Genomic DNA, 288,358 nt, shown 5'->3' with positions numbered 1-288,358 from the left:
TTATGCTTTGGACCAAATACCCAAACCATTACTACTGCTCCATAATTAGCCTCCTATTGGCCCTCTTATTTCAAAGCAAGTACTAATAGATCTCATTCCCCAAACATTGTAACCCCAAATAGAGTTGTATTAACATCCCAAACAAAGTATTTTCACACTCACAAGAAATTCCACCAAGTTTTTCTTGCCCAATCATCAAACCCTCCTTCCTATAAGCCTAGGGTTTTGCCAAACTCACCCCTCCAAACGTTTCCAGATCCTTCCAATAGATCCAACACTTTCACATGGTCCTAGCATGACCTTCCATGCAATAAAATATAGCCCTCATGTTGGTAGAATCTCAAGACCTTAATTGGTCCAATCACCATATGACCCTAAGATAGCACTTTGTCTCAATCAGAGACCTTCTTCTCCAACCTCTTGCCTATTCTTGCATGCAACCTCACTTTATAAGTACATTTTTCATAATTGACACCCTCTCCCACAAGTTGCATATCCATTATAGTAGTGGGAGGGGTCAAAATCCTTAAATCTATCCCAGACAGTTAGCTTATGTCATGTGACAGTGACAGTCAATACCTTACTCTTATAAAACCTGTATCAAATAACCTATTCTCAAAAGGAAAGAGTCTTTAAAACCTTCTAAAACATTTATAGATTCAAGATGAAAGCTTAGGAACCAAATAGAACTTGCACAAACAAAAATACTTAAGAAAGATTCATTCATTGTTTTTGCAACAGTCTGGAAATAATAGTAAATTAGAGATTGTTTTTATTCATTCATTCAATCTTTACATTAAGTTCTTCAACCAACATGTCTTAGACACAAACTACATTATTCTTATAAACTCCTTTTCCATCTTCAAACTGCCTAACCTCCCAAAGAACCAACAAAAATCCTTAACTATCTTGGTGATAGTTTTGAATAACTTTTAATAAATTTCTAATAACAACCCGTTACTTATTACTTCAGACTTTTAAGACTCAAACTTTTATGAAACTTATGAAACTAACACTAATTGACTTTTCTATGCTTAAAAGACCTAAAAACCTCCACTTAACCCCTAGACTCCACTAGAATGCTTACTATCAACAATTTGACAATGTTACATATTTTGTAAGTACATCATATTTATTGCATTTTATATGCAAATTAGGACTCTTTGACCTCATTTATTCATTTTAGTACATTCTAGGACTCCCATCCCCATGAAAATTCATTGCATTACATAAATGACCCTTAGGTACCCCTTGTCCTTTCATCATGCCATTGAAGGCTTACAAATTTGACAAAATGATTACAAAACAAGGTCTTATTACATCCAATGACCCAATATGGTCATGTTTTCTATCTTGTTGTCTTAGTGTCTTCTCACGTCTTCATCCTTTGCCTTGGTGCTCCTGCACCAATTAGCCTTAGGATATAATTTAATTTAGTTAATGTACAAACACTTCAAATTAAATCAAATATTAATCAAATAGGTTTAATGTGACTAATTTGAGTCAATACTTAGGAATTAAATAGATTGCCTAATTAATGCAGATTTAGGGTTTTCTACATTTGACAATTAAGTCAAGTAGCAAAAATCAGAATAAGAATTGTCTAGTGACATGAGACTTTAGAATTTGATCAAAATAGACCAGAATCAGTGATCATGGCAATGAGCCAATTTTGGGGTATTACATTTTGCTCCTCTTTGAATAAATGTGTGAAGATCAAGAAATGAGATTGGTTCCCAAATTGATGATATAGAGCCCAATTGATAAGCTTTTAAAGATTATCTCCAAAATAGAGTTTAATCTTAAGAAATCCAAGTAGAACACCTAGATACTTGAATTGATAAGCATTTAAAAGGTTTTCTCTAAAATGAAGCCTAACCTTTAAGGATCTAGATAGAACACCTAGATACCTAAGATTGATAAGCTTTTAAGGATTATCTCTAGAATGGAGCTTAATCCTAAGGGATCCAAATAGAACACCTAGATACCTAAGTTGAATAAGCATTTAAAAGGTTTTCTCTAGAACGAAGCTTAACCTTTAAGGATCTAGATAGAACACCTAGATACCTAAGATTGAAAGATAACATGATCCAATCATGAGTTGTAGAACCATCCCTAGAATGAGGCTTGATACTCAGGAGTCAGGGTTTAGAATGTCTCAATCCTTGTCCATTGAACTTTGATAAAGACTATTATGAAATATAATCAGTCGATGAAAAGATGAGATTGATGAAAAAGATGCTAGATAGAGGGGAACAAGATGCCCTTAGTGATGAAATGCCCCTAGAAATGAGGACATACGATGGGAACAAGATGCCCCAAGAAATGAAGATTCAGATTAAGTCAAAATTTAGATTCAATGATGTAATCATCCTACCCTGTTGAGAGTGAAATCGAAAGATGACACACCAGAAATATGATGTAAAGTAGCATAGAGAGATAAAGAGGAATGTGAAGAGTCAATAGAATATAGAAGAGTGCAAAACAATTAGAAGAATTTTTGGAGTCAATTTAGCATGATTTTGAGGTTGAGAAGACAAAGTTTGACCACAAGTTGACCATATTTGACCAGAGTTGACTTTTTCTAGAATAAATTTTGAAAATTTGAAGAAGTTTGATTTGAGAAGATTCGAAGATTCAAAAAGTATCAACAAAATTTGGGCTACACAAGAACATTCGATCATGTTGGTCCCAAAATTTTAAAATGCTTTTTTGAGCTGCTTAGGTGTGTCAGATTTTGAATTCAATCCCAAAAATGGATTCAAAATGGTCAAATTAACCAGGGGGTGATTTTTGTGCAAATTGGAGCACTTTTAAAAATTAGGTCAAAACTTATATAAGGGCCCAAAGGGTCATTTTCAAACTATTTGTGCATTTTTTCTTTAGTGGAGAAGAAAGCTCTAAGAGAGAGATGGTGGTTCCTATGTGCACACACCATTTCGAGTGCTCCTAATGACACAACTGGTCGGCAGACTATAGACCTTTGGTGAGTAGTCAACAAACTTACTTTGCATTTAATTTTTCATGCATCTCAAAGTGTTTTTAGGATGTTTTAGGATGTTTTTCAAAGTAGGTCAATTGGCTCTCATGCTGGGGTTTCGATCCTCATGCGAGATAGTTCTCTCTTTGCACAAAAATCCACCAGCTCGATATTTGTTCACACGCATTGGTGGAGAATCGCATGCAAGAGATACCCACCTTTTGCACAAGATGCATGAGATTGTTGGGTGCACATCACTTGCAGTCTTGTCACTTCTCGCGTGAGGTCTTTTTTTCTCACAGGAGGACTTGTTTTCTCGTGTGAAGAAGCAAGATTTCATGTGAGAACATGAATGTCCACACAAAATTCTGGTGTAGAAATGAATTGAAAAAGGTATTAACTATTTGCATGTTGTTATTACTCATGTGTGCAGGTTATCTTTGGTGACATCACATTTAGGTCACATTATCTGCCTTACGGAGTTTTTTTGTAAAGTCTCAATGATGCAAACATGGCCCACATTAACAAATTGGGTTTATCATATCTATGCCAGATCCCAGTTGTTCTAGTGAATCACAACCTATTGACAACATTGGTGGATCATTTCCATTTGGAGATGAACACATTCCACTTACCATAAGGAGAGATAACTATCACCCCTGAGGATATTTATAGGATATTATGGATACCTTTCCATGTACCACAAGTTGTGTATGACATACTTCCCCAAGCTGGCACTGAAGCGTTGAGGGCCATATTCTAGTGGGAGTTAGTGATAGGGTGAGCCATCACCTAGGATGAGCTCATCCATACATATGGGACCACTCACAGGTTGGCATTGGTGATAGCCATTTTCATTAGTTGCTTGCTGGTACCTGACAAGGGATAGCATGGACTAAAGTGTGGATGGGGTATCATGTTGTAGAGGATGCTTGACTGTCCTGAGTTATTCAGATGGAGCTAGTGTATGCTCGCCCACATGTTTTATAAGATGCACAAGATAGTATACCATGAGTGGAAGAGCATGGCCACTAGGGTGTATGTATTATAGATCTAGGCATGGGAGCACTTGCTAGTTACTTGACCCATTTTTGAGGATGCCCAAGAGCCAATGGAGCCCTACATATGAAGATACATGGGGCAGCTTATCGAGGTAGGCCTGGGTAAGATGGAGCATTGGACGACCCATCTCAATAACCTTGTCTCTGTCGTATGGTAGCCTTGGAGAGAGATAGAGGATTGGGATGATGCTCCTTGAGAGCTTAGTTGGATGTTCTCCTCATGGCCACTATTAAGTCAAGCCATAAATATTATAGAGAGGTTTCCTATCATTTTGGTTTAGCGATAGTACAGGTGGTCCCAGGACATCTCATAGGAGTATTGCTCCTATGCTAGGTTAGCTTGGGATTTGGGACGAGGATGGTCAGCTAGGTTAGATCCTAGGAGATCTATGATTGATGTATGAAACTTACTTGCAACACAGTGGGACTACCTCCTAGACATAGCAGATGCAGGGATGACACCTGCGTACTAGGCATATTTTGTTAGCTATCCATTCCCACGGTTCATAGATCCATTGGGTATGGCAACTCTGATGCCCTAGGGACTGCAGCAGGTGCCTATATAGGCTCCAATTTAGTAGCCAGAATAGAAACAGCCACCACAAGGTCCACCACATTAGGTGTGACATAGAGTATGGTAGGTGTAGATTCCCCCACACTAGATGGGGTTTGATCCAAGTGTTGGTGGTAGCGATGTGGAGTAGGGTCGACAGTAGAGTCCGTGTATAGAGGAGCCTACTATTGGGTCCCAAGATGCCTTGAGGGGGGTGATAGAGTAGATTAGATAGGCCTCCTAATAGTTAAGAGAGTTGTGGATATAGGTGGCAATGAGGGACACATGGATTGCTAAGTGAGATCATGAGATCCAAAGGCTATAGGAGCAAGTGCAAGCAACTGAGTAGAGGGCAGAGATGCTACAAGATGAGGTTAGACTTCAAGAAGCCTAAGCAGCCTACTATTTAATAGTATACTCCATAGTGGTGCCTGATGAGGCTCAGCAGGTGCCACATTTTTCTTAGTATGCTTGAGAGTTTGGGGGTGCTCGTCCACTAGCAAGACCAAATATGCCACCGCCTCCTTGCCTCCGAGCTTTGTGATTCAAGCTATGTATTGATTGGTGTGCCAGCACCATTGTGTACCATTTTGATTGATAGCACTTGAGTAGAGCTTTTTTTTTTACTAACACATTCTTTTGACATCAATACTATATATATATATATATATATATATATATGAGATTTTGAGCTAAGTATCATTGTGTTCATTTCATTGTCAGTGTTTGACTTTTAATTTGATTTACATGAGATGTTTTTATGCTATGATTATGAGATGCAAAATATGATGTTGATGTATGAATGCATGTTTCATTTGATTTGTTCATGTAGATAAAATGACTTTATGGATTTATGAATAAAATACACAAGTAAATGGACTGTCATCTCATGTAGTGTTCCATGTTTTTGTTTGCTAGTGACAAGTAGCTCGTTGAGGAGTGCAAGAGGATGAACTAAAGAATCAAATACTTGTGCAACTGTGAAAAATCATGATACCTTAAGGAGCTCAGAAATCCTTCATCATAGGAGAAAAAATTAGATTTGAAATAAAATTATATGCTTATGCAATGCAACCCTATGCTAGATGCAACCCTAGGTCTGGTTACCAAGCTTTGACAATTATCATCACTGAGCATATAGCCAAAACCCTAGATGTCATACAACTCTCACTAATATTGCAATCATGAGAATATGAATAGGACATCTATTCTAGTTATGTCAAGATGAAATGTAAGCATTCGAGGCACAAGAAGCCAAAATGATCAGAACATTTGCCCCTTTTAATGTAGCAAGTTAACATAAGCATCAAAGCATAAATGCTAGGATGACCAGAATGTTTCTTGCATGGCAGACACACCAAACACACAATAGATCCATCTTATGGTAAGTAATCAGTAAGTATTATGTTCGCCACGACCCTTGCGTTCGTAACCTAAGACACAATTGTGCTAGATATACTTGCTGTGACCCATTCATTTAGTAGGATGAGTATTAGTATTTACTATAGCATGAAGAGTTCACTTCAACAAGCAAGGAGAAGAACCAACATTATTGATGTATCAATATAAAAGGAGTTGAGGTACACCCAGCTATCCAATACGATATGGAGGCACTTATAGTGGATACCCCATTTAAATGAATGTTTCAACTTATTGGAACTAAACCACAAATAGAAAACAAAAAAAAGATCATGCCCCCAATCATTACTTATCTAGTCAAAAATGACATCATCAAGTTGCTCGAGGAGACATGATAAAGTGAAAGAGAAACAAACAAAGAAAATGCTCAACATATCCAAACAAGTATGTCATTTTGAGTTCAATATTTTTGGGATTGATGTTAAGTGTCAAAGTCTAGAAATATATGAAAGAAATATCTTTAGTAGGGTGACAACAGTAGGTAGACATAGTCAGAATGACTGGTGACTAAGGTCAAAGAGGAATCTTCAAGATGAAGAACCTAAAGAGGACTGAGCGATAGTAGACAAACATAGATAGAATGACTGGTGACTAATGCAAGAGAGCTCTTCCATAAAGGAATTGCAAAATGTGACATGAGCAATAGTAGGCAAAGGCAGTTGAGAAAAACTTGTGACTATCATGAAAGAGATTCTATAAGGAGAATCTCAAAAAGAGTGACACTAGTGGTAGTAGGAAGACACAACTAGAATGATTGGTGATTGTTGCAAAAGAGATTCTATCAGGAGAATCTCAAAAAGAGTAACACTAGTGGCAGTAGGCAGATACAACCAAAATGACTAGTGACTGTCGTGAAAGAGATTCTATGAGGAGAATCTCAAAAAGAGTGACACTAGAGGTAGTAGGTAGACATAGCTAGAATGACTAGTGACTATTGCGAAAGAGATTATATGAGGAGAATCTCAAAAAGAGCGACACTAGCAGTAGTGGGTAGACACAACTAGAATTACTAGTGACTATCATGAAAGAGATTCTATGAGACTAAAGGGTAGTGCCCTTGAGTTGTGACAAGACTCAATCCATGGATACATGAGAAAAAAAGTAGGAAAAGTAGGAAAGCAACTATACAGGGGGCCAGAAGAGGTGCTACAAGATGAAGAATTGGGAACAAGAGGTGGCTATTTGCCAAGTTTTCACCTTCTTGGTAGGGCTTTCATTTTTTTTTTCCTACCTTGATGCATGTTTCTAGGTTTTCACCAATGGCACTTTTCTTCTTTTTCAATTTTTTTGTATTTTTCTCTTTTTTGATTTTTTTGTATTTTTCAATTTTTATTTTGGTATTACCAAGGTGCCTTTTGCTAGGTTTTCATTAGCGTAATGATTTTTTTAGGACTTTTAGATATGTACAAAGAGCTTGTGAGATCATATCAGCTATAAAATTGCTTTAGGTGGAAAGTGTTGACAGGTTCCTTGAGCACTTCTCCCTTTTCTATAGAAAGTTGGTAAGCACCAGATTCATACATTGCAGTGATTATGTAAGGACCAAGCTAGTTTGGTTCAAACTTCCCTTTTTGGACTCATTGTTGTTGATTCTTAGGATTCTCTCTCAAGAAAAGATCACCCAATTAGAAGTCATGTGGCTTAACTTTCCTATTGTAGCTTCTTGACATTTGTTGCTGATAAGCTCGCAAATGATCACATGCCACTTGTCGATGTTCATCCAGTAGCACTAGCCCTTGAAGTTGAGTTATCCTATATTCTTCATCAGTAATAAGACCTTTCATAGAGATTCCCAAGGTAGGAATCTCAACCTCTATTGTAAGCACAACATCTGCTCCATAAACCAAAGCAAAGGGCATTGTACCTATTGGAGTTCTGATGCTTGTTCGATATGCCCACAAAGTTGGATTAATATAGAGGTGTCAGTCCCTCCTAGATTTGTTGACTGTACAATGGAGGATCTTGAGGATTGCCTTATTGGATTCCTTTTCCTAACCATTACCTTGGGGGTAATAGATAGAAGACCAATGTTGTGTGATTTTGAATCTTTTGTATAGTTCCTTGAGGTCTTTGTTTTTGAACTATCCTCCATTGTCAGTAATGATGGAGGCTGGTACACTATACAAGAAGATGATGTAGTTTGTGATAAAAAAAAGAGCTACAATTTTCTCATTTTCTATTGTGAGAGGTACTGCCTCTACCCACTTCATGAAGTAGTCTATAGCTGTAATAATGAACTTATGTCCATTAGAAGAAGTTGGGTGAATCTGACCCACCAAGTTGAAGGCCCATTTTTGAAATGGCCACATTGTGGTAGATGGAATTAGCTCCCTAGCTGGAGTGTGAATTAGATTCCTATGGATCTGGCACTAATTGCAATACTTGGTGTACTTGATTGCCTCTTGCTCCATTTTATGCCAATAATAACTAGCTCTAATGAGTTTGTGAGCTAGTGTCAAGCCATTTGAGTGGGATCTACAAATGCCCTTGTAAATGTCAATTAATGCACATTTGGACTCTTTGGGTTCTAAACACCTAAGGAGTGCTCTGTTGAGACCTCTCCTAAACAATTCATCAGCAATAATGACATACCATGAAGCATTACGAATAAGGTAACATTTTTCATTTTGAGTTAGACTGTCTAGAATGGATTGGTTATGAAGATAGGAGTAGATTTGATGGTAGTGAGAGGGGTCTTGTCTTACAATAGAATAGATCATCTTGGAATCATGAGTATTGTAGGTTGGGTTGTGTTATGCTTCCACTATAAACTCATATCGAAGATCAGTTTTGGGCATCTATAACAAGTAGGCCAAAGTAGCCATGGCATCAGCTGCTTTGTTATCTACTCAAGGAATTTGTTGGAAAGTGATGTGTGCAAAATACTTGTTTAGGTCATCAACCATGCATTTGTAAGGGATCAATTTATCATCCTTTGTTTGGTACACATCATTAACCTAGTGTATTATGAGTTGAGAGTCCCCAAAGATATCTAACTGATCCACTCTCCATTCAGCTGCCATCTTCATGCCATTAATCAAAGTATTGTATTTAGTAATGTTATTTGTACAAGGAAACAAAATCTTGTATGCTTTGGATATTGAATATCTCTATGGTGTTATGAAGAGTAATCCAACACCAGATCCCTATTGTGTAAAGGATCCATCAAAGAACATGACCTAGGTTTGGTGTGTGAGTGTCAGAATTGACTCATCAGGGAAATCAATGTTCATTGGTAGGAGACTCTACATAGGTGCATCTGCTAGCTGATCTGCAATCACTTGTCCCTTGGTAGCTTTTTGTTCAACATACTGAATGTTGAACTCACTAAGTATCATGACCCACTTAGCCAATCATCCTATGAGAGCTGCCTTACTAAGAAAGTACTTCAGTGGATCTATTTTAGCCACCAACCATGTAGTGTGGGAAATCATGTAGTGTCTCAACTTTGGGAAGCAAAGACAACTGCTACGCAAGCTTTCTCAATGATGTTGTAATTCCTCTCATAAGAGATCAATGTGCAACTCAAGTAGTAAACAGGTCTCTCCTTGTTATTGTTGTCCTCTTGAGCTAATAAGATTCCCAAAGATGTTTTAGTTGTTGAAATGTACAAAATCAAATTCTTCCCATAGACAGGAGGCATCAAGATTGGTGGATTAGTGAGATATTATTTTATATATGTTACACTTTGCTCACAATCCTAACTCCAGTTGAATTTGACACCCTTATGTAAAGTCTTTGTAAATGGTTGTGATCTATCTACCAACTATGAGATGAACCTATGAATAGATTGGAGTCTATCTTGTAGACTTCTCATTTGGCTTATGTTACGGGGTGGAGACATATCCATAATTGCTTGAACTTTCTCTAGATCTACCTCGATTCCTTTTGCAGACAAAATGTATCCCAATAGTTTCTCTGATGTGACACCAAATGTATATTTCTTACAATTGAGCCTAAGACTAAACTTTTCCATGTGATCTAGGATGGGTCCCAAATCTTACAAATGAGTATTATGTTTTGTGCTTTTGACCAAGGTATCATCCATGTAGTCCTCCATGGTCTTATGCATCATATCATGGAAAATTGTAGTGACTGCCCTCTAATATGTTGCACTAGCATTTTTCAAGCCAAATAACATTATATTCTAGCAGAAGGTTCCCCGTGCACATGTAAAAGTAGTTTTTTCCTGATCTTCTAGTGTAATTTTTATCTGGTTATAACCAAAAAACCCATCCATGAGTGAGTACATCTCATATCTTGCTGTCATGTCCACTATCATATCAATGTTGGGAAGTGGAAAATCATCCTTAGGACATGCTAAGTTGAGATCATGAAAGTTAGTACAAAATCTAATAGACTTATCATGCTTGGAGACTGGAACAATGTTGGATATCCATTCAGCATAATCGATGGCACGGATGAATCCAGCTTTCAAAAGTTTTTCCAATTTGGCTTTGATAAGCAATGCAACATGAGGATGCATTTTCCAAAGTTTATGTTTAACTAGTTTAATGCCTAGTGCAATGGACAGATGATGCATAATGAGATCAAGATCTAGTCTTGGCATGTTAGAATATGTCCAAGTGAAATATATCTTCTTCTCTCAAAAGAAGGCAATGAATTCTTCCTTTTCTTCAAGAGATAGTGACTTTGCCAAATGTATCATATGAGGATGTTCTTCTGTACCCAGATTGATTTGATGTGTTAGCTCTATCAACACTTATGATCTCTCCTAAAAGTGACTTGGAAGTGCATCAAATATCTCATCCATAGGTGCCTTAGAGAGGTTTTCACCCTTGGATACGTCTTTTCTTTTTACTTTTTTGTGTTCTAACACTGCCACAATGTGGTTTTCACCATTGGATCTTTTATGTTTTTTCTTTTTAATTGTATGACTGAGATACTTGATGTTAGCTTTAGTCATGTTGATGCTCTATTCATTGGCAGAAGATGTTATAGGTTTGACAGTGTTTAGGTAGAAGGCAAGAGCATAGTCATTCTAGAATGTGGGGACTTCACTGGATGCATTAAGATTCCAGTCTATGAGCTTGAGATATATGAGTGAAAGAGTAGTGATGGGTTTCATTGCATTCATAATATAGTCATTAAAATTCTTGGACCAACAATTTAAGACCTACAATGACTTCATCCATAAGTGTGTTCAAATGCCTTTGAGTACTAACGTCAACAACTAATGACTCGAGGACACTAGTTGGATCAGACTCATCCAACCTAACCCTAGACATTTCACCCACTTTGAGTTGGTTTTCATAGACATGAAATTGGTCAATGTCCTTATCAATAGTCACTTCTGAAAGGGATTTAAACTCATATACCTTAGAATTAGTGCTACATGGCGAGAGGCTATAGAATCCCCCAATAGTGATAGGAATGTACTCACCTTCATCATCTAGATTTTTACACAAATATTCAACACATAATGCCTAACTAGATTCTCCCCTTTCTGAATGAGCACTAAGTGGATCAGTATTGTCCTCAGAAGAATCACTAGTATCATCCATAGTGCTAATATGTGGCACAAAGTCATCCAGCTCAATAAATAATTTAGCCAAATTGTGAGGAATAAGATAAGGATAAGGATCCTCATCATCTGATTTATCATCTTGAGTATCTGACTCAGCTTGTGAATCATTTTTGGATAGATCCTCAAGCTTTGGTATAAATTTGTTAGCCCCCAAATGGAAGGGAACCTTCTTAAAGCCTAGACTAGATGTTTCTATGTTTCTTTGAGCTATTGCTTTGACAAGATCAACTAAACCATTGTTATTGTACCCAATAGGACTAGTTCCCTTATAGCCAAAATGCTTCATGAGTCTAAGACTGGGCCCATATTTCTCAAGAGTGATCTCTCGAGCATGTTCTGTTAGGTCTACTAGAGTCTCTTATTTGTAAAGCCATGCAACAATGGCTCTATTTTTACTTTCATCTTCTATGGGAACTATAGCCTTGATAAAAGTGTCATTATACTTAGTTTGAGGCATCAACATAAATGGTTTCTTTGCCTCAAATGGTCTCCCATAATGATGAGGAGACTCAGGCAGAGATGTTAATGATAGCATTGGTTTGATATGGTATTCACCCATGCTAGTTTCTTTTAGCTTGAGTAACTTCTCAATTTGTTTCAGCTTGTTGTCATTGTAATCAAGAGATTCTCTATTAGCAGAGATGAAATTCTTAGTAGCTCTGAGTATATTGCAAGTGTAGCTAGTACTGGCAGGAATAGTGACTTTGAAGCCATGAAACGGGAATTTGACACATTGATGATATGTGGAGGGCACAACATGCATCTCATGTATCAATGGCCATCCTAATAGAATGTTATAAGCCAAGGGAATGTCAAGGACCTAACAAGTGACATCCCTTTCTATAGGATTGACACGAAGGGGCAAGACCACAAGACCTACAGACTTTCGTTTGACTTTGTCATATGCTTTGATAGTGATCTTGTGGCGAGGATCAATAGAGTCCTTAGATTAATTTAATTGTTTAAGAAGAGAGGTAGAGACAATTTTCAAACCAGTGCCATTATCATTGAGGACCCAACAAACACCTGTCTAATGTATCATGATCTCAATGTATAGAGGTTGATTGTGTGGGTGACTCAATGAGTTGTTATCCTCCTTAGAGAAAAACATAAAGTAAGGCAAGGTTAGGTGACCTACCAAAGATCAAAATTTCTCAAGATCAAGATCTTGAGGACATTTGCCTCAGTGAGGGCTTTGTCCAGAATCTACCTATGAGCAAGCAAGATTTTAAGCAACTCAAAGATTGTGATTTGAGAATTAGTTCATTTCAATTGATCAAGAACACTATAGCTAGTTGTTGTTGAATTCATTGTGAGTTTTGTACCTTTTCTAGATGGGCTAGCAAGGGTTTAATCTTAATGTTGTTCAAGATTAGGAGTAGAAGGTGTAGGGCCTTTGAGCACCAACTTGGCATGAGAGCATGTGATAGTGTTGGCATAGTGTTGCGAAAATGTGTTCTCTGTTGTGTTGGAAGTAGGGTCTCTCAAGAAAAATAGTGTCTTGGGTTTACTATTATCTTGCTTGCCCTCAATGGTAATGATTTCATAGTACTCAAAATTCAAAGGTTCAACCATGTTGATCACATTGTTTTCATTAAGATATGCATAGTTGACCTTGTTGTTAAGTTTTAGTTTTGAGCTCTCTCCTTTTTCATAAGCTGGGAAGGGCTCTTTGAAGGCCTTGTGATCCGAGTTCTTATTATATCCATCTACCACAATGTCACCAGCATCAATCATGTCCTAGACTTTGTGATGCAAGTTTATGTAGTTGCTAGTTTTGTGTCCCTTATTTTGGTGGTACTTATAAAATGCAGTTTTGTTCCACCATGGTGGATGTGGTTGCAGATCATACAAGCAAGAGTTGTCTAATGGTGAAATGAGTTTGTTTTATAACAAGTTTTTGTAAACCACATCCAAAGGTTCACCTAGAGGTGTATACTCTCATTTAGGAAATGTAGCCCATGAGTTTCTCAGTTAGTTCCCATAGGTCTTGTTGTCAAGAGGAGGTTTCTCAATATTTTTGGCTGCATCGAGACCATATGTGAGATTAAAGGCTTCCTTAGCAAGTTTAGAAGTGATATTGTCAACAACCCCATCATGTACAATTTCTCAATTCTTGTTGATGTACTTGGTTTTGTCCTTGTTAGAGGTGGAGCCTTGTTTTGTGTCCTTCTAAAGAGTAAGTTCACCCTTCTTGACCATGAATTACTCTATGTAGATAGCCTGTGTGATCATGTCTTCAAAGGTACATGGACCTTGAAGTTGGACTCTATACCCAAAATCAGGCAGGAGATTATCAGTGAAGATGTCAAGATTTTCCATTTTTTGGAATCTTGCGTGAATACTTAGTGTAAAGTTGTCTCCACCTTTGAAGAAATGTGAGGAAAGGTTCTCCAACCTTTTGATTAAGGTTACATAAATCTTGAATATTGATAGGGTGTTGAATGTTATGATAATATTGTTGGACAAACAAGTTGGCTATTTCATCAAACATTTTGATACCATGAGGTAAGTGTGAAAACCACTCCAGGGCCTAACAACCTAGACTTTTGGGGAATAAATGCATGAGATAAGTCTATTTATGCATAAATTCCATAGACAAGGCACCAAATTCCCACAAGTGATCTTGGGGATTAGTGGTCCAAAAGTATTTGTCATACTTTGGTAGTTCTACTCCTCTTGGGAAAGGAGGCATATCTATGCTCTTGTCAGATGGAAATGGACAAAGAGCATCTAAGGTGTATGTTTTTGCAAGTTTGTCTTTCTCACACATCATCTGAGCCAGTTGGTCTTGCATAATTTTCAATTTTTTTTGGAGTTTGAAAGTATTAGTTTCCTCTTCAGGTGTGACAATAGTTTCTACATTGAAATGAGAGGGTAGCTTAGCTCCCTCTTGAGCAAGTTTGAGAAATTACTTTTCTTTCTCTTCATTGAGTAGGGTTTCCATGACCTTCTAATTTTTTTTGTCTTTATGAAACTTTTCTTTGTGTTAAGAAAGTATTTCCACCTCTTCTTGTTCTTCATCAATGTCATGGTCTTTCTCTCTAACATTCCTAGGTTGGTCTTGGTGTCTGTTGTGACTACCATATTCAGGTTCATAGTTAGCTATTATAGGAATGTGTTTAGTTTCAATATTTTGTGATTGGAAAGGTCTTTTGAAAAAAAATGTAAACATTTTGTTCAGAGATACAGAACCTTTTCTAGTCTTAGGATCCTCTTGATACAAAGGGTTCCTAGTTTTTTGTAAGTTTATAGAGAATTTTTCCTAGACTTGAGGTGATCTGATAGGCGAGGGAGATCATGATGGTCCCTCACTGGACAAACTAGGTGCAAACTATGTATAAAATGGAAGGTGACCTCTGCCACAATTATGACCCCTAGCACAACCTCACCTAAGTCTAAGAGGATAAAACACATTTCCACTTCTTGTTGTGACAATCAAAGACAAGGAAAAGAAGCAAAAACCAAGACAAGGATCACACTAAAATGTAGTCTCAGAAAGCAAAAGGAAGAGTGTTGTATACTAAGGTACGAGTAGTCCAAGTGAAGGCTAGAATAGCCTAGGATTAAGAGTATCATGACATAGAGTATAATGAACACTAGAAGATAGGGCCTATTTATAGACAAAGAAGAGGTAACTCAATGCAAAAAATAGACTAGACATAGGACATAGATTACTCCAACAAGTTGATTTGATAGTTTTGACTCAAGGTCTAATGTGAAGATTCTCTAGGAGGCACAAGAAAGTACACAAGCGAGTGCAAAAACTTAGAACAAGAATTTAAACTCACATGAGGATGTGTTCCAAGTCACACAAAGAAGTGATAGGTTTTGGCAGACTATCAGCAAGATCTCGCACAAAGACATGAAAGTTCTTGCACAAAGATCTAGACATACCCACGCGAAGAAGTGATAGGTCAAATGGGGCTCAGATGAAATCTTACAAATTGTGTGTGAAATTTGAAACCAAACAGATAGCAAAATTGGATTTTAAAGAGATTTTGACAATTTTGGACTATTTTGGATAGATGGTTGGTTCGTTTGGCAGATAACAAATAGATTGCAGGGTTGATTTCCAAATTGTGAAATAGCATTAGGTTTCAAATAAGACAAAGTGTTTTCAAAAAGACACGGGAAGCAAGTAGTAGTCGAATATAATCCAACTGAGGGCAAAGCAACTCAGAGGGACAGGGAAGTCTTGGCTTTCAATTTTTTTAGCTAGGTTTGGGCATGTTTAAGACTCAATAACAAACACACTTTATCCCTAAAAATAGAAAATGGTAGAGAAGGCAAAACCTTTGTCCCACAACTTATGCCCATGTGTGCACCTCATATAGCTATGTCACCCCCTAGAGGGTGCTCAAGTTTTTGGTGTATTCAAAGGGATCAATAACATATACACTAAGTGAACACCCTTGTGGCAAGGGTCAAGCATGTATACCACCTTCCAACACCTAGTAGTATTCCTATGGTGAGCTCTATAGGCAAGATTCTTGCCCCTCCTTGCACAAAGATTATGCCTCCTTGCGGAGGTGAACTGAGTAGCCTTTAACTAAAAGGTTTTTACTTGGCTTTCATTTGTATTAATCCTTGGTGGCTTCGCAAGCAGAGTTGAGACTAGCAGCCCACACTAGCATCTAAGAGTGCACACACTTTCTTAGCAAGATTGGGGTTGGCGCTAGCCAGTGCAATAGATAGAGCTTCCCCTTGATATGCAATATCAAGAATCAAGGGAAAGAAATTAATATAGCTTTGGATTCTTTCACTCTACAAAGCTTCTTTATTATAGTGAGTTGGAATCTCTGGCTAAAGAAGTGTACTCACTTGGGTTGTTCTCGGAGGTTGGATTACTCTGGTAGGCCTTCTAAAGGGTTGACTTGGACTAGTGGTTCAAACATAAGGGTCAAAGTTTCTAATTTCCCTCAAGGGGAAAGAGCATACTCCTCTACCTTAGTTTCTCACCCAAACATGCAGAACACTTTAATCACTGACTTAGCTTAATCAATCTAGACTCATCCTTTCTAAAGATTTTGATCCCCTTAAAAGGAAACCATCAACTCATCATAGAAAATAATTAGCACTAGAGAACTACTAAGTTTCTTGCCTCCCTCAAATGTCATCTTTCTAAAGCTTCTAGGTTTTTGATTCACCCTTGGTCATGACCTCCAAGTGGTGAAGATCATAATCCCCTATTCTTCTCTCTTGCACCCTACGAAGTTCACAAGCCCTAATTAGACTATGTTTAGAAAGTAAGAAAAAGACACATTGTTTTAGTGGGTTTTAAGATTGGTCTTCGATAGTTGTATCTTTCATAGCATCATGTAACACACAGTCAGTTCATGTTTAGGGAAGTTTGTAGGAAGGAGTCTTCATCAAATGTCTTGTAGACAACTATTAGGCTGCAAAAAAGTAGAAAAAATAAAATAATAATGACTCAGAGAAAAGACATCTGTAAAAGATGATAAACAACATTTTGAAAAATTGAATCTTAACTATGTTGTTTCATGATTTTGCACAAAATCTTGTCCAGGTCTGCGTAAGTATTCCACTATCACGCATGAGAAAATGATGTGTCACATGAGAACCTGCATAATAGGGAACTTTTTTGCATGAGAAAGTGTACAGCAATGTGTGAAACCCTCAAATCTTTGTGCAAAAATCTGGAAGATTGTACGGACCAGTACGACAGAGTAATGCAAAATGATAGAAATTAAGACAAATGAGGCCAGAAAAACTATTTTTCTAAGCCCCATGGTGGGTGTTAGAAATTTTATATGTGAAAATGAGGCCTTGGATCTTTCACCTACACTTCAACATGGCTATTGTATGTGAATTCATTCTGGAATAAACATTGAGTCATTTATCCAAGAGGTCCAACAATGTGACTTGTTGCCTTCTAACTAGAAGGGATTTTCCTATGTGCTCTCAGAACAAGATGCAAGCAACCAAACCTTTCTAGAATGAAGGATTTATGCAAAGTATGAATGTGCAAGTAACCTATATGATATGCAATTTATTCTATTAAACAATAAGAGAAACTAAGCTAGATGTATGCATTATTAAACTAGATGCCATTAAAATACTAAGCAAAAGCACATATGAGAGCTATAAAAATGAGTATTGAGTTCAACAACAATTCAATATCATCAAAATATAACCTCTATAATGAGGGATTGAGAGCCCCTTAAATAGAATCCAGAAATTGATCAATGGTCAAGATTAATTTGGACGAACAGTTGAGATTAGAAAGAAGATTAAATTAAAATAGAAACTTCCTTGTGCAGGTGAAGCTAACTATTTTGTATCTGAGTGTGATGAGTAGTTAACTAAACTTTTTATAAGTGTGAGAATGAGTTAACCAAATTGATACTAATTCAAGAGGTAGTTAACTCAGAGTTTCTATTTTAAAATTGAAGAGAAGATTTTGAAGATATTATTTAATTTAATAAAGTGAGATATGACCTCATAAATACCTTTTTCATTTAACTGAATAATCTCATTCAATTAATTAAAGTAAGAATAATTATTAAATTAAATATTTTTAATTCCTTAGTACATTAGCCTTAGGATATAATTTAATGTAATTAAAGTACAAACACTTCAAATTAAACCAAATATTAATCAAATAGGTTTAATGTGACTAATTCGAGTCAATACTTAGGAATTAAATAGATAGCCTAATTAATGCAGATTTAGGGTTTTCTACATTTGACAATTAAGTCAAGTAGCAAAAATCAAAATAAGAATTGCCTAGTGACATAGGACTTTAGAATTTATCAGAATAGACTAGAATTGGTGATCATGGCAATGAGCCAACTTTGGGGTATTACAGGTGCATGGACCAATCCTAGTGGATTACAAAAATCATCCTAATATTTTATACTAACCATTTGTGTCCCCTTGTTTGTGCCAATGGTGCTTCCATAGAAAACCTATTACTCATTTTTGCCCCCCGCCAAAAATTCAAAGTTTAAATGCTTCCCCCGCCAAATGATCACCTTCCATCTTTTGTATTATTTTAATGCCTAGAAAATACCAAATAAAATGATTAAAACCTTATGATTTTTTTCCACTGGCTGCAACTATCCCCACTATCAAATCTTGTGAGATCAACGGATGTTGCTACCTTGCTATGAAAAGTTGTGAGGTTGTTTCCATTAGTGACATAGCGAGTACTGGCAATTATGGAAAGTGGGACTAGAATGTGAAGGGTTGGCAATCGAGATTCATTTTCTAGTTGACCTTTTTAGCCACGTGCACTCGGTAACTACCATCAGAGTAGGAGAGGGACCTAGTGAAAGCATTCAGAAGTCAACACCGGAATAAAGGTCTTTTTGATGCCTCGTTATCTTGCTATCAAAAAATCTAGTCATCTCACCGTTAGCGACATAGCGAGGCACTGTGAAGTGAACATGATGGGGCCACAGGCAATGTGGAAGGATGATTGTGATTGAAATAGGGATTTGTTCTACCAATTGTGTAGATTTTTTGATGTCGTCAGTACCCTAGACCCACACCCTTTCGTAAACACATGAGGATTTCTGATCATCAGATTAGTCTTGATGTATGATCATCACTATCTCACTATGGGGAGTTGCTCAAAGGTTATGCAAAGTGAGATAGCGACTCAGTGACACATGTTTTTATGGGGCCACACTTCTTCCATAAGCCATTGAGTGATGCCAAGGTGGGCCATGTTCCTATTGGTCAGTGCACTGACAGATTGGGTGTACCTTTAGGGCCATCAAATGGTGGCAGATTGACATTTTTCATTATGTCCCTATGAGGAAATGATCAACCTTTAACTATAGCAACATAGAAAATATGGGACCCACCACTTCTTTGGGGTACTCTGTGCAGTTTCTCATCTTTGATTTGGTCTTAGATCGATGGTCATCACTATCTTGCCATGAAGAGTTGCTTAGAGGATATGTATAGCAAGATAGCGACTCAGTGCCACGTGTCCTCAGAATTCTATGGGGTCTAGTTCAAAATGCCAACAATGAAGGAAGGGATCAAAGAAAAATCAACAACCATCACTATCTCGCTATGGAAAGGAGCTTGAAAGTTATGTATAGCAAGATAGCAACTCAGCGACATGTGTCCCAGCAGGCCTGACCAAGCTATTAATAGAAAGGTTGGTAGTTAAGGTCATGATTTCTTAAGGCAGTCACGATTAGGTTGGGAGGTGGCACAGTTGGTAAAGAAGATATAGTGAAATGCATGAAGACTCCACGAGGTGGAAAAATAGAACAAAATCATTGGTCCACGTGGCTCATCCCAGTGCCAAAATCCAGTTAACTATTTGACCTTGCTAATTCATGAGCCAGAAGCAGAGGATATTAGGTTTACTCGTACGATCCAATCTTCATGATTGATTTCAAACACTTCTGAGTGAATGTTGTGCTTGGTAAATGAAGGAGAATACTCCACCACCTCTGATCCTATCCATCTACCTAGTCAAAACTATTTAATGGCGTCATTTCTATCTTTTTGAGACCCTGTTCCATCAAAGATCAGATTTCTTAGGTCTGCACCAAGGTTGGATTTTCCCTAGATATGCATAATTATTCTCTGTAAGATTTAATGGTAGTGGTTGTAGAGTAACTTTAGTTAGAGGACATCTCAATTATGCCTGAGCTATAAAGGAAATATTTTTAGATTTTGTTCAAGTCGACTCTTCTCTGACTTCTTTGTTATTGCTCTGCAATTTCACTATAAATTTCCTTTACCTCTGAACTGTATGACATTCTACCTTATCTCTTTCAGCCATTGATGTGAAAGTGCAAGAACTATTTGCCTCTCATTAGTTTTTTGTAGAGATCTATGATCTGCATGACTGTATCTCTTTTGGCCTGTGAATGATATATTTAAGTGAATCTTCTCTTCCTTGTGTCATTCATATGGGTTTTCTAATCTACATGTGGTTGCAAGGTTAAAACAAGTCTAAATGTGTATATCCTTTGGTGTCATGATGGTTCAATAGTGCATATATGCATAGGGATTGGTTGAACACTCTATTTTGGTACATCACCCCCTCAGGTTAGAATAGCTAGATTTTATTTTCATGCATGTCTTCTCCCTTTTCCTCTCCAAGAGTAGTTAGGTCCACCCTGATAGTAAAGGAAGTCGGCCTTCTTTGGAGACTCAACCTCACAATTCAAATCCCAAAGCTTGGAGGTTGTGTCCATGTTTCACAAGGTTGTCCTTGGGTAAAAACTTTGGACAAGGGTGTAAACCTCTATGACAATAGTTTTGGGCACGCTCGGTGGGACTCTATTCAAAAAATTTCAAGTCTACTGGTGTCAAAAGAAAGATCTCAAGATTAATCTCAAGGAGATAGTACTGGCTTCGATGTTCAAGCCTTCAAGAGGCTCATTCTTCAAGTACTTGGTGACTCTGAGCTTCAAATGCATCTAGTTCTAGACCAAAGTTGTCGTAATTCATGCCCAAAGCTGAAACAAGGGCATCTTCTAGAGGTAAATTTCAGTACCAAGAGCTTTCATTTTCAAATCCTAGAAAAAGGAAGATTAGAGTATCTTTATCACCAGTTAGGAGTGCAACAATAACAAATACACCTGCAAGATCTATTTCTACTCCTCCTACTATTAGATCTCAGCCTAGATTGCCATTAGCACATATAAATAGATCACTTGTCTATATGGCACAATCTAGAGCTTATACTTTTGCAACCTTTAGCGGTGGAAGTCCTCTTTTATTGGCTCAAAGACATGACATACCAATAGTTGCACTCAAGAGTATACCAAAATTTACTAGTGAAACTTCTATCTCTCCCTCAGAACACATTCAAGAGATTGCAAATGTCTATAATATCCATGGTATTATAGAGGATGATGTTGCAGTTAGGCTTCTAGCCTCATCCTTGAAAGGAAAAGCACTACAATTGTATAGAGGTTTCGCTCATGGTTCGATAATAGATTGGGATGGATTAGGAGCAGGACTATGTAAACACTTTGAGGACAAAAGTGACCATTTGTCACTTTTAGAACAATTGACTACTATAAAAAGAGCCCCCCATGAATGTATGATTGATTTTAACTATAGATTTCAAAAGACATGGCATAGAATACCTACTTCAGTAAAACCTACCCTTGGTAATGCTTTCTTGCATTACCTCAAAGCTCTTAACAGTGACATTGCCACTACAATCCAAACTATGGGAGGAGATACCTTGCCTAATGCTTGTTATATAGTGATAAATTCAGAAAAAAATCTAATATAGGGAGGCAAGCTAGCCCCAAGGCCTCTCATGCCTTTCTTTCCTAATGTTCCAAACCACCAACCGGCAATGGCTCCTCTTCCCATAACTTCCACATCTTCAAATGGAATAGATGAAATCAAGGAGATGATGCAATCTATGATGTTGAACATAGATAAAAGATTGCAAGGTCAAGAGAAGAAGTTGCAGGATAGCTTCTTTGTGATGCATAAAATGAGCAATAAGGTGGTGACTTTGGAGAGACAGAAAGCTCAAGGTAGTAAAGCTCATCAATTGCAGCATCAAACTATGAATAGTGTTAGGCCTCCAAATCAAAATTATGGAAACAATTCTTTTGATCAGAATAGGTAGACTAGCCATGCTTCAACCTCAAATGTGAACCAAATTAGGGCCATAGTCCCTCAAAACAACATGGCCCAAGATCAAGATTTTTTCCCCTCTTGTAACTACTTCTATGCTCGTTGCATGTGTCAGAAGGCTAAATCTTATTTGGCTTTGACCATCCAAGAGCCTACAGTAGGACAATCATACAAAGAGGACCAATTTAAGGAGGCCTCATATACGCAAGGATAGGGTGATTTCTCCTTCATGAATCATTTGGTAGAGGAACATTGTAATGTAAACCAGGATTCCATTGCTCACAACACTAGGAGCAAAAGAAGAGCTATTGAAGATGCTACCCCTCCTCCTCCCAATCAGGCCTCAACTTCAAATGCAATACCTCATGATCAATCATAAAATGATCAATCAAACACTTTTCAGTAGCAGAGGCAAGATAATAGCAAAAGGAATATAAATGATCCTCAGCTTGTTCCATCTCAACCTCCTACAAATGCAGCTCCTAAGGCTTCTAGCAAAGCATGTCCTATGCCATTAAGTGTGGTAGAATAAATGAAGAAGATAAATGTGAATATTTCCATGCGAGATGTTGTTGCTACTATACCCATGCAAAAGAGGTTGTTGCAGCAAGAATTGGAAAGTATTGAACCAAAGGATCAACCACGCAGCATGGAAAGTGCCACCAACCTAGTATAGCCATCAAGGGAGGAAGAAAAAAATAAAAAGGTTAAATCCCCTCCATTTTATATTTCTCTAATTATAGGGGATAAACTAGTCCACAATTGCATGATTGATTCAGGGACTAGTAGTTCAGTGATGCCTAGATGTGTTGATGATACTTTGGAAATGAAATATGAGCCCATTGTTAGGGATGTGTTACAATTGGATGGTAGTACTCTCAAGACTATAGGGATCCTTAGGAATGTAGAAATGGCCCTACATGCATGCCCTGGTTGTAATATAACTCAAGATATATCCGTTGCTGAAGTCAAGCCACATTTTGCAATTTTCCTGTCAAGAGACTTCACTGCCCAAATAGGTGGTTACATATCTTCTAATTGGTCATATATGTTTTTTAGAACAAGATATGGAACCAAATCTTCAATCAAAGTAGACCCTCTAGCCCTCCATCATATTGAGCCCTACACCCCTAATCTCATCAACATGAACTGCACTATCCTAGAAATGGATGAGAATGACATAATGAATGATCCTACCACTTCCCTAGTAGAGATACCTGATTTTCTCTTAGATGAATGGGCTAATGCATATCAATTTGATCTTATGCCAGAAACACTTGAAATGGGTCTCAATACATATTTTATATTAGAGAAAGGTGCTCTAGTTCCCAATCTTGTGGAGACTAAAGAAGATATAAGTGGGGTCTGGAGCATGTACTTTGATGGTTCAAGGAATAAGAATGGATCAAGGGCTAGCGTGATGTTGATTTCTCTTGCACAAGTAAGATACTACTTCTCCTTTAGGCTCCAATTCAGTTGCACTAATAATGTGGCCAAGTATGAATCTTTGATTTAAGGTCTCCTACTTGCTTAGAAAAGAGGAATTCAAGCCTTAAGTGTGTATGGAGATAGTGAGTTGGTGGTTAATCAAGTGAGAAATCAGAATATCATCAAGAATGGTCTGCTCAAGTTTTATAAACATAGGGTATGGGATCTACTTGAAGGTTTCAATGCATTTAATATTCAAAGCATCCCAAGAAGAGAAAATAGACATGTTGATAGACTTGCAGCAATAGGTGCATCTTATGATGTGCTAGAGGATCTTGAGGAAAAGAAGAAGCAACAAAACAGGATGGTAGTAAGGCCTACTATCCCTAACAACAATGTCCATTAGCAAGTTTTTGAATTTGATGAACAAATTGTAAGCTTCTTGTATAATGAAGCAGAATTTTCAGATACAAACTAGTCAAGACTGCAGGATCAGTATGGTAATCAAATCATTAACCTAAGTTCCAACAGATTGCCTAAGGTCCTCATTACCTTAGAGAGTGTTTTTAATCCTGATGACCAAGTGTGAGGTAGATTCATGAACTTAGCTATTGACCAAGATGATCACACTCTAGCCATGATTGTTGATGGAAAATCCTTAAACATGGGGAAGGTATGTTCTGAGACTGAGCAAAAAAGTTTTATTCATCTATGTCAAGAATTTAATGATATATTTGCTTGGACATGTGATGATTTAAAGGATTTTGACCCAAAGTTGTTTCAGCATACCATAGATTTAATTGACAATGTCAAACCACTAAGACAAAAATAGAGGCCAGTGAATCCCAAGATTGAGCCCTTAATGAGAAAAGAGTTATCCAAATTGATTAAGGCCAATATAATTTTCCCCATCAAGCACTCATCATGGGTAGAAAACCTTGTCCCTGTTAGGAAGAAGAGTGGAGAAATTAGACTGTGTGTGGACTTTAGGGACCTTAACCAAGCTTCCCTTAAAGATCACCATCCTCTCCCTTCCATGGAGCATATTTTGTCCAAAGTTAGTGGTTCAAAGAGGTTTTCATTTCTTGATGGATTTTCTGGCTACAATCAAGTACTAGTCAAAGAGTCCGATAGGTACAAGATTGCATTTACCACCAAATGGGGTACCTATGCTTATTGTAAAATGCCATTTGGGCTAACCAATGTAGGTGCTACATTTCAGAAGGCAATGGAGATGGCCTTCAAGTTTGTATTAGTTTTCCTTGATGATATCACAATATATTCAAAGAATGTGGAAGATCATTTTGATCATTTAAGATAGGTATTCTTAAGGTGTAGAGAGTTTGGGGTATCCCTTAACCCAAGAAAGTGTGTCTTTGCCACCAATCAAGGAAAATTATTAGGACACATTGTATCTAAGGATGGTTTAACCATTGATCTAGAAAGAACAAAAGCAATACTTGCCCTTCCCCTTCCTAAACATAAGAAAGGGCTGCAAAGTTTCCTTGGAAGGATAAATTTTGTGAGAATATTTATCCCTAATATTGCTACCATGGTAAAACCCCTTACAGCTATGCTCAAGAAAAGTATGGTCTTTACATGCACCAAGGAAGGGAAAGAAAGTTTTGAAGAGATCAAGGTAGCCATAGCCTCAGCCCCTACTCTCATGAATCCAAAATTTGAAAAGGATTTCATCCTTTATACCCTAGGTGGTGAGTCAAGTATTTCTACTGTCTTGACTCAAACAAATGACAAAGATGAAGAGCAGCCCATAGCCTTCTTTAGTGAAGGGCTTAAAGAGTATGAGGACAAATATAGCTATGTAGAGAAGCTAACTCTTGCAATCATCAAAACTTTAAAGAAATTTAGAAACCTCTTGTCTCATAATAAAGTTCATTTTTTGGTACCCCACGCTAGTGTGAAGAATTTCCTTTTAAGCAAAGATTTTAGTGAGAAAAGAGTTGGTTGGATTACTAAAGTAATGGAATATGATGTTGACATCCATATCACCAAGCTGGTAAGAGGAAAAGGGTTGTGAAAAAAATGATATCATCTCAGGAATCTGATAAGGAAGTTTCCATGATACTAACAAAGTGACAAGAAGAGAGAGATGATGACCTAAGGAGCTGGATGGATGATATGATGAGTTTCTTATTAGGCAATAGATATCCTCAAGGATTAGATAGAACTAAAAGGAGATAGTATAGATTACAGTCAATTCCTTATGTCATAGTTGATGGTATCCTTTTCAGGAAAGATTTTAATGGAGCCATATTAAGGTGCATTGGCAAGGACCTGGCTGAAAGAAAGATCAAAGAACTTCATGATGGCCCTGATGGTGGTCACTTCTTAGCAAGGACAACTGCAATGAAGATCATGAGAGATGGTTACTACTGGTCATCCCTATTCCATGATTGTCATGAGTATGTGAGGAAGTGTGAAAAATGTGCCTTCTTCTCCAGCAAGCAAAGGTTTGCAGCTCTTCCTCTTCATCCCATTTAGGTGGACAAGCCTTTTGCTCAATGGGGATTGGATTTCATAGGCCTTATCAATCCTCCTTCTAGTTCTAGTCACAAATGGATTTTAGCTACTATAGATTACTTCACTAGATGGACAAAGGCAGTTGCATTGAAGGATCCCATAGAATCTTTAGTTGTTGAGCTCCTTGATGGAATTGTGACTAGGTTTGGTGCCCCTTCAACTATTATTTCAAATAATGTAAAATCTTTTGTTGGAGCTTAGATTTGTGCATGGGCAGTTGATCATAATATCTACTTAAGCACATCCACAAACTACTATCCTCAATCTAATGGTTTTTTTGAGTCATCCAACAAAAACCTAATTAGGATCATGAAAAGAACTATAGAGGATAACTAGAGGTGTTGGCATTAAAAGTTAAGGACTGCAGTGTGGGCTAATAGAATAACACCTAAGAGGTCAATAAGAAATTCACCATTTATGTTGGTATATGGTAGAGAACCAAGGCTTTCAATTTCATTAGAATTACCATCCCTAGAACTAGCTCATCAGCTAGAGCTAATTGAAGATGATACCATGATAGTAAGAATGGCAGAGCTGATGGAGTTGGAAGAGAAAAGAAGTTAGGCCATGCAAACCCTAGAAACACATCAGCAACAAGTAAAAAGGAGCTTTGACAAGAAGGCTAGGGTTAGAACCTTCAAAGAGGGTGATTTAGTTTTGAAATGGGATGCAAATAGGAAAAAACCAGGGAGATACTCAAAATTTGATGCACTGTGGAGTGGTCCCTATGTGATTGTTAGTTGCAAGAAGGCCAATGCTTTTCAGCTAAGCAAGCCTGATGGTGAAATTTTGCCTATCCCAGTCAATGGGATCTATCTCAAACCATGTTTCTGACAGAGCTTGAGGTTTCATGTACATATGTAGCATAGTTTTATTTCTATTGTTTTCTAGCTTTCCAAGAAGTGCATGAGCACAAGTTTCTCCTTGTGAGATAGCTAATTTTTTGAGTTTTGAAGGTTGCAAAGGTTTTGGTCTCTGGTTTAGGTTGCAGAGACATGGTTTTCCAAATGTTTTTCTGCCACAAAGCTAGGCCTAGGGTTTCACAATGCATAGATCCAAATTTTTTGCGACTCCATAGCCCAATGGATGTAGAAGGCCACTGGTCACATGCATTGCTAGCTTGCATCCCCTTTGAGTTGCTAGAAATGTTACTCATTTTTGCCCCCACCAAAAATTCAAAGTTTAAATGCTTTCCCCACCCAACAGTCACCTTCCATCTTTTTTATTATTTTAATGCCTAGGAAATACCAAATAAAATGATTAAAACCTTATGATTTGTTTCTGCTGGCCGCAACTCTCCCCGCCGTCAGATCTTGTAAGATCAATGGATGTCGCTACCTCGCTATGAAAAGTTGCAAGGTTGTTTTTGTTAGTGACATAGCAAGTACTAGGAATTATGGAAAGTGAGACCAAAATGTGAAGGGGCAGTGATCGAGATTCATTTTTTGGCTAACCTTTTTAGCCACATGCACCCGGTAAGTACTATCAGTGCAGGAGAGGGACCCGATGAAAGTAGCCAGAAGTCAGTACCTAAATAAAGGTCTTTCTAATGCCTCACTATCTTGCTATCAAAAAATTTATTCATCTCACCATTAGCAACATAGCGAGGCACTATGAAGTGAACATGATGGGGCCACAGGCGATGTGGAAGGATGACTGTGATTGAAATAGGGATTTGTTCCACCAATTGTGCAGATTTTTTGATGTCATCAATACCCTAGACCCACACCCCTTTCATAAACACATGAGGATTTTTTATCGTCAAATCAGTCTTGATCTACGATCATCGCTATCTCGCTATGGGGAGTTACTCAAAGGTTATGCATAGCGAGATAGCGACCCAGCAACACATGTTCTTATGGGGCTAGGCTTGTTCCATAAGCCACCGAGTGATGCTAAGGTGGGCCATGTTCCTATTGGTCGATGCACTAATAGATTGGGTGTACCTTTAAGGCCATCGGACGGTGGAAAATCAACATTTCTCATTATGTCGCTATGAGGAAATGATCGACCTTTAACTATAGCTACATAGTGAATATGGGACCCACCACTTCTTCGGGGTACTCTGTGCAGTTTCTCATCTTTGATTTGGTCTCTAATCAACAGTCATCACTATCTCGCCATGAAGAGTTGGTTAGAGGATATGTATAGCGAGATAGCGACTCAGTGCCAGGTGTCCTCAGAATTATGTGGGGTCCAATTCAAAATGCCAATAGTGAAGGAAAGGATTAAAGCAAAATCAATGACCATTGTTATCTCACTATGGAAAGGAGCTTGAAATTTATGTATAGCGAGATAGCAACTCAGTGACATGTGTCCCGGTGGGCTTGACCAAGGTATTGATAGAAAGGTTGGCAGTTAAGGTCATGGTTTCCTGAGGCAATCATGGTTAGGTTGGGAGGTGGCATAGTTGGTAAAGAAGATATAGTCAAATTCATGAAGACTCCACGGGGTGGCAAAATAGAATGAAATCATTAGTCCACGTGGCTCATCCTAGTGCCAGAATCTAGTTGACTATTTGACCTTACTGATTCATGAGCTAGAAGCAAAGGATATCAGGTTTACTCGCATGATCCAATATTCATGATTGATTTCAAACACTTCTGAGTGAATGTTGTGCTTGGTAAATGAAGGAGAACACTCCACCACCTCTGATCCTATCCATCTACCTGGTCAGAACTATTTAATGGCATCATTTTTGTCTTTTCAAGACCCTTTTCCATCAAAGATCAGATTTCTTAGGTTTGTACCAAGGTTGGATTTGCCCCAGATCTACATGATTATTCTCTGTAAGACTTAATGGCAATGGTTGTAGAGTAACTTCAATTAGAGGACATCTCAGTTATGCCTGAGCTATAAAGGCAATTTTTTTAGATTTTGTTCAGGTCGACTCTTCTCTAACTTTTCTGTTATTACTCTGCAATTTCACTATAAATTCCCTTTTCCTCTGAGTTGTATGACATTCTACCTTATCTCTTTCAGCCATTAATGTGAAAGTGCAATAACTACTTGCCTCTCATTGGTGTTTTGTAGAGATCTGTGATCTACATGACTATATCTCTTTTGGCCTGTGAATGATATATAAGTGAATCTTCTCTTCCTTGTGTCATTCATATGGGTTTTCTGATCTACATGTGGTTGCTAGGTTAAAACAAGTATGAATGTGTATATCCTTTGGTGTCATGATGGTTCAATAGTGCATATATGCATAGGGATTGGTTGAAAACTCTATTTTAGTGCATCACCCCCTTAGGTTAGAATAGGTAGATTTGCTTTTCATGCATTTCTTCTCACTTTTCCTCTCCAAAAGTAGTTAGGTGCACCCTGATAGTAAAGAATGCCAGCCTTCTCCAGAGACTCAACCTCACAGTTCAAGTCCCATAGCTTGGAGGTTTTTTCCATGTTTCACAAGGTTGTCCTTAGGTAAAAACTTTGGACAAGGGTGCAAACCTCTGTGACAACAAAACCCAATATCTCTCATGAGTAACTTCTTGGTGTGAGGTGAAGGGGCATCAAGCATGGGCCAAGTTGTTGAGTAATGAACCATGACTCTTAGGTAGATCTTTCTTGGCATATTTCTTTGAATGTGAATAGACCCATGTTAACATTCTTGCAAATCAAACATCTCATTAGCATTTATAGCAGTTCTTCTTTGATATCACAATTGCATGTTGACAAGGTTGCCTTGTTCCTTGAACAACTATTTGAGATATGTTAATTACCCCTACTATTCTCTATTGTAAATTGAATTCCTATACTATCTACATCACATTTTGGTCTAAAAACATTCAAAAAATCTACCCAAAACATAGGATTTTTGAGCTTCAAACTACCTTTTTTATAGTTAACTATACTTTTATTGCACAACCTTTCAAGATAATTTTGTACAACATTTCATGCTTGAGAAAGTATCATCTACTTTTTGTAAACTCTATCACCTAACAGTAGTGGAGTTTATCACATTGCTCAAGGGAAACTATCATATGGAATAATAGTATTACCCAGTTGTTGTGAATCCAATTGTACAATACATTCTGCTATCCTAATATCACCTTCGTTACTGAGAAATATTTCCTAGTTCCTATTGCTTCTAAAACATGGTCAAAATTGCCTCTTAGCTTGTTTAAGGGTTTCATCACTTCATCTTACCTGAGTCTGTTAAAAAATGTTCATGTTAGGCACTATTCTAAGTTGAAAAGATGGGTCTAGTTTGTCAAATGTAATCTCAAAACATCACTAATGGTCACTTGTCAAAATTTGGTTATCTCTATATGCTAGATACTTTCTATTGAGATTTTTTCTCACTCTCTTGGCTTGAGTTGTTAGTGCTTTAAATTATTGAGCACTACTAACAATCCACTTTCTTATTCTATCTTTGAAAAGTGATCATTATTCACCTTATGAGCTTCAAATCTAAAATTCTTTACCTCATCTTTTTAGACAAATATATACCCTTACATGTTGGTTATGACTAGGTTCCAATTTTGTAAAGGTAGTCATCCTTCTTTCACCTTTGAACAATGGGAAACTCCAACTAGGCATCCTTGTGGAAAACCTTGTGTGGAGGAACCCATCTTTGAAAAGCTGCAAGTGGCTAATACTTGGAATAAACTACTCTATAGCTTTGAGAATCCATTTGATACACCTAGGGCTGAAGACAACATGTCACTCACCATGCATCCCAAGGAGAGGAAATGTCTCTTAGAAGAACAAGCATGAGAAAATGAAAGACTCAAAGAGGCCATACACATGGCCACTAGGGAAAGAGCCTACCATCAAGCTGAGTTTGATGCTCATGCATGTAATGATGAAAATAGGCATAGCTACCATAGTAATCCCTTTGATAACATCCCTCTTGGTGGAAATGATCAAAACAATACACCTCCTAGAACTCGTATAGTAAATATAAGAGTGTGTCCTTCACCACCTAGACACTCACACTCACACTCACATCATGAAAGTGAGACTAACTTGACAAAATTAGTAGTGAGGACCTTATGATATTTCAACAAGATGATGTCACCCAAAGGCCAATGCTCAAAGCCTTGGAACAAAATGGGGACCAATATTTTCAATACATGATAGCTAAGGGATGGAAACTTCCTCAGGATTTTGATGTACAAAGAATCATCCAAAAATGAGAACCTATTGAAGCTGAGATCTTGAGAAAGGAAATTCAAGACCTCAAAAATCAACTCTCTCAATTTCAAGTTTCCAAGGAACAACCCAAGATCTCTTTTCTTGAGTCGATACATGCTCTTCCTTTTGATAAGAATCTTTACAATATCCCATTTCCTAGGGACATAAAGGTCCACAAATATGATAAATATGATAGAAATAGTGATCCTTACAATCATGTAAGACACTTTTACACTCTTAGTATGGACTTATGCATGAAGACACTTACCTTCTAAGGTTATTTCCTAGGAGCTTGAGAGTCCAAGCTATGGAATGGCTCACAAAACTATCCCCTCCTCTCAAGTCATTTGAAGAACTCACACAATACTTCATACAATAGTATTTTTATAACATTCAACTTCCTATTACTATGCTATACTTGTGCAACATTAAACAAAAATAAGGTGAACCCTTTGTAATGCACCTCCAATGATGGAGATCATTACATTCTAGGTACCCTTGACAGATTCTTGAGACTGAGAAGATTGAAATTTTTGTTAATACACTTGTACTTGACTCTATTATGACCTTAGTAAACAACTATTCACATCCTTCAATAACATGGTTGAGAGTGCATACTACATTGAGGATGTTGCTATTAGAAAAGGTGACATTGTGTGGAACAAATACAAAAATGACAATGGGAATGACAAAGACAAAAACAAGCCTTGGAATAAGAAAAAATATATTGTTAGTCATGGAGTAGTGCACACTCCTAAGACCAAGGAGTCAGCCTTTAACCTTTGTAAAGCCATTTTATGCTACAAAATTGCAAGAGACCTCAAAGTCTCAAAAATTTGATAAAAATAAAATAAAATCTAAGAAAAAATGTGTTTACACATCTATGTTAGAATCTTATTAACTGGTCTTGAAAACCTTTCTTGCAAATCAAATTTTCATGCTTCCAGACAACTCCCAACCCTATAACCCACCTATCAATCCTAATCGGTTACAAGATGATAATTTCTACAATTATCATGGAATAAAAGGGCATAACACCAAAAATTTCTTTGAACTCAAAGATGTTATCCAGGACCTCATTAATGGAGGATAATTCGTAATAGATGGCTTAGTAAAAAAATTTGATCATAAAGCATTCAAACAACCATTACCTAAATATGAAATGGAGAATCATCCAAGGCTAACAAGAAAAATCATGATGAAAAGATCAACTACACCTACAATGACACTGACAATTTCATAAACATGCTAGAACATGTTCAACATGTATGATGAAAGACCTAAGGTAGTCCTAAGAGCATGTGATGTGCAACATAATCATAGGGACACTAGACCTAAGGTATATCTTAGGGTGGACAAACCTTCCTCCTCACATGGTGAGACACTAAACATTGTCACTAGTGTTGGAAACTTACAATTGGAACAAAAAAAAAATTGGCATTGATGTCAAATCTATAGCTATGACATATTTCTACCTAATCTAAATGTCATGTCTATTCAATTTATGAAGAGGATTTGAGAAGTTACTCATAACTATAGCACCTAAAATAAAGGTTGGAGTTATGAAAAGAAATTTAGATAGACTTTGATAAAGAAAAGTAATTTCTTATGTTAAGAAAGCTAAGCTAAGATGAGAAAAATAGTAAAATACTAAGGAGTATTGAGTAATACTAGTGTCAACTGAGCTATAGTTAGTGTCAAGAAAATTTATTGTTGATCAAGCATTAGAATTGACTAAGAAATTTAGTTGATTTTGATTCATAAACCTTTACATCAACCAAGTATTGCAGTGTTGACCAAGTATCAAAATTTAGAGATTTCCAAGTGATAGTAAGAGAACAAATTCAAAGAAATCTTAAGATCAAGTTGACACGATTGATTTTTTGGAAGATGTAAAACATGTTGAAGATAAGATTCATGAGTTGGATCATTAAATTCAAGGAGGTAATTAGGTGAAGACCTAACAAATGGATTATAGAGGTATCAGACCATTGTGGTTCTTAGAGAAGAAGTTTAGAAGCTTCAACAAAGATTTATCTATCATAGCAAGGTGATCATTACAAATTAAGAAGGTTACAAGAAGTATAAGGGACAAAAAATATTTATCTATAACAGAAAGGTGATCTTTACAATTCAAAGGAATCTCAACTAGCAAATCAAAGTTTTAGATCAAAGATCAGCCACTGGTTCATCCTAACAGGTGCATCAATCAAATCCTTTAACAAGGTAGATTGAACAATATTTAAAAAATCTCTTTACCAAGTGCATACTTCATTATATGTTTTTTAAATCCTTTTACAAGGTTGACCTACCAATCCTTATTGCTCCTAATAGGGCACATCATTAGAAGTGATCAACTGTAAGCCTTAATCAGCCAAATTTATATTGTAGTACTAAATATTATGGGTATCATCCCCACCCCAGTTTTACTTTCTATTGGAAGGTTTCTAAGTCACCATATCTCATGTCAAAGTGTTATGAATTTTTTACTACTTTCATTCTTTCATGCATGCAATTAGATGAGTATATTTTATGAAGGATTAATTGGTGAAATAAGTTAAAGTGTTATTGGTTCTTGATTCACCCCCCACCCCCCTCTTCTTAGTAACCTTTCCTAACTCATATTTCCAACAATTGATATCAGAGCATTGTGGTTCTTAGAGAAGAGGTTTAAGAGCTTAAGAAAAGATCAGAGGCAATAGAGGTATACAGGCTAGATAAGGCTATTGACAATGAAAGTTAGATTTGGAATTAGCCATTGGTCAACTAAAGAAAGAAAAAGAGAAAATCTCTCAATAATTAAAGAGAATGAAAGATCTTGTAGTGCAAATTAATGAAAACCTCTACACTGAAGAAAGAATTGGATATATCTATCCATAAAGAAATTTAGGTAAAGTTGATGAAGCAATCAAAGACGTAATAGAAAATAATTGCAATCTTCAAGAAGAAGTTAGAAAGCTAAAAAAAGAACAAGAAATTGATTCAATAAGATTATGTGAAGTCAAGGAAGGAAAAAAAAAAGCCAAAGAAGAGATAGAAGTAAAGAACAATGAAATTTAGAATCTATCCCTTCAGTAGGCAAACTTCATTGATCAGCTTACTAAAGCAAATGAAGAAATCATGAATTTAAGATCAAAGAATAAAAGATTCTAGAATGATCTAAACATTGAAAAGTAAACCAATGGAAGAATGTTGAAATCTCAGGTAAACATGAATTAGTTGAATGAAAAAAGTTAGTACAAACACAAAGGAAAAGTTGGAGTAGGATACATAGAATAAGGTAAATCATCCAAGCTAGGAGCTCAAAAGAATCAAAGGCCTACTTGTAATAATTGTGGTAAGTTAGGTCATGCATCAAACAAACTTTAGAGTAATGGTAAAAAAAAAATTAATGGAAAGTGTTACAATTGCAATAAGCATGGTCATAGAGCAAGTGAATGCAAGGAGAAACCTAAGTTTGAAGGTAAATGTCACAAGTGAAAGAAACAAGGACACAAATATTTTGAATGCAAAACCAATATATTGAATCCAACAGAAAAAATTGTAAAAGCTATATTTGGGTGGGACTGCAACACATGGTGTAGATGCCACTACCATGGAGAATTTGGGCACATTAGAGAAAATTGTGTGAAATGTCACATAAGTAGAAGATGTTTTATTTGTATAGAACTTAGAAACCTTGCTAAGAACTATATGAACACTGGAAGAATTGAAGATGAAAAGAAAGTTAGAGCTAACAATATTAAAAAGTAGATGAGGCAGCAATGGATTCCAAAATCTTTTGAGAATGCAAGTCCAAGTCATGAAGCAGATGTCACTCAAGATTTGTGTGACTCAAGCTTATCAACTTGAATTCCCTATGGGAATAATTGGAACTGAGACTCTAAAGAAGACATCTCACATCAGTTCCAGCGAGTAAGAAGAAGAGATCCATATTAGCATTCAAGATGCAAAAGGATCACCAAGTGATTAGAGAAATTCAAGAGCTTACCACGCTAGTTTGGGTCATAAGACCTTGGAGGAAGGTTGAGATACACTAAAATATTGTGTGGACATCAATCTATGAATGACTCTACCAAGCATTAAGGTTGAACAAAGTGGAAGACAATCTATCACTAAATGATCAAACATACCAAGCATTTATCTAATTTGAAAAATAAAAATTTGTTACAAAGAACTATGAATTTTTTTAGAGCTATTTGCAAAGAGCAATTTCTATACTTCCAAGCAATTTCTGTGTTTATTGTTTAAATTTTTTGTGTTTTCATAAACCCTACTAAGAATGGCACCTTCTAGCAATAAATTCATCTAAGATGTTGGTCCAAGGAATCAATTGGAAGGCACCAGACTTCAAGTTGAGTTTGGCAATTGTAGAAAAGCTTGACCCAACTAGAGCTCAATCACAAATTCCACCCAAGGTATTACTCATTCACAATATCCATTCATATTTTCTCTATTTTATACAAGAACTTGGAACCCTAGACATGGATGAGACTCTTAAAAAGTTATGTGTGATTGGTGTGTTGAAACCTGAGCATCAACATTTGGAGACCAAGGGTTTAACACACGTTCCACATAGGCACTGAGACTTTCAAATAAAATGGATAAGTTTTATCCTTAGTTGTGTACACAATGGGAAATTATGGTTGGATCAGCCTATTTAAATCACTAAGAAAATAATTCATAGAATCACAGTGCTCCCAATGTTCAACAAAGCCAAGACTACCAAAACCTTAAGTCAAGTAGAATTGGAAAACAAGACTCTTTCTAAGTGGGATGGAGGAGGAATGAAGATCAGCAATGTAGTTGGCATGGAGCTAAAATTTGGAATTCATGTGATTGCTCATAAGATCTATAGCTCTATTCATCTCAACAATATGTCATGTGAGGCAATTGATTTGGCTCTGAAGGTAGTGAAGAACAACATGTCCTTCAACTGTGTCGAATCAATGCTAAATCAATTCAACAAGAACATGGAGAGCATCAAGAATCAAGAATCAAGGTCGTGTAAACCAGACTACTTGTATAAACCCTTTAACAAGGTGGACATGCAGAAGGTTTTCTAAATCCTATAGCGACGTATTTCCTAATAGATCTAATTATACTCTTAACAATGTACATGATCACTCCAAATAGGGTGAACCCTTAGAAAGGGTATTTGTAGCTCCTAATAGGGAAAACCAATTTATTGTAATGAAGGGTTTTTGGGTGTCATCCTTACTATTTTTTCTCCCTCATGCTGAGGGCTTCTACCTAAAAAAATCATTTTTTTATGTGTGATGATTTTGTGTATGTTTAATGTTCTTTACTTTACTACATTACATCAATTTTTTTTTAATGTTTTGGAAGTTACTATTAAGGTTAACTAGGATAATTAGTAGGCTACATGTTTGAATTGATTCCACCCCTCACACCCCCCCCCCCTCCCAAAAGTACTACTAAATACTAATATCCCTATTTCAATGTATACATTGACATAGGTTGGCATCTTCCCACTATGAATTGCTTTCTAGGTTTTATTTTTGACGGCTTCCTAGTTCTAGATCTGGTCTATGTTTTGTCATTGCTATTTCCAAAATATTATTTCCTTGATTTCAAAGTGGCTTCTTGTTAGCATGAATTTTGATGGTATTTATATGGGGGAGTATATTATCATTTTTGGTGGCAAGATTCAGAGCTTATGTATTGTATTCTTGACATAGTTTTTCATTAATGTCAACATATTGGTTATTCTATGAAGATTGGCAAAAGAACAAAGACAGATTGGCTTTGTGTGGCTTGAGGATTGAAGATCATATTATACGCGCTCTAGATTATGTTTGAGAGTATGTCTAGATGCTAAAATTAAGAGCACATACATAAATATGAAGACTGGACAGAGTTATGAATATTTTTGTAAAAATGGTTTTCAGATAGTATTTTTGGTAATGGGTAATGTTGTTTGAATTTTATCTCCTAAAAGAGACAGAACGTGGTTGAGTGAGCACATGATTAATATGGCTTGGTTAAATTTGAAAGATTGGATGTTCATTGTATGAATAGTTATGAAGACTAAGAGTTGACAGATTACTTGTAATTGTGAAAAGATGTAATATTGTAATGAAATATGTATTGTAATATCATAAGTTGGTACTATATTATTATTATAAATTGGGAAATCCTTAAGGCCAACTCAATAACTTGTTTTAGGACTTTATATAAAGGAAATATTTTTTTCTAGGTTGTAATCATCAGAAATATCATTTTGATGTGGTATTTGATCATATCTTTGCAATATTTTTTGTATGATCTTGGTATGTGAAGTGGTGAAGATCATAGTAGATTTTGGTGTAGTTGAGGGATGGTGAGCTTACAAGGAACTATATTTAGTAAGATAAGTTGTTGGTTGGATAGTTGTCATTCTACATTGTGTTAGAAATAGATAATACTAAGAGGAGGTTAATCAAAATTCTACAAACTTTTGTCCACAACTGAATATTGTTAATTACTTTATAACTTGCTTATGAAAGTAAGCCAACAATGTTGAATGTAAATATAAAAATACACATACAAAAATCATAACACCATTATTTGTTAACTAGGGAAACCCTAGCCAAGGGAAAACCCCGATGTGGATGATACCCACTAGATGATCCAATAAACAAAAGAACCATGTTAGGGACATTGACCCTATTAGGAGTCTATGAAATACATATAGTGTTTCAATTCATTGTTAGAGGACTAGGCCTTGTTAGAGGTCTCAACCCTGCTGGGAGTTTCTTCAACCCTATTAGGAGTTAGTAGATCAAATACAATGTATGCAAGAGAGCCCACTGCCCTAACATGCATTTATACAATGAAGTTCTTCACAAGAATATATAGACATACAATATTTTTTTATTGTTTTAATTGACATCTTCTTTGATCATACATGAGATAAAGTTTTTATATCATCTCATAGACTTCACATCTATCTCAAATATCACATGGATCACACCATTTATCTGTGCAAGATAAGATCTCTACTTATACTTCACAAATTAGAAAATCTATGCTCAGTCAACCTTCATTTCTTTACATGCTTGACATAATATAAAATAAATTATGGATTAACATCCACAAATTTGACTCATCATGACTTAGTAATTATTTTTTCACCAAAATATTTTTTAATTCATACAACTCAATTCGCTGCTATGCTCTATCAAATACCCATATTGGTATTTGAATCATAACTTGCATTGTACAATCTATACACATCTGCACACTGGCACAAATCATCATGACATTTTCATTGAGCTTTCTTCAACTACACATAAGCTAACTCTTAATGAGTTGTCTATACACATCTCATCTATCTCTTTGTTGCTACAAACTATCTAACACTTAGACAATTTTCTAACTTTGAATGCATAAATGAAATGTTGAATATATGTTGTCATAAATGACAACTCTCAATTTATCTATTTGACCATATTTCTAACAATTTCCCCCTTTGGAATTGATGGCAACATTTGATAAAATTGGCTAAGTCCCAAAATGATGTCATACATAACAAAAACAAATAAAGTAACTATACAAAATTGCCTTCAAAACATAACAATTTTATTCATGTTTTGATGGATCATTGCATTCCTTATCACTCCTTTGCATCGATACATAAGTGCACTCCCCCTTATATATATAATACATAATTTCTTACATATATTTTTTATCCTCCTTAGATTATACATACATACAATTTTCCTTTTCATATTACTCCCCCTTTGGCATCAATGACAAAGGTGTCAAAAACTATATCCAAAACTAGGTGGCATGTTGCTGATCAACTTGTTATCCTAGAAAAGCAATCTGCATAAACAAGTTTTTGCCTATCCACTTCCTTTGTCTAGTTCTCCTTTATTGTATCAAAGATATTGAATAGTGTGCATAGTGCATAGGATGCCACTTGAACTACACTCAAGTCGGTATAAAAAAAACTTGTCATAGAAAGTCTTTGTTGAAAGACATTCCTCTAGTTGCCTCTACAAAATGTTGATCTTTGGAGATAAGACTTCTCTAAGACTAGAGAACCTTTTTGCTACGTTCTCCTTATCTAATTCCAAGCTATTGATGATACTATGGATCTTCTCCAATTTTTTTCTACATCATTCAATACTGGTCTCAGGGAGCTATACTTTTGTAATGAGTGTTTTGAGTTCACTCATCTTACCCTTTATCTAACTCTCAAAGTCTATCAGGTACTTGTATGAAAATGCACACTATCCATACACCTTTTTACCTTCATCAATGTGTTTCCTAATTTCCATAATGCTTACATCTAGTGTCATCAAGTAATTTCTCACATTTTTACACACTTTGTCAAATAATGTTGCAGCATGCTTGGCCTGAGCTTGTGTTGATGCTACCTTAGCTAAAGTTGTGAATTCCTCATCAAAGGTCTTCACTAATTCCTTGACCTTAGACTGCAAGTCTGGAATGGTGATAGATGTGGTAACTATCTTTTACATTTGATCCAAGACTTCAGTCAGTGTCTTCTCCAAAGACTTTACTTATTTATTCTTCTCAAATAATTTTCTCAATAAGATTATCAATCCTTTCTTATCATCATCATCACCAGATACCACTACTATTATTGGTATTATTGCTAATGCCATAGGAGTTACAACTGGAGTAGATGTAACTGTAATCTCTTTTTCTTCCTTGGCCTTCTTCTTTTCTTCTTTAAATTTCTTAGTTGCTTCTTTGGTTGTCTTCCTTTTCTCTTCATCTTCTTTCTTATTCCTTTCATCTTCTCTTTCTTCTTCTTTTCCTCCTCTTTCTTTCTCTCCTCTTCTTCTTCCTTCTTCCTTACCTCTTCCTCTTTTTTACTTTTCTTTTCTTCTTCTTGTAGCTTTTTCTTCTCCTCCTTCATCTTTTCTTTGTTTTCTACTTCTTCTCTCATCTTCTCAGCCTCTTCCTTCTTTTCCACCTCTTCATCATCATCAAAGCTTCTATATGTTTGTATATTCCCAACAATGGTTTGGCCAATGTTGCAAAAGCATTCTCCTTTGCATCCATAGTTATGTGAGTATTATGCACTTGCATGGATTTAGTACCCATAATAATGTGCAAGGATGAGAGTATCGGATGTGTCTCCTCTACTTCTTCCTCATCACTAGAAGGTGTACTAGCTTGTACATACACTGAGCTCTCAACTTTGGGCTGCGCACTCACCTCTACTACTGAGGTCATGAATTTTATAATTGCCTCCTATATTTCCTTCCTAACATCCTCATACTTGCTTCCCATTAGAATAATTTCTCTTCTTTTGTTCCTCAGCAATGGATCAATACCCTTCAAAATTCTATTTGAGTCCTTCTTTGAGTTATTTTCACACAACTTTTTTATCATTGTTATTCTTAAGTTGTTGTCTTCTTCTAACACTCTTTTCTTTTTATTTAATAGTTTATTAAGTAGATCTTTTGGAATCTTACTTTGTATACTATCAAACTTATTATTCCATAATGTCATGTTTCTTATAATGGCATTCATTAACTGCCTTCTATCCATATTATTGTACAAACTATAATATTTTTTCAACTATACAAAATTTTCATTATTAATAATTTGCATGTTTAGGTTTTCTACCTTTGGTATCCATGTTTTCTTGCCTGTTGAAGTTATGCCTTCCTGTGCTTCTTGCTCCACTAGCCTATCTTTAGCTTTATCCTTAGATTCTTCAGAATCACTAGCTTGCAGTGTCTTTCTTCTCTTTCCTAGTTTGTAGTGGTCTGCTTAACCCTTTTCTTGGTGGATGGTGTAGGTTATTTCTTAACCTTGACCAATCTCTCTAATTTCCTCTGTGTAATAGGTGATTCCACCTCTAACTACCTTCTAGGTTGATCACTCCTTGTCCTTGTTGGTTGCACTTGTGCAACTATTGTATATGGTGCAATGGGGTCATGCCCACATGGTTGTGCAATTGTTACACCTCTTGAAGGTCCTACAATAGAAATAGGAATTTCTACTGTCACTTCAGACAACTCACTTGTCTTCATCTCTAGTGTAATTCCCTTCACCTCATTGAACTCATCCTGGGTCATATATGATTCCTTAAGGATGGAATCAATTACTTTTTCCACTTTCTTCTTGCTTTCCTTGTTGTGTAGTTTAGAATGAACTATCCTCATCTTCTCATCATAGGTTCCCCATATAGGGCACTCAGTATCCTTCTCATATTGAAGTATGATCTGTGCATACCCTTCTATAAGCTATGCACTCATCTCATATCTCATGGGCTCTATGAACTTAACTCTTGGTTTCACAACTTCCATGCATGTGTTATATGTCTCTACTATGAAGCATAAATTATCCTTGTACTTCTCTACCATGGAGGGAGGTATTATATACCTCTATTTCATTTCAGTTGGGAAACTCTTCATCATTTTATCAATGTCATCATCTCTAACATTCTCCAACTTCGATCTGTAGCATTGAGTCACCAACTTCATTGCGCATTCATTTATATCCCAATTTATCACTCCTGGAAACTTCCTTGTTGCATAAAAGAATAAATGAGTCAATAATGACTCAAATCTAAAGATTGCACTTTTTTCTTCAACTTTGCAATGTTATCTAACAACTATAATATGATAATCTAACACAAATTTACTTTTCTTCCCTAAATTTCCATTACATAAGTTGCATGTACAAATCCAGCTAGTATAGATTTAACCCTCAAACCATAGTTAAACTTGTACCCTAATATCTTACTCAATAATTTTACTCCTTTGTCTTGAATTGAATCTGCCTTCATGTTCCTTTCATCAAATCTTGTATTTTGGTTTTTTTTAACCATCTTCCTTACTTTCTTCTTATTTACAAGATTGCATCTCTCTTTACTCAATCTTGTTACCTTGTGAATTAGGTCATTATCAATTTCAACTTGCATATCACCTACTAGAACATATCATCATATACCCTACTTAGAATGATCTGGGTCCAATCATTATTGTCAAACTCTATATAAAACATATACTTTACCAAGTTCAACTCACTCATCTACACATACTCATACTTCAAGGATAGGTGATTGTTACACATAGTCCCTAATAGTGTATATAGATTCCGATGTCTTTAACATGAAGCACATTCTTTGGAACTTGTGAAAATACCCCTAATGAACCATCCATAAGTGAAATAAATGGATGTTTCTTGAATACATATTGTGGCCTTTCATTCACATTATAAACTATCTAACTATTCATTGCAATTCAACTGTATACACTGAAAAACTTAGTTTTAGCTTTGTAAAATACCTTTAAAATGTGTTTTAGGGATTTTTCATCTTTGAGCTTCAAACACTTTTCTTCACACTTTTCTTTGTTGTCAAATCACTCTTCAATTTTCTCAAAATATTTCACATGAAAAAATGGTGCACATAATTGTGTTCACCATCTTTAAATCATTTCAAATCAGACTGGGCATTGAATGTGTATCTACCACAAATTCAAATACTGTCTTTGTTCACCAGTAAACTTATTTTCTAAATTCCCACTTACTATCGTCATATCTAGACTTGTGCACTTGACCATAGCTTCCTCTCTATGTCCTCTACCTCCTATCCATTCTAACCAATTGATGCTCTGCCATTCCTAAAACTACTTAATTCAAGTAGGATGAGTCACAAACAATCTATGACTTCAATGTCTCATCAGATGCATCAAAATATTGTTCGTCCAAAACTATATAATATCTTCCTAGATCCTTATCTATCACAAATTCCTCTTTGAATTCACCAACATGTTCCTTCACTACTTCCTTCTGACTATTATCACTATCATTTCCATTCCTTCTATTATTCTTGTTGTTGTTCCTTTTGTAGTTAGGATTCCTATTGAAGTTTCTTTAGTCCATTTTGCAATATCTCAATGTGTGTCCAAATTTATTACATAACTAACATACAGGTGCATTTCTTCTCTGATTGGTTCCATTTTGACTTTCGAGTGCTCTACAATTTCTTGCAATGTGTCTAGGTTTGTTACACTTATAACACACAAATTGGTTATTTTCTTTGTTAGGTCTCTTTCCATCATTGGATCTGCTTTGTGATCTCCCTCTTTCATTACCCGTAGGGTTAGTATTCCTAAACATTCTACTATTTTCATTATTACCATCAAACTTAGGTTTCTTGCAATCTACTGCTTCGTGTCCATAACCATGAAAATTATATCAATAGAAATTAGTAATAGGTGTAAAATATCTACATGTGCAATCTCTTTTCATATGAACAACTTCATTGCATATGAAATATCTACCTCTATATTCATGGCTTACTTCCTTGGGTGGTTCATCTTGCTTAGGTTTATCAACTTGCTCTATTTTCTTAGGTTCATCATGTTTCATTGACAAATCAACTAATTCAATCTCTTTTGATACTTCAATAGTTGTGCTTGATTCTACCTTACTCATATTAGATTATTTAGGGGACTCAATAACTGGATCTGATTCTCTTCTGATTTCACTTTCTTGGCTGATTTATCTCCAATAAGATATGCAAGTCATGTCTTATCATAAGAAGGTATCTGGTGAAATATGTGTTCAACAATCTTCTCACTACTAGAATAAAGTTTCTCTAACTGTTGCTTAGTTTGTGTCAATTCTCCTTTCACAATGATATTGTACGTTTCTAATTTTACATGCTCAATCTTGATAGTATCTAATTCATATGTTACATGACTCAACTAGGATCTAAGGTCTACATTCTCAGTTTTTAGTTTAGGTTCACTCTTACTACCATCTTTCTTAAGACTCGACTTAAGTTCAAAAATTTACAATTCATGTTTCAAGATCTCACTTTCTTTTATGAGATTTCCTACATCATCATCATCACTAGTCTGCTCAATTGATTCCTTGCCAAATTTTAGATCATCAATCTTGTCTTTCTATTTGCCAATATAAAATTTTGCATCTTCATACCTATATTTTAGGTTATCTCTTTCTTTTGTAAGAAGGTCAATCTATTCAAGAGCTTCTTCAAGATTTTTTTTAACTATTCCATATTCATAGGGATCTTACTCAAGTTGTTAAACTTCTTTAGAGTAGCTAGGCTCTGCTACCAATCGTTAGAAATAGATAATACTAAGAGGGAGGGTGATTCAGTATTCTACAAACTTTTGTCCACAACTGAATATTGTTAATTAATTTATTTCTTGCATATGAAAGTAAATTAACAATGTTGAATAGTAAATATAACGATACGCATAGAGAACTCATAACACCATTATCTGTTAACTAGGGAAACCTTGGCCAAGGGAAAACCTTAGTGGGGATGATACCCACTAGATGATCCACTAAACAAAAGAATCTTGTTAAGGATATTAACCCTGTTAGGAGTCTATGAAATACATATAGTGTCTTGAGTCATTTTTAGAGGATTAGGCCTTGTTAGAAGCCTCTAACCTATTAGGAGTTGCTTCAACCATGTTAGGATTTGGTAGATCAAATACAATGTATGCATTAAAGAGCCCATTGCCCTAACATGGATTTATACAATTAAGTTCTTCCCAAGAATAGATATACATACAATACTTTATGATTGTTGTAATTCACATTTTCTCTAATCATACATTAGATAAAGCTTTCATATCATCTCATCAACTTCGCATCTATCTCAAATATTGCATGGATCACACCACTTATCTATGCAATATAAGATCTCTACTTATACTTCACAAATTAGTAAATCTCTACTTAGTTGACCTTCATGTCTTCACACGTTTGACATAATATAAAATAAATTTTGGATTAACATCTAGAAAGTTAGCTCATCATGACTTAATAATTATTTTGTCACCAAAATAATTTCTTAAATCGTAAAACTCAATTGTCTACTATGCTTTATTCTATTCTATCACATACTCATACTGGTATTTCAATCATAACTCACATCATATAATCTATACACACTGCACACTAGTACACATCATCATGATGTTATCATTGATATTTCCTCAACTATGTAGAAGCTAACTCTCAATGATTCATTCCTACACATCTCATATGTCTCTATACAACTACAAATTGTCTAACATTTAGACAATTTTATAAATCTAAATGCATAAATGAAATGTTGAATATATGCTATAATAAATGACAACTCTCAAGGTATCTATCTGACCATATTTCCAAAACATTATTTTATTTAGAAGGAATAGTACAAAAGTTGTTTGGACAATGGGTTTAGCTTACTTCCTTTCAACTGCTAATAGCTTTGGAATCTCCTAACAGGGATCCAAGTCTCCTAATAGGGACTCATATGTACTAATTATATTTCATTGACTCTTAACAAGGTCCATCCTCTTACAATGGAATTTTTATATAAGTACATCATTGTTAAAAACAATAGTCCACCAAGATAACTTAGAGTAAGGGGGGTGGGGGGTGAATTGGTTATCCAATAACTAAAACATTTAATCCACCTTAAGTAATCTTAACCATTCAACCAAATTAAATAGTAACCATAGCAAGATGCACATATGCAATTACACTAGATATGTTAACTAGGGAAACCCTTGATCAGAGGGAAAACCCCAGTGGGAATGATGCCCACAAGATGATGTACTAATATAAATATTCTTTTTTAGAGGATGGACCCTTTTAGGAGTCTATTACAACATTTAGTACATATGAGTCCATGTTAGGAGACTTTGAATCCTTGTTAGAAGATTCCAACCTTGTTAGGAGTTTTAGAATACATAAGGACCCACTATCCAAATAGCTTGTAGGGAAAGACCACTGAACTCACTATCCAACTGATCTCTTAACTTTTCCTTGTAGAATAATTTTTATATTGTTCTTTAACTTCTTTCCTCTATCCTTTCAACCAGACCAATCATTGTTAGACCTTATAGACCAAGTCATGAAGCTCGAATCCAAGTATCAAACTTTGGATCACATAATAAAACCTTGGCAACAAAGTTTCCCTCACCTTCACTCTACTCTTCTTATCTTCGCATTCCACTCTTTGTGTTGCTTACAATCATTCACTTGCATCTATTCACGATAAAGGAAAATTTCCTTCCTTTATACTGAATCCATAAAAGAATTCCCTAAGTCAGCTATTACACCTTCTCAATTAATTATTATAGGACCTCATTAAGAACATGTTACACTTAGTGATAACATTAATCTTTCACCTTGTAACTTAAATAACTTTTCATACATGTAACATTATGATGAGTGAGCTTAGCCATGTTATCTCTAGAATATCTTCTTCACATCTTTAACTTTGCCTTCTCAGAAGAACAATGTTGCTAAGAGATATGACAAGTTTACCAAAACATGTCTCTGTAAACTCTATCGCATAATAGTCTTCACCAAAACTTACATAACTTCTTTTAGACTTAATATCGTATGCTTCTAAGGTTAGCTACATATACTAGACACTTAGTAATATCTCCCTTTAACCTTTCTTAATGAAAGTACTCAATGATCTATTTGTACCAAATTGATCTTTCTGTTGTTCTTTTGTTAGATACCACATAAAATTGCTATGTTGACATCAATGACAAAAATAGTCATGAATGTAACATATCATCATGATAATGATCTAATCATGTTTCTAAAATACTCTCCCATAGGAATATCATCAGCATTCATGCTTCCAACAATCTCCCCCTTTGGCATTGATGACAAAATAGATGAAAAACATCTAGTTCCAAAAATACCAACTGTAAAAGACTATTAACCTTTTCTTTCAAATCCTCTTCATCAATCATTCTTCCCCATTGATATACCTCAAATCCTCTTCATCAATCATTCTTCCCCATTGATATACCTCAATGTGCTTTATATCAAACAATTTTTCCTATGTTGTACTTCTCCCAAACTATTTTTCATGATGTACTTCTCCCAAACTATTTTTAATGTTGTACTTCTCCCCCATTGACATCAATGTCAAAGGTTTCAGCAACCATCAGTCTCTATAAAAATTGTCTCTGACTTGCTCAAGTGTCCAAAGACAATATTCAAAAACAACATCCAACAAGAGTCTTAGATGACTCTTCTCATCACAGATACTCCCCCATACAAGAAGCATCAACATTCAGTCTAGACAAACAATAGTGCTCTATTACACTAGACTGATGCATTATTTCATCATCTACTCTGATGTAGGAAGGAGCATAACCCTAGCATACCTCGTAAATACTCAAAAGTTTCTTTGGGAAGAGGCTTAGTGAAAATATCTGTAATTTGATCTTTAGTACTTACGTACTCCAATCTAATTTCCTTTTCTGCAACTTTCTCTCTCAACATGTGATACTTGATAGAAATGTGCTTAGTCTTAAAACACAAAACAAGATTCTTAGACATATTTACTATGCTTGTGTTATCACAATGTATGAAAATAGGTTCACTGAATTCTTTCATTATATCATTTAGCAGTTGCTTCATCCAAACAACTTGATTGTAATTGTTTGTTGCTGCAACATATTCTACTTATATTTTACTTTGTGATGTATAATCCTACTTTTTGCTTAGCCAAGAAACCAATCTTCCTCCAAGAAAGAAGGCTTCACCACTACTCATCTTTCTCTCATCCATACTGCCTACCCAATCAGCATCAGTATAAGCATATAAAGTGAAATTATTAGATCTATCATACCATAATCTAAAATCTAGTGTTTAATTTAGGTATCAAAATATCATTTTTATTGTTGCATAATGTGCTTCTCTGGGGTCAGCTTGAAATCTTGCAACAATTCCAATTGCATTTGCTATATCTGACCTTATGTGAGTCAGATATTGCAATCCTCTAATCATAGATCTATACTTCTTCTCAACAATTGGTGTCTCATCCTTTGTAGATAACTTGTGTCCAGTCACCATAGGTGTTCCAATGAGTTTACATGTTTCCAAACCAAACCTTTTAAGTAGATCTTTCAAATACTTAGTCTAAGAAATAAAGATTCCTTCTTTGTCCTGCACAATTTGTAATCCTTTAAAATATTTCATTTCTTGTATCATTCACATTTCAAATTCCTTCTTCATTTCTTCTACAAACTTGTCACTTTCACCATCATTTCCTCCAAATATGATATCATCAACAAATATTACCAAAATCATCAATCCATCATCAATTTCTTTCCAATATAGATTACTATCTGCCATACTTTTACTATATCCAAGTTTTGTCAAATGCTTGTCCAACTTTTCATACCAAGTTTTGGATGCTTGCTATGTATACCTTGTCATCTATTAAAGGAAAACCTTCAGGTTGTTCTATGTATACCTCTTCTTCAAGTTCTCCATTCAGAAATGCTAACTTGACATCCATCTAATACACTTTGAATTTCTTATGTGTTCCATATGCTAAGAATAACCTTACTACTTCTATTCTTGCCACAAGAGCGTAGGTTTCACCATGGTCTATTCCTTCTTGTTGTGAGTAACCTTTACATACTAATCTTTCTTTGCTTTTTACCACTTCATCTTTTTCATTCATCCTTTTCCTAAATACCCATTTTGTTCCTATCACATTCTTGTCTTCTAGTTTGGGGACCAATTCCCATGTCTCATTCTTCACTATTTGATCCAATTCTTCTTTCATAGCTTGCTTCCAATAGTCATCTTTACATGCTTCATCTACATTCTTTGGTTCAACTTGAGATATCAATTATAGTTCTTCATTGATTCTGCTTCTTGTCATCACACCTTTATCTCTACTTTTGATGATCTACTCAGGTGGATGATTCTTTGCCATATTATTACTAGAAGTAAGAGTTGTTATCTCAACTCTTAGCTTTGTTAAGATTTCTGAGCTTTATTCCTACCTTAGCTCTCCTTCATTTTGCAAATCATTGTTAGTCTCAAAGAATACTTCATCATTCCTTGGTTTACTAACAACATTCTCATCATCTAAAATGTAATCAACTATTCTTTCTTGTATCCTGAATTTCTCATCAACTCTTACATTTGCACTTTCAACAATAGTTACCAAAGTTGTCTTTTCTATTACTTCCTCTTCATTAAACAATCTAGGCTCATTATCACATTCATTCAAGAATATTTCCATTCTTGCTTTAAATTCTTCAACATCGTCATAAAGTAAATTATTTCTAGTTTTTCTTATTCTCTTAGGAAATCTAGTCAAAAATGGACCAAATTCTTTACATGTCCAACAAACAAAAATGTTCATACCTTTTGGCTCTCTTTCTATAAGTAGATCAATACCTTCCTTTATCTTTATGTCTTCTTTAGATCTAGACTTAACTTTTTTTGTGCTTCTATTCTTTTCTATACAATAGAAGGATTATGGATCTAAAAACTCAACGCTTTGTTCTTTACACAAATCTAATAACTCACTAAGAATTTCCACCATCTGGGTGTCAAAATTTCCTCTGCCAGACTTGGGACTATCTTTCCTAAAAATGTTCACCATGGATCTCCCAAAGTTGTTAAACTTTATCTTCAAGGACCTAATGCTCTAATACCAATTGTTAAAAACAATAGTCCACCAAGATAACTAGGGGCGTGTGAATTAGTTATCCAATAATTAAAAAAATTATCCACCTTAAATAATCTTAACCATTTGACTAGAGTAAATAGAAACCACAACAAGATGCACATACACAATTACACAAGATATGTTAACTAGGGAAACCTTTGATTAGAGGGAAAACCTTGGTGGGAATGATGCCCACAAGATGATGTACTAATATAAATATTCCTTGTTAGAGGATGGATCTTGTTAGGAGTCTATTACAACATTTAGTACATATGATTCCTATTAGGAGACTTTGAATCCTTGTTAGAAGATTCCAACCTTGTTAGGAGTTGTAGAAGACAGAAGGACCCACTGTCCAAACAACTTCTAGGGAAAGACCATTGAACTCGCTGTCTAATTGATCTCTCAACTATTCCTTACAGAATAATTATTTGTACTATTATTTAACTTCTTTCCTTTGTCTTGTCAATCGAACTAATCACTATTAGACCTTGTACACTAGGTCACGAACCTTGGATCCACGTATCAAACTTCAGATCACACAATAAAACCTCAACAATAAAGTTTCCCTCACCTTCGCTCTACTCTTCTTATATTTTCATTCTACTCTTTGTGCTACTTACAATCATTCACTTGCACCCATTCATGATAAAGCAAAATGCCCTTCCTTTATACTAAATCAATAAAAAAATTCCCTGAGTCGGCTATTATACATTCTCAATTAATCATTATAGGACATCATTAACAACATGTTACACTTAGTGATAACATTATGTTAGAGTAATTATTTGTTTACACTTATTAATTAAATCAATTTGATTTAATTAAATAAGTTGCCTATTACTCTAGTTTTCTTAAGTTATCTCTTAGGTGCATATAATTAATATTTTATATTAATTATAATGTGCAACCTAACTATTTTAGGCTTTAGGTTACCCTTTTTGGGTTTCGATCTCCTTTTATAAGGATTGATCTCTTTGTAATTAATTGATCTGTTGAAAAATCTATTCTTCTTCTAAATATACAATTTTTGTGTTTTCAAATCAAACCCTTACCTCTTCTTGTCTTTTTCTTCTCCATGAAAAGTTTTCTACATGCAATTATCCTTGGGATTTGTGGATTTGATTTTCATATTTTCTCAAATCCTACATGGTATCAAAGCCAAATCTACAGTAGCTTGTTCGATATTTGGAGAAAAAGGGAGAACAAGGGTTTGGCGAATTAGATCGGGTGTTTTTCAAGTATTTCCTGAGAAAATAGGGTGGTCACCAATTTTTGGAGTATTTTGAGGCCAAACGAACATCACAAATGGATTCAAAAGGCATCAAAACCCCCATTTCCATATAAAGTTTGTCTAATTTGGACAACGTTGATCTGGGAGGCAAAAAAAATTGCCCTGCAGGGTTGTACGTCCTTTGCACACACTCTGAGGCAAAAAAATTCTAAAAATTGCAAAAAAAAAGATTTGTAGTGTTTTAATGTTGCAACGGCCTATTAACTGCTAGTGGTGCCACTGCGATCACTACTAGCAGTCCACCCAGTGGCTCGCAATGGCTCCGCCAACGTCTACCACCACAACTCTACCCTCTTACCACGTGCCCACAACTCTGCTCACCAGCCCCGTTCCACCTCCCACGAGTGGCCCTCCACCCACCCCTCTGCCCAGCCACCGCTCCATTGATGGTGCAAGGGTGGTGGTTTTTTTTTTTTTTTTTAATTTATTTTTTAAAATATTTTTTTGTGTTTTTCCAAGGACCCTGTTGGTTTTTTCTCCATAACTTGAGCATACAGATGTATTTTTTCAATCCAAAAAATGCATCAAAAATCTAGTTCCAAGAAGGAGACATTAGTGCAAGTGGTTTTTGGTTTTGATGCAGTTTGGTTGCCTATTCTGGCAGTCAAAGATGAATGTCAGTTTTTCACTTCGAGGGGCATATCTTGAGCATCCCATCTTCATTTTTTGAAAATGTTATATTTTTGGAAAGTTGGTTCTGTCTACTTCTTATAAATACTATAATTTCTTCCAGATTCTACTCTATGCTCTTTTAATCATGTTTTTGGCTTTTTTGCTCTATGGTCGATATCTTGGTTGTTTCAAGTCTGGGGATCATTTTCATGGCATGGGATCTCTTCTTTTGGGTTGTACTATCTATTTTATCAGCTCTTTACCCTTTCTAATATTTTTTGATATCATTTGTAAGCATTCTTATGCAAATGCACTGGGATAAAGTGTCACTCCATGCGTTTTAAGATCTTTTTCATCATTGTGATTTATTATACTCACACTATATTATAAAGTGTCATGGGGGGATAGTTGATTTCCATTTAGTACCCTCTTCTTTTTTCAAGTGAGTGTCCTTTCCACGACATTAGCCCCATGATGTGTCAGTGACATGTGCCTTTATAGGTGTATGTACCTCAGTCTCAATGTGTATGGTTCTTCTTATGTTGCAGGAGTGTTTGTGGCCCACTTTCTCAATTGACTATCACCTCACCCTGTCTACATTAAGGGGGGGTTCTTCTATTATTTCTAATGCTTCCTTGGTTCAATGGTTTGTTGGAGTAAGCTATGTATTCTATTTTTGATCCTATATACTAGGTGATTGTAGTGGATGGCTACCTATGCATTTCGGTGAGATGGATCATCTACCATATAGACACTCTTGGTTTGTAGCCTTCTATTTCCATGGAGGTTCTTTAGATCAACAGTTTCTTTTTTATAGAGTTTTTTGCTTCTTCATGCTTCAGTGGTTCTCTTATGATCACTCTTTGTTCCTATCTTCTGGAACATTCTTTGTTATCTCTTTTTGGAGTAGGGTTTTTCCCATGTGATTTTCTCTATTTCTCTGTTTCATAGAGATTTTGTTGTGATTGGGTAGTTCATCAGGCCTTTTTGCCGAGACCCATTTTTCTACTTTCATAGTTGTGCTAGGTTAGCTTATCTCCTGAGCTTCTCTTAGGGGGGGCTGTTAGAGTAATTATTTGTTTACACTTATTAATTAAATCACTTTGATTTAATCAAATAAGTTGCCTATCACTCTAGTTTTCTTAAGCTATCTCTTAGGTGCATATAATTAATATTTTATATTAATTATAATGTGTAACCTAGCTTTTTAAGGCTTTAGGTTACCCTTTTTGGGTTTCAATCTCTTTTTATAAGGATTGATCTCTTTGTAATTAATTGATCTATTGAATAGTCCATTCTTCTTCTAAATATACAATTTTCATGGTTTCATATCAAACCCTTGCCTCTTCTTGTCTTTTTCTTCTCCGTTATAGGTTTTTTGTATGCAATTATCCTTGGGCTTCATGGATTTGATTTGCATATTTAATGCTCAAACCCTACACATTAATCTTTCACCTTATAACTTAAATAACTTTCTATACGTATAACATTATGACGAGTGAGTTTAGCCATGTCATCTCTCGAATGTCTTCTTCACATCTTTAACTTTGGCTTCTCAAAATAACAAATCTACTAAGAGATATGACAAGTTTACTAGAACATGCCTTTGTAAACTCTATCTCATAACAATCTTTACTGAAACTTACATAACTTCTTCCAAACTTAATATCTTATGCTTCTGAAGTTAGCTACATATACACACTTAGTAATATCTCCCTTTAACCCTTCTTAATGAAAGTACTCAATGATCTGTCTATACCAACTTGATCTTTCTATTGTTCTTCTATCAGATACCACAAAAAACTGTTATGTTGACATCAATGACAAATGCAGTCATGAATGTAACATATCATCATGATAATGATCTAGTCATGTTTCTACAATACTCCCTCATAGTAATATCATCAGTATTCATGCTTCCAACAATTATTTTGTGGGTACCATCCCCACCGAGGTTTTTCCCTCTAATCAAGGGTTTCCCTAGTTAACAAATCTGAGTTAAGGTGCATGGTTATCTTTCTATGGTTGTTGCATCTACTATTTGCATGTTTCAAAATTAATAAATATATTGAGAGTTATTTAAATTGCATAATTGATCCCCCTCCCTCCCCCCAGTTATCTTGGTGTATTTTAATTTCTAACAATTGGTATCAGAGCATCAGGTGCTTGAAGGAAAAGCTTAATTATTTAAGGAGATCCATACATGAAAGATAGTCCAAAGTTTGATGGAGTAAACTATGATAGCTAGAAATAAAATATGAAGACACATTTTCTACACATGGGTTCATAATTTTGGTTGATTACTACAAAGAATAAAGTTGTGATTGAAGAGCACAATCTTGAGGGTTGTGAGGAAGTAGAGAAAAATATATTCATGCATAATGTGTTTGCTAGAGAAGCATGTTATCATCTCTTCCTGAAACCAAATATGGAGACGTAAAATCTTTAAGACTTGCTAATGAGATTCGAAAAGCTTTAAAAATTACATTTGAAGGTGATAAACATGCTAAGAAGGCTAGAATACAGAGTTGGATATGTTTATTTCAAGATGCTAAGATGTTGGAAGATGAAAATGTAAGAGATACTTTTCTATGATATCAGAGGTTTTAATAGGAATAAATAATTGTGGAGGAGAGAAGTTTGAAGATGAATTTGTCTAGAAAATATTGAAGATCTTGACATATTCTTATAAGCAGGTAGCGCATATGATTGAACATGTTATTCCTTGCACACCCAACTTTACAAGAGAGACTATTCTTGCAAGATTGTAGACATATGAATTGTTGATGCAATAAAGTGGAGAATTGTGTAGCATGTAAATTGGTTTCAACATACTGAGAGATAGACCTATGTTGACAAGAAGTGTTAGTACAAGTGGGGATTATGCTAGTAGGATTTGAAGAAGAGATGAAGAAGACAAGGAGATTGCAGAAGGACTTGTCCTACTTATGTAGAGATAACCTAAAGGAAACAAAAAGTTTAAGTGTTGGACATATAATAAACTTGATGTCCTAAGAGAGTAAAGAAGTTTAAGCCTAGAAAACCTTATAAATCAAGAGTACCTAAGGATTTTTTTATGTCAATGAAGATGGTGAATTTGATTTAAAAATGGTAGACTTTTTGAAAGATAGTGATGATGAGTAAGATGATGAAATTGGATTTGTTGTTATTAAAGAAGAGAGCCCAGAAAAAGATGAAATAAAAGAAGAAATCAGAGTGGAAAGAGCATTAGTGTCACAAGTTGAAAAGAAGAAATTTGACTAGATTATAGATAGTGGTTTTTCCTATCATATGGTAGGAGATATGGACAAATTTTTTGAATTAAATAGTTATGACTGTGGAGTAGTTAGAGTTGGAAATAATGTAGCATGTAACACAAAAGGAAAAGGATATACTACACTTAATGGAAAGAATAACACTAATGATGTTTACTTTGTGGATGGTTTGAGACATAATCTTGAGTGTTGGATAGCTTGTCGATAAGGGATTTTAGTTACAGTTTATAGAGAAGACTTGCATTATCAAGGATAAGAATGGCACATTGATTGGTACTGGTACAAGAACAAGTGGTAATTTATTTTACTTGAATCATAATGAAATAAAATTTTAGTTGATAAGTTGGATGACAAATGGCTATGGCATAAGAGATTTTTTCATATCAACTTTGATAAAATTGTGAAGGTTAGTACTACATTTGTAGTTAGAGATATTCCTAAGATTGTGAAGCCTAATAACATGATGTGTAAGGAATATGTGATGGAAAAATAAAAGTTCTTTTCTAAGCAAAAAGATTACTACTTCTAAAATTGGAAATTGTGCACACAAATTTAAGTGTTCCTACAAAGACTGGAGCATTCTATGGTGAAAGGTAATTTTTTATTCTTGTTGATTTCACTAGAATGATGTGGGTTTCATTTCTTAGAGAAAAATATGAAGCCTTTGAAAAATTCAAGATATTTAACATTAGCATTAAGAATGAATCTAGTTTGAAGATTAGATGTTGAGATTTGATAGAGGAGGAGATTTCATTTCAATGAGTTTAATGATTTTTGTGAAGATAATGGTATAGAGGGACAGCTTTTAGCCCCTAAGACACCTGAGTAGAATTGGATAACATAAAGAAGAAATAGATCTGTAACTAAGGTAGCAAGAGAATTGATGTTGGAAAATAATGTATCACATATCTTTTGGAGAGAAGTAGTGAATACAAGAGTATACACTATGAATAGAGTGCAGATCAAACAAGGCACTGGTAAGACCCCTTATGAACTTTGGTTTGGACATGCACCTACTATGAATTACTTTAGAATCTTTGGAAGAAAATTCTATATGAAGAGAGATGATGACATTGGAAAGTTTGATTCTAGAAGTGATGCAGGTATGTTTCTTGGTTATTCATTGAAAAGAAAAGTATATAAATATTTTAGTCAAATATCAAAGATTATTTTTTAGAGTGCTAATGTGAGAGTTGATAAAAGTTTAGAATTTAGGAAAGTATACTTGATTATAATTTTGATGAAGAGATTGATCCTAGAACTAATAGGCAGAATGTTGATTAGGAATTGCTACATGAAACTGACATTAATTTTTAGAATGATATGAAAAGAGAAGAACCTAGAGTAGAAATCAAAGTTGAGATAGTGATGCCTAATAGAAATGTGGCAAAGAAACACCTTCTTGAATAGATTATTAGAAGCAAAAACAAAGGAGTTATGACAAGAGAATAGGTGCATGAAGAATTGTACTTATTTTCTCAAGTTGAACCTAAGAATGTTGATGAAGCTTGTAAAAATGACTATTGGATAAAAGATATGAAAGAAGAATTGGATCAAATTGAAAAGAACTAGACTTGGGAATTAATTCCTAGACCTAAAGATAAGAATGTTATTGGAGCTAAATGGGTATTCAGAAATAAGATGAATGAACAAGGTGAAGTTGTAAGAAATAATGAAATATTGGTATGTAAAGGTTATTCATAGCAAGAAGGAATTGATTTTGAGGAGACTTCCGCACCTATTTCCAGACTAGAGGTGGTAAGGATGTTTTTGCATATGTAGTAAACAAGAACTTCAAAGTTTATCATATGGATGTCAAAACATCTTTTTTGAATGGAGAACTAGAAGAAGAGGTATATATTGAACAACCCGATGGTTTTCCATTGATAGATGAGGATGATATGGTTTTCAAATTGTAAAAGGGATTGTATGGATTGAAACAAGCACCTAGAACCTGATATGCAAGATTGGATAAGTATTTGGAAAGTTTGGGATTTGTTAAACGTAATGTAAATAGTAATTTGTATTTGAGAAAGAATGATAATGGCTTATTGATTGTTGAAGTATTTGTGGATAACATAAATTTTGGAGGAAATGATGAAGCAAGTAAAGCCTTTTCAGGGAATGAAGAAGGAATTTGAGATAAGTATGATTGGAAAACTGACGCAGGCAAAGGGGGGTGAATAACTAGGGCCAAAGGCTCACCCAGCTATCCAAACCACCCTGCAAGAGTTAACACAATGGAAGCAAACACAAGTGTACAGCAACCAAAGGAGGAGAAGAGGGAAATACTTCTATTGATTTATCAAAATATCTTCATACATGTCGACCAATTACCATACATTCACATTTAATGATCCAACAACAAATTCACACTTTCAGTTATGCTCCCTCAAAACTTTTCTTCTTCTAAAACTTCTTCTCTACTAAAACTTGCCTAGCTCTAAGCCTGAACTCTCTATTTATACTTTCCAAAATGGCTTACAGAACATTCTAGAACATTACATAAGAGGAGGGCCAACCCAACAACGGTCTGGACTCATCCCAAGAAAAGATCTTAAATTAAATGTCGCAAATGAAATAATTCCCGCAAGTCAACTCACAAAAATCACGTCCAAATATTGGTACTCGACATACACTAGGTAACTCGGCACCTGAAGGAATGCTACAGTAACTCGGCACCTGAAGAGTGCTACAGTAACTCAGCACCTGAAGACTAACTCGGCACCTAAAGAGTGTGACAGGAACTTGGCACCTGAAGAGGGCTACAGTAACTTGGCACTTGAAGAGAGTGACAGGAGCTCGGCACCTAAAGAGTAACTCGGCACCTAAAGAGTGCGATAGGAACTCGGCACCTGAAGAGGGCTTCAATAACTCGGCACCTGAAGAGTGCGACAGGAGCTCGAAACCTGAAGAGTAACTCGGCACCTAAAGAGTGCGACAGGAACTCAGCACTTGAAGAGGGCTTTAGTAACTCGGCACCTGAAGAGTACGACAGGAGCTCGGCACTTGAAGAGTGCGACAAGAGCTCGGCACCTGAAGAGTGCTATAGTAACTCGGCACCAACTACAAAATGAGCAAAAATGAGCAGGATAACAAGGCAACCCAGGATGCTCCTGCATCAAAAACTGAGATATTTCTTGCGATTGCAAATTCTACAAAATAATAACGGCATTTTCATATAAAAAATGAATTACATTAAAGATTTTCTAAAACTATTTGGGTTGGAAAGTTGTAAACTTTGGGGAACACCTATGGTAACTAAAAGTAAGTTATCTAGCAAAGATGAATCTCCTACTATTGAATAGAAAAAGTATAAATATATGATTGGTAGATTGCAGTATTTGACACACACAAGACCTGATATAGCTAATGTAGTTGGAAATGTGGCAATATTTCATGCAGATCCCAAAGAGGCACATTATGTAACAATAAAAAGAATTCTCACATATTTGAAAGGCACACCTAATTATGGATTATGGTATGAAAAATCACGTCATTTCACGTAATGTGCATACACTAATGTTAATTGGGTAGAAAGTATAGATGACAAAAAGAGCATTAGTGGTGGAACATTCTTCTTGAGGGGAAGATTGGTTTCTTGGATAAGAAAGAAACAGGATTGTATTTCACAAAGTATGGCAAAAGCTAAAAATGAATTAGCAGCAAACAATTGTAATTAGATTATTTGGATGAAGCAAATGTTAAGACATTGGGATAGAGTTCACTAAACTTGTTATCATTCATTTTGATAACACAAGTACTGTAAGTATGTCAAAGAATTCACTATTAAATTCAAAGACAAAGCATATATCTATTAAGTGTCACTTTGTAAGAGAGTAATTTGTAGCAAGAGAGATTAGATTGGAGCATGCCAACTCAAAGGAGAAGATAGTATATATATTTACAAAACCTTTGGTGAAGGACACATCTGATTATTTGATAGGTATGCTTGGGGTTATGCCCCAACCTACTTCAAAGTAGATGATGTAGAGATTGTATCAGTCCATATGGTAGCACAGCCCTATTTCTTTACCTGGATTGGATGCTTGATGCTTCCTCTATGGAGGAGTATCTGTGTTTGAGCTAATTCATGAAGGAATCTTGGTACCTACATTTAACAATATCTTTGGACACTTGAGCTTATTGTAGATCATACTTAGAGAATTGACAAAATGATACCTTTGTCATTGATGTCAATGGGGGAGAGAATAAAACATGAAAAACATCCTTTGATATGAATGTTTGGGGAGGAATAGTATGGTTATCCTTTGGGGAGAGATGAGTACACTATACCTGATACATTCTTTAAGGGAAATGTATGTTCGTGAGGGAGAGATTCATATTGATTGATGAAGAAGATTCGATTAATGAAGAGGATTTAAAAGATGTTGATGTATGGGGGAGATTAACACCATCCTTATGCATGATGGTTACTTGTTGACAGGTGACACTCATGAGAAGCATGAATGGGGAACAAATGTAGAAGAGATATATTTGGTATTCTTGGGATATTTTTCATCTATGTTTCCATCAATGCCAAAAGGGGAGATTGTTAGCATGAATATTGATGGTATTCCTATGGGGGAGCATATTAGCATTGTTGAAGACATAATTCAGAGTTTATGTGTTGCAATCATGACATATTTTGTCATTGATGTCAACATATTGGTTATTCTATGAAGACTGGCAGAAGAATAGAGAGAGATTACCTTTATGTCGTTCAAGGATTGAAGAATCATCTTATGTGCACTCAGGATTTTGTTCAAGAGTATGTTTAGATGCTATTAAGAGTGCGTACTAAAATATGAAGACTAGATAGAGTTATAAAGATTTTGGTAAAGGTAGCTTTCAAACAGCATTTCCAAAAAGTGAGTATTGTTGTTTGGATTATATATCCTAATAGAGATAGAATCTGGCTAAGTGAGTTGAGACAAGGGTTGAAGACATGATGTAGATGGCTTGGTTAAACGTTCATGATCAGATGTTCATCATATGAATAGTTATAAAGACTAAGAGCCAATAAATTACTTGTAATTATGAAAAGATGTAATATTGTAGTGAAAAGTGTATTGTAATATCATAAGTTGGTTCTATATTATTATTTTTAATTGGGAAAGCCTTAGGGTCAACTTCATAACTTGTTTTAGGACTTGGTATAAAGGAAATATGTTTTCCTTGGTCATTTTGGTCTAGTATACGGACATATCTTTGCAATATCTATTGTGCAAGCTTGGTATGTGAAGTTGTGAAGATCATAGTAGAGTTTGGTGCAATTAAGACATGGTAAGCTTACAAGTAACTATATTTGAAAAGACAAGATGTTGGTTGGATAGCTGTTCTAAATTGTACTATTTAGAAGGAATAGTACATAAGTTGTTTGGATAATGGGTTAAGCTTACTTCCTTTCAACTCCTAATAGGGTTGGAATCTTGTAATAGGGATTCAAAGTCTCTTAACAGGGACTCATATTTATTGATTGTATTTCATTGTCTCCTAACAAGGTCCATCCTCTAATAAGGAAATTTTATATTAGTACATCATTTTGTGGGTGCCATCCCCACTGGGATTTTCCCTCTAATCAAGGGTTTCCCTAGTTAACAAATATGGTGTTAATGTGCATGGTTATCTTTCTATGGTTGTTGCATCTATTGTTTGCATGTTTTAGACTTAATAGAGATATTGAGTGTTGTTTTAATTGCATAATGGATTCACTCCCCACCCCCTCTCAGTTATCTTGGTGGAATTTACTTTCTAACTCTTCCTTCTTACATTCTCAACATAAGTTTCATTCTGTCTTATCCATTTATGTTTCAAATCTAATTTCTTCCATAATTATGAATGTACTTGTGCTTCTTTCATTTAAATCCATTGACCCTAAGAAAGTTAATCAATCTAACATTCAATTAAAATTAATCAATTTACTTTAAAATAACAAATATAAGGTTAATTTGCATTTCATAAAAGAGGCTTGCTTTCGTACTTCCTTAGTCTAATTTGAGTTTGCATTGGCATCCCTTCATCTTTGGGTCTTGTTAATCAAACTTGAGTTATATTGAGAGTTGTGCTCTGAAGCCCCCTCTTTAGCTTACATTTGAGTGTTAGGGTGAAGATCTCATTTGATATAAACATCTTATTACTACTTACATTCCCCTCCTAAATACTTAAATTTATCTTGTTGACATGGAATGTGTATTTCATATGCCAAAATAAATAAATAAATTTTTATTTCATTTAGAAGTTAATTCCTATACAAGGGATTGACCAAGGAAAACCCCTTCCCACAATAGTTTCCTCCTCTTTTTTGTATGTAGGAATAGGTGGCACAATTTTAGCTATAATTTTTAAAAACTATATAACTACTGATAGATCTTCTATAGATTACATCAATATTTGTGCCTCCATGACTAGGTTGACTTTATTGGACAAGGCCAACTTCGGTTGACATTGTCCTAATAATATTAAATTTCTATAGTTGGGAGTCACAAGTGTCAGAGTTTCAAATCTAGAACCATTTCTATTTTTGATATCTCCACAATAGTCAAAACTAGATCTAAGTTCACATGTCCCTCTTAGCTTCAAGGTGAATTATTTTCCCTTTTCCTTTAGAACTTACTTTTATGCATAATATTTGATATTGCATCTTGTTAGTTATCATTTTCTTTATCATGTTATAAGTATCTTTCATAATTTTACATATCACAATCGCACTCTTCTCATTAAGAAATGCAAAAATCCCCCTTTATATAGATCTTGTATTAGCATTCGTACATCCTTTTGGGGTTGTGTTAATCAAATTTTGTTGTAAAGTGGGGTTTGTATTGCAATGCGCAATAAGAAAAAAAAAAAAAAAAGACCATTGTGAGTGATCTATCTAATTTAGCATTGCTCACCATTTCTTATCATACATTATGAGTAGATGAAGGAAGTATATTTTTCAAAATCTTGGTTAACCCAACTTTTCATCAATTCTGATAGTAGACAAGTTGTAAATGTTTGCAAGACCAAATTATAATCAAATGATACAAATATCAAGGTACATTGATAAGTTTTGGGATTATTTGCAGGTTATTTCTTAAAAACCAAGCAACAACAAGATTTATGTCCCCTAATATTTTCTTCCAAAACCATATGTTAGATTTATCATGGGTAAGAATGTGAGATGCTTTGATTTGAAATATCTAAAATGTTTGGGTAGATAAATGTATCAAGAGATACCTAATGTAATTTGATTTGTACAAGTCCCATTTCTTTGTCATCCTCATGTTACTCTCCTACCTTCGATTCATAACCTAATTATTGTTGTAGGTGTAGCATCATAAAGCATATTGTGCATACATCTTTGATTGGCCATTTGATCACATAGACATCAATTTTATTAGCCATAGTACAATAATGCACCTATTGGATTGGTTGATATTAGAAACACTCTTACATTATTTTGCCTTGTCATTGTTCTATGTGAAACATATTTTTAAGGTCCTCTTCCACAACCTACTAAGCCTCAGATGGTCATATTAGATATATGTCACACATATGTGATGAGGCAAGAGAGATAAGAGCACATCTTGGAGAGTCACAAAATGCTGGAGATGAGGAGTATGTTGGATCCTACCAATATCAACTAGTGGTATGACATTAAGTAATTTCATTATGCAATTTATATTAAATTAGTATTTATGAGATACTTCATACTAATGTATATATACATATGTGAGATTTGAACAATTTACATAGTTCTAACATGGTACCCTTTTAGCCACCTCAATTTGTCCTAGATAATTAAAAGGATTGTTTTTTTGCATGGACATCATTATAATTGTTTTATATGTGGATCAATTAAGTCTCCATTAATTAAAATATATAGTTATTTATGTGTTGATCTTGTATATTACTCTAGAACAATACTCTAAGTTTAAACAAGGTAAAATTCCAACCTCTTATGGAACAACACCTAATTGAGGAGAGCTAATTAAACATAATTTTAATTGAATTAATAGTGTAAAAAACTTATACTACTTATTGTAACACAATTTAGATATTAACTTTTCAAATGTATTATGATTATTAATGTCACTTGATTTAAGATTCTTACATTATTTTCTTTTCTATATAGTTTTACACTTTTACATTCATGATGAGTGCTCCTAGAACAATTAAAGAAGCATCAAAAAAGGTGTTTGTTTATTAATATAATCCTTATATTATAATCAGGAACCTAAAATAGTGGATTCATCTCTCTAAAAATAGTGTTTCTACTATAGAGAATCTATTATAATATTATATCCCAAAGCTTGTAACATTCACACTGACACCATAGATGATAAAGATGTGCTTAATAGCCTTGTTTTCCAATTTTTGTATTTTAAACTCTAAACATGAGCATAAGCCTTGCAACCAAATATTATGAAATGTATCATTGTAGGCTTCTTTCTTCATCACACCTCCATAGGCATTTTATCTACCAATGTTGATGTAAGAAATATGTTTAGTAGATAACAAGTAGGGCCTACAATTTGCACCTCAAACATTTTTCTGAGCCAAGAACCACTAAGCATTATCAAGAAATATGTTTAGTAGATAACAAATAGTGCCTATAATTTGCACTTCAAACATTTATTTGGGGCAAGAACCACTGAGCATTATCTTATCTCTCTATATCAATGTCTTGTTCATCATCTCTAAAACTCCACTCTTTTGAGTTGTTAATTAAGTCATCTTATGTATCTCAAACTCTTCATCCTTAAAGAACCTATTAAGTTTTTTCAAATAAAATTTATTGTAATTATTTTTAATATTAATCAAAAGCCAAACAAGGGGGTTGGCCCTTACAAATGCACAACCCAAGGGTTGCCAAGAGTTCAACAACACATTGCAAAAGGTGATGATTGTTACATGTTAAGGACACAAAAGGAATACTGGTGATAGATTTACCAACCTTCTTTAGAGATAAAAAAAACCTCTTATAGAAAACAAAGGGCCACAACTAACTACTTAAAGTATAAGAGTCAAAAGAGGCCATTAATTGTGGACAACAAGCACCCCGACAAGTGGGTTAAAATAATAGAGGACTTATATTATTTCCTCTTTCTTTGCTTCTTGGTTTGCTCGTTTCCATTCTGTTTTTTTGTACTCTAACACCATTTGGTGGTCTATCTGCCCTCTAGCTCCTATTTGTATTCTCAATCCCTTAGACCTGTTTGTGGTCTCTTGTTGGACATTAATAAAATTATGTAAAAGGCTCCCTAATCTTTTACAATGAGTAACAAAATGGTATCGAAAACCACCATGTGGAGAAGAACATAACTCCTTCAGCCAAAGAACCACCCCTCATATGAAAAACTTCTTTCTATTGCAATAGACAATGAGCTTGCCTCAATAGGAGTAGAGAATAAGGAGATTGTCAGGTTGGAGAGACAACCACAAACACATCTCATGTGCCCAAGTAGCCATTGAAAGGAGAAGACTTCCAAAAGTTATTAACCTCCTCCTACACCAAGCAAGTCCCCACCTCCATAGAAACTATGAAAGAAGAAGAAACAAAATAAGTGCACCAAATCCTTACTATGGTTGGTATAAAATATCCCACCTTAGCAAGGACACGAATAGCCCCAAATTCAACTACAAACTTCAACCAAAAACAACAAGAGACCATAAAGAGCCCTTGAAAACTTTTAGTAATTGACTAGCAACTAGAAGAAAGAAGGCCATTGTGCAAAAAAATTCAAATTCAACATATTTCTACTAGTCCAGCACTCATGCTTGGTACATGATAGGTTAGGGTTATGAAAGACCCCAAACCATAACATACATAGAAAGAGACACTACGACCACTAAAAACATTTACACATCATCCCCATTGGAATTTGGGCACTCTCCTTTCAATAGAGTTTGAATATTTGTTGAAAGAGAGTGGAAATTTTGCCAACACCTTAACCCCTCTAGACTATAACCATTAGCGGCAAGAGTCCCGTACCACATTTCCCTCCCTGTAAACATGGTTAATGTCAAAGCAGTCAAAGCCCTGGAATATTGGGCAAATATATGCTTTCACATATTTGAGAGATGTGATGCTATCATTGATGTCAACATATTTCTTTGTTCAGACAGTATTGCAAAGAAGGATTGGATGGTTGACATTACTTTGTTGACAATTACAAGGTGCAAAGGAATAAAGATATTAAGGGATGTTTGCATCTAACTTATGTCAAGTTACAAAGGTTCATAGAAAGACTAAAGTGAGTTATGGGTGATTTATCAAACACTAATATTCTAGTGTTCAGGAAGAATCCAGGAAGAGATAAAGTGATAGTAAATGCTTTAATGTGGATCAATGTGAGAGAATTCCTCTAAACCACAAAATTCCTCTTCCTTGATTACAACACAAAAGTGGACAAAGCATGGAGATCAAGATGAGAGCAAAAACCTTATATATAAGTCCTTTAAGCCACAAAATTCCTATTCCTTAATTACAACACTAAAAAATGAACAAAACATAAAGCTTACAATGAGAGCAAACCCCTATATATACTTTAGAACTCTTTTATACCTTCATGATGTCCTTCGTCTGGGTCGAATATGAGAATCAAGCAATAGAAATAAAAAATTTATAACCAATGTTTTACAAATTCACTTTAAAATCTATAAATCTCCCAAAATTACTTCCCACGAAGGGAAGCTTCCTAAAAAAAATTAAATGGGTGTTGAGAATTTTATTATTAATTCAATGGGTGTTGAGAATAGGTGGTCCTATAAGTATTTTAGCATAGTTTAGCGTCAAAGTTGAAGTGCCAAAAATTATGAGAGCTAATAGTCTAACGAATTTTGTTATTAAGCATATTCAATTCACCTAAAAAATTAATGTAAATAACAATTTTTGGAAATTTGAATATGAACAATGTCTAGCCCCATACCTATTCCAGGGCTTAAATTTGCAAATCTAAATCTCACCAAACTTTCTCCTATCCAAAACCATATTTCAATACAAAAAAGAAAGCAAAGTGGTCTAAAACTGTCATCTCAAAACAATGTTCATGCACTAATAGTCGCTTAATAAAAAAAGTCAGTACTTGTGGCTAAATTTTCTAGTATTCTTTATGAAATGTCCCAATAGTGCATAAATAGGCTAATCACCAATCCAAAAAGATAAAAAATAATCAGCTATTAGTACGTGTGATGGGCTATTAGAACATGTGTAAAATGTCTCAATAGTAGTGCACAAAAAGGCCAATCCCCAATCAAAAAAGCTGAAAAACATCAGCTGTTACTACATGTGTGATGGGCTATTAGTACACGTGTAATAGATTATTAACACATTTTTATTTTTTAAACTTTTTTAATTGTAGTAATTCTGTCTTTTTTCTACTCCTAATCCATTTTTTATTATCACCACAGAAACTACATTAAAAGATAACTAAATAGGTGAACAAGACTAAATGTGACTATTAAAAAATATTAACATTTCCAAATATGGTGAGGCGAGTCTAATAAGAAAATTAGTATTTTGGTTGAAAGAGAAAGTAGATTTGGACAATCTATAAGATCTATTACAAATTGCTTGTGAATTCCTTGTGAAAATATTTATATGTAGAGGAACAAGAAAATTGATATTTTTATTTCTTTTTCACAAATAGATTGTTTATAGAGTCAATTTCGAGATGCATATTTTTAAGGGCATTCTACTTGAACAGAAACATTTCTTTACAAGTTGATAGGAAAGAGAATTTTTTTTACAGTGAGAGAAGAAGTGAAAAGGGAGGTCAAGAACTTTAAGTTCAAATACAGGGATTAAGATAACAGCTTCTACTGCAAAGGATCAAAATGTAAAATCTACAACTAGGTCATTCAGCGCGTATTGGAATCGAAGTTTGCTTAGATCCAGGTCATCCAGCGCGTAGTGAAACGAGAAGTGCAGGCTGAGGATGATGGCCAGGTGGAAATGGCGAAAGAAACTATGGCAATGAGAAGAAAGATTCAATTGTTATTATGAATAACATACCCTAAAGTATGGCGAAAGAAACTATGGCAATGAGTAGAAACAGTAGCATTTGTTCATATATTTTATGAAGCCAATACCCTAAAGATATGGCGGATTCTGCAAGTCTAAAAACAGTAGCGTTTGTTCATGTATTTTAAAGGCGAATAGCTTAAAAATATGGCGTACTCTGCATCTGTACATTTCTGAAATCAATATCTATTTTCACGCTCTCCCAACCGGCTCCCCGTAAATACTTTTTTATCAATCATTTCTTCAAAACTATAAATCGACCATGTTTTATGCTTTTGATATTGCCGATATATATAATTTACGATTGTATACAGTTCCTGCTTCCTTACTCTCGTTTTTCCATTTACAATTTGATTAAGAATCATTTCAAACTTTTTTAATTTATAAGTTGCATTTCGGCAATGCTATCAATGAGGTTGTTTAATATTTAGAACATGTACAATATTAAACATAATCTAGATTTTAATATTTTTGGAATCTCTACTTGTTCACCATACTCTGGTCAACGATGTTTATTGACAAGCAGACGGGTTCAGAGTGATAAAGACACAATTTCACCGGTTGCCGAGCTGACATCTCATTTATTTTCTCCGTCCTTGGGCATTAAAACTCGGTTTCTTGGCTCCAAAAACCAGATTTCGTTTTCAAAATCTCAAATAAAGAGCGTTAAAGTCGGGGTAAAGTTATTTAACTGCAATTTTCGAACAGACGAGGGCCAATAAATAAGTTATTATCAGTGAAAATACATCCATAAAACTTGGAAAATACGTTGAAAGAGAGCTATAAAGGATTGGGTTGAGCAAAATTTTAATGGAGTTACAAAACGATCAATTATACACAGAAAAAGAGAAGGGACCGCCAAACGATTGGGTTGAGTTGGAGGAACTTCCATGGATTTATGAAACAATCTCCAAGTTACAGAAGAATAGGGACTTGATGTTAAATATCAGAACAGTTGAAGACTGGTTAAATCGGAGATTCCACATCATCTCATCAGAACTGTAAATGTAGTGACAAATCTGAAGAATTTTCAGGTTTCATTCTCATAACATTACGAGGAAATCTCATTCCAACCATTTAAACGAGAAAAAGTGGGGCACAAACGGTCTGTACATCATTTATTCATGCCAAAAATGCTAACGTCATAAAACTACAACACCACCAAGGTGCTTCACATTCTTTTTGTGGCTTCACTTGAGTTTAAAAGATGGAAGGTAGTAGTATCGTTAGTTTATGTTCTCTTTTCATTTCTGTCAACTGCGGACACTCAACTTTTTTTTCCAGTTCAGTCCTTAAAGAATCTTTACTGCACCTTATCAGATTGTTCCTAAATTCTTCAACCTTCAAGTTGATATAAGGTTGCCCAAGTTTTCATAAAAACAGCGACAAAATTTAGCTTTGACAATCTTTTTACTAGTCTCTAAACTGCTAATATATTTCCATAACTCTGCTTTGTGCTTTATTAAAGACCCTTTTAAAATGTTTAATTCCATTTCTTCTTAAATAGACAACTTTGCCTAGGCTTGGCATTCTTGCTGGAGTTAACCTCATGATGCTTCAGTAAAAACTAGAACAAAGTATACCGTATAATCGCTGTACAAAATCCAATCATATTTTTTAATATTCCTAGTGGTGCAATTTCTTTCTTGGTTGTTTTAAAGTTATTTTATTTAAATATTATATTCTGTTTCAAGACTGGGCTAGTGTCAAATTTTTGCCAGCTTCTCTCAATCCGAATCTTAGTACTTGCCATCAGTCCTTCCTCAATCCAATCTTTTACTTGTTAAAAGCAACCAGTCAGTCAAATTTATCATTTTTTGCCATTCACTCTTTTAAGCTGCCACGCATTAAAAGCATATCGTCCATGCAACACTGTGGATATACATTTGACTGTTCTGATTTTAAATTTAATTAACCAATAAGTATTGTCAAACGTCCATTCAAAATGCTGGATAAACGTTACCGTCAAAACTAATGCAGAAAAATAGCAGTTTGAACACACATTGTTCTATTTTGAGCGTTAAGGATTGTCTCATTCATAAGAATTCTTTGAAACAATAAAACAACCTTCTTTATCCTCGAGTGGGAAGATGTAGTTAGAAAGTATGGCAAGGAAAATACCAATAACAGTTAGAAATTTGAAATTTGATCATTGAAATAGAAGGAACTTTGAATCCAATCTACTATTAGTTGCTATCCAGAGGGTCTAGTTTTTGCCTCTTATTTACCATTTATTGACCACGCCATGTATCAGTTAATACAGCATACTTATTGACTTTATCACGTTCCAATCTTATCTTTCAGTCTGTACCATGTAGAACAAACCATTTTCAAAAATAACTGGTGGAAATGATTTTTCTGGGAGCATAGAAAAGAGGAATAGAAATATGACTCCTGGCTTTCATGAATAACGGAAATTTTCAACCTTGTCCTAACAGCACACAAATAATAATGTACAACAGTCCAAATTTGCACGAAGGTAAATTAACAGCAGAAAATTTCATCTTCCAAATAAGACTTGCTATTATACGCCACAAACCCATTTAAAAAAAGGCAGACCACTTTTTTTAACACAAAACAAAACATGTTTGCCATAAGAATAACACTGGGCTGAATTCTATTTCTTGTCTCCACTAGAATATTAAAACATACTTGACTACCTAACTCGAGGGCAGACTGCAATAAGGTTGTTTTCAATGCCTACAATAAAAATGTGCGTTGAAATTTATCATCATGCGACAGAACATAATTAACATAGGAGAAAATTAATAAGCACTAGTTAACAATCTGTAAAACCAAGTCGAATGATAATATCGAAGTTTCTAAAGTAGTGCATTACTTCAGGAAAATTTCTACGAAAACACAAATACCAAATAATTCAATCCAATCAAAGCAAATCCTACCTCAGCTGTATGCTACCTATTTCAATAGTTAGTCAATAGTCACAAACAAGAATAAAACACCCCTAATTCTGAATAGACAAGTTCCATTAATGCCAACGCATTATCCTTTTGCCTAATTGCATGAGATGAACATCTAAATCTCAAAATCAAATGTTAGTTTCTTTACATGAGAACGTGTATGGTCAAAAACTCCAATACAGCCTAGTCTTTTGAAGATTTATTGATCAATGACTTGTGAATGTGTGGGATAACACCACCACCAGCTATTGTCCCTTTAATCAAAGTATCAAGCTCTTCATCTCCACGAATAGCAAGCTGCAAATGTCTTGGAGTTATACGTTTCACCTTGAGATCTTTACTTGCATTCCCTGCCAATTCCAAAACCTCTGCTGTCAAATATTCCAAAATAGCTGCAGAATACACAGCAGCAGTTGCTCCAACTCTGCCATTTGCAGATATTCGAGATTTCAAAAGGCGGTGAATACGTCCCACTGGAAACTGCATCAAGGGTAAGGCAGCCAAGGAAAAAGAAATACATTAAGATGCAAGTCTCGTCAAATCTTTTTTCTACCTACTGTGAAAGGCAAATTAAAAGACAAACCAATTAGATACATAGAGCCAGTAGAACATCAAAGCCTTCATTAGTGCAGCTTATCAAGAAGAAGAATTACTTTCGAAAAAGAACCATATAATTTTGAAAGATTACTTTACAAACAGAGAGACTAACTATTATCATTATTTACTACTAGAAACAAGAGAAAAATGACCTATACTACTGAAGTCAATAAAATTGCACCTGGGTAGCTCCTTTAGATCATTTATACTTTCAGTATCAGAACCATCGAAGTAAACAGATTAGATAGCCATCATCCAAGCAAATAGAAAGATACGAGTCTTACTGGACCAAAGGAATCAGTTCACCAACTATCTTACAATTACAAGCGCAAGCGCAATGAAACATGTCTGGGATTGGCTTAATATCTTCTAATTCTTCACTTTTGAGAAAGCTTTCTGAAATAACAGAACTCACTCTGATCATTTCATATCTAAGGTATCAGAACTCGTTCTGTTCATTTCAAATCTTGTTACATAAACTATGTGTTAAGCACGATGAGCTTCAAATGTGTTAAAGAATAATTGGCTTGAACAATATGAGAAGGAATTGGAACATTCCATAAAATTGGAACATTGTATAAACTCCTTTTAACGTGTTACACATTCACACACACAAACAATTGCTTTGCACATGCAGCAGACTTAGGACCCAAATTATGATTTACCATATCATTGCACAGACGCACAGTTAGAATCAAAAGCAGCAAACATAAACAACTGAGAGGGTATATGGAAAATACTTTTAGCAATTAAGCTTAAGCATAGTTACAAGGTACGAACACCAGACCTTAAAACTGGTCCATAGTGTACACATCTAAAAAGAACCCACAGGCCACAAATTATTCTCTTTCTTCTTTTTCAAATGCATTTATAACACTTTTGCGTACAAACCTATATTTAGTGTAATACAAATTTATCCTGCACACCCACATAATGTGGCACTGCACCCTCAAATAGAGACATTGGATACAGGAACAGGTACGCCATTTTTTCATTAGATAAAACAGTATATAAATAAGTGTGGCTATTGTAGATTAGAATAAGGTTATCATGAGATGTTAGTACATGTATAAATTCCTTGTCCCTAAACCTAACGTTCCTGCTGACCATCAAAAGCTTCTAAACGAGCTCCACTATATGAATACTCCTTATAAGAATCAAGAAGATAAAAACTCCCCCTTGTGAACCTAATCGTAATTTGATGTTAAATCAAAAAACCAATGCTCATTTATTCCGATATATAATTAGTAAACACATAGGTAACAAATTTCCTTCAATAAACCAAGATTTAAAGTTAGATAGGCTGGGTAACTTACCTGACGAAAGCAAAAATCCGGGTATTGATACCCTTATTTTCCTTTATCTAAACATGGTCAAAATGTTCTCAGTTTCTCCTACTTCAACCGGTACAAGTTAACGAACAATAAGAAATTTTGAAGTTGGAAAAAATAACAGGACATCAGAAAATTATTCATTGATTTTGGAAATACAACCATCTAGAACAAGGAAACAATTTATAAGATAACTCAACATGCTCACAAGCAACAAGTCGCACAAAAGTTTACACAGCCAAAGGATAGAGCTTTTTTGACAGAGCGAAAACTAAGTTTGAGCACCTTAACCTTCAACAAAGGATACATTTAAACCATTCTATAGTCTTTTATATTATAAATTCCCGATATAGAAATCACACCACAATAAACCACCGCCAAACTATCTTCCAAATGTCCCCGATATAGGAATCACACCATCATTAACCAGGTATAAGCAGCCTGCTATCCGTATTGATGTTTCACCACATTGTAATGTCGAGTGCTTTAGAAATTCCCACCATCCAGACACAAATCGACACAATTTCCATTATTTTTTGCACGAGGTCTGATGAGGTCGCATCATCTGAGGATGAGATTTTCCAGAATGTGTCCAAAACTGGGTCCTAAAACCAATTTTTTCAACTGAATCTAGTACTAGAACCTCAAACTTCACTCGAATGAACATGACCAATAAGTATTCTCAAGCCTTATTAACGAGATACATAATCCATAGGAGCTATATTTATAAATCCATACAAATTTGGGAGCCTCCTGACTGGAAATACAAGATTACAAGACATTTCAAACAACCAGCCTAGACAAAAAGAGTAAATCTCAACAGTAGATCTCCAGAACACAAATGGGTACCTTGTTGACATGCATGAACATTGGCCACCCGCGAGCTAGCCAGAACACAACTAACCAATCACTAGCTAGATAGGATAAATCCCGTCTTAAGACCCAATTGTCCTCTTTTATATCTAACCACATGAGGATGAACACTTCTTCAAAAAAGAAGTCATTATCTGAACAATTTCACATGTTATCTCCAATAAATCGCCATGATCACAAACACAACGCATGAGGCTCACTTACATTACCTAAAGGCTAGACTTGTGCGGCATAAACAGAGAAATGGATCTGCATTAGAGATGACAAATGAAACAACCTCAAGCCTTCTGACACTAAATCCAAGGCCCAACGATGTCATCTTCTCAGTCGAAATGCCAAATGCAACGCCTCTTGTGACTCCACTAAACGGGAATGCAAATTTACGAAGTAAACCTTACAAAAATCGGCAAAAAATCTTAAAAAGATGATATTTACCACATATGGGCATCTCTCTAACACAAGTGGGTGTCCCTATCACACAAGTTGGTCTATGTTTAGCACAACTCTGCAACACCAGGTTTGCATATGTTTAGCTTAACTGGGTGCCTCTGTAATGCAAATGGGTGTCTGATTTTAGTGGCCTACAAACCAGGCTTCAAGCAAATTACCATAAGACTCCAAAAGACCATAAAATACAAAGGAGATCAAGAACATAATAAAAAAGAAGATGAAGGCATTGGAAGGACCCAACACAACGGAAAAAGAACCAACCTGTAGGCCGGCGCGAGAGGAGCGGGAAACTGGTTTCTTCTTGTCCTTGTCCTTATTAGTATTGTTGGTGGTTGCAGCAGCGGAAGACTTGCCCATAAGCAGACCTTTTGCACCTTTGCCTGACATGTTGCCACCAATAACCATACTCCGTCTTCAACTTCTCAGTAGATCGCCGCCACCACAAGCTCTGTCCAAAAGAAACACAAATATACCCATCATGATTCTTGTACATAAATTTGAAAAAAAAGAGGCACCCACATGAGGAAAGGCGGAAAAGGAGAAGAGAGGAGGACGGAAACAACGGTCACCTTGAAGATCTGAGCAGGGCGAGCGCACAGGCACAAGACTCAGGCAGAAGAGGGTACTATTTGGCTTCGCAATGAGGGAAATCGAAAACCCAACTCGGCCGTTATATATTTATTTTCCAAGTGGAGATTGGGGGAAAAAAATGTATGGTAAACACCGATAATTACTGCCTATTTTGCTTGTACCATAAAACAACCGAGCTTTTCGAGGAGGGGGATCATGGACCTTGAATTAAATTAATGAGGTGGTTCTCAAATTCAAAATAAAACAAGGCGGTCACAAGGTTCGAGTCTTTTTAACTCAAATTTTGTTAATGCAGATAAGTTTATGTAACATGTATGATGTCATGGAGTCATGGTTAAAAGGCAAACGAGGGATTATACCTAACCAACAGCAGGAACCAATAGTCGTATGGGGGAGATACTTGATCTTTAAATTAGTTGGACCCCCATTTAAGGGTTTTAAATGTCCCATTTAATTTGATATTTTAAGTTTTTTAAACCGAGAGCTTTTGGTGTTGTTTGTTGTTTAGAGGGGGAAATTGTGCCATATTACGGGTAAGATTTCTATGCATGGACGTCCTTGATGCGTAGTAAAGATCGAGAAGGAAAAATAGTTTTAGCATTAAGCATGGAAGGAGTAATTATTTTTAACTTAAATCATACTTCTTAATGGAAAAACATATGGTTATTACAGTTAGTGTGGCTAATCTATATGATTTTAGTGAGATCAAGTATATATACATTATAAAAAATTTATTAAATTGATTGAAGAGAAATGTTAAATCTCTGTATGAATGTGGAAGTGTTTAAAATTAGAAATTAACTTGAGCCTAATCTATATAATATTGACTGGACATCAGTTGTATATATATTATGAATTTTTTCATAAATGGATTGAAAGGAAATGTTAAATCTCTCTACTAAATGTAGAAATGTTCAAAATTCAAAACTGTGTACATTGGTTGCATTTAGATTATGGATTTTTTTATTTTATAACTTGATTGAAGGGAAATGTTAAATCTCTCTACTAAACATGGAAGTGTTCAAAATTCGAAATCGACTTTTATCATTATATTGAATTTCATTAACTTATATAGCAATTAGTAAGCCTAACCTATATGATATTGATTTTAAATTGGTTGTACATATATTATGGATTTTTTTATAACTTGATTGAAGGGAAATGTTAAATCTTTGTACTAAACGTCCAAGTGTTCAAAATTCGAAATCAACTTTTATCATCATATCAAATTTCATCAACTTATATAGCAAGTACTTGGCCTAACCTATATGATATTAATTGTACATAGGTTGCATATATACTATGGATTTTTTCAGTAATTGATTGAAGGGAAGTGTTAAATCTTTGTACTAAACATGGAAGTGTTCAGAATTCGAAATCAACTTTTATCATTGTTTCCCGGTTATAAAATTTGTTTCAATTTTGTAAGCCATGATTAATTTTTGAAACTCGCCTGATTTTAAGCTTTAAAATGGCCATTTTATTTTTGAATTCTTGTGAGTTTCTAAATCTTTGTCACTGGCTCGTTCCCAGCTCCGCACAGCACTTGAAATTTTTAAAATCTGACTTCTGAGCCTCAAGTTATTGCAGGTTAATGACAGCCTCGAAAAACACATTTTCATTAACCTCTCAAAAGGTTAATGATAATGTCCAAAAACATGTTTTCATTAACCTCTCAAAAGTTTAATGATAACCTCCAAAAACACATTTTTCTTAACCTCTCAAATAGGTGAATGATAGTGCATTTTAGAGTAGGTTAATTAACCTCTCCAAAAATGTGTGTTTCTTAACCTTTTCGAGATGGTTATTAACTTGTTTGAAATTTTTTCTAACCTGTTTCAAATTCTTCTATGAGAAGTCAAATATGTGAATGATCTACTTGCTAGAGTAATCAGTTCCATACCAGAGCAAGTTGGGGGAAGAGTAAAGCATTTGGTCAAGGCATTTGGAAGTTTGCTCTCACTTCCAAACTATGAAACTCTAGAGAGTCCTCAAACTAGGCCATTGGATAAGTCTATCTACAAAATATTTGATACGGATCAAGGAAAGTGCAAACCCAACGTAGGTAGGAGTTTGAAGTGGGCACTTCGTGGCATGCAGCTAAAGGGCTCTGAGGAGAGGTCAAAGGGCATGCAACATCCCAGTTCATGAATACCATGATGGCTAGAACACGAGAAATAGGGGTACTACATTTTCAGAGACAAGCTTTGTTGATTTGAAGAGTTCATACAGTCAACCTGAAAGTGTTTTCTTAAAAAGGTCGTATTGTTGTAGCCAATCTAATGAAAGCTCCGATGAATTCTAATTCTTCCCTATTTGTGAAGAAATAGCCTCCATCTACAAATATATTGAAGATAATCCACACAGTGAACAATGGGCCAATTCAGATTTATAAAGTGCCATCCTACAGTTACAGTCAGTTGTGATTGAACCAAAATCTTTCGCCTTGGCATCAAATGCACAACAGAGAAAAGACCACATGATCTGCCTCTGGAGACGTCTAATTTTCCATCAGAGTCATCTCTTCGCATCTCGACACATTGGATATTGTCAAAGCATTTAGTGCAGGAGATTTCGAATCTCGAGGAGTGTAAGGAATCATCTAAACCTCATTCCAGTTTGTGGTATTACATGGCCTAGACAACTGGTAATCCACATTTGTGATGAGTTTGGAATATTTGAAGGTTGTTCTAAAGCGCTCACAAAGTAGGAATGAATGACGATGAATGTGAACTGTTTGGTGGAATACTCCAACTCTCACCCGCGGCATGGTAGTCTTCAATGAATGCTAATTTCAATGTTAAAAAAAAATGGCACCATGATCTGAATCTCACTATCCAGCTCGCGATGACATTACATGGTGATTAAGAAGTTGGTAACTCATATTTGTGAGCAACTCAACAAAGCAATGTGAAAGTTGAAGGAACTCGCGATGTATTTGACAAAATGCTTGCAGGCTAGCCCACCATGGCTTATACCAAAGCAAATGGATGTTTGGCCTTATTTCTTATTGTCTTCATACTCGTAGGCTAAATCAGAAACTTCAATATATGTTTGGCGTCCTTTCGAACATCATGAAGTTGTATTCTTGATAAGATAGTTGTGATCAATGTAAAATTTGCATGAGAAGCTTGAGGGTGTACTCATGAACTCCCTTTGGGGATCGATGTGGAATGAAGACAGGGAGCATCAAAGTTGAGACAACAAACTGATTGACAAAATTCCCCAAGGGCCATTGCTTCATCGATCTTCCAAGGTACCCAAACCTCATCACAGAGATAATGTCATGAGGAACTCAGTGTAATGTGACTCTGCAAGAACATTTGTAAGACTCATCATTTTGGTTGGCCCACAGGAATGCAATGATCACATGTGAGTTGTGAACCACATGTGTAAACAACTGGTCATAAGATGTGCTCCTCTAGATACTCACAGTCCTCTAAGAACTGTGAAGATGAGACACATCAATGTTTTCATAACATGCAACTATTTGATAGAATGACCAAAATGATAAAGCCTAATTTCTTTATTTGCTCAAATTTCTAAGACATCTCAGAAGAGATGAATGAGGTCATAGATGAAATTTAGCAAACTGTAGAGGAAGATGAGAAAAATAAAGAGGTCATGGACGGTCTTGTATTGGCATTAAATGAAATGACTAAAGAATCCAGTGATGCAAGACATGGATGAAGCTGTATAGGAAGAATTTTGCAAGAATCAAATGTTTAAATTGTTGCTATCACATAGGAAGAAGAGTTGGGCTACTATAACTAGATGCAAGACACTCTTCATAATTGTGCTACTTATGCTCGGTCAAAATCGGATAGTTTATCTATTTCTCCTAGTTCAGTGCCCCATATTCTAATCAAGGATAGGTGTAAGGGCCAAGGCTAATTTTTAAAATCCTAAAGTCAAGTTATATTTTGGTTAATTTTCGTAAGTTAATTAACCTCTTTCAAAATGCATAAATGGGGGTAGTTATTAACTACAGAAGGTTAGTTATTAACCTCTGTGTCTATATAAGAGCTTCTTTTGGCTTTGTAAAGGGACTTTTTTGGGCTTGAGAATAAGGGAACACTATGCTGAAATTTTTATTAAAAGATGATATTTGGAAAGTATGTACAGAATTTGTCTTTATAATCAGAAATTCCTCTTAAGTTCTTGGTGCAAGAAAATAATGGAATGTGCAGTTTGAGTTCCCTCTTTTCAAATCTAAATTGTTACAAATGTTGATTCTCTTTGTAGTGAGCATTCTCACAGTATGGTGTAGATGTTTATGAATCTGTGGATCAGCGTTGTGCTAGTAATAGTTTTCAAGCGTAGATCTTGATCATTGTTATTAGCAGTTTTAAGTTAGTAGTTCGGGAAAGCTTTGAAGTCATGTGGTGCATTCGTCATCATGAGCTTTCTCATCTTTAAAAGTTCGATTCCATCTTTTATTTGAAAAACTTCAAAATTATATCATACGAGGGAGTTGCCCCTCTAAACACAGAGGAAGGCTGCATACCAAGGGCCTCTCCAACTGTTGTGAACGGTTTGCCAGACACTCCGTTGGGCATATTCTACTGTGACAAATCTGTTTACCAACAATCATTATATTGAATTTCATCAACTTATATAGCAATTATTTGGCCTAACCTATTTGATATTAACTGTACATAGGTTGTATACATATTATGGAAATTTTCATAAATTGATTGAAGGGAAATGTTAAATATCCATACTAAACATGGAAATGTTAAAATTTGAAATCAACTGTTATCATTATATTGAATTTCATCAATTTATATAGCAATTAGTGAGCCTGACCTATATGATATTACATAAGTTGTATATATATTTTTCCATAACTTGAATAAAGGGAAATCTTAAATTTTTGTACTACAAATGAAAGTGTTCAAAATTGAAAACCAACTTTTATCATTATATTGAATTTCATCATTTTAAATTTATTGTTTCAAGAATTAATTTTAATCATAATAAATATAATTATCTTAAAAATAATAGTGAAGTCTTGTAAAGATGATAATATGAAATATCAAAATATTCATATTAAGATCTTGAAACGAGAGGAAGGCCTACTTATAACCTTTGGTTTTTAATATAGATATATTTTGTCCAAAACATCTACTAAAAGCATTAATCTAAGAAATGTCATCCTTAATCTAAATAGTTTTCTTCGCAATAAAGAAAAAATTGAGACCCTATTGTCTAATCTATTAGCAAATGACATTATTTTAAAAATCTTGTGTTTTTTATGTTAATAATTATCTTTTTTATTTTTTCTATATTGTAAATAAATAGTTTGATAATTTTATGTCATATTAATTTAATTAATATTTTCTCTTTACATTATACTTAATTCTAATTGGCTATACTATTAGATTTTTAAATTTAAATAAATTTATTACCTCTTTCATATTAAAATTTTATTTACCCATTCAATATATTAAACTTATTTTAATATAGTTCCTTCATCTTCTTTATTACCTCTTTTATATTAAAATTTTATTTAAATACTACCCATTCAATATATTAGACTTATTTTAATATATAGTTCCTCCATCTTCTTTGTTTAAATAAGTGTTATTTATTTAATTCTCCTTACTTGACTAATATTATTCTACACCTTAATTATTGTACTTGTTTAATCTTGTCTTATCTTTTTTAACTAGGTAATGGGTCAAAACCTAGATTATTTATTTATTATTATTTGATATTTATTATCATTATGTGTTAAACTCAAGTAGACTCAAACCCAAGACCTCCCAAATGAGAATCTCACAAATTACCATTGTGTTGTAGGCTCTTGCCTTAATCTTGTCTTATCCTTAACTATGTGCACAACCACATTTTCCAAGTGGCCACCTCTCCATCTTTATTTCTCCTCCAATAATTTTGAAAATTCTTCTATTTTATCCATAGAGGTGGAATCTTTTACTTTTGTTTATTTTTTCATCTTAATCCTAACCACTCATTCTGTTTGCTTCTTAATCGTAGTCTCTTTCTCGTTGCCTCTTAACCATAGCCACTCATTATTTTTGCCTCTTAATCTTAGTTTATTCTAGTTTTTAGCCCTAACTAATAATGTTGTTAATGTATGTGAAAGAGTCATATCAATTGTTATATTGTCATTGATGTCAAGACTTAATTGGTTAGACATTATGCTAATTCAATAGACTGCCATATTATTTGATTGATGAAGAGGATTTGAAGAAAGTATGATGATGTAAGTGTTGATAAGTGTATGGCATTTAATGGGCACTTAAATGAGTTAGACTTTGACAGTGTAATGTTGGTTTGATTGTTTTATATGATCATCAACATATGATCAAAGTTATGAAATCATGTATAAGCAAGACAGTTTGGTCGGTGAATGAAGAATTGCAGTATTAACTAAGCTACTACAGTTGTCACCAAGCACAATATTAACCGAGCAATCACAGTGTGAACCGAATCTACTATTGACTAAGCAAGTTGTAATGTTTATCAAGCATGAACAATAAGAACAAGTTTAGAAAATATTTAATTTGAAGCTGACATTTGATGAAAATTGGTAATGTTTGAGAAGTTTCAAGGATAAAGATGAAGCTAGTTATGAGATCAATGACTAGAGAAATTCAAAGAAGATTTAATAGAGAATATTTATCAATTTTAAATGGATCAAAAAGTTTGAGGAAGTCTAGTTCTCAAGCATCTAGATTCAACAAATCTGAACTTGATGAAGATCTAATGATTGTGATTAAGCGACAAATCTTAGAAGATTCTAGAGGAATGAAAAAAGTTTTCTATTTAAGGGATAAAATGTGATGTTTATTGTTGTTGATGTTGTTGATTGAAGTTGATCAATTTGATGAAAGAACAAGGTGAACTGAGCATAATTATATTGGGAAGATCAAGTAGAGGAAATGTTAAGTTGAAGTGTGAAGTGTGTGAATCAACCAGAAAGGGATCAAAAGAAAGATATTGAGTGAAGCATAGATCTGAACAAGAAAGGTGTAGTGTTAAAACCTAATAGATCATTTCAATATTACTTTCCTACCATTGTAGTAGATAAATCTCTTAACCAAGTGAACTTAACAGTCTTTTGAAATCCTATATGGTAGCATTCTTTTGAATGTTTTGTAAGTCCTTTATAGTAGGCCATTCTTTAGAAATATCAAGAAGTGATAAGTGTTAGGCCTAACTGATAATGTTATTAATGTGGAAGAGTCATATAAGTTGTTATGTTGTCATTGATGTCAAGTATTAATTGGTTAGACATTATGCTAGTTCAGTAGAGTGTCATATCATGTGTTTGATGAAGAGGATTTGAAGAAAGTATGATGAGTTAAAGTATTGATAAGTGTGTGGTATTCAATGGACATAATGAGTTAGACTCTAGCAATATAATATTGGTTTGATTATTTTATATGATCTTAAGCAGGATGCATATCTAAGATAGTTGGTCATTGAATGAAGGAATACAATATCAATCAAGTTACTACAGTTGTCACCAAGCACCTGAGAAAGAAGTGAAGGAGCATAGTGTTAACCAGTGTTAACCGAGTCAAGTATTGATCAAACAAGTTGTAATATTCACTAAGCATGAATGGGAAGAACAAGTTTACAAAAGATTTAATTTGACGTTGACATTTGATGAAAATTAAGAATGTTTGAGAAGTCAAAAGGATAAGGACAAAGTTAGTTATGAGATCAATGGTTAGAGAAATTCAAAGAAGATCTAATGAAGACGAATTAACAATTTGAAATGGAGCACAAAGTTCAAGGAAGAGTTGTATTTCCCAAGCGTCTAGATTCATTGAATCTGAAATTGATGAAGATCTGATGATCATGATTGAGTGACAAAATCTAGAAGATTCTAGAATGACAAAAGTTTTATGTTTAAAGGGACGAGCAAGATATTTCTTGTTGTTGATTGTTGTTGAAGAAGGATGACATGAGGTGAACCGAATAGAATAGTATTGTGAAGATCAACGAGATGAACTGCTAAGTTGAAGTGTGAGTGTGTGAATTGGGAAGAAAAGGATCAAAAGGAAGAAATAGAGAAAAGATGAGATCTAAAAAAGAAAGGTAGTGCTAAAACCTAATAGATCATTTCATTGTTACTTTCTTACCATCGTAAAAGATAAAATATCTTAACTGAGTGGACCTAACAAGTCTTTGAAATCCTATATAGTAACATTCAATAGTAATGTTTGTAAGTCCTTTAGAGAAGACCACTCTTTAGAAATGTCAATGAGTGATAAGGTCTAGATGATCTTTGGTGAAAACCCTCGAACAAGGTCACACTAAAAATGTGTATGTAACCTTTAACAAGGTTAGCTCCTAATAGAGCTCCCTTCAAAAGAGTGAAAATATTTGGGTTCTCATATCCCATGTGGTTTTTCTCTTTATAGGGTTTTTATATTAAATACTTGTGTCAAAATGTGTGAATGCTTTTTGGGTTGCAAGTTTCTTTCATGTTAACTATTTAATGTTGCAACTCGGTATAAGCTAGATGATTACTCTAATACTTGGGTATGTGCAGGATCATGGTCAACCAAACTATGACCTTAAGTGGCAGTGAAAAACTAGCAAATCAAGGTTATGTCAACTTGACACATAATTTTATATCAAAAAGTTGTAAGAAAATAATTTGTAGGAATTTGAATGTAGTTTCTAAACTACTAGGCCTTATCTAGAGAAAAAAATATTTGATTGGTCAAAAGTTTGGATTTTAATGCAGTACTACAAAAATTTCAAGGCGAAAATAAAAAGTAGGTGTATGTCTGACCACCTTAATCAAAATCAAATGATAATATTTTTTAATATAATTATAGATATAAAAAGTAGACTCATTTCCGGATGTGACGCATATTTTTGGGTATTTTTATTCCAAATAAATAATTAAATATGAATTTTCTACTAAAATTTTTTAGGAATTAAAAAACTCTCGTGTCTGACCACCTTATCTAATTGAAAATTTTACCAAATTTTTTTTTCTTACACTAGGCGAAGCATAGAATGTGACACAACTTTTGGATTTAAAAGATGTTACACAATTTGAAATTTATAGCTTTTTTTCAATCAATATGTCAATCAACACTTTACAATCATCTTCATTGAAAATTAACTAATAAATACTTATCGAACTCAAAATTTGACAGATATTATATCGATGGAATCTTGAGAGTGTTATAAAAAGACCCTTTTTGTTTCATTCAATTTCAATAAAAATAATATTGTCAAATGGCTACTCGAAGTCTGAGTATTAGTGAAACCCTTCTCAAACATGTTTTTTGGGTTGACCAAATAGGTTTGGTAAATACCAAGCCTAATCAGATACCCGATATGAAATCAGGTATCTGATTACTCTGAATTTTCCAATTGGGAGGAAAACCACCCACATTGAAAATTTTGGAGGGAAATTTTAAAGGATTATTATTATTATTATTATTATTATTATATATAGTAATATGTATGATTATTATGATTATTATTATTAAATATAATATAGTTATAAATGTAATTATTATTATAACTAAATATAATATAGTAATATATATGATAAATATTATTATTATTAAATATATATAGTAATATTATATGATTATTATTATATATAATAATATATATGGTTATTATCATTAAATATATAATCTAGTAATATATATGATTATTATTGTTATATAATCTAATAATATATTATTATTATAATAAAATATACAATATTATATTATTATTATATTAAAATATACAATATTATATTATTATTATAAAATATAATAGTAATGAAATGTGTTGAGAGGGGTCATAGGTTAACCTATGACCCCTCTCAACACATTCGAACCAACCAAATAAGTCCCTAGGGCTCGTAGGGACATACGTTGTCATAAAATGCATCGAGCTTATGACCCCTCTCGACACATTAGAACCAACCAAATGCGTCCCTAGGGGTCGTAGGGCCCCTAGGGACATATTTTTTCATGAAATGTGTGGAGAGGGGTCATAGGGGTCATAGGTTAACCTTTGACCCCTCTCAACACATTATAACCAACCAAATGCATCCCTAGGGGTCTTAGGGCCCCTAGGGACATATGTTGTCATGAAATGCATCAAGAGGGGTCATAGGTTAACCGATGACCCCTCTCAATGCATTAGAACCAACCAAATATGTCCCTAGGGGTCCTAGGGCCCCTAGGGACATATGTTGTCATGAAATGTGTTGAGACGGGTCATAGGTTAACTTATGACTCCTCTCAATGCATTGGAACCAACCAAATGTGTCCCTAGGGGCCTTAAACTCTTAAGGGACATACATTATCATGAAATGCATCGAGAGGGGTCATAGGTTGATGCATTTGAACCAAAAAAATGGGTCCCTAGGGGCCGGGACATACATTGTCATGAAATGCGTCAAGAGGATGCATTCAAACCAACCAAATGCATCCCTAGGGGCCTTAGGGCCCCTAGGGACATTTTTTGTCATGAAATGCATTGAGAGAGGTCATAGCTTAACCTATGACCCCTCTCGACACATTAGAACCAACCAAATGCATCCTAGGGACATATGTTGTCATGAAATGCATCGAGAGGGGTCATAGATTAACCTATGACCTTTATCGGTGCATTAGAACCAACCAAATGTGTCCCTAGGTCCTAAGGCCCCTAGGGACATATGCTATCATGAAATGCATTGATAGGGGTCATAAGTTAACCTATGACCCCTTTCGACCCATTAGAACCCACCAAATGCGTCCCTAGGGGCCCTAGGGCCCTTAGGGACATATGTTGTCCTGAAAAGCATCGAGAGGGGTTATAGGTTAACCTATGATCCATCTCGACACATTATAACCAACCAAATGCATCCCTAGGGGTCCTAGGGCCCCTAGGGACATACGTTGTCATGAAATGCATCGATAGGGGTCATAGGTTAGGGCCCTTAGCGACATACGTTGTCATGAAATGTGTCCCCTCTCCATGCATTCGAACTAATCAAATGCGTACCTTGAGGTCCTAGGGCCACTAAGGACATATGTTGTCATGAAATGCATTGAGAGGGATCATAGGTCCTCTTGACACATTAGAACCAACAAAATGCATCCCTGGAGGTCTTAGGGCCCCTAGGGACATATGTTGTCATGAAATGCATCAAGAGGGCTAATAGGTTAACCTATGACCCATCTTGATGCATTCGAACCAACCAATTGCATCCTTGGGGGTCCTAGGGCCCTTATGGACATATGTTGTCATGAAATGCATTGAGAGGGGTCATTGGTTAACCTATGACCCCTCTCGATGCATTGGAACCAACCAAATGCGATACATTTCATGAAATGTGTCAAGAGGGGTCGTAGGTTAACCTATGATCCCTCTTGACACATTAGAACCAATCAAATGCATCCGTAGGGCTCTTAGGGCTCCTAGGGACATATGTTGTCACGAAATGTGTTGAGAGGGATCATAGGTTCTCTCGACACATTAGAACCAACCAAATGCATCCTTAGGGGTCCTAGGGCCCCTAGGGATATACATTTTCATGAAATGCATCAATAGGGGTCATAGGTTAACCTATGACCTCTCTCAACATATTTGAACCAACCAATTGTGTCCTTAGGGATCCTAGGGCCATTAGGGACATACTTTGTCATGAAATGCATTGAAAGGGGTCATAAGTTAACCTATGACCCCTCTCGATGCAGTAGAACCAACCAAATGCGTCCCTAGGGGTCCTAAGGCCCCCTAGGGACATATGTTGTCATGAAATGCATCAATAGGCTCTCTCGACACATTAGAACCAACCAATTGCATCCCTAGGGGTCTTAGGGCCCCTAGGGACATATGTTGTCATGAAATGCGTTGAGAGGGGTCATAGGTTAACCTATGACCTCTCTCGATGCATTGGAGCCAACCAAATGCATCCCTAGGGGTTCTAGAGCCCCTAGGGACATATGTTGCCATGAAATGCATAGATAGGGGTCACAGGTTAACCTATGACTCCTCTCAATGCATTGGAATAGACCAAAGGCACCCCTAGGGACATACATTGTCATGAAATGCGTTGAAAGGGGTCATATGTTAACCTATGACCCCTCTTGATGTACTAAAACCAACCAAATGCGTCCCTAGGGGCCCTAGGGCCCCTAAGGACATACAATGTCATGAAATTCATCGAGAGGGGTCATAGGTTAACCTATAACCCCTCTCGATGCATTGGAACCAACCAAATGCATTCGTAGGGCCCCTAGGGACATACGTTGTCATGAAATGTGTCGAGAGGGGTCATAGGTTAACTTATGACCCCTCTCAATGCATTAGGACCAACCAAATGCATCTGTAGGGGTCCTAGGGCCCCTAGGGGCATATGTTGTCATGAAATGCATTGATAGGGGTCATAGGTTAACCTATGACCCTTCTTAATGCATTGGAACCAACCAAATGCATCCCTGGGGGCCATAGAGCCCCTAGGGACATACGTTGTCATGAAATGCATCAAGAAACCTATGACCCCTCTAGATGCATTAGAATCAACCAAATGCATCCCTAGAGGTCTTAGGGCTCCTAGGGACATATATTATCATGAAATGTGTTGATAGGGGTCATAGGTTAGCCTACGGCCCCTCCCCTCTTAACGCATTATAACCAACCAAATGTGTTGAGAGGGGTCATAGGTTAACCTATGACCCAATCTATAACCCTTCTTGTTGCATTCAAACCAACCAAATGGGTCCCTAGGGGTATTTGGTTGGTTTGAATGCATCGAGAGGGGTCATAAGTTAACCTATGACCCCTCTCGATGCATTTGAACCAACCAAATGTGTCCCTAGGGACATTTGTTGTCATGAAATGCATCGAGAGGGGCCATAGGTTAACCTATGACCCCTCTCAACGCATTAGAACCAACCAAATGTGTCCCTAGCGGCCCTAGGACCCCTAGGGACATACGTTGTCATGAAATGCATCGAGAGGGGTCATAGGTTAACCTATGGCCCCTCTTGATGCATTTGAATCAACCAGATGGGTCCCTAGGGACATACGTTGTCATGAAATGCATTCGAACCAACCAAATGCTCCCCTCTGGGTCCTAGGGCCCCTAGAGACATATGTTGTCATGAAATGCATCGAGAGGGGTCATACATTAACTTATGACCCCTCTCGATGCATTAGAACCAACCAATTGCATCCCTGGGTGTCTTAGGGCCCCTAGGGACATAATAATATAATATAATAATCATATATATAAATATATATTAATATATTAATATATAATATTTATAGGTCATAATAATAATAATAACAATAATAACATATATTACATTACTATATTTAATAATAATAGTAAAAATCATAATAATCTAATATAATAATCACACACACACACACACACACACACACATATATATATATATATATATACACACATTTTTTTTTTACTTATAGACCTTATAATAATAATAACATATATTATTATATTTAATAATAATATAATATAATAATCATAAAAATAACAAATATATATATATATATAAGCTAATGAAATTTGTTACATTGCCCATGGTTTCCTCCAAATAAATATTGGATATCCGATTTAGTATTGGATACCCGATTAAACTGGCATGATTTTGCCAACATATTCTTTATCACTGCAGACACAACAATATCGCTTTTTGTGTGTCATTTTCATGGGTTTTGGGAAAACTGACTTTTTGGGGTTCAAATGATCGAAAAAGGTTCAATAATATATCATTAGGTGTCTAATATTGTCATCTGAATGAGGAGTAGTAGTCGTCGAAAGGCTAAACACAAAAGGAAGGTATCAAATGAAGACATTGCGGCATATAGGGAAAAGGACAGGGTAAATCACTGAAGGAAAAGACAAGGTATGTTAATTGTGAGTCAAGTTGATGATGTATTGGTTGAAGGTGAAATCATAGAGTCACATAATGAATATGTGTAGTTGGGGAATGAAAATGTACCAATTGAGAACCATAATGCTGGGATTGAAAATTTGGACAATGAAATGCTACCAGGTCATAATGTAAATTGCATGATTGACCATGCCGAACATGACAATGCATAGGAACCTTACATATCTCCTAATTATAATCAACATGAACATTCTAGAACACCAAAATAGATAATTGAAATTGATGAAACAATTATTACCAATTTGGAAGGGAAAAAATTAGAAAGAACCATTCGATTATGGTCTTCAAGACGATATAAGATGTTTTTCAGCAACAAGATAGTGGTGAAGCAATGTCAGCTTTGTATGCACTTATTAAAGATGCAAAAGATGAGACCTATGCTTTCCAAATTGAAGATTTGTGTCGATAAAAAATTAGAAAGAAATGCCATTATTGTGAAGAATCTTTTCAGTGCTCTTGATAGCATTGAGAAAAATAGCAGGGAGAAGAATAAGAGAGCTACTTGAAGGGTTATTACAACCTCTTTGGTAAGTCATCATTTGAGAAAGGGTAGATATATGAGACAAACTTGTATTGACTTGAACCTAAATCATACTACTTTGAGAAGAACACTTAGTAAATGAGAGAGAATTGATGATCCTCTTCAAAATGAAACATGGGCTTTTGGTGGGAGACTTCCATGTTTTGATAAGAAGCTATCTAATGATTTGAAGAAAGAAATTACACAATTTTGGCACTCTAGCTCAAGCGTATCACCCAATGCTAAAGATGTGTTAAAGTTGAGAATTGGCATTAGAAATTGCACACCACATCCTAAACATTATTTGAAGGTAAGTCAAACTATGTTGTTCAAACAATTTAGAGAGAGCCATCCAAGTCTTCATATATCACAAAGGGCTTTTGAATCTTTGAAGTCATTTTATTGTGTGCCACTTAAAATTTGAAATCCATGTTGTTGCAAATATCATGTCAAGTTTTCTATGCACCATGAACTATTATGCTCCATTCGTTCTACTTTGCATGGTAAATAAATGTTGGAGAATTGTGGTGCTAGTGGTCTTCCAAAATCATCAAGAGACTTACTAGATCAATTTTTATGTCGTAGAGTTGGTGGTTGTTTCTTTTATAGAAATGCTTGCTTAAATGAGAAATGTTTAGAATGTGGTGGCTTATCTAAGTTCAACACTTGTTTCCATGGGGGGTGTGAACAAGATCTTGGGAAGACAATAGTAAAAAAAAATATATATGAAATGGTGAAATACACATTGAACAGTGGGGGTGAGGGCTCTAGATGTGAATTGGTTGCAAAAGAAAAGTGTGGCTAGTTTTATTTTAGATTTCAAGACAAATCTTTTCTACAAGTATGCAAGACATAGTCACAGGTCTCAGTGGTTGGATCAACAATTTAGAATGTGTAAAGATACTTTTCTCATTGGCACTATTATATCAGTTGTTGACTTTGCTAAGAACTACACATTGAAACCTCAAAATGAGACACAATCTCAGTATTACAACTCCATTTAGATTGCTATTTTTGTCCACATAATATATAGACATGCCCCTGATAGTGCAGAAGATAATTGAAATATTATTAGAGAGTATCATTTTTATATGAGTGATGATAGATCTCACTCTCATGAGTTTGTGCAACATTGTTTCGAGAATTATTTTGATTTCTTACAAGAGCATGCAATTGCTATAGATAGACATATCATTTGGTCAAATAACTATACAGGTCAATTCAAGAATGCTTGCATGTTTTATTGGTTGTGTAGGATGCATGTAGAGAGGGGGGTGCCTCATATTTGGAGTATTTTTGAGTTCGACCATGGGAAAGGGGAACATGATGGAGTATGGGCATCTGTGAAGAGAGCTCTAGTTAAGGAGCAATTGAAGATTTCAGGAGCATAGCTTCTTGATGCTCACAGTATTGTTGATTGGTGTAGTTCAACATTATCACAAGGGGGGACTCTTGATTCAGTAGTACACAAGTTCTTTTGGTTGGTTGAGGAAGGGTCCATAGGTGATAGATCAGATTGTGCTATAGTGAGAGACTCATCAAAAATGCATTCATTCCAAAGCTCCGATTCTAGTACATGGACCATTTGGACACAACAGCTAGCTTGCTTTTGTCCTAGTTGTTTTCAGTGTGATTGAGATCACTGTGAGTTGAGTGAGTGGGTGGACACATGAGCTCCACATTATCTTAATCCATTGTCTATCATACCCTCTATAAGAAATTATGACATGGAAAGTTCACTTGAGCATAACCATCTATCAAATCTTCTTCAGCCAGGACATGTCTTTGCATTGGTTGCACCATAGGGGAATGATGAGAAATTAGATTATTGGTTAGCACGTTGTGTAAGAGGTAAAAAAAAGCTTACACAACTGATCATAGATGATGATGGATTCACATATCCTTTTGGTTCAGTGGTTGTCATTGGAACATGGCTGTAAACATACATGCTTAGAACCTAAATGGAATTCCTACATTCAAAGACTATCAAAAGCACAAAACAATTCTCATATATTCGCATCTTATTATAGCAATAAATGTAAAGTTTTTGAAGCATCAAGGAAGACCAAAAGTAAAATAACTTTTTACTATTACTAATGTTGATCATGAAGCCCTGTTGGAGACCCTAAAATAGAGAGAGGACCCTACTGGTACACTTGACTAGGTATATTTACTTATTATGTTATTTTGTTCATAATGATTCAGTGAACCGATGATTATCTTGTTTAATACAATAAGTTACTAATATTTTTTATGATATTGGAATGTAGGCGCATCATAAAGAGTAACAATGCATGAAGATAAAAACCTAAATAAGGAGCAGAATGAAAAAAGATCTATTCTATTTTTGACACTATGATTTTTGGTAGTTGTGTATTGATGTAATAATGATGAAACACTTGATATATTATAAATATAAACCTTTTGATTTAATGTAAGAAACAAAGATGATTTTACTTAGTGCAATTTATTTGGAGGGACCTAAAAAATGATGATTTTAATACATACTAACACCAAACTTGTACTGTGCCCAATGTCAAAAACTTGAGAGAGGTAAAAAATAATGTTTTTGCTTTTAATACTAACCCTAGTGACACCCTTGTTCCTGCCATAGAAAGCCTCCATCATCCGTAGCCACCCCATACGGAGGAGTCTCCAAGGTGCCCTAAGTGCATGTCAAGGTTGATCTTCCAAGGGTCGTAACTCAGAGCTCATGGGGGCTATCAATAAAATGTTGAATTTTACAAGACGATCATGCCGAGGCCTAAAATAACCTATCTCATTTTCAAGATATCACATTCCATTTGGATTCGGCACAACGAACTCACTCGATGCCAAAACTTGCAGTGTGCCTTAGTTCATAGGTGCACTACAGTGTAACTTTGAAACTACTGATCTTGGCATCAAATCATCAGTGTCATTAGCTTCGGATGGGTAGGTGAACCCTAGTGACACCCTTATTCTAGCTGTGGAGAGCCTCCATTGTCCACAGCCACCTTGTATCAAGGAGTCTCCAACGTGCTCTAAGTGTGTGTCGAGGTCAATCTTCTAAGGGTCGTAACTCGAAGCTTGTGGGGGCTATCGATGAAGTGTCAAAGGTTACAAAAGAGTCATGCTGAGGCCTAAAATAACCTATCTCATTTTCAAGAGATCACATTCTATTTGGATTTGGCACAGCGATCTTGCTCGATGCCAAAACTTGCAGTGTGCCTCAATTCATAGGTGCACCACAACATAACTTTGAGCCTGTTGATCTTGGCATCGAATTGTTAGTGCCATTAGCTCTAGATGGGTGGGTGAACCCTAGTGACACCTTTTTTCTGAATGTGGAGAGCCTCCATCATCCACGGCCACCCCGTATCGAAGAGTCTCCAAGGTGCACTAAGTGTATCGAGGTCGATCTTTCGAGGGTTGTAACTTGGAGCTTGTGAGGGCTATCAATGAAATGTTGAATGCTACAGGACGGTCATGTCAAGACCTAAAATAATCTATCTCATTTTTGATAGATCACATTCCATTTGGATTTGGCACATCGATCTCGCTTGATGCCAAAACTTGTAGTGTGTCTCAGTTCATAGGTGCACCACAATGTAACTTTGAAACCACTGATCTTGGCATCAAACCATTAGTTCCATTAACTTCAGATGGGTGAGTAAACCCTAGTGACACCCTTGTTCTAGTCACAGAGAGCCTCCATCGTCGATGGCCATCCCATACTAAGGAGTCTCCAAGGTGCTCTGGGTACATGTCAAGGTCGATCTTCTAAGGGTCGTAACCCAAAGCTCGTGGGGGCTATTGATGAAATGCCAAATGCTACAAGATGGTCATGTCAAGGCCTAAAATAACCTATCTCATTTTTGAGAGATCACATTCTATTTGGATTCGGCACAACAATCTCGCTCGATGCCAAAACTTGTAGTGTGCCTTAGTTCATAGGTGCACCACAACGTAACTTTGAAACCACTGATTTTGGCATCAAATTGTTAGTTTTATTAGCTCTAGATGGGTGGGTGAACCCTAGTGACACCCTTTTTCTAGCCACAGAGAGCCTCCATTGTTCATAGCCACCCCGTACCGAAGAGTCTCCAAGGTGCTCTAAGTGCGTATTGAGGTCGATCTTCTAAGGGTTGTAACTTGAAGCTCGTGAGGGCTATCAATGAAATGTCAAATGATAAAAGATGGTCATGCTAAGGCTTAAAATAACCTATCTCATTTTTTAGAGATCACATTTGTTTTGGATTTGGCACAGCGATCTCGCTTAATGCCAAAACTCGCAGTGTGCCTCAGTTCATAGGTACACCACAGTGTAACTTTGAAACCATTGATCATGGCATTGAATCATCAGTGCCATTAGCTCCATATGGCTAGGTCAACCCTAGTGGCACCCTTGTTCTAGCCACAAAGAGCCTCCATCATTTGCGGCCACCTGGTACCAAGGAGTCTCCAAGGTGCTTTAAGTGCGTGTCAAGGTCAATCTTTTGAGGATCGTAACTCAGAGCTCATAAGGGCTATTGATGAAATGTTGAATGCTATAGGACAGTCATGTCAAGGCCTAAAATAACCTATCTCATTTTTGAGAGATCACATTTCGTTTGGATTCGACAAAGTGATCTCGCTCGATGTCAAAACTTGTAGTGTGTCTTAGTTCATAGGTGCACCACAACGTAACTTTGAAACTGTTGATCTAGGCATCGAATCATCAACGCCATTAGCTTCATATGGGTGGGTGAACCCTAGTGACATCCTTGTTCCACCTGCGGAGAGCCTCCATCATCTGTGGCCACCCCGTACTGAAGAGTGTCCAAGGTGCTCTAAGTGTGTATCAAGGTCAATCTTCTGAGGGTTGTAACTCAAAGCTCGTGAGGGCTATCGATAACCCCTTACCAAGTTTGGTGAACTCATCTAATTGAGAATTTAAATTTATAGCAAAAATTGTTGAAAATTGCAAAAGTTGTAAAATTACAATTTTGCAACTTTTTCTTAGAAAGTGAAAATGAGTGCAAAGAATTAGTTAGGGGATTGACCACGACCATACAAGGTTGGAAACACCTATATAAGGTGTGAAATGATAGAATGCATTAATGAAGCTAGTTTACATAAAAGTTGCATTATATGCAAAATATGGCCCAAAAGGCTAATCATGAGAATGTAAGGGATTATAGGGTTTGTAGTACTATATAGGGTGGAAAATGTCTTATTAAGGCCTTTAGATTTTGATTAGATCAATAATGGGAAAAAAATGTAATGAAAATTTAAATTACAATTAAAAGTTGACAATAAGTTGTCATCAATCGATTCAAAGGGAGTAGAAGTCAATTAGTCGAGAAAGTTGGTCAGTTTATAACTCTTAGAGAGTATATTTAAGGTATATTGTTCAAATACAAACAAGATGTACGACGTATGTGTTGGATACAATTGTCCAATTGTGTGTTATCTTTGATGTTACAGAAATGTCATATTAGTTGGTAGACAGTATCTACTGAGCTCAGTCGGTCAGCAAAGCAAATTTTAGAGTCTATTGAGCATTCTTGGAAATTACTCTGTAGAAACAGTGTCTACCAAGCTCACTCGAGTGTCAAAGGTAAAGTGGCAGAAGTAGTATTAACCGAGCTCCCATGGTTAATGAAGGAAAGTCTGTGTTTACCGAGTTCACTCAATCTCTAAAGGATTTTGCAAGGTTCACAGTGTTAATCGAGCTTTAGTTGGTTAACATAGGAAATCATTTCTGGAATAGTGTTTACCGAGTAGGGTCAGTCAGTGAAGGATTTTGTTATTTTGAGAAATAGAGTTTAATTATTTGAAGTAATGTTTGTAGCCGACTGAGGTAATGATTATTGGTAATTGTAAATTGTAATTGGGTCGACTTAACAATTTGTAAGGTATAAATAAAAGGTCAAATTGAAAATTTTGAAATGTAATGAGCGAGCATGCAAGTGTGTTGATTGTTTGAAGAGGAAAGTGTGAGAAAACTTTGAAGGATGATTAGATATCCTTGAGGAGCAACAAAGTTTTATTTGATCAGGAAGGATCTAGTGGAGCAAAACAGAGATCTGTATCAACAATTCAGTTGCATCTCATTCAAGTCATTTCATTGTTACTGTCTCACCATTGTAGTAGTGATTCCTAAATCTCTTAACAGAGTTGGTTTAAAAACCATTTGTAAATCCTCTAATAAGGTGACAGTTCCATTGAATTATTTTAAAGAGCTTTTGCAAGGTCACTCCTAATAGAGCGATTAAATCCTCTAACAAGGTCACAACTAACAATGTGTTTTGTAACCTTTAACTAGGTTGGCTCCTAACAGGGCTCACTTCGGAAGAGTGAAAATCAGTAGCTAGTTACTTGGTGGTTTTTCCCATTTTGGGTTTCCACGTTAAATCTGGTGTCTCATGTGTTCATGTTATTTATTTTATGATTGCATGTTAATCACTATGAATGTTTAAGATTTGTTAAAGTTAACATACACTGCATCTACCGAGTTACAACATTTTTCTATATGTTTACTGAGTGATACTAATAACTAGTTTATCAGACATCTAAGGGATCTATGGATTTATTTTTGTTGTAACTGATTCACCCCCCCAGTTACTCCATCTATATTTCCAATAGTATGATTAATAAGAAGTAATAAAACAAAGTTTCTTTCTGCAATTTGTATCATTTTCCATTGTTACACTTTGTTGGTAACATGTTTTTAATGAGATTGTCAAAGGAAGATTGTTTTGTCACATAATTTTTAGTGCTTTTGTGGGAGCCATATCTCAAATTTCCACCGTTGGATTGGGCTAATTTTTGGATATGTTATGGAGGGTCAAGTGATCTAATTACTCGATGTTTGGATTGAGGAAATGAAGTATGGTTCAAAAGTTATGAATGATTGTGTTTGGGTCTATACAAAGGACAACAAGAAGGTATGTTTTGGATGATTTGGTTCCTAAGTTTTGTTAAGTGTGTTGAGATTAGATTTGAAGCCAAGAGTTAGTTTCAAGGTTGAAGGTGGAGTTTAAAATCAGATTTGGGGTTATGTGAACCTTGTGTAGGAGGTTAAAAAGTGTGTTGATGTTATTGTCTAAAATGCCATGGATCGTTGTTGAAGTCTTTGAGTTCATCCCAATTCCTTGATAGACTACTATCCTTTTGTGAATCCTCTTACTTAAATTACTATTTATTAAAGGTGTACCAAAGGGCTTTGTATCATTTGGCCAAGATAAGGAATAAATCCAATCTAAAACTAAAACCACAAGGAAAACAATGGTTTTCAATATGTCACTCATTTCTATGGTTTCTCTCTATAAATAAGGTTTCCCTATTTTGCTTACTCTGAATCACATGATAGAAAGTGAACTCTCATATATTAACTATAGAACTTTTGATAGAAAAAAGATATAACTCATGATAGCATTTCAAATTAAACATTGCATCCAAATTTTATAATAAAGGTTGTTAAAATGTTATTCAAAAATTATTGCATTTGAATCAAATATAACAAACATGATCAAAATTAATGATATTCCATAAACATGAACAATACATATGATCCATGATAAATTGAACAATACTAGATACTAAATTAAAATGTATATCATTGTGCACATAAATGACAAAAATATATATCAAAATACATGTATCCATAGATAAATTACACAAATATATATCAAAGTTCATGTATCCATAGACAAATTACACAAATATGTATCAAAATACGTAGATCCATATACAAATGTGGCTGATCATGCCATCAGAATGTGTATAATATCAATGTTTATGTAACAATGTGGCATATGCCATCTCAAAATTTCTCATGACTCATCCTATGACAACTATACTATCCTAGGCTACTAGTGGATGACCAAAATGCAGCCTCTTCGCTGCACTAGCTGGATCAGATGCCTCCTACATAAACAAAAAAGGAAAACCCAAAGTTAGACTACTAAATTTATATGATTCTTTGTATCTACATTGAATTACTTGAATGCATAATGATCTTTTTTTAATGAAGATTTATATTATTAAACTTTCATCATAAATACCTCTCTCGTCGACCTCCTGCGCCGGTTAGGAGTCCTCTCGTATGCCCTCGGTAATGCTTGTACCTCACTAATTGTGGCCTATTTATGTTCAAATATGTTTTTCAGATGAATCTACAACTTAAACTATAACATTATAATTCATAGCATGCTAAATTTATAACATATAATCAAAAATTCAAAATACAACTTACTATTGTAGGCTCCTCCTCAAGATATAATGGCTGCATCATCAATGATACAAAACTCTTTCGTTCATCCTCATGTGCACTAGGAGTTTCCTATGAGATACAAAATACTAGTTGTTACTATCATGGAAATTAGTTTTGAATTTATTTATGAAAATAAGGAAAATAAAAAATAAATGATACTTATACATACAATGGGGCTCTCAATGTGAATGGAAATGCCTGAGCATCTATGACGTAGAATCTACATGGGCTCATCACCAGTAGCCACGCCCTATACAATAAAAAATGTAATTAAATTTCATTACCACAAATATTTTACAAGAATGCATCGATATTTAATCAAATAGAAAGTACCTAATTACCTTTCCTTTGTCAATGGGTCTTAGCTCATCCCCCGCACTTTGTCCCCCAAGGACAGGTGGTACCTGCAAGATAAAAGAAAGATTAGAAACCATATATGCTACAATATCAAATAGAAAAAATAATGAGAACACAACATAATGTACCATAGATGTCTTAAGGCCAAATGAAATAGTCGAGAGCATGGCATCGTCAACTTGTCTCAGCTCCTCGTCAATCATCAACTAAACATGAATGAAGATCACATACATGTATAAATTAGTATGGCTTAAAAATGTATACACATACCAACACAAAAGGAGTCCATGCCTCTACATGCCCCTCCTCTCTTGCATTAGGGTCCGTAGCCTCTACATGTGCATCTGGTATATCCTCGTCAAATACAAACTAATACTCAGAATGATCACCTATGGGACCTAGACAAATATTCTTGCATGTTATGCAAGTATGGGGCACACAAACATGTGATGAGCTTGCTGATGACGAACTCGTGCCAGAATCATCAACACAAGGAGGTAGCACTAACCTAGCCTGGGATATCAATAGGCTACTCAATCTATGGATGACTCTAATGGTCTGAGAGCTAGCCTTTGCAATGATATCAGGATGTTGCACTCAAAGAGGGGAAGAGAAATTAGTAGGGGGACAAAAGTGTCAGCTTTCTTTCACTGGGAAGAGGGTCTATCTTGAGGAGCTCCTCCTCCTACACCCATGTTGGGTTTCATGCTTCAATAGTTCACCTTGAGGCCCGACACAAATTCTACATACAATTTTCTAAGGAAATAAAATGGCACCTCTAAATTGCTATGTGGAGGGATGTCAAAAACCATCCACCAACTATCCCAAAAGTTTGCACATATGGCATCATTTGTGCACCATTTAATTGATAATTTGGGCTTTTTGTGGTCGACTAGTAAACTGGTTTTTGGGTTTGCAAAAAGGGCAACCAAATCATCTTTACTTATATTGAGGGTCGCAACCTCATCATAGTCCAACCCATCATCAAACATCTCATGCATTTTGTCACACCAATGAAGAGTGGCATTTTGTTCCTCGGTAAGTGTTTCAATGTTATCCACTATGATATTTAACGTGGATAACATAGGAGCCAATGCGGGTACAATATTATATGTTGTTTGCAAAGCCCTCAATTTGATCATATTTTCAAATATTGAATCCTTGATTCGAGGAGGGTTTTGAGGAGGCAGGGGATCATTTGGTGGACAATTTTGAGGGGGCATTGGAGCATTTGGTGGGGGGTTATGAGGAATAGTATTTCTTGCCTCAGTATCATCATTTCGGTCAGCCATACCTATTAATTTGCAAAACATGATTCCTATTAAAAAAACCTAAATTTCTATAATTTCTATAAAAAAACCTAAATTTTAAAAAATTCAATTAAAACTAACAAATTTATAATAAAATTGATTGAAAACATTAAAAAAACATAAAATCACTAACCTATATCGTGTATCCACTTGCGGATCGAATATCCAAGCTGAAAACCAAAAATATAATGTGAACAAATAGCCCTCAGGTTTGCTATTTAAAAAAAAAATCATAGTACAAGTATCAGGTATTCAATTTCATATCGAATATCCGATAATATATTAGATATCTAATATGAAATCAGATATTCGATATGAAATCGGATACCCGATAAGGCTTGGGCCTACTTTTTAGCTTTGGTATGAGGATGGGTGGAGAAATGTTAGAGCGGATTTTGAAATGCTTTTAGACATTTTCAAACTCCTTTTTTTTTTTCACATCACCACTTTTTTGGCACACCATGATCCTACACATACCCACTTGGTATATTCAGAAATAGTAAGATAATAGTTTGATGTGAAGATCATATAAGTTTGAATTATGATGTTTAATGTGGTTACCAAGTGATTGATTTAAAAATTTAAGAACTTTAAGTTGGTACTAAAGTGTTTTTAAGGCATGTAGGATAACTAGTTATAATTGATTCAAGCCCCCCTATAATGCCCCGCCCAGAGATCCTTGGAAACAAGGATTCAAATCAAGCCAAGATATTTTTTTTTTACAAGTATGAATGCATAAGACAACATCATACAAGGATCACAACGATCACAACGGAAGACTTCAACACAATCTCGGCAACCAACGAATCTCCGAACGCCACTACCCAACTGACACACCCAAACAAAATCCAACAACCACCACAACAAGATGAGGGCACAAGAAATGACCACTCATCAACAAAACACAAAGCTGGGGTAAAATGCAGAATCCTGAAATTTGGCTAAGCCTGAAATCTTGAAGCCTTGAAAAATTGGCTAAGTCTGGATTTCTGAAGCCCTGAAATTTCCTAGAATCCATAACTTATCTCTGAGAGGTCTGAAACTTATCTCAAACGATTTGTCGCATATATTAAAATATATCTTAAGTGTAAGGAATTAAATTAAATATACGTCAACTTATACTTAAATATACGTCAACTTATACTTAAACGATATATTTTAAACCCCGAAGGACTACAGCAGAAACCCAAAAATTGAATTCAAAAGAAACCTCCTGAATTCAAAATGCAACAACATACGCTTGAAGAACGCCCAAAAGGGTATCCAGATCAACTCTCAAAAAGATCAGATCATGAAGAAAAGTGCCTGCTGATGGGATGCGCAGGTTTTTCACAAAAATCGTGCGACACTTTTTACTAAGGGAGGGCGACACTTCTCAAGAAGGCGTGCGATACTGGAAAAGTATCGCGCGACATTTCTCATAAAGCCATGCGACACTCTTCCAGTGTCGTATGACATTTCTTCAGTAATGTGTGCGACACTTTATAGTATCGTACGACATTCTTTCTATGGGCGTGCGATACTTTATCAGTGTCGCACAATGCTGAACAAATGTCACCCATAGAAAGTAAAAATACTTCCAGAACTCAAAAATGGAGAAAAATTGACAAAAGAACCTCCACACCGGGGAGTACCGGATCCACGAAGGATCGAGGAATGAACACTCGAGCGCAAGAACAACACAGAAAGGAGAACATCTATCCATCTAAACTATAGCAGCAAAGAACACACTGAAATAAACATCGCAGAAAACAAAAGCAACATCGCAATGTACATAAATACATCTCAGGAACAAAACAACCAAACTAAGTACGCGGTTCCTCCCAACTGTCAATAGCGTCATAAGACCATCATGGGTCCTAGCCATCCCCCGCACGTAACATCCCAAGCCACCAACTAGATCGTCGATACTATCGTAATAGGGACGTCACTACTAAAAACATTCACAATATCAACGTAAGGAAATCTAACATGCTAGTGATAACGCATAAGATAATCCTACAGTAGATAACATCACCTATCACATGCTAAACAACAGTAAGCAATAGATATACTACTAAATCAAATAACATCATCTAATCATATGCTAAACATCATGATAAGGGAATGCGCCAAATAAAATAACATCGTCTAAACATGAAATACAAGCATCCCAATGAAAGCATAAATCACAAGAAAGCATACTCCGGAACCCGAAGTACCAAGTGAAGACATCCAGCAACGGTCGCACTAGGACAAAAGATCATCTCTGTACACCAATCCCTAGCAGTGGTGAAGGTAGCTACGCCTCCCAACCACGTGGCACCCATAGGTCCACACCCGCCGTGCTGATGGAGATAATGATCCAACCACAAACACACATAAAACACAACAACCAAGGCTAACACTCACGCCAGACAGTATGATGGCTGCAACCAAGAACCTAAGACAATGCAAGGAGTAAAGGTCCTGGTCAGACACTCAAAAGGCTACTAAGTAGGGGCTGACATCATGGAGAGTCGCTTGGCATCAACAAGCCCAAGCTCGGATCGTGCATTTCAACTCCTCAACGGAGGGCCCCGCACACACATTTTATTATCTTAAGTTTTATTACCAGTCACACATTTTCTTTAATTATCACTTATTTAAAACTTCCTCTGCCAACCCTATGGGACTAAGGTCACCAGGCTACGAGATGGAAGCCCCCTCCATATGCTACCCTACCCTACCCATGCTCATCCTACGACAAGTGCCCGTGGGCATGCATACTCCCATCCCAACCCCAATGATCATAACTTTCGGCAAACCCACGGAAGATCGGGCCTCGCAAGTCACCCAACAAATGTACGTGTATGTACTCGTGTGTGGCGCACCACCATCACGAAGATCATAACACACAGACAAGAATGAGAACACAATGCAAAGAAAACACCCAACTGAAAGCAACATGGGAAGGATGGATTCTACACGAATCCCAAAGCCAACAAAACCATACATCATAAAATCACTCAATCAGCCTCAATCTGAGAGTATGGATTTTACATGAATCCCAATGATGTAACAAGACCAAACATCATGAACTCACTCAACTGGCCTCAATCCGAGAGTATGGATTCTACGCGAATCCTAGCGTTCACGAAATAAAAGCAAAGGTCCAACAAAACCATAACAAGTGTAAAATCACTCAACCAAACACAACGTCAGGAGTACGGATGCAACACACATCCCAATGCAACATAAAAGTGCAAAAGTGGTTTGACTGATATCCAAATGGATCATCAAGGTCCATGACCCACATTGTGCCAAGAAAACTCAAGAAAATAGGGTGGCACGCAAAACGAGGTAAAAACTCCAAAAGTTTAGAAAACTTCAAAATTAAAACCCATTTGGCCTTTGGGTTCAAAAACCCCAAAAATCCAAAAATAAATGGAATCGGACACCGTATGCAAAAACGGCTAGCATAACGGCGTAAAATCCCAAACCTTCATCCCAAAAAATAGGAAAATGTTCATACCCGCCCAACCGGGTAGAACTAGCATACAGAAACGGAGGGGAACACTAGTTCTCAGCCTCCAAACAAACGGCTACCAAAAACAGAAGCATAAATGGAGTAGAAACAATAAAACAGGAAAGCCCCCCCTCATAGCCAAAAGGGCAAAAACGGGAATTTGAACCATAAAATAAATATTTCACAGAAGTAGCTGGAAATCGTAGCAATCCAAGGTTTCCCCGAGCTGGATCCAACGAGCCCAACCTTGCGACGATCCCACACCCGTAGCTCCCACAACGAATAAAACAGTAAATCCTCATGAAGAGGATTTTTGGGTTTTACTCTCCAACTTTCCAATTTGAAAGTGAGAAGTGAGGAATTAAATTCCTCTTTGGATATTTATTCACTTTTTGGGTGAATAATCGATTAGGGCATTTAACCAGCCAATCCAGTTAAACCCCAAATCGACCCAAACGAAAATAGGCTATTCCTATAAATAGGAATTCATCTATGGCAAAGCTGCCAGAAATTAAAATAAAATAATTAAAAAGCCCGAAAACCCAAAAACACATAAATCTCCTTAACAACTTTCGCGACAATGCGAACCTCTAAATGCACATACATGCTTACTAGTCTAATCACATGATGCAAATGAGTTCGGATTTAATAATCACCGAAAGGTTTAAATTAAACATTTTAATAAAGGATACGTTGACCATACAAGGACGACATTGGTAAAATATGAAAGGCTGAATCACTAACTCTATGTGCCACTGCCAGGGATATAAATTCTGCACACTAAACAACATGATCAAGTGCAATTGCATATAATAACATAGCTGAAGCAATAATGCGTTAAATCACCTAATTTAACCATTTATTTAATTATATTAAAATAATCTATTTACATCACTCACGTTCACATAAAGCATAACAACGCAAGAATGAAGTAAATAACCATAGCATTAAATCCATCACATAACATAATTAAATATATGTCCAAATACCAGATAACTAGATATCATCATAAAAAACACTGTCATCTCAAAATGGCATCATCATGCAATATGATTAACTGAACATCATAGTAGTCTAAAATCCATGATACTTTAATCAAAGTGTAACATCTGACCCTCAGGTCATCTCAAATGTAAAACATAACATGAGTAACAAATATCTCTCTAATCAGAAATATAACAAGGTAAATGTCTGCAACACATAACCAAATAATCCATTCTAATCATTAATGCATTTAATAAGGCACTTAAAACACATAAGCGAACACAGTCATAAACATGACTAACCACTGCTACAGGAACCTAGTCCAGTGTAGCATGGTAAAAGAACACAGTGCAATCTCTGCACACATCTTAGGGTAATCATAGAACAAGCTCATGATACCACATCAATCTTGGTAACCACTGGCACAAACCTCAGTGAACCAAAAATCACATCATAATCTCAAAGATCAGTCAAAAGCATAAATAAAGCAACTGATACAAAAACATAAATCTAAACACCTCGACGGTGTAGACCACTTAGGGTCAGAATCATGATCCATCACAACAAAAGATCAGCAAGGTTGCATCCATCAGGATGACTTACAAAAGTCAAATGGGAGAGGCACTACACCCCTCACCCCCACCCCCCTCTTAGTTATCTAACAATTGGTATCAAAGTTGAATGCTTAAAGGAAGAAGTTTGAAGGGATTTGAGCTAAAGATATGGAAATATATAAGAGAGAGGTACCCAAGCTAAACAAGGAGAATTCCTCTTCATGGAAAAGCAAGATGAGGCTATATCTATCTGGGTTTGGAGATAATTCCCTATACTACTTGGACCATCAGTACAATGCTTCAAACCCTCCTATGACACTAGAGGAGATGAACCATAAGAAAGAACACAACATTCTAACAATTGAGATTGCATATGCATTGAATGATACCGATTTTGATGATGTCAAAAATTGTGCTACTAGTAAAGAAATGTGTGACAAGTTGATACTTGTGCATGGTGGAGATCAAAATCTATTGAGGGATAAAGTAGAAAATCTAAGAGGTAAATATGGTGATATGAGGATGAAAGAAATCGAGAACATAGTCCAGTATGTGAACCAAATCAAAGAAGTTGTGAGTGTTATCAAATTTGGGAGAGGAGTCATCAATAATGAAGAAGTTGTAAGTAAATTTATCATAACAAACTTGCCTATTTATGCTATAAGAGTATCTGCAATTTAAGAATTCAAAGCTATGTCTGGTAGTGATCTTGCTCTTGATGGTTTGGTTGGTTGTTTGACTGCATTTGAACTAAGTAACTTTGATAATAATGTACCTATAATTGGGAATGCTTTCAAGTCATTACTAACCATTAGAAGTTCAAAGAAAGAAAAGAGTAGTAAGGATGAAAGTGATTTAGATTCAGAGGATGATATGGATGAGATTGAAGAATTTTTTGCAAGGAGATTACTAAGAGGAAAAGGTAAATTCAAAGGTAAATTACTTTTGATATATTTTAAATGCAATGAGATAGGTCATATTGCTGCTAGATGTCCTAACAAGAACAAGAGTGAAGAAAATGATAAGGAGCACAAAAAGAACAAAGACTACAAAGGGAAGAATCATGCTACATTGTTGAGGAGGAGCACACTGAGTTAGACATTGATGATGAGAAAGAAGGAGTAGAAGTGGTATATGTTTTTGTTAAAGAAGACCCTAATGAGGAAAGGTACAAGGAAGGAAAAGCTCTAATGTCTCATGTTATTAAGAATGACACATGGATTATTGATAGTAGATGCTCACATCACATGACTGGTGATATAAGTAAGTTTGATAAGCTTGAGGAATATAATGGTGGAACTATTAAACTAGGGAATGATGTTCCATGTCTTGTGAAAGGTGGAGGTTCACTGATGTTAAATGACAAAATTAGATGTGATGATGCATATTGGCTTCAAGGACTAAAGTATAATATTTAAGTGTTGTTTAGTTGAATAATACAAGTCATAAGCTAGAATTTCATATAAAGAAAGAAAATAGCTATAATGACAATGATGTAAATCTAATTGGTACTAGAGAGAAAACAAGAGGTAATCTATTTTACCTAGATCCTACTATTGATACATATTTGTTTTAAAAAGTTGAAGATGTGTGGTTGTGGCATAAGAGATTGTGTCATGTTAGCTTTGGGAATATGGTTGAAGTCAATAGAAAGAAGAGACTGAGAGGCTTACCAACTCTTCATAAACTTAAGAATGCTATGTGTAGACAATGTCAACTTGGTAAGATGACTGAGTCTAGTTTTTCAAGAAAGACACATACTTCTAATGATATTATGAAATTAGTCCATTCTAATTTATGCGGAGCAGTGATAGTTGAAAGCTATTATGGATGGTAATTGTTTGTTTATGAAGTTTAAGTCACATGCATTTGATATGTTCAAGTGGTATAAAGCTAGAGTTGAGAAAGAAAATGGTAAACACTTAAAATGTTTGAGATGTGATAGAGGTGGTGAATTTATATCTATTGAATTCACTAATTTTTGTGTTGAGCATGGGATTAAGAGACAACTATCTACACTGAAGACACCACATCAAAATGAGATTTCTAAGAGAAGGAATAGATCAATTGTTGATTGTACTAGAACCCTACTAATTGAAAGGAAGTTGCACAAATATTCTAGAGAGAAGCCATAAGCATTTTAGTGTATATTCTCAACCGAGTTCAATTGAAGAAAGGAACAAACAAAACACCATATGAACTTTGGTATGGTCATACACCTATTGTAAGTTATTTCAAGATATTTGGATGTAGGTTTTACATTCATAAAGATGTAAGAAATAATAAGTTTGATTCTAAAGGTGATGAAGGTATATTCCTAGGTTACTCTACTAAGAGTGAGGAATACAAATGTTTGAACAAAGAAACTGAAAATATGATTGAAAGTGCAAATGTGAGAATTGATGAGTTTATAGATAAGAATGATGAGGAGAGAAAAAATGAACATGATGATTATAAAAAGTTTGTTTATGTATATGAAGATGCACCTGGTGTAGTACCTAAGAAATAACATAAAGATGTCGAGCATCTTCCTACATTACCTGAGCCACAAACAAAACAACCCAAGTAGGATGTTGAGCTCCAACTGAGTGAAGATAATACTAGGGATCACATAATTGAACCTATCCTAGCAAAGTCTATGAGAATGAACCATTCACAGGTCTAAACAAATCATTGGAGATAAAAGTGTTGCAATCATGACAAGAAGTAAGTTGAACGATAGTACATGTTTTATTTTTTAATTTGAGCCAAGAAATATGAAATCTACACTTGATAATGAAGATTGGATTAATTTTATGAATAAAGAGATAAACCATATTGAGAAAAATAATACATGGACACTGGTGTCAAGACCTATCGATAAGAATATAATTAGAACAAAGTGAATTTCTAGAAAATAAAACTGGATGAGAATGGAGAAGATCTGAGGAACAAGGTTAGATTTGTTTGTAAAGGTTATGCCCAAGAAGAAGGAATTGATTATGGTGAGACCTTTGCACTTGCAGCTAGATTGGAAGGAGTCATAAGTCTATTGGCTTATGCAACTTACAAGAAATTCAAGGTATATCAAATAGATGTTAAGTCTTCATTTTTGAATGGAATACTTGAAGAAGAGGTATATATAGAACAACCAAAAGGATTTATGGAGCCAAATCAAACGCACCTAGTTTGCAACTTAAACAAAGCACAATATTGACTAAAGCAAGCACTTAGAGCATGGTATAGAAGGCTGCATTCATACTTGATCAAGATTGGATTTGTTAGAACAAGTAAAAATAGTAATTTGTACTTGAAGAGTGAAGATGAAAAATTATTGAAATATTTGTAGATGATATCATATTTGGTGGTAATGATTTGTTATGAAAACCATTTGCTAATCAAATGAGTAAGGAATTTAAGATGTTTATGTTTGGTGAGATCAATTTTTTCATTGGTTTATAAGTTCATCAAACAAAAAATAGTATATCTATATAACTCAATCTAAATACATTAAGGAGATTGTGAAGACATTTGGTATGGATGATTAAAGGCCACTTGGTACACCTACGGTGACTTAATTCAAGTTATCTAAGGAAGACACTATTGCTAAAGTGAATGAGATACAATATAGATCACTAATTGGGAAGCTACAATATGTTTTGCATAGTAGACGTCATATTGCACATGTGATTGGTATTTGTATCATCTTAAAATAGAAGCACTTCCATGTTAAGAGTGTTTAGCCCTCTAAGTAAGTGGTTTGAAGTCATGTCAAGTGCCTTGAATGGGTCTTTGCATGGATCTGGTTTTTTTTGCTTGTTTTGCTTCTCTCTCTCTCTCTATTTCCAGCCTATTTTTGACAAACTGCGCTGTGAAACTAAGGACTTTGGCCTCTGGGTCAAGGATGACCTTTTGGATCAAGGTTGACCTCAACCCTGACGTAGGTCAAGAACAACCTTAGCCTTGACCTAGGGCAAGGTCAACCTTTTCCCTGACCCTAGGTCCCATTTTCAATTTCTGGGAGTTTTAGGATCTTGGGCTTCAAAAAGTTTATTTTCCCACTTCTAGGTTGACTATTTCAGGTTTCAAAATAGTAGACTCTTAAATTACATTTAATCTAGGTATATTCCCAGGGATTAAGGTTAAATGAGATTTAATGCTCCTATGTCGGCCTTCTCTAAGACTTAGTGCCCTAGATCTCTTTACAAGGAAGCCTCTTCCTCTCATTTTTCTTGAAGAAGTAAGAAGATGCATTGTGATATCAGGTGAACTATTACCTTTCTACATCCATTATTCCATGAAGTGAAGTTCTATCAAGAATTCAAGTGTTTAAGCATCCAATTTAGTAAGGAGATCCATTGTTAGCCATTGAAGGATTCAATCTCTATAGAGCCCTCCTATTGAAGATTTCTCTATCCACATTCATCCAAGCCTTCTTCTACACAAAGGTACATTCAAGATTAGTGTGGAAGATCTAATGAAATTGATTTGAGACATCCTACATACAATTATACATACATTTGGAGCATCTATACTTGTGGATTCAAGGATTCAAATCCTCCACAAGGATTTTCACATAAGCAAGGTGAATAGTTCCATTTACTTTGTTTATGCATATATATTATTTCAATTATATTTCAAGGTTAGTTCCAAACTGGGGTTTGACAGAGGTAAACCTCCCATCCAACAAAAAAACCATTTTTCTTGTAGATACAAGTGTGGAACAATGAATCAGAGAGTACATTTGGATACCCTTTTTGTTGAACTTGCCAGATCTGTAAATAAAAATTTTGTCAAAGCAATGCAGGTCAAGGTCAAATTTTTGGGGTATAATTGTGTCCTAAGGTAAGATTGTGCCTCGCCAATAGGGTCAAGGTTGACCTCCCTTCAAAAAAACAACATTTCTAGGTTTTCTCCATTTCAACATTTATAGTCCAAAATAGGTTGTAGATTTTCTAGAAACTACATATAGACATTAGAAATCACCATTTTCCAGATTCAAGGTTAATATTTGTCTTTTATCTATTTTAGGATTCAAGGACATACTCCCCCATAATAGAAAGATCATATAACCCCCCTTTTCTCCCTATTTTCCATCACTTGATCCATTTCTGCATTGAACACTTTCTTGTGCTTAATCAATTTGGATCATTCCTTTTGAAAATTAGGGTTGTAAAGAGGGTTTTCATTTTATTTCTATTCATTTTGGTAAACCTAACACACTTACCCTATTTTCTTTTGTAGAATTAGATGCCCTATTGTGTTTTATGGTGTTAAATTTCCTTTCATATTATCTTGTGTGTTTACCTTCACTATTCATTTTGGTGAACTTGACACGCTTGCCCTCTTTTATTTTGTGGAATTAGATGCCCTATTGTGTTTTATGGTGTTAGATTTCCTTTCATATTATCTTATGTGTTCACCTTCACTATTCATTTTGGTGAACTCAACATGCTTACCCTCTTTTCTTTTGTGGAATTAGATGCCCTATTGTACTTTGTAGTGTTATATTTTTTTTCATTCATTAGGTCTTTTCTTGCATTAAGATTAGATTTAGTTTATGCTCTTGCATTATAAATTCAAAATTACAATAAAATTGCAAAATATATTTCAAAATACACAAATATTGTTGTTTTATAGTTTAGTTTATTTGCCTTGCATTGGTTTATGAGCTTTATTACTTCTAGTCCTACTTCTAGTCTTAGGTTTAGACGCAGTCATAGACTTATGGGTACCTTTGAGCCTTAGTCTTCTTCTCTTTTCCTTAGGATTCTAGATGAGACTTTGATTCTTCCTCATTTTACTCCTCTTTTGGATCAAAACTCTTCTCACTCATCTCATGATAAGGATGGTGCTTTAGAGTTCCTCCTGAAGAAGTCCAAAAACTTTCAAACAAACTTGATAAAATGGGTAATTGGCTTCTTCAAGAAAACCATAATCAAGATTCTATTCAAGCTATAGAGGCTCTTAATAAATTTCTTCATGATACTGACCAAATGTTTAATCTCTAGTGTGGTATTACTCACCTTCTGCATTCCAATGTTAAAGCTTTAGCTCAAGAAGCTCACGATTTAAGGTTGTTTCCTTCTGTCACTCATGTAGAACCTTCTTTTGTTCCTCTTCCTAGTGTTCCTACTTGCACTCCTTTTGTGACTATGATGGTTCCCTCTATTCCTATGAGTGTTCCTCCTATGTCCCTTCCCACTTCATAACCTTCTTATCACAATGTTCCTTTTACTTATTCTTCTGCTCTATCAACTATCATTCCTAGTGTCCTCCAGTTATGTCTTCTATTCCTACAACTTCTTACAATTTACCTAGTGTATCTAATGCTTCTATTCCTCCTATTTATCTCATGATTCAACAATTATCAGTTTGGCTCAAACTATGTCATCTTTACAACAACAACTTGCATCCTTGACTCAAAACAAGTTTAGTATCCCTACTTGTGACATGGGAAGTGATGCAAGAGCATCAAGCTTGGATTTTGGTAGAATTATGATTTTCATGGTTAGGGATGTGTTGGAGACACATTTGGGAACCTTTCATCATGATTGCATAGAGATTGGATGGATTGAGTTGAAGTTTGAGCAATTCTTACCTTGTTGCTGGAACAATATTTTTCTAGTTTTTGGGTGCCTATTTCAGGATGTGTAACTAATTTTCCTTAATGACTTAGAGGCTGTGAATTTTAGGTATTGAAGAGGGCCTAGATTAATATCTATTTTCTAGAGCACAAGTTCTAACTCCTCATGTGTTGGGAGATATGGCAATTCTCCTACAGTATCAATTTCTGGTAGATTGCGCAATAGTTTTCTATGCTTGACTTTTAGAGTGGATGCACATTTTTTCTTAAGGAATCAACATTTGTGAATTTAAGGGGTTGTAGAGGACCTAAATTTCTACCTAAGTTCAAAGTGTGAGTTCTAATTCAATCAGAGCTATGAGATATCATGATTTTAGTCGGATATCAATTTTTGGACATTTAATTGTTGTTACACGTTGACTTGTGGCATTTAATTTATGTGTTTGTATTTAATTTGTGTTATGGGCTGACTTGTGGCTTAGATTTGTATAAGCAGGGGTTGTGGTGGAGTCTTTACTCATTCATTCATGGAATGATTCATGTGGGAGCAGCTGATGGGCAAGTTTTCCTTAGTCTGTGGCCAGAGTTCCGAATGTGAGGCAGTTTACAACAGGATTATTATGGATTTGAGATGGAATGAAGGATAGATGTGAATTTGAAGAGTAGAGCTAGGCCTGTAGCTGGAAAACAAGGACATTTCTTGGTAGGCTTGCAAGCACAAGTTTAGATTTCCTTGGTGGTTTTCTTCCAGATTGTTGTTATGTTACGAATATGGGCTAGCTGAGATTGGGTTGTAAGTTGCCCTAACCCAAAAGGCCTTACAACCAGGCACATTGCATGCAATCAGTTATATTTTATGAATATATTATTGTAATTGGGTACCATATCTTGCATTATTGCTTCTTCTTGTTGTGTTTCTATTGCGTGGTTATATTGTTGGGGGCTAGAACATCTCCTTTGGGGATACTCCTACCTTGCACTACATTAGGAAGTCCTTTGTTCTGGGATATTATTCATACTCCCATTCCTTAGAAAGTTGATATGCCTTGTCTTGAGAATTATAATAGTAAGGGAGACCATGTTCATCATGTTAAAACATTTCAAATCCTTTGTAGTGATTATGCTCATGATCATAGGATTTTAGCTAAGTTGTTTGCTCAAACTTTTCATGACAAGGCCTTACAATAGTTTTGTTCTTTGACTCCTTATTCTATTCATTCATTTCCTCAACTTTATAATGCTTTTATTCAACAATTTCAAAACAACACTGGCCTGCAAGTGTCTTTGATTGATTTAATGCATTGTAAAAAAACTCTAAAGAAAAATTGACTGAATTTATTGGTAGATTTAAGTATTTGCATGCTCAAATTTCCTATCATGTTCCTAATATTGATATTCAATGTATGCTTATTTTAAATTTACAAAAAGATATTAGAGATAAGATTTTTCTTATTGAATTTACTTCTTTTCAACAATTTTGTGTAGCACTTCATCATTATCAATTACAAGTGATTCAATTTGAGAGAACCACTCCAATAGCTCCTATTCCTATTGAAAAAAGGTGATGCTACTCCCAATCCAAATAAAGTTCAAAAATTTAACAACTATGTCAAGATAAATAAACAAGCAAATGTAGTTATTGATCAAGTTGTTGTTGCATCTTGCAATGCCACTTCTGCATCCACTGATTTTTGATTAGATCATGCATTTACTGTAGTGCCTACCCTAGTTTACAATTTTTTATCATTGCCAAACTCTTTTAGGCCAGTTTATGCTTGATGATTAGTAGCATTATGTTTCAGATTATCAGATATTATTTTATATTCAATTGATTTTATGATGAGACTACTTGATACTATTTACTTCATGTATGGATGATTATACCTTGATGATAATGATTATTATAGTGATTTCAGTTATTTGATGATGATTAGTTAGATGGATTATTATACGTGTTTTCTTATGGATACTTACCCCATACTACATGTGTATGGTGTGCGTGTATATTTTCTTTATGTATGACATTTTTGATGTGGTTAAGGAAGGGAGTCATAGTCACTTTCTCGTCAGGATCTACACGATGCACCACTTCCTACCATTGCCTATTTGGTTTAGTATAATGTGTTTTTACATGCGTAGATTTTATGCATATTACAAGTACTGAGTATCGACTTCCCTGAATTGCTAGGATGAGCATACCCTATCGCATTATCTTAGTGGTAAGAGAGGGGAGATAAATTCTTGAGTCCAAATTCTAACCTTTAAAACCATTTGTCCTAGAAAATTAGGAAAAGTTCCAAATGCGTTGTATGACGTAAATTCATGAATATAACCCTTTAGTTTGATCTTGTATGTGGTATTTTATGATGGGTTTTCGTATTTCGTCTTATAGGTCTTTGGTAATTTTTTCTATTAATTAAGTCAAATTAAATGATTAAATTAATGATTTAATTTAATGGAAAATTATTATGATATTTTCAATATTTAATTATATTTAATTAATTGGGAAATTAATTAAATAAAAAGAATTAAATTTAAAGAGAAAATTATAGCTTAATTTTAGAGCGTAATAATATTTATTTAATTTAATAATAATATATTTAGGAGATCATTTGTAAATAAATGCTAAATATTATTATTACTTGAGTTGATAAATATTTTATCAATTAACACTTTGAAAATAAATTAAAGAGTGAGAAAGATATTAATTTATTAAAGAGTTTAAAAATTGCTTAATGTATGCATGAGATTAAAATATAATAAATTAATTAAAAAGAGAAGGCAAGTAAATTTAAATAAAGATATTTTATATTGCAATAAATGTGCATGAAAAAATAAATGAAAAGATAATAGAGAGTTAAAAAGTTGTGAGCAAGGAGTCCTCTCTGGTGACCGTGCAATTAGTGCCCCAAATTTAGGAGAGAACTCCTTATCAGTAATTGAGGGTTCATTTTTGAAAAACTAGGAATTTTGGAGAAGGAATTTTAAAAAAGAAGGTTTATAGAGAAAAAAACTTTCTCTTGCAATCTTTTGGGTGTTTGTGAATTTAGCATAAGAACTAGGTAGATTCTTGTGTTTTGATTCAGCCAATTAATTACGTTATTTAAATATTCCTGTCTTCTTCATGATTGTGAATTGTTTATCCAAATTTCTTTGTGATGAATCTTTCTATATTGTAATTTGGAATTACTAGTATGCATGTGGGTTTCTTCTGTATATGTGAAAGATTAAAATATCATTAGAATCCTCTTTCAATAGATTTAAAATTGAAAATTAGACTAAGAAGGGTTTTTGAAAGAATGGAAATTTTTGAATTGAAAAATTGATCAATTCGTTGTATTTCTCCTATTAGATTATGGATAGAAATTCTGTTATATATATATATATATATATATATATATATATATATTGGTGGGGAGGCGGGGCCACCAAACCCCCACCTCCCACCAATTCTCCCCATGTGGTAGTAAAGGGGCTGTCGACGGCTATTAAAGACCGCATGGTAGATCTGCTACCGTGAACAGTAGGTACGCCTGCTATCACGGTAGCAGGGCTGCCGTGTCTGCAACAGCTGCATGGCTCATAATAGTCAAGGGGCTTTTAAAATTATATGCAACCTATTATAAATTTTTATTTTATAAAATTAAATTATTAATTTTATTATTAATTAATAATTTTTAGTAATATGTTTTTTATTAATTATTAATTAAAATATTAATATTTTTTAAATATATTTAAATATAGTTAATTTTAATTAATGAATTTATGAATAGTTTTAATAACTAATAATTAATAAGATATTAATATAGTTGTTATTTTATAATTATTAATTAATTTAATTATAACTAGTATAATTAAGTTTGATTAATGATGAATATTTTTTAATCAAGTTTTTAAATTTATTTTATTATTAATAATATTAATTTCAATAAAACAATAATTATTTTATTTGAAAATCAATAATTATTATTTTAGTAATTTAATAAATAATTACTCTTAATTATTTTGGAATAATGATCAAATAAGGGTAATTTTACATTTTATTCGAATATAAGAAACATGTTAAATTGTAAGGATTAAGATGTAGTCTTTTATACTCAAAAACATACATTGAAATGAAAAACTTGACCTTACTGTTAACTCAACTACATGTCTTTAAAATCAAACCAAACTATGAAACCTACATTGTTATCTGTATGTTGTCTATGCTTTGGGTTTGGGTTGACTAGAGTGTTGACTAGTTTTAGGACATCTACCATAGGCTTGGGAGTTCTGTGTTTGTGCTATTATGATGATTTGATTTCAATCTTTTAAACTCAACCATGGTAATGTGTTTGGTATGCTCTATGATGAGTTTGGTTATATTTTGTTATTTTTTTCAGTGTCCTTGTATGATTATGAGATAAATGGTATGACATATTTGTTTTGACCTTTGAGTCTTCGATCAATTATTTTTGGGATGCTTTACAGTTGCTCATAGAGAACTGATGGGTTATTGTGAATTATCTTTTGATGCTTTCCAGTCACTTGTATAGGACTGAGGGAAATACTATGATTCTTTGATCTGTGATTTATGAGCTTAAGGTAGGTTATTTATATGTAATATTAGGAAGTGGCTTACAATGGAGGTCGGGGCCCAAAGTGGCTACTAGGGTAACCCGTTATAAGTTGTTTAATAACTAAAAATACTACCCTAAATGAGAGTAAAATGAACCTAATAAGAGTCTTTGTATGTTCTCATCCATGCCTCAAGTGCTAGTACATACTAGGATGGGAGTAGAGAAAACACTTGGTTGCAACCATGCATCATCAGTATGCCTTGTTAGTACGAAAGGATACTAGTGCTGCATAGAGTCACTAGGGGGTCAAGGTCAATTTAGATTGCTGAGGTAACTCTAGCATTGATTCGTGCAACAGAACTTTTCTTCTTACATAGTAGATTCCTTATGTGTCTTTGTGTGCCTCTAGGTCTAGATGTTGATTTATCTTGGAACCTTTAAGTTAGATTAACTTTAGGGTTTCCTTGACATAGATATTACTTTTGATTTTGGGATTGATATCATGTTTGGGACTTGAGACTATCTCCTTAACGTAGTGGGAATGGACCTTTTTGGGTTACCATGCGGTTAGGTGGTAGTGCTTTTTACTCTTACCTTTGAGACCCATCCATTGATGTCGTGGCTGGAGTTTCTTGTTTGCATTTCCTTTCATTATATCTTTGTGTATTATGATGGATGGTTATATCTTTATGATGGATGATTTCACTTATTCTATTGTACTTTGTTTCATGGATCTAAGAGGGATGATGTAATCTATTTTTATAAATGTATATTCTATAAGCCTTTCATACCCTGTGACATGTACAGTGGATGATTGTGCATTCCAAATTTTATTGCCAAGTGGCATTCAGAAAAAATATATATTATTTAGATGGACTTTGACTTGTAGTTATTCTTTCATATGGATGTGTTATTCATTAGACTTAGTATTAATTAAACGTAAATGTGATTCAATGTCTTGGGATCCTTAGGAAATGTAATCTGTTATGTTGCTTATGGATGATTGTATGTTATTGCTTTCACTTCTTTATGATTTATGTGTATGCTATTCTTTCTTAATTTTTTCTTTTGACAAACTTAGTAAAACTTTAAGTTAATTCTTTTGGATCCCTTGGCGAGGTGTTACATTTACTCCTCTCTCTAAATCTTTACATTCTATTATGAATAGGTTGTTAATTGCTAATATGATTACTTTACCTACTATTCGACCTCTTTTACCTATTACAATGGTAGTTAAATCTTTTGGTTTGAAATGTTTTTGTCAATATCATCACCATAATGGTCATGATACTGATAAATGTTTTTCTTTAAACATAAGGTTTAGGATTTAATTGATTCTAATGCTTTATCTGTTGATATTTTTCATGGTAGCGGGAATAAATTTGTTTCTCCATATCAAAATTTTCAAATCCACAGGAATCCTTTTCTACACATGATACTAATACTATTGCTCAACCATCTTCTATGGATATTGTGTATAATTTGAAGATGTATGATCTTAATCACATGGTTAATCAAGTGGAGCATGTGGTTCCATCTGTATCTCCACCTCAATCTCAACCTTCGCTTCAATCTCAAGTTTTAGCTCTACCTCAATTGAAACCTAAGCCTAAATTGAAGCCTCAACCTAAACCTCGACAACAATTTAAAAAAAAATGACCTCAAGAACTTTTGATTACCTTTGATGATTCTAGGACTATTAAAGCTCCTAATGGTCTCCTTTATATTTGTGCTAAGATTGCTGAGATACCTACTCGTGGTTGTCTTGTTGATCCTACTTCTTTAGTCAATGTTATTAAAAAAGAAAATATTTTTATGAAAATTTTACCATGTGATTTTTATGATAAATTGGATGCACGGATTCAAACTTGTAATAGTTTTCTTTATCCATAATTTGGTTCTAGTGATTTTTCAGTTGAACTTCATGGAAAGATTGTGAAAACCACCTTTGTTGTTGTTCCTACTTCTGATCAATTTCAAGTTAAACTTGGTTTACCATGGTTAAATGTCATGCATGTTGTTGCTTCACCTATTCATAAATGTCTTAAGTTTTTTTATGATGATGAAGTGAAGACGGTTAATCATAGTTTATACCATACTTCTAGGCCCATGAATGCTACTACCATTGACTTATTTTGGCCTTTATTACCTAATTCATGTCCTGCTCAACCTAATCATCTTTTCTATTCATAGCAGGTCTATAAATAGTGGAAGATTATGGAGTTAAGCTTACCTCCTAAGGATCTTAATCATGGTCTTTTTCCTACACCTTCTATACCTTCTTTATCTATGGCTTCTACATATGTTAATCAAGCTCCTCTTATTGCTTGCCAGTCTACTAGTAATCCTATTAATCCTCCTATAGAACCTATGTAGGATGTAATTGTTCCTCCTAGTTCTTGACAAATTTCAAGTAAAGTGAAATGTAACTGATTTGCTAATGAATGTCATAAAAAGTTTCGTGTTCAAGCTAAAGCTCATAATTCTATTCTTCAAAAATCTTTATCTTCTTTGGATGCAACTATGCATGATGTGTTAGAAGAAGTTGTTACTAATAATGATGTTAAGTTACATGATTCTGATGATTCTATTCATATCTTAGATCCTATTTTGATTAATTTAGATGATGAAGATACTCTTGATGATACTAATGATGTTAATGATGAATATAAAACTAATGACATTGATGTTGATATACTTAATATGCTTTTCTCACAATTAACACTTACACCTTGTATTGAACATTGTGATTCTCAAGAGGATCCTTGTTTGGAATTGGCAATCATTCCTACTATGTTGGATATAGTCCCTCTTGTGAGATACCTACCTTCCCTAAATGATAAAAAATGAGATGGGGAGAGTAAGCAACACACTTGATTGGCTAGTCCTTCACGGTATTTTTTTTGTGTGTTTCTCTATTGTATTGTACTTCTTTCATAATATGTTTGCTAAATGTTGTTAGATCCTTTTATGCAATCTTTTTTGCTTCGTTGGTGCAAGGTCATAAATGAATTGAACCTATTGTATTATTCCTCTATATGTATCTCTATTATTCCATATGTTGTTTCATGTCATGTTGTACTTGTCTTATTGTTCACACATGTTTCCTTGTGTAATCTTCTTGGAATCATGACTTGGTAGCACTAATTCTTTTTGGTCTCTAGGTCAAAGTTCGAAAAGATCCTTCTTTGTATTTTCTTATGTGATCTTTCCTCCTTTGTGATTGTAGTTCTACTTTCTTTGGGGAATGATGTCAATACATTTGCAATTATATCATATATATATATATATATATATATATATATATATATATATATATATATATATATATATATATATATATATATATATATATATATATATATATATATATATATATATATATATATATATATATATATATATATATATATATATATATATATATAATCTTATGATCATACTAACCCCTCAGTAGGTAGATCCCTTCTATGTTCTCTATATGTTTATGTGGTAATTCTCTTGATTTGTCTTCGTTTGAGGGCATCTCATAGTGGAAACTTAATAAGTGGAGTTGTTTATGTTTTTCATCAAAGTTATTGCTCCTATTAAAGTGCTAGCAAGTGCTTTAACATCGGGACATACTCTCTACTCATTTATTGTGCACACACACTTTTCAATACAAATATATTATTTTTCAAGATAAATTTTTCCCTTTTCAAATTAGTGACTAATCCTTAAAGCATGGATTTATATTTTAGGATCTCTTGATCCCTCTAGTTTCAAATATTGTTGATCCCTTAAGGTCAAATTTGTCCTTAAGATTAGATCTCTTTTGGTTTTACTCTTATGGAATAGAATATTCTTGAGAGTGATTGCTTGATGGGTTAATTGGGGAGTAGCCACATTCACTAGGTGGTTCAATTCCATCTTTCCAGCTGCACAGTTTCTTTATGTGAATCACAATGAGACATAAGTTATCATTGGGCAAGATAATCACATTCTTTTTTCTTTTTCTCTTTTATCTAGAGATGTCTCTCTTATTCTGATCTTGGAGTTGACAAAGACTTGAGTCTCTGGTGGCTTGAGGATTTATTTGTCCTTTTGATTTTAATAAGATTATCTTTTCATTATGACCTACTTTACCAAGAATTTGCATCAAGTTCGTACTCTTTCTAAAGTGGGGGCTTAATGTATCATCTTAAAATTGAAGCACTTCCATGTTAAGATCATTTATCCCTCTAAGTAAGTGGTTTGGGGTCATGTTAAGTGTCTTCAATGGGTCTTTGCATGGATCTAGTTGTTTTCCCCTTGTCCTGCTTCTCTCTCTCTCTCTCTCTCTCTCTCTCTCTCTCTCTCTCTCTCTCTCTCTCTCTCTCTCTCTCTCTCTCTCTCTCTCTCTCTCTCTAGCCTATTTTTGACAAACTACTATGTGAAACTGAGGACTTTGGCCTCTGGGTTAGGAAGACCTTCTGGGTCAAGGTTGACATTGACCTTGACCTAGGTCATGGATGACCTTGACCTTGACCTAGGGTAGGGTCAACCTTGTCCCTGACCCTAGGTGCCATTTTCAATTTCTAGAAGTTTCAGGATCTTGGGCTTTGGAAAGTTTCTTTTCCCACTTCTAGGTCAACTATTTTGGGTTTTAGAATTGTGGAATCTTAAATTACATTTAATCTAGGTCTATTCCTAGGGGTTAAGGTTAAATAGAATTTAATGCTCCTATGTCGACCTTCTCTAGGAGTTGGTGCCCTAGATCTCTACATAAGGAAGTCTCTTCCTCTCATTTTTATCTAAGAAATAAGAATATGCATTATGATATTAGGAAAACTATTACCTTTATACATCCATTATTCCATGAAGTGAAGTTCTATCAAGCATTCAAGTGTTTAAGCATCCAATTCATCAAGGAGATCCATTGTTAGCCATTGACTGATTCAATCTCTATGGAGCCCTCTTGTTGAAGATTTCTCTATCCACATTCATCCAAGCCTTCTTCTATGCAAAGATATATTCAATATTGGTATAGAAGATCTAATGACATTGATTTGAGACATCCTACATACAATTCCACATACATTTGGAGCTTTTATACTTGTGGATTCATAGATTCAAATCCTCTAGAAGGATTTCCACATAAGCAAGGTGAATAGTTCCATTTACTTTGTTTATGCATATATATTTTTTCAATTATATTCAAGGTTAATTCAAAACTGGGGTTTGACTGAGGCAAACCCACCATCCAATAAACAAACCATTTTTCTTGTAGATACAAGTGTGGAATAGCAAATTGAAGAGTAGATTCAAATACCCTTTTCATCGAACTTGCTAGATTTGTAAATAGAAATTTTGTTAGAGTAGTGCAAGTCAAGGTTGACTTTTTGGGGAACAATTGTGCCTTGGAGTAAGATTGTGCCCTATCAATACGGTCAAGGTTGACCTCCCTTCAAAAAGACAAAAAATTTCTAGGGTTTCTCTGTTTCGAAATTTTTAGTCCAAAATAGGTTGTAGATTTTTTAGAAACTACATACAGACATCAGTAATCATCATTTTCTAGATTCAAGGTTAGTACTTGTTTTTTATCTATTTCAGGATTTAAGCACATACTCCCCCATAATAGACAGATCATATAACCCCCCTTTTCTCCTTATTTTCCATCACTTGATCTATTTCTGCATTGAACACTTTCTTGTGCTTAATCAATATGGATCATTCCTTTTGAAAATTAGGGTTGTAAAGAAGGTTTCCATTTTTTTTGTATTCAATATTGCAAGGTTTTCCTCTAATCCTAAGGAAACACACATGATTTCTATTAAAAGGATATTGAGATACTTGAAAGGAATATAAGACTATGGATTGTGGTACAAATTGGAAATTGGAAAGTGATTTTGAACTTAGTGTCTATATTGATGTTGATTGGGATGGAAATGTTGATGATAGGAAAATTGCAAGTGGTGGAGTTTTCTTTTTAGGAAAAAGACTGATTACATGGTTGAGCAAGAAACAAAGTTCTATATCACAGTCTACAATTAAAGTTGATTATGTTGCTGTTGCAATAAACTATTCAAATATTATTTGGATTAAGTAATTGTTGGAAGGAATGCAAGAAGAAGTTACTAAGTCTATCACTATCTATTGTGATAACAAAAGTGTAATAAATATAACCAAGAATCCTATTATGCATGCAAAAACCAAGCATATATCTATCAAGTATCATTACTTGAGGGAGAAAGTACAAGATAAACAAGTGAGGCTAGAGTATGTGAAATCTAAGGTGCAAATTACTAACATATTCACAAATCCACTGCCTATGGATGCTTTTGAGATCTAAGAGGTAAGTTAGGGGTCCTTACCCTATCAAATATTCACTAAGAAAGGATGCATGTTAAATCAATTCATAGATGATTAAATATATCTTTCTCAAGTTGATGCAAGAGTGCACTTTTTAGGGATTATTTCTCGAAGTTTTGAAATAAGTTGTAATAAAACTATTGCAAATTGTACATGCAAGGTATGATGTATTACTACAAGGTTTTATAAGTTTCACATTGGAACTTGTAGTTACTTTTGGTATTGTCATCAAAAGGGGAGATGAACTAATAAAGTAGATGGTGTCCCAAAGGAGAAGTGATTAATGGATTAAAGAATCTATAGATGGAAGTTCTACAAGCTAATATAAAGCGATGTTGCTAAACCTAAACAAGAAAGTGAAGTATACCCAAAGGGGAAGAAATTGTTGAAATGGACACCAAGATGGAAAATGTTGAACTTCTTATAAAGAACCTGAATGAAGTCAAAGAGCTGAAATTTTTTGACCTAATGGCCAAATCATTTGTCTATTAGTGACTTAAAACTTATTTAGTTGGTTACATTACTACCAAGCTCTATAGTTGCTACCAATCTTATCATACTGTTAGAAGTGCAAACCAAGTGTTTTAGTTGCTACCAAGCCAATTAGTCTGATTGTAGTTCATGTTGAGTTTTATAATGTTTACCAAGCATATGAGATATGATATAGTGTTAACTAAGATTTTTAGTGCCTACTGAGATGGCAATGTCAATGAAGTGAATGAAGGTAGTATTGACTGAGCCTTTCAATGTCGATCGAGTCTACCAAGCTCTTTAGTGTTCGCTAAGTCATCCAACACTAACCAAGTTCCTATTACCCCAAGTGATTAGTATGGACCAAGCATCAATGTCAACTGAGTGCCATAGTTTTTTGAGTGTTGATAAGTGTTGCCAAGTATCAGAACATCACTCGATGGTCTTTAGAACTTGAGTTACAACACTAAACCAACTTTGTAAAGATTGTTTGAATTTGGTATTATAGCTGACTATAGAAGGTAATTAATTGGATTGGTATAAATATGTAATATATATTTCCATATCAATGAGATATAACATGGAATCAAATCAAGCAAGTAGTATATGTGTGAATTAAGAAGGCTACAAGAAGTAGAAGGAAAAGAAGAGTCTTATCTATTATAATCAAGTGATCATTGTCTTTCAAAGGAATCTCATTCAACAAACCAAGTTGTAGATTAGAGGCCAGCCACTAATTCATCCTAATAGGTGTATCAGCCAAATCTTCTAACCCAGTGGACTTAACAATATTTTCCAAATCTCCTAATTGAGTGCATACTTCATTGTACATTGTAAATCATTTTAAAAATTAGGCCTAATAGTCCTTATTGCTCTAACATGGCATATCATTAGAAGTGATCAATTGTAAGCTTTAATAGGCTAACTTTATACTGCAGTAATAAAGCTTGTCGATATCGTCCCCACCTAAGTTTTACTTTCTATTTGGAAGGTTTTTGGGTTACCAAATATTGTGTCAAGTGTTATGAATGTTTTATTACTTTTAGTATTTCATGCATGCAATTAGATTAGATTATATGATGAATTCTTAATTGGTGAATTAAAGTATAAGTTTTATTGGTTCTTGATTCACCCCCCCTCCTCTCAATCACCTAGTCTATACTACATTTCCAACAATTAGTATTAAAGCAATTGGTTCTCACATCATAAGTTTAACAACTTGAGAAAATATCAGAGACAGTGGAAGTATATAGATTAGGGAAAGCTATTGAAAATGAAAATTTGGATTTGCAATTGGCCATGGATCAATTCAAGAAAATGAAGGAGTGGTTCTCTAAATCCCTAAAAAGAAGAAAAGATCTTACAACACAGATGAATGATGATCTCGATATTAAAGGAAGAATTGAAGACATTTGTCAAGAAATAAGTTTAGATGAAGTTGATGTAGTAATCACAAATTTACTTGAAAAGAATCTTACTTATCATGAAGAAGTCAGAAAGTTGAAAAGAGAACCAGAAATTCAATCAGTTAGAATGTGTGAAGTCATGGAACAAAAGGACAAAGCCAAAGAAGAAATAGAAGAAGAGGACAATGAAATTAATCAACTATATCTTTAGCAAATAGATTTGAATGACCAAATCAATGATGCAAACCAAGAGCTTATCAACTTAAGGATAAAGAATGAAAGATTGCAAAATGATCTCAACATAGAGAAGCAAACCATTGAGAGGATGATGAAATCTCATGAAAGCTTGAATCAATTAAATGAGAAAAATCAATTTAGACACAAAGGAAAAGATGGATTACGATACATAGAAGAAGGTGAATCATCTCAACAAGGAGCTCAAAAGAATAAAGGCCTACATGTAATCATTGTAGAAAGACAAAACATACATCAAACAAGTGTTGGAGAAATGGTGTTGGAATATTCAAATGGGAAGAGTACTTCTAAGAGGGGGGGGGGGGGGGGGGGGGGTGTGAAACAGAAGTACCAATTGTTATCCTTTCAAACCCTTAATAACATATAACTGAAATTAACATGCATGCAAGTAAACAAACATAAAATGAGAGCATGCATCAACACATAACACAAGAGATTTTGGTGACCCGAAAACTCTCCAGGAATAAGAAGGTAAAACTGGGGTGAGGATGACACCCACAAAAATTACTATAGCAATGAATTCAACCACTTCTGATGGTTTGCCCTATTAAAGGCTTTACACTATGTCAATAGTGACCTGTTGAAAGGATTTACAAATACTTTACATGAAGTGTCACCATGTTAAAGGATTTTCATAAAGGCTGTTAAACTCGCCTAATACATAGGATTTTCTTAACCTTCTCCAAAGGATCTCCTACCTAGCTATTTAGCTAACCTATCACCATAAGATTTCAACCTCTAATACAATTGTGAGAGAGTATTAGAACATTAGACCTGATTGAATGCAATCTCAAATTGCTCGGTTCAAACACTTGTTCTACTCTTCCTCTTTTGATCCTTGCTTGATCTGATCTCTGAATATGTCCTCTATTCTATTCTGATTAACTGGATGTATAAATATTGTTCTTTCCACTAAGTCTTTTCCTCTTCACACAAAAATTTCGCTATAATCTTCCATTATGTTATTTTTCTTCCATTACATACAATGGTGCATTCATCCTCCTTATAAAGAATGTGAAGACTTAGGGTTAGGTATGGAATTACAATCCAAATTGAATCTCAAATTCATACTCATACTTTGCATTTTTCTTATTGGTTGCATGCCTTCACCATTTTTATGATTGGTTACATGTAGATTGCACAAGGAATGTAAATGATTCATCCTTTTCCTTTTTTCTCCTTCAAAATTTGTCTAAGTCAGCTCCAAAAATGGTTTACATCTTAGTTTGTGTAAATACAAACTCTTATGTTGATCTTGCATTGCTCGGCACATGAAGTATTACTGATGCTCAACACATACTATTTTTGGATTGCTTGACATCAACTATGTTTCTTGGTTTGCTCGGCATCAACTATGTTTCCTAGTTTGCTCAGCACTTGTTGTATCCTATATTGCTTGGCATATGTTGTTATGAATTGCTTGACATTTGAATGATTCTATTACTCGTCACATGAACAATTCCTGGATCACTCAACTCATACTATATTATAATTTGCTCGGCACTAACTGTGACTCAATACCTATTAAAATTCTAGCTTGACATCTATTGTGTACTAGGCATACATAGTGAAAATGGTTAAGTGTGTTGACACTCATTTGTCAATACTATTTATTTGACCAACAATCTCCCCCTTTGACATGAGTGTCAAAAACACTTAACTAAGCATTGATGATCCTAACCTTATTGAGTACATTCTTTACTCACTCAACTTACATGCAAAATTTCAAAAATTTGTGAGCAATATACCTTATGACTCCCCCTGTGTTGATTATGCCTTTAAAATTGAAATTCTATGCCAATATGCCTAATCCTTTCTATCCTTTGACCTATTTCTGCATTCAGAGCTTGAATGATGTATCTGATCTATGTGATGTCCATGTATTCCATGTGATTATCAAAATTTTTACATCTCTCCTTCACTTCTTTATTCCTTGTCTCCCCCTTTTTGGCTATATACAATCATTCCACTTTATTTTCAAAATGAATGAATGATCAAAATTTGTCAAAATTTGGTAATTACCCATTATTTCTCCCACACACACATACACACACACACACACACACACACACACACACACACACACACACACACACACACACACACACACACACACACATCTCCCCCTTTTTTGACACTGATATCAAAGGGTTAAATGGAGTAATTCCATGTTTAGCCAAAAATGAGCTGTTAACCTCCAGAAGTATCTTCAAAGCTACATCCCAGTTGTTTAATGCGGTATCCAATGACTTGTATTAGATTGCAAGCTCTACTGCTAGGTCTATAAGTCTTTCATGTGTAGAAAGATTGGGATCTTTCTTCAAGACTATCTCTGCATACATTTGCTCCTTGTGAAGTACCTCCAAGTGAGGGGTGATGGAGGATTGAATTTGCATTAACTTAGCTTTTATATTAGCCTCCTCTGCTGATAATACAAGTAGTTCCCTTTGAGTGTGAAGCGTCTAAGAAAAATGCTTCTCACTTTGTGCTGGATTGGTTGGGAGTTGCGTACTAGAAATCTTTAGATTTCTCTCTAAGCTCATTATTTTTTGGCTATTCTCTTGTGTGAAATTGGAAAAATCACACAATTTATTGTAAAGGGAGAATATGTTTCGAAGTACAATTTTATCTCTATCTATTTTCTTAGCCAAGTCAACTTGTCCCAAAATGATAGTATTTGATATCTTCTCATTGACCTTAGCTTGGAATTTCTTCTCTGACCATTCCATTAGTTTGGCATTGGTGTCATGGTCCTCATTTGTTACCTGATCAAATATATCTGATAGTTTTTCTATAATTGTTCTTGATTCATCTGGAGACTGTAGGCTGAAAGCATCCATGAATATGTCCTTGATTTCATTTAATGCTTGCCTATATTTGTAGTCCTTTCTAAGTGCCTCTTGTCTCCTTCTTCTATCCAATGCATTCTAAATTTCATTCATCTTCTCTTTAGTGAGAGCATTGGATTCATAATAGGGTATCTTTATTTCTTCATCAAGCTCAAGAATTCCATAATGAATTGTCTTGGCTATCCTAGTGGAGCTCAAGCCTGGTGTTCTAATTTGCAATTCTAGTGTTCCAGTGCTCAGCTACTGAAGAGTTTTTGTAGGAGTACCTGTTTTGGGTAGTTCAACCAAAGTTTGTATTGTAGATTCCTCCTTATCTTTTGTCTCTTCTTTCTCTTCAATTTGTTTCTCTTTTGCTATCATTCTGGTTGGGGGTGGACCTGATGATTGTATTGATTTATCTTTATCATTCCTTGCTGCTACACTCAGCTCCTGAAGTGGAACTATGACCTCTTTTGGTGGAGATGGTGGTGGAAAAAGTAGAAGTCTAGTAGATTGTGTGGTCATAGGTGGTTCTTGTGTTTGCACCTTGACTTCCTTTAATTTCCCTACTACCTTCTGGAGTTCATCAATACTGACCAATATTGAGCTTGAACATAGCCTAGCTGCTTGTGTTGATTGGTCAAGGATCTTTTCCAGATCCTCTGTAGTTAATCTATTGATGTTTTGTCTAGAAGTGTCAATGACATCCTTTATCTTGATTTTCTTTGTAGGTGTGATGGTAGAACGAGGAGGGCTAGAAGGTGGTAGTTGTGTGTCCTGTACACTATGTTCTTGTTGCTCACCTATCCCCTTTTCCTCTTCTTTACTTATTTCCTCCTCATTTTATTCTTCATCTTTTTCTTCTTCATCCTTCTTTTCTTCCTCCACTTTCTTCTCCTCTACCTTCTTGCTTCTTGCTTCTGCCTTGTATTCTTCATCAAATACATCATCAATTTTCTTATAAATAATTTTCTATACTTTTGTGGTTTTTCTCACAACCTCTTCAATTTTATTTTGTAGAATAATAAATGTCCTATATTTGGGGGTAAATCTATTGTTGTGCCTTTTGACTACATTTGTTATTTGACTTTTATTCAAATCAAGCAACATCCTTGCTAAGGTAGACTCCCTTATTTCTTTCTCAGTTTGCAGACAAAAATGCCATTTTCCCTCTACAATATTATATAATTCCTTTGGCAATGAACTATCCAGTTCAAGAGGTGCATGTTTATATTCTTCCATCATATTATAGATAGATTTCTCTATTTTATTTTGCTCATCTTTTGTGAGCTTATTAAAATTTACATTCTTCAAATCATTTAAGTCTCCATTCCTAATCTTAGCACATAATTTATCAATAGAAGACTTTGGTGGATGAATTACCATTTTAAACTGACTGTGGTCTTCTGATTCCATCCTCTCTTCATTTGAATTAGGGTTAGCCAAAAATCCCTTTCTTTTCTTTTTCTCTTCTTTAGTCTTCTTAGTGGATTCCTTCCTCTTAGCCGCCTCTTCCTTTGCCTTTTGTGTAGTAGCCCTTGTAGTAGCCCTAGTAGTAGGCTTCTTAGGTGTAGGCTTTGCCACTTTCTTTGTCTTGGACTGAGAGCAGGTGGTTCTTTTGCCTTTCTCTTAGTGACCTTGGTTTGCGTGGATGATTCCTTGGCTTGACCTTCCTTGTCACTTTCATCCTCATCTTCACCTAGGCCTTGTGTTAACTAAAGTGGCCCTTGCTTTGGCTCATCCTCATTGTCATCTTCTTCTTTATCATCACTTATTTCTTCTGCTTCTTCTGTAGTACCTATCTCTCCAATATCTGCCCCAAATTTCTTTTTGATCTTCTTGACCAATTTATCCTTCTTCTTTACTATTGAGGCTGCTTTGAGGTCTGTTACCACCCTTGATTTAACAATGTCATAGGTTTCAAAATATTTTTTAGTTTTATCAATTTCCTTTGAAGCAATGCTGTAATAGCTGCCAAAGCCTAATCCACATCAAGTTCATAGCCTAGTGGTCTAAGCCATTTGACTCTAGGGATGACTGCTTGTATGTAGGTATAGTCAATATCCACTAGAAAACAAATGTCCTTTTCATGTTGGTCCACTAATGAGACTGGAATTCTGATTCTCTGTCTCATGGATTGTTTGAAACCCTCAAAATAACTAGTCATTTGGGCATCAAAGTTTTCACCCATTTGATCAATGAATCCATTTATTTGTTCAACAATAGTCTTATCTAGATCCCATCACAGCTTGCCTATTGAGGGGAATTCTTTCATAATATAAAAGAACATGCAAATCAATACTACACCAAATTTGCATTGAGCCCCTTTGGATTTCCTTATGGGTCCCAAGTTCTCATTGATTTGCTACATCATCAATTCTGCAAGATCATACATGTGATCCTTTTTCACTAGCTCGTAGGCAACATCTATAGCTATATAGGGTACACTATTTAACCTGCTAGATTCATAAAATTTGTGAGATATAATCCTTACAACGAAATCTAGTAGGGGGTCTTTGATGGTATCAATTGTCATACCCTTATTGTTCCACTCGACACCAGTGTTTTTCTCAATTGCCTCCCTCTTATCACTCCTTAGGGTTTTGGGCTGATCTAGGGTTGGGATACCAATAACCCTATGTAAAATTTTCTTTATGAACTTTACTAGCCCAATTTCTAGCCAAAAAGCTCCATCATGGATTTTGCTCGACACAATGCGTATCCATTTTATTTTAAAGACAATGCGAAAAATTAGGGTTTTTGTTAAACTCTTCTTCTCAACTATGGAGAATTCATCCTTAAGTTTCCCATTTTCATAGAGCTTATCAAATGCATTAAAAATCTCCAAATCTCCTATGACTCCTATCTTGCAGTTGTAGCATTTGCATACATCCTGAACTGTAACTACTTTATTAGGAATCATGGATAGGGCACCAACGGGATTATTTTTGTAAGCAACTTCAAGGATGGGGCTGAACTTTGGTTGTCTAACTTCATTGCTATCTACTTGAATTTCCAACCCTTCCTTTTCTTTTGCAGATTTAGAACCAGATGCCATCTTTAACCTAACTAGGGTTTACTGTTTACAATTTTTTCAAACTGTGTAATTCAACATTTGAATGAAATACCTAATAAATCGATGAAACCGAGTTGGGTTGCTATTGAATTGTTGTAAATCACCTTTGGATTGCTGGGAAATCACTTAATCACTCTGCTCATCTTTGCTCTTTGTTCAAATGAATGAAAAATGAATGATTTTCACTTTTATTAGGCTTGAAACCTAGCATTTATTGCATTTGTACTTTATAGTTGTACACTCAGCTTCCAAAGGATTTTTCCAACTCGACATCAACTGTATTTCACTCACTCGGCAACTACTATCATCTCTTTACTCGGCATCCACTAGACTGTTCAACTTGGCCTGTACTGGAGTTTTACTTGGCTAGCAAAGGTAGCTCGACATCATCTTCCAACTTTTATCCTGGCATCTTAACTTATGCAGATTTCTTCTTTGTAGTGTTCCTATATTCTTTTAGGCTGATGTATGATACATCTTTATATGTATCAACCCCATGTGCCTTTCTAGTGCTTAATTTGATGAGGTGTGATCACTTGACCTCTTGGGTGAAGTGATCCCTCCATTTGATGTGCTACATTCACCTTTCTTCTACCATGTTTGCTTCATATCTTCCTTGATGTGTTCCACATTAACTTTTTCTTTTCCCTTATTAACTTCAGTCTTGGGTGCTTTGACCTTTGTTAGACAGTTCCTGCTAATATGACCAGTCTTCAAGCAACTAAAACAAGTAGTTTGATTTAACCATCTACTGTAGTTTCCCTTAAAGTGTGTCCTTATGCTATTTTTAGGAATGTGTCCATACTCTTGGCAATACTGACAACTATACCTAGTGTTGTAATCCCAATTGTAGTGATGTGCATGATTGATTCCTCTTGAAGGTTGATTAGGTGTCCACATAGACTTTGATCTACATTCAAATGCTCTATGTCCATTTTTTTGCAGTTGTAGTAGTGGTCCTCAAATCTTGGTGTCCTCATGGTCTTGGTTCTGTAGTCTTGTGCTAAATGTCCTCGCTTTTTGCATTTGTAATAGAAGTTTGCATTTTTAGGCTTATCATGCTAATGACTATTCTTGATTCTACATACATTAGAGATATGTCCCTTTTTACCACAAAAATGACAAGTAGCTTTAGTGTTCTTACCTTTGTTGCTTCTTTGTTCTCTAGTCTTGGATGATTCTCCTTGTTCAGTGCTGATATATCCAAGTCTTGTAGTGTCATTACTTTCCCTTTGTGATTTCAGCAATTGCTCAAAGTACTTGATGGCCTCATTGGGTTTATTGTAGCTTTCTGCTATTTCCTTTTCTCTCTTTATCTCATTCTGTAATTGTTTGTTCTGCATCTTCAAGGTGGATATCTCAATGTCCTTCATGTTCAGGTCATGATGAGCATTCATCATCTGGCTCAAGGTGTCTAACTGCATGTTTGAAATCTTTTCAAATTCAATTGTCTTCTCTTCCAATCTATTGATGATATTCCTTTTGTCATCTTTTACCATGGCCTTGTCTTCAATAGCTCTTTTCTTTTGTTTAGTTACTTCACAAAGCAACATGGCTTGTGATTCTTGTTCAAGCTTGAGTAATCTGATTTCTTCAGCTTGTGCTCTGTTTTTCTCCATTAATTCTGCTATTGCTACATCAAATTCCTCAGAGTCTTCATTGGAAAATATGTGTGTGGTGTCAATCTCCTTGTAGTGTATATCATTTTCAGCAATGGCTATCTCCTTTCTTCTTTTCAAAGATTTTCTCAGTTCCTCCCTAGCTTCCTCTACTTTGTGTAGAGCTAGTTGCACATCAATCACTTGATTGTCAATGATATTTCCAAGTTTGAAAACTTCCATCTTCTGACCTTTTTCTCCAAGTTTTTAGGCTTCTCCTTATGAGAACCAGTGCTCTAATACCAATTGTTGGAATATTCAAATGGGAAGAGTACTTCTGAGAGGGGGGGGGGGGTGTGAATCAGAAGTACCAATTGTTATCCTTTCAAACCCTTAATAACATATAACTAAAATTAACATGCATGCAAGTAGATAAACATAAAATGAGAACATGCATCAACACATAACACAAGAGATTTTGGTGACCCAGAAACCCTCCAGGAATAAGAAGGTAAAATTGGGGTGGTGATGACACCCACAAAAATTACTGCAGTAATGAATTCAACCACATTTGATGGTTTTCCCTGTTAAAGGCTTTACACAGTGTCAATAGTGACCTATTGAAAGGATTTACAAACACTTTACATGAAGTGTCACCATGTTAAAGGATTTTCATAAAGGTTGTTAAACCCACCTAATACATAGGATTTTCTTAACCTTCTCTAAAGGCTCTCCTACCTAGCTATTAAGCTAACCTATCACCATAGGATTTCAACCTCTAATACAATTGTGAGAGAGTATTAGAACATTAGACCTGATTGAATGCAATCGCAAATTGCTGGGTTCAGGCACTTGTTCTGCTCTTCCTCTTGTGATCCTTGCTTGATCTGATCTTTGAATATGTCCTCTATTTTGTTCTGATTAATTGGATGTATAAATGTTTTTCTTTCCACTAAGTCTTTTCCTCTTCACACTAAATTTTTTCTATAATCTTCCCTTATGCTATTTTTCTTCCATTACATACAATGGTGCATTCATCCTCCTTATAAAGAATGTGAAGACTTAGGGTTAGATATGGATCTACGATCCAAATTGAATCTCAAATTCCTGTTCATGCTTTGCATTTTTCTTATTGGTTGCATGTCTTCACCATTTTTCTGATTGGTTGCATGTAGATTGCATAGGGAATGTAAATGATTCATCCTTATCCTTTTTTCTCCTTCAAAATTTGTCTAAGTCAGCTCCAAAAATGGTTTAAATCTTAGTTTGTGCAAATACAAACTCTTATGCTAATCCTAGATTGCTTGGCACATGAAGTATTACTGATGCTTGGCACATACAGTTTCTGGATTGCTTGACATCACCTATGTTTCCTGGTTTGCTTGACATCAACTATTTTTCTTGGTTTGCTCAGCAATTGTTGTATCCTGTATTGCTCGGCATATGTTTTTTTGAGTTGCTCGGCATCTGAATGATTCTATTACTCGACACATGAACAATTCTTGGATCACTTGGCACATACTATACTATAATTTGCTTGGCACTAACTGTAAGCCAAAACCTATTAAAATTTTGGCTCGACATCTATTATGTACTTGGCATACATAGTGAAAATGGTTAAGTGTGTTGACACTCATTTGTCAATACTATTTATTTGACCAACAAATGGTAAATCAAAGTTCAGTGGAAAGTGTTAGAGTTGCAACAAACCAAGACATAGAGTAAGTGAATGCATAGAGAAACCTAAGTTTGAAGGAAAGTGTTTCAATTTTAACAAATATTTAGAATGCAATACCAAGAAATGGAGCCCAATAGAACAAATTATCAAAGCTATATTTGGTTGGGATTACAATACATGGTGCAAATGTCACTATTGTGGTGAGTTTGCACTCATTGGAGCAAATTACATAAAACATCACACAAGGAAGAGAGACAATAGAAAGAGATATTTTTGTGTACAAAACTTGGACATCTTGCTAAGAACTATACGAATCGAGGAAGAGTTGAAGATGAAAAGAAAGTAAAGGCTGACAATATGAGAAGTTAGATGAGGCAACAATAGGTAAGGAAATCTCTTAAGGATGCAAATTAGAGTAATGAAATTGTTGACACCCAAGTCAATGAGTTGGGTGAGTCAACCATTTCAAACTAGTTATTTATTGAGACTACTAGAACTATGATTCAAAAGGAGATATCTTACATTAGTTCCAACTAGCAAGCATAAGATCTATACCAACATTCTAGATGCACAAGGATCACCAAATTAATGGACCTTATCAAGCATGGTTGGGTTGCAAGACCTAATTGAGCTTAGATGTGTATGGCAAAATCAAAGTTCACGCTGAGTCAAAGACTTTGCCAAGTTGAAGACTCTATTGAGTCAAAGAATTTGCCAAGTTGATGACTCTACCAAATTGAAGGTATCTTTCGAGTGTTGAAGACTTAGCCAAGTGGAGGATAACCTATCACCAAGTGAATTGTTGTACGATGGATTTATTATTACTTGAAGACAAAATTTTGTTAAAAAGGGGAAATTGAAGGTTATTGTTTCACCATGATTTTTAGAGCAAATAGAGAGAAGAGTAATCTAGATCCCTCGAGTGATTAAGAGCAGTTTCATCAAAGTTATTTTCAGCATTTGAAGTTTCACTAAGAAGATTGACATCTTCTAGAAACAAAGTTAAGAAAGGTTTAGAGATGTTAGTTCGTGGAGTCAATTGTAAAGCTCTGACATTTAAACCGAGTTTGGTGATTACTGAAGAACTTGACCCAATTGGAGAAAAATCATGAATTCCTCCTAAGCTATTCCTTATTCATGATATTTCATCATATTACTACTATTCAATTTAGGAGCTAGGAACCCTAGAAATGAACCAGACATACAATAAACTGTGTGTGGATGGGAGCTTGAAACCCAAGCAAAGCATTTGGAGATGAAAGGATTAACACATACCCTACATATGCTAAGGTATTTCAAATGGAAATGGATTAGGTTAATCCTCAGCTAAGCTGCCACACCCTTGTAGATATCACGACCAAGTGTGGAAGCATCAAGGAGCTCAGATGAAATATCTTATGGAGATGCAAGCCTAGATGAGGTGATTGAACTACCAAAGTTTGATCTTAAAATAATGACCATTGAGAAGATGAGAATTGTATAGGAATCTCTATAGTGGAAGAAACAAGAGTTGCTAAGAAGGGAGCTTAAGTAGAAGAAATTGCTTCATGACATCAAAGATTTTTTTTTTGATGCTTTCAACCTTCTAGCTACTAATGAAGACAAATCAATTATTAAGCAACTGATACATATTATTGATAAGATTAGTGATGAAGACTTGGATTCTATTACTAAACTCTTAGAATGGTCTAAAAGAAAATTTCACACTAAGGTCTGATATCTAGTGCTATTGCACTACGACACGTTAATTTAGAAACCAAGATGGAGAGTGTAAAGAAGGTGTTGGAAAACATTTTCTCTCTTTACAGCAAGTTATGTGATGTGAATATTTTCACACAAGAGATTCAAAGGAATGTTCACCAACTAGAGGGATATCTAAAGACTATAGGTAATACCTTAAAACTATCTTCTCATCAAAGTTAGTCACATTTTCAAAGATTGCTATCCACACAAGTTAGGCTTGCCAAGATAAAACACAAGATGCCAAAATTTGATCTATCGTGATCAACATCTAATCTATTTTGACTCCACAAATGGAAGTGTTGAACAAGAAACTAGCCTATGTTGAGAAATTGGTGAAGAAAGATTAGCATCTTTCCACTCATGATGGCTTAGTTAACCTTGTTGTCGAGATAGATATTCAATATCATTCTCTAGAGGTAGCATGCAACAACTGGGATGCAACGTTGACAATCATAATGGAGATCCATAAATCATTTTTGGATAAACACACTATCAGTGTACCACCTATGACATAAGTGTCAAAAAAGGAGGATTATAAAGTTTTTTTTGATGAAGGGATTATGAAGTTTTGAGTAAGGGGGAGTAATTATACAGAAACAAGGTAGAACAAATATACTTAGCAGAAGTATTAGATTCAGATAGAGTAAGGAAATATTTACTCAGGGGGAGTAATGGAGAAATAAGGTATGACTATTAGTCATCCATTTTGCAAAATTTTGAAGTTTTGAAATTTTTTATACGAGCTGAGTCACAGATATATATATTGTCTAAGTTATGCTCATAATAAAGATTGTATTGCATGATAACATGTTTTTACCACTTATGTCAAAGGGGGAGATTGTTAATCTTAGATTGGTTTTAACAAGGTAGTGACAAAATACTTAGTCATTATCTATCAGTATTATAATACAAGCCTAGTGATTAGAGCAAGTTGAGAAATCAGTGCGAGCCAAGTGATCAAAGCATGTTGAGCACCAATTACCAGAAAATACATGCCAAGCAATATACCTAGTATGCATTGAGTCACTCATGAGCCGAGTAGTCTATACATGCCAAGTGATTCAAGTGTCAAGTAAATAGTGGATGTTGAGTCATTTAGAAGCCGAGTTACAACATTGAAGATATAGTGGATGTTGAGCATCAGAGAATTCAAGTGTCAAGTGAATAGTTTTGGCCATAGTTGTTTGTAATGGCACAAACTACTATGTAAAGCATTTTTGGGATGACTTAACAATTATTTTATGATTCTAGAAGATAAGGATGGATGTATGTTATGAATCTCTATGAAGTACATGCAAATAATCAAATTGGGGGATGTTCTAAGTGGCAATATGGATCAACCTCATCCGTTGATTCCTACCTAACCCTAGCCCACTTGTGTTTACTTAAGAAGACAAAACCTAAACATCTTGTATTTGTAAAGGAAGAGAAGGAGACATAAGAGAGATGAATGCTAAGTGTAGAGAAGGCATTCATGGTGGCTATGGAGGTTGTGATAATGTTATGAATTGTAGAATCAATTAGAGAGAAAAGAGGAAAGAAAAGAGAGGGTAGTGGAGAGATATCTAATTAGAAGGATCAAGTACACATCAGGAAAGAGAAGATCTAACATTTAGCAATAGAGTACTAATCGAAGGATCATGGAATTAAATCATTATAATAGGAGATGTAGAGAAAATCTCCTAATAGAGTAGTCCTAATAGGCTTGCATAAATCTCTTAACTAAGTGTTTGCTTTATTGTAAGTTAAAATCCTCTAACAAGGCACATTTTTAGCAAGGTGTTGAAATCCTTTAATGGGTGAGACCTCATAGTCTTTGTAAGCCTTTAACAGGGTAGATCATAGTTTATGGTCAAACTTCTTGTAACCTTAATTGGCTATAATTTACAACTATAATAGTGAAGATTTGTGGGTGTCATCCCCACCCCAATTTTACCTTCTCATAGGAGGGTTTTTGGGTAGCAAATTTATTGTGTTATGTGTTATTTATTTCATGCTATGGATGAACATGTGTAGTTAGCTATTTTAGTTCACATGCTAAATTGTGAGATGGATGTGTGGTGACTATTTTATGGTTTAAGTTTTGAAGTTTTGATTTAGCCTCCCCCCTCTAGAGTTTACTTTCCCATTGTTATTTCCAAAAACCTTACCAATAATTCCATCAAATATCACTTTCTCAAATGTTCTTAACTTATTAGTTGTAGACACTCTAATGGCATAATTAGGTAACACATTTAATAACATTTTAATTATCATCAATTCTTCTTCCATGATACTAACTAAACCTGTAATTATAAAAACCACATATTTGATTCTTGCACCATATTGAGTAATGTTCTCCCCTTATACCATTTTTATGTCATCATATTTAGCTCTGAGACTTTCTTCTCTTGCTTTTTGCAAATGCTTATCACCACCATAAACTTGTTTGAGTTCTTCTAGATGTCAAGATAGTTCTAAGTCTTTTTAAATTGATGTATTTATCATAAAAAATGGTACTTATAATAGCTTCTTGTGCTTGTGTATTCTCTAGGTTCTCCTTCAACTGGTCTACAAATAGGGTTTCTTAAGATATTCTATGTTGTGTTTCAACATATTTTTGTATCAATCATCCATACCTCTAATGTAAATCTCTATCCTATCAGCTCATACTAAGTACTTATTATTTATGAACTTAGGAGCCTCCTTTATCAACACCTTGACTCTTAGGTATTTTCCTAAAGAGGTTAAGCTTATCACCAAGAGGACCTACACTTTGATACCAGTTGTTGGAATAATCATGCTATAATATTACTAGAGGGGATCAATAATTTACCACAAATCAAAACTTGGATCTAACAAAATGTTTCATTTAAACCTTTACTAAATGTATGCATTAAAGAATGCTTACTTGTAATGAAACGTGAAATAAAAAACAACCATTCACACAAGTTCAAAATGTGAAATAAGGATTTTTCAAATGGAAACCCAACTTAGAGAAAACCATGATGAGATTGATATCCATGAATATGAATACACTCTTTTAAAGTGTGTTTTTAAAGAGCTTAACCCTATTAGGAGCTTACAATAAGTCTTATTAAGAAATGGTCATGTTAGGAACCACCTGATTAAGGGATTTTCCTCTAGTCTAGTTAATATATTTACACTATTAGGAGTATCCTTGTGAAATGACTTCAAACACTAGCTAAAGTGTCACCTATCCAAGGGATTTACAATGAAGATATGTTAGAATCTACCTAATCAAGGGATTTAGCTTGCTACATTTGTTAGGAAATAATACGTAGAATGATTTGAAAATACCACCAAATATTTTCTTATACAAATCCAATTAAGCTCACACTTCTCCCTCACATGTAGATCAACTCTTCTCTTGAATCACAATTATTCATTAATTATCACATTTTACTCCTTAGAAGTCCTCCAAGAAAGTCAAAATCATTTTCCAACTTGCATCAATAATGAGATCCAATCACATAATGATTTGAAAATAAAAATCAAAGCATATTACACTTTCCTAGGTTTATACACATCTTCATGAATCATAAAGTAGATCATCCAATTTAAATTATAGATAATATTCCACATCATCCTAAATATTTCATCACATATCCTTCAATCTTTAGTCAACTTTACTAACTGATCTATCTTGACGATCAAGAATCTAATGGATTATTCTTCACTACTACATTGTTAGAACTTCATAATCATATAACTTTTCTCAAAGAACATCATCAATGTGTGGTCACAAAAATAACCTAATAAAATCATATATATCTAGTATCTCTAATCACAAGACCTAATTATTCTCTTGTTAAACATACCAATCAAATGATCTTGTTGTTTTCTTTCTTTTACCTGCATTGTGAACCAATTTCATGTATTCCAAATTGAATGTAACTTACACTAAGCTTATTGTGAATATGTGTGATCATAGAGAGTATAATAAATACCTTTAGAAACTATATGCATGAACACACATTGTAATTCATGACATAACTCTCACTTCACCTATTCTATCATGACTTAGTATATCAATAACATAATCAACCAAGAATGCACAATTTGACATCAATGACAGTAAATATAACTGATAGAACACATAATCAAAATGTCACTAAACTTTCTCATCTCATCAACATTAGTTGCACCAACATTTATGACCTTAACCATAGATTCTAAAGTTATATCCAATTAGATAATATTTAATCATATAATTTATATTTATACTTTGATTGATTGCATTGACTATGGATCCATTAAGTCATGATCCTTTGTTACTTAGTATCCTCACATTAAATATAGACCCCTTTAGATGTGCATCAAAAAAATCATGACCCCTTAAGATAGCATAATATTGTTTCCACAATCAAATGCAAGTAGCATAGAATCTTCTTATGTATTTCATGATATGCTAATACAATAAAACCATTAATACTTATAAGCTATTTTTGTATTCATGTGCCAACAACCATCATGAAACCTATTGGATAATAATAATCCTTATCATCATCCCAAGGTTTGATCAACTAAGTTTAATCTCAACTTATTGAGCCAACTAATACTTTGTTTCATCTCCATTATACTTAAGTGAAACAACGAATTGTTAAAGTTTGCAACACAAGTACGAAGGATTAAATAGAAAACAAAAACTTCTTCTACAAGAAAGGGTAGCAAGAAAATAGTTACTATATTTCTCAAAAGAAAAAGAATTACAATTTGCAAGATCGCATTATTATAAGATTAATTACAATAAAGATAACCATTGCTATTATAGAAAGTAATGGTGCTAAAAAAAAAAATCCACCACAATCTAAAAAATGGAAAACTAGATCTAGATATACAAACCAAAGGTGCACAATATGCACAATATGAAAGCTTGATATTTACTAAATTAGATTAAGCTATTTTTAGACTCACTAAGTAAAATTTAGGTAGAGAATGAATGTGCAAACAAGTACTTTAATTATGCATGAAAATATTCTCTAGAATGTGCATAATCAATTAAAGCAACATATTCAAGTGTGCCTAAAGAAACTAATATGCATGCTCTAACATCCCATCTTAAATGAAACCTCAGAAGATTTAAAACAAAAAACTCTATACATGAGTAAGTCCTAGTGAAAAATATTTGATTAGGTACCCTGTGTATAATTAAAATCTCTCAAAGTGGAGGAAAGGTAAAAATCACATGGTAAAAAAATCCCTCTCCAAAAGTGAGAGATGTAATTGCTTGAATTATAGAAGAACCTCCTTTAGGATGTAGAAAAAGTGTGGACATCTAGAAAATAATAAATTGATAGTGTTGAATGAAGATCCTCCTTTTAGACCAAGATCAATTTATATAAGTACCCCAATAACACTAATCAAACATGGGTAGATGGAAAACAAAGGAAAAATATATGTTGGATGAATATACAAAAGAAAACAATCTACATGAGTGTTGTTAAGGATTTAGCTTCATATAGATTGAAGCATCCGTATACTTAATATGGGTTTTTATGACGTACATGATGTGCTAATATTGTGTGTGTGTGTGTGTGAAATATTTAGAATAATTGAGAGGGGGGATAAATTAGTTACTCAAGGTCAATATGTATTAGTTGAACAATAAAACAATAAATACTTTACTATTTTTCTTATCCTTTTGTTGCTTAGTCTATACTATAAAAATATCATAAACATAAATTGCATTTCATTTTTGATCGACCTTTCTATGTATGCCTCTCTTCACATACAAGCTTCACATTCACACATGCACATGCTCATTCACTCACTCACTCACTCACTCTCTCTCTCTCTCTCTCTCTCTCTCTCTCTCTCCATTTTTTTGGCTTTGTATCTCTATAAATAAACAACTTATGCTTTATCATTTTCTCCATTCACCATAGATCTTAGGGTTCATAATCATATTCAACTCGATTCACTGTATTTATCCATCTTCTTGATCTTCTTCTAGAAACTTCTCTAGAATTCATCTATTAGGTCTTTATCTAATCCTTACCTTAAATTTAATGATTCAACTCATCAATATTATCTTCAACATGGTTTACATCTCCAAAGAAATCAACTGAGTAGGCTTGATCTCACGCTTTCCTTGAATTCATTCTTATACTGTCACTTGGCAATCTCTAAAATTTTGGTACTTGGTCCTCACTGAAATAGTTGATCATTATAAATCTTTCTGACTTGACATCAACTATCTTGCTCGGTTGATGCTAATGCTTGATCAACCCTAGATTTTCTTTGCACTAACTATAGCTAGGTTGACACTACCATTACTTAGCACTAACTGTATTTTATACTTCTAGTTAGATTTTCTTAGCTTTCTTGACATAAACAATCACTTTTCGTTATCAAAGTCTATCTAATCAAATGTGCATTGTAACTTCCTTTTCATAACTCAACCTTTCCTCTAGTTGATATTGTTATGAGAAAATTTTCAAATCCTCTTCATCTTTCAAATAGATATGGCACTTATATTAGGTGGCAATATGTCTCATCAGTAGATTTGACATCAATGAAAAAATAACAATTGCTCCAATTGTAAATTTCCAACAATATCTCTCTTTGGCATTGATGAAAACATCTCAAACATCATAGTACTAATTATAGCTTAGCTACCATACAATCCAAAATATTTGTTGTTGATAGTCTGATTCTTCTTTTCTAAATTGCTCTCTCTAAAATTTCTTAGAGGAATAATTACTCCCTCTTTATGTAATCTCTCCTTCTATAAATTTCTCTCACTAAAGTAATCTCTCCCTTTTATCTTGTTCTAGTAATTTTTCCTTCTTAAGTAATCCCTCCCTCTTTGACAACAATGTCAAAGACATGTAGTTGTCTCAGCTTCAAAGTCTTCATACATTTGAATTATGTAAGTTTTTCATGTTTGGTTGATATTTTTCATCTGGCTAAGACTTATTTGTTATGTTGTACTGAATTATCTACCTTAGGAACTTCCCAAAGTAGAGTTTTATTGCATCACTGTGTAGGATATTTTGATTAGTGTATGTGATGCAATGCTCCTTGCCTATTTAATTAGCTTTGATTAGGAGAATTAACCCTAGTTTTCCTCTAAGATATTCATGAGCATCTTTAGGTAAGGGTTTTGTGAATATGTCAATAATTTGTTCCTTGGTATTCACCTATTCTGGCTTCACTTCTTTGTCTTGAACTAATTCCCTCAAGTAGGGATACTTGATAGCAATGTACTTTGTTTTAGTGTGCATCACTAGATTCTTTGAAATGTTGATAGTACTTGTGTTATCAAGATAGCCACTAGATCTATGATTTCTTCTTTCATACCTTTCAATAATTGTTTGATCCACATAATATTTGAATAGTTCACTACAACTACCACATACTTAACTTCAGCTATAGATTGGGAAATACAATTCTGCTTCTTACTTGTTTATGACACCAATCTCTTTCCTAGAAAGAATGCACCTCCCCTAGTGCTTTTTCTATCATCAATATTTCTTGCCCAATCTAACTCAGTAAACACCCTTAGTTTAAACTTATCATTTATTTTGTAATACAATCCATAGTCTTATGTAGAGTTTAGATATCTCATTATCCTTTTCACTACCATCATGTGATTCTCTTTAGGTTTTACTAAAAATCTAGCAACTATCCCAACTACCAAAGCAATATCTCATCTGTTGTGAACAACACATTTCTATTTGTCAATCATGGATTTGTATAGGGTTTGGTTCACATCACTGCACACATTAGTCTTAGATAGCTTATGTCTAATAGACATAGGTGTACTTACTTATTGACATTACAATCAAGTTATTTTATTAGTGACACACATACTTATTCAGATATTTAGTAGCTACTGAGCTTATTGTATAGTTAATAGTGTTAACCAAGTAATTCAGGCTCTACCGAGTTCTATAGTTGCTACTAAGTTTCAAGAACATCATTTAGTTTGTGTGAAGCAGTTTCTACTAGGTTGGTGATTATCAGTGTAAACCGAGCTTCATAGTGTTTACTGAGTTTTTCAGTGTAAACCAAGTTCTCTGTTCTCAACTTTAGCAATGTGAATATAGTGTTGACCGAGCTATAGAGTGTCAAAAAAGTGATTCAATTTATATGCCAAGTTTCATAGTGTTCACTAAGTCACCAGTAAAGACTGAGTTCAGACTACTTGGAAGTGATTAGTATGAGCTGAGCTTCTATGTCTACCGAGTGCATGATGATGCCGAGCATTGAAAATGGTTTTTGAGCATTAGAACCTCATTGAGTTTGTCTTTAGAACATGAGTACTAGTAGTTCGGCTAACTTTGTGTATTTTGGTGAAACTTGTATTCTAGCCAACTTTGATGAATTATAGATTGGATTGGTATATATGTAATGTATTGTATCACATCCAAACATGAAGGTGTAATGGAATATTAAAGAGACACTAAGAGCATAAGGTGCAAAGTAAAAAGGCTACAATAGTATAAGGAGCAACAAAGATTTATCTATCACAACAAAGTGATCATTACACTGAAAGGAATCTCATTTAGCAAATCAAGTTGCAGATTAGAGATCAACCACTAGTTCATCCTAATAGGTGGAATAGTTAAATCCTTTCACAAGGTAGACTTAACAGTCTTTTTTAAATCCTTTTGCAATGTGGACCTAGTAGTCCTTATTGCTCCTAACATGGAAGATCATTAGAAGTGATCATTGTAAGCCTTAACAAGCCAACTTTATATTGTACTACTAAAGCTTGTGGGTATCATCCCCACCCCAGTTTTACTTTCTATTTGGAAGGTTTCTGGGTCAACATATTATATGTCAAAGTGTTATGAATGTTTTAATGCTTTTAGTTTTTCATGCATGCAATTAGATCAAAATACACATGAAGGATTAATAGATGAATTAAGATTAAGTTTTTTTGGTTACTGATTCATCCCTCCCCTCTCAGTAATTTATCCTATCTTATATTTCCAACAATTGGTATAAGAGCTTTGTGATTCTCAAAAAAGAAGTTTAAAATCTTGAGCAAAGATCAAAGGCAATGGAGGTATTCAGATTTGATAAGGTTATTGACAATGAAAAGATAGATTTGGAATTGGCTATAGGGCACTTTAAGAAAGCAAAGGAGAAAATCTCTCAATCCTTGAAAAGAAGAAAAGATCTTGCAATACAGATGAATGAAAAACTCTACATTGAAGAAAGAATTGAAGATATCTATTTAGAAAGTAATTCAGATAAAGCTAATGAAGCAATCAAAGAACTATTAGAAAAGAATGGTAACCTTCAAGAATAAGTTAGGGAACTAAAAAGAGAACAAGAAATTTAGTTAGTAAGATTGTGTGAAGTCATGGAAGGGAAAAACAATATAAAAGAAGAGATAGAAGGAAAGAACAATAAAACTCAACATCTATCCCTTCAACAGGTAGACTTCATTGATCAATTTACCAATGGAAATGAAGAAATCATGAATCTAATATTAGAGAATGAAAGATTGAATAATGATTTAAACACTAAAAAGAAAACCAATGAAAGGATGATAAATCTCAAGCAAACATGAATCAATTGAATGATCGAAGCCAATATAAATATAAAGGAAAAGCAATAATTAGATATACAGAATAAGGTGAATCATCCAAGCAAGGAGCTCAAAAGAATCAAAGACCTACTTGCAATCACTATGGTAAGATAGGTCATACATCAAAAAAATGTTGGAGTAATGGTAAAATTAAATTCAATAGAAAATGCTACAATTGCAATAAGCATGGTCATAGGAATAACGAATGCAAAGATAAACCTAAATTTGAAGGCAAATGTCACGAATGCAAGAAGCATGGCACAAATATTCTAAATGCAAGACCAAAATATTGAATCTAGTAGAACAGATTGTTAAAGCTATATTTGGTTGGGACTACAACACTTGGTCTAGATGTCACTACTGTGGAGAATTTGGACACATTGGAATAAATTGTGTAAAACATCACACGAGGACAAGAGACCACTAGAAGATGTTTTATTTGTACAAAACTTGGACATCTTGCCAAGAACTGTATGAGCATTGGAAGAATTGAAGATGAAAACAAAGCCAAGGCTAATAACATTAGAAAACAAATGAGATAGCAGTGGAATCCAAAATCTTTTGAGAATGCAAGTCTGAGCAATGAAGCACATGTCACTCAAGAATTGGGTGACTCAAGCATTTCTACTTGATCTCCCACAAGGACAACTGAAACTAAGGTTTTGAAGAAGACATCCTACATTAGTTACATTAGAGCTAGCAAGAAAGATCCATATCAGCATTCAAGATGTAAAAGGATCACTGAGCATCTAAGGAATTTTGGACCTTACCGAGCGAGGTCAGGTTGCAAGACCCTATTGAACAAGGTCAGGTGTAAATAAGTTGTTGTGTGGACACTAAGTCATGAATGAATCTACCAAGCAATTAATTTAAGTTGAGTGGAAGGTAGTCTTTCATAAGTTGAATTTGTTAAAAAGGGTGAAATTGAATTTATTTGTCATCATGAAATTTCAAGAGCTATATGCGAAGAATGATTTATGTGCATCCAAGCAATCTATGAAATTTTTTATTGAAGTCTTCCATGTTTTCATAAACCCTACTAAGCAATGGCATCCTCCAACAATAAGACAAAGAAAGGGTCTGAGATGTTACTTCATGGAGTTGAATGGAAAGCACTAGATTTCAAGTTGAGTTTGGCTATTGCAAAAACTCTTAATCTTACCGGAGCTCAGTCTAAAATTTCATCTAAGGTACTTCTGGTAAATGAAATTCATTCACATTTTCATTGTTTGATTCAAGATACCACCAAGATTCAGCCCTCTGTCACCTCGATTCATAAAAACCTTTTTGACTCTGAAGCGGGTGGGGTTTGTATAATGGATGAAACTTTGGAAAAATTGTGTGTGAATGGTGTGTTAAAATCGGAGCATCAACACCTAGAAGTGAAGGGTTTAACCCACATTCCTCACATGCCTCAAGATTTTTAGATAAAATGGGTAAGGTTTATCCTTTGCCATGTACACAATGGGTACTTATGGTTGGAGCATCCTATTACCATAATAAAGAAATTGATTCATCAAATCATAGGACTTCCAATGCTGGCTAAGGAAAAAACCACCAAAACCCTAAGTCGAGTAGAACTGGAGAAGAAAACCCATTTCAAATGGGATGGAAGGGGTATGAAGATCAATTGTGTTACTAATATGGAGCTGAAGTTTGGAATTCATGTAATTACACACAAGATATATAGCTCCAATCAACTCAATAGTGTATCATGTGAAGTAGTGGATCTCACTTACAAGGTGGTGAAGAACATGTCCTTCGACCTTGTCGAGTTGATGTTGAACCAATTCAATAAGAACATGGAAAGCATCAAGACATCAAAGATTAATCTGTGTAAGTTTGAATCACTTTTAACCTATTTATATTTCTTTGTACAAAAGTTTTTCCCTTCAAAAGGTATAGTTGTATGGAAAAAAGATGTGCCTATTCTTTATTAAATCAATGAGTACATAGCAGAAATGGGTGAAAATTATGTCAGTATCATTGACAATTATTTTGATTCCTTCAAGAAGAAGATGAATAACAGATTTAGAATACCTAAGAAACTTGTAGAAGACTAAAAAGATGATATTTTTTTTATGGTTGATTGCAATAAAGTGTATATACAAGTAGTTAGACTTAGAGTAGTATTGGTCAAGACACTAGGTTATGAGGTCAATATTGATGACACTAGAGATATTATTGAGGCATTTTAAAATGAACCTATGGATCTAAAGGCCACATATTTTGGAACATATGATGAAGCTAATGATAGAATAGAACTAGAGATAAAACTCCCTCAGGCAGTCAACAAAGGGAAGAAAAGAATAGCAAAACTAAGACAAAATATTTCTACTCTCCTATTAACAAAAGGTAATGGAGATGATATAAAAGAAGATGATGCAGAAGATAAGGAAAAATTAGAAGAAGAAGAGCTTGTCAAGAAGAAAGGTAAGGTTATTATAACCAAACCTACCAAGCCATCTACTACAATGTTTACAAGAAGAACATATAGAAAGAAACTAAAATTGGGTGAAGAAGAAGAGGATGTGATTTTCAAAAGGAATCCACCCACCTTTCAAGATAAACTAAAAGAAATTGATTCTGGAGTCGGCATGAAATTTTTTAGATCATTAAAGTATGGAACCAAAAATGCAAACGAGAAGCAACAAGTTGAAGACATGGTTATGTCTAAGCTTGGTAAATGGAAATACTCACTAGACCAACTTGCACAATAGATTCCCAATGAATTGATGGAGAAAATCAAGCCAAGATGGAACATGTCAAGAAAACTATAAAAGATATATATGTAAGGAAACTTGAAATAAAGAATCTAACCATTTTCGAATTAAAATCCATATGTAAGAGAATAGACAACATACCCACAAAAATATGATACAAGATATACCTTGAGAAACCCTCATTGAGGGAAAAAACCTAGCCTCCAAAAGCATCCATCACCATGTATTATTCAGCAAAAAACACTATTCCAATACAACCATGGAAGCCTTCAAAGCCATAGCCACCACCGAAAAATCGATGTGAACAAGCATGAATCTACACATCCCATGCCATGCTTCCAACCTTCACAAATTCTCCCTTGGCTAACTTGTCAAGTCTTGTCCCACTTGACTCTTGCCTTTTCCCCTTCTATCTTCTCACCTCTCTCTCACCCAACAAATACCCTTGTGGTTGCTTATATAACTTAGCAAGTCCTACAAAACCACCATGTGGTATTACATAAACCATGTGCTACCTAACCCATTGACCCCACATTTAATATTGAAAATTTAGTTCTTTTCCCCAATATTAAATAATTACATGAAATATTATCACAATATTACAATACATATCATCAAGTATATCCCATGGGACTCTTTACATGTTGCACATCCATCTAAGTGAAACATTACATAATAAAATAAAATAATACAATATAACAATATTATGCAATGTGTGCAACAACCATTATCTCAACAATCTCCCACTTGTTGTATACATTGCATAGGGTCAATCTATAGCTACATAAATGAACAAGGAAACAATCCCTCCTGGCACGTCCACCATCATGGATCAAAGTACACCATGTGCTCCATCTTGGTACTCGCAACAAAATCAAAGTATCTAGCATCTCAAACATGAATGAAGCCACCTTCTATTATGCCATTGCCACTGGACATACATAGAAGCCATCCAAAGAGAAAGCCACCCAACCTGTCGCATTAGAAGAACATAAAATCCTGTACCAACTAGAATGTTAAGCACAAAAAACCTGATCCAAAGGTAATCACATGTATCCATAGTTGTCAAAATATTCATAGCTAAAATAGCACTCACAACAAGTGTCAATCCCATCCAACTATCCATACCTCCAAAGGTATACCAAGTGAATCTCACATCGCCAACATATCCAATTTGTAACCTACAATCACAAGCCTTAAGAGCAATACCTACTACATATATACCAAGAAGCTCCCATTGCAAAAGATAATGTCAAATCTATAACCAATCCACTCACAACATCTCAAAGAAGTGAATCCATCTAGTATCAAGGACATCCACAATACATAAACCAATAACCTGAAAGAAAAACTCATAAAAAGTATCTAACAGTCTCCCAAACCCTCCACAACCAACAAAGAAAAGAGATAAAAGAATGACCATGTCATCTTCCACATGAAATACATGAGCACAAACTAGTGATCACAATCTCTAACCAATCTCAAATCTAATGTAAGTAAAACTAAACATTCAAGAAGATAACCAAGACCAAAGAGAAACCATAAAAATTACAACTTGTATCATGTCCTTCTACACACATCTCTAGATGTAAATTTTCCAAGTATGATCTCCTCCATAAAGCCCCAACAAGAAGCCACAACAACACCCACACCATACCATATAACTAATCATGGATGTAAGCCTCACATGAAGATCAAACTCATGAACTATTCCTAAACAAAGGAATAAGCCCAATATAAAATCATCTCCCAAATAGAACCAACATAAAAACATATGCACACGGAGATAACCAATACTAAACCATCTCTCAAATTAACCCTCCAAAACTAACTCATATATCATAGCTCAAGATCCATATCCATGAAAGAAAAACATAAATATAATATGCCTGAGAGAAATAATGGGCTATACCTCTCAAGTAGAAAACCACCAAAAGAAAAAGAGTGGGGAATGAGAATGCTCATCAAGATATCCAAGTCTCTAACCAAGACTCATCTAAGAACAATCTCCTCTCATTTCCATATCAGGTGAATTCCCCTTGGACTTCCTATTGAAACCACCAACTGTTCCAACAAATACTTCTCTAATCCAAGAGAGATCAACATTACCATTGTCTCTAAGTATCCATGAGCACCTATAACTAATCAATCCATGCCAAGTCCAAATGCAATATAACAATATCGTGAAGTATCCAACTTATGATCAATGTACTCAATACCAAGAAACTAAACCAAGATCAATGTCAAAGTTCGAACCATGGCCTTAGGAACATAAACATGACAACATGATCTAACCATCTCAACCAAAGAGATAACATACTCTATATGAACATACTATAACATGTCAAAAATGTAAATGTGTATCAAGAGTATATCATGACATAATAATGAAACCATCCTCACACCAAGGATAACATGTCAAATGAAAGTATAAACCACACCTTTACCAAGAACCTCATTAGTCCTCAAGATGTAACCATCTCCACACACCATGAAGAAAACCATCTCCACATACCATGAAGAACCATCTCTACACACCATGAAGATAACCAAGAAATCCATGAGTCCTTAAGATATAACCATCTTCACACACCATAAGGATAACCAAGTGCACCATGCAAATGTCAAAGACACTTTTGCAACAATAGGATCTAAGACAAACCTCCAACATCTACAAACACTCAATAAATATATCAATGCCAACAACTCCCACTCAACTGTGGTACCAAGTCACCTATGGCATCATAAAATACATCTCCTAAATGAAGATCCTCTAGGTCTACACACACATAACCAAAGTGTTAGCACGAAGTGAAACCATCATCTCCAAACCAAGAAGATATAAACCAAACTAGGAAATAATCCTACACTATCACCCCATCATTGCCACAAGCTCCCACTAAACCATGTATCCAACATATCCGTGACACATGATAAAAAAACCATCCTCTAACCATGAGAATCAATGAGTCATCCAACCATCAAAGAACTCAAAGTGTACACCATGAGCTCCTCAAAAGAAACCAAATAATCGTGATCATCAACCAAGAAGATATACCACCATAACCAAATCAGGAATCCAATCCAATGAACATCAGGGATGTACCTATATATCCAATCATGTCATTTCAAAATTCATGACACCATGATCACATCCATGAACTGAGCATTAGGCTCTCAATATTTCCAACATGTGAGCATAAAATAGTCAACCATAATCCTCTACCATGACTATACCTGGTAACAACATCTCATCCCTTCTACGTGAAGAAAAAATCAACAAATCATGTGAATTAGGGAATAGAAAACCCAAATTGAAGTCACCAATCTGAATCTACATCAATAATGAAAGATCAATGGGAAAATACAACCCATAACCAAGCTATAAATGCCACTTGTAAGTATAGACCACTTACAACACTACACAACTTGTAGACCCAATAAGTTATCATACATATCCAAACCAAATATTGATGATTGTATCATCATGAGACTAATCTGAAATATGAACTGAGTATACAATGACATCAAATCTTAAATCTCTAAAATATACAATGCCATAAACTCACATTGTTACCACAGTCAATATATACCATAAACTATTTAGATTAATATATCACCAAATAAACCATGTCAAACTTGCACCAAATTTGAACCAATCTATAGAGCTCTTCAATAGCTTTCTATTGACTACTCAAAGTCCAAAATCTGACTTCATATGGCCAAGTTATGTGCTAATCTGTGCTCAAAATAAACAACATCTAACTTTTGGGCTCTTAAAACCTAAAAAAATTTCAAAATCATAGAACCAAATCCTCACCAAGTTGTAGTGCTTTGAATTATCTTTCCAACACCTATAAAAAGTTTGAAATCCAATATCCTGAGAGAAAGTTATGGTCATTTTACTAAGACAGTCTTTTTACCATTTTCACTATGATTTTTTTTTGTGTGACAAAAATTCTGACGGGGTTAAATTTGATAGCTATCATGGGTTAAAACTAAAAAACTCTATCATTTCATCTAAACATGGCTAAACTAGGGCATATTATATATCAAAATTCATGTAAACATTGACCCAGATCAAATGTGAGGTTTTTTTTTACCTAGGACGTCATTTCTACAAGCTCTCCCTAAAACCCCCATTTAAATGAAACATCCAAAAAAATCCTTTTGTCCAATAATTTCACATGCCCAAAATCTATCATTATCCCATCATAACTACAAACTCAAAGCCCTCAGATATGCAATAAACAACTCATATATCTCGCCCTTTGTTTTATCCTCTCATGCATTCTCATGGATTCAATCTAGGGTTACAATAAGAAAACCATAGCTTTGATACCACTTGTAAGGAAACTTGCAACAAAAAATCTAACCATTTCCACATAACCCATAATAGATCTAAAATAAATATGGAATTAAAATCCACATGCAAGAGAATAGACAACACACCCACAAAAATATGACACAAGATATACCCTGGGAAACCCTCATTGAGGGAAAAAACCTAGCCTCCAAAAGCATCCATCACCATGCATTATTCAACAAAAAACACCATTGCAATACAACCATGGAAGCCTTCAAAGCCATAGCCACCACCAAGCAATCTGTGTGAACAAGCATGAATCCACACATCCCATGCCTTGCTTTCAACCTTCACAAATGCTCCCTTGGCTAACCTGTCAAGCCTTGTCTTGCTCGACTCTTGCCTTTTCCCTTCTATCTTCTCACCTCTCTCTCACCCAACAACTAGCCTTGTGGCTGCTTATATAGTAGCAAGCCCCACAAAACCACCGAGTGGTATTACATAAACAATGTGCTACCTAACCCATTGACCACACATTTAATACTGGAAATTTAATTCTTTTTCCCAATATTAAATAATTACATAAAATATTAATCACAATGTTACAATACAACTCATTAAGTATATCCCATGGGAATCTTTACATGTTGCACGTCCATCTAGGTGCAACACTACATAATAAAATAAAATAATATAATATAACAATATTATGCAATGTGTGCAACACCCATTATCTCAACAATATATGAGCAAAATCTAAGGCAACTCATGCCGAGTCTAAGTGATAAAGAAGTAAAAGAGTCCATCAAGAAAAATGAAATCAAACTTACTTTGAAATTTAACACTTGCTTGATACTGGTCAATGCCATTGAACATGTGGTAAGGAATGCAACCAATACATGGAAAAATATCTATAATCTTCATAAGCAGAGTGATTTTGTTGTTAATGTCAGTAATAAATATGATGATGGTGAAAATGACAAGGAAGAGGACAATGACGATGAAGAAGTAACAAATTATGATAATATAGATGATGATTAATAAGAATAGGAAGCCACTGAGGGGAATCTCCCTAAGATTTAGAACATTGAAGTAATAGATCCCGAAAAGATTGCAGTAGTAGTTGTAGCCTCACTTACTCACTCTCTGAGGAAAGATTTAAAGCCATCAAGCTTAAAGAAAAATACTGCCAAGTTTTTTGTGACAAACATTGCTAATCCAAGCACTCAACAAATCTCTACACCTATTTAGCTTAGTAATTCATTGACTGAAGGGACCAACATTTCATCTACTGAGTAGTCAATGCTTCCTCCTTCATTAGTTGTGGTTACTCAGCAACAAGGTATTCCTTCAATTAGTGCTATATCTACTTTTACTGTCAGTCCTTCCATTTCCACTATTATTACTATTTTGAGCATGCTAATAATAAGTACAAAAATAGTTGAGAGCAAGCCTCAACCAAGTACAAAAGTTTGTAGCAAAGGAAGAGATAAGGAAGAAGACATTGATCTTAATGAGGAGATAGTTATCTTGAATTGGGATATCTCTAATCTAAATCTTGATCAAATGCATATAGTAGGTGAGCTACTATAACAGAAAGCTAAGCAACATAGGCTTAGAGAAGAGAGAAATAGAGAATTTCAAGTGCTTGAAGATATATAGAACATTCTTGTAGAGGGACTCAATACTAAAGTTCACACTTCTCAACCTATTTTGGCTCAATTAGCAGGAGTGCTTAAGAAATTTAACGAATATTTGAATGGACAAGATAAATTGTTGCAAAGAGCAGAAAAGAAATTTGAAAATAAAGTACTGGAGCTAGTTTCACAGAAGATTGGAATATATCAAGTAGATTTGTCTACTATTTTAAGCTCATTGGAAACCTCTACCAACAATGTCACTTCTCTATTTGGTAAATTATGTGATACATCTATATTTACACAGGAAATCAAAGGTAAACTCTCCAAGATAGATGAAGATCTAAAGGCAAGTGCACAATAGTTGTCACTTGACTCGAGCTATAGTTCTGCTCATTACACAAAGATAAATTTTTTGACTAATATGCAAAAAAAATTACTAAGGGAAGAAGCCAGGATAAGGGCTACACTTGTGAATATACAAGGCATGATTCTTCCAAACATGGATGCATCACAAAAACATATTGCACATGCTAAAATTCTCTTTCATGATAACAACTTCTCCATAGCTGATCATATGATGTAATTATTAATAGAAGGTCAGATTGCATTGCATACAAGAAAGGTGTTGCAAGAAAACTAGGACAAGATAATGTCGCTAATTCTAAAGGTACATTCTGACTTCTTGTCACATTTTGGCATTACCATGTAGCATACACCTTTGGCATTTATGTCAAAAAGGGGGAGAAGATATATATAACATGGAAAGTATATTGTAAAGGGGAGAAGATGTGATATAAAAGGGGAAAATATGAAAAGATGCAATAAAGAGGAGAAAATGAGAAGATGTATATAACATGTATAGTATAGTGACTATATATGTATGGGGGAGCACCATAACATGTACAGATATTCAGATAAACATCTCTTACAAAAGCAATTTTGAAAAAATTTCAAAAACAGAGTACATTAAAAAGTTGAAGACATAGAATGGAGACTAAAGATTTTTTGGAACTTTTTGAGAATATAGTTTTGATTGATAAGTGTTTTTGTCACTAATGCCAAAGGGAGAGATTGTTGACATTATAGTCAAGTTTGTTTATTAGTCACACACACACACACACACACACACACACACACACACACACACTTATTTAGACAATTAGTAGCTATTGATCTTATTGTATAGTTAACAATGTTAACCAAGTAATTTAGGCTCTACCAAGTTCTGCAGTTGCTATTAAGTTCCAGGAACATCATTTAGTTTGTGCTGAGCAGTTTCTACTAGGTTGGTGATTATTAGTGTAAACCAAGATTCATAGTGTTTACTAAGTTTCTCAGTGCAAATTGAGCTATAGGAGTATAAGGAGCAAAAAATATTTATCTATCATAGCAAGGTGATCATTACACTCAAATGAATCTCATTCAAAAAATCAAGTTGTAGATCAGAGATCAACCACTAGTTCATCTTAACAAGTGGAATAGTTAAATCCTTTCACAAGGTAGACTTATCAATTTTTTGTAAATCTTTGTACTGAGTGCATACTTCATTGTATGTTTGTAAATCCTTTTGCGAGGTGGACCTAGCAGTCCTTATTGCTCCTAATAGGGTACATCATTAGAAGTGATCATTGTAAGCCTTAACAAGCCAACTTTATACTACAATACTAAAGCTTATGGGTATCATCCCCACCCCGATTTTAATTTTTATTTGGAAGGTCTCTAGGTCACCATATTATGTGTCAAAGTGTTATGATTTTTTTAGTGCTTTTAGTTTTTCATGCATGCAATCAAATCAGAATACACATGAAGGATTAATTGATGAATTAAGATTAAGTTTTATTGGTTATTGATTCACCCCTCTCTTCTCAGTAACTTAGCCTATCTTATATTTACAACACTCACAAGCCTGTAATATTCCATACCAAAAGTCTATAGTATCTCCTTGATATATTTGGATTGTGTAGTGAAAATACCAAACTTCATTTGATACACATGTAGTCCAACAAAGAATTTGATTTCGAAAAAAGTGGGGTAAAAATTTATTAAGACAGAAAGAAATAAAACAAGGAGAGCTCAACAAGGAGCTCTATCTTGAGCAACAAGATCATCAAATTCTTGCACCATCTCAAAGGAAATTTGCCCCCTATTCATAATATTCCAACAAAGAATTTGATTTCACCAAACATAGACATTTCAAATTTCTTCTTCATTTCATTAGCAAATGATTTGCATAAAGCTTCTCTTCCTTCAAATATAATATCATCAACAAATATTTTAGATAACAATATTGCATTTTTCTTACCATTCTTCAAATATAGATTATTGTTATCATTTGTCCTTTCAAAACCAATCTTCACCAAATAGTTGTATAATCTTTCATACCATGTTCTAGGGGCTTGCTTCAATCCATAAAGATATTTGTTTAGTTTACATACCATGTCCTTCTTATTTGGATCTACAAATCCTTTAGGTTGTTCAATTTATACTTCTTCCTCTTGTATACCATTTAAAAATTTAGATTTTAAATCTATTTGATATACCTTGATTTTTTTGTAGGCTAAGAATATAAATAGAATTTTGACTGCTTTAAGTCTTTCCACTGGAGAAAATGTTTCTCCATAATCAACTCCTTCTTGATAATAACCCTTGCATACCATTCTTTCCTTGTTTCTTGTTACTTCTTCATTCTCATTGAGCTTGTTCTTGAAAACCCACTTTGTCCCAATGACATTTTTGTCTTTAGGTCTTTGCAGAAAGGTCCAAGTATTGTTCTTCTCAATCTGGTAATTTTCTTCGTTCATTGCTTGGATCCAATCTTCATTGTCTAAAGAATCCTTTATTGACTTGGGCTCAAACTCACAAAGTAAGCATGTATTGTCTTTGAGTCTTCTTCTTTCCATAACACTTGATTCGACCTCACTAATGATTTGTTCAGGTTTATGATGTATTCTCACATATTTTCCTAGCATAAGTAGTTTCCTTCTCTGATCTTCTACATGTTCATCTTGAAAGTTAATCTCAAGTTAATTTGTTCTTCCTTTATTTGGTTCTAGTTCAAGTTTTGCATGCTTATCTGATGATCATCATTACCTACCTAAGACTCAACATATTTAGTCTATTGCTCGACACCCACTCTCTACTGCTTAGCAATTTGTATTTGCATTCCATCATTTCTTGTCTGATGGGAACTTGCAACTTGACTTGTATGTTCACTTTGAGTGTTGGGAGCATCATCATCCACATAGATGAATGTACTATAGTCTTTAGGTTCTTCATTACATGAAGTGTCACCTTTTTCTACAAACTCATCAACTCTTACATTTGCACTTTCCACAAATTTGTTAGTGTTAGAATTTAAACATTATAAGCTTTTCTTTTAGTGGAATAATCTAGGAATATTCTTTCATCACTTTTTGTATCAATTTGTCCATTCCTATAATCTTTTAACATATAACATCTACTACCAATTATTTTGAAATACTTAACATTAGGAACATAACCATATCATAGTTCAAAAGGTGTAGCATTTGTATCTTCTTGAATTGTACTCTATTCAAGGTATAAACAACAATACTAACTGCTTCTCTTTAATATTTTTGTGATACATTCTTCTCCATCATTAATGTTCTTACATAGTCCATTGTTGATATGTTCCTCCTTTTAGCTATTCCATTCCGAGAAGGGGTCCTTGGTGTTATTATCTATCTTTTAATTCCTCTATCATTGAAAAATGTATTGAACTCATGTGAAATGAATTCAGCGCCTTCGCCAAATCTCAAACACTTTAGAATCTTCCCTATTTCTTTTTCAACTTTGGCTAAATACCACTTAAATAACTGAAACACATCAGATTTAGCTTTAAGAAACATCATAGTCATCATTCTAGAGTACTCATCCACAAATAGAATGAAAAATTGATCTCCACATTAACTTTGAACACCTATGGGTCCACATAGGTCAATATGAGCCAATTCCAAAATATCATTAGTAGCATATGTTTTACTCTTAAAACTAGAATTAGTCATCTTTTCCAGTTGACATTGTTTACACATAACATTGTTAGGCTTCTTTAGTTTAGTCAATCCTCTTAATTTCTTCATCTTACTAATGTTCACCAAATTGTCAGACTTCACATGACATAATCTTTTGTGCCATAACCAAACATCTCCTTGTTGTGCAAACAAACATGTTGCATTTGATAGGTCTAGATAGAATAAGTTACCTATTATTTTCTCACCAGTTCCAATTAGCTGACCATCACCATCATGTATCTTGGACTTTCTATTATGAAATTAGACTCTGTAACGTAATTTTTTCAGTTGTGAAACACTCAAAAGAGTGTAGTTAAGTCCTTCAACCTAATAAGTATTGTCACATGTTATCTTGTCAGTCAGTTGAATAGTACCTTTACCATTTATAAGACATGGGATATCATTTCCAAATCTAACACATCCACCATTGTATGGATCAATATCTTCAAATTTATCTTTATCACCAATCATGATTGGAACATCCACTATCAATTATCCATCTATCACTTTTGTTCACATAAGAAATTATTACAATTTTATCATCTTCATCAAAATATTCTTTCATAGCAACATAGAAAACTTCATCATCATTACTCTTAGACTAATTATTAGTCTTTTCTTTAGAAATATAACAAGATTTATTACCTTTTTCATCCTTGCTTCTATTATAGTCTTTGTCATCTCTTCTTCCTTTGTACTTTCATTCCTTCCTTTCATCCTTATCATCTGTTTTCAAACATCTAGCAGCAATATGACCAACTTTTTTGCATGAAAAGTACTTTACCATTGTATTTACCTCTTCTTCTTCCAAACGGTTTTTCAATCAGGGCTTCAAGTTCATCAATCTTATCGTCAGAACTATCACTTTCACTCTTCACATTTTTTTCCTTTCTTCTTGCTAAGAATTAGTTATGACTAAAAAGTAGATTCAATAGTAGCAGATGTATAGTTATCAAAGTTAGACATCTCAAAAGTAGTAAGTCTACCAAGTACACCTTCTAAAGTCAAATTGTTTGTATTGCCTGCCCCTAGTTTGCATTTTTTCTTTTATTGCCGAACTCTTTTAGGCTAGTTTTATGCTTGACTATCAGTAGCGTTGTTTAGAGATTATCAGATATTATTTTAGATTTAGTTGATATATGATGAGATTACTTGATACTCTATACTTCATGTATGCATGATGATTATTCAGTGTTTTTAGTTATTGATGATGATTAGTTAGATGTATTATTATGTGTTTTCTTATGGATGCGTACCCCATACTGCATGTGTAGGGTGTGCATGTATGTTTTCTTTATGTATGACATTTCTGATGTGGTTAAGGAAGGGAATCATAGTCACCTGTTAGTCGGGATCTCTACGATGCACCACTTTCTACCATTGCCTGTTTAGCTTAGAATATTGTGTTTGTACATGCATGGATTTTATGTAGGTTGCAAGTATTGGGTATCGACTTCCCTAAATTGCTAGGATGAGTGTACCCTATCGCATTATCTCAATGGTAAGAGAGGGGAGATAAATTCTTAAGTCCAAATCCTAAACCCTTAAGCCATTTGTCATAGAAAATTAGGACAAGTATGTAAGTTGATTACCTTTCGAATGCATTGTATGATGTTAATTCATGATTATAACCCTTTAGTTTGATCTTGTATGTGTTTTTCTATGATGGGTTTTCTCATTTCGTCCTATAGGTCTTTAGGTGATTTTCAATTAATTAAGTCAAATTAAATTATTAAATTAATGATTTAATTTAATAGAGAATTATTATGATATTTTAATATTTAATTATATTTAATTAATTGAAAAATTAATTTTAAAAAAAGAATTAAATTTAAAGGTAAAAGTTATAAGTTCAATTTTAGAACATGATAATATTTATTTAATTTAATAATATTATATTTAGAGTTCATTTTTAATTAAATGTTAAATACTATTATTATTTAAGATTAATAAATATTTTATCAATAAAATGTTTGAAAATAAATTAAAAAGCGAAAATAAATTAATTTATTAAAAGTTTTAAGATTGCATGATGCATGCATGGGATTAAAATTTAATAAATTAATTGAAAATAGAAGTCAAGTGAGATTAAATAAAGTTATTTTATAATTTAATTAATGTGCATGGAAACGATTAAGAAAAGATAATAAAGAGTTAAAGTTTGGTGAGTAGAGAGTTCTCTTGGGTGAACGCACAATTAGTGCCTCGATTTTAGGAGAGAACTCCTTATCACCAATTGAGGGTTCATTTTTGAAGGATCACAGATTTTGGAAGAGGAAGGGAATTTTTGGAAAGAAGAAGGTTCTGGGAGGAGGAATTCTCTACAATTTTCTTTGGTGTAGCAATTAGCATCAATGTCCAGGTAGACACTTGTGATTATTTGCTCAATATATTATGCTCTTCCTCTCCTATCTTCATCGTGTTTGTTGAATGGTTTTCTAAAGAATTCTTGTGATGAATGTTCTAGTATTGAGTAGTTCTAATATGCATGTTAAATATGTTATTTATGGGAAAATCAAAAGATTAATATTATCCTTCATCAATAGATTTAAAAGTGAAAAATGAACAGGGAAGGGTTCTATAGAAAAATTGAAGATTTCAACTAAAAATTCGACTGGTTAGTTGCAATTCTGCTATCTGATTAAGCCGAAACTTTTTATAAAAAAAAATATATGTTAAAATTTGTTGAGGGGGTTTTGTTTTTTAAAATTTAATAATAAAATAATAAAATATTTTAAGGGAGGGGGCAAGGCTATTAAACCCCACTCTCCAACCCCTGGCCATGACCATAATGGCTATGTGTGATAGGTAATATTGTTGCGCAGTAGTAGTACTATGTACTGCTGCTTGCGGTAGCAGTAATACCTACAATCGCAGGGTGATAGGCTGATGTGCCTTTAAAAACAGATTTTGTATTTTTTCTTTAAACTTAATTTTATTATTTTATTAAAAATTTAATTATTAAATTTATTATTATTAATAATGTTTTTAATAAAATATATTATTAGTTATTAATTTTAGTATTATTAATAATTTTATTAATAATGTTATTAATAAAATATTTTTAATTATTAATTTAATTAATTAATGAATTGTAAATTATTGTTATATTTTTAAATTAATTATTAATAATTTTATTAACAGTTTTGTTAATTATTAATAATTAATAATTAATAATGTATTGATGTAGTTTCCTTCATAATTTTTTGGTTGAATTTAATTAAATGATGTATTGTCTCATAAGATAAGGGTATCTATACATTTTAGTCCAAATATAATAATTGGGTTATATAGTTAAGGGTTAAAATGCAAATTTTGTTGCTCAAAAACTTATATAGTGAAACGAAAATTGAAACCTTATTGTAAACTGAAACTATGTGTTTTCAAGACTAAACCAAACTATGACCAACACGGTTGTTTGTTTGATGTTGTGCTTTGGGTTTGGGTTGACCTAGCTTTGACCAATCTTAGGATGTTACTAGAGACTTGGGAGTTCTGTGTTTGTGACATTATGATGATATGATTTTGATATTTTAAACCCAACCATGATAATGTGTTTGGTGTGCTCTATGATGTGTGTTGATTTATTGATTGTTATTGCTTTCTAGTGTTCTTGTGTAACATTGAGGTGAATGTATGACCTACTTGACTTAACCATTTTGGAGTCTTCGATTAGTTATTTTTGAGATGCTTCCAATTGCTCGTAGAGAACTGATGTGTTATTATGAATTATCTTTCAATGCTTTCCAGTCACTTGTATAGGACTGAGGTAATTTTTTATGATTATTTGATTTGTGATTTTATGAGGATAGTGTAGGTTATCTATATGTAGTGTTGGGAAGTGGCTTGCAATGGGGGCTAGGGCCCTAAGTGGCTGCCACGGTAACCCATTGTAAGTTGTTTAATAAGTGAAAACACTACACTAAATGGGAATAAAATGAATATAATAAGAGTCTTTGTATGTTCTCATCCATGGCTTGAGTGCTAGTATAGACTAGGATACAATTAGAGAGAACACTTGGTTGCGACCTTGCATCCGTAGTTTTCCTTCTCAGTACAAGAGGATAGTAGTGGCTGCACAGGGATCACTAAGGGGTCGGGATCCTAAGAGACTGCCAGGGTAACTCTAGCATGATTCGTGCGATGACACTTGCCCACTTACATAGTAGGTTTCCTGCGTGGAGTTGTATGTCAATTTATATTGGAACCCTTGAGATATAATACTTTTAGGATTTCCTGGACTTAGAGAGTATCTTTTGATATTTGGTTTGATATCTTGTTTGGGACTTGAGACTATCTCCTCAGCATAGTGGGAGTGGGCCATCTAGGTTCCATGTGGTTAGGTGGTAGGGCTTTTTACTCTTACCATTGAGATCCATCTGTTGCTACAGTGACTAGAGTTTCCTTGTCTGCATTTCCTTTCATTCTATGTTGTATCATTACGATGGATGGTTATATCATATGATGGATGGTTTCATTAATGGGATTGTACTTTGTATCATGGATCCAAGGAGGATGATGTAATCTATTTTTATTAATGTATATTCTTTTAACCTTTCATACCTTGTGACATGTATAGTGGATGATTGAGCATTTCGAATTTTATTGCCAAGTGGCATTTGGAACAAATGTATATTATTTAAATGGACATTGGAATTTTTAATTATTCTTTCATGTGGAGGTGGTATTTGTTAGACTTGGTATTAATTAAAATTAAATGTGACTCAACATCTTGGGATCCTTAAGGAATGTAATCTGTCATGTTTGCTTATGTACGATTGTATGTTATTGCTTCTGCTACTTTATGTTTGATGTGTATGTTATTTTTCTTGTTAAAAAAAAAGTGTGGCAAACTTAGTAAAACTTTAGGTTATTTCTTTTGGATCCCTTGGTAGGGTGTTACATTTTTACCTAATGCAATCTCAATTCTTGGGTTGCAGAGAATCTAATGGAATAGATAGGGAGTAGAGTCCTCAATACCTTGTGTATCATTGTTTCATCTTTGAGTTCTCCATTTTTACCTTGAATAACATTAATAACCTCTTTAACTCTTGTATGGTATTGTAATATGTTCTCACTTTCTATTATTCTCATGTCATCATATTTACCTCTTAGGCTTTCTAATTTTTCTATTAGAACATTGTCATCACCTCCGTATGTGGTCTTCAATCTGTCCCACATCTTCTTTGCACTATCAGAGTATTTTAGGTCATAAAGCTTAGCATAGCTTAGGGATGATGAAATATCCAACATTTCTTGGTTGTCTTCTAGCTCCTATTTCATTTTTTTAGCAATTAAAGGAGTATTTATTATCTTTACATATTCATTGTCCAAAAAATTGACAACAACATTCCTAATACGGGAAATGTGCAACTACATCAAGGTCTGCCATGCAAGAAAGTTCTCCTTGTTCAGTTTGGGTACATCTCTCTTATTAGTCATGATCTTTATCTTTAAGTATCTTCAAACCTTTTTTTTGTAAGCATTGTGCCCTAATACCAATAGTTAGAAATGTTTAGAATAAATAAGAGGGGGGATGAATCAGTTACTCAAGGTCAATATGTACCACTTGAACAATAAAACAATAAACACTTCAATGTTCTTCTTATCTCGTTGTTTCTTGATCTATACTATAAGACTATCATAAACATAACATGCATTGCATAATGAAAACATTATCAAATGTAAACACATAAAGAATTCATCACAGTTTTGACACTATAATTTTACATGAAAACCCAATTTGGGAAAAACCACCAACAATATGTCACTCTTTTTCACTTTTTCAAAGTGAGCTCTATTAGGAGCCAACCCTATTAAGGGTTACAAAACACATTGTTAAATGTGACCCTATTAGAAGATTTAATCACCCCATTAGGAGTGGCCTTATAAGAGGACTTTGATCATTCCATTTAGAATGTCACCTAGTTAAAGGATTTACATAGACTATTAAGTCTTCAAATGGATCTTAAATCAACATCTGTTAAAAGGATTTCAATACAAACTATTTACAATGACTAGAAATAAAATAGTAGGTTTTGATCTATGTGATTACAACTCACTTTTGTAGGTTCAGATCTTTGTTCGGTTCTTATGTTGGTTTACTGATAAGCCTTCCACAGACATCTTTGATCTTGATTTTCTTGGACACCCTTCAAGCAATTAGTCCACTCTTCTCACCGACACGTAATCCTTCTGCTCTAATGTACTTATCAATAACAAAATCATCTTTGCAATCTTTCTTTGTTAGCTTCGCATTCCCTCACACTTGTGCATTTCTGATCAACCTTTCTCTATATGTCACTCTTTACATACAAGCTTCACATTCACACATGCACACACTCACACTCTCTCTCCATTTTTAAAGCTTTGTATCTCTTTAAATATATAACTTGTTCTTTACCATTTTTTACATCCACCATAGATCTTAGGGTTTACAATTAGATTCAAATTGATTTGTTGTATCTATCCATCTTCTTGATCTTCTTCTAGAAAATTCTCTAGAATTTGTCTATTAGGTTTTTACCTAATCCTTGCCTTGAATTCAATAATACAACTCATCAAATTTATCTTCAACATAGTTTACATCTCCCAAGAAATCAATTGAGTTGGCTTGACTTCACAATTTCCTTGAATTCATTCTTATATTGCTGCTCGACAATCTCTAAATTTTGGTACTCTATCCTCATTGAAATAGTCAGTCACTGTAAAGATTTTTGGCTCAACATCAATTATCTAGCTCAATCAATATTAATTCTTGGTCAACACTAGATTTTCTTAGCACTAACTATAGCTTGGTTGATACTACCATTACTCGACACTAATTATATTTTATACTTCTACTTAGCTTTTCTTAGCTTTCTTGACATAAACAATCACTTTACTTTATCAAAGTCTATCTAATCAAATGTCGATTGTAACTTCCTTTTCATAACTCAACCTTTCCTCTAGGTGATATTGTTATGAGAAAATTTTCAAATCCTCTTCATCAATCAAATAGATATGACATTTAGATTATGTAACAATATGTCTCATCAATATATTTGACATCAATGACAAAACAACAATTGTTCCAATTGTAAACTAACAATATATAAATACATACATACATACATTATATATATATATATATATATATATATATATATATATATATATATATATATATATATATATATATATATATATATATATATATATATATATATATATATATATATATATATATATATATATATATATATATTATCAGTTTCTAATTATTCCATTTGAATTGGAAAATTAGTCTTAGTGACTATTATATCTCAAAGTAAGATTCTCTAAAGAGAGTCACGACTATGAAATGCTATGACATCTTTTAGCTTATCCCAGAGGGAAATTCATGAATTTTTATGGTCATGATCCTCACACATAGTATAAAAAGGAGACTGACGACCGTTGAAAAGATAATCGATCAATCACCAAGGCATCTAGTTGATTTAGCGGTCATCTAAATTCACCATTATTATATTTAGAGAAGTTATTCATTTCATATTAATACATTTAGAGTTTTGATAAATACTAAAAGCATACTCAATAGTTAGTTTTTAGGTCTGATAAATTACAAGGTTAGATAATTCTCTAGAAAATATCCTTGATTAACATGGTATCAAAGCTTAACAAGAGAAAAATCAATATTCATATTTGTTCTTTGTCTTATAGAAATCAATACTCAGATTTGTTCCATGCCTTATAGAAATCAAACTCAACCTAAATCAAAATGGTGAATAGAATAAAACTAGAAGATAGATTGGAAAGAGCTACAAACTTCTCTTCATGGAAAATTTAAATTATATCCTTTCTTGAAGAACTTGAATGAGAGTATTTTATAGAAGAAGATATTAAGATGCCTGAAGAAGAATTATAAAAAACAACTTGGAAAAGATGTAACAATAAAGCTAAGAAGATTATAACTGATGTTGTAAGGGATCACATACTTCCTTCCATAGCAAGATTTAAAACAACATATGAAGTATTTAAAACTATATAAGATGAATTTTAAATAATTAATGCAAGTAGAATATTGACATTAGACAATCAAATCCTAAATAAAAATAAACAAAGGAGAGTAAATGACAAATTACTTCTTAAGAATATCTGAAATAAGTTACCAACTTTCCACTATTGGAAATAATGTAGATGAAGAGGAACTTACACTAATTTTTCTAAGAGGCTTACCTATATCATGGGAACCTTTAATTCAATGTGTAATTCATCCCTCACTTACAAAAATTGATCAACTCAAGAATGAGTGCATTCAAGAGGAATCCCAATTAATCCCTCTACACAAATCAAGAATGAGAAATTCAAGCCCTACATACCATCAATAAAGGAAAGAAGAGGAAGTTCAAATCAAAGAGAGGAAATAATTCTCAAATACCACAAAGAAAAGGATCTATCCAAAGTTAAGTACTACTGATATGATAAATTTTGTCATATCCAAAAAATTTGTCCTGAAAGGAAGAAAAGTCAAGCTATCATATCTAAATCTCAGGAAGTGGAAATCCTATTTTCTATTTAGCCTTGTCAAGTAAGTTAAATAAAAGTAATAATATTTGGATAATAGATAGTGGAGCTTCAAGAAATATAACTAGATTCAGAAATTAGTTTGAAATATTCAAAGAGTATTCAATAGAGGAAGTCACAATTGGAGATAATTCTACTTACCTAGTAAAAGGAATTGGGACTTGCTCCTTACAAATAAAAATAGGAGAGCCTCTTCAACTAAAATATGTTTTATTTGTACCAGGGATAAAAAAAAACCTAATTTTAATTTTAGGCCTAGCCAACCAAGGATATTGTGTCACCTTCAATGAGTATAAATTGTTACTATGGACTAAAAATTCCAACATTAAAAATTCCATTAGTGTAGGATCAAGATATGGAAGCTTGTACAAATTAAATATTAAAGAAAAGTAACAAGAACTAAATCATAAATTCCATAATACAAATGAACTTTGGCATAGAATATTAGGACAAATTGGCTTTAGTCCTCTTCCTACCATAGGGAGAATTATTTCAGGCATACCTAATCTCAAATCTGACCGCATTAGTATTAGTAAAGGATGTGCCCTAGGAAAAAATGAGAAATGATACTTTCCTTTAAGTAAAAACATGTCAAAAATTGTACTAAACTTATCCACATTGATTTGTGTGGGCCCATGTCAACACCTTCACTGGGGAGGTTGTTATACTATGTAACATTCATTGATGATTACTCTGGGAAAACTTGGATAAACTTTCTAAAACTTAAAGAATCTAATGAAGTTCTACAAAAATTCAAAGAACTTAAAGCCTTCATGAAAAATCACACTAGAAAGAAAATTAAACCATTAAGATCAGATAATGAGAGATGAATACACATCTAACATCTTTAAAGAATTCTATATTTCTATTGAGATTAAGAGGGAGACTATAGTGCCTTATAATCCTCAATGAAATGGGGTTGCAGAAAGAAAAAAATAGAACCATTATAGAAGTAGAAAAAGCCATGATTCATGATCAAAATCTCCCTATGTCTTTTTGGATTGAAGTAGCACGTATAACAGTATACATTCAAAACAAAAGTCCACATGTAACATTAGAAACTATAACTCCCAAAGAAGCCCTCATAGGGAACAAACTAGATCTTAATCATCTAAGAATTTTTAGTTGCCTTGTCTACATGCACATTCCCAAAGAGAAAAGGTCTAAATTAGAACCTTTCAAAAAGAAAGGCATATTCGTTGGCTATGATGAAACAACTAAGGGATATGGAGTATATATTTTAGGACAAAAGTTTGTTCATATCAGTAGGGATATTAATTTTGATTAAGATATCACTTTCAAAACATCTTTAAACAAAGAAGAAGAGGAAGTTGAGAATTAGAGGGAGTTCATCATAGAAGATGATTACAATATTGAAAATCAGAGGGAAAATACTATAGAAGAAAATTCAACTAAAAATCTAAGGGAGAGCCTTTTCGAAGACAAAGACACACTTGCATCTAATGCTAAGAATGATGAAGTTTTAAATCACAAGAAAATACTAATATAGGAAAGGAAATGATTGAAGAGAACAATGTGGAACTAGATGAGGTTTCTAGAGAAAATAAGAAAACAAGAAATAAATTTTTTTATGTTTCCTTATTGATAGAACTCACAAAAATAGAACCAACTATTGTTGAGGAGGACTTAAAATGTCAAGCATGAAAATATGCAATGGTAGAGGAATATCAATGATGAGTCAAGTTTATAGGATGTTTTGTTTATGATTTTCTAAGTATAGACTTGACAATCTTATAGTTTTCATAAACATGATACGATCTTTTATGTTTATAAGTTTTAACTATATGTATATTTGATACTTATGAAACTTAAAGACAATATTGAATATATATCTAGATTAATGAATGCCATGGTAAATCTGGTATATTTCTTCTCTAGCTTTAATGGGTAGACCTCCTATAGTTGTGTGACAAGGCTACATTAAAATAGGGAAAAATTACTATGATCTATGCCTTGGATTTGTGTTTTGGATTTTGTTGTGTTGACCTTTTGCAGGAAGAATAAGACAAGAAAGGAGTGCAGACTAAAGGATGAGTGGGTCTTTCAAGGAAGGTGACTATTTTAGAGTTCATTACAGCTCCACTCCTTCCATCACTTTTTGGTTGTTGATTTAGTCCAGGACAATATAGTTTCCGAGCATTCCTATATTTCTAAAATATTGAATGTGGCTTATCTTCTTGTATAAATGATTTTTTCGCTTCTGAAACTAATACTTGTTATGCTATGTAATGGAAGACCTAGTTTGTAGGCATTCTATTTTTCCTAGTTTCTATTAAATAAGTTGGAACTTATGTATTTGGGCTAGTTAGATGTTCAAAGGAATTCATGTTGTAATCAAGTAATAAAGTAAAGCATTTTGATATTCTATATTGTGTCCACATTTTATTGAATGATTATATGATAGTTCTTCACTTCAATCTCTGAGTTATAATTCATTCACAGTTCCGTGGGGGGTCTGCACAAGAGGTGAATTCCTTGTTCATGCTTAAGTAGAATTTAGTTAAGTTTCCTTTGAGTTGTTTTAGATTATGGTAAAAGTAGGTTTTGAAGGGACCCCGAAACCCTTTAACAAAAAAATAGAAAGATAAAGCAATACAACCCAACCAAGAAAAAACTTGCAACAAACTGAAAAACAATATCAAAATCAAGTTTTACAGGGACCTGAAACCACTAGAAAAGTCCAAGAACAATCTTACCTAGGTTTTACAGGGACCTGGAACCACAAATAATCTAAACTATAAAAAAACCAGAAACTAGGACCAGAGACTCCAACCAGCGACCAAAACTAGACAGGCACCAAACTAGAGAACCCACCCCAGTGCCACTATTGCAGCTCCAGGATCATTTTAGCTGCTTCCTTACCAATAGCAGAAGTCTCTTGAGTGGAAACAGTATCCATTGTAGTGGCAGATTTCATAGCACTCTTCCTCAAGCTCTGCCTTTGAGTTGTTAAGTACTATTGTTCTTGTAGCCATTGGTAGGAGAACCATTGACTATATCTTGTAGCATAGGTTTATTTATAGAGCATTATTCATTTATTGTTATATTTTTCGTTCAAGATGAGAATTAATATATAAGTTTAGTTTCTAGTATAAGTTTCTTGTAGCAACTACTTTTATCTTAGAAGTAATGACTATTGAGAAGAACCAAAGCATAAACTTTGTAGTCACTATCTCAAGTTCACATTCCCAGATTGATACATTAAATGAGTCTAGCATGATGTTCTAAGTAGAAACATGATGAATTTTAGCAATGAATCATTGTTTAAGGATGTCCAATCCTTGTGTTACTAGGATATTATTCTAACTAGTCATTAAGTTAGTTTGCATTTTTCTTAATTTTGCATGCATAGGCGTAGGGACCATTTTGGGTGATTCCTACCTAATCTTAACCAAGAAGAATCATTTGAGGTTCTCAATCTAGCACTTGAGGAAACCCAATTAGAAATTCCACAAGAAGAAGAACCATTTGAGAACATGTTTGGTGATACCAGTGACCAATTGCCTTCACCACTGTCATCTAAATAATATATGTGTTAACTATTCTAGAGCTACTATCAAGAAAGGAAGGGGTTTGAAAGCCCTATCTCACAAGTCTAATGGCAGAGGTGTATCCAAAAGGGATTTATTCAATCTGTTGTTAGATTTCAAGCAAGACATTATTAACAATGTTGCTACTCAGTTGGATACAATGCAAGCAAGGAGAAAGAAGGATTAATCTAATGTAATGTTGGCAAAATATTGTCCACATTGTAGGGGGAAGAAAAAGGATTGCCAGTATAAGTTTGTTGCAATCCTAGAGTCTCAACCTATGCCTACTGAGTTCAAATACATTGATGAGAATGGAGAGGTCCTCTACATTGCCTAATGAAGGCCATGTGCTTTGAGACTAGGTATTCCCCAAGATCCTCTTCAAAATTTTAATAGTAATAATGCATGAAAGAACCAACAACATAGTGGATTTTGTGGAAATAATAGTTAGCATCAGTCCCAAGGTTGGCAATAATCTCAACAATCATGGCAACAACCACACAATTGGTCTAACCAATCAAGACAAAAAGATTTGATGCCTCCTCCTACAACCAATACTACTTCTCCTAAATAGACTCAATTTCCTGCTCAGCCTACTCCTAATAATGCTAAGTCAACAAGACAGCAACAGAGCTGCGCAATTCCCCTAAATAACATTCATTTAAGATTTGGAACAACTCTTCCTCCTCCACAATAGCCTATTATTGCCAAAGTTGAGGATACTTCAGCAGAGTCAACTGAGAAAGCAATCCAACTTGTTGTTCCTGCAACACAAGAACCTCCATTTCCTCATAGGTTGGAGGAATGGGTTAAGCAAGTGGAAAATTAGGTAGTATTGGATTTTCTTACCCAACTGAAGCAATTGATAGTAAAGACTCCTTTATTAGATACCATAAAGGAAAAACTTGCATATACCAAAGCTAGTAAGGAAGCTTGCATAAAGTAGCCTGGAAGAAAGAGGAAAGATCCTAAAACCATTCATGTCCTAGGTTAGTTATCTAATCTCATGTTGGTGAAATTGACAATTCCAAAGTATTATAATCCTAGTAGTCTTGTGGTAACAATCATTATTCAAGGAGTTCAAGTCCATAATGCCCTAGTTTACTTAGGTGCTTCCATAAATGTCATAACCAAGGAAGTAATGTATCAGTTACATATCACCAGTCTTAAGGAGACACCCACCATCTTTCAATTTGTTGACAGTTCTACCATTCCACCTAATGGGATAGTAGAAGATGTTATAGTCACCTTGAATTCTTGGGAATATCCAATTGAATTTGTTGTCTTTTCCCCAAAGACTAACATGGGAGGATACCTAATCATCCTAGGCAGACCTTGGCTAGCTATTGTTGATGCCTATATAGCTTATTGCTCTAGAAAAATGATTATATCTAATGGAGTCAACACTAAACATCTAACTCTATATTCCTTTGCTCAACCTCTATTACAAGATGATCAAATCATCTGGCTAGATTTGGATGATACTAAACTAGAGGTTAATTCCATTTATCAGTTAATGATGATATTCAGGGAACCTTCTATAGTTTTTACTGGAGAAGATGAGATCATTTCCTCCATTATTCTGAATGAATCTAGAGTGGAAACCCAAGTGTGTACTTTGACTTCATCTCAACAGTTAGAAGTCTTGCAACTTCTTAAAGAACATCAATCAGCCTTTGCTTGGGATTATACTGACATGAAAGGACTAGACCCTAAGCTCTGCACTCAAAATTTATATCAGCTCTAAAAGTACATTACCTACTCTAGCCACACAAAAAGGATTTGCATAGTTTCCTTAAATATGCCAGATATTATAGAAGGTTTATAAAAATATTTAGTCATCATGTAGCACCGCTGTATAACTTGCTCCTTTATGACTCCAAGTATTAGCATAATCTTGGAAATTTCCAAACCAAATGGTTAGGGCCGTATGAAATTATTGCAGTCTTTCCAGATGGAGTGGTCTTGCTCTCTATTGTGGATTGGGTTCAATTCAAATTGTTGGTCAATGGTCACAAGTTAAAATTGTATCACAAACCAGAGAGTAAGGAGGAGTTCCTACAAAAATTCTCTTCTATTACTAGTGTTGTAGTTCCTATAGCATCTCCTAATGAGATTTTTGCTCATTTGCCTTCCCCAATTTAGTTGTTCTTGTAACTATCATAATAAACACTTTCATTGTGAAAGTTGATTCTCCATAATAGATTTTTGTTTCATTTCTAGTCTACCACCCATCCATCTCATCATTTCTTTCATTCGTGGATAGTATATGTCACCTCACCAGCACTTTTGGTTAACACACATTCCAAGGTATGCGATATTAATTTGCTTTTACAATTTTTTTTTTGTATGCCTTGTCACCACTACTAGTGTGGGACCACTTGCAATATTTTAGCTAGGGGAAGTTATATTAGTTTTGTCATTATGTTTATGCAATCTTTTTATTTATTCATTTCCCTTGTCGTACTTACATTTTCTGCCAAGGATTCAACATTTTTGAAATCCTTTTGCTGTGGGTTATTTTTCACATGTATTAAACTAAGGTGGAAAGATATGTTATGTAATATTTCTAAGGAATATATGTATGAGTAATTATGAAATGATATCATAATAATTTGCATTTATTTTACTCATAAGCTCCTATTTCTCAAGCTTAATTACTCTAGAAATTTCTAGAATTGAACTCATCCTATAACCTATTATTTCAAGTTGTCTTGTCCAAATTTATGATTGTCAATTATTCTCTCTTGCAACTTTGTTTTGGGTACCCTAGAAATTAGACGATGGGAGGAGACCTAATTTGAAGATAGCCTACTATGCATAATGTGTTGCTTGAAGGTTAGAATTGTAGGCCATATTTTCAAGCAAGGTGATGGATAGATTATATTTAGAAGCTAATTAGCTAGGATGATGAGATTGCATTTTAATTTCTCAACTCCTTAAAAAATGGAGTGGTAATAGTTAAAGGATTGAAGGTGCCATTTTCTCAGATAGTTTTGGTAGAAGTTATGGGATTACCATTGGAAGGTGAGGAATTTATAGAGAGTCTTGACCCAACTTCCACCAGAGCTCAATTCACTCTACACGAAGATCCAAAGCTTGATATTGATAAGAAACAAGGTACTGTTAGACTATCTCTTCTTGAGCCATTTCCATAATGTGTGGTTCTTATCATTAGGTATTTCACTTGTGAAGGGTGACACTCATTTTCGCATGTTGTTCATTTAAAATTCTTGAGTTTTTTAAGGTATGATAACAAATCTATTAATGTCCCTAGTTTTGTATTTGGCATTTTGTCAAAACAAGCCATAGTAGTACAAGAGGGTAGAAAAAACTCTGTCTCCCACCATTGCTTAATTAAGCTGCTAGAGGAAAAAGCTTTAAAGGAGTAGTTAGATATTTCCTAGGAGGAATTTCTGTTGTAAAGATTTAAAGAGCCTATCCCAAAACTAGTTGGGTGCAGAGTAGGTCAGAGAGTTAACATTGCTAAAGGAGTTAGAAAAATCTTTATCAAAATTGGACAATGTTCTTCATCCAAAAAGAAAAAGGAAGCTAAGGTTAGCAACCCTAATTCCTCTAACTTCCCTAATCCTATTGATTCCTCTACTTCAAGAATAGTTCATGAAGAGGAATTGGAGACTCCTACAAAGAAGGCTAAAGTTGTCCCTATAGTAGAAACAGTTTCCCCAAAGCATAAGAAATGAAAAATTAACCCTAGTACTAGCCAGAAGGCTAAGGCATCTCCTCCAACCAAGAGCACTTCTAGAAAAAGAAAAGCCCTAGGAAAGGAGGAAACTCCATTAAGGAGAAGTGATAGGCAAAGAATAAAACAAACTAAGGAAATTCTAGATAATGAAGCTCAGGTATCCCAAGATTCTAAGCTAAAGGAATAAGAAAATGTAAATATCCAACAAGAGGTTGATTTATGACATGAAATTTCTCAGCAAGATGAGCAATGGACTGAAGCTATGGAGCAGGGCACATTTGAGAAATTTCATGATGACAAAATGGAGAAGATTCCTGATAAACTTGAGAATTCAAAAGTCATTACAATCAGAGATGACTCCAGCTTGGAGGAGCAGGCTCATGTATTTCAAAAGAGAGAACCAACCTTTGGGAAATTTCAAGGAGATGATTTAGGAAGTGAAGATTTTGATAGTTATATCAAAGACGTAGATGAACTAGCATTTTCTCCTACAGCAAAAGCTCCTATGGTAGAGAAGGATCCCTATGAAGAAAATTTAGCTGTTGATATGGACCTTGTCAAAAAGGTAGTTGAGAAAATTATGAATGAAGGGTTAGAAACATTAGCTTTGGTGGTGCAATAATGCTCTAATACTAAGAGAGCTATGATTATTTGGATGGATCCTTTAAAAAGGACAAGTGTTAATAATGGTAAGTCATCTGTTCCTCAAGCAATTGATAATTCTCACCATAGTTCAATATCAACTCAATCTAGTCCAACATCTTTGTTAGATGTAATTTTCTTATTGATTAAACACTTAAATTCTATGAGGGGAAATTGGAAACAAAAAAGGAAAGAACTAAATAAAATCATAGATAGTCACTATCAAGAAATAGTTGTTTAAGAGGAAAAGGTAGAACAATTAAATATGAAGCTTGAAAAAATTACATCCTTAATTCTTGACTTAATGAGTTGTAGATCCCTATCACCTATCTATGCTCTATTTCTTAAAGAACAATTGTTGAACTATCAGATGAATTGCATTATGCAAGATAGGACTCCCTCATTACAAGAGCCTATCCAATTTTCCCAAGCTTTCCATAACACTTCTGTAGCTATCCAAAATTTGTTATGTAAACTTTATCTTCACAATCTTGTAGTTCTAGATGATCGAGTTTGGAATCCCTTACTATATGTTGGGGATATTCAACTTAGAGCCTTCATGTCCTAGATATATAATGAAATTAGTTGGAACATTCAAACTGGAGTGTATAGAAATTTGGAGTCAGACATTCCCCTGTTTCTAAGACCTGAACCCAAGGATCCTCAAATATGCTATTATAACTGGTTAAGAATAGAGCCCTCTAAATTAGGTAGCGATATCATCTACCCAATGAGGAAGGAATCATTTGACACATATGAATAGATGGTGAATACTAAACTACCTAAGACTAGAAATGCAATACATTAGCATTGGAACAATTTATTTGGGGAGCTAAGAAAGAGAGAACCACATTCACCTCTCAATTTTGCAATGGCAACCCAACGTGTTCCTCGGTACATTTCTTTGGGAAGAGAGAGAGAAAGTTTTAGGATTCCATTAACCTTTTAGCCTCCATTGTTACTATCTCCATTACTTGCAAATTTAGAAAAATTGGACAATTTTAACATGCAGGCAAAAATGGATAGGTGGAGGAAACATAAGCAAACAAAGGGGTTCTATTGGAGTTCTACACACTAATACATTAGGGGTTAATTTGTGACGTTAATTTGTGATGGCAAGAAAAGGTAATGTGGTTTTGGCTTTTTTTTTTTCAATTTTAGCCTGATGCCGTCGCAATTGCAACGACAGGCATCACAATTGCGACGCTAGCGGGATATAAGAGAAAAAAAAAGCCAAAAACCCTCATTTGAATGAAATCACGCAACACAGGGTTCTTCTGAAAGGAAAGGCGCGCGTGCGAGAGATCACTTCAGCAGCATTAAGAGGGGCATTGAGGCAAAATCGAGGCATTTAGAGGGTCAAGCAGAGATGTGCATCGGCAAGGTGTAAGACAAATAAACCCATTACTCCTTTGTTCTCCATGTTTTTCAGGATCAAAAGCATGCCCATTCATTTCAGTGTCCAAATGTTTGAGCTCCTTCAAGTCTTTCCAGTCGATGGTTGGTCTGACTGCTTTCTTTAACTATGGTTTGCTTGCTGGCAACAACCCAATTGTTGAGAAAATTTGGGGGTAACCTAGTCACTTGCAACGGGTTTTATAATATAGTAGGTTTACAATTTTGTCTTGAGCTGCATGGTTATATATTTGCAATATCATTTTTTTCTACAAGAGCAACAAAGATGCTAAAAGAATTGAAGTCAAATTCCTGAGTTGTGTGCCATAACCATAATACAGTGCGGTTTTTGGAAGGGAATGTAGGCTCACAGTATCATATTCTATGTAATGTAATAAAATGCAACATATTCTTTTGGAAACAGTGGTCAATTTGTAATAGACCAGACTGCAAGTGCATTGTTATATCGTGTAATTCCAATCAAAATTTTAATAGTCCAGCACATTGATAAAGTTAATTGTAATAGGCCAGCTCATTTCAAGAGTTAATTGTAATTCTCTCTTTTTAAAAGAGCTTGTAACATTATTGATCATGGCATTATCTTTTATGTAAAAAAAAGTTTGCAGTGGTTTCCTACTATCTACCATAGTAGTAAAAATCTTCTTAGTAAAAAAAAGGCAAACCAAAAGATTCAAAAATTATCGACCTATCACAAATCAATCAAGAAAAAATTATATTTTCAACACACATATTGTTGCACTTGCATTGTTGCACTTACAACTGACATTTGACACTTGGAGTTGATATGCACATTTCTTTGAGGTGGGTGATAACAAAGAGCTCATCAATTTTCACTGGGTTATCTTCTGGCTACAAGTCTACACCATTCTTCACTGTTTTTTATTTATACCTAATAGAATTTTATTTTTCAAAATGTTTATCACTGCCACATTTTTTGACAGTTGGCTTCTTTCTATTAACGCCTATAAGGAGCCATTGGATATTGGAAGATAAAGGTTATAAATCTTAGGTAGTTTGTCTGTGAGATTTCTTTTGGATTTGGCTGTGTTACATGAAATGCTGAAGTAAGATGCACTGATTTCAACCCATTCTGATTGATTTGTATAGATTCTTATAACCAGTTCCATATATTTAATTACATTTAGACACTATCTTTTAATGCTTTATTTCAGTGTGCTACATATTCTATTTCATATTTGTGATATATGATGAAAGTATTATAACATATGGAGGAACAGTCCATGAGTGGCGTGGCCAGTTGAAATGGTTTTACTTTCAATTTTACACCATTTGATACAAATAATCAGTTTACCAATCGACCCCTAGGTTCATTCCATTTGCAGTAAAATCTTCATTACATAGAAAATGTTCACAAAATCTATGTCAATGCTCACACATCTTCTTGGACTTACGCAAATCTATGTCAATCCTCACACATTTTCTTGGACTTACACAGGAACTATGCTTCCCTGCAGCTCTTGTTAAATATGTTATCAGCTTGACTTTTCTATTAAAGGCTCTCATGCTGAATTGAAAGCCAGGTAAAGAAAAAGATATTGTACACTATTTTGTTGGTACCCTGTGCAGCATAACAAACTTGTTCTTACTATAAGAAAATTTTCTTTTCTTCTGTTTCATTGTAGATCTTCTGCTTGCACGAAGGTCTCTCCCCATCATTGGACACACTTGATAACATTTGAGCTTTGGATCGCATACAAGAAGTGTGTCTATACACATAAGTATAAACTTCTTCTTTTCCCGCAACACATATAACAACAATTTTAAGTGCTTGCAAGGTATATACTTATGAATAAATATTACATCCTGATTTACATGTATGGAAACAATTTTCATTCCTTTTAAGCTTCATTCATCTCGAAATGCAATTCAAAAACTCAAGAATAGTGGCTTTTGTTCTTTAGGATACCTTTAGGGGAAGAGTATGTGAATGCCCCCTCATGTCTGGAGTCCAGTTTAGAGGAGATGGCTATTTACACTGCTAAGGTTTGTTGAATCTAATTTTGAATAACATTGCTTGCTATATTTGAATCTAATCTAATGTATATTTTAACTAGACTTGTAGCTTATATGTTTTGAAATTTTTGTTAGGCCTTGTAGTTTGTATAATTTGATTGCTGGAGAGCTTCTACAGCTAAGCAAGAAGGCCGTTGCACGAGTTATAGCCACGTGCTCGGGTATGAAATTTTTTTTTTTTTAATTCTAATGTATATTTTAACTAGACTTTTAGCTTATATGTTTTGAAATTGCTTTTAGTGGCTTAATGTTGTAAGGTCTCTTGAAATAAGACCTTCAAGTGGTTGGTCAAAGTTTTACAAATAATCTTAGGAATAAATTCAAAGAAAGTATTTTTAAAATATTAAAGTATTTAGCTAGGTCTAAGAAGATTTGTGTACTTTTGACAGTTTTGCTTAGTTTGTGAAAGTTGTAGACCGAAGTTTTCATAGCCCAATTTTTGCTTCTTGCAAAGAACAATCATGTCAGATAATATAAGTGAAGAACAAAACAAGGAGACAATCACTAGATTGTGGTCTAAATTGAAAATAAAAGGTGATGGAAAATGTTATTGTCCTTGCAATATTTGTAAGGGCTTAAACCATAGAAGACTGCTAATCAAAATAGTTAAGAGACATTTTAGGGAGAATGGTCACATTGAAGGGGGGCATGAATATCATCCACTGGTTAGTCGTTCATTATATCATTTTAACAATTTATATACATATGAAATCACTTGATGATGAGTTGATGATCATGGTTTATTTATGTTAGTTAATTTTATATAGTTTGATCTTCCCAGGGAAGTACATGATATGAACCACAACAATCTGAAGAATATAGTTTTCGAAGTGGAGGAACATGGAGGTGCAAATATCCAAGGTGAAGATAATGATCCCATGGAAGATGACGATCATGCGTCAGAAAACACAATTGAAGAGGATGGTATAAATACATTGATCCATGACACATCTAGTCCAAGAGTATCTGATCATGATGATGATGATAGCCTTGATGTACCTCTACTTCAGAAGGCATACAAGCCCCTATACAAAGACTCCCAAACAACTCTTCTCTCTGTTGTATTGTTGTTGTTGAACTTGAAGGTTATGAATGGTTTATCCAACATAAAAATGTCACGTATGTTAAGGTATGTCATATATGTCTTTATAGTTAACAAAGGGTGAATAATGTACCACTAATATTGTTTATATTAACAACTTATATTTTTTGCTGTAGATTGATAGGCGAGTTTCTGTTACCATCATCAAATATTCTACCTTGCTCATATCACGAATTAACTGTTATTATGAAAGATATTGGAATGGAGTATGAAGCAATACATGCTTGTCCCAATGATCATATTATATATTATAAAGAACATGAATTTGCAACACAATGCCCTGTATGTCATACAAGTAGATATCAAACAGATCGACTAACAAAAAAGGTGCCTCAAAAGGTTCTTCGTTACATCCCCATTATTCCACGGATGCGACAATTATTCAGGTGTAGTAGCTTGGCTCAATTTATGGATTATCATGCACGCAATAGAAGTCAAGATGACATTATTCAAATCCCTGTGGATGGTTTGGCATTATGCACATAGAGGAAAAGTGGCAACACTTCAAAGAAGAACCTCGTAATCTCAAGCTTTCATTGGCAGCGGATAGTGTCAAATCCATTTGGAGAGATGAGATCTGTTTACTCGGTGTGGCCTATTTTTGTTATCAACAATAACATTCCTCCGTGGATGTCAATAAAGAGGGAGCACAATATGTTGGCAATGATTGTTCCAGGTATCTTATCATTTGATAGTTATTAATTTACATGTACTTACAAATCTTGCAGTAAAACGGTCACAATAATTATGTAATGTTACTGTTCATTCAAGTAGGTAAATATCAAGTAAAAGATATGAATGTCTATATTGAGCCTCTTATTGACGAGTTGGTGGAGTTATGGAACGGTGTCACTATGTATGACGTGTCTAGACCAATAGGACAAAGACAATTTCAATTCCATGCAATACTTGCATGGACAATACATGATGCCCCAGGGCTAACACATTTTTGTGGTATATTATAGTGAATTCAAGTTGTGCAAAATAATTCTAATTATAAAAATCAACATATTTAATAATCCAATTACATCATTATCTTGTAGGTCTTCAAACAAAGGGAAAATTTGCATGTCCAGTTTGTGGTCCAAAGATGAAATCTTGTCATTCAAAAAGTTTAGGAAAGCAGGTGTTTGATGAGTGTAGACACTTCCTCCATAGGAATCATAAGTATCGAAGTACGAAAAACCTCTTTTCAATGGGAAAGAAGAGACTACATCAAATCCACGAAGAATGACACCTCGCCTATGGAAGTTGGGATATAATAGAATTAATTGTTGAGGTAATGCCGTTCCACCTAATGGGTTATGTTTGTAATTTATATATTTCTATTGTGATTTTTGTTGACTAATTGTGTAATTGATGATCGTGAAGGTCGTCAAGGCAATACTGACAACCTTCCAAAGGGACTAAAAATATATCCCAGAAAATTTAGTAGGTTGCCCTACTATGAGCACTTACAAATTGTGCATTTTTTTGATACTATGCATAGTGGAAAGAATATAACAGAGACATTGTGGAAAATATTAGATGGAAGGCGTGACAAAGAAAAAATTGTCAAAATTTGTAATGACATACATGAATCCAATCATGCATTGAAAAATTTCATTCACTCAAATAGCAACAGAGATCAGATTAATATAAGTGCCCTTCCATGGTTATTAACGGAGCAGCAAAGTGATGCCATAAAAGAAGTCATACAAAAAATTTGATTTCCCACAGGATTTGCTGCGAACATAAACAATCTCATATCAAAAAAAAGTGAATTTGGGCCAGGGCTCAAAACGCATGATTGGCATACTTTCGTCAAGGTAACTTATGTTCTTCTGTATTTACAATATATTCATAAACTATGTGTACTGTTCATTATGTTATGTTAGAAAACAATGAAATGATTGGCTTATAATTACTGCAGTACGTGCTTCCTCTATCTCTCCCAGAGCACTTCAACAATAACATCAAACAAGTCATATACGATCTTGGAAAATATATGAGGTAAGCAGTAATATCTGTTCAATTTGTTGTATATATTTATTATATTCGCGATTTGTTTTTCTTGCTATGTAATCTATTGTATATTATTTTTTAAAGTCTCATATCTATATATTTTTTGTGACTTGAATCTCTTAATGTAGGTGGTTGTCATCTAAAGAAATCCATAAAGAAAATATAAACTATTGGAAGAGAAGAATTTCTCATTTAATGTGTGAAATGCAAAAGTGTCTACCTCCAACTCTTTTTAATGCACAGGAACACTACCTCATACACCTAGTTGAGGAGATTGAATTGTGTGGACCTATACACACTAGGTCAATGTGGATGGTTGAGAGGCATTTGAAATCTTTGAAGGCTTTGGTTTGACAAAGAGCACATCCTGAGGGTTCTATGGTAGAGGGATATATGGTATACTAGACTATGGTGTACATTACTGAATATCTTCCTAAGTTTGCATCAAATATCCATGTAGATTGCATTTGGGATCTCGTGCCTTTTAAAAAATTAGAAGGGGAGTACTTGATGGGAAAAGGTACATTGAGGAAAGTGAGAGGTAATAAATTATAAGATGTTATTGAAATAAATTATTTCTTAATCTTCAAAATAAATCGGTTGTAAGTTGTCTATTTTTTTTTGTACAGGTGCTCGAGAGTGGGATGCACTACATTTGTATGTTGCAAACAATCTTTGATTGGATGACGGTATGGATTGAACGATGTCAACATTTTGGTCGCACATTAACATGGGAAGGTGTATCTTCATTGGTTAAAGAAGCTCATCGTAATGGAGATTCCAATGTTACATGAAGGGAAATAGATTTAGCATGTGGTTCAAGAGATTTCCAAGTACGTACAAATTTATTAATCACCCGTATGTTTATCAACTCACGATACAATAATTTTGATATGTTTCACATATTATTGTAGGTTAAACACCACAAGGCTATGTTCTGTAATGGTCAAAAATTTTGCGTTAAAGTGTTGGATGACACGAAGAAAAATTGTGATTCAAGAATAACTGCAGTCTTTCAAGTGACTAATATTTCATCTACATCCTCAAGAGTCTAAAAATCGATACTATCACATTTTGGATGAGATACTTGAGTGTGACTTTAGTTCCTTCAAATTAGTACTCTTCATTATCAAATGGTACAAGCTACAACTTAATCCAAATGATCCTGATAGAACTATTATTGAACATGATAATGGATTTACAATGGTTAATACAAGGTCATTTGAGCCAGTTGGGGATGAGCCTTATGTTCTTCTAAGCCAATGTGAGCAGGTATTTTACTCAGAGGTTCCACATAAACCGGGTTGGTCATTTGTTGTTAGACATGAATCGAGAGGAAGGCCAATAAAGTATAATGCGATGGAAGAAGAAGATACCGAAGAAGTAGAAGATGATGTAGATGGTGATCACGATCGACAGTTATTGGATGATGTTCCTGACACAAATTTTCATGAAGAAGAAGAAGAAGATGATGACGATGATGCTGCTACTGATGATGATGATGAAGATGATGTTGATGTTGATGATCATGTTGATGATGACGACGACGACGATGACGAAAATGACAACAACGATGATGATGGGGACACAACCCAACAACCAGAATAGACACAATAGAAAGGGGAAATTATATTAACTGAGAAAATAAGCTGGTACAAACAGTGAAGAGAAAATAAACTCAAAACATGCCCTGCGGGCTTACAATAGCATAAATCTGGAGAATATTTCTCCTTTTAGCACCTCCTCTCAAGCTCTAATCCGAACTGCCTTTTACAATGCTAGAAATCTCCTTAAATAGACCCTGGAGGGTTAAGGACTAGGAGTACATTCTAGAAAGTGCTAGTAGGCATCCACCAACAAAATATAAGGTTCCGGAAGCTGCGTTAGAAGTCGGTGCAATTCTAGAAGAATCCAGAAATGGTAGCCGAACTTCCGGGAGGCATAACTTTTGAACCGTAACTCCGATTGACGAACCGTTTACATTTTCGGAAAGCTCTCGAAGTGCTCTATAGCCCTATGGAAAAGCTTTTCTCGTCCCCCATTTTTTTGACCCTTTTTGAGGTCATTTAATGTCCCAAACCTGACTTTGAAGCATTCTTAGGGGGTCTCCAAAACTCGAAAAACTGTAATAACTTTCAAACCGTGGGGCCTTTTGACCTGATTCTTTTTCTGGAATGCTCTAAATCTTGATTACATTCATCTGGCCAAGTCACACCTTCTAGGTCACCAAAATGATGGTCAAATTGCATGCTCCTATTTTTTTGGGATTTTTAAATGCACTGATAGTTGAACTATGAGAGTTGGAACCTTTATTTGAGCCAAATGGGTATCCAAAAATGCAAATACATAAAATAGAAACTAAGTCTAAGTACATTTTTTTGGGTGACACAGGATTGCCCTTATACCTCTGGATGCTCCTGCATCAGACACCCAGGGTAGATTGAAAAGTGACCCTGTCACTTTATGGATGGTAGAGGAAATCCCAAATGGGAAACCTCAGCTGCTGAAATCCAAGTTGAGTCTTCAATCGGTCGTCCTTTCCATTTGACTAAATACTCTTCATACTGCCTATTTCTGGTACTCCTACCCACACGATGATCTAGAATGTCTTCTATCTCCTCCTTCTTAGAAGCAGGAATTGGGCATGGCTCTAAAACCAGCTCCTCATCAGCACCATCATCATGATACTCTGTCAAATCTGCAATGTTGAAAATGGGAGAAATGTGAATACCATCTGGCAGCTCCACCTCATATGCATTTCCTGAGTTATGTTTCTTCAAAATTTTGCAGGGGCCAAATTTCTTCATTTTCAGCTTGTTGTAAGTACCAACTGGAAATCTTTCTTTTCGTAAGTGCACCATGACAAGATCCCCTACTTGGAATTCCTTATGTCTTCTCCTTTGATCAGCCCTAGCTTTATACTCTTGATTCATCTTGATAATGTGTGCTTGGACCTCCTCATGTAGACGCTTGATGTGTTCAGCAAAATCCTCAGCTTCAGCACTTGTTCTCTCCCCTTGTTCTATCTTCCTCAATTTTGGTGCAGTCCTTGGGCTATTTCCATATACAATTTGAAATGGTGATTTTCCAGTACTCCTATTTACAGAGTTATTATAAGCAAACTCTGCCTGTGGTAGAATCAAATCCCATCCCTTAGGCTTATCTCCAACTAAACATCTCAGCAAATTGCCCAGACTTCTATTTACCACTTCTGTTTGGCCATCAGTCTGTGGGTGATGCGTGGAACTGAATTTCAAGTCTGTTCTCAACTTCTTCCACAATGTCCTCCAGAAATACCCCACAAATTTAGTATCTCGGTCAGAAACTATACTCCTTGGAAGACCATGTAGTCTTACCACCTCTTTGAAAAACAAGTCTGCAATATGGACAACATCATGGGTTTTATGGCATGGAATGAAATGTGCCATTTTGGAGAACCTATCAACCACCACGAATATTGAGTCATTACCCCTTTGTGTCCTTGGTAATCCAAGAACAAAATCCATACTTATGTCCTCCCATGGCCTTGATAGAACAGGCAATGGCTGATATAGGCTAGTATTTTGACTAAACCCCTTGGCAACTTGACAAACCTGGCAACTCTGTACAAACTTCTTCACATCCTGTGTAATTTGAGGCCAAAAATAATGTTCTCTAAGAATGGCAATGGTCTTATCCCGAACAAAATGTCCTTCCATCCCTCCACTGTGTTTCTCCTTAATCAGATTTTCCCTCATGGAGCTCCTTGGAATGCACAATTGACTACCTTTGAACAACATGCCATCCTGAATCAAATAGTATAACCACTTGGTTCTATCTACAGCAACAGGTTCTTTACAAGATTTCCATGCTTCAGCAAAATCAGGATCCTCGGGGTACAAATTCTTGAGTTCATCAAACCCAACTACTTCAACCTGCATTGTTGTAAGCAACAACTGTCTCCTACTTAATGCATCTGCAACCCTGTTAGATTTTCCACTTCTATGCTTTAACACAAATGTATAACTCTGCAAGAATTCTACCCACTTCATATGCCTCTGATTCAATTTACCTTGGCTATTTAGGTACTGTAATGCCTGATGATCAGTATACAAAACAAATTCCTTTGGCAACAAATAATGCCTCCATTTCTTTAAGGCCTGAACTATCACATAGAACTCTTGATCATAAACAGAATACTTCTTCTTTGCATCATTCAAATTTTCACTAAAATATGCAATAGGCTTACCTTCTTGGCTTAATACAGCCCCAATAGCACTACCACTAGCATCACAGTCCACCTGGAATACTTTTCTGAAATCTGGAAGTGCCAATACAGGCTGTTCAGTCACCTTCTTCTTTAGCAATTCAAAACTTCTCGCAGCTGCTGCAGTCCATTTGAACTCTTTTCTATCCCCTCTTATTGTATCAGTTAGGGGTGCACATATGCCACTGAAATTCTTAATAAACTTCCTGTAAAAACTAACCAGACCATGAAATGATCTTACCTCAGTAGCAGACCTTGGAGTAGGCCATTCCAAGATGGCTTTTACCTTCTCTGGATCCATTTTGAGACCTTCAGGTGATATAACAAATCCCAAATAGACTAACTCCCTTTTTGCAAAGACACACTTCTTTAGATTAATTAACAGTTTCTCTTCCCTTAGCCTTTCAAGGACACTACGAATATGTAGTAAATGTTCTTCCAAAGTCTTGCTGAAAATTAAAATATCATCCAAATAGACAATAACAAATTTTCCCAAGAACTTCTTAAGTACCTCATTCATGAGCCGCATGAAGGTGCTTGGGGCGTTCGTCAATCCAAAGGGCATGACTAACCACTCATAAAGACCCTCCTTGGTCTTGAAGGCTATTTTCCACTCATCTCTTTCTCAAATCCGTATCTGATGATAGCCACTCTTCAGATCTATCTTTGTGAAGTACTCAGCTCCACTCAAGCAGTCCATAAGATCATCCATCCTTGGCAAAGGAAATCGGTACTTGATGGTTATCCTATTTATAGCTCAGGAATCTGTACACATCCTCCACTCTCCATCCTTTTTTGGTGCGAGTACTGCAGGTACTGCACATGGACTCAGGCTCTCTTGAATCAAGCCCTTCCTCAACAGCTCCTGAACCTGTCTATTTAGCTCCTCTGTTTTAGTAGGAGTCATCCTGTGAGCAGCCTTGTTAGGCAAACTAGCTCCTGGAATCAGATCTATTTGATGACTGATTTGCCTTACTGGTGGCAATCCATCTGGAACATTATCAGAGATAATATCTCCAAATTCTCCTAGTAAATCTGAAACTTCAAATGGTATTTCACTACTACCTTCTTTATCTTTTCTAGGAATCAAAGCATAGCACATGCGTTGATGTTTCATGCCATCTAAAAACTTCCTTCCATCAACAAGACAAATCCTAGCACTGCTACATACCTTTTCACCTTCCTTTTTCATGGGCTTCAATTTGTGGCGAACTCCATCCTTTGTCAGAGAGTATGTGTTTGCATGTCCATCATGTATTGCATGTCTATCAAACTGCCATGGTCTACCCAATAATAGATGGCAAAAATCCATCGAAATAACATCACAAAGAACTTCATCATGGTAACTCCCAATTTTGAATTTTACTAAACATTGTTCACTTACCAGGACCTTATGATCATCTTTTACCCAAGAAATTTGATAGGGCTGGGGATGTTTCTCCCTCTTGAGCTTCAGCTTAGAGACCATCTCTTCGGATACCAAGTTATCAGTGCTACCACCATCAATGATCACATCACAACATTTATCCTCACACTTGCATCTGGTACGGAACAAGCTCCTCCGTTGTCCTGGTTCATTTTCACCACTTAGTAGGACTCTTTCATTTACCAAGGTCTCTCCTCTTTCTGCATCCTCTGAATGTGATGATTGTGCATCCTCATCCACATGAGCAACCCTAGCTTGGCCCTCAGCTCTCCTATTTGTCCTTCCTTGTCGTTGAGGGCATTCAAAGGCACGATGACCTTCTTCATTGCAATGGAAACAGGTACCACGGAAGCCTCCTCTTCCTTGCCCACGTCCTCTACCTCTTCCTCTTTGATTTCCAAAGTCTTGATCACGGGAGCAGTTGAAACCCTCATTCCTCTAGTTCCTGCTAGTACCCTCATCTTCATTTTTCTTTTGAGTTTCATTGCGGCTTCCAGATGATCTACCGCTTCCCCTTCCTCCTTGACCGCACCCTCTTTGTCTTCCTTCAAACCTTTTACTCAGCTTCTCTTCAACTCGTAGGGAAAAATGGTATGCTTCTTCAACGCTGGTCATTCTTACCAGACTTAGTTCTTCCTGGATGCTAGGTCGTAACCCACTGATATAACGAGCAACCTTCTCCTTATTTGCTTCTGCATGCCCTGCTCTAATCAGGAGTCGGTAAAACTCCTCTGTATATTCTTGGACTGATCTTCCTGCTTGCTTTAACCCATGCATCTTCTTAAACAGATCAAGCTCGTAGTCCACAGGAATGAATTGCTTCTTCAATTTGTCCACCATGCGATCCCATCTTGTGATCTTCTCCTTTCCTCTTCTAAGTCTTTCTAGTTGAATCTCTTGCCACCAGATTTTGGCATGGCCTTTTAGTTTGGCCTTTGCAAACTTAACCCTATCTGGGTCCCTTATATCCTCATATTCAAAGTATTCGTCCAGTTCATTGATCCAATCGATCAACTCATCTGGTTTCAAATTTCCTGAAAATATACCCACTTCAATTGTAGGTCTTTTCCCAAACCTAGAAATGGCCCTAAAAAGCCTTTCCTCTACAGGATTCAGAACTTCCCCGTCAACTTCCATTACTTCCTCTTCATTGTCATCCTCACTATTGTCATCTGCGATAATATTTGCTCCTCTACGAAGCTCCTCTTGCAATGCTTGTACCTGTCTCTGGAGGGCTCTAACCTCCTCAGGATCAACAGCTCTGGCCCTTCCACCATGCTCTCTTCGTGGAGGTATCTTCTAACTCAAACCCACAACCACACAGTCCTGGTGCAAACTGCCTCACAGTCGGCGCTCTGTCTACACACTCAGGAAAACTCGCTCTGATACCACCTGATGGGGACACAACCCAACAACTAGAATAGACACAATAGAAAGGGGAAATTATATTAACTGAGAAAATAAGCTGGTACAAACAGTGAAGAGAAAATAAACTCAAAACATGCCCTGCGGGCTTACAATAGCATAAATCTGGAGAATATTTCTCCTTTTAGCACCTCCTCTCAAGCTCTAATCCGAACTGCCTTTTACAATTCTAGAAATCTCTTTAAATAGACCCTGGAGGGTTAAGGACTAGGAGTACATTCTAGAAAGTGCTAGTAGGCATCCACCGACAAAATAGAAGGTTCCGGAAGCTGCGTTAGAAGTCGGTGCAATTCTAGAAGAATCCAGAAACGGTAGCCGAACTTCCGGGAGGCATAACTTTTGAACCGTAACTCCGATTGACAAACCGTTTACATTTTTGGAAAGCTCTCGAAGCGCTCTATAGCCCTATGGACCAGCTTTTCTCGTCCCCCATTTTTTTGACCCTTTTCGAGGTCATTTAATGTCCCAAACTTGACTTTGAAGCATTCTTAGGGGGTCTCCAAAACCCGAAAAATTGCAATAACTTTCAAACCATGGGGCCTTTTGACCTGATTCTTTTTCTGGAATGCTCTAAATCTTGATTACATTCATTTGGCCAAGTCACACCTTCTAGGTCACCAAAATGATGGTCAAATTGCATGCTCCTATTTTTTTGGGATTTTTAAATGCACTGATAGTTGAACTATGAGAGTTGGAACCTTTATTTGAGCCAAATGGGTATCCAAAAATGCAAATACATAAAATAGAAACTAAGTCTAAGTACATTTTTTTGGGTGACACAGGATTGCCCTTATACCTCTGGATGCTCCTGCATCAGATGACGATGATGGCGAGGATGATGATGATGACGACGATGATGATGATGATGATGATGATGATGATGATGATGATGATGATGATAATGAGGATGATGATGATGGAATTTAGAGGTATGCCATCAATCCTTAATCTATTTAATATTCATTTCTTGATAGAAATATATTTGTCTTATATATATGGTTACATAGTTTATTCATTATCTATTTAAAAGCTACAAGTTTCAACTACAAATAGAATACTGCTAATCTAAATTAACTATTAATCTAAATTAATTAAATAAAACTATTTAAAACACATATTGATGTGTGAATGTATTGAGCCTTATTTTCTTTCAGGTTAAAAGCATTTGTAAGTGTTTAGTTTAGAAAAGGGAATTCATTAAATATCTATAAAAGGGAGTTGCACCTAGAATATCATAGGGAAAACATAATATAAGTGCTTACCCAATTTTTTGGTTAATAATTCTACCTCTGTAGGTGATGCAGAGACCCTAGGTGGTCTTGCAATCATTCATAACAAGAGGGACTTCCATAGTGTTCTCACAACACCAACCAAGCATCTTTATAAGATCCCTCTCCTTGATCCAAGCCAACTCCATAACCTATCAGAGTGCACACCAAATCCTTATGCCACCTTAGGTTCTACATCTTTGGAATAATCCCATGAATGTCCCTCAATCCATCCAATAGATTCATCCAAGCAATCTAATCAACAAACTATCAAATGCTCACAATGCCTCAATAGGCGCCAAACTTGACTTCACCTTAACTAGGTGTTTCCTCCACCTCCACACACATCAAAAAACTTCAAATAGCATGTCCCCAAGGTGACTAAGCCCTCAACTCATGAGCTCATACAAAAACCCAGTTTTAGCCCTTCACTAGGCCTACTTCCCTAGTAGGCTTATAATGTGAGCCCAATTTAAGTGTTTTATTGTGTACCTTTTAATGTTTTTAATTTTATGTGATGCTAATGATGGATGTGATTATGATTATGATGTGATTATGCTCACGATAATTGAATTAAATTTGCAGGAAACTGAAGCCCTTTTAGGAGCATCCCGCACAGTCTCATGGATCGACAGGTATAAGTCAATACTCCTTATAGGTAGTCTATTTAATACACTTATCAATAGTAAGATTGATGTCTTCTAAGATCTCTCCCATTTGCAGGTACCAGCGAATAGGTATTTGTTAGAAGTGTCTTCCTCAAGTGAGGGAAATATAGGAATAGAAGAGGAAAGTGAGACATGCAGTTTATCTAGAACAGGGAGATTAACTAGAGGTCAAAGGACTAGAAGGAAATTCAATAAATGCATGAAAGTTTTCCTTGCTCAAGGGGGGTCATGTTCTTATGACGATGAGACAGAAGGCGACATCGAGGTGCCCTTGAGGTGCCAACATCTACAAAAACATTGGGTACCCAAGGAACTTCCTCCAATAAACATTGATTTTTGTGTTAATGAGAGGATATATCACATAGCACCATCATCACTACATGGTTTGGGCCTATTTTCTATGGACGGCATAAAGGTGTCTTACAACAAAGTTTCTGAATTGATGGAGTATGTTGGACCATGTTACGATTACAAAAGTTGGATGCATATTGTTAAATATAAAAAAAGTATGCATAGGTATGCCCTCTCGGAAAATTATACACAACATCAAGACAATAATCAAAGTAAAAGTGTGGCTATATACATTGATGGAAGGCCAAAAGCAACAGGGAATATTGCAAGTTTTATAAATAGTACATGACCTGGGTCAACTATAAAGAAACACAATTGCATATTTGAGGTGCATGAGGGAAATCATGTATTCATCTGTGCGATAAAATCAATACGTGCAGGGGAAGAGCTTCTTATTGATTACAATTTGAACTGCATAGATACAAACGAGGCTACTATCATGGGGGTGGTACATACTATTAAACCAACTTCTAATCAATGACTCCAACATACCATTTAGTCAATAAATTTTTCGCTAACATTTTTATACTTGATCTTTGACACAGGGGTACAATATGAAGCAACCGCCTGGAGGGGATATTGGCGATGTTCCTGACTCATCTACACACGAGCAGGTAAAACTCATTGTAATTATGCAAACTAGATAGAAGCAAAATGTTATTTTTTTAATGTTGTTTTCTTCATTGTTTTGGAGTAATTTTGATAATACTAATACTATTGTTGTCATAGAGGGCCAGTGATAATACTAATACTAATAATACTAATAATTTTGATAATACTAATACTATTGAAATGTGATATGATTGATTCTGTTTGGTTTGTAAAGACGTTGGATATTTATTTGATCTCTGTCTGATATAATATCTTTGTAATGGTGATGACCCAATGATGGGTGATCTGTACTGTTGCAATTTTTGATGTAACTCTTATTACTTATGTGATATATATGTCACTATTCCTGATCTTAATCATTATACTCATGGGATCTGGCTTTCTGATGTCTAGTGGATTACTACCACTTATGTCTGTATAGAATATAAAGTAATCTTTTGTTTGAATAATGTCCTTGGACTGGTTATTGATGCCTTTTTAATATCATTTGAAGAATTGCAACTCTTCATTGCATCTTTTAGTATTTGGCTCCTTTGTCATTATTGCACCCTTTTGGATAACTAATCTGTGATTAGTATTTGTGATCAACATGATATAATTTAAAGAGAAAACACTTACATTTTAGTATCAAGCTTGTTTTATGAATGAATGGAGAAAAACTAGCGACATATCCATTTCAGCTTTGTGTTTTTTACTGTTAGTATTTGATTATTAGAACATAACTATACATCCTTGTGAATTGGAGTTTCAGCAAAGATTTAATATTATTTGGATTTCTTTCTTATTTTAGAAAAGGTTATGGAGGCCCTGAACATTCCAAGAGGTGTCCGGTCTGTGCTTTTTTGAACACCTAATACTGACAGGTATTTTAAGTTTTAATAATATGGATCTGTATAATTCTAGTTTTAATACAATCTTATTGTAGGTTGATAGATTTTATTAACAAGTTTTCAAAGTGTTTTTTGTAAAGTCATTGTTCACTCCAGTTTGATCATCCTGACTTTTAGCTGTAGGTGGCTTTCCTTTGGTCAAGCATAAAGCTTTCCTTAGGCCCATGTAATATGGTGGGTAATTTGTTGGGTTTCTCCTTACCAATGAAAACTTTTATGTGACCCTTACTATATGCTTTTTCCATGCATAACATGAATAAAAAACTAGCAATACTACATTGATGTGCAATGGGTACACAATGGGTAAAAAGATGTTAGAAAATGATTGATTATGGTGTTCTTGTTCATGATGGTGGGAGCACACATTCTGGTCATTATTTCTGCTTTTTTGAGTCACTTAAACCTTTCAAAATTATTTTTATGCTGGGAACTCTAGGTTATAGTCTTAGAAAAGTATTTTATTCATTAACAATTGCTTTAATCTGGCTTGTAGGTGAAGTGCACACAATGTTCTTATTGCTCAAATAAATTTGATCCTTTCTTAGATTTGAGCCTAGAGATCATTCGAGCAGATTCCTTGTTGAAAGCATTATCCCATTACATGGCAGTGGAGCAGTTAGATGGGGGTGTGAAAAGAGATCAATGTGAACAATGCAAAGTAAAAGTGAAGGCTCTAGAACAACTCAAAATTGATAAAGCACCACATGTTCTTGCAATTCATCTCAAGCGCTTCAGTGTAGTTGGATCTGGAGGAAAAATTGACAAAAAAGTAGACTTTGGTTGTACGTTGGATCTCAAACCATTTGTTAGCAGTTCGCATGTAAGTAGCTCTTACAATATTATTTGTCAGTGGATCACATTTTTAGTGGAATCTAATAATATAGTTTTTGTAATATCTACTGGTTTTTTAATAAATATTGCACATTTGAATGATATTCTAGTTTCTCTGTCTATTGATCAATCACAAGAGGGCAATTTTAAGAACACTCTTTATGGTGTTCTTGTTCATGATGGCTGGAGCACACATTCTGGTCATTATTTCTACTTTATTCGTTCATCCACAAGCATCTGGCATGCTTTAGATGATAATCAAGTATACATTTGCTACAGTTGTGAAGACAAATTTTGTGGAGCAAGCTCATTATAATTTGTGTATAACAGGATACACAAAAGAACTACAATTTTATATAGAACCTTTTCTTTATATGGTAACAATAATTATACTAAAGTTGCTTAGACTATTTGAAGTTATTCTTATGACATTTTGTACTCTAGGTCTATTCAGTCAGTGAGAAAAGTGTGCTTTCCTAGAAAGCTTACATGCTATTCTATATATGAGATAAGAAAACTAGCATTCAAATAACAGGTGGGTCTGAATCTCAGTATAATGACTCCAAACTAAAGAAGAGGGTGTCAGTGAACATTGGACATCCAAAGAAAAACCACTTACAAGATTCATATGCCCCCCAGGTGACAGAAAACATGCATTCTTTCCAAACGACAACAATCTCTTTTAGTGTTGCAAGTGTAAACAAGATATCCCAACAGGTAGAAAATTTGTCAAATGTCAATTTCATTTCAAAAAGTCTAGAAAAGAACACAAGTTCTGGCTAGTCATGCAGTAAATCCATATCATCAGCAGATCATGATGCATTATGCTTGCAGTGAGGCTGCTGTGGCAGCAACACGAGCGGCCTCGTCGCAAGCATGATGCACCATGACTGGCCAAAACTTGTGTTCTTTTCTAGACTTTCTGAAATGAAATTGACATTTGACAAATTTTCTACCTATTGGGATATCTTGTTTACACCTGCAACACTGAAAGAGATTGATGTCATTTGGAAAGAATGCATGTTTTCTATCACCTGGGGGGCATATGAATTCATATGCCCCATGATGCATCATGCATATGGTGGGGCCGCTATGGCGGCGATGGCAGTTGGTGTCGCTGCCACAACGGCCCTGCCATATTGCTAATCGCGGACATCATAATTATGATGTCTGCCCACGCATTGCAACGAAATGTGTGTTGCATGCTTAGCGATGCCGTTGCAATTCTTGACTTTGCGTCGCAATTGCGACAAGTTTGGAAACATTGCGACGGCCAGCGGCGTCGACACCAGCGCTATCGTGCCGCTAGCACCGTTGCGTCCCCGTCACAATTTTCCAAGGCCGTCGCAAGTGCGACGCCTAGGGAAGAACTGGAAAGGCTCTCACCTTAGTGAACCTATGGGAAGATGCCGACGCCACCCCATTGCAATGCATGAGGAAGACGTCAGAATTGCGATGGGATTCACATGCATTGCGACGGGAGTCGTGCCGAGTTAGAATGATGAAATTACAATGAATAGGCATCAAAATTGTGACGTCTAAGGATAGACGTCGCAATTTGTGACTAAAAAACAATGACGTCTACTACCATCACAGTGACGACACATTGCCATCACAATTGCGACACTTAGCTGTCGCAAATCGATGCCAAATGTATTAGTGACAGAGGGAGGATCTAGACAGAAGGTAGCTACTAACTATAGGATGACAGCTAGGTTAAAGAATTTCTTTGCTACGGGACCAACAAATGGCTAAGTTGGGGGGAATGATGAGTCAAGTTTATAGGATGTTTTGTTTATGATTTTCTAAGTACAAACTTGACAATCTTATAGTTTTCATAAACATGATACTATCTTTTATGTTTATAAGTTTTAACTATATGTATATTTGATACTTGTGAAACTTAAAGACAATACTTAAAATATATCTAGATTAATGAATGTCATGGTAAATCTGGTATATTTATTCTCTAACTTTAATGGGTAGACCTCCTGTAGTTGTTTGACAAGGTTACATTAAAATAGGGAAAACTTATTATGATCTATGCCTTGGATTTTTGTTTTGGATTTTGTTGCGTTAACCTTTTGTATAAAGAATAAGTCAAGCAAGGAGTGTAGACTAAAGGATGAATGGGTCTTTCAAGGTGGGTGACTCTTTCAAAGTTCATTATAGCTCCACTACTTCCATCACTTTGCAATTGTTGATTTAGTCCAAGAAAATCTAGTTGCCGAGCATTCCTATATTTTTGAAGCATTGACTGTGGCTTGTCTTCTTGCATTAATGATAATGTCACTTCTAAAACTAAAATTTGTTATGCTATGTAATGGAAGACCTAGTTTGTAGGTGTTCTATTTTTCCTAGTTTCCTTTAAATAAGATGGAACTTATGTTTCTAGGCTAGTTAGATGTTTGGAGGTATTCATATTGTAATCAAGTAGTAGAGTAAAGTATTTTGATATTCTATATTGTGTCCACATTTTATTGAATGAATACATGACAGTTCTTCACTTCAATCTTTGAGTTATAATTCATTCACACTTCCGTGGGGGCCCATACAGGAGGTGAATTCCTTGTTCATGGTTAAGTAAAATTCAATTAAGTTTCCTTTAAGTTGTTCAGTATTGTTGTTCCTGCAGCCACTTTTAGCAGAACCATTGACTATATCCTACAACATAGGTTTATTTATAGAGTATTATTCATTTACTATTATGCTTTTTCTTCAAGATGAGAATTAATCTATAAGTTTAGTTTCTAGTATAAGTTTCTTGTAGCAAACTACTTTTACCTTAGAAGTAATGACTATTGAGAAGAACTAAAGCATAAACTTTGTAGTCACTATCTCAAGTTCACATTCTTTGATACATTAAATGAGTCTATCATGATGTTCTAAGTAGAAACATGATGAATTTCAGCAATGAATCATTGTTTAAGGATGTCCAATCCTTGTGTTACTAGGATATTATTCTAACCAGTCAATCAATCCATTCTAAAAAATAATGTCTGAGATATTGTTCCTATACCCAAAGACAAATTAGTTGTATCCTCCAAATGGATGTTTAATATCAAGTACGAACCTAATGGAAGCATTGAAAAACACAAAGCCAAATTTGTTACAAGGGGTTTTTCTCAACAAGGCTAGAATTGATTACCAAGAAACATTCACTCCAATTGTACACTATACTTCAGTAAGAATGATAATTGCCATTGTTGCATCCAAAGAATGGAAAATACATTAATTGGATGTAAAGTCAACCTTCTTGAATGGTGTCATTGAAGAGGAAGTATTTATAGAATAACCAAAAGGATTCACTACACATGATTGACAGCTATATGTATGCAAACTAAATAAATCACTCTATGGGTTGAAGCAAGCTCCCAAGGCTTGGTATGAGAGAATAGACAACTATCTTCTCAAATTAGGGTACTCCAAGAATAAAGCATATCTGAATATATATTTCAAAATATCAAAATGATATGTTGATACTTGTTCTTTATGTTAATGACTTGTTAATAATAGGTGTAGATCATCTTATAGCCAAGTGTAAATAGGATCTTATAGTTGAATTTGGCATGAAGGATCTAGGCCTTCTACATTACTTTTTGGGTCTAGAAGTATGACAGAAGGGAAATTACATCTTCCTAAATCAAGAAAAGTACACAACAGACATATTTACCATATTTGGGATGATGGATTGTAAGCCTTTATTTATTCCAATGTAAACAAATGTTCATAAACTTAGAGTGAAGTAGTAGACTCAGAATCAATAGATCCTAGTCACTATCGACAAATTGTTGGATCCCTTATGTACTTAGTAAATACTTGACTAGACATCTACTATGCTACAAATTTATTAAGTCACTTCATGTGTGAACCTAAGAAGATATGTCTAATGAATGCCACACATATTCTAAGATACTTAAGAGGAAATATTGGATTTGGATTAAAGTATGATAATACTAAACTACAATTTCAAGTGTATTTTGATTCTGATTGGGTAGGTTGTTCCATTAATTTGAAGAGCACAAAAGGTTGTTGTTTTAGTTTGGGATCAGCTCTAAGATCTTGGTTTAATAGAAAATAGTAAGCTTTTGCTCAGAGCTCTATGGAAGCAAAATATATGGAAGCCTCCATGGGAGCATGTGAAGTAGTATGGTTAAGAAAACTTTTATATGGCTTATTTGGAAAACCATTAGAGTCCACCATAATTCATTGTGATAATCAAAGTTGTATTAAATTATTATTTAAATCATTTTTTCATAACAGATCTAAACATATAGAGATTTCCTACCACTATATAAGACATATGCTAGACAAAAATTTCATCAAACTGAAGTAAATTAGCACTAAAGAGAAAAAGGAAGACATCTTCACCAAACCTCTAGCAAGGTTGAAACTTTAATAATCCAGGAACAAACTTGGTCTAATCAAACTATAATCAAATATTCTGTAAAATTGTTATTGAATATTTAATAAAATTAATATTTCAATATTGTGGATATGTTGTGGAAAGAAAGGTAAAGATCTCCCTTGCGAATGAGGTCAGCATTGTAAGGTGATGATCTTAACAATAGTTTGACTTGTTATGTATCTCTAAAATTGAGAAATACATAATAGTAGATGTATAAAGATTGACTACGTTGGATTGATAATCTAGAATATTTTGATTTATTGATATGGTGATTATCACTGGATTTAGTTCTGGTTTAGACAAGAATAGTGATAATGGCTTAAATCAAGTACAATATACTCTCAATCCTCTTTTCTTCTAAGAGGGAGTGTTAAGGATTTAGCTTCATTCAGATTGAAGCATCCTTATAGTTAATATGGATTTTTTATGATATCTATGTGATAATACAACATATATACACACACACATATATACTCTATTATCTTTTACATAAATATATAATAAACATATATAATATATATTATTATTAGTCTCTAATATTTCTATTTGAATCAGAAAATTGGTCTTAGTGACTATTATATCTCAAAGTAATCAATTCTCTAAAGGGATTCACAACTATGAAAGGTCATGACTTCTCGTGGTTTATGCCATTGAGAAAGTCACAAATTTTCATGGTCGTGACCCTCAGGCATAATATTAAAAGGAGATCGATGACTGCTCAAAAGACAATCGGTCAATCAACAAGGCATCTAGTTGATTTAGCAGTCATCTAAATTCACCATTATTATATTTAGAGAAATTGTTCATTTCAGATTAATACATTCAAATTTTTGATAAATACTAAAAGCATATTTAGTAGTCAATTTTTAGGTCTAATAAATTACAAGGTTAGATTATTCTCTAAAAAAGATCCTTGATTAACAAGTTCCCCCAATGAAACTACTCGAACAACATAAAGATGGAAAAATAAGACAAAACATCTATTTTTCATAGATACATACTACACATAGATCTATACAAGTGACCTAAATGACACTACTCAACCTATTACTCCTAATTGTATTATATTTTTATTAGTGAAAAAGTATGTTGATGAATTAAGTTGATAAAGAGTAAATATAGATCAGTAAAGTCAAAGAAAGTAAGACAATAGTGGTGGGTGAAATAGTTATAGAGCATAGCATGGTGTATATAGAAAACAAAGATACCAAGTAGATTATCTACTAAATAAATAGAGTTAACTAGGAATGGAAGAGTATTAAATAAATATATTAACCAAGGAAGAGATATTATCGAGCATGGATAGAATTATAACTAAGTAGATCAAAAGAGTTTACTGAGCAACATAGGATGGCATAAAAGTTTTTAAATTCATATAATACTATGTGATTCAATCCTATTAAGAAAGGAAATATTTTACAAATATCAAGGAGAAGGTTAGGTGATATTTATTGGGATTGAAGCATGATTTTATGGATACCAAGAAAAAAATATAGACTAATGAAAATAAAGAAAAGATTTATTGGTAAGTGAGAATGAATATGAATCATAGATTTGATTGTTTGAGCATTCCAAAAGGATCAAAAGCCTGATTAGTTCAAGCATGGAATATATACATAAGGATGGATTGAGAAAGAGTTGATGATGTGCATGAGAGAGGAGGATTGAATGTGGAGATGAGGTAAAAGTAGGTAATGCTACCAAGCAATGATGGCAATATATTTTGGTGAATTCAATGATTAAAAGATGATGAGATTGAATAGAGCATAAATTATTTGACCTATCATTCAGGTAGATGCATTATTAGAGATAAATTATCGTGCATTTTTTTTTTTTTTTTTTTTGTATTCTTAAATCCCAAGATTGGGTAGGCCTTGACAAGCCTTTTATTGTAAATCTCTTAACAGAGTACACACTTGATGAGTGTTGCAAAATCCTTTCACAAGATAGAATTTAGCATGTCTTATTGTATTACCTTTAATAGTGTAAGTAATCACAAGTGACATCATTTTAATCTCTAATCAAGCAACCTTTATGCAACAATAGTAAAGGAAAATGGGTGTTATCCCTATTACATTTTTCCCTCTTACCAAGGGTTTTTGTGTGACCAAAATCATGTGTCAAATATGTTGATATGTGTAATTTATTTATATGTTAAAGTCATTTTATTTTGTTTATTTTCAGTAAGCAATAAGTTCATTTGTTTAATGCATGCAAAGGAATATTTAATGTTCAAAGGATAAAACAAGTTTTTAGTGGTAAAGTTTTAGAAGGTACTAATTCAACCCCCAACCCACCCACCACCTTCCCTCAACACCTTAACTTTCCAAAAATTGGTATCAAAGATCAGTTCTCTTATCTAGAAGTCTAACCACTTGAGAGAAAATATTCAGAGAGATAGAAAGGTACAGGTATGAAAAGGTGATTGAGAACTTGATCATAGAATTGAAACCTGTAAAAGAGAAGACTGGTAAACCAAAAAAGAAGTTGAAGCATTCACTGCGAAAGAGAAGGACTTAGCTCATAAAATGGAAGATACTCAAGATTGGGTTGAAGAACTTTTATAATAATTAGAGACAATCTTGTGTGATGAATCTAAAGTTTCTATATCAAATTTGGTGGAAAAGAACAAGAACCTAACTGAGATGGTAAATTCACTTGAAAAGGAACAAGAAGATCACTCGATGAGAATGTGTGAAGTCCTAGAACAAAAGAGAAATGATAACGATGAAAAGAGAATAATAGAAGATGAGAGAAGGAAAATGAGTGTAAGATTGGATAAGAAAGATGTAGAAATTTAGAGGTTGACTCTAAATCATTATTATATGACAAATCAATTACTCAATGTTAATCATGATCTTAGAAGGAAGGTATAAGATATTGTTAGATTGAGATCATAAATGAAAAATTGAGGAATGAGGTGAAAACTAAAAAAGAAATGAGTGAAAAGCTGAAGAGATCCAAGGAAAGTATAAGAAACATAGATGAATAGTTGAGAAATCAAAGAAGACTGAGAGATATTGTTGGATTAGGTTTTTTTGATATGGAGCCTAATTAGACTTGGAGATTAATTTTTTCCACTTTATTGAGTGCAATTTCCCCCTAGATTATTTCTATGGTAGTTTGGGGGTAGTGATCCTTGTGGGGTCTAGAGGCAGAGCCCCAAGTGTGCTCCCTATTGTAGTACAAGATGGGGTTGAGGGGAAATGTGCTTGAATTTTTTTTGGGAAAAACACCTCTGAAAGCTCAACCAACTTTATTATTGTAAAAGGCATTAGTTATTATTTTTCTATTGGCTAACATTTTTAAATTATTCTAACCTTGATTTTTTAAGTGACAAAAATATTTTATGGCTAGGGATTCCATAATGTATGATAAGATTCTAGCTTCCTGTGATGACAATGAACTATAAGTGATTGTGGATTGTAATCAAGTTATAATCAATGGTTAATAAGAATATTGGACTTGTCATTGGTGGACATAGCCTAGGGATTGGGTGAACCATGTTAAATCTTTGTGTCTTATGTTCTCTTCTCTACAATTTATTATTTTCTAATATTGGTTATATTTGCATGTAATTGTTATTTATGTCTCTTTAATCCTAATAAATGGTATCATAGAAAGGTTATTTTTAGTTATCCTCTACAGGAAGGTCTCATGACTAAGTAGGAGTCTCACAATTGAGTGGGAATTATGGAAGATGAGGGTAGGTTGAAGGTTGAGAAATTTCATGGGTAGAAATTTCACTTATGGAAAATGCAATTAGAGGACTATCTTTATCAGAAGGATTTATAGTAGACATTGGAAGAAAAGACCAAGAATTGAGTGTTTTGATGGATGAGGATTGTGATACTTTGGACAAAAAGGTACTTAGAAGTATTCATTTATGTCTAGTGCAATCAATGGCATTAAATTCTACAAAAGTGAAGACAACTAAAGAGTTGATGCAAACTCTAGGAAAGTTGTATGAAAAATCCTCCACGTCAAACAAGGTATTTCTCATGAAGCATTTATTTAATATGAAGATGAAAAAAAGTTGATCAATTTTAGATCATTTAAATGATTTTACTATGTTTTCCAATCAATTATCTTTTATAAATATTAATTTTGATCAAGAAATTAGGGCTCTCTTGATTTTGTGTTCATTTTCTGAAAGATGGAACAGTTTGGTAATGGCTTTGAGTAGTTCTATTTATGGATCTAATACCCTAAATTTTGATAATGTGATTGGTGTTATTCTAAGTAAGGAAAGTCATAGGAAAACCTCAAGTGGATCTACATCAAGAAGTGTTTTGAATGCACAAAGAAGAGGCAAGATGAATGAGAGAGGAAGTCATTTTAGTAATCATGGGAAATCAAGAGGAAAATCAAAGGGAAAGAGATCTCAATCCAAATGACCAAGAGATTATTGATATTGTGGGGAACTAGTGCACAAGAAGAGAGATTGTTTAACTTGAAAGAATAATGAAGGAGACAAACAAGATGGAAACAAGGAGGCAAATGTGGTAAGTCAAAAATTTGAAGAGGATGCAATGTTTCTTTCCTTAGAAAATGTTGATGAATCATGGCTTTATTTCATGCTACACCCCATAGAGGGAATTTTATTGGTTATATCCAAGGGGATTTTTGGCTTGTTTATTTGGAGGATAATGAACCATCTCAAGTTGTTAGAAAGGGCAGAATTAAGATTAAGTTATAGAATGGGAATCATTGGCTACTTCAAGAGGTAAGACATGTTCCAAGACTGAGTAGGAATTTAATTTCAGCAGGGTAACTAGGTGATTAGTGTTGTACGGTTACTTTTAATGATAAAAATTGGAATGTTTCAAAAGGTTCCTTAGTAGTAGAAAAAGTGTGAAAGTAGGCACCTTATATCTTTGTATAGGTCATATTGTTCCTTCTACTTTAATTTTAGAGAAAAATGATTGTTCAAGACCAGTTGTTATAATTAAGCAGGAAGAACAAATAGTTGTTTTAAACTCTAAAATAGCACTATGGTACAATAGACTTGGACAAATGAGTGCGAAAGCTATGAAATTACTTAATTCAAAGAAAGTTTTACCAGTTCTAAAATGTGTTAATATAGATTTTTTTGAAATTTGTGTTTATGAAAAACAAAAGAGAGTTAGTTTTGTGAAGAGTGGGAAGGAAAAGAAAGATGATAAATTAGAGCTTCTGCATGCAAATGCATGAGGAATAGCTCTAGTATCTTCCTTTGATGGCTGTCATTATTATGTTACATTTATGGATGATGCAACTAGAAAAGTATGAATTTATTTTCTTAGACTAAAAAATGATGTATTTCAATCTTTTAAGAAATGGAAATGCTTGGTTGAGAATGAGACTGGTATAAAGCTAAAATATCTTAGATTTGATAATGATGGTTAGTATTATAGCAAAGAATTTGAAGACTATTTTTCCACTAATGGTATTTGTAGACAAAAAACTCTTTCGAGGACTTCACAAAAAATGGAATGGTTGAACAAATGAATAGGACAATAATGGAGCATGCGAGGAGTATGAGGTTGCATATTAGAATACCCTTAAACATGTGGGTAGAGGTTTTTAATACTATATGTAAGTTTCTTGTTCGTAAAAGGGCTTTATAGGATAAATGGGTTTACAGGCTAAAAGTAGAGCATGGATGTAAGAAAATATTTAAAGATAGATTAGTTGTAAAAGGATTTGCATAGAAAAAAGGCATTGATCTTGATGAGATACTTTCTCATGTTTTTAAAATAACTTTTATTCACATTTTTTAAAGTATTGTGGCTACTAAAGATTGTGCTTGGAGCAGCTTGATGTAAAATGGATTTTCTTCATGGTGATTTGATGAAGAAATATACATGGCACAACCACAAGGATTTGAGGTCAAAGGTAAGGATAATTTAGTGTGCATATTGATGAAAAGTTTATATGGCTTGAAGAAAGAACCTCGGCAATGGTATCTTAAATTTGAAATTTTTATGCATGAGCATGGATACACTAGGTTTCATTCAGATTACTATATTAATTTTAAGAGGTTGGATGATGACAACTACATATTTATTCTTATATGTTAATGGTATTCTTGTAGTTGTGTCTAACATGGATCACATTAAGGGGTTGAAATAATAGTTAATACATTTACTTTCTATTAAGGATTTGCGAGCAACAAAAAAATCCTTGGTATGAAAATTTTTAGAGATAAGAAGAACATTAAATTGACATTATCTCAAGCTAATTATATTGAGGTCTTGTAACATATCTCTATGGAGAATGTTAAATTTGTCAACACACATTTTCTTGTTCATTTAAAATTGACTAAGGAGATGTGATGCAAGAGCATCTTGGGTTTTCTTGATGGCTACTTTGGAGTTCATGGGAGGAGGCTTGGTAGTTCCTTTGGAGGGTGCTTGGAATGCTACTTAGTTGAAGAAGAGGTGCTCAATAAAGGTTACTCAATCATCTCTTGGCAGTTCTTGGTTGAGAATTTGATGGATAAATAGACTCGGTGATGTTGGAGGTGCTTGGTTGTTGAAAGAGCTTAGCATAGCTTGGAGCACTTGGTCATTGAAGGTGCTCAAAATGATTATGAGAACTTGACACACATTGGGGGCTCAGTGAAGCTTGGTTTCATTTTTTCTTGAGTTGCTTGTCTTTGAAGGAGTTTGGTTTCTAGAAGAACTCAGTCTACGAAGGAGGAACTCAACATATACTAGGGAGCTTGGCTAGTTCAGTTGTTGTGTTGATTGAGTGTCTCAATCAATGAAGGGGCTTAGTTATGCTTGAGGATTTGCTAATACTCGATGGTGGTTTCTGACACTTGATCATGTCTTGGTTTTTTGTGTTGCCCAAGTTGTCTATGAGTTGACCTTTTGGCATTTAATTTGGGTTGTAGGTATTTAATGAGTGTTGTTGTTGCCTATGGCTTGCATGGGCATTTAATGTAAGGGTTATTTTAATTATTTAATGGGCCAGTCCAACCTGTGACTTAGTTGGGTATAGGTAAGGGGTTTTGGGGAAGTCTTTAGGCATTCATTAAGGGGGAGTAGATCTTGAGTTCAACATGCAGCAGTTGAAGAGAAAAATTTTCCTAAGTGTGTGGAATGTGAGGTAGTTTAGACCTGGATGTTGGGTGTAGTTTGAGAAGGGCTAATAGTTGAGGCTTGGGAAAGAAGGAGATTTCTTGGTGGGCTTGCGATCACAAGTTTAGATCTTCCTTTGAGGTTTCTATTAGAGTATGGATCTAGACTAGCTAGATTTAGGATTTGAGTTTGGATCTTGAGGGATCTTGTAAAATTGTTATTGTATTTGACCATAACTTGGAAGGCCTTATAGCTAGGCACAATGCATATAAAATTTATTTTTATGAATAAAGAGTTGAGAATTGGTATCAGATCTTGTATTTTTGTTTATTTTTACCATGTGGTTATTTTCTATGGGCTAGGAAATCTACTTTGGGGATTCTCCTACCTTTCATTGTGTCAAGATGTGTCTAAAGACACAAGAAGAGGAGGATAATATTTCCAAGGTTCCTTATGCTTTAGCTATAGGGATCTTGATGTATGTCATGGCATGTACTAGGCTACATATTACACATGTAGTGGGAGTTGTTAGGGGTCTATGATACATCCTAAGATTGAGCATAGGAATGCACACAAATGGATTCTCAGTTATTTGAGAGAATATCTAATAATTTTTTGCATTTTGGGGCTCTACTACTAATTGAAGGGTTATGTTGACTCAAATTTGGTAAGGGATTTTGATACTAGGTGGCACTACATTGTATGCATTTAGTGTTGGTGGGATAGCAGTGAGTTGGATTTATTAGTTGTAGAAGGTAGATGCATCATCCACTATAGAGGCAAAGTATGTTACTACTATGGAGGTAGCCAAGGAGATGATATGGCTTCAATTCTTCATGGAAGAGTTGAGGCACCCTCAAATGAAAAATTATTTATTTATAGATAGCCAAAGTTTCATTCATCTTGTAAAGAATTATGATTTACATTCAAAGACAAAGCACATATAGTTGTGGTACCATTTCATTTAGTCAGTTTTGGATGATGGACAGTTAAAGCTAGAAAAGATACATACAAATGATAATCTAACAGATATGTTTACAAAGGCAATGAAATGGTAGAAGTTGAACTCCTCTTCATCTTTGATTGGTCTTCTAGAATAAACATATTAAAAGAATAATAGAATCAGGTTGGTTTTACATTCCATTAGGAGCTATAGTTTTAGTGGTACTATGATCAGTCTCCAAGTGGGAGGTTATTATTTTGGAGTCCGATCAATCTCAAAATAGGACATTATTGTGATGCAGAGCCTAATCAGACTCAGAGGTTAGTTTTTCCCACTTTATTCAATATGGCTTCCCCCTAGATTATTTATACAAGGGTTTGGGGGCAACACCCCCAAGACAGGGTCAAGAGGAAGTTCCCCTTGCAGGGTCCTAAAGAAAATCCCCAAGTGCACTTCATGTCACAATGCAGGGTGGGGTTGAGGGGAAATGATCCCATGAGATTTTTTGGGGCAACACCCTCAAAAGATTGACCAACTTTATTATTGTAAAAGATATTGGCTACTATTTTTCTACTGGCCACCATGTTATAATTATTCTTACCATAGTTTTGTAAGTAGCACAAATATTGTATAAAATGGATTAGGGCTATGGATTTCATAATGTATGATGAGATTATAGCTTGATATAGTGGCATTGATCTATAAGGGATTGTGGATTGTAATCAGATCATATTCATTGGATAATAAGAGTATTGGACTCATTGTTGGTGGACATAGCCCATGGATTGGGTGAACCACGTTAAATCTTAGTGTTTTGTGTTCTTTTATGTGCGATTTATTATTTTTTGATATTGGTTATATTTGCATGTAATTATTATTTCTGTCTCATTAATCCTAACATAGGCTTTACTGAGCACACTACAACTTAGAAAGGAGAATAATCAAAGAAAAGATTACAAAATAAATGTGTATGCCACTCCAAAACCTAAGAATCCAACATGTTACCATTATGACAAACTAGGTCAAACAACAAATGTATGCAAGAGCTAGGTCATTAAGTCATTTGTTACTCCTAAATTTGATGGATGTTGTTATAAATACAATAAGTATGGTCATCAAGAATTTGAGTGCAAATCAAAGTTTAATAGTACTCCCAAGACAACATAAGTTTGATGGTTATTACTACAGATGCAATAAGTATGGACACAAGTCACAAGATTATAGATCATAGAAAAAGAAAAAATGGATACCAAGTAGATAGGGAAATAGTTTCAAGTGGGATTAAAACATAGGGATTACATGGACATCTTGTGGATGATATGGTCACATTATGGAAAATGGCATGAGAATGCACACGAGAGGAAGATCTAGTATTGGAAGAATTTTTGCACGACATGCTTTCATTGTCATCAAGTTGATCACTTAAGCAAGAACTATAGGTATTGAACATATGCATATAATAATGAAGTCACCAAAGGAAAGGGTTCAATAATTGTTGATGATATTCATAATAATATGAACAAGAAATGGAGAAGAAATATGAAAGAAAGTGGAATAGCAACTGGATCAATTGGTGACACCTCATCCTCTCGATTGGGTGACTCCACAACCATAAATTAATCCATACAAGTAAGTATGGAACTACATTATAAATTTTTTTATCTTAAATTAATTCCTTATAGTCATCAAGTGATACCCAAATCTTCACAAGGAAATATGCAATGGGATAACTCATTTAAGTTTTGGAATTTTATATGGTCAGTATGCATAATTGAGTAAGTCAGTAAGTTGGTGCTAAAAAATTAAGTTGTCGAGAAAAAAATGAGTTTTGTGTCAACATTGGTCAGTGGCTAGTAAAGTGCATTTAATGCTAAATATGACCACTAGAAACCTAAAAGGTAACTTTCTCTATAGACAGGCATCAAAGTGTTCCACTTTTTTACCTAGCATTTTAAGAGCACTAGAGAGAAATATTGAGTGATTCTCATGAGTAGTGTGATTTTGACCTAGAAAAAGTTAATTTATCATGTATCTAAGTGTTAAATAAATTTGAGTAGAATTTAAGTGTTCCCTGGTCATTCAAGCACTCCTCAATGAAGCCCTAATTTATTGAATTGTAGAAATGACATCAAGATCAAATCAAGTGAAGACATCTAAGGTTGTAGAGACAATCTTGGTTAAGAACATGGATTATGAAGAACCTAATTACAAATTGTACCCCAAAATTTCCATGAAGATGGATGAAATTGACACATTCTCTTCACTACCTCTGAGGGTTTTTCTAGTACAAGACATAAGATTCTACATTCAGTGTAAGATTAGTGAGATCTATGAATGTGAACTCTAAGAAGCTTACATGACAGTGTGTGCTAATGGACAATTTCAAGATAAACATAAGCACTTAGAAGCTAAGGGTTTGATGCATACCCTAAAATTCCCAAAGGTATTTAAAGATGGATGGATTTGAATTGTGCTTAGTTGAGTTCATACTAATTCTATGTGGTTGGAAGGTCTTGTAAAAATTACCATGGATATAATGCACATGGTGATTGGATACCTGATCAATGAAGAGGGAAATGTAGTTAAAGCATCACCAAAGAATGAGAATGAAAAACACACTGGTACAGCATGGGATGGTAAAGGTCTTCAATTATTAACAATCAAAGACATTGAAACCAAGTTTTCTACCTGTGTGAAATTGCATATAGGATTTTCCAATCAAGTAGGTCAAATGGCATACTATGTGGAGTTATCGATCTTGTGTATAAGTTTTGAAATAAAGGTTTTTAAAGTTGACCTAGAGGAGACACTTTTGAAACAAATAGAGGATAATATACATACAATCTGATTTGTCAAGTCATACACACTGAAATACAGATCATTGTTGGTATGTATGTTCTTTTACTTGCATAATTTCTCTCCCACTATTGGAGATATCAATTGGGGTACTAATAGGCCAATTATTTATTAAATTGATGACTACATTAATGGTATTGGTAAAAAATTTAATAATGCTATGAATGATTATTTCACACAATTCAAAATTAGAATGCATCAAAGGTTTAAGATTCCACCCCAACTTGTTGAGGATTATACAAATACCATGTGTTTCCTATTCAATACAAACACATGCCTTATTAAGGCTATAGAATCAAGAACCTTTTGGTTTGGACCAATGGGTCATGAAATAGATATTGATTAAGCTACCCATTTCATTGATGGAGAAGTTAGTTGAAGAGGGAACTAAGGAAGAAGAAAATGCTGGAGAAGGAGAAGTTGAAAAGGAAGAAATAGAAAAGCCCAAACCTAAGAGAGGTACTAATGTAAAAATAAAAGTGGTTGTCACTCCTAAGGCTATGAGATCAAGAATGCATGTTCCATCTAACCCAACACCTCATATGAAGAAACAAAAAAATTGTAGACAAGACAAAAAAACTAAGACGTATCAAAAGAGGAATGGTACACAATAGTTAGTGAGAAAGCCACCAAAGAAATAAAATACTGTGAAAGATGATGAGAATGAGAAAATTGAGCCAAATATTGAGAAATTCTAAAATTTCAATAAATTTGTGCCAAAAATTGTAGATGAACATGCAGAGGCAATAAGAACATCAGGAATTTTTGGTTCAATGCATGTTTTGAAATTTCAAATATTGAGTAAGGAAGATACTAAAAATTGAAGAAGTTGTTGTTGATGCTATGTATATACATAAATATGCACCTATTGAAATTTATGGAAGAATACTAGATGAATTATATAATAAAATTAGTGCTAGATGGAAATATGTTGTGGATAATGAGAGACAATTGAGAGAGAGGTCACTTGTAGTGACTATGCTAAATCTAATTCTACAAGAAATTGATGAAGCATTGAAGAAGTAAAGAGGAAGATTCATGAAAAAGAGAAAATCATTAAAAATAATGAAGGGAAGAACACAAAAATTTGATGAAGAGATTAATAAAGTCTAGAGTATGTTAATTAATGTGGATGATGAACAAGTAAATTTTAAAATTTCTGATACTAAGACACTAGTACAAGATCTAGAATCAAACCCTGACAACATAATAAGTGAAGTGACTATAGATATTTCACAAATGGTTATAGATACACATGAGCAAGTTGAGATAGAAGATATCAAAGAGAAAGATAAAAATTAAATGGTGAATAAGGATCAAGAGGTCATGGAATCTACCAAGGGACAACCTAAATATGCATCATTTATCAAGCCATTCATTACACACGTGATGAGGGAAGAACCTATATTGCAACAAGTGCAAGCATATCCACATTGACACCATCTAATGATAGTGTGGTGACTAGTGTTGAGGTAAACACTAACACAAATGTTACTATTTATATCATTATTACCAATTTTACACAAGATATTGAGGAGAACACTCAGCCACCTGAGAAACAAAAGGACAAAAATGAGAATGAAGAAAGTAAGGCCATTTGGCAGTCTAAGAGGCCTAAGGATATAGATAAGGGTGGGGAAATAAAGAAAATACTACTACAGAGATAGTAGATACATCCATTATAAGCGCAAATTCAAGTGTGTGGCCAAAAGAAGGAGAAAAAGAACAAGGAAAAGATGAAAATAAGGTTCAAGAATGAGAGAAATAAATCACTATTCAACCATATGAGGATTAGCATCAACCTAGAGCAACATAGTTAGCAAGTGGAATAGAGGCCCCTAAGCACAAGAAAAGAGAAGATAAGAAAGAGGAGGAAAAACCTCCAAGAAAGAGGCAGACAAAGAAAAATAAGGAGCAAGGGGCTCTAGTGCCACCTAAGGTATCACCTAGTTTGAGTTTAATTAGCTCACCAGACAAGAAGAAAAAGAAGAAGAGTATAAGGGATCAAGCATTAGATGGAGAAATCATATTTCTAGAATGTGATTATACAAAGTTAGATCTTGATGCTATAATGAAACATAGTGCATTACTGAAGATAAAAGCATTACAAGATAAACTAAAATAAGAGATGCAACAAAAGAAAGTATTATTTGATGTTAAAGAACACTTATTGCATATTGTCCCTAAGATTAAACTAAATGAAAAGGAATGTATAATGGATCAACTAGTCTCACTTGTATAGAAAATCAATGAACCTAATATAGATGTTGAATAAAGAATGATCTAAGTAATCAAGCAAGAGTCGAGATTAGTTGAGAAACTTTTAGAAAAGACTATTGATAGAAAGTAGAACTTTCTATTCTTGTTATTGAGTTGGAAGATACATTAAAGGTAATAATTAATCTATTCCAACAATTGTACAATGTTCCCCACTTTACACAATACATTTTAGATCAGTTACAAAAGATTGATGAAGAAGTAAAGAAAATCACTAAAAAGCTGATTGATGAACCTTGATTATGTTAGAATATTTAGAATAACTAAGAGGGGGTGAGTCAATCATACAAGGTCTAGATGTACCAATTGAACAAAGAAACACTTAATCAACTTTATATATTATCATTCCATAGCTCGGTCTCTACAATCAACTTTTAGTAATATCAACTAGTTATCCACTATCCTAAATATAATTAGACTTGCAACATGTAAACATTAATAAATAAAACACCATAAATAAAATTTACACAAATTTGACACTAGGATTTAATGTGGAAACCCATTTTGGGAAAAACAATCAGCAATACGTCACTGAGTTTTCACTCTGCTAAAGTGAGCTATGTTAGAATCCAACCCTGTTAAAGGTTACATGACACATTGTTAAATGTGACCTTGTTAAAGGATTTAATCACCCTGTTAGGAGTTGCCTTTTTAGAGGACTTTAGAATATTTCATTACAATGTCACCTTGTTAAAGGGTTTACATATGATTGTTAGGTCTATTATTAGAAATAAATAATACTAAGGGGGGGCATGCATCAGTATTCTACAATATTTTGCCCACAACTATATATTGTTAATTAATTTATAACTCGGATATGAAAGTAAACCAATAATTTTATATAGTAAATATAACCATGCACATAGATAACTCATAACATCATTATTTGTTAACTAGGGAAACCCTGGCAAAGGGAAAATGCTAGTGGAGATGATACCCACTAGATGATTCACTAAATAATGGGATCCTGTTAAGGATATTGACCCTGTTAGGAGTCTATGAAATACATATAGTTCCTTGAGTCATTGTTAGGAGACTAGGCCTTGTTAGAAGCCTCAACCCTATTAGGAGTTGGTAGAACAAATACAATGTGTGCAAGAAGAGCCCACTGCCCTAACATGCAATAATACAATTTGATTTTTCACAAGATAGGTATACACACAATGCTTTCTTAACTACTATAACTCACACTTGATTTGATCAAACATCAGATCTCACATCACATAAGGCTTGCATAATAGTTTGCATCACAACTACAACATCTCATGACTTCACAATAACTATACAATATAAGATCTTTACTTATACCTTGCACATTCATGAAAACTTTGCTCAGTTAGCCTTCATGTATTCACATGTTTGACATAATATAAAATAATGTCCATAAAGTCATCTCATCATAACTTAGTAATTATTTTTTAACCAAAATAATTCCTAAGGCTATACAACTCTGATTATCGATATGCTTCGTTTTGCTTGATTAAGTACCTACATTAGTATTTTAATCATAACATGCGTCGTACTAACCATACACATCTGCATACTTAACCACATCATCATGGAAATTTCATGAAGCTTACCTTAACTATGCATAAGCTAACTCTTAATGAGTCATTCATACTCTTAAGATTTGTTCTCTGCACTACTACAAACTATCTAACATTTAGATAATTTTCTATCTCTAAATGCATAAATGAAATGTTGAATACATGTTTCCATACATGACAACCATCAAGACATCTATTTGACTATATTACCAAAAATCTTCCCCTTTGGCATTGATGGAAACATTTGAGAAAATTGGCTAAGTCCCAAAATGATGTCATACATAGCAAAAATACATAAAAGTAACTACAAAACTTGCCTTCAAAATGTAATAATTTTATTCATGTTTTGATGGATCATTACATTCCTTATCACTCCTTTACATTGATACATACAAAAGCTCCCCCTCACATATAAAATTGCATCTATACAATTTTCTCTACATAATATTCCCCCTTTGACATTAATTACAAAGGTGTCAAGAACTATAACAAAAACTTGTTGCCTGCTAATGATCAACTCGTCATTTTCAATATACAATCTACAAAATAAATCTTTAGCCTATCTATGTCCTTCTTCTAGTTGCCTTGGACTATATCTGATATACTAATGAGTGTGAAAAGTTCATAATATGTCATTTCAACAATGCTCAAGTCAGTATAGGAAAACTTGTCATAGGATGTCTTCGTTGCAAGAAAATCCTCCAACTGCCTCTGCAAAATGACAACTTTGAGTGTCAAATATTCTCCAAGAACACAAAATCTCCTTAATACTTTATCCTTTTCAAACTCAATGCCTCTGATAGCATTGTGAATCTTCTCAATTTTAGTTTTAGAATCTTCAATTCTAACCTTTGGTTCCTGCAATCTAGTAGTGAGTATCTAAAGCTCACTCATATAGTCTTTGATCTTTGCATCAAAATCTAATAAGTAATTGTAAGACATTGTGCACTATCCATACAACTTCTTACCATCATCTAAGCTCTTTCTTATCTCCTTTATATATACATCTAAGTTTTTCATATCATTCCTAACATTTGTGCATACTATGTCAAACAATGATGCATCATGTTGTGTATGTACTTGTGTTGTTGCTACTCAAGCTAAAGTTGTGAACTCCTTATCAAAGGTATTCACCAACTCTTTTGTCTTAACCTACAAGTCTAGTGTAGTGCCTGCCTAATTTGCATTTTTGTTATCATTATCAAACTCTTTTAGGCTAATTTTATGCTTGATTACTAGTAGTATTGTTTTGAGATTATTAGATATTGATTCACATTCAGTTTATTATATGATGAGATTACTTGGTACTCTATATTTCATGTATGTATGATGATTATCACAATGTTTGTAATTATTGATGATGATAAGTTAGATGGTTTATTTATCCTATGTTTTTCTTATGGATACTTACCCCATATTGTATGTTTATGGTATGGATGTTTGTCTCTTTTATGTATGGTGTTTCTCATGTGGTTAAGGAAGGGAGTCGTAGTCACTTGCTAGTCGAGATCTACACAATGCACCACTTCCTACCATTGCCTGTTTAGCTTAGAATATTGTGTCTGTACATGCATGGATTTTATGCATGTTGCAAGTACTGGGTGTCGACTTCCCTGAATTGCCAAGATGAGTGTACCCTATTGCATTATTTCAATAGTAAGAGAGGGGAGATAAATTCTTTAGTCCAAATCCTAAACCTTTAAGCCATTTGTCTTAATTAAAAATTAGGACAAGTATCCGAGTTGAGTACCCTTTGAATGCATTGAATGATGTTAATTTGTGATTATAACCCTTTAGTTTGATTTTGTGTGTGTTTTGCTATGATGGGTTTTTATATTTTGTTTTATGAGTGTTTGGTGAATTTTCTATTAAGTGTAATTAAAAGATTAAATTAATGATTTAATTTAATAGAAAATTATTATAACATTTTTAATATTTAATTATATTTAATTAATTAAATAAAAAAGAATTAAATTTGAAGATAAAAGTTATAAGGATAAATTTAAAACCTGATAAAATTTATTTAATTTAATAATAATATATTTAGAGTTCATTTTTAAATAAATGCTAAATATTATTATTATTTAAGTTAATAAATATTTTATCAATTAAGTTTCAAAAATAAATTAAGAATTGAAAAGATATTAAATTATTAAAATGTTTCAAGATCGCATGATGCGTGCATGAGATTAAAATATAAGAAATTAATCAAAAAGATAAACAAATGAATTTAATAAGAGTTGCATAATGTGTGCATGAGATTAAATTAATAAATTAATTAAAAGAGGAGTCAAGTGAAAATTAAATTAAGTAATTTAATAATCCATTTGACGTGCATGGAAAAGATAAATAAAAATTAATTTGGAGTTGAGCCTAGTGAGCAAGGAGTCCTCTCAGGTGAACACACAATTAGTGCCCCGATTTAAGGAGAGAACTCTTTATCACAATGGGAGGGTTCATTTTTGAGGGACACGAAATATGGAAGAAAATTTGGAAGTGAATTTTGGAAGGGAATTTCTTGGAAAGTTTCAGAGAGAGATTTTTGGATAAAAGCAAATTCTCTCACAATCTTCGAGTGGATTGCATATTAGCATCAGGTTTAGGTAGGGTCTTGGGTTTGATCACTGTTTAATTATGCAAATTTCCTTTCCTATTTTCTTTGTGCCTATGGATTGTAAATCTGAATTTCTATGATGAACCCTTAAACGTTTTCAATATTGTTAATTATTTAATGCTTGCCAATATCTTTTTGCATACGTGGAAATTAGAAAAGTAATTAGAAATCCTCATTTTCTAGATTAAGGAATTTAGTGTTTCGTTTGTGAAGGGTTTGAAATAAGAAAGAAAATTTGAAATAAGAAATTCGATTGGTTAATTACATTTTTCCTATTAGACTTAAATTGCAAAGGTCTTAAAAAAGAAGAAGAAGATATATATATATATAAACTTTATTGAGAACTTATTTTATTTAAATTTTATAATTGATAAAATTTAATTAAATGAATTTAATTAAAATTGATTTCAAATATTCATTTTTTTATTAAAAAAAATTTGGTGGGGGGGGGGGGGGGGGGGGGGGGGTGGTTTTTTAAATTTAATTAAAAATATATATAATAAAGTGGGGCGGGGTCACCACTTCCCACGCCCCACCACCACTTTGCCGCGGCAAGTAGTACTGCTATTTGCGGTAGCAGTAACACCTGCGGTAGCAGAGCAACACAAGCCGACGAGCCTTTAAGCGCGCTTTTCAATATATAAGCTTTAAAAAAAAAAATTAATTTGTTTTAAATTTTAAATTTTATTAAAATTTTGTAATATGTGATGTTTAAATAAAATAAAATTTATTTATTAATAATTTTAAAATATAGTTTTATAAATTAATAAATATTTTTTAATTATTAATAATTAATTTTAAAATAGTTATTTATATATATAAATCACTATCTTTAATAATTTAATTGACTTATATTTCTAATAATAAATAATTAAGTTTTAATTAAATTATTATTAAAATGATTTGGGATCGTAGACTATGAATTATATATTTTATTGATTAATTTAATTAAATGTGAATTAATTAAGATTAATTAATAAGGGAAGTTGATAATTTAAGTTTTAAAATTATTAAATTATTATAATATTGATTTGATAAATTCATAGATTAGCTTCTTTGAAAATCAACAAGCATTATTTTAATAATTTAAATAAATATAGTTTACCCTTGGAATATTTTGGGAAAAATTGGTCTGACGTATAATGGGGGTAGTTCTATTTTTGGTTCAAATAAATAAATGGGTTGACTTGTAGATTAAACAGAGAATCTTATACACTTGAAATATAGTTTGGAATGAAAAGTGAAACCTCATATATAACTTAACCGTGTGATTTCAAAAACAAACTAAAACATGTACTTGTATCTTGTTTTCTATATGTTGTCTGTATTTGGGGTTTGGAGTTTGTCCTCGTATTGACCAGTCTTAGGTTGTTACCAGAGGCTCGGGTGTTATATGATTGTGATGTCATCCTAATTTGATCTCGATCTTTTATACCCAACCATGGTAATGTGATGGTATGCTTTATGATATGTTTGCATTTACTGTTCATTATTGCTTTCTAGTCTTCTTGTGTGAAGCTGAGGTGTATGTTTATGAGATATCTGACTTAACCATTTTTAGTCCTCAATTAGTTATATTTGGATTACTTTATAGTCACCTGGATGAGACTGAAGTGTTTTTTTGTGTTCTTGATGACATTATTTTGTGACATGTTTTGACTTGACCATTTTGGATTCTTCGATCAGTATTGTTTTGGAATAATTTCCAGTTGCTCGTGGAGAATCGATGGGTATTGTGATTTATTTTGCGATACTTTCTGGTTGCTCATTAAGAACCAATGGATATTATGAATTGTCATTTGATGCTTTCCTGTTGCTCATGGAGAACTGATGTGAATATTGTGGATTATCTTTTGATGCTTTTCAATCATTTGTATAGGGTTGAGGTGATTTTTTTTATGATTATTGATTTGTGCTTTAATGAGCCTAGGGTAGGTTATCTACTTGAAGTGTTAGGAAGCAGCTTGCAATGGGGGCCAAGGACCCTAAGTGGTCCTGGGGGTAACCCCATTGTAAGTTATTTTAATAAGTGAAAATATTACACTACATGAGAGTAAAATGAACCTAATAAGAGTCTTTGTATGTTCTCACCCATGCCTCGAGTGCTAGTATAGACTAGGATGGGAGTAGAGAGAACACTTGGTTATGACCTTGCATTCCATAGTATGCCTTGTCAGTACAAGAGGATACTAGTGGTTGCATCGGATTCATTAGGGACCCAAGGGTCCTAAGAGATTTCTCGAGTAACTCCAATGTGTTTCATGTGATGACACTTGCCCCCTTACATAGTAGGTTTCCTACGTGTCTTGTGTGCCTCTAGAAATTAGATGTCAATCTATCTTAGAACCTTTGAGTTAGAATACTTTTAAGATTTCTTGGACTTGGAGAGTACTTGTGATATGTGATCTGATATCATGTTTGGGACTTAAGCCTATCTCCTCAACGCAGTGGGAGTGGGCCATTTAGGTTCCACGTGTTTGGGTGGTAGTGCTTTTTTTTACTCTTACCATTGAGATCCGTTTGTAGTCACCGTGGCTAGAGCTTCTTGGGATGCTTGTTTATTATGGTTAAGATGATTTTATTTATTGACGCATTTCCTTATATTGATGATTAGCATGTGATAGGTGATGTTATCTACTTTTTAGGATCATCTTATGTTTTATTCTAGCATATTAGATTTCTTTATGCATATGTTGTAGCATATTTTAGTAGTGACATCTCTATTATGATAGTACTGATGATCTAATCAGTGGCTTGGAATATTATGCATGAGGGATGGCTAGGGGCCACGATGGTCTAATGATGTTATTAATAGTTGGGAGGAACCACACACTTAGTAAGTTGTGTTTTATGATGGATAGTTGTATTTCATGTTGGATGTTTATATCTTTTATGATGGATGGATGTATCATGTATGTTGGATGCTTTCATTTATATTATTGTACTTTGTATCATGGATTTGAGTAGGATGATGTATTTATATTTCTACATATGTATATTCTTTTTAGCCTTTCATACCCTGTGACATGTAGAGTGGATGATTGAGCATTCTGAATTTCATTTGCCAAGAGGCATTCAGAACAAATGTATATTATAGACTTTAAACTTAATACTTATTATTTTATATGAATGTGATAATTTTTAGAGTTAGTATTAATTAAATTTATATGTAATTCAACATCTTGGGATCCTTAAGGAATGTAACTTGTTATGTATGCTTTTAGTTGATTGTATGTTATTGCTTCCGCTACTATGTGTTTGATGTGTATGATTAATCTTTCTTGTTTAAAAAAAAAATGTTGACAAACTTAGTAAAAAATTTAGGTGAATTCTTTTGGATCCCTTGGTGGGGCGTTACATCTGGTATTAGAGCCTAGTTTATACATTGGGAGCTCTAGGCATATTGGAATGCCACTAGTGTTAATTAGTGAACAAGAATGAAAAAAAACTTTAAACTATCATGTATATCCTTTTCAAAACTAAAAATTGAACTAGTTGAACTGAAAAAGAAAAACTTTTAGATGTATATTTTTCATACTTCAACACTTAGAATTCAAAACTAATATTATATGTAAACCTAAATATAGGCAAAACTGAAACTAAAACTTATTCTATTTGTAAAATATGTATCTTTCATCTATGCTTTAAGGTAGTATGTTGTTGATTGTCTTTGTGAGTATTATGTTGTTCTTCTTTAGAGAGTTTAGGAGATCTATTTTAGTAGTTGTTAAAAGGGATGAATGTTGGATCAATATGGTTTTCAATTTACTATTAAACTAGAATCATATTGCTCTAAGTGATTTAGAGTAGTATTTGTATGTTTATGATAGTATCTTGTAGCTGGATATTATTGTAGGATGGTATCTGGGATGAGATCTCCTATTAGAGGGCATAGCCTAGGCTGTGGTAGAGGCCATGGATAGGAAGAGCTATCAGTATCCATGACCCTAACCATGAAGAACCTATCTAAGATGGGAATAGGGAAAATCATGTAAATAAGCATCAGGAAGAGATCCATAGAGAGTAGCAGGTCATCTCTGAGGAGGTTGATCTGAGGCAAATGATGCAAACCATCATTGATCGCCTACCTCCTGATCAGGATAGAGCACATCAAGTAGGACCTAAACATAGACCTAAGTGTATGAGCTATCATAAATATCACAATGCATGATGTAACAAGTGCCACAAGTTTCACCAACCATCTCAGGGTATTCCTTCTTATGTTAGTGGGGGTAGTGGTCAACAATCTAGTATGCCTAGAGTTCAAAGGAGCTTAATTGGAGAGTGTTTCTCATGTGGACAATGTGGAAACAAGTCATCTCATTGCCCTCAAGGGAAACCATAATTCCCAGACTAGAGACTCATAGCTTTAGAACCTGTAGTTGGAAATATGGGTAGATCTTAGAGAGTGAGCTCAATTGAGCCATATCCTCCTATAGGGGAAAGGGTCCAATGGGGCTCGCATAGTGAGTCCCTTTGCTTTATCATTCATGTAGGCTTCTAGGAGTAAGCCTAAGTTTGGGGGGGTGGATGTAGTGCCTGCCCTAGTTCGCATTTTTGTTATCATTGCTGAACTCTTTTAGGCCAATTTTATGCTTGATTACTAGTAGTATCATTTTGAGATTATTAGATATTGATTCACATTTAGTTTATTATATGATGAGATTACTTGGTACTCTATATTTCATGTATGCATGATGATTATCATAGTGTTTGCAATTATTGATGATGATAAGTTAGATGGTTTATTTATCTATGTATTTTTCTTATGGATACTTACCCCATACTACATGTGTATGGTGTGTGTGTTTGTCTTTTTTATGTATGGTGTTTTTGATGTGGTTAAGGAAGGGAGTTGTAGTCACCTACTAGTCAGGATCTACATGATGCACCACTTCCTACCATTGCCTGTTTAGCTAAGAATATTGTGTTTGTAAATGCATAGATTTTATGTAGGTTGTAGGTACTAGGTATCGACTTCCTTGAATTGTCAGGATGAGCGTACCCTATTGCATTATCTCAATGGTAAGAGAGGGGAGATAAATTCTTGAGTCCAAATTCTAAACCTTTGAACCATTTGTCCTAATTGACAAGTATCCAAGTTGAGTACCCTCTGAATGTGTCGAATAATGTTCATTTGTGATTATAACCCTTTAGTTTGATTTTGTGTGTGTTTTGCTATGATGGGTTTTCCTATTTTGTTTTATGAGTCTTTGGTGAATTTTCTATTAATTAAGTCTAATTAAAAGATTAAATTAATGATTTAATTTAATGGAAAATTATTATGACATTTTTAATATTTAATTAATTGGAAAATTAATTAAATAAAAAGAATTAAATTTGAAGATAAAAGTTACAAGGATAAATTTAGAACATGATATTATTTATTTAATTTAATAATAACATATTAAGAGTTTATTTTTTAATAAATGTTAAATATTATTATCATTTAAGTTAATAAATATTTTATCAATTAAGTTTCAAAATAAATTAAGAAATGAAAAGATATTAAATTATTAAAATGTTTCAAGATTGCATGATGCGTGCATGAGATTAAAATATAAGAAATTAATCAAAAAGATAAACAAATGAATTTAATAAGAGTTGCATAATGTGTGCATGAGATTAAATTAATAAATTAATTAAAAGAGGAGTCAAGTGAAAATTAAATTAAATAATTTAATAATCCATTTGATGTGTAAGGAAAAGATGAAAGGAAAGATAAATAAAAGTTAATTCGGAGTTGAGCCTGGTGAGCAAGGAGTCCTCTTAGGTGAATGCACAATTAGTGCGCTGATTTAAGGAGAGAACTCTTTATCACAATGGGAAGGTTCATTTTTGAGGGACGCAAAATTTGGAAGAAAATTTGGAAGCAAATTTTGGAAGGGAATTTCTGGGAAAGTTTCCAAGAGAGATATTTTTGGATAAAAGCAAATTCTCTCACAATCTTCGGGTGGATTGTGTATTAGCATAAGGCTTAGGTAGGGTCTTGTGTTTGATCACTGATTAATTATGCAATTTTCCTTTCTTGTCTTCTTTGTGCCTATGGATTATAAATCTGAATTCTCTGTGATGAACCCTTAAAACATTTTCAATATTGTTAGTTATTTAATGCTTGCCAATATCTTTTTGCACACGTGAAGATTAGAAAAGTAATCAAAAATCCTCATTTTCTAGATTAAGGAATTTAGTGTTTCATTTAGGAAGGGTTTGAAATAAGAAAGAAAATTAGAAATTAGAAATTCGATTGGTTAATTGTATTTTTCCTATTAGACTTAAATTGCAAAGATCTTTTTAAAAAGAATATATATAAAAATTATTATAATTTATTAAGAACGTGTTTTATTTAAATTTTATAATTGATAACATTTAATATTGATTAAAAATATTCATATATTAAATTTTTAGGGGGGGGGGGGGGTGGTTTTGGTTTTTTTATAAAATTTAATTAAAAATATATATAATAAAGTGAGGCAGGGTCACCACTTCCCTTGCCCCACTACCACTCTGCCATGACAAGTGGTATTGCTGCACAATAGTAGTAGCACCTGCGGCCATAGAGCCTTTATACATGCTTTTCAATAAATTATTGGATTGTCTTATTGGAAAGAATGCTTCTGAGAGGGGGGGGTGAATCAAAAGAACTAGCCTTTTAACTATTTTAAATCCTTAATAATATATTTTTGGAATAAACATGCATGCATATAAATATTAAGCAATCATAAGAAACCAATATGCATCACCACATAACACTTAAGTTTTGGTAACCCAGAAACCCTCCAGAAATAAGAAGGTAAAACTGGGGTGGGGATGATACCGACAAAATCACTATAGTAATAATGTTTAACCACTTCTGATAGTCTACCCTGTTAAAGGCTTGCCCTATCAAAGGCTTTACACTGTATCAATAGTGACCTGGTTAAAGGATTTACAAACACTTTTACATGAAGTGTCACCCCGTCAAAGGATTTAGTCACCTAGTTAAAGGATCTATAAAATAGTTGCTAAGCTAACCTATCATCATAGGATTTTCTCTCAAATACAATGGTTAAAGAGTATTAGGTATGATAAACCTGATGGCTTACAATCCTTCGATTGCTGAATATAGGCACTTGATCTGTTCTCTTTGATCTTGATCCTCTATGATCTGATTCTCTTGTCTCTAATATTAGACTTCCTTATACATTTTTCCCTTCCCTTTTTTTATGCTCTCACTGCTCGATCTGATTTCATCTTCCTTATAAAGACACTCGAAGACTTAGGGTTAGGTATGGATCTACAATCCATATTTAATCTCTAATTTTTGCTTATTCCTTGCGCATCTCTTATTGGTTGCATGCCTTCTCCATTTTTCTTATTGGTTGCATGTAGATTGCATAGGAAATATAAATGATTTGATCTTATCACTTAAATCTTTTGAGATTTGTCTTATGTCGGCTATGAAAATGGTTTACATCTGAGTTTGTAAAGTTTCAAACTCATATGCTGATTCTGAGTTACTTGGCACTTATTGCTTCCTGATGCTCGACATCTACTGTAACTCAGCTTCTATATATACTCCTATCTTTCTCGGCATCCTTTAAGACTCGGCACCTGAATAATGCTCGATACTTAGATCATGCTTAGCACCTATACTTACTCAGCACCCGATCTTCACTCAGCACTTGAAGACTATTTGACACCTGAAGATCATGCTCAGCACTTGTTGAATTTCTTGACTCGGCAAATGCTATGGCTCAACATACACAGTGTACTCAGCTTCAATGTGAAAGGTGGTTAAGTGTGTTGACACTCAAGTGTCAAAACCATTTTTAGACTAATAATCTCCCCCTTTGACATGAGTGTTAAAAACACTTAACTAAGCAATATTTATCGAATGTTATGAGTACGCTTTTTGATCTGCTTGATATGTATATAGAGGTTTATCAAAAATGTGTTACTTAATAAAAAATGTGACTCCCCTTGAGTTGATCATGCCAATGTCTTGTGCCATTATGCTTAATGTTATCTTTAATATATCTTCAACATATTATCTCCCCCTTAGAGTATTATCTCCCCCTTTTTGATACTTCTGTCAAAGGGTCCTAAATAGTAATGCCATGTTTGGCCAAAAATGTCTTGTTTACCTCAAGGAGCATTTGGAGAGCTGTATCCCAATTATTTAAAGCAATATCCAATGACTTTTGTTGGATTGCAAGCTCTACTATGAGATCAACCAGTCCTTCATGTGTAGAAATATTAGGATCCTTCTTTAGGAGTGTTTTTGCATACATTTTCTCCTTGTGCAATACTTCTAAGTGAGGAGTAATGGAGGCTTGTATTTGCATCAACTTTTCTTTGATAGTGGCCTCTTCTGTTGATAATGCAGCTAATTCCCTCTGAGTGTGTAATGTATGAGCAAATTTCTTTTCACTCTATGTAGGATCTAAGGGTAGTTGCATGCTAGAGAGTTTTAATTTACTCTCAAGGTTCAAATTTTTTTGATTTATTTCATGTGTGATCCTGGAAAAATCAAACAATTTTCTATAAAGGGAAAATATGTTCCCTAATACACTTTCTACATTTTCCAATTTCACTGCTAGGTCAACCTATCCCAAAATTATGTTATTAGCTATTTTTTGGTTGACTTTACCTAAAAACTTCTTTTCTGACCATTCCAATAGTTTTGCATTAGTATCATGGTCTTCATTATTTACTCGGTCAACTATATCAGATAATTGCTCAAGTATTGGCCTATTTGCATCTGGAGGTTGAAGACTAAAAGCATCCATGAATATATCTTTTATTTCATTCAGTGCCTGCTTGTATTTGTAGTCTTTTCTCATTGCCTCTTGTCTCCTCTTATCCAATGCATTCTGTATTTCATTCATCTTTTCCTCATTTAGAGTGCTTGAATCATAATAGGGTATTTTGATTTCTTCATCAAGCTCAGGAATAGCATAATGTATGGTCCTGGCTACCCTTGTAGAACTTGAACTTGGTGTACTGGCATATAAAATTATCTTTTCAGTACTCTGCTCATGACTAGGTTATATGGGATTTGTTGTTTTTGGTAATTCAACCAAAGTTTGTATTGCAGACTCCTCTTTATTTTGGGTTTCTTCCTTCTCCTCTTCTTCTTGCTTGTCTTCTTCTTGTTGTGTTACTACTGCTAGAGATGTACTCACTATCTGAGTTGTTGTCTCTGTGATTACCTCTGTTGTTGCACTCAGCTCCTGATGATTTTGAGTGACTAATCTTGGTGGTGACAGAGATGGTAGAAATGTAAGCCTAGTAGTTTGAATGATCTGAGGTGGTTGTTGTGATGGCACCTTGACCTCTTTGAGTTTTTCTACTGACTTTTGAAGATTATCCACACTGACCAATATGGGATTTGTACACAATTGTGCTTGTAGATTTGTTTGGTCAAGGATCTTAGTAAGATCTATTGTAGTTAATGGATTGATGTTTTGACATGTAGTATCAACAACATCCTTAATCTTTATGATTTCTACAGGTGTGGTAGGTGAATGAGGAGAGCTAGGAGGTGAGAGATGTGTTCTTTGCACATTTTGCTATTCATCAGTTTCTTTGTCTTCGTCTTTTCTTTCCTCCTCTCTTTCTTTCTTATTTTCCTCTTCTTCAACCTTCTTCTCTTCTTCAATTTTCTCTTCTCTCCTCTTCCTTCTTTCTTCAGGTTTGGCAGCAGCTTCTTCTTTGTATATTTCTTCAAGAACATCTTTAAATGTTTTGTACAATGGTGAACCCACAAAAATGGGTTACATTTTTTTAAAGGAAGAAATTCCTCCAAAATTATGAAAGGTGGATTTTTTGCCCAAAAAATTATGATAGAAAGTCATCATCTAGTTTTGATCAAAACTACTTTTGATGGTAGTTTCAATCGAAACTAACTAAATAGGAAAAATTCATCCTAAATAGTTTCGATAGAAACTAAATAGTTTCTATAGAAACTATTTTTTAGTTTCTATAGAAACTTTTTAGTTTCTATCGAAACTTTTTTTTCATGAAAAATTGGCCTTATTAATTTCAATAGAAACTAACTAAAAATAGTTTCTATTGAAAGGATTAAAAAAGTTTTTATAGAAAGTTAGTTTCTATCGAAACTAGTAAAGTAGATGGCTTTTACAAAGTCTATAACATTCTCAGTTGTTTTCATGGCTTCTAGGCTCAATTACTAGGTTCAGATGGAGCACTTAAGACATGTCATTTTCCATAACACAAGTACTTGGAATGAGCTTTCTAATGAATATGGATTTGATACATTTTGAATTTTTTAAGTATACATTTTTTTACATTAATTGAATTGAGTTTCATTATAAAAAATAAACCTATATATAGAATGCTCAAGGAAAAATAGTAAATAAGAGAATAAAAATTCTAAAAAATAACTACAGTCTCCGCATTCAAGTCCTCTTTCAATCAAAAAAATAAATTTTGAATTTGGATAAATATATAATAAGTTACATGTGTCAAAAGCCATGTATGTCCAAATTAGTGTTAGGTCAACTTAAAACTTTGATAAAATATGGAATACTATGGATAAAGACATTAGATCACCTCTATGGTTTTGGTATGGATGTTAACAAACTAAATTCAAAAGAATCACATTAATATCTATTGTAGAAAAAAAGTTGTGTGTCAAAAATAATGTCACTTTTTAAATATTAGGTTTTTGATAACATAGCAATTTTTGTGGGAGAAAAATTAATTCAATCAAATCAATTCAAAAAAAAAAATTAAAAATATATTTAAAATCTACATAGAAAATCCTAAAAGACTCTAATTTACTTCATCTTCAAATTCCTTACCATTAAATGGCAATTTGCATTTGAATGTGAAAGTTCTCTTGAAAATTCATAGTTCAGTGTCAGTTTAGGCAAAAAAGTGTAACCCATTATTATGGGTCCACCAACAAGTTTTTCCATACTCTTGTTGTTCTCTGCACAACTTCTTCAATTTTGTTTTGTAGGATGGAGAATGCCCTATATTTGGGTGTAAACCTTTTGTTATGCTGTTTGACTGCTTGAGTTACCTATTCTTTTGTCAAATTAGGTAGTAAGTTTGCTAGGGTTGATTCCCTCATCTCTTTCTCCATCATTAGATAGAAATGCCATTTGTCTTCTATAATTTTAGAAAATTCCTTTGGCAATTGTCCATCTAGTTCAACAGGTGTATACTTGAATTGTGCCATAAATGCATAGACTAATTCTTATATGCTATTTTGTTCCTCTTTACTAAAATTATTGTAATCAATATTTTTCATTTCATTTATGTATCCATTCCTAATCTTCTTACATAATATATCAATTGAAGATTTAGGAGGACTTACCTCTTCAATCTGATCTTCTTCATCAGTATCAGGTTGGGCCACATATCTTTTCCTTTTCTTTGGCTCTTCCTGTGCCTTTGTGTTTTTCTTCTTTGTGGCTTCCTCTTTAGCCTTCTATGTAGAGGCCCTTGTTGTAGCTCTAGTTGTTGGCTTCTTTGGTGTTTGCACGGTAGCTTTCTTTTGTGGGGGCTGAGGAGTAGGAGAGGTCTTTGTTTTCCTTTTAATGACTCTACCTCTGATGGATGCTTCCTTGGTTTTTGTTTCCTTGACACTCTCATATTTTTCTTCTCCTTGTCTTTGAGGTAGTTCAAGTGGCTCTTGTTCTGGCACACCTTCTTCTTCTCCTTCACTAATCTCTTCTTCTTCACCTGCTGCACTTGATTCTTCCACACCAAATTTTTTCTTTATCTATTTTACCAACTTGTCCTTTTTCTTTACTACTGAGGCTATCTTGAGTTCTGTAACAACTCTTGATTTTATAATGTCATATGTCCCAAATGCCTTGGAAAATTTGTCCATTTCCTCTACAAGTAAAGATGTGATGGCTGCAGAAGCTTGGTCAACATCAAGCTCATATCCTAATGGTCTAAGCCATCTTGTCCTTGGAAGGACTTCTTGAATATAGGTGTAATCAATATCAACAAGAAAACATATGTCATTTATATGCTTTTCTACCAGTGTGACTAGTATCCTCATTCTGTTCTTCATTGCATTTTTGAAATCTTCAAAATAGATAGACATTTGATTGTTAAAGCTATCTCCCATTTGTAAAATGAAATCATTAATTTGATCAACAATGGTTTTGTTTTGACTCCAGTTGACTTTGCCAAATGAAGGAAATTCCTTCATTACATAGAAGAAGATAAAAACCAACACTGAACCAAATTTGCAGTGTGCTCCCTTAGATTTTCTAATAGCTCCAAGATTTTCATTAATCTGTTACAACAAGAGCTCTGCAAGATCATAAGTGTGATCTTTCTTTACAAGTTTATGTGCCATGTCTACTTCTATGTAGGGTACACTATTTAACCTACTGGATTGGTAAAACTTATGTCATATGATCCTTACAAAAAAATCTAAAAGGGGATAAGTTATGGTGTCTATAGTCATGCCTCTATTGTTCCACTTTGCTCCTGTGTTCTTCTCAATTGTTTCCTTCTTTTTGCTTCTCAAGGTTTTTGGCCGATCTAGGGTTGGAAAGCTAGTAACCCTATGAACCATCTTCTTGGTAATCTTGACTTGCCCTTGTTCTAACCAAAATGATCCATCATGGATTCTGCTGAGTATAATGTGTACCCACTCATTTTTGAATACTATTGGAAAGACTAGGGCTTTGGTTAAACCCTTCTTTTCTATGACAGAAAACTCATCTTTCAGAATACCGTTATCACAGAGTTTGTCATAGGCATTAAAGATTTCCAAATCTCCTATGGCCCCTATTTTACAATTATAGCATTTTTGCTCATCCTGAACCATAACAAGTTTTTCAGGGATGGCGGATAGGGCACCAACGAGATCATTTTTGTATGCAACCTCTGGTATTGGTCTAAACTCAGGTTGCTTTACTTCATTGTTGACAAGTTGAATTTCATGACTCATTTTCTCTTGGGTCATTTTTGAGCTTGTCACCATTTATATCCGAACTAGGGTTTTAACAATTTAAAGCAAAAACTTTTCAAACTGTAAAACTCGACACTTGAAGGAAATACCTGGATAGATACTTTGATCGCTTGGGTAGATGCTAAATTGTTGCAAATCACTGGTTGAAAGCTTGAAAATCGCTCAGACGTGCTCAAAATAATCGCTCTTCATTTGAATGGCTCAAGAATGAATCAATTTTTACTTTTAAATGACAGAAGAAACTTTTGCATTTAATGCATTTTGGTACCTACACCTGTCACTCAGCTTCCAAATGTTTTTCAACTCAACATCTATTCGGAAGCTATGCTTACTCGACATCTACTAACATTGCTGATTAACTCAACATCCAAAGTAGTTTTACTCGGCATTCAAAGACAACTCGACATCATTGTTTGAATTTTAGTCTTAGCATCTTATATTATGCTTAATTCTTCTTTTCAGTGCTTCTTTGTCTTGGGACTAATGTATGATATATCTTTTTATATCAGTCCCATATATCTCCCTTATGCTTAGTTTGATGAAGTGTGATCACTTGACCCGTTAGGTGAAGTGATCCCTTTGCTTGATGTACTGTACTCATCTTTCTTCTTCCAAGTCTTATTCATTTGTCCTCTTATGACATCAATCTTTTCTTTTCCTTTGTTGGCTTTAGTATTTGGTGCTTTGGACCTTGTAGGACAGTTCTTGCTGGTATGACCAGTTTTCAAGCAACTGAAACATGTAGTTTGGCTCAACCATCTTTTATAGTTTCCTTTGAAATGTGTTCTTATGCAATTTTGGGGTGTATGTCCATATTCCTTACAATAGTGACAACTATACTAGGTCTTATAATACCAATGGTAGTAGCTTTCATTCCCTTTTGTTGGTTGATTTGATGTCCACATGGGCTTTGATCTGTATTCAAATGCCCTATGTCCATATTTCTTGCAGTTATGGCAATGTCCATCAAATCTTTGTTTTCTTGGGGTTTTGGATTTATAGTCTTGTGTCATATGTCCTTGCATTTTGCACTTGTGACAATAACTCTTGCTTTTATTTGGCTAATTGATTCTTCTACTTCTACAAATATTAGCAGTGTGTCTCCTTTTATTACAGTAATGACAAGTAGGTTTAGAATCCTTACCTTTGTCACTTCTTTGCTCAACACTCTTTGATGATTCACCAACTTCAGTGTTGTTGTATCCAAGTATTGACATATCATGGGTTGATCTTGGAAATTTTAGCAACTGTTCAAAGTACGCTATGGCTTCGCTTGACTTGTTGAGATTTTTTGCTATCTCCTTTTCTCTGTCCAGTTCATTCTGTAATTGTTCATTCTGCATCTTCAGAGTAGAGATCTCGATATTTTTCATATTAAGTTCATGACAAAGGTTCATCATTTGAGCAAGTGTATCCATCTGCATGTTTGAAATCCTTGTTAATTCAGTACTCTTTTCTTCTAGTTTATTTGCAAGATTTCTTTTGTCATCTTCCATCATGACTTTGTCCTCAACTACTCTTTTTTTTTGTTCAGTGATTTCACATAACATTATGGCCTATGATTCATGTTCCATCTTGAGAGATCTTATCTCATTTTCTTGAGCTTCATTTTTCTCCATTAGTTCTGTTATTGCTGCATCAAATTCTTTAGTGTCTCCATTGGCAAACACTTGTGTGGTGTCAATCTCCTTGTAGTGTATGTCATTTTCAGCTATGGCTATCTCCTTTCTTCTTTTTAAAGATTTTCTTAATTCCACTGTAGCTTCCTCTACCTTTTGTAGAGCGAGATGCACATCTATCACCTAGTTTTCAATGATCTTTCCAAGTTTGAAAACTTCCATCATTAGATCTTTTCATCCAAGTTGTTAGGCTTCTCTTTGAGAGAAACTAGGCTCTGATACCAATTGTTGGATTGTCTTATTGGAAAGAATGCTTTTGAGAGAGGGGGGGTGAATCAGAAGAACTAGCCTTTTAATTGTTTCAAATCCTTAACAACATATTTTTGGAATAAACATGCATGCATATAAATATTAAACAATCATAAGAAACCAATATGCATCACCACATAACACTTAAGTTTTGGTAACCTAGAAACCCTCCAAAAATAAGAAGGTAAAACTAGGGTGGGGATGATACCCACAAAATCACTGTAGTAATAATGTTAAACCACTTCTAATGGTCTACCTTGTTAAAGGCCCACCCTGTCAAAGGCTTTACACTGTATCAATAGTGACCTAGTTAAAGGATTTACAAACACTTTTACATGAAGTGTCACCCTGTCAAAGGATTTAGTCACCTAGTTAAAGGATCTATAAAATAGCTGCTAAGCTAACCTATCATCATAGGATTTTCTCTCAAATAGAAGGGTTAAAGAGTATTAGGTATGATAAACCTGATGGCTTACAATCCTTCAATTTTTGAATACAGGCACTTGATCTATTCTCTCTGATCTTGATCCTCTATGATCTGATTCTCTTCTCTCTGATATTAGACTTCCTTATACATTTTTCCCTTCCCTTTTTTTATGCTCTCACTGCTCAATCTGATTTTATCTTCCTTATAAAGACACTCGAAGACTTAGGGTTACGTATGGATCTACAATCCATATTTAATCTTTGATTTTTGCTTATTCCTTGCACATCTCTTATTGGTTGCATGCCTTCTCTATTTTTCTTATTGGCTGCATGTAGATTGCATACAAAATATAAATGATTTGATCTTATCACTTAAATCTTTCAAGATTTGTCTTATGTTGGCTATGAAAATGGTTTACATCTGAGTTTGTGAAGTTTCAAACTCATATGCTGATTCTAAGTTACTCGGCACTTACTACTTCCTGATGCTCAGCATCTACTGTAACTCAGCTTCTGTATATACTCCTATCTTGCTCGACATCCTTTAAGACTTGGCACTTGAATAATGCTCGGTACTTATATCATGCTCGACACTTGTACTTACTCGGCACCTGATCTTCACTTGGCACCTGAAGACTGTTCGACACCTGAAGATCATGCTCGACACTTGTTGAATTTCCTGACTCGGCACATGCTATGGCTCGACATACACAATGTACTCAGCTTCAACGTGAAAGGTGCTTAAGTGTGTTGACACTCAAGTGTCAAAACCATTTTTAGACTAACATATATACGCATTTTTTTAAAATTTAATTTGTTTTAAATTTTTAATTTTATTAAAATTTTGTAATATGTGATGTTTAAATAAAATAAAAATTATTTATTAATAGTTTAAAATATAGTTTTATAAATTAATAAATGTTTTTTAATTATTAATAATTAATTTTAAAATAATTATATATATATAAATAATTATCTTTAATAATTTAATTAAGTGACTTATATTTTTAATAATAATTAATTAAGTTTTAGTTAAGTTATTATTAAAATAATTTGGGATCATAGACTATGAATTATATATTTTATTGATTAATTTAATTAAACGTAAATTAATTAAGATTGATTAATAAGGGAAGTTGATAATTTAAGTTTTAAAATGATTAAATTATTATAATATTGATTCGATAAATTCATAGATTAACTTCTTTGAAAATAAACAAGCATTATTTTAATAATTTAAATAAATATAATTTACCCTTGGAATATTTTGGGAAAAATTGGTCTAACGTGTAAGGGGGTAGTTCTATTTTTGGTCCAAATTAAAAAATGGGTTGACTTGTAGATTAAACGGAGAATCTTATACGATTGAAATATAGTTTGAAACAAAAACTAAAACTTCATATATAACTTAACCATGTGATTTAAAAAATAGACCAAAACATGTACTTGTATCTTGTTTTCTATATGTTGTCTAAATTTGGGGTTTGGGGTTTGTCCTAGTATTGACCAGTCTTAGGTTGTTACCAAAGGCTCGTCGGTTATGTGATTGTGATGTCATGATGATTTGATCTCAATCTTTTATAACCAACCATGGTAATGTGATGGTATGATCTATGATATGTTTGCATTTATTGTTCTTTATTGCTTTCCAGTCTTCTTGTGTGAAGCTGAGGTGTATGTTTATGAGATATCTGACTTAACCATTTTTAGTCCCCAATTAGTTTGGAATACTTTACAGTCGCCTTGATTGGATTGAAGTGTTTTTTTGTGTTCTTGATGACATTATGTTGTGACATGTTTTGACTTGACCATTTTGGAGTCTTTGATCAATATTGTTTTGGGATACTTTCTTGTTGCTCCTGGAGAACTGATGGGTATTGTGATTTATTTTGAGATACTTTCTAGTTGCTCATTAAGAACCAATGGATATTATGAATTGTCATTTGATGCTTTCCAGTTGCTCATGTAGAACTGATGTGAATATTGTGGATTATCTTTTGATGCTTTTCAGTCACTTGTATAGGGATGAGGTGATTTTTTTATGATTATTGATTTGTGTTTTTATGAGCCTAGGGTAGGTTATCTACTTGTAGTGTCAGGAAGTGGCTTGCAATGGGGACCAAGGACCCTAAGTGGTCTTGGGGCTAACCCATTGTAAGTTTTTTTAATAAGTGAAAATATTACACTAAATGAGAGTAAAATGAACCTAATAAGAGTCTTTGTATGTTCTTGCCCATGCCTCTAGTGCTAGTACATACTAGGATGGGAGTAGAGAGATTTCTTGGTTATGACCTTGCATTCTGTAGTATGCCTTGTTACTACGAGAGGATACTAGTGGCCACATCAGATTAACTAGGGACTCAGGGGTCCTAAGGGACTGCTCAGGTAACTCCAATGTGATTCGTGTGATGACACTTGCCCACTTACATAGTAGGTTTCCTATGTGTCTTTTGTGCCTTTGGGAATTAGATGTTGATCTATCTTAGAACCTTTGAGTTAGAATACTTTTAGGATTTCCTGGACTTGGAGAGTACGTGTGATATGTGATTTGATATCCTATTTGGAATTTGAGACTATCTCCTTAGCGCAGTGGGAGTGGGCCATTTAGGTTCCATGTGATCGGGTGATAGTGCTTTTTTTTTACTCTTACCATCGAGATCTGTCCATAGTCACTATGGCTGGAGGTTCTTGGGATGCTTTTTTATCATGGTTAGATGATGTTATTTACTGACGCATTTCCTTATATTGATGATTAGCATGTGATAGGTGATGTTATCTACTTTGTAGAATCATCCTATGTTTTATTCTAGCATGTTAGATTTCTTTATGCATATGTTGTAGCATGTTTTACTAGTGATGTCCCTATTACAATAGTACTGATGATCTAATTGGTGGCTTGGGATGTTATGTGTAGGGGATGGCTAGGGCCTACGATGGTCTAATGATGCTATTGATAGTTGGGAGGAACTGCACACTTAGTTAATTGTGTTTTATGATGGATAGTTGTATTTCATGTTGGATGTTTATATCTTTTATGATGGATGGATGTATCATGTATGGTGGATGCTTTCATTCATATTATTTTAATTTGTATTAGGGATTTGAGGAAGAGGATGTATTTATATTTCTACATATGTATATTCCTTTTAGCCTTTCATACCCTGCGACATGTATAGTGGATGATTGAGCATTCCGAATTTCGTTTTCCAATAGGCATTCGAAACAAATGTATATTATGGGCTTTAAAATTTATACTTATTCTTTTATATGAATGTGGTAGTTGTTAGAGTTAGTATTAGTTAAATTTATATGTAATTCAACGTCTTGGGATCCTTAAGGAATGTAACCTGTTATGTATGCTTTTAGTTGATTGTATGTTATTGCTTCCAATACTATGCATTTGATGTGTATGATTAATCTTTCTTGTTTAAAAAAAAATGTTGGAAAACTAGGTAAAAACTTTAGGTTAATTCTTTTGGATCCCTTGGTGGGACGTTACATCTAGATTTTCTACAACTGTTGAAACTATCTTTTGCATCTGCTCTAAGACTTCAAAAAGAGTCTTCTCCAAAGACTTTACAAAAAATAAATTCTAAAACAATTTGTTCAAGGTGCCCATTAGCTTTGTTTGACCTTCACCATTAGATGGAATAGGTACTACTACTGATGTTCCAACTGTTGATACTACTAAAGTTATAGTAGCCACAATCTTATTTTCCTCTTCTTTCTACTTTTCCTCTTCCTTCTCCCTCCTCTCTTCTTCTTCCTTCTCTTAGAAACTCTCTTTTCCTTTTCTTTTTCTTTCCTCTTCTTTTCTTCTTCTTATTTTCTCTTCTTCTCCTCTTCTTTCTTCTTCTTCTCCTCTTCTTCTTTCCATTTATTTTCCTCTATTTCTTTTCTTTTCTTTTCTTTTCTTTTCTTTCTTGTTTCCTCTTTTCTTGTTCTTCCTTCTTCTTCTTATTTGCTTTCTCATCATCTGAGCTACTGTATGTAGTGATATTTCCAAATCACTAATAGTTTGGCCAAATGTCACAAATATATTTTCTTTGATATCTATTTTTATGTGCATACTATCCACTTGCATGGATTCAATACCCATAACAATGTGAGGTGGTGAAAGTCCCTATTGGGTCTCTTCTTTATCTTTTTCTACTTGTGCATATATTGAACTAACAGCTTTGGTATGTACACTCACCTTAGGTAACAAGGACATATATTTTACTATGGCCTCCTTTATCTCTTTCCTAACTTCCTCATAATTTCCTCTCATTAGAAGAATTTATCTTCTTTTTTTCCTTAGCAAGGGCTCAATACCCTTCAAAGCATCACATAACTTATTTATTGATGTGATCCTCATGTTCAAATCTTTTTCTAATACCCTTTTTCTTCTTATCAACCAACCTATTGTATAGGTCTTCATGAATCTTATTTCATATAATCTCAAACCTTTTATTCTTCAAATTCATATTCCTTGTAACTACATTCTCTAACTATTTTCTTTCCATACTATGTACATGCTGTAATATTTATTTAACTAAACAAAATTATCATGATTTATAATCTACAGATTTAGATTTTTTACTTTAGGTTTCGATGCTTTCTTGCATGTTATTGTCCTTTCTTCTTTTGCATCTTGTTCAAAAGGTTTATCTTCAGCATCACACTAGTACATTTGGCTTCATTTTTTGACCTTTATTGGTCAAATTTTTGATCTAATTTTCGACCAAATTTGACCAACCCATTCGTCGATATTTTTTTGGTCAAAACTTTGACCAACTCATTGGTTGGTCAAAATTTTTACCAATCTATTGGTTGAAAACCCACCAAGCCATTGTCTAAGTTCATACAATAATTGGTCAAAATTTTGACCACTGAAGGTCAAAATTTTGACCAACAAAGGTAGAAAAAAATTTAGGCGTTGGTGAAAATTTTGACCAATGAAGGTTGAAATTTTGACCAAAAAAGGTAGAAAAAAATTTAGGCGTTGGTAGAAATTTCGATCAAAAAAGGTAGAAAAAAATTTAGGCATTGGTGGAAATTTTGACCAATGAAGGTGGAAATTTTGACCAACAAAGGTAGAAAAAAATTTAGGCGTTGGTGGAAATTTTGACTAATGAGGGTGGAAATTTCAACCAACAAAGGTAGAAAAAAATTTAAGCATTGGTGGAAATTTCCACCAACAAAGGTAGAAAAAAATTTAGTTGTTGGTGGAAATTTCCACCAACAAAGCTAGAAAAAACCCAGGTGTTGGTGGAAATTTTGACCAATGAAGGTGGAAATTTCCACCAACAGGTAGGTGTAAATTTTTTTCAAGCATTCTATAAAATAGTTCACATGTCTTGCCTATGATATGACATTTTACATGCATCCTACACTCTCTCATCCAACTGATGATGGATTATGTAGAGTAATCTGAAATCATGATTCTAAAAAACACACACAATCAAATCCAAAATGAACTTGCACTACAAATGGATTGTGGAAATCTGATATTGTTAACTTTGCATGCATGTCTACCAAGACAAATATATGTTTAAATTGTGATTGTCTTGGTAGACATGCATGTAATTTTACCAATATCATATTTCCACAATCCATTTGTAGTGCAAGTTCATTTTGGATTTGATTGTGTGTTTTTTAGCATCATGGTTTTAGATCACTCTGCGTAATCCATCATTAGCCAGATGAGAGAGAGTGCAGGATGCATGCAAAATGTCATATCATACACAAGGCATGCAAACTATTTTATAGAATGCCTGAAAAACACTGACAGTAACTAATATGAAGAATACATAATTAGTTATATAATTGAGAAAAATCCTGTACCAGTGGGTTGGTCAAAATTTCGAGCAAAAAAATTTCAACCAATGGGTTGGTCGAATTTGGTCAAAATTTGGGTCAAAAATTTGACCAATAAAGGTCAAAAAATGAACCCAAATGTACTAGTGCAAGTATGCTCACCAAGTTGACTCTTTGAGTTTGGTCATCAAGTCACCCCACCAAAGTGCCTCATCAAGGTCAGTCTTTAGGTCCGCTCATCGAGCTTGTTCACCAAGTCAGCTCACCATGTCGTGTCTCTAAGTGGTCTCGCTAAGTTGGCTCTCCAACTTGCCTCACCAAGTTGCCACTTTAAGCCCACTCACCATGTTAGATCACTAGGCCAACTCCCCAAGTCAGCTCACCAAGTTGACAATTAAAGTACGCTTGCCAAATTGACTGTTCAAGTGTGCTCACCAAGTTCACTCAGAGTTCGTTCATCAAGTTGCCCCACCAAAGTGCCTCATCAAGGTCAGTCCTTAAATCTGCTCACCAAGTTAGCTTGCCAAGTTGCCTCACCAAGTCATCTTGTCCACATATCCCACCAAGTCCCCAAGTCTGCTTACCAAGCTGACAATTCAAGTGCACTCACCAAGTCAACTCTTTAAGTTTTCTCACCAAGCCCATCCCCTAGGTCAACTCTCCAGGTCAACTTGCCAAGTCACTCCCACCTAGTCACCTCAATGCGTTGACTCTTTCAGTCAGCTCACCAAGTCTACTATTCAAGTATGCATGCCAGGTCAGATCACCAAGCCAGCCCACCAAGTCATGTCACTAAGTTGACTATTTGAGTATGCTCACAAAGTTGACTCTTTAAGTTTGGTCAACAAGTCACCCCACCAAAGTGCCTTATCAAGGTTACTCTTTAAGTCCACTCACCAAGTTAGCTCACTAAGTCAACTCACCATCTTGCCTCACCAAGTGGACTCGCTAAGTCAGCTCAACAACCCTCCCCACTAAGTCAAATGTTCAAGTATGCTCGCCAAGTTGACTCTTTGAGTTCGATCATCAAGTCACCCCACCAAAGTGCCTCATCAAGGTCAGTCTTTAGGTCTGCTCATCGAGCTTGCTCACCAAGTCAGCTCGCCATGTTGCTTCTCTAAGTGGCCTCACTAAGTTGTCTTGCCAACTTGTCCCACCAAGTTGCCACTTTAAGCCCACTCACCATGTTAGATCATCAAGTTGGCTCCCCTAGTCAGCTCGCCAAGTTAACAATTGAAGTACACTCACCAAGTTGACTCTCTAAGTTTGCTCACCAAGTCTGCCCCCTAGGCCAACTCTCTAGGTCAGCTCACCAAGTCACCCCCACTTGCCCACCAACTCACCACTTTAAGTCGATTCACCATGTTAGCTCGCTAGGCCAACTCCCCTAGTCAGCTTGCCAAGCTGACAATTCAAGTACACTCACCAAGTTGACTCTTTATGTTTGCTCACCAAGTCACCCCCACCCAGTCACCTTGAGTTGACTCTTTAAGTTAGCTCACCAATTAGTTGGCTCACCTAATGGTTTTACCACCTTGCCTTGACAAGTTGGCTCGTTATGTGTGCTTGCCAAGTTGCCCCATTGAGTTGCTTCTCTAAGCCCACTCACCATGTCAACTCACTTGGTCAGCTCACCAAGTCGATTGTTCAAGTACACTCGCCAAGTGGACTCGCCAAGTCACCCCACCAAGTCATGTCACCAAGTTGACTTTGAGTTTGCTCATCAAGTCACCCCACCAAAGCACCTCATCAAGGTTAGTCTTTGAGTCAGCTCACCAAGTCATCTCACCAAGTCACCTCTCTAAGTGGTCTTGCTAAGTTGGCTCGCTAACTTGCCCCACCAAGTCACCACTTTAAGCCCACTCACCATGTAAAATCACCAGGCTGGCTCCCCAAGTGAACTCGCCAAGCTAACAATTCAAGTACACTTACCAAGTTGACTCTTTAAGTTTTCTTACCAAGTTTGCCCCCTAGGTCAACTCTCCAAGTCATCTATATCCCCTGTTGTAGGTGGACTTGATCTCTGGTAAGCTTATTTTGACTGTATCTTTTATTTTCAACAATACCAATATTTTTAACTTGGCCTAGCCCCATCCTATTAGATGCTTGATCCATTTCACTCTGCCAGTAATGAATAAGAATAGCATGTGTATTAAAGATAAATCACTTGAGCTAGAAATTGTATCCATCTTTATGAATCTAAAATATGACATAGCAAAAAGTGGAATAGTTCTGATGGAGAAATATTATGAATGAGCCAACTTCAACATCAAATGCTTGAATAACAATCAAAGTATACCTCAAATTCATAATATTTGCAACAATATAGAGACCTTCCTCTTCATTCACTATCTACATTAGCCATTTGATTAGATTTATTTTGAGAATTAATGGAATCATTCTGAGATAGCAATGACCAAGAACCAACAAAGAAAAATCTAGCCAGGAAACAAACGACTAATGAAAATAATTTTGAAACTTGAAATAAAATAAAAATCATTTTATCTTTGCCCCTAGATAAAGAAATAACTCTAATAGTAACAAAGATCAACATACACTTTAGCTTAGAAAATTAAATTCCATAGAAGTCAAATATTTAACAAGTTATAAAACCATAATAAGTTCGGGGCCATTCATCCATTGAATGATTATTTGACTGCTCAATACATTAAATTAATAAGCCTAATTAGTCATCAGAAAACACACCAAATTCCGAGTGTGAATGTACTTGGTTGTGCTTCCATTATCATTGACCAAAAGGTGACCAAGTATCTGCATTACATTTGAAATGGCAGTTAAAATCTTATAATTAAGAGAGCTCAAAATTTCAAAGGAAACCCTCATATTATTCCTAGAATTGGCATAAATTATGGCTAAATCTAACCTGCACAGCATGTTAGTGAAGTTGAACTATGTGCAAAGGAAGTGTACAAATATTTTCCCCTTTTGCAACCATTTGAAATAAAAGTTGAAGTGAATCATCTTCAATCAAACTTTGTGCTGCTTTGAGGCAACTAGCCAATGCCTTCATTGTATGCACTACATTTCCTTCTACCTAAAAATGTTTAACCAATAACCACTATCATGCAAATCCACTTACAATTTTACATTAAAAAAGCATCTACATATAGTGGATGCATGCATTTTCATAAGCAAAGGACCTCCCATATACATTGTGGTGTCTATAGATTTGTCCAAAAATAAATATAAATCTATTAAAAGATAATATAAAATTGTCCAAAAGTGTAAATTATTACCCAAAGAAGATCAGAACATGGTAAAATTGGAAGTCGAGAGATAAAATGTCTAAATTAATTTTAAAGTTTAAACTTCAAAAACATGAGCTTAATAGTTGAAGACATATAGCATAATCATTGAGTAGAAAATAAACCTTCACAACTAGAACTCCTCATCCAACAAACACCCAAACTGAAGTTCTAATATTATGTTCTACATTACACTCTCCAAGAACATCAAAGCTAGATCAATTTTTCTCAGCAGTATGATTGTCAATCCCACGTGATGGACTCAACTGTCCAAGATGAGTCTCTTGCTTCTCAGCTAATGATGACTGTCTAAATGCACCCTAGGAAACATCCAACTCAAGATGCTCTACATAATTAATGCTTCCATAGGCTCTACAAACACTTAAGAGTTAGAAAATTTTCATTTAGCATCATTTTCATTCCTACATGATGAACTCAATGATACAAAATGAGTCTCTTGAACTTCATTTAATGACATCACCAAAAGTAAACCCAAATGTAAGCTCACCCTATTTGCATTACTTCTAAAGCAATATAGACAAATAATTGCTCCATACATATTTATAAGTTTACATTAAAAAATTCATCATGCAAAAAAAATTGTAGAGTTACATCAGAAGATAACCCAAAAAATGGGTCCCCAAAATAGAAAAAACATTTCATTTGTCATCTTCATTTGGTTTCGGTTTTGTTAAATAAGTTTAGGAAGGTTTATGTCAAAATTTCACACAGTATCTTGCACAGTCTAAAAATTAAGGTTTGTTGGGCTCATGTGGGTATGTTATCTAATATGTATCCATATGGATAGGATACGTGTGTCCAAGGAGGGGCAGATGTCTATCAAGCTACTATATGTTTAGGAGAGAAAAGAATGTGTACTTCGTAACTACAACCACCCCCAATTTGGTAGAAGAAATAGAAGCAATGGAAATGAATCTTTTAGGCTATAGAGCTAAAAAACCAAAGAATAGCACCCAAAAAACCTTGTTTCCAAGCTTGAAACACTATTAGAGGAAAATCAGTCAAACATATGGTCCCAACAGAACACTTGTACCTATCTGTTGTATCCAACTTTCCTAAGGTGCCTTCAGGAACATGTGTAGATTCTGTAGAAGGGCGTCATATTTGGCATCAAAAAGTGTATTTTTCATTTTTATTATTTCACACCATGAGTTTGATTTGTGCAATAAATGTGACCATTCACAGTGACTAGTGGTAGACAATGCATGCTCCCATCCTCTTCTCTCCTTCCTCTTTAGGTAACAGTTGTAACTGTAAAAATGATTGTGGTAGTTGAGTTGTCATGCAAATGGGTGAATGGATCATATATAAGGTTTATTTTAGGATTTTATAAGGGGAAGAAGCTTTTAAAAAAACCAAAGTATCCAACTTCCTTGGGGTACCCTTGGGACCACTTGTAGATTTTGTATAAAATCATCATATTTCGCATCAAGGAAGTTGTATTTTGAATTTCAAGATTTAAAGGCATGAGTTTCATTTGTGTGAGTAAAGTGAATACTCTAGGGTGACATGTCAAAAACTATACAAGTCTCCTTCCTCTTCTCCATACTCTCCAAGTTGAAAGCTGTAAATGCAAAAAGGATTGTTGTAATTGTGAGTGGCATTGCAAATATGTGTGTAGGTTATATTTAAGGTGTTTTAGCATTTCATAAGTATCATAGAACAATATGTGGGCCCCCACTCCTTATTTTTCTTTCAATTTCTTTTAGTAAGTGTCTGTGATTTCATATACTAGAATTGAGATTCCTTCTTGTTAAATCAATTAAAGTCATGTACAATGTTCCTTTCCTGATTGGAGGTTGAGGCATTGTGTAAAAGAAGCTCTTTTGCAAGGCTCTTAAGTTTGTCAATGTTAGGTTTCAAAATTGCACACTCCATTTAAATGTGACAAAAGACATTTTTGCTAATCTTGGAGTCAATCAAGATCCTTTAATTTCTCTCTATAGCCACCTTTCAAATTAATGGGACAGACCAAAACAACATCTATGGTATAAGCCTCCTCAAACTCTTCATTAAGTATATTGTCCTAATGAATAGTGAAGGTTGGTGATTGTGTTTGTATTTGTGTTTCTTTTTTTCCAATATTGGAGGATGTATTGTGGTCCAATCATAGCCTTGTAGGAACATATGAAAAGGGATCAAATTTATTTAACATATTTGTTAATCCTATTTGTTCAAGTATTGGCTCTCAATGTTTGAGTCTCTGTAGGTCTGTCCAGTGAGCTGGCTGACAGGTGTCTCATTCACTCATTTCAAAAAGAATTTTACCAAATTCATCTCAGAACTAAAACAATGGATTCCAAATGAAAATCATAAATAGAAAATGTAACTTACGAAGTTGTATTGACAAGATGCATCACGTGCTACATGAGTTGACACTGATAATAGGAGCGACATGAGTTGATGTTCTTTTTCATGTCATAGGAGAACCTATAGTAATGGAGTCATGTTTCCCTAGCACACAATCTAATTCATTATTCAATGCAAGACCCTGACCAAGAAGCTCCTCATGCCTACATTAAATTTGAAATAAAGGTGAACTAGCTAGATAATGGGCTAATAAAATATGCTTTATTGCTAGTGAGAAGCATTAAAAACTAGTTCACTTTGCATTTGTAAAAAGAGCTAAATTATGAGTAGACAAAGTTTGGACACATGAAGCATACCTGATTGATCAAAATCAAATCACTGCCAAGCCTTTTAACCACTCCTTAATAGCACTTTCTCTATCACCAAGTTTGCAGCAAGGTTTCTGTTTATTTTTGGATCTAATGTTAATATGGTATCTCCATCTAGAAATTTCTTCAGAGCCTGAAAGATTTATACTCGAAGTGATAAAAAAATAAAAATCTGTCATGAGAAATAGAGCTCCAACACTGATAGTTTATACACTTGCTAAAATCATAACAAACCTGTTCAAGGAAAAGCATCCTTTAATTCAATATGGTTCACAAGAAAAGACTTATACAAGTTTATACAATTAGGATGAAAAACATTAGTAAGGGACATTGATTGCGAGTAGAACAAATATATTATTCACAGAAATGGCAGTGAAACTGACATTTTTATTTGTGCCAAGTACAATTAATTATGTTATGTATCACCACATGGGTACCATATGCAAAAGAAACATGAGATAACCAAGCTTTCTGCCAAAATTTATCTTTTTATTTCACTCCAAGACTTTCTGGGTGGTAGATTTGGTCCTTTCAAGAATCTTTCTAAAACCATGCATAAGAAAGCCACTTGTCACTTAGGAGAAGTTTTGGGAACTCTTTATTAATTCTTTTCTTAAAACATCCCTCCTCGCGACAAGTGTCACGGCCTCTCTTTTTCCTCAATGCTAATGACACCCAACTTCCATTAGGCTCTGCAATTAAGCTATGAAATTTAGAAACATTAAATATAGCATTGATTTGATCAAAAATAAGAGAACAACATATATAATATTAAATCCATTTGGGACTCCTAAGGTTGAGACACTTCAATCCCAACAAACTTATCATTTCTTAAGCTTGAAATGCATTTAATTTTTAAATTAATCTTTTTGCACCATTATTTTTAAGTTTTAAACCTTTAAATTTTTTTCTTTCCTTGGTCTTAGTTATTTGTTATTTTAAAATAAATTATGGATTTTTTATTGAATGGCAACATTGCAAATCTTTTTTTTTTTTTTTGTAAATGATCAAACTGTTAGGATTACCTTTAGGCTCTCTGAACCCTCAAAAGTTAATTGTAGCATATAGCTTGCCTTATTGGGAAGACTTAGTATTACTTTTTGGTTCTCAGTCTTCCATTTTAAAAAATAATCTTTAGAAAAATATTTCAGATGAAAGAATACTGCTTTGTAAATACAAAATATTTTCTTACATTTTGTTGGGGAAATAAAAATTAAATAGGACAAGTCAAGAGCTTGTAACAGTGAAAATGAGCTTTCAACACTTTATGAAGAATGGATTTGTACATGGGTTCTTCATATCTTGACATCAAATGAAGTCAATTGCCGCTCTTTGGCTGGAGCTTCATATTTTCTTGCTCTTTCTACTACAGGGGGATCAAAACATGCTAAAGAATTTAGAGATAAGGTATGCTTAATAGTTCTCAATCCAAATAATCTATCCCAACAAAGAACCTCTGCTAAGGGCAAGGTTTGAATATAAGCATTTATTATTATTATAATGATTATCTTGAGTTGCTTGAGTGTTGGTGGCATTTCTATTGAATAAATACATATTTACATAAGATGAAATATTTGTGTTGTAGCTCATAGATGTTCGGGGAATTCACAAATTAGTTGCCCTTCTCTCTCATGAAAGTGCTTCTATATGCTTTAATGCATTGTTGGCTTTAGGAAATTTACTTCGCCATTTTCCAACTATACATTATGAAGCATTGCGACTTGGAGCTCTGAGAAAGCTGGCATTAATCTTCAACGAAGAAGTGAGTAAATTCAATGCTATTCATTATTCATATGAAAAGAATTCATTGTGTTCTACAACTTCTAAGTTTGTGAGTTATGGTCTTTCAACGAGAAGAACCTCAGCAAAATCTGTGCATGGACACTTTTCTCTGTCTTTGTGACTCTGATTTACTTGGTAAGCATTTTCCAAGCACCTCTTATTATCTGCATTAATTTTTTTTACATTTATTTGGATAGGCTTTGAATTTTTTTCCACTTGCTTGGAGTAGGAATATTTCATGAATTGCATGAAAATGGATTAATTAATCAAACATTTGACTAGGTACATTGTGCAACCAGCAAGACGATCTGCAAAAAGGCAAGCTTTGAAAATATTGAATATTGGTGCAGTTAAGTAGGCCTTTCCTTTAGCTTAATAAAATAGGTGCCTTTATCTAATAATTTGCTCTTTATTCTATTTAACACACTTTCAGCAAATAATTTGAGATTGATTATTGTCTTTCCTATTTGTGATCTATTGGTGATACTTGCCAAAATGCAAGATGTTCTGAAAAACAAAAGGACGTTGTTTAGAACTTGTATATTTTTCATATAGTCAGAAGTATTACTCTTGATGATACAAGGTTTCTACAGTGTTAAAATGTTATATTTTTTGCAGGTTATTGAGTCTATTAATGTTTTAATAGATAAAAGTTCAAAATCTCGTAGTGGATTGCTTCAACTTCATCTTGTTCAGGCTCTGCTTTCTATTATAAGAACCAATCAATGCAACAAACTCCATCTGGTGAAGATCTTCTTATTGGTTCTCACTATTGTTTTATTTAATTTAATATTATTCTATTTTAAAATATCAAGTTTAAAAACTCTTATTTTGCAATGAACATTCTCTCAAGTATAACTATGGATCAATTCATATTAAAAGACTTCATACTAATTTATAGCATAAAGGACAGCAAATGATTTGATGTATTAATATTCTCTAATATGTTTTATCATGGCATTCTAATACAACTATGATTTAAAAAGAAAAAAATGTATGCTAACCTCATCATCTTCATCTCTTCATTTTCTCTCTTTGATCTCTTCTTTTAGTTTCTTCAATATTCCATTCCATCAGGGTTGTGCCTGTATTTCCAATGAACAATTTTCAACATCATTCACTCAAAATTTCACACATGTGACTCACAATGTCAAGTTACAAAACTAAAACTATAATCAAAATGGGAGGATTAGAGAATGGAAATCTCTCTCTCTAAACAAAGATCATATCAATGATCACAAAGGATTTTTTAGTAAACTAGTTTTTATCATTCTTTTGGAGGTTACAACATGAACGACATTTAACAATCGAATTGATCATATGAAAGGGTAAAAAGAGGATAAGAAGTCATATTGCTCTACAATACAACTTGAGAGATTTTAAGAGAGAGAATAAGAGGTGATTTCATGTTTGGTTTGAGCAATTTATCAAATTTACAAGAAAACCCTAACAGAGTTGAAAACATAGTCAATACAAAAAATCACATCTATCTTTAATATAACTTTGGATACACCATAGATTACTAGTGATTTGGAGAAACCTAGGTGTGAATTCAAATTGCACCAATTTAAAATTGACAAAAGATGACCCTGAAGACACATTTTTGCATGTGCAACATTGTGCATGCATGTTGAGGACATTCATGCCTACATCCATTACAAATTGGAGAAATTGGTAGTTTAGATATTCACAAGAAATTTAAAGACTCTATGGAGTTCAAAGAATCACAAGTAGAATTCATCATCATTTTATTTGGATTGGTGATGAGCCAATCAAGATCTCAAAGGAGATAATTCAAGAAGTCACTGGATTTAGTGCCACCAGTGAGCCCTTAATCTGAAACCTACCAAAAAAAAGATTGTAGGATAGCTTACTAAGCCAATATGGGCTGGAGAGTAATGAAAATCAATGATATCACTCAACTAGATGCCAAACTTTCCTCTGTGATTCTTGGTTTATATTGCAGTAGGAGCCTTAATTTTATTTCAGCAACTATTATTCACATAGCTTAGCAAATGTTGAAAGAAGACATATGTTCGATATTTGTGAGATTTTGAGAAGTAAGTTGTTGGAAAGCTTAATAAGATCAAGAAAAAAAGATCAAATACATTCAATCCTGGTGTTACTTGGAAAAAGGATGTATCGATAGCATATGAGATATCACAATTTCATCGGTCTCAAGATAAGATCATATTGATATTCTACTTTCAGGACAATTTTACATGCTCTAGAAGAGAATACCGAAGAGAAAGAATTCCTAGAGAGATTGTTGAGAGATATGCAAATTCTATTTTCTTCAAGGTATAAACTAACTAGTGTTGTACTAAAGTAGTTAAACAGAGAGAAATGGGGATACAACCAATGGGATATGAGATCATCCTTGGTATTACAAATCAATATGTTGAGGAAATGTTAAAGAGCCCTATTGATCCGAAGGCATAAAGGTTTCTAACATGTGAAGAGAAGTATGTAATGGTTATATCAGAGCTAACAAAGAAATCAAGGAATAAGAAGATTAGAAAACTAGTTGACATTGTTGCAGAAAATGAGAAATTAGAAAAGAAGAGATGGTAAACGTTCAAAAGGAAAGAGAAGGAAAAATTAACACTTGTTGATGTAAAATGCAAGCTGTAAAATTTTATTCCTCAAACCCTATTAACCCTGCACCAAACTCTCACCCACTGCAGTCATCGCGTGCGCAAAAACAAAATTAACACTACCATGACCTTTTTTATTATCACATCTTATGTTCTGAAGGTCAAAATTTCAACAACCAGTTTAACCATGGTCAAAATTTTGACCATATCGGGCCCATTTTTTCAAAAAAAAAAAGAATTTAACAACCCAAATAGGCCTTTGGTTGAAAATTTTGGTCAAAAATGGGGGCCTAATGTACTAGTGTATATGATAGGGAGGTAGTGCACCATAGCAAGGAAAACAAATATTCCTTCAAGAAAGATGGAGTAACTGATAGAATACAATCCTTGTTAGAGGAAGACAAAGTAGAGAAGGCTACTACTAGTACCACATTGATGAGTGGGAAAGAGTTCTTGAAATACTTAAAGGAAAGTGAAGAGTTAGGGTATGCTATCATGGTGAAGCCAAAGGAGGAGAAGCCATTAGAACAAGCACCTATACTTGCAGAAGTACAAAAATTGCTAGATTAGTTCAAGGACACCATATGTGATGGAGCACCACCAACCTTACCTTAAAAGAGAGCTATAATTCATCAAATTGACTTCATATTAGGTGCATCTTTACCAAATAAGGCTTCATATAAGATGACACCAGAGAAAAATAAGGAGATAGCAGGGCAAGTTCAAGAATTTCTTGATCAAGGGCTAATTATGAAGAGCATCAGTCCATGTGCAGTCCTAGTTGTTCTAGCCCCTAAAATGGGAGGTAAGTAGAGAATGTGTATAGATTCTAGGGAAATCAACAAAACTAGAACTAGAATTAGATTTCCTATTCCTAGGATAGAAGATCTAACGAACTACCTTGGTGGAACTAGGTAATTTTCTAAAATTGATCTTAAGAGTGGCTATTATCAAAAAGGATGAAGGGGGGTGATGAGTGGAATTCTACATTTAAAAGTATTGAGGGTCTCTATGAGTCATTGGTAATCTCATTTGGTCTTACCAATGCACCAATCACCTTCATGAGAGTCATAAATGAAGTCTTAAAGAATTGTATAGGAGTGTTTGTAGTTGAGTACCTAGATGACATCCTCATCTTCAGTAAGACAAAAGAGGAGCACATGAAACACTTAGAAAAGGTGTTGAGGAATCTCCAAGAGGAGAAGTTCAAAATGAACCATGAGAAGAGTGAACTCATGAAGGAAGAGTTAGTGTACTTGGGTTTTCTAGTTTCCCAAGGAAGACTGGAAATGGATAAGAGTAAGGTAGAAGCAATATTGAGTTTGCCAACTCCTAGATTTGCTACTAAGGAAAAAGGTTTCCATGGCCTAGCACAATTATATAGTAATTTTTTGAGAATTTTTAGTGAAATTTGTGGACCTATAAATGATACCATCAGGGGAGGCATGAAAGCAAAGTTCACATGGACCAAAGTTGTAGATGAGAGTTTTGAAATGCTAATGAATGAGGTGGAAACCCAACCAATATTGGTCTTGCCAAGTTTTGAGAAACCATTTGTGGTAGAGTGGGATGCTAGTAACATAGTAGTTCGAGTGTTAAGCCAAGAGGGGTGACCTATGGCATTTTCACTGAGAGACTTAATAAAGAAAAAACAAGGTATTCAACATATGACTTGGCACTATATGTCTTAATCCAAGCCCCTAAGCAGTGGGGGGATTGCTTTCTACCTAAGGATTATTTTGTCTTTACTAACAACCAAGCATTAATTTTTATAAACTCATAGGAGAAGCTTAGTCTGAGACACATAAAATGGATGAAATTCTTTTAGTCCTACACTTTAACCATCAAACACAAGAAGGGTACAAATAAGAAGGTGGCAAATTCTTTCGGAAGAAGACTACAAACTATTCAAGGGTTCAAACTGTAAAGTGCTATACTTGAAGGATTCAAGGATTTGTATGATGAAGACACTAATTTTTCATATGCATACAAGGTATGTACTAATTTTGAAAACTATTTCCATAGTCAATTTTCTAAATATACATTGTAGAATGGTTTTTTGTTTAAGGGTCACCAATTTTATGTCCCAAGGGGATCCATGAGGGAAAACCTCATTCAGAAACACAATAGAAGCATGAGTGGCCATTTTTCCCTTAACAAGACCCTAGACTAAGTGGAAAGGTTCTACTATTGGCAAAAGATGCAAAGAGATGTGAGGAGATATGTAGAGCAATGTGGTATATGTTAAAAGTAATATGGCACCTCATCCAATTCTAGACTTTACTATCCACTACCCATTCCCAATAGGCCTCAGGAGTGTATAAGCATGGATTTCATAGTTTACTTACCTAGGACAAAGTCAGGGCTAGACAGTGTGTTTGTGGTAGCTGACATGTTCAACAAGATGAGCCATTTGATACCCTACAAAACAACACATGATGCTATCCATATAGCTAATCTATTCTTCAAAGAGGTGGTAAGAATTCATGGGCTACCAATGAGTATTGTTGCTGACAAAGATGTCAAGTTTATGGGGTATTTTTGGAAGACTCTATGGAAGAGATTGGGTAAAAACCTAGCTCACTTTTTGGGTAGACAGAGGTCATTAATAGGGTCCTAAGCAACCTATTAAGGTGTCTTACCAAAGAATATGGGAAAATTGGGAATAATTCATTTGTTAAGTGGAGTATGCCTATAATGATAGAAAGAATAGAACAATTAGATTAAGTCCTTTAGAAATAGTGTATGGGTCACATCCAAGGGGCATAATGGAGTTGAGAGAACTACCACCACATGACACCATCATTGTACATGCAGATGATTTTGTTCAGTCCATGATTAGGTCAAGAAGACCTTAATGGAGGCAAATTAGAGGTTGAAGGAAAAGAAGGATAAAGAAAGAAGAGAACTAAAATTCCAAGTAGGAGATTTGGTTATGGTCTATTTGAATAAAGCTAGGCTACAAAAATGCATCCAAAGAAAGTTGCAAATGAAGAGGATTGGAACAGGCAAGGTTCAAGAGAAGTATGGTTCCGATGCCTACAAAGTTGACTTACCAAAAAACATGTCCATCTCTCCCATTTTCAATGTGAAAGACTTGATACCTTAGAAGGGTCCAAATATTGATGAAATGAAGTATCACGTAGAGCTAAATAAAGACATATTAGACTTGTAGGTACCTAAAAGGAAGCAAATAGGAGTGGAGAAGATACTAGACTCTAGGGTGAAGAAGAGTACACGGAAAAAAGTTTACAAGGAACATTTAGTAAAATGGAAAGATACACCTAAATATGAGGAAAGTTGGATTGCTAAGAGTGACTTCAATAAGCATGGCATCAACAAGGAGTTTCTCTCAATATAGGTACCTTACTCTTCTTCTTGTAGGGGGAGTATGCTATAGGAGCACCTTGGGGAACTAAAGAAATTTGGGCTTTTGAATAGCCTAACCAACCATTTGGTGAATAAGGACTAACAATGAAGTCCCATGCTGTGTTTAGTAGGTATGAATAGTAGATTACTAGGTTTGACTCATGATTTTGGAAATTGGGTCCTAATAAGCCTAGAAATGTAAAAATTGTTCCAAAGGGGAAAAATTTGGAAAAATTACATAGAGAGATTAAGAAGTGTTTAGTAAGGGTCCTTAGATATTCTAGGATTATTTTTAGAAGGGTTGAAATCAAACTAGACAAGTTTGGAGGGCTGAAATGTCAAATTGGCAAAACAATGTCAAAGTTGCTCATTAACAACTTTGCACTTCATTGAAAAAGGCACAAGATGAACCTAGAATTCAACCTAAGGGTTAGGGTAGTTAGAAAAGGTTATATAATAATAGTAAAAATCCTTGGAAGGGGTTGGTCATTTCATATGTACGGATAGTTGATGGAATTAGGAGGAATTACTAACAGAAAAATGTGTTTTGAAGGATTGATTGAAGAACTTGTTTGAGTTGCTGACCATTTTTATGGAATAATTTTTTTTTCTTCATGTAATCATTCTGTACAATCTTTTTATTATCATTAGCATATTATTTATCATGTTTACAAAATTATCTAGTTACATTATTCCTACTGGTTAGATTTGGCAAGGTTAAAAAATGGCTAGAACTTGAGTTTTCATGGTTAAAAACCTATGGCCTTTTGGAATCAAGTAACAACCTTTATATATTATGTAAATATGGATTTTGGAGGTTGGGGTAGACTATTTTCTAATTTTTCAAGAAAGCCCTAGGCAAGCTAGTAGAAGCTTGCCAAGGCACATATATGCTTGTAGGAGAGAAATGAAAGGAGAACTAGATTGGTGTGTGCCAATCAAGGATGGAAAATGATTGACAAGAGTGTCTAGTGTCCTTGCACTAGAGGAGAAAATTTGAAGTGAGGTCTTGTTTGTATTTTTGGTTAAGTTGATGCCATTTCCCTAGAAACCCTTAGAAATAGGGGTTTCTGAAAGAACATTGTATAGACACTTTGAGACCTAGACAATCCTTAAGTCTAGCTAGATATGAAACAATTTCTAATATACAACTAAAGGTATTGTTAAGTGATTTTACAAGCTAGTAAAGAATCCCTCTTTCTAGGAGGGATAATAGGGGCTCATAGCACTACAAGGAAAAATAGAGAAAGAATAGGTTTTGGATATGTGAAACCTAAAAATATGGTATAGAATGAATTAGAATTTGTTAAGAATCTCAAGAGAAAGGCTTAGGTTTTTTTTTTTCCCTACTTGTAGCAATTGATGGAGTTTTTTCTTGATAAGCGAAAAGGTGTATAGTTGGGATTTTGGAGTTAGATGAGTGAAGCTTGAATTGATTGGAGAGTTTCTTGGTAGAAGGGGATGAGGAGAGAATCCTCTAGGTTAGGGTTAGAGAAGAGACCATATGAAAGCTAGGACATAGCCTTGGTAGAGAAATAAAGCTCTAAAAAGAAGAAGCTCCCCATCACTAAAAGACCTCATTTTTATTGAATATTAATTTACACTCATCTCTTGATCTGATTCTTATATAGTGGTGTAATGATTTAAAATCAATTTTAGATAAATAACAAGGTCCTCCAAGGTAATACATTAGGCCTTCAAACTGATGCATAGGAAAGGAACATCTAGTAGTGATATTTGTAATGGACCAAAATTCACCATACATTCTCCATTTACCATTCTCTCTAGGTTCTATGACAATATGTTTTGTACAAGGGTTGATACTCTTCCTTACTATCCCTTCATCTAAGACTTCCTAAACATTTCTAGTTATCTCTTCATTTTGAGAAGTTGTCATCTTATGGGATATCTTATTGGGAAGTGTAGTAATTGGCATTGAATAAATTTTATTGCTAATCCCCCTCATAGAAGTTAGGGAATCAAGTATGTTTCTCATCACTATTTTTTTTTTGTTGTTTAATTTTTCTTGAACTATGCTAACCAAAATCACACTAGAACCTATGTTGTTCTCTTACCCTTGATTAGGTAAATGATCCATCCACAATTATTTCTATTATTCACTATCACATTATAATTCTTCTCTTCATCAGGTTGGTCCTTGGAATCAAGCCACCATTGGCATCCTAGGAGAATATGGCATGCATATATAGGAAGTATATATCTTGTTTACTATTATCCCTATAATTTCCTATATCAAATTCTATCCATCGTGTTGAAAAACCAAAAAATGTTTCCCCTTATTTACTAAATATTCTCTATAAGGATTGGCCCTAGGTATTATATTTAGTCACAAATTATCTAGTATTCCAATTGAAATAATATTCTATGTTAAAACAAATCCAATAATTACCTTGCAAATTTTTCCATGAGACTTACACATAGTTTTGAATAGAGTATTCCTTGGGGGGGCCCTTTGTCTATAGTATCTTCAATATTATTCTCCTTATTATTATGTTCTTTCCATCCACTAAAAATTCCACCTTTATGTCCCAAATCACTACTGGATTCTAAATTACTTGGTTCCCCATTCCTGTTTAACTGTCCTCCTAAAGAATGCAATTATTTTCTATTATGTATTCCTCATATTCATTTTATTATTGTATTCACTCTTCCAACTCAACTTAAATTCTTCATTTGATGATTACTTAAAGAACTCATCTACTCTCTTACGAACTATATATATAATTCTCAAGTTATTTAGAAACCTACCTAACTTTTCTATTTTATTCTTGCCATGGTAGGCCCTCATAATAAATTTATGAAATTTATTAGTATATGTTAACATGTCCATATCTATCTATCAAATATTATGGGACTTTCTAATGGTCTATAATACATAAGTTTTAAGTAGGTAGTTCCTTTATTTAAGCCCACCATTTTCCCCCATTTAGGAATAGGGTGGTTTCCTTATTTTTCCCTCTCACTTTGGGTATAGTTCCATCACACTAATGTGAATCCTCTTAATATTGTTTTAGATCACTTAAATATATTTATATCTATGTATTATTTAAAGTCAAAATATATGTAGAGGTCTTCTATTCATCCTATCAACACATCCCCATCTCATTTTCTATTGAATGTAGGAAAATATGTATTAGCTTTGCCACTCTCTTTGTGGGCATAATTGATGAAGTTTGCATAGGCTCTCTACTCTTTAGGGATATTTTCAAGAATAATGTAGGTGCACATATGTTAAATTCACATTGGAATGGTTAGGATTTTATTTGTGATCCTGATAGTAATTTTTAACAAGGGAGTTCAAGAGATTGGACTACTCATTCTTTATTTAGTATGCACTATTCTCAAGAACTGGTCAAGTTATTTATCAAGGAAGCTTACAAAAAGTCCATTTCTTGTTAAATGTTCAAAGAATGATTGTTGAGTGACCTTAATAGTTAATTGCTTTTGTGTTTGCTAACTGCAGAAAGGGTGATTATCAATACCAACACATGTTATCAAAGGGTCCAGAAGAACAATATGATAAGAATATGTTTGAAATGAGCTAGATACGTATTTGAAACATTGATAAAAGTAGCTGACAACAGTTTGGTATCATGCTAGTGTTTAGGAAATGTATAAAAAAGTATATTTGCAAACTATGTTGTAGGATGGTATGTTCACTTGATTATGCAGTTGTAATTAATATGGATGATTAAAGGAAATCATAAATCAAAAAGTATAAAAAGAGCTTCTTGTCTTCCAACTGTGCATACCTTATCCAACAAGCCCATGCTGAAGCCTCACTTGTTTTATGTTGAATAATGATCTTTGATGGCTCGTGAATGCTTAACTAGGTCAGTAAGAGTCGTGTGCCTTGAAAATGCAAAATTTCTCCTTTAAGAAAAAGGACCCACTTTTCAATATGGCCTAGTAAACCTTGTAATAATCAATTTACAAACACCCATTAAGTTATACTCTATTCAACTACTATTCTAGACTGCTACTTCCAATTTGGGAAAACAATTTTGTTTGTTTTCATTTGATTCAAGAACTAATTGATTGGCTCAACTTTATGAATTATGTTTATACTCTTTGAACTATCTTGAAGCAACTTATCCAACTTTATATACAATATTGGAAGAGTTTATGTCAGATCTTCTTTAAGCTGAATAAACTACTTCCAAACAAGGAGTTTTCCCATTAAATGGATGATGAAAACACAACTATACTATTTTACCTTTTAATAAAAGTAGAAGCAGATGCAATACTCCTGTATGCGGACAGGCAAGGGCCTCTATATGAGAAAAGAATGCTCAATGGCCTAATTCATTCTCATTGGGAAGAAAATCCATTGCAGAATGAGGACCAGTTATCCTAATCTCTTATGTGTCATGTTGATGAGAATGAGAAATAAGTATCTAACGCAGGCTATGGTCAACCACACGAATGCTATTCACTCTCACCAGTCGCTCATAGCTGGTATTAAAATAATGGTTCCATATTGGGCCAAGTTGACATAGGGCACCTGCAAGAAAATTTGTTCATGGGAAAATCCTATGAGAAATGCCAATCTGATATTTGCACTCACCAAAGTTCAAAAAATGTGGGTGAAAAAGACACACAATTTCATCCTGCCTTCCCAACCATATCTTCAGCCCATCAAACTCTAACTTCTAGTAGTCAAATCCCCTAAAACTTATGCATCCCCTCATAAAAAACATGATTCAACACATGGAGACCTCATTAACACCACTACTAATATCATGGCACACTCATACTAGACAAAATAGGCAAACTCGATGCAAATTGCCAATCCGATTGCATTCACCCAAGTTTAAAAAATGTGGCAAACATATTTGGCATGCACTCACCAAAGTTCAAAAAATGCGGGCAAATATTTTTCATTTCTAGTCTTTGCATCGACTTTGTGGGTAATTTGATGTTGGTCAAAATTTTGACCAAAGGGAGGGGAATGAAAACAAAAAATGAAGAGGATTCATAGTGTTGATACAAAATTTTGGTAGAAAAATGGATGCAAATGTACTAGTGTCATTCTCTAAACTCTTAGAACTACTTATCTACATGGTCTTTCTCCTCTTTCATGGTCTATTGGCACTCTACTTAACCCTTTTCTTTGCTTGTAGTGTAGGTTCTTTCTTAACCTTCACCGATCTACCAGACTTCCTTTGCACAGTAGGTGGATCCACCTCTAGTTGTCTCCTTGTCTTTTCATGTCTAGCTCTTACTAGTTGCACTTGCACAACAACTACATAAGGTGCAATAGGAGCTTTATCACAAGGTTGTGCCACAGTTACTCCTTTTGAAGGTCTTGCCATAGCAATGGGAGTTGGTTCCAACACTTCAGTTTAACTGCTGGCCTTCATCTCTAGTACAATTCTTTTAATCTCATTAAAATCTTCCCTTGTCATGCCAGATTCCTTGAAAATGGAATCTATCTCCTTTTCAAGCTTTTCCTTGCTCTCTTTACTATATAGTTTAGACTAAACTATTCTTAATCTCTCATCATAGGTTCCCCATTTGGGACATTCTGTATCCTACTCAAATTCAAGTATGATCTGTGCATACTCTTCAATTAGCTTTGTGCTCATCTCATAGCCCATAGATTCAATGAATTTCACTCTAGCAATGACAGCTTCCATGCAAGTGTTGTTAGTCTCCACCATGAAGCATAAATCATCCTTATATTTCTCCACCATAGAAGGAGGTATCCTATACCTCAGTTTCATCTCAGATTGGAAACTCTTCATCATTTTGTCTATGTCATTATCTTTGACATTTTTAGGCTTTGATATGTAGCATTGAGTGACTAACTTCATTGTGCACTCATTGCTATCCATATTAATCAATCTAGGAAACTTTCTTGTAACATAGAAAAATAAGTGAGTCAATCAGGACTCAAATCTAAACATTGTGCTCTTTTTTTTCTTAATCTTTGCAATGTTGTCCAATAGTTGCAACCTAATAATCTCACATAGATTAAACTTTCTTCCTCAACTACCATCACATTTTTTGCATGAAGAAATCCAATAGGTACTAAGTTAACCCTTGATCCATGGTTCAACTTGTACTCTAATATATTGGTAAAAAAATTTACTCCCTTATCTTGAATGGGATCAAATTTCATGTTCCTTCTATCAAACTTTGTCTTCAGGTTCATCTCAACCATTTTCCTAGCAGTCTTCTCATTAATAAGATTATGACCCTCATTGCTTAATCCTATGACCTTGTGAATTAGGTCATTATCAATAACAATCCTTTCATCTCCTAACTAGAACATATCATCATGTACCCTACTCACATCCAATCATGATTATCAAATTCCCTATAAAAAATCTACTTCACCAGATTCAAACTTTCTAGGTGCACAAACTCAAATTTTAGGGATAAGTCATTATTGCACATCTTTCCTAAATCTTTATGAATCTCTTCATCACCTATGCTCTCAATTTTTCAACGTATATTACTTTTTATATCTTCTATGTGTAACATATTTTTTGGAACTTGCAAAAATGTGCTTGTTTCTTGAACTCATACCTCAGTTTATCACTGACATCATACATTTTTTGACTTGGCATTGCTCTGTAACTATAAATATTGGAATAAATTGGATTCAAGCTTTGTAAAATACCTTGAAAATGTGATTTAGGGATTCTGCAACTTTTGACTTTTCAAACTTCACTTTGCACTTGAATTTATTGTCAAATTGCTCTTTAATTAATTGAAGACATTTCACATGAACAAATAGTACACTAAATCTTGCTTTTAGTCCTAAATCATTTCAAATTGGATAGCATATCAAATGTGTATCTAGCACAAATTCAAAATATTGTCTATGTTTACTAGTAAGCTTGATTTCTAAATCCCTGCTTACTTTGATCATATCAAGTCTTGCGAACTCAACCATAGCTTCTTCTCTATGTCTACTATCTTTCTAACATTAGTTATGATCAACTAATGCTCTGCTATTTTTTTAATAGCTTAATTTGGGTAGGATGAGCTACAAACAACCTATGACTTCAACTTCCCATTAGGTGCATCAAAGAATTATTCCTCCAACACTATGCAAGAGCTTTTAGGATTCCAAGATTTCACAAAGTCTTCCTTGAAATCATCAACATGTTCCTTAACTACTTCTTTTGGATTTTTATCACTTCCATTCTCATTCCTTATGTTATCTTTGTTGTTGTTCCTTCTATGATTAGGATTCCTATTAAGGTTCCTTCTATCCATTCTACAAAATTTTGTTGTGTGTCCAAAGTTATTGCATAACTGACATACAGGTGCATTCCTCCTTTGATTGGTTCCATTTTTGACTTTCAAGTGCTCTACAATTCTGTCATGTCCCCTTTTCAAATAATTAAAAATAATAATGTTTGCTAAGGCAGGCAGGCCCAAGAAAGTGAAGTTTCAGAAAAAGGGGGTTAATCTTTGGAAACCGTTGGACTAATAAATGAAAATTATTATTAAAATATGTTTCATTAACCTCTCTTGGACATGAGTTACGGTTATGCCCTCTTTTAAGGGTTTTGGAGGCATTTTGGGCTGATTCCAGAACTTGATTTTTGCTCATTCTTTGTTATTCTTCAGAGGCTGCCAAACCTGTGGAGAAGGAGACCCAAGAACGGGAGTTTGCAGGTTTCCAGGGAGACCCAAGAATGGGAGTTTGTAGGTTTCTAGGAAGGCTAAGGATGGGATTTTGAAGCCATTCCATGTGCATGCTCATACAGAGTTTGCCTTTGTGCTGAACAGTGCAAATTTGTGGGTTTTCGGGTGTGTTTTTTGTATGAGTTTGGTGTTTTCAGTTGAGTATTTCATATCAGTTTGGTTTTCTGCTGTATTTCAGACTTTAAGATGTTAAAATAGATCTGAATATATGTGTTGGGACATGATTAAACTTTTGAGATAGATTATTAGTGTTTTTGTGGTGTTTTCAGGCATTTTTGTGTTAATTTCGAGAGCCCGATGAGCATAGTTTTTGTCCTAAATTTGTGAGCTGTTGTGTAAAGGCTATACGGATCTGGAAATTTCATTTTGTAGGCTATTATGCTGCTGAAATTTCTTTAAAATTTTCCATTTTCAGATTTATTAATAATTTGTGAAGTTGTGAAGCTTTTGGCACTATTTTCAGCATACCCGATTTGGGGTTTCTTGAAAAATTTGGTGGATCTTTGTGATATTAGTTTTTTGATCTTGAAGATCTGATTAGAGGCTTGAAATATCATGTAAAATCAGAAAAGGGACATTTCAAATTCCTTGCAATATGTCCAAGATTGATACACTTGTAGCAAACAAATTGCTTCCTTTCACCATCAGGTTTTTCTCCATCATTAGATCTGCTCTGAGATCTACCTCTTCCATTACCTATTGGGTTAGTATTCCTAAATATTCTACTATTCTCATTATTACCATCAAATTTGGGTTTCTTATAATCTACTACCTTATGTCCATAACCATGAAAATTATAACAATAGAAATTAGTAATGGGTTTAAAAGACTTACTTATGCAATCTCTCTTCATATGTTCAAATTCATTATGAATGAAACATCTACCTTTGAACTCATGCCTTACTTCCTTGGGTGGTTCTTCTTGCTTAGATTCATCAACTTGCTATGGTTTCTTAGGTTCATTAGGTTTAAATATCAAATTAATTAACTCAATTTCCTTTTATACTTTAGTAGATATGCTTGATTCTACCTTACTTAGATTAGATTCATTAGGGGAATTAGTAATTGGATCTGGTTCTCTTTTAATTTCAACTTTCTTGGCTGATTTCTCTCCAATCAAATATCCAAGTCCTGTCTTGTCATAAGAAGGTCTTTGATGAAATATCTGTTGATCTATCTTTTCACTACTAGAATAAAGTTTCTCTAACTAATGTTTATCTTGTGTCAATTCTCCTTTCACAATAATATTGTATTTCTCTAACTCATCATGTTCAATCTTGATAGTGTCTAATTTAGATGTAACTTAACTAGGATCTAAGGTTTGCATTCTCAGTTTTCAGTCCTGGTTCACTAATGCCACCATTTTTCTTAAGACTTAACTTAAGCTCAACTATTTTCAGTTCATGTTTCAAGATCTCATTTTCCTTCTGAAGATCTCCTACTTCATCATTATCACTAGTCTATGTAATTGGTTCCTTTTCATATCTCATATCATCAATCTCATCTTTTAGTTTGCCAATGTACACTTTTACATCTTTGTATCTATCTTTCAAGGTGTTTCTTTCTTCTGTAAGAATTTTAATTTTCTTAGGAGCTCCTTCAAGATTCTTCTTTAGTTGTTCCATATTCATTAGGATTGGCTTTAATACCAATTCTTAGAAATAAATAATACTGTGAGAGGGGTGGGGGGGTGAATTAGTATTCTACAATCTTTTTCCCACAACTATATATTGTTAATTGCTTTATAACTCACATATGAAAGTAAACTAACAATTTTGAATAGTAAATATAACTATGCACATAGATAACTCATAACACCATTATTTGTTAACTAGGGAAACCCTAGCCAAAGGAAAACCCCGGTGGGGATGATACCCACTAGATGATTCACTAAACAATGGGATCTTATTAAGGGTATTGACCCTATTAGGAGTCTATGAAATACATATAGTGTCTTGAGTCCCTATTAGAAGACTAGGCCTTATTAGAAGCCTCAACTCTATTAGGAGTTGGTAGAACAAATACAATGTGTGCAAGAAGAGCCCACTGCCTTAACATGCAATAATACAATTCAATTCTTCACAAGATAGGTATACATAAAATACTTGCATTACTGTTGTAACTCACACTTCCTCTAATCAAACATCAAATCCCACATCACATAAGGCTTGCATTAAAGTTTACATCACAACTACAACATCTCATGACTTCACAATAACTATGCAATATAAGATCTTTACTTGTACCTTGCACATTCACAAAAACTCTGCTCAGTTAGCCTTCATGTGTTCACACATTTGACATAATATAAAATAATATCCATAGCAATTATTCCTAAGGTCATACAACTTTGATTATTGATATGCTCTGTTATTGTCTATTAAGTACATGTACTAGTATTTTAATCATAACTTGCATCGTATTAACCATACACATCTGCACACTTAACCACATCATCATGATAGTTTCACAAAGCTTCCCTTAACTATGCATAAGCTCACTCTCAATTAGTCATCCGTACTCTTAAGATCTATTCTCTAGACTGCTAAAAACTGTCTAACACTTAGACAATTTTCTATCTCTAAATGCATAAATGAAATGTTGAATACATATTTCCATAAATGAAAACCATCAAGACATGTATCTGACCATATTGCCAACAAGGTCAACCTTGATTAAAGGATTTTAAATATTCCTTACAATGGTTAGAAAGAAACAACAAGTTTTGATCTCTCAAAAAAACTCACTTTGCATGTACAAATTTTAGTTCAGCTCTAATGCACTGATTGAATAATAGGCTTCCATTGTGATCTTTATCTTTGATTTTCTTGGCATCCGTTCAAGAAATCACTCCCCTTCTTCACAAATCTTCTCATCCTTTTTCTTAGATTCATTTTTCAACAACATTAGCAACTACTCCAACTCTACAAACTGTAGGTCTCTTATACCTTGTAAGTTAGACCCTTGTACCTCCTTAAATAGGTAATTATGATATTTTATCACTTAAACATCACCATAGATCTTAGGGTTTATGATTATATTTGTCACATACAATGAATCTAATCATCATTTTGTTTTTTCTCTACTTTTCTAAAAACTTCCCTATGAATCCACTCAGTTGTTTACCTAATCCTCTCCTAGCATTAAATGATCCAACTCATTGATCCTTATGTTCAACAAAATTTCCATATTTCAAGAAATCAACTTAGTTAAGTGGAAATTATGATTTCTCATCAATAATTAAAATGTTGTTTCTCAACCAACATTATGTTTTGACACTCAGTCATCAATGGTTATTCAGTCACTACTAAATTTCTTACTTGGCACATAAACTATCACTAAATCGATATTGATGCTCATTCAACACTAATTATGTTTGGCCTATTCTAGTGCTCGATCAACAATAGCATCACTTGGCATATACTTCAAGTTCTTTAATTTTTTGCTCTGTTTCTTGGTCAAGGCTATGCATTTAATCTATCTTTGATCACATCTTCAGGGCTTTAGCATTACTATTTTCTCCACTTGCAACATGATTTAAACAATCACTTTATATTGTCAAAGCACAACTGATCAAGTGTTCATTTGTAGTGTCCTCTTCATAACTCAAGATTTCCTCTAGATGCTTTTGTTGTGAACAACTTCTCAAATCCTCTTCATCAATCAAATAGATATGACACTTAGATCATATAGGAAATTGTCACACCAATAGGTTTGATATGAATGAAAACATAGCAATTTTTCTAATTATAGTTTCCAATAGGTTATTCCAATTTCATTACTCAAAGATCCACAATTTTATGAATTTACAACTAGATTTGATAAGGGAGGAAGAGAAGATTAGAGAAGTTATTCATAACTTTGTTAAGCAAGCTAAAGATCTTATTGTTTCACAAGAGATGTATGTGACGAACAACATGGAATATTTTTCATCATGACTATAGGCTCAACTATTAGCTTTTAAAGCATTCAATGACTCTTAGAAGACCACATATGATAATTCTAAGTCTTCTTATCAAGAACTATTTAATAAATTGTGACTATAACTTGTATATAATATATATTTTTTGGCATTACTATCAAAAAAGGGGGATAATAGTGATTGTATAAAAAGGGGATATATAGCTATACATAGATTGCACATATGAAAAGGGTGTAGTAGATACTATGTAAAAGTGTCAAATGTAAATACATTACAATTTTTTAAAAATATTTAGAAAAAAAAAGAAGTATATGTTGAGGGGGTGTTGTTAGTTTAGTGGAGATATCAGTTTATGACTAAGTATGAATTTTTTATCACTGATGCTAAAGGGGGAGAATATTACTCCTAAATGTATTATGTTGTCATTAGTGAAAAAGTATGTTGATGAATTAAGTCGATAAAGAGTAAAGATACGTCAATAGAGTCAGAGAAGGTAAGACAATGTTTGTCAATAAATAGTTACTGAGATTAGCATTGTATATATAACAAGCAAAGATATTGAGTAGATTGTCTACCAAATAGATAGAGTTAATTGAGCATAGTTGAGTACCAAAAAAAATGTTAACTAAGGAAGAGATATTATCAAGCACAGACATCATTACAACTGAACAGATCAGTAGATTTTACCAAGTGGCATAGGATGAGATAAAATTTTGTAAATTTACTAAATACTATGTGATTAGATCCTACCAAATAAGGAAACAGTTTACAAAGATCAAGGAGAAGGTTAGGTGAGATTTATGAGGATTGAAGAATAATTTTATAGATCCCAAGGAAACAATATAGACAAATGAAAAGAAAATGTTTATTGGTAAGTGAGAATGAATATGAATTATAGATTTGATTATCCAAGAATTCTAGAAGGATCAAAATCCTAATTAGGTCAGGTGTTGAATTTCTATAGAAGGGTAGATTGAGAAAATTTGATGATGCATATGAGAGAAGAGGATTGAATTTAAAGTAGAGGTAAAAGTAGGTAGTGCTATAGAGTAGTGACAGGAAGAGATTTTGATGAGTTCAGTGATTGAAATGTGATGAGATTACATAAAGCATAAAGGATATGACCTAGCATTTAGATGGATGCATTATTTTGAATACATTGATGCTAATGTTTTCTATTCTTAAATCCCAAGATTATGTAGCCCTTGACAAGCCTTTTATTGTAAATCTTTTAACAAAGTGCACACTTGAAGAGTGTTAAAAAATCCATTCATGAGGTAGACTCTAGAAGGTCTTGTTGTATTTCCTTTACTAGGTTAAGTTATCTGAAGTGACATCATTATAAGCTCTAACCAAAAAATAAATAAATAATGGTAGTAAAGGATTGTGGGTGTCATCCCTACCATATTGTTTCCCTCTAACCAAGGGTTTCTATGACCAAAATCATGTGACAAATGTGTTGACATGTGTAATGTGTCTATATGTTAAAATCATTTAGTTTTGTTTATTTTTATTTAGTAATAAGTTAATTGGTTTGATTCATGCAAAGGAAGATCTAATGTTCAAAGGGTAAAATAAATTTAAGGCATAAAGTTTTAGAAGAAACTAATTCACCACCCACCCACCCCACTTCCCCCACCCACCCTGAGCACCTTAACTTTCCAACACAACCATGCAAGAACAAAGTGCTAATTGAAAACATAGGTGTCAATAGTCTAAAGAATTGATTGACCTATAGAACCAAGAAATCATCAACACAAATAATAGAAACCCCCCTCCCTGTAATGTTGACAAAGGTGAGGATTGAAAATTTTATTTATATTTTTAATTTTTGTTCAAAGGGAAAATGAAAGCACTCAAATAGTTAATGTAAATTGGTGAAATTGAGTTATTAATCCACCTTCAAAACATTCAAGCTAATCGAAAGAAGGGCATCCGAGCATAATCACTCAATATAATTTAAGTTAGATTAGCAAAACCCTAGTGAGATGGAGGAATGCTAATATAGACCCAAATTACATCAAGGAAATATGCAAGTATTTACTTTCTTATGCAATGTTAATTATTTAAAGAATGCTATAGAATAACAAGATGTACACTTAATATATGAGATTTAAAAGATGTAAACAATAGATCTCAATTTGTAGATGAAAAAGGAGGATGAAAAATCTACCTCAAAGGAATGAATTCTAGATATAATCAAATGTAAGATTTAGGAAACATACTATATCCAAAACAAGAATGGGTCTGGAACTCTGATTAGGAATACGAGAGGAATAAAACTTTGAAATAAATCTATCCTAGGAAGACATCACGTTGAGTTGGCATATACTTCAAAGGTGTGGGTATAGGTCATTTTTGAGTTTAGTGTCACCTTTGGTTGACAAATACCTAGGCATAAAAGTCATGTGGGTTCTGAAAGATCTACAAAAAGAGTACTAAAAAATGTCTCTGAATTTGTCTTTCAAAACTTGCAAATCTAAACAAATATGTGTTGGGGGTGGCTATGTAGGTGTTTGTCTTAGTCAGCCCCCCATTTTGGTAATTTCTACCTTCATGAATAGTTGTTAGAAAAAATATGTTTCATGTGTAATGTTCATGAGTCATATAGTATGGATCTTGAATGTAAGAGCTTTATAAAAATGCTTATATCTAACTCTACCAATGAAACCCTAGCATGTAAATGTGAATGGGTATAAATATATATGAAGGAACAAAGTATCAAATATGAAAATAATATAAAAATCATACCAAATCCCAAGGCCAAAGTACTCTAACCATCCTCATAATTCCTTTACAACTCCATGGTGTTTGTATGCCTGATTTGAAGAATAAAGATGAAAAAAATCATTTAGCACTGAATGGATGAATTGAAGCCCTTCACTATCACTTTTCAATTTCTTTATGTTAGATTGGGATGTCCATGTATGTGTATCTATGTCATTAGATGAAGGGAATGGTGTGTTTTTATAGTGAATGTTTTAGATAACTTCCTTTGAGTGCCAACTTTTATAGGTAGGAACCTTGGAAATTTAAATTAGAAACTGGCACAAAATTTCAAGTCCCAAGGTATAGGTCAATTATGATCAACCTAGAACTAGGAGACCCAAATCTAGAAAATATTCAAGAGTAATGGCTTCACAAATTGAGAAATTGGGGTTTAAATGGGAAAAAAATCCTAAAAAGAGGAGGATGCCTAGAAATTATATCCTACCTCGATCTTTATCTAAGGGAAGAAGGGAAATTAAGGAGGGTGTATTAAGTCCTACCCCAGTTTTTCCTAGGGGAGAGAAAAAGAGAAAGAATGTGAGCTACAAGTACACAAGTATAATTCAAACACACTAAAAAGGAGCTAAATCATCATAAAGTAAAGTGCTTCTAATTTAAGATGGTGTAGTCACTAAGACTAAGATAAAACCAAAGCCTATGCAGAAAGAGCATAACCTTTGTTTGTCTATGATGAAGAAAACTGAGGAGTTGAAATATTGGGTTGCTTCATGGAATCCTTTAAAGAATCTATTATCACCCAACTCCTTTTAACTACAAGTTCTACATTGCCACAAAAATTACAAGGGTCACCTAACTTTTACTACTTTGTCTTGGAGGGAGACTTGCTAGACTAAGAAGAAGGATAAGGAAATAGAGTTCAATTTGACATACTAAATATCTTCAAATGCTACAAAATGAAGTTTTTTTTCTTAAGTTGTGGCTATAAAAATATAGAAAAGAACCTTGAATTTAGAGGCTCGGTATGAAAAAATGATACATAATCTAATCAAGCTAACACCATATTAAGAATTCCATTTGAATCAACTTTCTTATAATATCTTGTTTTCCCAATTTCAAGTCCATATGACTAATTTATGGGGGAAAATGTCAGCAACTCTTTATTTGATTGTTGGTAGAATTGGTCAACAAAAAATTGTGGGAAAAATATTAACAGTCATCAAACTGTCATGAAATAGTCCAAAAAAATCTCAAGTTCAAATTCACACAAAAAGACAAATTTGGAGACCACACAATGCACTTGAGAAAAGAAACCTGTAGATATTGAGAAGGGGTTTGTTGAATCCATATGTTGATACCATGTTGAAGTTTGCAACACAAGCACCTCAGATCAAACAAAAAAACAAAAAAACCTTCCACAAGCAAGGGCAACAAGAAAATAATTGTCATATTCCTCAAAAGATAAAAGATTACATAATTGTGGGATTAATTACGATGAAGAGATTCATTATTTTTATAGAAATTAATAATGCCAAAAATAAAAAAATATATAACACAATCTAAAAATAGCATACTAGAGCTATATATGCAAACCAAACATGTATGATATGCACAATATGTAAACTAGAGCCTAACTAAGTTTGACTGAGCTAAATTTAAACACACTAAGTGAACTTAAGCTAGAGCATGAATGTGCAAACATGTGATTAAATCATCCATAATAATGTTCATGAGAATATACACTAATGTGTGCATAATTAATTAAATAAATATTTACAAGTGTTCCTAAAGCAACTAATACACATGCTCTAACACAATCTAGACGTTAAAAAGAAAATTCAAATCAATAACAAATGTGACATAATTTGACCAATTTAAGAATATACATGATAATAAAGAAAAATAAATTGAAATAAATCTTGAATTAAATTACCTTCTTTCACAATATCTAAAACATGGTCATAACAATGTGATCCAAATAATGGATTGCTATCTTCAATTGTTGTTTTGTATTGGCCATGTTTTTTAATGGGTATAAATATTCTCTTATTCTACTTAATCATTCTATATTATTTCATATTTCCCAAGCACTTGAAACACAAATCTAACAAAAATATGCAATCTCTCTTGTACAAGTAATTGATGTGCTAACATTTGAATGCTCACACGAATGTCATTTTTGGGATACACTAATTGTTCAACAATCGAGTCTAGGTGCAATAATTTCTTCTTCAAATAACCAAAAAGATTGTTGAACTTGAGTTCTTGCTTGATCCAACAATTGATTTTGTATTGCACCAATCCATAATTATACATGCATATTTAAATTTTACTAAATCCTCAAATTTGAATTTCTCTCTAGCATGTTCTCCTTATGTCTAGCTTAAAACTAGTCCATGCATGTTGATATTATTTTCCTTGTCAGCCTTATTGAATAAAATATTCAAGTACTCTAGAAGTTTCACAATCAATTTTCAAATGAATCCAATTATCACTCAAATAGAAAATACTCTACAATAATTATTTTATTAACCTTTGTATTGACATCTATGTGTATATAAACAATACAAACAAACCTAGCCACCTAGAAGAAAATTATTATTGAGATTGAACTTCCTTTTATGGATAAAAATTGTAGCTTTCTAAAAATTCAATAACTAATAGTATACTTCCAATTGGAAATGAATTTTACATATGCAAGATTGACTCTCAAATCATCTATCACATTGAGAGTGTTTTACATATTCTGGTATAATATTACTCTTGAATTCTAACGTGAGTGTATGTACAATGTTTTAATTTAAAAATAACATTTTCTATTTTTTCCATATTTTAAAGGATTATCAATATTCCTAAATTTCTTAACATCCACAATTTTTGTCCACGATCATTTTCAATACTCTTATACATGAATTCTGCTAATAATGGAATATTGGTAAAAGTGGTGCAATGCCCAAAAATACATTAATTTAAAAAATGGTTATCAATTAGATCTTTGACAAAACAAACCTGATGTAAAATTCTTTATTGATTTATATGCCATAATAATACCACAATCCTACATAATCATGTTAGTATGTAAATTACAACATATATACATAATAATAATTAAATTACACATGTTTTTAATATCAATACAAAATTTGTTGCTTATTAACTATTGCATACCAAGTTTTAGATTTTTCAAATGATATTTGGTTTAGGGTAATATTTCTAGGTAATACTTTGCTATCTAAATATATTCTATATTAATTCAATTTGGTTTATCTTATAGGTGTTTTGGATGACAATCACAAGTATTGGTGTCCACTCTTAATTCCAAAACATCTCTATTATTAGATAATACCCTTGTATTATCATGCTAATATATTTCAACAAAAAATTTGATTATAGTTATTCATTTTCATGCCACATCACTCTCTCTTTAGAAATGCATCTTGTATCTTGGTTTTGGATTTGACAAGGACTTAATTCACTTGGGAGCTTGATATTGCTTTGTCTAATTACCCTTGATAAGATTGCTTGTATGAATTGATCTACTTTCCCATGAGCAATAGTTTGTATTGTGACAAGATAGGAAGGGGGAGTAGGTAGGTAAAAATGGAGGGAGGGAGATACTTTGAGAGGGAAGATGTTCATAGATGTGAGAAAGAAGAGGGAAAGGTTACTTGAGCTCTTGTTCTTTATAAGATGTTTGATATAACACTCAATGTAGCATCTATCTTAGGCAAGAAAATGTCTCATCCTCCAAGATGAAAAATATGTTAAAGAAAATGAATTATGCATCATGTAAACAAGACATCAACAACTATTATACACATGTAGCCCAAAATTTAACCATACAATTATAAAGGATGAACACAAATATCCATAGATGCAACCAAAATTGGAGCATATTCCCAAACAAAGTCACCATAACTCTCTCACATCAATAAAAGAAAACCATTCAAAGACATAGATCCATGTACTAAGAAATTGGGTTCCTCTTAAGTGATAAATTAAATCTATATGTACAAAAAAAAAACATGTTAAATACAAACCAAATGAAACCTCGAGAACTACACAATGATAAATCAATGTTTCTATCAATAGGAATATAAGTGTAAAATATAGTAAATATTAAAAAATGTTCAATATCTCTTATAGATCACACCAAACTTCTTGCCAAAATTTTCAAATAAATCATCGCAACAAGTTTCTCTAAACCTAAAAGAAATCTACCTCACTCATGTCATAAAAAATCCATGAGAACCTAAAAATTATATGAATTTTACCATAATCTAAATCTCTTATTAGAATAAATATTGCCTTGGTACTCTTTTATCAAACTAATGTAGACATCCATCCTTTTCTTACATATATTGCCTTGGCACTCCTCCATCAAACTAATGTAGTCATCCACCCTAAGTAACTAAAATTCATTTTCCTACATTTTAAAGTAAACTTTTTTATATTGTTTTATAATTTATTTTTTATTGTTTTATAAACTTTAAAATATTTTTTTACACATAATAACATATTTGTTACATAAAATTTTTAAAAAAAAACTTTCTTTATATATTTATAAATATACATTCTAAATAATGTTAATCTTTTTCGTGAAAAAATATTACAAATGGGAAAATGTGAGTTATATTACAAAAAATATGAGCTTTTGGTTTTAATATGTTGATTGCAATGGGTTGATGTGAGGCCTCACCCCGACCCATCGTAGCATAGTTGATACTTTACTATTTTGATACTCATGACTCGATATGTCAAGATACTATCGGATACACTGAACATTATTGTGCTATTATATGTTGTGTGATGTATTACTTTCAAATATATGATTTCTTTATTTAATGGTTTATGAACATGTAAACTGATAAAGTAGTGTAGAAAGTGAATGCAGAATTAACGTTTTGATTATGCAATTTTAATTATTTAGTATATGAGTAGAATGAGATTAACAATTGATTATTTAAAAATGGATGTTTTAATTTACATGATTTCCCTGATATGTTACATACATATATGCATGTGACCTTCTTGAGCTATTGATGTGTGCAACGAGTGTGCAGGATATTTTAGCTGAGAAACCTAACGGAGAAATTAAATTGAACCCTATGTGCCATTGTGAAAACCCCGTTGTTCATATTTTAATTGTATCGTGAGATGTATGAATGTATCATTCTATAATCAGTGAATGTTAATGCTTTGTAACAATGTTTTTATAGTGTCGCTTGACACTCGTGAATTGTATATGCATTCCTGAACGCTAGTAGGGTTAATCGAGTAACCTAGAGATCTAAGTCAGACTAAGTTAATGACCTTATTGCTAATCAGCTTATAACCAAGATTAATTACCCTCATAATTTTGATTAGTGTTTAATCTACTTTTAGAAGGTTGTTAGTAAGTCCTAAAATTTTCCAGCTTTTGATAGGTCCCTAAATTATTCTGAAGGCCTAAAGACATGAAATCTAAGTACCCAAGGGGTATGGGTATGGTTTGGGGGAATTTTCCACCTCCCTAGCCCCTTTTGTTGACTTTTATGGTCACTCAAAAAGTCCATTTTTTCTTTAGTGCGAAAATTGAATGATTTCACCATGGGTTGAATGACCTTAACTCCAGCTTGAGGTTAGCCTTAGGTTTAGTTGAGTTAGAAGCCTCTAGAACTTTAGGCAAGTGGGGGGAAGTTATGAAATTTTAGAGGTAGTTGAGTTTTGATCTTATTTAGAGGCATTTTTTAGGAGGTTTGGGTTGTTCACCCAACCTCTAGTTTTAGAGGGATTTTTAGTATTGAAAGAGAAGGAGAGGAAAGCAAGCTCATCTTAAATTTATGCATTTTCCATAACCTAATTTTTGAAGGTAGGAATACTTCACCTCCTTTTTGTTCATGTTGTGCTTCATGTTTTAGTTTTATTACTTATGCATGTTTGTGTGTGTGTTGAGTATGTTGGAAGGGATTGAAATAGGTTTCTTAAATGTCTTTCCTTTGTGTTTTGTTTTGAATTTTGAAGTTTTCTTTTCATGGGTGTTTGGGCATTACTCACCCTTGGATAGGGTAGAAGTGGCCTTTTTCAGGGGAAGGTCTTTAGTTGGACCCCAACAGTGTAGAGTCTCTTCTCAAGATGAGAAGAGGGAGAGAGGGTAGGGTGTTATGGGCTCCTACCTAACAGCACAAACCATGTATGAGTTTTGGCATGTAAGAATGGAAGAATGAAAGTTCTTAGTTATAGCCTCGATAGGGCATCTAGTTGATGTTGTGTCTAATGTCTCTTGTTGGGAAAATCCACCTTCTCCCTAGTTTGGTTCAATGTTGAATCTGTTGTGAAAACTCGGTATGGGAATGAATGTCTAATTTTATCTCGTTGTTATGTTTGTTTGTCACCTAGTCAATTTTTGTTCTCTCCATTATCTTCGTGATGTATTACAAAATTCAAAATGGATCCCTTGTTAAGGGCTAAGAAGAAAATTTAGATTGTTATTGAAATTTAGTTATGTTCAGGATTGAAATCCTATGTAAAAATGTATCTAAACTTTTTGTTGAAGTGGCAAGGATGTCAAGTTTTCTTACTGGTTCTTTCTCGATAGAGCTTTGAATCAGGTGGTCAATAAAATAATGATTGAATAATATTCTTGTATTGGAGTCATTTAGTATTTCAGTTTTCCTTTGCATATGCTTACTTCAAATTTGATGTGATGATGATTCACCTTATTGTGACAATTATACACTTTGAAATTTCATCCACTAAATTTATTTTATTTGGATAAAATGATGGTATATAAGTAAGCAATTTAAATTCAAATCTTGTCAAGTAAATTCCAAGTTACATGAATAAAGATCTAATCTTGCTTCTTTCATATTTGTTTGAAAGGAAATTAATCCTACACTATTGTACCCACAATGCATTATAATCCTATGTTTTAAATCCAACAGGAAAATAAAATTAATTCACAATAACATTCCACTTGGTCTAATAGAGATGATGGTATTAATTCTATACTAAAAAAAAAAGATAATATAGGTCTCAAAAATACCCCCCTTGGCAAATTCTATAATTAGCAATTCTAACACTTAGAAAAAAAATTTGCCTCTAAAGAGTAGAAACTCTCTGTTTTTTGTATGGAAAAATAAATTATTTGTTCCTTAGAGTAATAGAGAATATTCTCTGAATACTTTATTTTGAATCTTAGATTTTTTTTAAAATAAAAAAAAATTATATTTATAATATCCTAAAAATATCCTAAGACCAACTAGTTTACTTTTACTCTTAACTCATACTGCCTTACTTTCCTAGGCACCAGTTTGAACTCAAAAAAAAAAAAAAAGGATGTCTAAAACCTAGTCAATATTTGTAACATGTTAACTTTTGGCCTTAAAGTGATTTGAATTGGGATTGGATTTTCAATTTTATTCCCACTCCATGTGAATTTTTTTACCAACAAATATGAATTGGGGGTTGTGTGCCCCTATGACTAGTTTGACATATTTATTGCTATCTAATGGCATTGAAGGGGCAGTTTACATGAGCGCAGGGTGGTTTTTGTTTCAAAACTTTTTCTCTCCTTACCTTTTTAACTTTTTCAAATGTACTTGTGTGGGAAAGGGGGGACAGACCTACGAGATGCAAGCTTAGGATAGTGTGCAGAGAAGTTTTAGGCATGGGCAAGAGTTAGAGGGAAGTAGCATGTGGTGGAAGTTAAGGGGGTTAGTATTAATGTTAGGTTAGTATTAATGTTAGGAATAGCATTTAGTTTAGTGTAGGTTTAAGTTAATTTAGAAATGGTTAGTGTTTTAGTTTTATTTGTTTTTGTTGTTATGTAAGATTAGTTTTAGTTTTCTTTTGATAATATTGGTTAGTTTAGATTGTTAGGTAGTTAGTGATTAGATTAGTTTAGGTTAGTTAAGTTAATTTAGTTAGTGTTTTAAATATATTTTTTTAAATGTAGTTTAGTTTAGTTTTGTAAATGTTAGTTTAGTATTAAAGTTAGTTTAGTTTAAAAGATAGTGTAGTTTAAATTAGAAGCGTTTAGATTTTAGATTAATCTAGAAATTAGTTTTTAATTAAGTAGCAAATTTAATTAGTATATTCAAAGTTTTAAGTATACTTAGTGTTAGCTATTATCTTGTTTTATTAACTTAGTGCTAATCAAGTAGTTTGTTTGCAATTGTTAAATTTAGATTTAAATTAAATAAAGTTTTTTTAAATAGTTAGTTTGTTATGTTTAAAACAAGTTTATTAGTATATGTTAGACTAATAAGATAATGTTAATTTTTTTGGTTTTATCATTTAATCAAATATAAAGTTAATTGATATTGTTATTAAAATAGGTATGTTTAATTTTCAAAAAAAAATCGTGTGTTTTTGCCCTCGTATTTTGGGCATGACAGTTGAAAGTTTCTAAAGAATAATCAACAAATCCAATTTGGGTAATAATCTAAGAATCACATGTTACCCAGTTCAATAGCTAAGTTACATTATGTACATCTCCTATTTAAAAATAAAATCTTTCCAACATTTGGGTTTTATACTTATACACATTTGACACAAAGATTTGGTGAACAAGAAACCTTCCAAATAGAAAGTAAAATTGAGGTGGGGATGATACCCACAAACTTTAGTACTACAGCATAAAGTTGGAATGTTAAGGTTTACAATGATCACTTCTGATAATCTACCCTGTTAGGAACAATTAGGAATGCTATATCTACCTTGTTAGAGGTTTTATAGACATACAATGGAGTATGCACTCAATAAAGAGATTTATAAAAGATTGTTAGGTCTACCTTGTTAGAGGATTTTGACTAGTTCACCTATTAGAATGAAATAGTAAATTTCTAATCTACAACTTAATTTTCTGAGTGAGATTCTTTTGTGTACTGATCACATTTTTGTGATAGATAAGACTTTGATGCACCTTATGCTGATATGGCCTTTGCAATTCTCTCTTCTTATGTTGTATTACTTGCACATTTGCTTTCACATTCATATACTGCTTACTCTCCATACATGGATATGATACAATACATTACATATATATACTAACCCAAATTACATAATTACAAAGTCAGCCATTATACAAGTTAACACAAATATTACAAAGTCGGCCCACATGAAGACACTCGAGTTTTGAAGACTAACTCGGTGATGTTCTGATACACAATATCCACTACCATTGCTTGACATCATAATGCACTCAGTAGATGTAGAATCTTGGTTCATACTGATCACTTCAAAGTAGTCTTGAACTTGGTTTGCATTGGTGACTTGGTAGATATAGTGCAACTTGATTTAAACTAAAATTCTTGATTACTTAATAAAAATTGTCACCTCGAGCTTGGTATAAACTGAATCATTTTGTTAACACAGATTATCTTGTTTAACACTAGATTCACATTGCATGAGCTGTGAGCTTGGTAATCATATCAATGCTTGGTAACCACTAATAAACTCAACACATACTAAAATGCATAGTTTATACTACTGGACTTCACACTAACTATATCTGCTTGGTAACCACAAGGATTTGTTCAAAGGACTTGGTAGCAACTATAGAACTTGGTAATGACTAAAATACTTGGCAAACACTATAATCTGTACAATGAGCTTGGTAGCCATACAAGATCTAAATAAGTGTGTGTCACTAATAAAAAACTTGACTGATATGTCAACAATCTCCCCCTTTGGCATTAGTGACAAAAACACTTATCAGCCAAAACTAAATACATTAAATTCATCACCATGTGATACTAGCTCGGTAGAGTATACTATTTTGATACTATGCATCTTCTATTATATACATCATATCTTTCTTATTACAAGTTCTCCCCTATAGCATAATTCTCCCCCATACTATGTGTCTCTCTCAAAATAATATACAGACAATATATAGTATACTATGTGTCTCTCCCCCTTTTTGATAGTAATGCCAAAGATTTATTTTGACTTATTTACATAGAGACACCAAAATGAGATAAGAATTCAAAATGTACTTTGAGAATGACTGCCAAGGTTTTATCCCAATTCTCCTGTAGGATCTTGCATGTATTGAGTGCAATTTGTACCTCTACCAATATCTCTATCATGTGATCCGCAATGGAGAAGTTATTATCATGGATTAAAGTTTTTGAATATACAATATGATTTTACGTTATATCCATGTTTGGAAGGATCATATTTTGTATGTCAATCAGTGTTAATCTAATCCTTTCTTCTTCTCTTAATAATTCAACTTGGATATTTGACAAAAAATTGATTTTCTTGTAATGTGCAAAGCTTGAACTAGGGTCAAGTTGTAGCTATTGAGCACTAACCTTTAGATCTATATCAATTTTGGACAATTTGTCCTTAATTTCATTTGTGAACTCAGAGACATCACATAACTTCCCAAAAAGTGATGACACATTTGAGTAGGATGTCTCAAGATTGACCAAAATTGTAGAAAGCTCTACTTGATGAATGACTATTTGCTAAGCAATGTGATCCAACATTTTATTATTGAACTTATTTTTAGCCTTTTCAACTAGCTTGTCTTGTCCATCTGTATCCTCATTGAATTTTTGTACTACTTCTACAATTTGATACAAAATAGGTTGAGAAGAATCAATCTCAATTCGTATTGCCTCTGACAAAATGTTCTTGGCATCCTCAATAATCTTATAATCTTTATCTCTCTCCTCTCTAAGTCTTTTCTATTTAGCCTTTTTTCTAGAGGAGTTCACCAAATGTCTACTTTAAGTCTGGAGTAAGCTTGTAGATATCCTAATTGGGGATTACTATTTCCTCATCTAAATCAATATTATCATCTATTTCCTTTCCTTTCCCCATAAATTTTGTACTCAATTGAGCCTCAAGTTCAACTATCCTTGTACTTATTACTTTTGTATTTGGAATGGAAACAATAGTTGACATACTTGGGCTTGCAATGAAAATTGATACTATACTAACTGAAGGAATACTTACACAAATATTTGAAGAATCCAAAATTGATGAAGTCAAAAATGCAGTATCCAAAACTAAAGTAGACAAAATTGGAGTGCTTACCATTGATGTACTCAAAATTTAAGTAGCCACTGTATCCATAACTAATGATACCAACTCAATTGAAGAAGGATTTTGTAGCTTGGTAGATGAAGTAGAAGTTACTTCTATCATTGATGTGTTGAGCTGAGTAGGGGCAAAGAGTGATTGGAAATTTGATGTATCACTAGTAGTCACAATCAAACTTTTTGAAGTTGTCTCCATACTAAGAAGGGAGTGAGAAAAAAAGGCAATGACTACTGCTGCTATCTTGACTAGGTCAGTCTCCTCATCATCTTTCTTTTCTTCCTCGGTAGCTTCTTGCTCCTCTTCATCTTCTTCATTGTCAAAATGAGTTGGCTCTTCATATGTTTCCTCTTCATTGTTATCTTCTTCATCATCATCCTTTACTTCAACTAGGAACTCACTTGGTTTGTGAAGATGATAGACATTTTTCTAGGTATTTGTTGCATTCTTCACAACATATTCAATATCTTTTATCAAAATTAGGTAGGTGTTAAATTTGAGAGTCAATGTTGCCTCATTCTTCTTTAATGACTATTTTACCTCTACATCTGAGATGCTTGGTAATAGCTACCTCAAGGTTTGAGCATTTATATATTTTACTATTTGTTGGGAAAATTCCCATCTTGGTTTGATTTTATCCATTAAGATACTGGGAATTTGAGAAGCTAGCTGGTCATGGGAATACTTCCATTGACCCATTTTATCCATGACCAAATCTTCAATCTATTTCTGCTCAACCTTAGTCCTGGTCTCATATGTCAAAGCTTTGAATTTGGTTATACCGGCTCCATCTCTTAATTCCTTTAGCCTATCCTAGAAAGTGAGTGGAGCTCTCCTGAATATGATGTCACCACCTTCCTTGTTAGCTTTCTTTCATGATCTCCTTGTGAAGATTGTAGTGGATGGCTTGGGTGGCTTGGTGATGATCACCTTTCCTTTCTTCTTCAAAGGTTCTTCTTATTTCTCAAATTCTTCCACATCCTCTACTTCCTCCTCATCCTCACCTTTTCCCTCAGTTAACAATAGAGGTGTACTTGATTTCATTTTGGCTATTCTCCTCTTTCCTTTGTTCACTGCTTGTGGAAGCTTTATCTCAATTTCAATCATAGCCTTAGCTTCATCATATGTACTAAAGTAAGTTTCTTTAGGATCAATTGCCTCATTGACAAGAGCTTCAATGATGTCCTTTGTCTCATCTATCTTAACCTCATAAGCAAGAGGTTTCACCCCTACAATTCTAGGCCTTACTGTTGAATGTATACATTGTCACTGTCAACCATAAAACATAGATCATCCTTATAATCCTCAACTAACTTCTTAGTAATTTTGAACCTATTGTTCATTTTCTCCTTGAATGCATCGAAGAAGTTGTCCATGATGTTGTTGTAATTCTCACCCATTTATGCAATATATTCATTTATTTGGTAGAGCACAGGCACATCTTTCTCCATACTATAGTGCCTTTAGATGGGAAAAACTTTTGAACATAAAATAATAGGCAGGTTAACAATGAACCAAACTTACATGGGTTGTTCTTGGATGTTCTAATGCTTTCCATATTCTTGTTGAACTGTTTCAACAACAACTCGGCAAGGTCAAATGATAAATTGTTCTTTACTACCTTATATGCCAAGTCCATGGCTTTGCACGATACGCTATTCAACTCACTTGAGCTATATATTTGGTATGCAATGATGTGAATGTTGAACTTCAACTTTGCATTGGTAACACTATTGATTTTCATTCCCCTTCTATCCCATTTAGCTAGGGTTTTCTTCTCCAACTCTACCCAACCTAGGGTTTTTGTTGCTTTTGCTTTGGCTAGCATAGGGAGGCCAGTGATTCGATGAGTCATCCTTTTGGTTATCAAAATGGGTTGTTCAATCCACAACTACCCATTATGCACTCAGCTAAGGATAAACCTAATCCATTTGATTGGAAACTCTTAGGGCATATGAGGGATATGTTTTAATCCTTTGGTTTCCAAATGTTTATTCTCAGGCTTCAATACTTCATTAACACATAGTTGACCTAGGACATCATCCATTTCTAGAGTACCAATCTCTTGAATAACACATTTTAAATGGGTGTGAATATCATTGATTAGAAGTACCTTAGGTGGAATTTGGGATTGCGCACCGGTTGGGTCTAGGGTTTCAATGACTATGGGAGTGAGCTTGAAATCTAGCGCTCCATTCAACTCCATGAACCAACATGTCAAAACCTCACTTGACCTTGTTGCTACTTGATGCCATTTTCAATTGATAGATTGAAAAAATTCAAAAAACTTTTGCTAGAAATTCACTCAAATCACTTTGATCGTATTGAAAATTTCCCTTCATGATAGCACTCAAAATTCATGGTAATAAATGAATTTGATTCCATGCCTTTTGATAAAATTTTTCCATTAATGTTCAGTACGAAGGTAGACATGATGACATCATGCTTGATAAACTATCATCCACTATTTTGCTTTGATCACTCGGTGAAGTCTTCTAAACCCAGTAACCATAGGTGTCTTTGTTACTCCTGACCCTACTCGGTAGAGTCTATGACCTGACCTTACTTAGTAGAGAAGATAACTTGGTGATAACTGATATCAATCTTGATCAGCGATCCCTTTGTATCTTGAATATAGATTTGGATCTTTGTTGCCTTTCAATTGGAACTAATTCAGATGCCATCTTGATAACCTAGTTCTAGTTCTCCCTTGAGAACTTAATTAGAAATGGTAGAGTCACCCAGTTCTTGAGTGACTTGACCATCATTTCTTTGATTAGTATCCTTGGTAGACTTAGGAATCCATTGCTATCTCATTTACTCTTGAATGTTGTCAACTTTTGCCCTCTTTTCATCTTCAATTCTACCTATATTCATACAGTTCTTGGCAAGATGACCAAGTTCTATACAAATGAAACATCTTTTGGCGGTATCTCTTTTCCTCATATGATGTTCAACACAATTCATGCCAATGTGTCCAAATTCTCCACAGTAATGACATCTACACTAGGTATTGTAGTCCCAACCAAATATTGCTTTCACAATTTACTCTACTAAATTGAATGACTTGGTTTTTAATTTTGATGCCTTATGTCCTTGTTTCTTACATTTGTGACATTTGCCTTCAAATTTTGGTTTCTCTTTGCATTCATTAGCCCTATGACCAAGCTTATTGCAATTGTAGCATTTTTCATTGAATTTTTCCTTTCCATTGCTCCAACATTTGTTTGATGTGTGATCTATCTTACCACAATGATTGAAAGTAGGTATTTGATTCCTTTGAGAACCTTGTTAGGAGGATTGACCTTCTTCTTTATATCTAGTTCTTGCTTTACCATTTTTTCTATAGAGATTATGTTCATTCAATTGATTCATGTCTACTTGGGATTTCATCATTCTTTCATTGAGTTGCCTTTCAAAATTTAGATCATTCTATAATCTTTCATTCTCTGATCTTAGGTTCATGATTTCTACATTTGTATTGATGAGTTGATTGATGAATTCAATGTTCTAGAGGGATAGATGTTGAATCTAATTATCTTTTCCTTCCAATTCTTCTTTTGCTTTATTTTTCTGTTCCATAATTTCACATAGCCTTACTAACTGGATTTCTTGTTCTCTTCTTAGTTTTCTCATGACCTCTTCTTGTAGGGAACCATTCTTCTCTAGGAGTTCTTTGATTGCATCATTTGATTCATTTGAACAGCTTGAAGGATGAAAGTCTTCAATGTACTGATTATCATTCATCTAATTTGCAAGTTCCATCCTTCTTTTTGGGGATTGGGAAAGTTGATCCTTAGCTTTCTTGAGTTGGGCAATGGCCATTTCCAAACCCAATTTTTTATTATCAATAGTTTCGTCAAGTCTAAATATCTCCATATCCTTGATCTTTGCTCAAGCTATTGAACTTTCCTCCTGAGAACCACAAAGCTCTGATACCAATTGTTGGAAATATTCAAGACTATGCTAAGTTATCGAGAGGGGAGGGGTGAATCAGTAACTTCTAAAAGACTAAAAATTTCATATCTTAATACAATAACCCAATTAGCATCTAGTTCATCATATCTGATCTAATTACATGCAAAACATGAAAGCATCCATAACACTTTGCCACAAAGATTTGATGACCTAAAAACCTTCCAAATAGAAAGTAAAACTGGGGTAGGGATGATACCCATAAACTTTAGTACTGCAGCATAAAGTTGGCCTATTAAGGCTTACAATGATCACTTTTGATGATCTTCCCTATTAGGAGCAATTAGAACTGCTAGGTCCACCTTGTTAGATGTTTTACAAACATACAATGAAGTATGCACTCGGTAAAGAGATTTATGAAAGATTGTTAGGTCTACCTTGTTAGAGGATTTTGATTGGTTCACCTATTAGGATGAAACAATAAAACTTTGATTTGCAACTTAATTTTTTGAGTGATATTCTTTTGTGTATTGATCACCTTTCTGTGATACATATGACTTTGTTGCACCTTATGCTGATATGACCTTTACAATTCCCTCTTCTTTTGTTGTATTACTTGCACATTTGCTTTCACATTCATATATTTCTTACTCTCCATACATGGATATGATATAATCTATTGCATATATATACCAACCCAAATTACATAATTACAAAGTTGGTCATTATATAAGTTAAAACCAATATTACAAAGTTGGCCCACATGAAGACACTCGGGTTCTAAATACTAACTCGGTGAAGTTCTGATACACAGTATCCATGTTCATTGCTCAACATTATCATGCACTCAATAGATGTAGAAGCTCAGTTCATACTAATCACTTCAAAGTAGTCTTGAACTTTGTCTGCATTGGTGACTCGATAAATATAGTGCAACTTGGTTTAAACTAAAATTCTTGATTACTTGGTAAACACTGTCACCTTGAGCTCAGTAAAAACTAAATTGTTTGGTTAACAAAGACTAGCTTAGTCAACACTGGATTCACATCACATGAGCTATGAGCTTGGTAATCATAGCAATGCTCAGTAACCACCAATAAACTCAGCATATACTAAAATGTCTAGTTTACATTGTTGGACTTCACACTGACTGTATATGCTTGATAACCATTGGAATTTGTTCAAAGGACTTGGTAGCAACTGTAGAACTCAGTAACAACTAAAATACTTTGCAAACACTGTAATCTATACAATGAGCTCAGTAGCCATACAAAATCTAAATAAGTGTGCATCACTAATAACAAACTTGACTAATATGTCAACACCTGGTGCATGGATGATAGAGACAAAGCAGAGAAAAAGGTGGTGATGATTAGCTTATCTGAGGCTTTTGGGGGGTCAAGCACTGTAAAGTGTGGTCCCAAAACATTAGGAAATCATGTTTCTTTATGGGCTTCTGATACATTTTTTAAAGAATGCACCCTAGTTATAATGTTATAAAAACTTGTGGCATTTGACTTTTTGTTGATTGTTCCATTTAACAGTAACAAAATCACCACTTGGCCATGTGACCCATTGATTCCATGTGGCAATTGCACAGAATTACCAAGTATGAGTATATTTGAGATTTTGATCAATTTACACTATTTTGTTCGCCTTTCTTGGGTAAGAATTCAAGAAAGTCCATTTTATTTTAATGGTAACTGCTATGTATGTGAAATCTCTTTAAAAATATAATAACCAAAATTAAGTGTGGCTACCTTGTAAAGGTAGCTTAAACAAAACACTATGAACTTGCTCACACTTATATCTCTAATAGATCCCACCTATTAATATTATTCCAGATATTAGTATGATGTAAGATCTTAGATTAACTACTTAAGCAAATCAATACATAAAGTAGACTCTTAATGTTAGTGTTAATAATTCTAGAAATAGGTTGACCTCCTGTTTGATCCATAATTTATGAAAAATCATCAGTTAAGTGCAGAGTTATAGTGATTCACATGAAGACATTGATTTCAACATTTGTTTCTATGCATGCATTTTACATATTTTATTTAGGATAGTTTAATTTGTATAAAAACATGCTTAATGCTCATTGTAATTGAAGCAATTTTATGGAAAGCGGGATTCAATTTTTCATTCATGGATTGTGAGCATCTTTGTTTTCTCTATTTATTTTTATTTTGCAATTATCGTTTTAATTTCTAGTTAGATCTATGGCAAAGCATTTACATGGTATCAAAACCTAGTTGCTAGGAAAGAGAACAATTTTTTTTTGGAGGTGTTGAAGATTAGATTTGTTAGACATGGAATTTCTAGCCTTTGTGTTTCTTAATCCATACAACTATTTCAAATGGAAGCCTAAGATTTAGATTCAGCCTAGAAGTAAAGGCTTGTATTTAATATTTATAGGGATAAATGTTGAAGCTACTTCCATAATTCAAAAGTCTAAATACTTCAACCACATGGATGAAGCCTTTGGTCTTCTATGCTTATTTATCTCTCCATAATTTTTGTTTCATGTTGAAGCATAAACAACTCCGAACAAAGTTTGGACTACACTTGAGGGTCTTTTTGGAAGCAAGATGAGATGTGGGCTCACATCCTTGAAAATGAGCTCAATTCATTAGATCTAGGTAATTTTTAGAATATTCAAGACTTCTTCACAAAGTTCAATGCTTTATTACTTCAACTAAAGGAATGTAGAATGGACAAATCTACACAAGAAAGCAGATTAGTTCTTGTTATTTTGTCAAAATTGGGTCCACAATATGTTGTGTTTTTCTCTTCTCACCATCACACTTACAACAGGGAAAAGTTGGAAGATGTGCACTCTTGATGCTTTCATCAAGTCCTTGGTACATATGTAGGATAAGCTCATAAAGATAGGTACTTTGAAAAGTTCCAAAGCTCATGCTCTTGTTATACATACAAGTGGGAAGAGAAATTCAAAATCTAATCCATAGCCCAAGACAAAGAAGAAGTTGGATGAGCCTTGTAGTTTTTTTAGTAAGGAGGGACATGCAATCAACAAATGTTGGATGAGACTAGAGGCCATGGAAAAGGCTATGCAGCAACATGAAATTTCAGCCCCTAAGTCTTCTTCATCGTAGACTAGCCAAGGCTATTCTCTTACTACATGGGCCTCATGTTCATTTCCTCTTTAGTGATATTATTAATTTTTTGTGGATTTTTCATGCCACTTGGTATGAATGCTTCCTTTGCTTCCATACTTGATTTAATTTATAAACAATTGACACTTGTATTTTCAATCAACAATTTATTCTTGCATGATTGAGTGGTTTCATTAGGGTCACTTGTACATTTTCATGTGTCAGTTGCATCCTTGAATGATAGATGTTTTGCCTCTATTTTTCATCTAATCTTTGTTTAAGGGAGCTATGTAGAGTATTGTCTACTATATCTTCGATTTGATTGACATATGTGTTCCCTTTGTTAGTCATCTTCTCATCGTTTGAGTAGTATCATTGGGAGCACTCATGCAAATTGATCCTAGTCTTAACCTTGGTTTCAAATGAGGCTCTTCATTTAGCACTATTGTGGTTATCATTCGATAGACATCCACAACTTTCTCATCTCAAAGAACTTTTATTATATCTCACTAGGTTTTTCCTATTTCCTCTTTTCTTCATTTTCTTCTATTCTCCTTACATCAGATCAATCAGACCTCGATGTGGGTTCCTCAGATAATAGCACCCTATCCCCATTGCTAGATAAAGATAGAGATAGAGCCGAGCCCTAACCCTTTGCTTGTCCTAGGCCTTATCCCTCTGTGTAGGATTTCTTTGTACAAAAAAAGGATCTATGATCCTTCTCTCTCTCCTTGTTGTTTCCCAATTTCATGCTTTCATGTTCAATGTTTTTCCCCCAAACAACTTTTTCCATTCTTGTTGGTTTATTCCTCTCTACACTATCTTCCAATCCCTTAGACCATTTTTGGTCTATTGTTGTACATTAATATTATTATCTTATCTTATCGTATCCTTTGTTAGAATTAAGGGGGGTGTTAGCATTAGTAATTCTAACAATAGGTTGACCTCTTGTTTGATCTGTAATTTACATAAACTCATCATTAAGTGCAAAGTTACAGTGATTTCAACATTGGTTACTATGCATGCATTTTGAAATTTTTATGGAATGCACATGCGAATTGCCATAACTCTGCATAACTCTGCACTTAACTAATGAGTTTGTTTCAATTTCTTGTTAGATCTATGGTAAAAAATTTACATGTTTGTTTCAATTTCTTGTTAGATTTGTGGCGAAAAATTTATATTTAACAATGAAGTTTATTCTTATGAAATTTTCTATTACATCCCACACCTTACAGAGTAAAGAGAAAAAAAAACTATATCCATCTATGATGCCTCAATAATTACAGAGCAATAACTTTTCATTACAACATTAGACCAAAGAAACCTGTCAAGCATTGCAAATAAATATCTAGAAACAATTATAGCAATGCCATGTATAGCAACAAACTTCATGCACTCATACCTAGTGAAGAAAGTTTCAAGATGACTCAAACCCTAACGAAATTTTGGGCTGGTTAGTTGAGATGGGGATATTACATTAATATTAGTATCACCCACATTTCCTAGACAAAAACAATGCATTATCTTCTTCTTAACAAATCCATTCAAAGCATGAAATATATGCACAAAAATGAAAAACTCTTCAATTTCCCTTGCTATTGGAAGCTTTCTCTCATTATGTGTGTTGACTTCTATGACTTCATGAATCAAGTAACAATGTGACTTATTACTTGGGCCTTTTCAAGATTGCTTAATGTCAGAATCAAAATTTTGTGGCACCATTTTCTATATTTAACTCAATGTAAGACCATTAGATTGACTTTCATACAACCTCTATGACTTCATACATTAGGTAACAGTGTGACTCACTACTTGGGCCTTTTCAAGATTGCTTAATGTCAAAAAAAAAAAAAAAATTGGCACCATTTAACACAAAATAAGACCATTGGATTTTCTTTCATACAACCCCTAATAATCACTTAAAATCTTAAAAATATCAAGAATAATTTATTACGACACGTTACCAAAGTGTTTGTGTGTTTATTTGAACTCCTCAAATTTGATAAGAAAATCCCAACACATGATCTACAAAATAAGTTATTGTATTGAATTCAATTTTTAGTCCATTTTCACTATATTATACGTTTGATGTGTATATATAAATGTTCAATTGTATTACAAAAGCATAACTACTGATGAGAGCAATATTTGTCCTAAATTACACCATATTTTGTCCTCCATATAAGCCTTCACACTCATTTCAATCCATATCTTTTATTCCATTTTCTATTCCATTTTCTCCTTCTATGTTGCATATGATCAAATATTTATGAGTAATATTTAATATAGTTATTAGATAGAATATGTGAAAAAATAGATGAGATTATATATATCTAACAAGTTATGGTTCTTCCTATTGTTCGCTACCCATGTTCATGTAGCTATTTCAGAAATACAAATTTCCATCGACTTTGAAATAACTTAACTGGAATAATTAGCAACTAAAGATAAGGATAGGCAGTTTTGCATTTCCTTTTGCAAACAGATACGGATGAATTTCAAAAATCTGAGACATGGGTATTGTCCAGAACATGCCCAATTACAATCCCGCGAGGAAGAATCTTCAAAACGTGCATGATGGAAAAGTTAGAGGCCATTTTCAAAACGTGATTTTTCTATTACGGGTTTGGAAAGTTTGTTCTATATTTTGCTATTGTTACTAGCTCAACATAGATATGTGGGGAGGACATTAAAGACTGGTGGAGAATATATTTTTCAGCTGCATAAGTTCTATTCCTATTATGACCATATATTAATTACAATACTTGCTGCATCTTTGTGGAATAATAATAGGAAGCATTCTCTCCAAATGTCAAGCCACGTAAATCAGATTAATGAATCTGATTGTTATTGTTTTCCAAACCATTTTCAAACCAATTGAAATGTCCCTTTCTCTGATTTTTTATGATATTTCAAGCCTCAAATTAGATCTTTAAAATCAAACAACCAATATTTCAAAGATCCACCAATTTCTCAATAAACCCCAAATCGGGTATGCCAGAAATAGTGTCAAAAGCTTCATAGCTTCACCTATTATTAATAAATCTGAAAGTGAACATTTTTACAAAAATTTGAGCAGCATAACAGCCTATAAAATGATATTTCTAGATTTGTATAACATGCACACAATAGCTCCCAAATGGAGGACAAGAACAATGCTGATCAGGCTCCCGAAAATAACACAAAATAGCCCAGAATCACCACAAAAACTTAATAATCTATCATAGAAGTATAATCATATCCAAATACATATATTCAGCTCTATTTTACCATTTAAAAGTCTGATATGCAGCAGCAACCCAAACTGATATGAAATACTCAACCAGAAACACCAAACTCTTACAAAAAACACACTTGACAACTCACAAAACTGCACTGTTCAGCACAAAGGCAAACTCTGCATGAGTATGAACATGGAATGGATTCAAACTTCCATCCTTAGCCTTCTTGGAAACTTACAAACTCCCGTTCTTGGGTCTCCTTCTCCACAGGTTTGGCAGCCTCTGAAGAACAACAAAGCAATGCGCAAAAATCAAGTTTTGGAATGAGCCCAAAATGCCTCCAAACCCTTTAAAAGAGGGCATAACCCTAACTCACGTCCAAGAGGGGTTAATAAAACATATTTTAATAATAATTTTCATTTATTAGTCCATTCACTTCCAAAGATTATCCCCTTTTGTTGAAACTTCGCCTTTTTGGGCCTGCCTGCCTTAGCAAAGATTATTATTTTTTAATTATTTGAAAAGAGGACATGACACCAATGGCTCAGAATTGATGGATGGAATATTAATCCATATTAATTCATATGTCATAGTTCCATTTCTACATCAATATTTGCAAGCATATATGCAGGTTTGAACCGCAGGCTATGAATAGCCAGGTTGCTACTAAAATATTCTGTTCAAACCATATTATTTGCAATTCACGGTGGAAGACAACATGGTGCATTGAATGCCAGAAAATGCATATGATGCCTCATGTGGACCAAATTCCATTATGCAATAACCATTTCAAATTGTTAATCAACAATCACAGATAATACAGTTTTGTTGGAACACTCAAAACAATAGCCTATTCTTGGCATGAAACCAAACTTTGTTACATTGCTGCATATCTATTATTATTTGGTGATTAAAATAGGATGGAGGATGTTTTACATGGTAGGAACCAAAAATTTTATTCTCTACTACAATTTCCTACAACTTGTAAATATTCTTGTACATTGGCTTCTAGTCTAAGCTATTATAAGCTGCATCTATATAAGTAGCAAGAGATAGATGTATGAGATAATGTACAGTTCTAAAAAGAACATAGGAGAGTACAAGTTTTATAGAACGCACATCACTATACAGAGATTATATTTATTATAAATCATAAATTCTATATTCACGTGCATGGTTAAGAAGCTATAAATCAATTTGTCTCTTCATCACCAAGAAGCTAAGGAGGCGGGCCCACTCTAAAGTCACCTGGTGATTCTTTATTTGATTGAGTGTGCTTAAGTTTATATTTATTTATATATTGATTAGTTTAGCATTGTACAGTGTGTATTTACATTCAATATTCATGCTTGATTGTGTAATAAATCTATTTTTATGTAGTTTAATTAATTAATGATTTTTGTTTTTGTGAGTAGTAGCCCTTTTATCACTGATTAGTTTTGTTGAGTTATTTCTATTCTTGAAGTTCCTGTCACCAAAAAGTGATAGTTCTTGTTGTCGAGATTTACTTAGCTTTTCATAGATTCAATTTCGTGTGTTGTAGATGCATTCATAATTGCTCATATCACAAGCTGCACCCCTTGATAGAATATTGCTCGAACACCTTTCACAAGCTTACACTCTTGGATTGACATGTAAGACCAGCCTAACTTTGTCATAAAATTATTAATTCTTTTGTTATTATTTGCCCCAGTGTTGGCCTATCAACTACCTTTATATCCTTTTCTATCTTGTTATTTTAGAAAATATTTGACTTGTTAGTATAATTTTTGTATTCTTCCTACCTCTTTCTTTTCTCCTAGTAGGTACATACCTCTTGGAGGGAATCACATATCACATCTTGTGGATTGATCTAGTCTCATAAATTAAGTTTTGATATGAAAAAAATAGAATAGTCATGTATAACAATTCTCTATTTTATAATTTATGAAGGTGTCCTCTCTTTTTCCTCTTCTTTCTTGTTAGGTAGATGCTCTTAAAAAGAAGGCTCTAGTCCTCATAAATCAAGTTTTGATATGTATAACATAGAATTGTCATCTCTATTTTATAACTTATGAAGGTATCCTCTCTTTTCTGTCTAATTCTATTAATGTAACATTTAAGTGTTAATATTATATCAATAAACACATAAATCTAAATTATTTAACTCCCTTCATTCAGCTCCCCTCTATATGTTGCAAAACAAAGGCCTTAAATATTGGGTTAATTGAATGCATATATAATTATCCATCTTCAAATGAAGTCATAAAACTCTTCTTCACCTTATGATTAGGGTAATTGAATGCATCTATAATTATCTAACTTTCATTCAGACTGCACCAAGAGATTGAGACCTCAAAAGAGGTTGATTGTAATTGTTTGGATAGATTGTGATCTTTCATTCATATGATTTGGTTGGGTAGATTTTGGAGTTGTACCAAGAGAACAAGATTCATGCAAGAGACTAGTCTGTGATTTGCAGATTTTGTGATTTTTTCTTTACTCTTATTCTAAGCCACTATCTAAAGGTTGTTTCTTGTAATGCCAAATCAGGGAACCCAAAAGAAATTAACCTAAAGTTTCAATAAGTTTTTCAATTTTTTTTTTGATTTGAAAGATAATAACTTAACAAAAATAGATATAATATAGCAAAAGCATTAACATTCATATAAACACATACCATTAAAAAAATAACAATTCTTAAGGGTCCGATGACATTGAATCACATTTAATTTTTAATTAATACTTAATCTAATATATAACACATCTATATTAAAGAATAACTATAAGTACAAAATCCATTTAAATTATATACAATTCTCTTGAAAGCCACTTGGCAATAATCAAAATGCACAATCATCCACTATACAAGTCACACGATATGAGAGGCTGAAATAATATACATCATTAAATAGATTACATCATCTTGTAAGATCTATGAAATCAAATACAATAGACTAGGTATAACCATCCATCATACAAATATAGGAATAGATAGAAAGGAACATCTGCAAAAACACATCTAGCAATGGCATCTAATAGTTGTTAGAATTTGAAAAAAATTGATAACCCAGAAAACTAGTGCAAAGAATAGATATCTAAACTATGAATGAAAATGATACAAAATCAAAATAGCAACATACAGTTAGTCTCCAAGATAGTAATGCAAATGCTAGAAGCAAAATAGAATTAAGAGGATGCAAAAGAAATCAATCCCAAATACAAGCCAAGTAGCATGCTTCTATAGACTAGGAAGAGGGAGGAGGTGGCAACATTGACCAATGAGGAGCAACCATCTATCAGACTAAAGATAGAAAAGTATCTTCCTAAGATAGCTAATGGATGCTCACATGAAGGAAGGTGACACCTTGCAACCACTTTCTAAATTAGACATGCTCTATTAACCTAAGCAAGCTTATTAAAAGTCTAGGAAAAAACTAGCAATATAACAAAAAATAAATAACCCACTAGGAAATTAAAAAACTACACTAACACCCCCCCATAAGCGAAGCTTAGGTGGATGGAGAAATGGGTCCCGACAAGTCAAGCTTGATGAGGTACCCATGTACATAAAATCCCCCCAAAAGAGAGAGAAGAGACCCCCAAAATAATTAGGACTCCAAGTGAGAGGAAGAGGCCCCCCTCAAAAGATGAAGCATCCTGTACCCCCAACAAAGCTCACAAATGAAGGAACTTTCTCTTAGTGAAGGGTTTGGTGAAGATATCAGCAACCCACTCAGAAGTTAGACAATAGCGAAGGTCAATGACATGAACATGGATGAGCTCCTAGATGTAGTACATGTGGATCTCAATGTGTTTGTTCTGTTGATGATTGATCAGATTCCATGAGATCTGAATGGCACCCTAGTTGTCACAAAATATGATTGATGGTCATTTGATTTAGATACCAAACTCAGTTAGAAGATGTTGAAGCCAAATGGCCTTAGTGGTAGCACTCATAACCCCCTAATACTCAGCCACAGTAGAAGATAGAGCAATAGAAAAATGCTTCTTGCTTGACCAACAAATAGGACCAGAACCAAGTGAGAATTTGTAACTTGAATTAGACTTGTGATCCTGAGAATCACCTGCCCAATCTGAATCTATGTAGCCCACCAAATTAAGCTTAATACCTATTGCATAGTGAATCTCATAACTATTAGAACCTTGAATGTAGTTTAGGATCTGCTTGGCTTCTTTCCAATGTAGCTCATGAGGCTCTTGCATGAATCGAGAGGCCATGCCTATAGCATATGAGATGTCAGGTCTCGTATGAGTCAAATAAATGAGACTCTCAAAAAGTTGGCAATACAAGGTGCCATCAACAAGTGGAGAAGAACATTGAGCCTCAAGTTTGACTCCAGAAAGGAAGGGAGTTATAGAAGGCTTATAGTTAGCCATATGAAACCTCAAGAGTAAATCTAGAGCATACTTGGACTATGTGATTGTGATCCAGGAAGGAGACTGAAAGATCTGAATCCTAAGAAAGTAATGCAATAAGCCTAATTCAATCATCAAGAAACTGTCCTAAAGCGCAAGTTTGATAGCCTTAATGGTGGGTGAAGAACTCCTTATGATCAGCAAGTCATCAACATACAAAACCAAAAATAGGAGTGAATCATCTTGTTGTAGAATGTAGACATTAGGATCAGAATGGCACTCAGTGAACCCAACTAATAGAAGAAAGGAGTCCATCTTGGCATACCATGCTTGAGGAGCCTATTTGAGGCCATAGAGAGACTACACAAGTGAAGAATCTTCAAGGAAACCCTATGGATGTTTCATGTAGATCTCCTCATGAAGGTCACCATGAAGAAAAGTACTCTCCACATCCATCTGATGTACTTTCGAACAATTAGCTGTAGCAATGGCAAGAACAAGTCAAATGGAATTCATTCTTACAACTAGCACAAAAGTCTTAGAGTAGTCAATCCTAGGAACCTAGGAGAATCCTTTGGTGACCAAGTGAGCCTTGTGTTTGTCAACTGACCCATCTACTACAAATTTTGTTTGATAGATCCACTTACATTGAACAAGTTTTCTTCCCTTAGGAAGATGGACAAGATCCCAAGTGTGGTTCCTCATCAAGGAACTATACACTTCCTATATAGTTGTATCCCACTCAGGAATACCAAAAGCCTCATAAAAGGATTGTGGATCTAAGGAAGTAGCAATGATGACATGTGGAGCATCCTAGAATTGTGAATGAGTCTTCCTAGTGTCTGATGGATCCCCAACCCAATTACCTATAGACTGCAAGGTCTATCTAGCCCAAAGTGGACCAGAAGATAGAGATTCTGGAGGAAAATCATCAACCTATGAATGATGACTAGGAGAGGAAGGAGGTGAGTCCTCTGAATCACTCTCTATATTAGAAGTGGAGGTAGAAGATAGCTCAGGTGAATTTGACTCATCAGAAGATCTATCATGTATTCCAAGTGACTCCAATGTCAAAGTAGGAGTTGAAGAAGTGATAGAAAGGAAGCTCGAAGGTCCCTCCTCAAATTAAACACTCCTCTCAATGAACAAATCATGTGTAATAGGGTGGAGCAACTGATAACCCTTCACACCATCAGGATAACCTACAAATATGCAAGGTCTGCTCTGCAGATCCAGATCCTTGCATTTCTTTGCAAGAATGTGGGCCCATGTAGGAGAGCCAAAAACTCAAAAGTTCTTAATT

At 34.1% G+C, this 288,358-nt stretch overlaps 1 protein-coding gene across 1 annotated transcript; it reads right to left on the bottom strand.

Annotated features, from left to right (window-relative positions):
• Positions 1 to 69,733: 69,733 nt before the first annotated feature.
• Positions 69,734 to 73,739, bottom strand: LOC149547501 (putative histone H2A variant 3). The gene is made up of 3 exons (XM_089791670.1): positions 73,667 to 73,739; positions 73,359 to 73,545; positions 69,734 to 70,326 (listed from the first exon to the last, which is right to left on the bottom strand). Exons 2-3 carry the CDS (start codon positions 73,500 to 73,502, stop codon positions 70,030 to 70,032), a joined length of 441 nt encoding a protein of 146 aa, XP_089647796.1. The 5' UTR covers positions 73,503 to 73,545; positions 73,667 to 73,739; the 3' UTR covers positions 69,734 to 70,029.
• Positions 73,740 to 288,358: the final 214,619 nt, after the last annotated feature.

Source organism: Cupressus sempervirens, chromosome 7 (genome assembly GCF_028749045.1).
Source record: "Cupressus sempervirens isolate cs-2001-9-10 chromosome 7, ASM2874904v1, whole genome shotgun sequence".
NCBI classification, from domain to species: Eukaryota; Viridiplantae; Streptophyta; class Pinopsida; order Cupressales; family Cupressaceae; genus Cupressus; species Cupressus sempervirens.
This window is presented reverse-complemented; position numbering and strand designations above follow the sequence as displayed.

What these genes read in the sequence shown, in the direction of transcription:
- LOC149547501 (XM_089791670.1), bottom strand. Translation starts at nt 73,502, where the DNA reads ATGGTTATTGGTGGCAACATGTCAGGCAAAGGTGCAAAAGGTCTGCTT. An exon ending in CCTCTCGCGCCGGCCTACAG is followed by an intron (nt 70,327 to 73,358) that starts GTTGGTTCTTTT and finishes CCCTTGATGCAG; the next exon opens with TTTCCAGTGGGACGTATTCA.